General features: G+C 48.4%; 3 protein-coding genes, 1 long non-coding RNA gene and 1 pseudogene across 10 annotated transcripts; 3 read left to right on the plus strand and 2 right to left on the minus strand.

The window, feature by feature from the left end:
* The first annotated feature begins 19,509 nt into the window (after nucleotides 1-19,509).
* ARMC9 (armadillo repeat containing 9) lies at nucleotides 19,510-151,707 on the plus strand. 5 transcript variants are annotated; one of them, XM_079134852.1, is made up of 25 exons: nucleotides 19,514-20,971; nucleotides 24,525-24,610; nucleotides 26,151-26,276; nucleotides 29,946-30,116; nucleotides 31,484-31,639; nucleotides 37,012-37,104; nucleotides 40,050-40,074; nucleotides 50,987-51,144; nucleotides 55,578-55,676; nucleotides 66,538-66,572; nucleotides 68,420-68,531; nucleotides 71,030-71,122; nucleotides 75,430-75,520; nucleotides 76,759-76,882; nucleotides 79,482-79,621; nucleotides 81,359-81,435; nucleotides 85,213-85,287; nucleotides 93,808-93,898; nucleotides 97,927-97,982; nucleotides 123,189-123,293; nucleotides 133,719-133,834; nucleotides 138,059-138,195; nucleotides 143,154-143,280; nucleotides 149,939-150,111; nucleotides 151,379-151,707. In XM_079134852.1, exons 2-25 carry the CDS (start codon nucleotides 24,560-24,562, stop codon nucleotides 151,399-151,401), a joined length of 2,454 nt encoding a protein of 817 aa, XP_078990978.1. In that variant the 5' UTR covers nucleotides 19,514-20,971; nucleotides 24,525-24,559; the 3' UTR covers nucleotides 151,402-151,707. The 5 variants fall into 5 exon arrangements, with proteins under 5 accessions (XP_078990977.1, XP_078990979.1, XP_078990975.1 ...); XM_079134851.1 differs by lacking the exon at nucleotides 151,379-151,707 and having other exon boundaries at nucleotides 19,510-20,971; nucleotides 29,949-30,116; nucleotides 149,939-150,507; XM_079134849.1 differs by lacking the exon at nucleotides 151,379-151,707 and having other exon boundaries at nucleotides 19,513-20,971; nucleotides 149,939-150,507.
* A 3,095-nt stretch (nucleotides 151,708-154,802) lies between these two features.
* LOC306658130 lies at nucleotides 154,803-158,037 on the minus strand. Of its 2 annotated transcripts, none has more exons than XR_013762972.1 (3): nucleotides 157,995-158,037; nucleotides 155,315-156,884; nucleotides 154,803-155,229 (listed from the first exon to the last, which is right to left on the minus strand). It is a non-coding gene; the product is annotated as an uncharacterized lncRNA (long non-coding RNA). The 2 variants fall into 2 exon arrangements; XR_013762973.1 differs by lacking the exon at nucleotides 157,995-158,037 and adding an exon at nucleotides 157,523-157,669.
* A 13,465-nt stretch (nucleotides 158,038-171,502) lies between these two features.
* B3GNT7 (UDP-GlcNAc:betaGal beta-1,3-N-acetylglucosaminyltransferase 7) lies at nucleotides 171,503-174,911 on the plus strand. Its single transcript, XM_079132507.1, has 2 exons — nucleotides 171,503-172,019; nucleotides 173,715-174,911. The coding sequence occupies exons 1-2, from the start codon at nucleotides 172,009-172,011 to the stop codon at nucleotides 174,907-174,909; spliced, it is 1,206 nt and encodes a 401-aa protein (XP_078988633.1). The 5' UTR covers nucleotides 171,503-172,008; the 3' UTR covers nucleotides 174,910-174,911.
* Nucleotides 174,912-209,665: 34,754 nt separating this feature from the next.
* Nucleotides 209,666-210,099, plus strand: LOC306658340 (large ribosomal subunit protein eL32-like; annotated as a pseudogene). Its single transcript has one exon. The product of its transcript is annotated as a large ribosomal subunit protein eL32-like (transcript).
* Nucleotides 210,100-234,556: 24,457 nt separating this feature from the next.
* Nucleotides 234,557-244,318, minus strand: NCL (nucleolin). Its single transcript, XM_079133866.1, has 14 exons — nucleotides 244,124-244,318; nucleotides 242,857-242,973; nucleotides 241,144-241,624; nucleotides 240,705-240,902; nucleotides 240,525-240,611; nucleotides 240,188-240,329; nucleotides 239,292-239,416; nucleotides 238,264-238,387; nucleotides 237,377-237,534; nucleotides 236,817-236,940; nucleotides 236,356-236,489; nucleotides 235,731-235,857; nucleotides 235,178-235,401; nucleotides 234,557-235,029 (listed from the first exon to the last, which is right to left on the minus strand). Exons 1-14 carry the CDS (start codon nucleotides 244,139-244,141, stop codon nucleotides 234,953-234,955), a joined length of 2,136 nt encoding a protein of 711 aa, XP_078989992.1. The 5' UTR covers nucleotides 244,142-244,318; the 3' UTR covers nucleotides 234,557-234,952.
* Between the last annotated feature and the right edge of the window lie 31,298 nt (nucleotides 244,319-275,616).

Raw genomic sequence — 275,616 nt, forward strand, 5'->3', positions numbered from 1 at the left:
TAATGGGAAAATCAAACCATACTCAACATCCCCAGAATTCTCTGTAATTTTTAATGGGATGGAGGGGGATTTCTATCACTTATTGAAGAAGACCTTTTAATGATCCAAGGGAAGAAACTTTTCTGAAAAACAGCCTTTGCTTATTGTTCCTTGTTGGTCCTGTTAAGGACAATAGATAGAGATGATTTTGTTTCATTTAGCCACAGGATCTGATAATGTACCTTTTTTTTCCTTTAACTGCTTTTTTCATATTTTTTAATTGAAATTTAATTTAAAAATAATAAAATTCAGAGATATAAAGCATATGCATATGACTTGGTAAGTACAATTTTAATTTCTAAATTATCAGGCCTTTCATGAGTGCTGGGGTTTTAGAATAAGCAGGCAAGGTCATCATACTGACAGTTACTCCATCTCCTCATTTTCTGGCACATGAAATGGATTTCTCACCTCTACCTGGGAGATAGTACTTGAATAAGAGCTAAATTTGAGAGGTTTTGTGATTTTGTGTTGTGTTATTTTGTGTTTTGATCTTCAACTATGTATTTTTAAAAGTAGGTAACTTTGAAAATTGTACATGAATGGCACTTGTTCCTACCTTAGTGCTTTGACTTCTTAGTTTAGGTGGCAGCCTGTGAGTTTGGAACAACAAAAAAATCTGCTCTTAGGAGAAACAAACCCTGGATAGATCGGCCCTAATGCATTCGTCTACTGCTGCCTTCTTGATAGGTCTAGTCTGAAGGTTATTGATCCCCAAGGATAGCGCCACTTGGTTAATTTCATTGTGTCCCCTCCTTTCTAAGTTCCTTGTTTCCTCAATATCAGATGATTCTGTAAAAGAGATTATCTCATTTCCTAGCTTCTCATTAGATGAGCCTTCCTGTTCAAGCTCCTTAATATTGCTTGCATTTCAGACAGTTATCTCCTACATTTCCCTTAATATACAAAATATTCAAAAAACAAGTCTCTCAATGATGTCACTCCCCAAACTTGAGTAGATTGGAAGGGGCGATACCTTCACGGGCCTCCTGCCAAAATTACAACAGTCTTTGTTATTACAATCTATTATTCTTTCTAGAATAATAGACTGAACTTCAGGGAGTAGTCAGCTCTAGTTCCTGTTGGGCAGTGCCATTCACAGAATTTAAATCTTCAGGTTGCAGCTTTAAAGAGTGCAAGCTATAAAGTAAATGGGCCATTTGGATCAGATTATGATGAGACTGTATCTGCTTTCCTGATGGATTTTTTTTCTCCTAGAAGATTTCCTTGGAAATGCACAGCACTGCAAGCTAACCAAGGAGCAAGGAAATCTAGAATGAAATAGAGCAGAGTGGAATAAAGTCATATATGAAGACAGGATAGGAGCTAGGACACATTCAATAAAGGAAATGGAAGGGAGAATGAAGGCAACTCTGCCCAGGTGGTGTCCCTGTGTCACTCAGTTCCAGAGTGGAAGGCAGGTGGGATGCACAATAATGAAACCAGTGGAAGTAGACAGTTTGGTTTCTGAAATTGGACTTAATCCTGGAGTCTGGTCTTTCTCATAATGGTCTGCAAGTAAAGGACCTGCCTCCCCATCCACTCCTGATACTGGGGAATGAACCCAGGGCCTTGCACATGCTAGATAAGGACTCTTGCTAAGCTCCATCCCCAATGCCTATTTATTTTGAAATGTTCTTGCAAAGTCGCCCATCCTGGCCTCGGATTTGTGACTTTACTGCCTTAGCCTCCAAGTTGCTGTGATTTCAAGGTGTGCACCATCATGCCTAACTTAACCTTTTAAAAATATTCTCCTTGGGGCTGGTCGCAGTGGCATAGGCCTATAATCTCAGCTTCTTGGGAGGCTGAGACAGGAGTACCGTAAGTTTGAAGCCAGCCTGGGCAACTTAATAAGAACCTATCAAAATAAAAAGGGCTGGGGATATAGATCAGTGGTAGAACATCCCTAAATTCAATCCCCAGTAACATACAAAAAAAAAAAAAGGCTTCTCTGACCTGCTCTAATTTTTTTCCTATCCTGACTGAATAAATGTGTTTATTTGATCATCTAGTTATGCAGAGATTCTTTGGTCCTTGGACAGGTCCCACTCCCTCTGACTGCTCTTTAACTACTAGCCCTCTTCAGAAATTGGTCTTTTGTCCTCTTCTCAGTCTCCTTTCTCCAAGTGACCTTATCCATCCCACATCTGTGCACCACCTTTGTGCTGATGACTCCAGTATTCACATTCCTCCCAGACCTTCCTTTCCACTGAGCTCTTGATGGGTACACCCAGCCACTCAGGCACTTGGGCTGCCTCACAGGCACTCTGCACACTCCATATCCAGGTCCTCTACTTACTTGGGCTAATGTCAGGTCACTTAATTGCCCACACCAGGAATCCAGGTTTTACCCTGGACTCAGTGTTTGACCTCTTCAATCTCCAGTTCATCCATCACTCTCTCCTTCCTCACTGCTTGCTGTCTGCACAGAACATAACTGGCCTGTCAGCTTCCATACTGTCAACTGCACTCTTCAAAAAATCTATCTTTCTAAAATGCAAAGCAGGTTGGTCTCCTACTTAGAAGCATGCAATGCTTCAATGTTGAACAAAGCCCCAATTCTTCAGTACGTGCTCATGACTGTCCAAGGCCGTAGCTGCTATTTACCTTCCTAGCCTCCAGCTTCACACTTCTCCCACCTCACACAGCACAGCTTGCCCTTCCTCCAAGCACCTCTGCTTCCTGTCACACCATCTTTGCACATCCCTTTGCCTGAAATGCCCTCCTCCTTAGTCTCCCTCCATTTCTCCATCTAGATCCAGCAAATCTAAGGTGCCCCTTGATTCAGTGGTGTTAGGTCCTGATAAACCTATCACAAGTTCAAAATGTATGCCTAGCCTACCAAACGTAGCTTAGCCACAGTACAGAGCAGTTTCCCTTTGTGACCACGTGGCTGGCAGGGAGTTGCTCACTGCTACTGTTCAGCATCATCAGCGTATTAGCATATAGCTAACCCAGGAAAAGATCCAAATTCTAAATTTAAAGTACAGGGTCTAGGAATGTAGCTCAGTGGTGGAGCACACTTGCCTAGCATGTGCAAGGCCCAGGATTGAATCGCCAGTACTACAAAAAAAAAAAAAAAAAAGAAAGTACTTTCACTAATTTGTGTGTATCTGTGCAGAGTGGTGACGTGAACCATGGTCTCCAATTGCATCGACTGAGCTATCTCCCCAGCCCCACCTCGTGGGAACTTCTGTGCAAAGGTGCAGGTCAAGATGACTCAGTTGCTATGGTGACCCCTGGCCTGGGGAGGCTCTGTGCAAAGGCGCACAGGAAATTCAGGATCTTGAGCTCAGGCATCAACTCCTGGGGATAGAGAATTCTGGGCATAACAAGATAACCTTGATGGTCCCGCAAGTTTCACTGTGACTTTCAGATCTGTCTGGTTTACTGAAACTTTCCCACAAATAACCTTTTGATGATAAAACCTATAGAATAAATGTGCTGGGCTAACTCTGGGTCATTATTCCTCATTCAGAGGATAGTGTCCCACCTGGTCCCAGCTTTCTCTCTGTGTGTGTCTGTTTGTTTTTTTCTCAATTCCCCATTGCCCCTTGCCAATTTCTGAATTAACAGTTGTGCTGGATGCTGTACTGGATGTGCCATGTATCACTTTCACACCATCATAAAATTGAAAAGTTCGAAGTCAACTCATTGTATGTGAGGGACCACCTGTGGACATTTTGTTTTTAGAGACTTCTGCCCTTCCTGGTTTCTCCCAGCAGGGCCATACCAGGTTCTTTTCTCTGACTCCCCAGTAACCAATATGTCACCCCCATTGTTCTCACACCATATCATTCATGCTGACTGAGTTCTTGAGAATGGTAATTGGGAATCACAGCTGAGCACTGACAATAATTTGAAGAGCCCATGAGCACAAAAGATGATTAACCAACTTACCTGCCTCAAAGCTGCCTTCCCCTGGGGTCTAAATGTCTCTCCTCACTCTCTGCAGTAATTCAATGCTCCTGCCAAGGACCGATTTTTCAGTTGGTTTTGCTCTTGAACCCTGGCTTTTCTCTGCACGCACAGGGTGTCTCTGGAATCTACTCTGGCCTGAGATGATGGAAGAAAAGAGTTTAGGCAAAGAAGTTTCTGTGGCTTTGTCGGGCCTTACATCCATCATAAATGAGACACTCCCACTTTCCACAGCCTGAACTCCGAGGGCCCGCATTCCTTCCCAGTCAAAGCTGGGGCCCTTCCAAGCCGAACACTGCCATGGGAACAACGTGGACTGTGGCTCAGACAGGTTCACATGCTGACCCTGCCCCTCACCGGCTTCCTCGTTTGCACAGAGGAAGCCCGCTTCATCTCCAGGTTGTTAGGATAGTAAATAACAGCCAATGTGACGGGCTCATGGTGCATGTGCTGCCCTCATCCCTCAACCACGCCAAGAGGCAGACCCACCCTCCAGGGAGCCGCCTCAGAGAGCCTGGCACTCATTCAAATCAGAAAAGTGTGTCTGATGCTCGTTTTACACACGAAGACACTCAGATACTGAGTGGATGGACACTGTCCAACATTGAGAGCCATTTTTAACAGTTGTGCTTCCAGTTCATCTTTCCACTAAGCTGTTTTCTGGCCTTTGAATTTTCTGGGACTGTTGGATTCAGTGGATCAGCAGACCCACCAATAGCCACTTCTCTGCTCACTCTGTATTAATGCCCTCTCCCAGCTGGTGTCTTCCTCGGCACTGCTAAGTCTGCATCCTTTCCAGAAAGGGGGTGTTAACAGAAGCAGTATTTCTAGCTCCTCTGGGCCTCTCCGGGGTAGCCTATTGGAGATGGGCATTTCCCATCTGTTTGCACAGATCTGGGCAGTTCCTCTGGTGCGTGCGCTCTGTGTTTTCCAAACCAGCAAATTAGTGATTTATAATAAAATTGCTTCCGGGAGATAATTAACCATTAAAGTTCTGGAGCATTACTCAGGGCTGGGGCTTGGCAAAGAGTTGGTCAGAGATAAAGTGTTTCCCATCAAGTCTCGTTCCTCCCACCTGGTACCAACAGCTCTCACTCTTGGGAATCATCTCTCAGAAACCCTGATTCATGTCCCAAAGGCTGAAGTTCTGTAAGAGTCCCAGGCTTTTTGCTTATGCTAGAAGTGAATTAGCATCCCCAAAATAAGGACAGGTCATGGGTCTCTAAGCAAATCCCTCCCTCAGTTCCCGGATTAGAAGCCTGGTGGAGGACTCACCCTCACTGTCCGCCCCCAAGGAGTCTCTGGAGCAGCGACCAGGAGTGTATCACATCATTTTTCCAGGCAATTCATTGTCCTCCAGTGGTTTCCTGTGTGTATATGATTTTGATTTCCCAATCAGTCCATAAATCACCTCTTTCAAGGCAAACCCAAAGTACCCCCTTGGAGTCCCTGTGTTTGATCAGTAATGCCTGTTAGTTTCAGATGAAATCATTGGTTCTGCTTGGGGGAATCTGGCGACCCCTGACCCTGGCTGATTTTTCTCCACAGAACTCATAACCGCCTGGTGTATTATGTTTATTTGTTTATTGTCTGTTTCTCCTGATTAGCACATAAACTTAATAAGAATGAGGAGGTTGATTCTGATGATTGCCCTATTCCTAGTGCCCAGAATAGTTCCTGGTTCACCGTAGGATCCAGTAAACATTTGCTGGATGGGCAGATGGCAAAATGTATTTAGCTCCTGTGTGCCAGGCCCTGAGTTCAGCCCTCCCCTCACATCCCCAACCCTAGTCCTTGACACTCTAGGGTGAGGTAAATGTGACGACCCCCATTTTACAGATACAGAAAACAAAGCTTAGAGACATCAAGAGGAAGTTTCAGGACTGGAATTCAAACCCAGGTCTATCAAGCCTGTTTCTTTTGCTTTGGTTTTTGCTTCTTTCTTAAACACTGGCCGTGATTCAGCAGAGGCAGAGTTCAACTCGGGATCCAGTTCGTTTAGCAGGCACTGGGTTGTTTCCGGTCCAGTCAAAGGTGTACAAAGCTGCTTCTAGAAGACCTTCATCTCCTTGCCATTTAGATAAAGTGCAGATACAGGAATAGGAAAGAGGTCCCCTGGACCCCTCCCAAGCATGGAGAAGAACAGACTTCAGCAGAGCCCTCCCTGCAAGGTAGATATGTCTGAGGGCAATGTAAGTGGCACTGGGTGGATGTGCTGTCTTCTTGTGGCCCTGTGGACAGGTCCCTAGTACACAGAAGCCTGCTGGCTTCCACAGCTCCAGGATACTTACCATGGCACTTGCTGTTCATTGTCAGAAAGGACTCTGGATTTGTTTGACTCCAGCAACAGCCTATTTTTTGAGATGCTTCTTGCTCTTCTAGCAAACAGTACCTAGGACTGGATGCCGTGGTGTCAGTCCTGATCCTTTATTCTCCAGGCTTCAGGCTTGCCCCATGGTGGCCTGGCCATAAGTGCATCACCGTGAGGGCCTGGGCATCGGTGCCTCAGCTGTTCCTATCACCAGGGCTCCATGGGAACTGTGTCCAGTCACCCAGCAACACCTCAGCCAGCAGCAGGAGGAAGGAGAGAGGGTCACACTCCAGGGTCAACAGAGGGCAAGAGGGTCAGATGCATATACGCAGGCAAAGCTTATAGGCTAGAGTCAGCACAGCAGAGCCCAGGAAAAGTAATTACATTTTTTTCTTAAAGTAATTTGATCAAAAAATAATTTGATCAATATATATGTAATTAAATAATCTTTTGGGGAAAAAATGAACACGTTGTTAGACTTTCTTACATTTGTTTTGTGGCATAGAGGTTTTTCATTTTGTTTTGTTTTGTTTTTTAATCTTAAATGGGAACAAGAAGTGAGGTAAGTAGGAGATGGCCTAAACTTAATCTTCTTAGAGCTTCGAGTCTTTAAATATCTTACTCCAGCCTGAACAGGAACACACGGTGTGCTGTCTCTCAACGTTCTCAAGTCACTGGTTCAAAACAGAGTCATGCTCTGACAGTGGAGCTGATGCTTAACTAATAATTATGACTGACGGACATGGGAAAGCGTTGACTTGGAGCCAAAGGTCAACTGGCCAGAGCAAACTGGGAAATTCTGTCCATAGGCGACTGGACTTAGCTCACACTTCTGTATCACTTTAGAGAGGATTGGAGCCCCATCCACTCACTCATTCTCTAGTAAACCTGTAAGGAACACACCTACCTGTCCAAGCCCAAAGAGTGGACTGAGACAAAGGTAGAGCAAAAAGTCAGTCTTTAATGACAGTCTTCCAAGATTGGGTGCCTGGTGGTCAGGGGCACGCAAATGGGGTACAACCAACATTTTATCCCCTAGAGTGCAAGATCCCTCCCCAGTGCTCCATGGCTGAGTACTGTGGGCTGCACAATCTTCCCAAACTTCACTGTTGGGGCAGGCCCAAAATGGCTGAAGTTAGGCTCCTTCAGCGGGCTTTCTCATGTTTTTAGTGTGTAGCCGGCCAGGGCTGGGAACCAGCTATATCATGATTGTCAAGGCCAGAAACACTCCAGTTCAGCGCATAGACCCAAGGTTATGAACATTAACCTGTGAGAATGTACCTGCTTAGGGAACCTGTTGGCAGTGTGCCTTTGTTTGGCCTGCGTATAAAAAGGGCCTAAGGAAAAGACTTGGAGCCCGATGGGGACAGTGTGAGGGCTGGAGGCTGTGGCCACCTCTGAATAAAGCATGTCTACTATCCTAACTGCACCTCCCATCTTCTTTCACCTGCCAAGCCCTGAATTAGTTTCCTGGGAAAGAAGCCCTGCACAACATTCGCCTAGGTTTTACTGTCTCCTATTGGTTATTTAAAGAAATATACCATTAAATATATATATAGAGAGAGAGAGAGGGAGGCCCCACCTCCCTTTGTTGTCTTGTGGCAGGGAAAGACCCCTTGAACTGAGTAACTTTGGCCCCTATACAGCTTATCTCTGTTGGTCAGGTGCCCCCTTCCTTCTTCCCTCCCATGTGTGAAGGGGCTGTGGGTTTTACACACCAGCGTTACCTGCCTGGAACTTTCCATCCTACTCTTCTCTCCAGCTACCCCTCTTACATCCCAAGTCATTGTGCATTTAAGCTAAACACTGTATTCTGAAGATGGGCCACTGGGCTTTCTGTTTCTCACAAACCATGAGGGTCTTCAGCCCATCAGGCATTTGCACCCCTTCTGAAATGGTCTCTGTACCTTCACTTCTCCTTAAGGGAGTGGGACACCTCCCAGCTCAGCCCAGGTGCCAATCACCAGGCAGCAGGGAAGAGCACACAAGCAAGTCAGGTCAGGTCAGTCAGAGCTAAGAAGACCAATTCTGGAAACCTCTTTCTCCCTTTTTCTTTCCCACTGCTGATGTGGCCTACACCTGCTCCTTCCCCCATGTGGAACCTACATGTGGTGCGAACCCAGAAGAAGGTGAGCTAGGATCCCAAGTGGATCACCTGAGCCCTGATCCAGCTGTGCTTCTCTCTCCAGACTGTGAACTTCCACGAGAAATAGCTTCTCCTTTTGCTTAAGCAAAACATGAGCTACTCGGAGTTGAATTTCTGGCACTGGATACAAAGGAGCACTTCAAGAGGGAGCGGTTGTGGGTGCCATGGACCGAACGGTGTCCTCCCCTCAAATTCATCTGTTAAAGTCCTACCCTCAGTACCTTCAGAATGTGACTATATTTGGAGATAGGGCTTTGAAAGAAGTAATTAATATAAAATGAGGCCATTCATATGGGCCCTAATCCAATCTGACTAGTGTCCTTATAAGAAGAGATTAGAAAGACAACGCACAGGCTGAGAGACGACCATGTGAGGACACAGCAAGAAGGCAGCCACCTGCAAACCAAGGAGAGATTAAACCTGCGGGCACCCTGATCTTGTGCTTCCAGCCTCCAGAACTGGGAGACAGCAAGTCTGTAGTTCAGACCCCACCGGCTGTTGTATTCTGCTATGGCAGCCCAAGCAGGCTGATCAGGGCTTCACTAGAAGAAAGAAGGAAGCACGGAACAGCGACATGGGGCATGAAAGAAGCAAGTCGGTCAGAGGAACCACTGCAGTCACCCTTGGGAGAGACGAAGCTTGAGCTCAGGAGGAGGTCTTCAATGGAAGAACATGGATTAAGCATGGCTACTGATGATGACCCTGGGCGTAGAAAGGAGACAGCTTCCGGTTGGAGCCTTGGTGCCTTCTGCACCAGAGGAGATGGCGAGTTCTACCCGTATTTGTCTTTACCACACCCCACGCCTCTTCCCACACCAGCTCAATAGCTCCTGGGGCACCTGGATCAACTCCCACAGCCTAGAGCAGCCAGAATGCTGCACGGATGCCTCTGGGAGGCCATTCCTGCACCAATGGGGTGCTTTCGGTTTCTAGAGGGAGCCTTCCATGCTGGGCTTCCTGCGGAGCGTCGGTGGGGCAAGGCCCATCTTCTTGGGTTGGGTTTTCTTTCTTTCTTTCTTCCTTTTTTTTTTTTTGGTGGTACTGGTGATTGAACCTAGAGTTGTTCCATCACTGAGCTACATTCCCAACCCTTTGTATTTTGTTTTTATTTTTTAATTTGAGAAAGGGTTTGGCTCAATTGCCTACCTAGGCTGGCCCCCAGCCGTGTGCAACTATGACAAGTTCCTGGGTTGGTTTTGAACCAAGAGCTGTTCATTATTTTGAAAACTCACATCAAAGATGGCCACACTGAAAAACAGTAGAATGAAACAGACAGTATTACCCTATATATACGTATGACTACATGAATGGTGTGAATCTACATTGTGCACAACCACAGAAAGGAAAAGTTGTGCCCCATTGGGTACAAGGAATCAAAATGTGTCTGTAAAAATAAAAAATATTTTAATAATAATAATAATAAAAAAAGATGGCCACACTACTTGTGCTCCTGTGTCACCACAACACTGCCCACCTGTTGCAGTCTGCATGACTGACTGCCGGAGAACTTTCAGGTCTTCTGGTGTAGTCAGCCTGTGTTTGTACATGGGGAGGAGAGACTATATATATATATATATATGGAGAATATACATATGCATATGTGTATATATACACATTACATATACATATATACACACATACACACATGCACATTTATTTATTGCCATTTTTTTTTTTTTTTTTTTTTTTTTTTTGCAGTGCTGGGGATTGAACCCAGGGTCTTGTACTTGTGAGACAGGCACTCTACCAACTGAGCTCTATCCCCAGCCCTGTTTTCTGTTACTTCTTTCTATCACAGTTTTTTTTTTTTTTTTTTTTTTTTTTTTTTAAGAGATAGGGTCTCTCTTTTTTCCTTGAACTCGTGGGTTCCAGTGATCTTCCTGCCTGTCTCCCAAGTAGTTGAGACTACAGCAGCAGGCAATCATTTTTAAATCATGCCAACAAAATTATGCAGGAACTTCGTTTTAGGGTGGGGAAGAGGCTATTCTATAACGTGTTACTAAAGGGAGACTGGGAGGGTGGAGACTCTGCCCAACTCAGCGAGGCATTCTGGGCAGGGAGCACCCCCTTAGGCTCCCACCTGTTTTCCCAGCAGGCTGCAGCTCCCTGCACATTCTCAACCTCTACCCTCCAGGGCCACGTGAGGGCTGCGCACAGAAAATGAATGGCTCTTACACCTCCTGTAGCAAAGTGGGTGGAGGACTTCAGAGAGATGGGGCTGGGCACCCTCAGAGAGGCCCTCTCCTCGGGCATGGGCTCCATTGTACTCTGGCCCCATTGTACTCTGGCCCCGGGAAGCCCCCCGTCAGATGCAGGCTCCAGGCCTGATCCTGGGCTAGCTAAACTTTCAAGTGCAAGTAAGAAAAAATTGTTCACGATGACTCCTGTTACTTCCCTCCCTCCAGAGAAGGCACACACATTCTCAAAGGACAAAAGGTTCTAAAAGATGTAAGCCAGGACTGATAAAGTCCCTGAGGGCTCTTAGGGTCAGGATGGGGACAGGGTGGGGAGAGAAATCTGCCCCTATCTTGGCTCTTTCCCCAGACTTGCATCCTGGTGTTGCCAGTACAGATGGCTCCCTGGACAGCTCTGAGGCCACAGGGGACCCTGATCTGAGACCTGGCCATTCAAAGCCTGGACAGCTAAGGTGTGAGGGGTTTGGGGGCCCAGTCCAAGGCCTTGATACTGCAGGGGCTGGGCTACCAGAATGCACCACTGTCCTCGGAACCTCAGGGTACAGGGGTGGGTTGGCCAGTGCCCACACTGCCCCAGAGGGCCAGGGTCACTCCCCAGCCCAGCTCTGCCTTAGCATTTCCAGGCTGGCTCCATGGAAAAAAACTGGGAAGAAGGTGACCCCGCCCTTCCCTCCACAGTTGTTCTTGGAAACCAAAATGTTTACTTCCCAGACTTGGGTAGCTCCTCCAGGAGGAGCTGACACAGACTGGCAGTGGAGGCACAGGACAGGGTGGAGACTCACCAGGCCATCCTGTGCCTCCACGCCCAGCCTTGCGGTGTGGACTCCCAGGTCCAAACCATGTCAGGGCGAGCCTGGGTCCCTGCAGTCAGCTGGGCCATCCCCTTTCTGTTTCCTGCTGGATCCCTCAGAGGGAACTTCCCTGATCCTGACCCTGTGGCCACCAGAGAAACAGGGATCTGTGGGTCTTTGCTGGGCTGCCTCTGGGACCACCTCTTGATCTCACATCTGAACCACAGCCTTCAACCTGCCAGGACACACAGGACAGGACAGGCAAGGCCAGGCTGCCACTACCGTCCCTCCAGCTCACAAGGGGAGCAGGTACCTGCTCCAGGTAGAGCGCAAGGGTCAAGTCGGGCAGCTCTGCCCACTGGCTCCCTGAGAGCCTGGGACAAGAACAAGGCCCTTGGGGCCGCACTTCCCCCAGGCTGTGCATGAAGATCAGAGGACTTGTGGGGCCTTGTGTGCTGGACTGGGCAGCAGAGACAGCGCTAAGGACCCCAGCTGCCACCGCCTTTAGGGGTGGCATCATTTCATGCCAATGGAGCACCTGCACTTCAAACAGTACACCTGCTGTCCAGCCCTGGGTGGTTACTTCCCAGAAGCTGCCATCTTGCTCTGCCTTCATCCTCTGGGCCGGATCGAATCACCTAGCAACGTATGCCTAGCTAAAAATGGTTGCTTTAATCATGGTGAAAGGAGGGGAGAGGACGTTGTGGGAATCAGACGGGCCAAGAAGCCGCCAAAGGCGCTCAGAGGGGGAGAGCACAAACTTTACTTCATGCCTGTGGGCCCGGAGCAGGTCAGACTCCAAATTCTGAAGGCCCCCCTCCATTTTCTCACATCCATTACAACTCCTAGTCCACAGGACAGAAGGCCGTGCATGGGAAACCTGTTTACAGAAGCAGCTCGCTAAGGGGGAGAACTGGCTCCTCTTGCAAGGCCTTCAGTAAATCTCCAGCCTTGGGCCAGAGCCTCCACAGGGGCACTTACACTTCAGTTAGAATCTGGAGGGGGTTATTTACAGCCCAAATTTAGGGGCCCGTGGTGTTCACCAGGCTTCCGGGAGCAGGGCTGACTGAAGCGGGTGCTCCTTTCCCAGGCACTAGTTTTCCAGGACGCTTACTGGTTTTGCCATCCACCACAAAGGGAACTGAGGTAAACACCGCACACTCCACAATAAACACCCCGCCTCCACCAGATGCTTCCGATCCCCGAGACTCCTGATGGAGACAGCACCTTCATCCTTCCCCCAAGCAGCACCCTACTTTGCTGGCTTCCTCCCCACTGCAAATCCCCTTCCGTTACTGGACTCTTGGGGCAGTCCCAGGGCCTCCCTGAGCCATCCACCCTCGCTCCCAGGACAGTGGGTGTCAGCACCCAGCCTCCTTGGAAGGCAGAGTTCAAGATCTTGGGGTCTCACCCGCTCCTCTTGCCACCTCACCCCAAAGGACTTGTCTAAGTATTGTTTCAGATGAGCTCTGGGAAGGACATTTCCCTCATCTTACTACCAGTCTTACTTGGTTGGCGGAGCCTCACCACTCACCACCCAGCCAGGAAACCTTCCACCAAGAGCATGTCCCCCCGACACCTCTTGATGGCCCAGAGCTTAGAGTGCCACTGTGCTAAGAGGCGCCTGCCTCTCAGTCTAGGAGTTCCAGAAGCGTAGATTGAGGGCTCCCTTGGCAGCAGGGGTCCAGGGTCCTCGTGTTTTCTGTTGGGGTGCCAGCAACTCCAGCACCTCCCGTGCTTCCAGTTGCAGCAATCCGAGATTTTTCAGCTCCAAGATGAGGCTTTGCAGTTAGGAGTGCCTTCTTGGAGCTGGGACCTGCTACATCCGTTAGCAGGTGGAAGTGGACACCAGGGCTTCACTCTAAAGTGGGGGGACAATCTTGATGGGCTCTGATGTGTTTGTCTTGACTGCTGGGATTTCAGAGACCAGAGCTGCTGTCAGAGCTGCCGACTGTGCTTTATTTGAGGATGTGCCCAGGCACCCTGCCTGCTGACCTCTGTCAGAGTTGCTCTAGGCCCTTGGGCCATATTTGTTTGACGGAAGGGGTAGACAGGGCTCAAGTCATTTTTCTCTGGACCCTTTCTCAGCCCCTATTCAAAGACGGGACTGCAAATACTCAGGGGAGGGGTGGCTAATTCTATTTCCTAGAAATCTCTGAGCCTGGACAAGCAACTGCAGCATGTCTGCCAGTTTCAGCGCCTCCCCAGGCCCTGGGACTCATCCCCAGATGGACTCCAGGCTGCAGAGGAGGACAGGGCTGCTCCCCTGACCCACAGCAGGAGGAAGGAGGCAGGCAGGGATAGAGGTCCAGGTCCTTTCCTCCCGTCCTCCTAGCTGGGGAGCTTTTCCTCAGGGACAGGCAGGGAGGCCTAGGAAGAGGTCCCTCTGCCCTGGGAGGTTGAGCAGATCCAGGCTGCACCATGAAGCAAAGCCATTACTGTGAGCGCAGTCAAGAGGCAGGGTGGGGAAAGACATCCAACACAGAAACATTTCTGAAAGTCAAGGGCCTGAGAGCAGACAGCATGTTGGTGCATGCCTGTTATCCTCGTGACTTGGGAGGCTCAGGAAGGAGGATACCAATTTGAAGGCCAGCCTAGGCATCTTAGTGAGACTCTGTCTCAAAATAAAAGATAAAGGGGCTGGGGATGTAGCTCAGTGGTAGAGTACACTTGGGTTCAAGACCAGTACTGAAAAAACGAAGGAAGGAAGCCGGAAAGGAAGGAAGGGGTCAGTCAAGGGCAGCTGCCAGGGTAGGGACTAGACCCTTGGGAGGCCCCAGACTCTAGCAGGACCAGACCTCAGTGGGTCCTCTGATTCTCCGAGGCAGGCTCAAGAGGGACAGAGCGAACTGCTGCGCAGCCCCAGCCATACGGGAAGGCAGAGCAGAGCGCGGGGCAGACAGAGGGCGGCCAAGCCGTCGTGGGAAAGGTGTCTGTCGCCGGAGTTTGGAGCCCATGTCAGACACCCTGGGCGCCCGGCTGGTCTCTCGCAGCGGGCTGGGCGGGGAGGGAAGGGGATGCCGGGAGCAGAGCGAGCCGGCGCAGGGGCGAGGAGGACCGCGCGCCCGGGACGCCCGGGGACCGAGTCCGCGCGGGAGCGCATCATTTCTCGGAACCCCCGGCGGCGTGACCGCGGGGCTGGCGGAGCCGAGTCCGGTTCCTGGAAGTGAGCGGCGGAGGGGTGGCCGCTCCGGGGCCGCCCGCGACCCCAGCCGACGCCGTCCTTCCGGCGACGCCCGGGTCACTGCAGGTCCCCGCGCCCGGCCCGCTCCTTCTTCTGGGCACGGCGCTCGCGGGCCGCCGCCCGGAGGTGGTGCCGAGGGCTTGGCCTCGGGCGGGTCCCCGGCATCGCGCGTCCTGGACGTCCCCACGCAGTGCGGGCCTCAGCGTGGCCCGCTGCCCTGGAGGGGTCTGCGGATGCGCCGCCCCGCCGGCCTGGAGCGCCCGCCCCCCGCCCGGCCACGCTCCGCGCGCCGCTCACCGGCCCACAGCTTCTCTTTGGCTCCGAAGGCCGTCAGCGTGAAAGACGGGGACGGGGGTTTTGCTGCTGTTGGTTTGGTCTTGGCTTTGGTTCTCCTTGTACTGGGGAACTGACCCTGGGCGCGTTACCACGGAGCCTTCCCCAGCCCTCGGTGGTTTTTATTTTGAGATAGGGTCTACCAAGTTGCTGAGGCGAGTCCTGAACTTGGGGTCCTCCTGCCTCGGCCTCCCCAGTCACTGGGTTGCAGGTGTGGCCACCATACCTGGCAGAAAGGAGTTCTTCATCTTACCCTTGTCCTGTCCCATGGTTCGGCCCAACTCACGGGACGGTCACTACAGGTGGGGCAAGGGTAAAAATGATTTAATGTCACCATGTGCACTATTATCAGGAGTTATTCTATGAAGATTAATAACTGCAGAGACTTGGTGGCACGTGACTGTAATCATAGCTACTGGGAAAGCTTAAGTAGAGGGTCAGAAGTTCAAGGCCAGCCTGGGCGATTTAACAAGGCAGTTTCAAAATAAAAAAGGGCTGGAGATGTGGTTCAGGGTAGAGCACTTGCCTAGCATGTGTGAGGTCCTGGGTTCAATACCCAGTACTGAAAAAAAAAAAAAAATCAACTATTTATTCATGGCTCTTCAGACCATCTTCAGGTCTCACTGTGACAGCAGTCACCATCCACTGACCTTAATTTGAAGCAAATAGGACTAGTGGTTTAGGCTACAACAAGAAAGCCAGGAAATGCTTCATGGTTTGCAGGACTCCTTTCTACATCATCCCTTTCAAAAAGAGGGACAAGATGGTTGTGTGTGCCATGTCTCTCTGGTCCTCAAGGTGTGTTGACCTTCCAGGAAATCACCCAGTGTGGTCTCTTTTAACATCCATTCTTCCAGCTCCAACCAACAGACCACCCTTTGGGGTCACATGACACGCCCTGCAGTGTGTATTTTTAAGTTTTGTATTTTTAAGCTTGCTTCCACATGAGTAACATTTCTCACTGAAGTCTTGTGACTGGGAACACCCTGATGGAGCCTCACCAACCTCCTGACGAGGGTTTGCTCTGACACCATCCTGGAAGCCAGGTTTGCCCTTCCAGGAATCCCTTTTGCCAACCCCATTCAGGTCACAGAACTACTGGGATCGCAGTGTGGCTCCCATCTCTGGGACATGGCAAGAAAAAACATTCACACAAGGCCCAGGCATATCCTCTGGTCTCCCTGTGTTCAGGAGTCCCCTGCTTCACTGCGAGCTGACTGTGCTCTTGGGACTGATACAGTCTCAGCCCGTGATCCCCTTCAAAGACATCCTCGGCTTCCTGATCCAGTGGCTCTGGGAAGCCGTGCAGCAGCAGAGCCCTTGGGAGGCAGGCAGTGTATCATGAGTTTTGAGAAGTGCCCCAAACCCAACTTTCCTGGAAGGAAATATTTTTAGCTTAAGCAGCGTCTTACCATAATTCATCTCTAGATTTACGCCAGAGATTTCAGTCGGTTCCTCCTCCATCCCACTGATTAAATCCAGACCCTGAGCTTGCACAGAGACGTGTTCTTGGTCCAAATTCCCCCTGCAGGAGCTCCAAAACAGACAACCCAAACTAGCGGCCTGGTGTGTCTGGGCTGTCAGGTTTTGGGCTTAATCAAGGTGGGTTCCTCCTTTGCCCTACTCTGAGGGGTGGTGATCACCCGCTCTCTCTCCTCACAGATGGTCTCAGCTCTTTGCCCTCCAATGGAGACTGCAGCCAGGCAGTTGTCTGCTACAGCTGCAAAGATGAACCCACCATGAGTTGTGGATCATCCCACAGAGATGAGCATTCCTACAGTGCTCAGGGCGCAGGCCCAGAGGGCTGCCGCTGAGGAGACTCAGCTGTGTTCTCTCTGAGCAGAGCTCAGCTATTCCCTTTGATGTCCAGGGCATGGCTGAAGATGCTGATGGAAGGGTTCTGCATATTTCAAGGATTTAATCTGAGTAGGATCTTGACAATGCTAGAATCTGAGTGATAGGTTTATGAGGATTCGTTAAACTATTCTCTACTTTTGCATCTATGTGAAATTTTCATGATTAAGTATTTCAAAAGTCATCTTTGGCTCACTGGCAGAGTGTGTCCCACTTTGGGAAGGCTGGAGTGATCAAAGAAGAACAGGTAGGGCAGATGGGAGCTTGGTAAGTCCTATGAATGGGGAGGTCCATTTGGTTTGAAGCACTGCTCTAAACTCAGGGAGCATCCAGGGCAGAGTCAGCCTGGGGCCTGCTCAGAGGAAGCTTCAGACCTAAGCAGTTCTGCCCCATGTCCCCAGCCCCTTTTATTTTTTATTTTGAGACACAGTCTCGCCGAGTTTTTTAGGGCTTCACTGAGTTGCTAAGGCCAGCTTTGAACTTGTGATCCTCCTGCCTCAGCCTGCCAAGTCACTGAGATTATAGGAGTATGCCACCAAGTCCAGCAGTTTTGCCTGTTTTGACAAAAGTATCCTTTGTACTCAAATCCCAACATACCATGAGTTAAACACACTGAACTTTATTTAGATAGCCCCAATTTAATACTTGTATTAAGGCATCACATAAGTATTCTAGGACTTGAAAGAAGTCTTAACAGGTAACTAAGGAGGTTTGCTGGTTAATACTTAACTGCATCAAGCCATATAAAGATGATACAAAGCAACCCAGATTGGTTATACGAAAATGAATCTCCTGTCATTGAAGCCATTTTTAGTTAATATGACACTGTGGATTAATAAGAAAAATATACATTTGACCTCTGCCCTGTTTCTGGCATAAATCTTCTAATCCCTTTGAATTTCCAGGGTAACAGGAGTGTCTTTTGTTCTAATGAGGTGACTCCCAGTGGGCCCCTGAATGGGTGCTGGTTACCAGAAAGACCAAGCCATGATTAAAAGCTTAGAACTTTCAGCCTCATTCTCATCTTCCTGGAAGGGGAGGGGGGCTGGAGATTGAGTTAATAATTGATCGTGCTTACATGAAGCCTCCATAAAAATTCCTTCATTCCAGGGTTTGGAGGGCTTCCCAACTGCTGAACTATGGGAGTGCCTACAGATATCATGGAAGCTCTGTGACCGCATTTTATGGCTGTTTGGTCAGAAGTATAGGTGACAACCTACTACTTGTAATTGACATTTGAGGTGGGGGTCAGTCTTGTGGGACTGAGCCCTTACCTGGTGCAATCTGACTTCAACTCCAGGTAGCTAGTATCGGAATTGAAATGAATTATTAGTTACCTATTTGGCATCTGCTAGATAGCTGCTTGGCGTATAGAGAAAAATCATGAATCTGGTGTCAGAAGTGAAATAGAGTTGAGTATGTGAGACTAAGCAAAAACAGTCTGTTAGCTAGCTGTATTTTATCCTGTATTCCCAGCTACTCGAGGCTGGAGTAAGAGGATCAAAGTTCAAGGCCAGCCTGGGCAACTCAGTGAGACTATGTCTCAAAATAAAATACAAAGGGCTGGGGGTGTAACTCTGGAAGAGCGTCCCGGGGTTCAACCCCACTACTACTACAAAAAAAGGTTTTTTTCATCTTAAACTGATGTATACAGGAATTATGTCTGTACTAGTCAGGCCTATTTGGTTCCAAGTTACAGAAACCCAACTTGAACCAGTTACGGTAGGAAAATACAGTTAATCCAAAGGATGCGGCAGGAGTGTGGCCCACAGAAAGGATAGTTGCAAGAATGAGGGCTGCTCAGGGAACTTGGAGCTGGGGACCAGAGATGTTTGCATCTCTCCAGGTGATGGCAGCATTTTCTCAGGCTTTTCCATGTAGTGAAGGACATGGCTGTTGTCTGTGGGGTCTCATTTTACAATGACCCGACCACACTTCAGTATAAAAATTCCAGGAAAGGACTACATTGGCTCAGTTTGGATCACATGCTCACTCTGGATCAATCACTATGGCCAGAGGGGTGGGGTAAGTCTGATTTAGTCTGAACCATCTGCTCAACCCTGTGGCCAGGTTTGGAGTAAGTGGGGTCTATTACTGTTCCAGAATAACCTGGTTCCAGTGTATGAGAACTGGCCCCAAGTGCCATGAGACCAAAAAAGGCGGTCCACAGATGCAGGATTACACAGAGTACAATTTATTGGGGACTTGCTGACAGATGCACTGTCCCTGGGCAGCAGCAAGATCAGGTAGATCCCTGTGATTTGGGTCAGAAGATAGGGGCTTATAAAGTGGTCAAGAACAAACTGACTTCATCCAAGCCAAAATGTACCTGGTTTATCTCAGGCTAATATCAAAGAGCCAGGCACATTCTTGATGTCAGGGTTCAGTTCTAAATCTACACATACCACTGTAATGGTCCTGTGTATTTATAGCATTCTGGAAAACTATTCATGGAAAACTGACCAGGGCTACTCAGGGGCAATCACGCAATTATGACTCAGGTTGGCTGCAGTCAGGTCAAACTGAATATATATATAGTTACTAAAAGGGAGAGGGATGCTGGGCACACAAATAGCCACCACACAGTGACCATAATCCTGGCAGTCAGGCAACTGCACTTGGAAGTGAAAGCAAAGCAGGGTCAAAGCAGGGGTGAGGATTTTATCCTGCTTTCCCTAACTGTGTGGATTTTGAAGAGTTTCTTAACCACTCTGTGCCTCACATTATTCATCTTGTCAAAGACAAAACCCAGATAAGATTGATTTCATTCAGGCTATTGAATGGGGAGAACAGTCGGATCTGAACATGAGGGTGTATGCACAGGGTGATTTTACATTAGACTTGTATAGGGAGGGGTGAATGGATTACAGGTGGGCTGATTTGTGGTTGGGATGATCTAGCCATCGGTGGAAGAGGCAGGCAATTAGCTGATCTAGAAATGTTTATGTATGTATCTGATGGGGGCAGGGTTCAAACAGTTCTGATCTCAGTTAATCCACCCTGTGACAGAGAATAAGCAGTTGAAAGGTCTGTTTGTCCTTGTCACAGGTAAACCAGGGAGTTACCTGTGCGTCTTATGGGATCCTCAGGGATCATCACTTGGATAAAACAGTGAGTTTTATTCAAGTCACAGGTGGTGGAAGATAGTTCTTTTGGTAAGTTTCTTCCCAGAACACAAAAGGGAGAATTTCTTAATTGCAGCTGTTTTCCAGGAGCACTGGGTTTAGATAAAGCACAATACAGTCAATCTGTAAAATGCTGAAACTATGGTCCATCCTACAATTGAGGTGAAAATTAAAGAACCAAAATGATTCTTTAAAGAATTAAAGAATCTTAGCATGATACTGGGCACAGGGTTGCATACTTAGCAAATAAAAATACAAAACAATAAAATGTCCTATGTGCATCATAAAATGAGGCAATATTTGGGACATACTTATACCAAAAAGTTATCTGAAATTTAAGTGGGTGTTCTTGGAAGTCTCCAAGTTGGAGGTACGAAGGTGGAAACATGGAGACTCCCAACACCGACCTCAATACCTGGAAGGGAGAAGACGGGAAGAATTTTCTCCTCCTAGGGCCACTTCCCCAGCCTCCAGCCCAGAGTTGGCTACTAGCACTGATGCCGAGTGCTGCTTAATTCAGTTCAAAAGCATCAGATGTAAAGATCTACATTCCTTTTTTGTTTTTCAAAACCCAAATTTAACATGGGGAAAAAAAGTCCCTAAAATTCCTGCAAACTGCTGCAGTAGAATGGAAGCCTGGAGCCCGGCGCAGGACGGCAGATCTCGGGTTCTACGGCGGCCCCTGGCCTCCTACTTCACTCTCCACCAACGCCAGTTCACTGTCATCTCAGGACCTGTTTGTTCTAGGAGACAGCGAGCTCCCCGCGGCTGGCGGTTCGGCCTGCCCCGCGTCAACCCCAGAGCGCCGCACAGCGCCTGGCACCGTCCCGGGGGTGAATGAACGGATCGACGGCTCCGAGTCGCCGAGGACTCGGGACGAGCGCGACGCCCAGCCGTCCCTCACGCAATGAAGCCTCACTTCCGCCGCCGGGAGTCGCTCGGCGGCCCGCCCTTCCTCCCAAGCTGCTCCGCGCAGGCCGCGTCCTGCGTGATTGGCTGCGCCGCCCCACGTGATGCTAAGCTGGCGGCGGCGGTTGCCCGGGTGACAGCAAGAGCGGTGTCCGCGGAGCAGCTGGTAAGCAAGTCCTCCGACGCCGCCGGGCCACCCCGAGCCCGCGGTCCCCGGGTGGGGAGGAGCCGCGGTGGGGCCGCAGGGCTCTGACCCCTCGCCCCGAGGAAAACCCGACGCGGACGCCCCCGCCTCTTGCCTGCGCCCTGGGCTCGTACCCCGCGAGGGCCCGAGGCGGCCGCCTGGACATCCCAAGGACAGGGCCCCTGCTTGCCGCAAGTAGTCCGCGATCTTTGCGGAGTGGCCAAACTTGGAGCGGGTTCCGCAACTTGGAGGGCGGCCCCAGCGGTGGCCTGGGCTTTAAGTCCTCCCACCTCCATTGTAATCTTCATCAGCTCGCTCCCGTCCTCAGGCACCCAGGTTAAGCCCAGGCTTCACTTAATCTAAGCAGACACGGCGCTGTGTGCAGATTCTTTTTCCGTACAAATGCCATAGCGGTCCCTGAATCCAGCCTGCTTTTAGGCCCTACATTTGTCTCATAGAAATTCAGAAGCTGCTACTGCAAACCCCATCCAGAAACTGGAATTGGTCCTACTTTACTTGAGTGTGTGTGGAAGGCAACCAGGGAGCGCCTATAAAAGGAAGATTTCTGACCTTTCTGCCTTGGTGCTCAATAAGAGCAGGAATTTTCATTTGCAAAAACATCCGGGGTTTAGAATCCCAAAAGAGCTTGTTGTGTGGGGAATGGCCTCAGTTCTCTGCTGGCAGGGCATGTGGGGACACGCTGGATGGGAGAGGGAGAGGGATGGGGTGGTTGTTCGGAGAAAGGCTGGAGAGGTGGGTGGGCCTCAAACATAAATTGTCTTCTCCACCTTCTATGTCTGTTAGGACTGTAGGCCGTGGTCCTTGTGGCTTCTTTCAGAAGCACTGTGCTCTGTGACACTTGCCACTCCTCCTTAAGGCCGTCATTTTCCAGGGCAAGTTGCCAAGTTTCCCTCTCCAGTTTTTCTGCTTCTTTTTTGGAGATTTCAACTTCCTGGCTACTGCACTTCCTCCTCCTCCTCAGCTATGGGCATCTTTTCCCTCCATCCTCATCCCCTTGATCCTGTGGTTGTGAGCTTTTATTACTATGTCACCTCCAAAATCCTGACTGCCATCATGCCTCCCACTCTGTGGCCACTATCTTCTCCAAGCTTCCTTCTACCTTACTGTGCCCCCTTCGCAGAGCTTCGACCCCATCACCGTATACAGCTCCCTTACTGGCCTCCTCTGCCCCACCATCCACCACCTAGCTTAGCTTCAATGCCCCATCATTGTTATACTTGTTTTTCTTCTTTCTGTCAGAAAAACCTCACCTGGTGAACCTAACTGAGACCACTGAAAGTGCCTGGACCAGTGCCTGGTCAGTGCCTGACCAGCTGGGACCATTTAGATTTGAGTCCATGTGTCTTCAGTGGATTCGATGCTAGAAAGCCTGCTTGCTGCCACAGTCCCTTTCATTCCCACGTTCCCTTCTTTTTGGACTGCCAACATACATACTCTTAGCCAGTTTTCTTGTTACTTGTTCTGTTTTTCTTCACTGACTCCCTTTCTTTGTTCAGCACCCATATTCTCCGCATCCCTGTCTCCAGCTCTAGACACAAATATCCACCACCCCTTTTAGCACCTTCACTTGATTTTTTTTTTTTTTTTTTTGAACCACTGAGCCACATCCCCAGTCCTGTATTTATTTATTTTTTTGAGACAGGGTCTTGCTAAGTTGCTGAGGCTGGCTTTGAACTTGCAATCCTCCTGCTTCAGCCTCCCAAGCCACTGGGATTAGAGGTGTGCGCCACTGCGCCCGATCCACTTGATTTTTTAATAAGCTCCTAAGACATAAAGCCCCACACTTTGCTTTGACCTCTAATCAAGGGGCTCTGTCCTCTCCAAATTTTTCTCTGAGCAAATGGCATAGCAATCATCAGCTGCTCTCACTGAGCTGCCAGTTTTCACTTCTCCTCTCATCATGCACCCAGTCTCCAGCAGGTGAGCCACCTCTGCCTATTACATCTGGAGTCAGAACACGTCTTGTGGCTTTTGTTACTCATGAAGTCTACCTTGTTTCTGGTATGGACCCTGTGATATCATCCTTCCCCCCTCCATTCCTGGTCCCCCGCAGTCTTCCTCGAACATTAGACATCAGGTTGGTCACAAAATAGAAGTCCACTTGCATCAGTCCCTGCTCATTACTCTCTCTGGGCATTTGGTTGCCTCAGACTGACACTCAAGCTGCTTACTGGCCCTGTCAGGCCCATCTGCCCTGGCCCCTGGCTCCTTGCTGCCATCCACTGTTTGCCTTGCTCTTCTCCTCTTACTATACCCAAGCACTCCAGAGACCTTCTGCTCAAGGCCTGTGCACCTGCAGAGTCCTCCTTTTCAGTACTTAGTCTTTATCTTGTGGAGTGGGGACCAGGGATTGAACCTAGAGGTGCTTTACCACTGAGTTACATCCCCAGCCCTTTTTATTTTTTATTTTTGAGATAAATCTCACCGAGTTACTTAAGGCCTCATGAAATTGCTGAGACTAGCCTTGAACTTGTGATCCTCTTGCCTTAGCCTTCTGAGTTGCCGGGAATTACAGGCACCACTGCCCCTGGCGGTGCTTAGTCTTTACTCAGATGTCATGGTCCCAGTGAGGCCTCTCTGACCACCTCATCTAAAATAATCTCACTCCTGTCTTCTCTAGGCTCTGCTTGTCTTGTTTTCTTCAGACCTAAAGTTATTTCTGCTCCTTCATGAGTGTTCTTGAGTACCTGTAGTGTGCCAAGCACTGGTCTGGGCACTGGAGATGCCAGGGGAACATGTGTTCTCCTCAGGATTCATGGCTGGTATGGGGGAAAGGCAGGCAGTGAGCAGGTGCATCACTGAGAAGATAGGGAAGTCAGCCCAGAGGGCCAGGAAGTGACGAGCTGACCACCTAGAGGGTGGTTAGCAGGTGTCTCTGGGGAGATATTTAGGCAGAGACCTGAATGAGCTGTGGATATCTGCAGCAAGGACAGTGAGGTAGAGGAAGCAGCTCACACAAGGCGTGGAGAGCAGGCATGTGCCTTCGTGTCTGGTGGCTGGCTGCGTCCACTGGAACTGCAGGGTGGCCAGTGTGGCTCAAGTCTGCAGAACAAAAGTGAGAGTGTAAGGGGCCAAGCTGTGTAGCGCTTAGAGAGCAGGGCAGGTGTTGGCGGGCCGTTCCTCTGTGGAGCTATGGGCGAACCCATTCCCGCCTTTTCCAGCTTCCAGAGGCTGCCCTGCCTCCTTGGCTCTTGCCCTTCCTCCATCTCCAAAGCCCACAGTGGCTGGTCTTTCTCACGTCTCATCACTGTAATGCTGACCCTCCTGCCTCCCTCTCGCTATTGACACCCTCAGTGACTGTCTTGGGCCTGCCTGGATAATCCAGGTCCATCTCTGTCATTGCAGGTCAGCTGATTACCCATTTTAATTCCTCCTTGCCATGTCGCCACCCTTGTTCACAGATGGGGATTAGCATGTGGACATCCTGGGGCCATTATTCTGCCCATCACAGCTGCCCTTTTGGACTTCCCAGGTGGTTGAAGTGAAATCTTTATCTTGTGTTTTTGCCTTGTAGACATTTGCTGTGAGAATTGCCAGTAACAGTTCACTATGGGGGATATTCTGGCTCATGAATCTGAATTACTTGGACTAGTACAGGAGGTAGGTGTGTTTTTTAAAACAGGGGTCACAGAAAAATTTATATTTCATTTCACCTAATTTTAAAGTTGAAAAGAAATTTTGGTTCTGGTAATTGAACCCAGAGTCACTTTACTTTAGAGCTACAACCAGTAGGTATGTGTGTATATGTATGTACTTATATTTTATATACATAAACTATGTAACTCCATAGTTTGTTTATGTATATGTGTATACATATGTGTGTATACATATGTTGCTACATCTCCAGCAACATTGCCCATATATAAAATATACATATATATATAAAAAATATACATATGTATGAAAATATTTTCTAGTTGTAGATGTATACAATATCTCTATTTACTTGTTTTTATGTGGTGCTGAGGATTGAACCCAGTGGCTCACACATGCAAGGCAAGAAGCATTGCCCATATAGTAATGATTTATTTTCTCCTGTTCTTAGGGACATATGATTCTTTTCTTTCTTTCTTTTTGTTGGGTACTGGGGACTGAACTCAGGGGCACTTGGCCACTGAGCCACATCCCCAGCCCTGTTTTGTATTTTATTTAGAGACAGGGTCTCACTGAGTTGCTTAGCACCTTGCTTTTGCTGAGGCTGGCTTTGAACTCATGATCCTCCAGGCTCAGCCTCCTTAGTTGCTGGAATTACAGGCATGCACCACTGCACCTGGCTTGAGATACATGATTTCTGATTCCATCCGTTTCGAGTGACAAATTCCCAGGGAAATACTGGACCCGAAGCCATCAGGCCTTCTGCTGATCCCTTTTGCCTCTTTGTGAATGTTGCACATATCATTTTTTTCTGATAATAATTAATAGCAAATCATGCAGCTCACATTTTCCTCCTGAAAGCAGCTTTATATTCTGAAAATAAACATTTTTTGTAATATTTCTTTCTAGACTTTTAATGTACATATTGATAAGTAAATTCTAAGCTGAATCCCATATTACTTCTCCTAAAGATAGTGATTCACTAACTTCTTTATAAATTCATGACAATATTGAGCTGGTACAGTAATATCAGACAATTACATGTTGATGTGAAAACTGAAATATATGTGCAATTATATTCTTTTTTTTAGCATTATTATGGTATAGCTGCCAAAAATGTGTATATTCGAGGTACAGAACTTTTTTTTTTTTTTTTTTTTTTCTTTTTTGTAGTACTGAAGACCAAACCCAGGGCCTTGTACTTGCTAGGCATGCACTCTACCACTGAACCACATCCCCAGCCCTACAACTTGGTGTTTTGATATACATTGTGAAATGATCACCACAATCACACTAATTATTAAATAGTTACCTGGGTTTTTTGTTTGTTTTTGTTTTGGTGGTGGGGACACTTAAAATCTAGTCTCTTAGCAAATTTTAGCTATACAGTGGTTCCCTGACTAGTAGTGATATTGAGCATCTTTTCATATACCCGTTAGCCTTTTGTGTGTCTGTGGAGAAATATCTGTTCAGGTCCTTCACCTGTTTTTTACTTGGATTATTAGTATTATTTCTTCTGTTGAGTTATTTATGTTCTCTTTTGTAGTATTTAGATTTTGCTGAATTTGAAGACACCTTAAAAACATTTTCAAAAGAATGCAAAGTTAAAGGAAAACTGTTATGTAAAACAGCAGGTGGATCTTTAAGGGACTCCAAATCATTGATAATTCAGGTAACATTTTGCTTATTTTTCACCTCTGTAGAGAATCAAGATGCTCCCACCTTGCAGCACATTGAGTAATGCTGGAATTATTTCTGGGGACTTCTCAGGGTTACTTTAGACCGTATGAGTGTTATAGGTAAATTAATCGCCTCATCTTTAAATCTCTGCACCTATCATGGGAAAGGTGTCGCCAAATAATCACTTTCATATTTTTGGGAGGAAGAAGAAGACACCATAGGAACCAGGACAGTGTAATTTCCATCCTGAGATTATTAAGGATGTACTGAGGATTAGCAGTGTCAACTAAAGCAGAACCAGTCCTCCTTTGGGAGGTTGGAGGACCAGGGGCAGAGTGATGGTGACAAGGCTGTGTCCCACCATAGGAAGGCCTGAGGAACTCTGAATATAGGCAGGTTGCAGTGAGCACAGAGATTTGGCCTTTCCGCTCTCAGAGATGAAAGGACCTTCAGCTCCTCTTTTCAACATTAGATGCCTCAGTCCCATTTGTACCATTCCGGTGGTGATCGCTTCATCTTGAATGTTGCCAGTGTCCCCTTGAGGTGATTTCATTATTTTAATAAATGTATTTATTTCCATATACCTACTCCCAGAAATAATTTGAGAGTTGGTTTGCAAGTTCCTGAGGACCTGGAGTCGAGGCTGCCTGTCACTCATCTTCTCTCTTAGCCCCGACTTCCTGGTGGCCAAGCATGCGCACTGTTCAGGAGGGCACTGTTGAAGTGGCCCCTGGAGCTCCCGGAGGCCTGCACCCTCTGCCCAGTGCACTCTGGCGCCTGGGTGCTGACTGCTGCTGCTTCAAACATGGACCCCTATGGGGTGCTGCTGTAGCCAGAGCCACCCGGTCCCTCCCAAACCTGCAGTGAGAGTTCAGAATGTAAAAGGAGAATATCGTTGTTATTAGAAGTAGAAATGGGCTCGTCCTCACTCCTAGCACCTGGGTGCCTTCTGCCTGGAGAAGGACCACATGCATGCACCCTGCATGCTGGAAGAATATGTGAGCCTCATGTGCTTAAGGCTAACATCTGGGAGGAATATGGTAGCTCCTTGGCATCTAACTGGTAGAACTGTAAGAATCTTCTGTGAAGCTCATGCATAACCAGGTCACAAGACAATACAGGATGAGGCCCGCATGCTAAGGGTTGTGGAGCTTTTTTGCACACCTGGTGCCTCTGGATGGCTCCTGTACATGTGCAACTCCTTTGCCATCACTCCAGCTGTCTCTGAGAACCTACATGTCTCTTTGGGGCCTTTTTTTAAAATTGTGATTTAAAAAAATAACATAAGGTTTATCATCTTAACTATTTTTAAGTGTATAGTTCAGTTGTGCTGAGGATATTTGCATTGTTGTGAATCAGATCTCCAGAACTTACTCACCTTGCACACCTGAAACTCTGCATCCATTAAATAATTTTCTCCGCCCCATCCTTCCCAGCCACCGGTCTATTTTCTATGACTTTAACTATTTTAGATACCTTCTGTAAGTATAATCGTACAGTATTTATCTTTTTATGTCTGGTTTATTTCACTCAGCATGTCCTCAAGGTTCATTCTTGTTGTAGTAAGTAAAGTGTCTTTTTTAAGACTGAATCATTTCCAGGGTGTATATATACCACATTTTGCTTATCCATTCCTCCCTGGAGGGACACTTGGGTTGCTTTCACTTCTTGGCTATTATGACTGCTGCTTTGAACATGGGTTAGCAAATTGGTCTTCAAGACCCTGCTTTCTGCTTTCTTGGATATATACCCATGAAATATCCAAGTGAAATTGCTGGATTGTATGAGAGTTTCATTTTTAATTATTTGAAGAACTGCTGGACCATTTTACTGATTGTCTGCTCCACCTTACAGTCCCACCAGTAGTGTATGTGACCCCCAATTCCGTGCCTTTTTTTGTGTACTGGGGATTTGAACCCCAGGTGCTCTGTCACTGAGCTACATCCCCAACCCCCTGCTCTTTTTTTTGAAACAGGATTTTGCTAAATTGCTGAGCCTGGTCTCAATCTGGTAACCCTGCCTCAGCCTCCCAAGTAGCTGGGACTACAGGCAGGTGACATTGCACCTGTCAGATCCCATTTTATCCACATATTTGCCAACATTTGTTATTTTCTGTTCTGTTCGGTGATGGTAATTATTCTAATGGATTTGAAGTATGATACCTTGAGATTCTGATTTGCATTTCTCTGATGTCTTTGGGTTCATTTTTATGTAACTTGACAGACCTTGAAATTTTTTGATTGCCACAGCATATCTTTTCTGCTCCTCAGTCAGTAGTTGTGCCCCACTAGGGTAGATTTCCCAAACAAAATTACCTGGAGCAGTGGTTCAACAAAGTTCATGTCAGAGACTTCAACAGATGGCATTTCCCTGGGCACGGTGCTGTAAGAAGTGTGTGTTGAGTCATTAGTGGTGCCTGGTGGTGTGCATGTTTTCTCATCTTGGTGATTCTGACTCTGATTGTGGTTCACAGATCAGTAATAGTTTGTGATATCATAGTAACAGTAGATGCTTTACACATAGGGATTATTTTAAATGCAAGGACCAGTTCCAGGTACAGAATATGAATCATAAACTGGAATGGATGGTAGATGTGATTCTAAGGACATAGCAAAGTCTGTGGTTTCAGGTCTACAAATATGGAATTTAGAACAAACTGTAGATGAACCATTTGACAAGTGGGCTCTGGCAAGCCATGTTAAGAAAATACTGTGATTCTAGGCCACAGTATTGTGGGAGGCTGTGCTCTCCTCATTCAGAGTTCTGGGTCTGCAGTGCTAAGGGTGAAGGCCTCCCCACAGTGACTTGAAGGGTTTTCTAGGGAGCATGGCAGAGGTGAACTTGGTGCTGAGGCAGGCCCAGCAGCACTGCCTCCGGAAGGGTCTGCCATTGTATCATTCATTCACAAGAGTGTGGAGCCTCTGACTTGGTTCCCCCAGTGTCTCCCAAGAGGGGGCTGTGCTCAGCTGCCCATGCTTTATCCTGGCAGCCCTCACCCAGAGTTGTTAACAGGCTGCCCTTCACCTGTTTCAAGGCTGAGCAACGGAAAGACGCTGTCTTGGAGGAGGCAGAACTTCATTGGAGGTCTCATTTTGAAAAGTTCTGCATTTATGTTGAATGTATGCAGATACCTCCCACAGTAAGGCAGTCTTCCGAAAGAGTTGTTCTCCATATGTGTCATGGTGAGAAGTTCTGTAATAGTCATTTTTTTTTTTCGGTGCTGGGGATTTGAACGTTCAACCAGGGCCTTGATGCATGCGAGGCAAGCACTCTACCAACTGAGCTATATCCCCATCCCCTAATAGTCATGTTTAAAGAATCCTTGTTAGTGAATGTCTTGACCTAGGTGTAACCAGACACTGTCACCTTGTTCTCTATACATGTCCATTTATAATGTTAATAAGCTTGAACATAAACAAGTAAAACAAGTAACCTAAACATGATAATTATATAGGAAAATCATATCTAAAACCATTTTTGAAAGTATAAAAGAACAATGGGCAAATAATGCTACAGACTCTTTGGGGTCTTTGTGTTTCTACCTCCTTCTGAGGAGGGGTGTGTGGGGTGTCTGTGGTATTGGCTTGGCTGTGAGGGATTTGGGTGTTGGAAGAACAAGCGTCCTTCACAACTAGCATTCAGTCTGACGTCTTCTCCACAGAAGGATCTCGTGGCTGCCTTTGACGGTGGAGACCAGAAGGCGTTCTTCGATTTGTGGGAGGAGCATGTTCCCAACTCCATCCGAGATGGTGACTCCCTTGCTCAGAAGCTGGAATTTTACCTTCACATTCATTTTGCCATTTATCTTCTGAAGTACTCCATAGGGAGGCCGGTGGGTTGGCTGTGTTTTGCGGGGTGGTGTCAGCTCTTCCACGCTTCATGGGAGTGGGGCATTAGTTCTGTACCCTTTCATCTTTCTGCTCAAAAGGTGCAGCATCTTGTGTCTTGAGAAATGATTTTCCACCTCATTCCCAGCACTTTATTTTCTAATTTATATGGAGAATTGATAATTTCTGTAATCAAAGATACATTGTTACCTATATACCTCATTTTCGAAAACTCACCAAAATAGATTTATTTGGCAACTTGGTGTATATACGTGTATGTCTTTGGGCCACATATTAGGACATAAATTTAAATGCAAGTAGTGGGGAATAGTTTGCCTATTTATAGAGTGCATGGGAAGGACAGGTTGGATTTAGCTTCTGGGACCTTTTCCCAGGAGGGGAGAGGACTGAGGTGTCAAAGCCCTGGTGGATGAGTCTTGTGATTCAGAGGAAATGACGGAAAGGGAGCAGGTGAACTGACATGTGTTCCTGCACGTGAGCACTGCCCTGGGGACCTGGGCTAACTCCATATCAGGGACCCCAAAGGAGGGGGCAGTGACGGAGGGAGTGGCGTCACGGTACCTTGTAGTAGCCATTCTTAGAGTCTGTTTTTAAGATATTACTCATGTGGGGAAGGTTATGGGAGACTTATTTTTTGTTTTTATTTCTATTTTTAAATTCTTCTGTTTCGATGTAAGAAAAAAAAAATCTGTGTCATCCATTTTTTAAGATGGATTGGAAGTGGGCCGCATGGCCCAGTGAGGTATGCCCGTGAGAAGAGCAGCTTAGTGTGTGCACAGGGCTGAGGCCGTAACCTGGGCCCATGAGGAGGGGAGGAAGCACCAATTCCAGCTCCTCTGAGTTCTCATCAAGGACCAAGAGCAGAGAGGAACGTGAGGCGGGAATTGTGGGCTGGGTTGAACGTGGAGCAGGAAGTAGGGCAGGATCAGCCCCTCGCTTGATAAAGGAGAGTGGTGACAGGGATACTTGGGCTTCAAGAGCCTATGATCTGGGCACCCTGGTGCACGCCTCTAATCCCAGAGGGGGATGACGATTTCAAAGCCATTCTCAGCAGCTTAGCAATGGGTTCGATCCTTAGCACCACATAAAGATAAAATAAAGGCATTCTATCCATCTACAACTACACATTTTTCCTAAAAAGCAGTATATTGAACTGTACATATAATTCTCTGATATTTCTGTCAATGTTTCATTAAGGGGTAAGCTTGAGGTAACATTAGAATGACTGGAGACAGTGTGCCTACCAGGCCGGATGGGGACAATGCCAGCGACGAGGAGCCTCGCAGGGCAGGTGGGTGAGCTGGGACCATTCTGGAGCTAGAAACCTCAAACAAGTGTCTCCCTGCTCTAGGACAAGCAGGAACTGGATGAACGGATTTCCTATTTCAAAAACTACCTGGAGACAAAAGGGGCAGCACTGAGCCAGACCACTGAGTTTCTTCCTTTCTACGCCCTCCCTTTTGTGCCCAACCCCATGGTGCACCCGTCATTCAAAGAGCTCTTCCAGGTAAGTGGCAGCTTTTGCACCTGTGGCTTCACCATGTGTATTCTTCTGGTTTCTGAATTATACTTAAAAAAACTAAATTCTGCTCTTATTATTATTTTTTGTAATCCTAATTTAGTCACCCTCTTTTGGATGGATAGTTATGTTTAGTGAGTGATTTAATTTTCGCCACCCTGTTCCAGCTGTGGTGTGTGTTCTTGTACATACATATAAAACTTGTAATAGCAAGAACTAGAAGTTCCCCTTTGTACATCAGAAGGAACATGCATAAATAAATTGCATAATGGTCAACAGTGGAATACTGTACATCTAGGAGAAAGAATGAGCTAACCACACACTGACTTAACCTTAAATAGGCCATAAATAGGAGAGGACATGTTACTGGGTCTCTTTATAGATAGATCAAAGCAAACAAGTAGTTTTTAGGCCAACATATGCCAGTATTCAAACAGTTTTACAGAAAGCAAGGATTCTTACCTACTTGCTTGACAAATTTTTTTAAAGTTTTATTTTTTTAAGTGTCATACAGTAAAATTAACTTTTGGGGATGTATGTTTTATGAATTTCAACATGCATTGATTCCTATAACTGCTACCACCATAATAGCAGACTTCTTTTTTTTTTTTTTTTTTTTTTGGTATTGGGGATTGATTCCAGGGTCACATCCCCAGCCCCCTCTTTTTTTTTTTTTTTTTTTAATTTTGTAGTTATAGATGGACAGCATGCCTTTATTTATTTTTCTGTGGCGCTAAGAATCGACCCCAATGCCTCATTGCTTGCTAGGCAAGCACTCTGCCACTGAGCTAGAACCCTGGCACCTCCAGCCCTTCTTATTTTTTATTTTGAGATGAAGTCTCAAAGTTACTTAGAGCCTTACAAAGCTGCTGAGACTGGCTTTGAACTTGTGATCCTCCTGCTTCAGCCTCCTGAATCACTGGGACTACAAGCACCACTGCACTTGGCTAGGACACAGAACTTTTGCATTAATTACCCCAAAGTACTGCCTTGTGTTGCCCAGTTATTGTCACCCTTGTCCTCACCCCTAACCCCTGGCAACCACTCTTAAATTACACTGTAAAAGAATATTCAGATAATGGGCTTTAATGAACTTTTCTGTGCCATAAAATAGGATTTTTTTGGTTGCACTGAGGCCTGTTAACTCAGGCTGGCATAAATATTTTTAGATATAATAGCCTCTTAAATGCTGTGCGTGAGTTTTGCAGGGAGACTTCAGTTAGGTGTGAAATGTAACTACGCTGCATGCCTCTCGGCTCTCACTGCTACTGCTTTGAAGCTGGCTGTCAGTCTGCATGCTGTTCCATTATAGGTGATCTGTATTTTTTCTCTGACCTTTGGGATGGTATAATTTCACTTCTTTGTGTCCAGGGATAGATTTTTATTTTCTCTTGGAATTTATTGGGCTTCCTGCATGTACTATTTTTGTGTCTTTCAACAACTCTGGAAATGCTCAATTGTTTTCTCTTGGTGTATTGCCTCTTCCCTTCCTTATCATTTCTGAATATCTGGTCAGGTTGAATGCATTTCCTTTTTTCAGTGCTGGGATTGAGCCTAGGGTCTTGGCCACACTTGACAGGTAGATGCTAAGTTATGGAGCAACATCTCTTGCACAATTTCAGACTACTTATTGTATCCTCTTTTTTTTTTTTTTTTTTTTTTTTTTTTTTTTCATTTTAAAAAAATTGTGGTCAAATACACATAAAATTTACCATTTTTTTAAAAATTTATTTTTATTGTAAACAAATGGGATACATCTTGTTTCTCTGTACATGAAGTAGAGGTATACCATTTGTGTAATCATACATTTACATAGGGTAATGGTGTTTGATTCATTCTGTTATATTTTCCTTCCCCCACACCCCTCCCAACCCTCTTTTCCCTCTATACATTCCCTCCTTCCTCCATTCTTGCCTCCCTCCCAGCCCCCAAAATTTACCATTTTAAAGTGTATATTTCAGTGGTATGAAGCACATTTACATTGTTGGGCCTTGTCTTTATTTTATTTTATTATTTTTAATTGTTGATGGACTTTTTTTTTTTTTTTTTTTAATAACAGATCATATTTTCCATCACTTGATCTCTCTGACTGTGTTCTGGGCAATTTATTCATATTTATATTCCAGTTTGCAAATTCATTCTTCAACTGGGATTAATCTTCTCATTGAATTTGTGATTTCATTTTTTAACTCTTTGCGTATGTGTGGCACTAGGGATTGAACACAGGGGCACTGTACCACAGAGCTACACCCCCCAGCCCTTTTATGTTTTATTTTGAGACAGGAGCGCCCTAAGTTGGAGACTGGCCTCAAATTTGTGATCCTCCTGCCTCAGCCTTCTGAGTCTCTGGGAGTACAGGCATACATGACTGGGCCTGGCTCCTTTATTAACTTTTAAGATAGATGGGTTTTGTTGTTGTTGTTTTTTATTCACATTTCCTGAGTCATTTTTATACTCTCATTCCTTGCTCTCTTATTTCTTTAACATAAGAGGGGGAGGAGGAGGCAGAGGGAGAGGGAGACATTTATCTCATATTCTCTGTGAATTTCAATACCAAAAGTCTTTGTAAATTTGATCGCACTGTGTATATTTCTCCTAGCTCTTAGAGTGACTTATTTCCCTTTTTTAAAAAAAGTATTGATGAGTTTATTCTATTTGGAACTGGAGAAAATTTCTTTGAGGCCTGGGTACAATTTGGTTCTTCCAAAGAAGATCTTTATTGGCATCTCCCCATCACCGCGGACACACCAAGCTAGGACCATTTGAAATCGTATTACTTGCTGGAGGTCTGGGGACTACGCACTTAGTGTCAGGCTCCGCTGCAGTCTTTCATGGCATTGAATGTGGTTGTGAAATCTCAAATGAGACTTTTCCCTCCTTCCTCCTAGTGTCAAGGTCAATATGGGTTCTTTCAGTGCAGTGAGTTTCTTACCCTTAACCTTTTACTGATGCCACAGCCCTTTGGAGTCCTGGGTTTGTGTGGGGTCTCCTTTAGATTACGTAATGTGAGCAGATCTTATGTCTTCTGTCTTATGTGCTCCTGACAAGCTCTCCGAACTGAAGTTCAAGGCCCCAACATTCTGCAGTCATTGTCTGTGATGCTCCTTGACTCTCAGGGTTCCTGCTTTTACTTCATTTTTGTCCTCTGCGCTTCCTTTCTTGCCACTTTGGTACATTTTAAAAATATGGCCTTTTTTTCATCCAGTTCTTTCAGGTTTTCCATTGCTTCCTTATATTATCCCTTCTGCAGTGTTGATAGAAAAGGAAAATTCCTTCGTAAATATTGTATTGAGTTCTATTTGCAAACTCAGGTTATCAGGAGCATCCTCCTACAGAAATACTTAGGAATTCCTGTATTGATTACTTCAGGAGAAACTTCTGGACACTTGTTGTGTGCCAGGGACCAAGGCAAGTTTGGTCAGTAAGATCTGAAGCAGTGGGGAGGAGCCTTGCAGGCTCTGCAAGGGACAGAAAGGAAGCCACAGAAAAACCAGGGGGTGAGCCCTGGGCCTGCCCTCGCTTCCAAATAATCCTGCTGTGACTCATTGGATCAGGGTCCCATGGAAAGATGCCCTTTCATGTTAAGGGTCCGTCTTACAGCCACACTAATATGCTCGAAAGTCCCCATTCTGTAAGGAAAGAAACCATGAGAAAGAGGTGAGTGGCTTTTCCAGACCATCCAGCAGAGCTAACTAGGAATTCGCCTGGCTCTTCATGCTTACTTTTGGAACTATGGTAGTCAAGTTGCCCATCACACTTGGGAAGTGTTATTCTCAGAGCTGAAAGCACAGGAAAAATAAGAAGAGTCAAGAAAAAAAATAGCGGGTTTACCCCCAGAGAGATTTTACTCCAGTCTTATCCCTGTCATTAGCAGAGCATCCTTGGGGAAGTAACTAAATTGGAAATAGATTATTTGTTGATTTTACAAAATGATTTTACGCAGAGCAGCATAACTGGATCTCTACACATACTCTGTTTTGTTTTTAAGATGTCTCAACTTGTGTTGAGACATGGTGGTCCTCCCCAGCTGCTTTTCCAGGTGGTTAAGTATAGAGAACCCTGAGCTCTAGACGCCAGATTTACCCTCCTTGGGCCGCCCCAGCAAAGAACCAAGGATCCTGTGACTGAAACCACAGAGATGTAGGGACTTCAGGAGGCTGGGCGTGTTTGGGATCGAGGTGTGTGCAGGCTGTGCCTTTGAAGGCTCTGGGGGAGCATCCTATCTTTCTTCTTCCAGCTTTGGTGGTTCCAGACGGTGCTTGGCTTGTGCCTGCACAGCTGCAGCCTCTGTCTCCATCTTACATGGCCTTCTTCACTCTTCATGTTTCCTTTGCCTGAATTCCCTTCTTGTAAGGGCACCAGTCACATTGGATTAATTGCCTATTCTGGACCAGTGTGACCTCATCCTAACTGTAATTACACCTGCTGTGGCCCCTTCCTCAAGGACCTTCTGTTCTGAGGTATGAGGGGCTAGGACTTCAGCTCAACCACAACACACATTATAAACAAAATGACCATGTAGTGTCAAAAAATGAATGAATCTTTTCAAAATATAGGAGTTTCATGCTCATTTGCATTGTATTATTTCCAAGTGACATAGGACAGAGTAGGTGCAGGTGGGAGGTCTGGAGGATCCAGGGATGGAGAGGAGAAAGCGGTCTGAGGGCGGTGGGCAGGATCCACCTGGCGAGTGGATGTGAGTTTTTACTGGGATAGCTTCTTTTTTGTGGAACTTCTTGGTTTGGGTGGAAGTTATTTTTATATGAAGAAAATTGTACTGAGAAAGATTGGTACTTGTCACACTTTTTCTTTGTTATTTGTGTCATTTTTTCCTTCTTTAATGAGTATTATTTGAGAGAAATTACTTTCAAGGGACATATCAAATTAACAGTGCTTGACATGATAGGAGATATTTATGGCAGATAACAGCTTCTGGATCCTTTCTTCCTATTGGGGCAAGTTCTATGAAAATGAGTTCCTTTCTTTGGAACCATTCAGTAGCTGACTGATGATTTTTTGTGTTATGCCTACCAGTGCCATGCATGCCTAAACCATAATTATTTTTGGTATTCAGCCTAATCAGGTTACTTGTCATGCTTGTGTTTAAATCACATGAAATATTCAGATCATGTACAGAGTTGTTTTCCTGCTGTGAATTCTTGAATTATGTATAACTGAATTGGTCATGTGTCCTAGGACCTGTTTCCACATTCTCACATCTTCTGGCAAGATACCTTGCTTTTGGTTTCCATAACTGGCAGGGCTCTTTAACCAAATGGCTCCAACTTGATGGTACTGCTGGCATTTAGTGGGATAGTGTTTTTATTTTTTGTTTCTTTGTTTTTCTTTTCCCCCCTCAGGATTCTTGGACTCCAGAGTTAAAATTGAAGCTGGAAAAATTTCTAGCTTTAATTTTTAAAGCCAATAACACGCCAAAGCTTTTGACAATCTACGTATCCTTTTGAAGCAATGGAGAACACCTGTGGAATTAGAGCAGCTCGGTGGCTTCAGGTGCTTGGTAGATAAGGGTAATGATCGTCAGTCTGTCACTTGCGCACTTCCAAGGTGAATGGAACAGCTCAGGGCTGTGCCAAGACCTGTAAGCGTCAACTGCTGTAACTGTAGGTCTCTGAGGCTTGCCTGGTGTCTTATTTTGATGTCATGGCCCTAGAAGCTGTCTTGGTAGATAAACGTCTGTCCTTTTGGAAAATTACTCCTTGGAGGGATTGTCCCTTTGCAGAAAGTCATTCAACCACTTTTGAGGCCTGGAGGCCATGGCATATGGATCTCACCTGTCACTCAAATCAGGATGCATAATTTACCTAACGTAAAATTCTCCCACTGTAAGTGTATAATTCATTGCTTTTTAGCAAATGTACAGAGTTGTGCAACTCTCACTATAATCCAGTTGCAACAGGGACACTTTTGAGAGTACAAAGGGGCACTAACTGGACAGAGTTCTGGGGTCTTAGTTCTAAGTGGGGCTTCTTCTGGAATAGTAGAATGTAGTCTCACCCTTGGGAGATCAGCTTCCCCCAAATTGGTAGTGTGCAAGGACACTTGTCTTTATTTGGAACAAACGTGTCCAAAGTTATTTCATACCAAGAACAGAACATCTTGAATGTGAAGCTGTTGCTCGTTTTAGTTTAACTGAATGAGAATTCCAGCTGCCAAGCCCGTGGTCCCCCTCTGAACTGAACTCTCAGGTCCTCAGACACACTTCTGCTTCAGCTCCTAAGCCTCGAGTGCTCCCTGTTGCCTGTCTCAGGTCCCTTCTCCTGGCCTTGACACAGCCCGCTTCAGACTGTACCATGCTCTTCCCTTGGCCTGTGTAGCTTAAGACTTTGGCTCAGGTCCTTGCCTCTTCCTGTCTACCCTGTTTGTATAGCTGACCTTTTTCCTTGAAGTTCCACATACAGTGATTTTCAGTGAAATTAGGATTTTTCCAACTCAGCTTAGAATTATTTTAATATTCTTTTAAAAAATATTTCCAGCTTAAAACTTCTAGGTGCCACTGTGTTCACCATTGGTGTTTGCAAGCACTGAACACCCTTCATCTGGTTCAGCATGATTTGAGTGTTCACTGAAATATAGCTGGGAACTGTGAACATTATTCCTTTTTTTCCCCTGTCGTGTGGACATACTTGCAGTACAGTTTAACACATTTTCTGCTCTTAAGTTAAATATTGTGCTAGAAATTAGGAATAGATAGACCAAGACATAGTTCTCCTAGTCAAGATGGAGTTTTAAACAACAAAACGGGAGTTTACGAGGTAGACAGAGTGAATAATAGGAATTCTGAGCAGAGACAACAGCCTGTGCAAAGGCCCTGAGACAGCGTTTGGGAATCTACCAAGAATTCATGTTGCTTAGCAAAAGGCTTGACCTAGCCAGAGACTAGGCAAGGGCTAGGTCACGAAGGTTTATGTGAAGTCCTATAAAGACTGAAGAGCCTCTGAAGCATTGTAGGAAGGTGAATAATATGTATATTTACCTTCCCACTTTTAAAATTCCTGATCATAAAATCAATTATATTTTTTATAGGAAATTTAGAAAGCACAGAAAAGTATTTGTATACATACATATACCCAGAAGTTTGCAGTGTTTATAAAAAACAGAGACATATATATGTGTTTATTTTTGCATGTTTTTATCAAATGAAGAGAACATTTCCTCATAGCATTAATAGTCTTCAAAAAACAGGTTCTCTTACCTCAGAAGGTAAGTTACCATTTGACCTGGCAATTCCACACCTAGCTATGTGCCCAAGAGAAGTGAAAACATGTGTCCACACAGCAACTTGCAACGTTCATAAGAGCCCAAAGGGCAAATGACCCAAATGTCCATCAGCTGATGAAAGGATAAAAAAATGTGACATATCCATACAGTGAAATGGGAGAATAAATGAAGTACTAATTCAGGCTACAACATAATGAAAACATTATGCTAAGTGAAAGAAGCCAGACCCAAAAGGACATGTATTATATGATTCTATTTATATGAAAGGTCTGGAAGAGGAAATCTAAAGACAGGAAGTACATTAGTGGTTGTAGGGACTGGGGAGGACGGGAAGTGGGCCTGCCTGCTAGTAAAGATAGGGTTTCTTTTGAGAGGTGAGGAAGATGTTATAAAATAGGCAGAACACTTGCCTAGCATGCATGGGACCTGGGTTTGACCCCACATTGCAAAAGAGAAAAGAAAAGAATCAGAAAAATCCCCCAAATCAGAATTGACTGTAGTGGTGGTTGTATAACTCTGAATTTACTGAAATGTTCACTTTATAAATAAGTGAATTATATGGTATATGAATAAAATATAATATTTTATATAAAAATATATATACTATATATTATGTATTATTGATAAATATATATAATATATATATTTATAATAAAGCTATTTTTAAAAAATTAGGAAAAATTTAATTAAGATCAAATAAGGAAAAAAAACCCACATAAATAACTTGCTTTTGTTAACCCATATAGACACATGGGAGCTGAGACTTCAACCCAGGCAGTCTGGCCTTAGCCAGAGTCTGTGGCCTTAGCCTCTATACTTAACCCGGTCTCAATTTCCTTAGGCTAAAGCTTTGAAATTGAAGTTACAATGTTCAAGAATTTATGTTTGCAGTTTTAGGATGTTTAGGTGGCAGCGGGAAGGCCTTCGGAAACTGGTAGAAGGCCAGTGCGTTAGGAGGCTGTGGAAATAGGCAAGACTCTATCCACGCCATGATCGCTGAGACGGAGAGAAGAGGATTGGTTTGGGAGTGAATCAACCAAGTATTGAGACAACACTATCTTAGTTCTTCGCAGAAACACTTGGAACTGGCCTTCACTGTCCTGAGAATTCTTTTTTACTCTTTGGTACTGTGTTTTCCTGAACTTGTTTCTCATCCCAGAAGGAGAATGGACAAAGTAACAAAGGTAAATCATCTAGATTAAAATTTTTATAAGAAAGACTCTGCCAATTCATGTTTTAAACTGTGAGATAGGGACAGAAATGGAAGGAATTTGTGGACTTGGTAAATGAGGACTTTAAAAGTCTAAATGCCAACAGGAGTGCTCTGTAATCACTTGTCTGCAGTCCTTGAGGCCCCTCTTAGGGTGTCTGGCGTGGCCAGCTCATCTTGCGTACTGGATAGCGAGGCCTGGGGAAAGTGAGGGCCCAGGTAGTGTCCCCAGGGGAAGTGACTGCAGCAGGCAGGACAGCATGGGATTATTTTAGGGAATTATTTTAATATCTTAACTTTTATCTTGAACTAGGCAGTTGGGGTCTTATCTCAATACCCATTCTTTTTTTTTTTTTTTGGGGTGCTGGGGATCGAACCCAGGGCCTTGTACTTGCAAGGCAAGCACTCTATCGACTGAGCTATCTCCCCAGCCCCTCAATACCCATTCTTATAAAGCTTTTCCATTTTTTTACATTTAAAGTAGAAATTCCACTCTTAAGTTTGTATGTAAAATGATGTTTTTCCATGGTCAGTAATTTTTACCAGAACATTTTCCAGCAAAGTGAGAAAAACTAGTTAATATGGAATTGGTGGCCTCAGTTGGCGCCAATTTTTTCTTTGATACTACATTTTGAACCGTGCTTAAATTATCATGTTGGGAAGGGCATATGCGTGTTCATGCCTTCAGTAAGTATTGATGGCATATTCCTTAATTCCCAGCAGGTGGAGTTTCACTACATGAAAGTTTTGGTCTGTGCAATATCACATTTGCTCCTTTCAGAGTAGAGTCATGTTGGAGAGGATTGCAAAACCCCCTGCTGTTGTTTTTCCACGCTTCTTTTAGAGAGTTAAATCTTTTTAAAGAAAGGAAGTATTAATAAATTATTAATACTCTGCCATCTTGACAAAGAGTAATAGTTTAGCTTTGCCACATAAAGAGAGCTTTGGTAGTGTCGGGAGAAAGGCTGGGATGTTTGCTTTTGTCCTCTGTAGGCTTGTGTGTGAACCATCTTTTCATCACTCTAATGAAGTACTTGAGGCAATTAACTTATAGAGAGAAAATGTTTATTCAGCTCACAGTTCTAGAGGTTCATCCCAAGATTGGACTGCCTCATTTCTTTGGGCCTGTGGTGAGAGAGCCTGATGGTCAAGGCAGGGATTTCATCAGGAACCAGCAAGCAAAATGAGAAGACGGCTGGGCCAGGTGCAGTGGTGCACGCCTGTTACCCCAGCCGCTCTGGAGGCTGAGGCAGGCAGATTGCCAGTTCAAAACCAGCCTCAGCAATTTAGCGAGGCCCTAAGCAACTCAGTGAGACCCTATCTCTAAATAAGATATGAAAAAGGGCTGGGGCTGTGCCTCAGTGGGTAAGTGCCCCTGAGTTCAATCCGTGGTACAAAAAAAAAAGAGAGAGAGATGATGAGGGTGGCCCTCCTGAAGGTTCCACCACCTCCCATTGTTGCCACAGGCTGAATTCCAGGCTTCCAGTAAACCAGGTCTGGCCGCTTGCCCCAAAAACCAAGCAGAAAAGGTAATGATGAAAAGCACGAAGGGGACATTAATCCATATGGCCATTTTTTTGTTTTGTACCAGAGAATTAACCCAGGGTGCTTAAGCATTGAGCCACATTCCCAGCCCTTTTTTTTTTTTTTTTTAATTAGAGATAGGGTTTCGCTGAGTTGCGTAAAGCCTTGCTAAATTGCTGAGGCTGGCTTTGAACTGGTGATCTCCTGCCTCAGCCGCGTCTCCGGGATTATAGGTGTGCCACCGCACCCAGCTTTATGTCCATTTTTGGAAGGCAAAGTGAGATTGAAAGTCCTAGCTGTGTCTTTGGGGCATTGACACGAGCTTTAGGTTTAAACAGAGAGAGAATTGGAGTAGGGTAAGAAGTATGCATAATTAAAAGTCCTGGGAAAACTGTGGTCTGGTTTTCATGATCTCAGTTCTGCTTCTGAGAGATGACTTTGGAGGAGTCTTTATACCTTGAGAGGCCAATCTCCATTTGCCTCAGGATGTTTATCTATCAGACCTTTGGTCCTGTAAGGGGGCAATTTGGCCCCCATGAGATGATTGCTTCTGCTTAGGGGGATGGTCTCATCCTGGGGTGATGTGCCTGAAGACTTCATTTTTCCTGGAAGGTGCAAAGCAAAGACTGGAGAATTCTCTGGCACAACTCCAGAGGTCTGAAACAGGATACGTAGGAACTGGTCATTGAATGTCCCCGCAAATCTTATCTCAATCTCAAAATGGAATGAGATAGGTAGATAAATTGAGGACGAATAAGCCTTGTGTTACTAGTTTTTAGATGAATACTTCTTAAATGATTAACATGTCTATGTGAACTGAGCAAGTCACAGAACCTAAGGTCATCAAAAAGAGAGACAAAATGAAAGCAGAGACGCCAAGCTTTAGCTTGCTTTCAGTTACCCATTGAACATCTACAGACCTTGGTAAAGAGTCACTGCTTTTAGCAAAGGCAGCCTTTCTAACTCCCTCTTATACCAGTAGTGCCACCCTGGGGACCAAGCCTTTAACATATGGGTTTTGGGGGGACGCCCATCTAAACAGTAGCATTTTGCCCTGGCCCCAAAGGTTCATGTGTATGTCACAGTGAAAATGCAGGCATTCCATCCCCAAAGTCTGAATTGTTCCAGCATTGCTCCAAAGACTCCTCTGAGACTCAGCAAACTCAGCTGTGAGCCCCTATAAAACTAAAATTATGAAAAACCATAAAACAAGTTATATACTTTAAAGATACAGTAGCAGGATGTACATAGGACAGATATTTTCTAATTTAAAAGGGAAGAATAGGAAGATAGTAAGGAGGAATCTGCCAGAGCAAGACCAGATCCCAGCAGGGTGAACTCCAAATCCTAACACTCCATGTCTGGTATCCGAGACACACTGTGGTGGGATGTGAGCCCGTAAGGACTTGGGCAGACTTGTCCCTGTGGCTTTGCTGGTCATGGTCCACATGGCCCTCTCTCAGACTGGCTCTGCATGCCCCCTGCAGCTTTCCTTGGCAGGCACTGCGTGTCGCTGGCACCTCTGCCTTCCTGGGGATCCAGTGCAGCTTCAGCTTTGCTTACACAGCTTCACTGTGCCTCACCCCACTGGAGGTGGCTTGCAGGCACTCTGACCCCCTAGTACACCACCTGGCCACCAAACCTTTCTTAAAATCTTAGTGGAAGTCACCATCTACCAACTGAGCTATCTCCCCAGCCCCTACCATGGCCTCCTGTCTCTTGCATTCTGCAAAACCAATACATGGACAGCACTAGGTCTGCTGCCCGTGCAAGCTGAACCTGATTCCACTTGAACCACAGCAGCAACAGCCCCGAGTGCCTTGCTGGCTGGACAGAAAAGAAATCCTGAGCCATCTCGGGTGGGAAGGACATTCCAGGGCTCTTTTCTAAGAAGATTCTGCCTTGGAGAATCTTTTGAAACAAGTTAGCATTTTTACATCTCTGAGTCTGTGATGGGTACAGTGGTCTTGATTTCTGAGATGTCCTTCAGCATTTTTCCTGCTGCCTCAGTACAAACCATGTGGCTTCTTTTTGTCTGTGCTAATGTCTTTAGCAACTGCGCCCTTGTTGGCCACACCTTACAACCACTCTTTTCCTGACCAGGTTGCAAAGTTTTTAGATCTTTCTGCTTTGTTTCTTTTGGTCTTGATTTTCACTGTAAATTTGGCTCTAAGCAGTCAGTAAAACCCATGCCATAACCTGAAAGCTTTGCTGCCTTGAAATCTCCTTTAAGTAAATTAGTCCATCACCTTTAAGATTAGCCTCTCACAGAGTCCAGGGCACAGACAAAATGTTTCCCAGTTCTTTGCCACAGTGACAAGGGTAGCCTTTCTTTCAGGTTCCAGTAGAATCCTCATTTGCATTTGAATCCTCATCAATATGACTTTTACTGTCTACATTTCTATCAGCATTCTGGTCTTCTGAGAACCCATTAATGCTAAATCCAGACTGCTGTAAGCCAATTGCCAACGCTCCTTTGCATCATCAGGCATAGTGAGAGTCAGCAGCCCTCCGCCTTGGTACCAGTTTCCCTCACATATCTCTAGCCAAGTGGTTCCAGATGTACACTTGGTTCTGCCTGCTCTGCCACCCCACCTGTAGCTCAGAGTGGCAGACCCTGCTAACCCTGGAAGGAGGAGTAGAAAGACAGATGTGGCCTCACAGGATTAACCAGGCTGCTGCATGGCTGGAGTGCAGATGTGGAGCCTCTCGGGCTGCTCTGCCCCAGTACATATGCCTGAGAAGCCCCGCTGCTGCTGTCCGGGCCGCAAGCCTCTTGCAGTGTGAGTTCCGGTCTTGTGCTTGGTGCAGTGGGTCCTGCGCCAGTTTTCTCACATCAGCACAGTTGGCACTCTTAAATTGGCCAGACACTTGGATCTTGTCCTGCAGCTCCTGGAAATGCACCTTCATCCCACCAGTCAGTTGCTGCCTAACAGAGTGCCCCAGGTGTCGTGGGTGTGCTCAGCCATTGAAGCAGACCAAACTTGTCTTTCCAGTGTCAGATTTATTGAATAACAATAAATTCATAAGCTACATCACTTTCCTCGGTTGCAATTCACCGAGTACTTGTGGGTCACATGGTAGGCATAAGCTGGACCTTCAGAGGTTCTTTTCCAATTCTAATGACTAATATCTGTAACATTAAAGTCACATCAGACTTTATCCAAATATATGTGTATGTATATATGTATGTGCGTGTACACACACACACACACACGTATATATGTATTACTGAAAGGTTAAGAAAGGGTTAAGGTGGCCACAGGGCCCAGAAGGCTGTACCGAGAGCAAAGGCAGAGAGAGATACGAATGCAACAGAGTCACTGCAGGTGATCAGATAAGATTAGGAACTAGCCTTGAACTTGTTCAGGGTGCAGAGCTGTCAGTGTAGAACTTGTTCTGGGTTAGGGTCCAGATCGCAGTTTCATTGTGTCATGTCAAGCAGGAAGACTGAGCTAAGCTGAAGTCTGGGAACAGAGATTTGTCACCTGTTGACCTGGTGACCTTGTGACATGTTCTTTGTATGGTCTGATGTTGGGTTGGTGTGGGCTGCCACAACCAGTCTTGAGGTGCTTCTCCTTTTGTGGGCCTCAGGAAAGTGGTTGCTTCATTCAGTGGTCTGGTGTGTGTGAGAAGCTCATGGACCTGGCTTTTCTGATGTGAGTTTGATACGCCCATGTATCCATGTGTTTCCAATTTAATTTGATAAGTTCACAGGTGGTCATTATCCGCATGATTAATTTTTCAGTTTGTGCCTGTGGTTGGACTCAGACATGAGTCCAGACATGTACAGACATGGTGTAGACTCGTTCTATCTTAGCACTCACATTCAATGTGGAGTAACTCCTGGCAACTACTGCTTTATGAAGTGGAGTAACTCAGAGCTAGATGCAGCCTGAAGACTGCTCTTCTCTTCTTCATGGAGTATCTCAGCAGGGAACAGCCTGCTCTCTACACTAGACTTAAACAATGATGTTCATTATTATTATTCTGCATGGTCTAGAAGTTATGCCATCTTCATTGAGCTGTCTCATGGGCGAAGTTAGATAGGGCCACCTCCAGGGCTTCCTCTTATACATGAGTATTCATTGATGCTGGCTGAGTAGCTCATTGATGATTCATTACCTGGGGTCTCAGCAGAGGTCCATGGGTGGAACAAGTTCACCTGCATGGCCTCTCCTTGTATCCAGGGCTTCCTCAGGACATGATGGCTGAGTTTCCAGGGGAACATCCCCAGTCAGTACTAGATGGACGCTGTATCTCTTTTTCTAACCCAATCTTTGAAATAACGTAGTGTCATTTCTGGAAGTTCTTACAAGCTAATTCCTAAGGCCAGCTCACATTCAAAGGAAGGATAATTGGATTCTGTGCCTTGATGGGAGGGAGGGAAGAAGGGTCAGAGGCTTTGCAGACATTCTAAAACTGCCACCCACCTGTACCCTTGGACCCTGGAGACCACTTGAGCTGTCAGTTGAATCTGCTCAGTCCCTGTTCAGAATTGATCTTTGGATGCCTAGGCAGTGTGGGTAGGGAGATGGTGAGAAACTTCTCTTCTGTTCCCCAGTTTCTGCAGCTCCTGATCCCCCCATAGCCCCCCCGTTTTTCAGTGTAGCTTTCTGTTGGGAGCCAGTTATATCTTTGACAAGTGGCCCAATTTCACAGATCCAATAACCATGGGAGGATGGGTGTCAGTTGGATAGTTTGTGCTTCTCCATTGGGTTTTCCTTTGGAATTTCAGCAAGAGGCCCAGGGTTTTCAAATCTTCTTTATGTTTGATTTAGCTGAATTTTTTAAGTGTCCAAGCAGAATTTCTGTGAAATTGAGCCTGTCTGGTGAAGTAAACTCTGCAATGCAGTACGGCCATGGAGATCGAAGATTAGCAGTGACCAGCACCTGTATCAAGGGCTTGGGCCAGGCATAGTGGCATGACAGCTAGTTGTCACCCTCTTGTCTTCTCCTTCCATTATCGCTACGGCTACAATGACCAAAAAGCACAGACATGCCCCCAGTTTAGTTAAATTCTGTATTCAGTTATTATTTTAAAATGAAATGGTTAGATAATAATAATCATTGCATGTATCTCTTGAGAGGAAAGTTACAGGGATAAAGTGAGATTTCCACAAGCTTTTGAAAAAGACAAGAAAATACTTTTTTTGAGAGAAGTAGAAACTTCTCTCAAAAGGAGAAGAGCTTTGGTTAAAATATAGCTCATTGGGTTATTATTTTAACTGAGCCACTTAAGAATCACATAGAAATACTATCTTTTGGTGTTTTGGGAATTAATTGGTTCAGTCCCTTCAAGATAATATGCAATTAATCACCTTTATAGAGTTCAGAGCCCTGGACAATATTTTTAAAAATGATGACCTATATTCATAGTTATATGTTTAAATTCCTTCATCCAGTGTTTGCAGATTAGCAAAAAGCAAAGCCAGTTTATATCTGAACACAAAAAGAGTGTGTCAGCATATAATGATTGACTTTAGGTTTTTAGATTTGAAAAGCTATTTATTTATTTATTTATTTTGCAGTGCTAGGGATTGAAACAATGGCCTTGGACATGCTAGGCAAGCACTCTACCATGGGCCATATCCTTACCCCCATATTTTAAAATCAGTTGTATTTTCCTGAGCAGCTAAGTAGTCTCTAAAATTAAAAGCTCCTTAACTCTTTGGTAGTGTGGGGAGCAATGTCCTAAATGAAGTGGAAATGTTAACAGAGAAAGCTTGAGTGACCACGGGTGAGGTTTGTTATCACTTCATTACTGATTCCTTGAATGCTAGAATCATCAGAAAACTCTCTATCACTTTGACATTCTTTTAGTTGTTTATATCTCTTACATCTCAAATTTTTGTAAACCTGAGATGCAATTTCATGGATTTTCGTGCAGATCATGTCAGTAGTATTAGAATATAAAGAGTCTAAAAATATTTCTCCATTAAAAGTTGAGTTCATGCATGGCAAGGCATCTTGGCTTTGTTGTGTTAGCTCTTTGTAGCTGTGTCCAAAATACCTGACAAGAGCAAAAGAGGAGGAAAAGTTTATTTTGACTCAAGGTGTCAGAGATTCATGGTCGACCAGCTCCCTGGCTCTGGGCCCCAGGTGAGTCAGAACATCATGGTGGAAGGGTGTATTGGAGCAAAGCTTCTCAGATCATGGCAGCCAGGAAGCAAAGAGAATGCAAGAAGCCAAGGACAAAATATGTAAACCCAAGACATGCTCCCAGTGACCCCCTCCTCCAGCCACGCCAACCTGCCTACAGTTACCATCCACTATTCTATTCAAATTATTAATCCATCAAATGAATTAACCTACGGATTAGGTAATGGTCTCATAATCTAATCCCACCCTGAACATTTCCTGCATTAATACAGGAACTTTTGGGAGAGTACACATATCTAAATCATAATAGTTGTCCTTATAAAACTTTTGACAGTGAAAAGAGTCAAAGTGCTGTTTAATGTTCTGGAATAAAGTTGGTAACTTTGAGGTGTCCCTGAAATCATACAGTCACGGTCAGGGGTTGGAACAGGGCCTTGCACATGCGGGGCAAGTACTGTACACTGGGCCACACTCCCGAAGCCCCATATTTAAAACTGAGTGTTTTTTCCTGAGCAGCCAAGGAGTCTCTAAAATTGAAATCTGACTTACTCTTTTTTCATAGGTAGCTAGGATGTCTGCAAGCTGATGTCTCTGGATAGAAGGTTATTCTGCCAAATGGTGTGTTTGAAATTGGTCATGAAACTTTCAGTCCAGTGGTCTACTTCTCTCAACCTGAAGGCTGCAGGACGTTAGGTCTCCTTTTCCTTGAAAGTGCCACATTTGAAATTGTCATACATTATAATTCTGGGTTCCCAAGGCAAAGGTTCCACAAATAATCCCTTATGTTTAGTTAATTGCAAAATGAGCTTCTGAGGAGCATAGTGCCTTTGTGCAGTTGCCTCTGGAGAGAGGCTGCTTTGGGGACATTCACATTGATGATTTGGGAGGTCATTTGGGTTTTACTACTTGGTATCTCATCTAGCTTGGTACATATGACAGTTTGCACAGTGTTCTCATGTGTTACCATGAGGTGGGACTGTGAGTAGTAGAATTTTCATCTTTGTAAGTTTTAGTTTATGTATTTTTGATTTTGATACATATGAAGAGCTTTAATGATAGCACACATTTAAAAAAGAGGTAGAAAGAAGGTAGGGAGTCCCTATCCCTTAAATGTTTAAGGAGAAGCTTGAGAAATCAGTTCCAGAGATATTTTCTAGGAGTTCAAGTACTGGACATAAATTTGTGCCAGCTTCCTAAAGTTATTTTTCAACACTGAGATTTGATGGTTGCTGAATAAGAATAACAAATAGTTCATTATCAAGATATTTTGGGTTTTGATAGTTAAAATAGTTTACTTTTGTATACATTGTGACACATGAAAGTTTTTGAAATACTGTCTGCATGTGTGTGAGCTGCATAGCTGTTTGTGACACAAACGTGGAAGAATGAATAACTTAGGACACTGGTTCTCACACTTACATTATGCATCGAGTCACTGGGGAGTTTGTTGAAAATCTAGAAGCACAGACCCCCTGAGTATATACAAAACCAGTCTCTGGGGCGAGGCCTGATCATCTTTCTTTTTGGATGATCCTGATGTATTTCAGAGCTTGCGTGTCACTGCTTTAGGATGCAGACTTTCTGCCACTTTTTCCAGTTATCAGTTTGTAGAGAAATACATTTAGAAAGTCTTTGACCCCTTTCCATGGAATGAAATAATAGCCACCACTTATTGATCACCTGCATATCTATGCCAGTCGTGGCACTGGGCACTTGGAGTGTGTTTTTTATTTAATCCTCACAGGGAACCTTCAAGGTAAAATTTTTTATCCTCATGTTAGTGAGAACCTCAGGAGGCTGAGGCAGGAGGCTCATGAGTTCAAAGCCAGCCTCCACAACTTAGCGAGGCCCTAAGCAACTCTGCAACTCTCTAATAAAATCCAGAAAGGGCTGGGGATATGGCTCAGTGGTTAAGTACACCTGAATTCAATACCCAGTACCAAAAAAAAAAAAAAGGAGTGAGAATCAGAGAAGTTAAATATTTTGTATGTGGTTACTCAACAAGAAAGTGATAGAGTAAGAATTTGAGCTCAGGTTGTTAAATCTTAAAAATCTCTCTCTGTACCCATGAAATCTGTTCTAAAATGAAGATTAAATGTTATACAGTTCCTGCTGAATCAGTGCAATAGTGAGTTAATCTCTTTGGAGGTAGGGTTATTTCCTATCCAAAAGAAAGCTTGAAGAGAGGGAGAGAAGTAGTACTATCATCTGGATCTGGAGTACCCCCAAAGTCACATGTATTAAAAACTTGGTCATCAGTCTGTGGCGCTGTCGGGAGGTGGTGGGTCCCTGGTAGGTGTGACCTAGTAGAACAAAGTTAGGTGGTTGGAGTGTGCCTTTGGCATGTGTCTTGAAGGGGATATTGGGATGCTGGTTCCTGTCTGTCTCTTCTTGCTTCTGGACGTCATGGCTTCCTCTGTTTCTCACTTCTGTTCTGTGCCACCATAGGCCCAAATGCAATGGGCCAACAGACTGACACCTCCAAAACTGTGAACCAAAATAACCTTTCTGCCCTTTAAGTTGATTTTCTTGGGGTTTTTTAGAGTGACAGAAAGCTGACCAACCCAGGAGGGTGGGGCAAAGAAGTTTGGCCCTGGTGAGAATCTGCCCTTTCCAGCCATGACCAGAGTGGTGTGGCCTCAGTCTCTCCAGGGCTGCCCTTTGCAGGGGTTCCAAGCGGGGTGCTAGACCTGCAGAGCTGCTGGCGGGGGCCTGGCACGTGGCTTTCGGCTTCATCACACTGGCAGCATGAGCAGCACATTGCTGTCTCGTCTCCTGGATTCTTTCCTTCCAGCATCGGTCGCTCAGCTCCAGTTTTCATTTAAATGGAGAACTGTCTTGCGGATAGGAATGTCCCCAGATAGCCTCATAGTACAAAACAGAGGAGAGGACACAGGTCTGGGTCCACTGTTTCGTGAGCTGAATATGGGAAGAAATGTTGATTTTACTTCTCAGGCATAGAGAGAGGAACTAATAGAAATTGTGTGGGGTTCAGTAGAGGGAAGAGATTTTGTTAGGGAGCCCAGTGATGATTCAGTTGAACTTACAGCAACAAGAACATTTAAATCAATGATTATAAAACTCTTTGTAAACACAGGTGGCATGAAATAGAAGTAGTGTTAAACACAGTAGTGTCAAGTTTGTTGTTATGACAAAATATTCTGACAGTACGTATGATAGTCCTTTGAGAAGAAGACGTTTATTTTGTGGGGTTTTGTTGTTGTTCCTATGTGTGGCTTTCATGTAAACTGTCTTCCTAGAAACCCTGCAGCAGCTGCACCAGCAGTTGGTGGAAGCCGAGCGTCGGTCAATGACATACCTGAAGCGGTACAATAAGATCCAGGCCGACTACCACAACCTCATTGGAGTCACAGCTGAGCTGGTGGATTCGCTCGAGGCCACGGTCAGTGGCAAGATGGTAAGGAAGAGCCCTGGATGCATGTGTTTCTGTTGAGAGAAAAAGTGGAGAGTGGGCTGTGTGGGTGGTAATTCCCAGCCAGCCACTTCCTCGCCAGCCTCCGGAGCCTGCCCCTCTATTAAAAAAGCTCATGTGGGTAGAGGCTGAGCTGGTGGCTCACGTGATTTTATCATGCGGCTTGCAGTATTTTATCCATTTTCCTAACACATTTACCATATATCCATATCTCTATCTAACTTACTCTTTTTTTTTTTTCTTTTTGCGGTACTGGGGATTAGAACCCAGGGTGCTCCACTACAGAGCTACATTCTCAGCCCTTTTTATTTTTAATTTTGAGACAGGGTCTCACTAAGATGCCCAGGATGGCATTAAACTTGGGATCCTCCTGCCTTAGCCTTCTGAGTTGCTGGCATTATAGGTGTGCACCACCAACCTCTGCCCCTAATTCTTAATGTTAACAAAGGATTAAAAAAAAAAGAGGAGGAATTCTCTGCTGGTATAGTGAAAAGCAATTGATTTTTACGTGTTGGTTTGTGTCTATTTACCTACCTTTCTGAACCCCATTGCTTGCTTAGGTTTTTGATTGATTCTCCTGTGTTCTAGATGGGTAGTCACATCATCTTAAAATAATGATATTTTTATTTTCCTTGAATAATGTCATGGGCATCTTCATTTTCTCCCTGACTGTAATGGGAATGACTTTAGTATTTTACTTTTAAAAAATTAGAAAGTACAATGAAATCTCTTTGTGGAAATGGACATTGTTTAAAAAACTGAAGTAATTGTAGGTTCACAGTACAGTTATAAGAAATAATACAGAGAAATCCCCTGTCACTTTGCCCTTTACAGTTTGTAAAACTGTAGTGTATCACAATGAGTGTATGACATTGATACAATCTGCTGATGTTTTTTCTTATTTTCTTAATTTTACTTGTTTTTCTTATTTTCTTAATATTACTTGTGTGTTATTAAGGGCTATATAAAATTTTATTACCAGTGTAAGTTTGTGTGTCAAAATTCTTCCTACAAACTTTAAAAATGTGACTATAAAATAGTGTGCATTATAGAAAGTTTCAAAAATATAGACTGATGCAAAAAAAAGAAAAATTACATATAATTATAAGTCCTAATGCTTACCAATATTTCAGATTTTTTTTAGAACTTAAATACATGTTTTACCAAAATTCATTCTAGACCACACAGTTTTCTGGCCGGCTTTGTATTAATGTTGAATCACATGCTTAAAGTCATTGAATGTTCTTCTGCAGTGTCTTGCCTTTAGTGGCTGGAAGGTTTTGGTCCTGTGGCAGTGATGTACTCCATGTAGTATGATGTGCCTATTGGGTGTTTAGTATTGGGTATTTAGGTTGTTTCCAGGTTTTTGTTTTCATCAGTAATTAATATAGTGGGAAATACTCTGTTACTTTTTTTAAAAAAATATTTTTAGTTGTAGATGGACACAATATATCTTTATTTATTTATTTAAAAAATTTTTTTAGTTGTTAATGGACCTTTATTTTATTTTTTCATTTATTTACATGTGGTGCTAAGAATTGAACCCAGCGCCTCGTACATGCTAGGCAAGCGCTGTACACTGAGCCACAGCCCCGGCCCCTATTTTATTTACTTTTATGTGGTGCTGAGGATCTCACCCAGCTCCTCATACCAGAGAGGCAAGCGCTCCACCGCTGAGCTACAACCCCAGCCCCTTTATCAAAGTTGATTTGCCAGGTTGAATTCTATGCTTAAGGTCCTTCAGGAAGATTAAGCTGACTTGATTTCATTGATAGTTCATTTCTTTATTTTCAAAAACCCTCCTTGCTGACCCTGGTTATTATTATTAAAATTTTTATGTTCTGCAAATTCAATAGGTAAGAAATATTATCTCATGATTTAAATACACATTATATTCCTTACATATGGAATTGAACATTTTCTGTACCTTTCATTCATTTGAAAAAGATTCGTTGAATACAGGCCGTATGCCAGTCCCTGTTCTAGAATTTGGGAAGCGTCACTCAGCAAAGCGGAGGTGCTGTCCTCAGGGAGCAGCTACAGCAGTAGAGAACGTGGATGGTAAACAGCAAACACAAGCAGAATAGATAAGAAGCGGGGTTAGAAGACCGCAGCTCGGGGAGCGAAGGGGAGCCAGACGCTGGGATCAGAGTTTGGGGGTATGTGTTTGGACAGGGTGAGGCAGGCTGAGCTTCCTTGCTGAGTGACTTATGCTGGGGGAGGCACCGGAGTGAGCATGTGGGGAGAAGATGGGTCCAGGCCACAGGCGCAGCCAGCGCAGGGGCTAGCGGGCTAGCGTGGCCTGAGCCTCAGTGTTTAAGGAGGGAGCTGGGGCCAGAGGGGAAGCAGGGGCCAGGGCTAGGGCCAGCCCGGGGTTGGGGGGCCAGCGAGGAGAAGGTGCAAGGCAGGACGAGCGGCCTGGGGTCATCAGAAGGCTCCGACTTCACCCGAGGAAGCTGGGTGGACCGTTCAAGTGGGGAGTCGGGACAGATGTGGCAGGGTCACCTGGCCACTGTTTCAGAACAGTCCACAGTGCCGCGGGGAGACTGGGATGACGGGCAAAGAGGCGATTGCAGTCCTGGGAGACCTGGTGTTGGGAGGAGCGGGGAGAAGCACTTGTCTCAGTATGGGGTGAAGATGGTGCTGAACGAGGTGGTGGGAGGGAGCACAGTCAAGGGCGACTCCTGTGCTTTTGGTCTGAGCAGCTGGAAAGATGGTGTTGCCACCAGCTGAGACAGGGAGGCCTCGGGCAGAGAGCAGGCTTGGGGGAATCAGGTTCAGCTGTGGACAGGGCCGCTGGGCTCCGGCATTCACAGTTCATCTTTTGCAAGTATTTTTCTCAGCCTGTTGTTTGCTTTTCAAGTTAGTGTTTCTTAATTTGTGCACCTTCCTTTTGCTTGCTTTCCTATTAAAAAACAACTGCCCCCATCCTGGGTGTACCACCTACAGCCAGGTTCACGTGACACCTGGTGAGGTTTGTGACCAAAGATGAGCACATGAGCTCCTGTCACTGGTGTTTGTGAGTCGAAGCTTGCAGACCACAGGCAGGGGTGTGAAGAGACCTCAGGTGTGGAGAAGGGGCAGAGCAGAGGCTGGACTGGCTTGTCTTTAATGTGAAAGAGACACATGTTCTTGGCAAAAGATGGAAATGAGTCAGAGGATCGTGTAGGAAGCCTCCTCCACCACAGTTCTTCCAACTCATTTCCTTTTCAAGGTCAATATTAACATTTTCTTTTGTATGGTTTCAGTTCGCTTGTATGTGCACAGGTGAACAAGGGACTGTTCACATTTTAAGACTAGGAATCCTTTGACAGTGGACTCAGGGAGATAAAGGAGGGTTACCCTTAAGTGGGGCTCTTCTTTCTCTGAGTGATTTCTTATGTTGTTGTGTGTCCAGTGATGATCGGACATCTGCCATGGAATGGACAGAGTGACCCAGTGGGATAGGCAGGAGCCCCAGCGGGTGAGAAAAAGGTCTGGGCCAGTGTTCGCAGGTCTTGCCAACTCTCCATTTGGATAGCCCTTCTCCCATGGGGATGGGTGAGTGAGGGGCAGGAATAGAGGCCAGTTCCATTGCCATGTGCAAGTTTCCACACACGGAATCATGAAGCTGCGCGAAAGGAGGGTCCCCTCTGACCATCTTGCAGAGAAAATTTGGAAGGTTGTGGGGGCAGGGTGTTTGGGAGAGAGTGTGGGACTTGTACGTTTTAAATAAGCATGTGTTATCATTATGGAAAGATATAAGATGAAAGGAAAAAAATGATGTTGCCATCCTGACCTGTGGTACCCACGAGCGAGGTGAAAGGTACTGAAGAACACCATGAAGTAGCCGCCTTGATGTTAACTAGTTCAGCCTGGTGCTGCCAAGCACTTTACTGTTTATTAATAAGGTCTTCATTGTTTACTCAGCAAGCATCTTCCCAGCCATTGTTGTGTGCTGGGCATATCTGGACCTTACTTACCCCTCACTGTGACCCCACAGGTAAACCTGATTCATCTCACACAGGTCAGGAGTGCAAGGGGCAGAGCTGCTGGTTCTCTCTAGAGCACAGACCTTCAGACCTGAGGCCTGGTCCTCTTTCCACCACGTGATGACCACCCAGTGACTTTATTACTTGAATTTACAAAAATGACTTAAAATCTATTTATTTTCCATGGCAATGGGAATATATCAGGTAAGAATGCACCATTTAAAGCTTGATGTCCCATGATTGCACCTCAGGACATCAGCGGTTGTTTCTGTCAATTCTGTGTATTAATTCCTTTCAAGAGCTCCAAAGGTAAAGCCAGATGATTCTTTTTCCAGCTCATCATTTCATCACTGTGCCTTACAGAGGCTGCCGAGGGACAGCAGCCTCACACTGTCCCTTGGGTGAGTTGCGTTCCTTTCACCACATGCCGCCGTGTCCTCTTTGCAGATCACCCCGGAGTACCTGCAGAGCGTCTGTATCCGCCTCTTCAGTAACCAGATGCGGCAGAGCCTGGCACACAGTGTGGACTTCACGAGGCCCGGGACGGTGAGGCTCTGCCTGAGCAGAGCACCCCTGCTCTGTCCCCTAAATTTAAAATGAATGTAACTAAAGAAAAGGAATGTGCATGAGAAAATCTCATTTAAGAGGCTGAATTGCAGCTGGCTCTGGAGGTCTAGAAACTCTCAAAAGGAAAAGAAAGCTATCTGGGGTTTTTGTTTATTTGTTTTGGGTTTTTTTTTTTGGCAGTACTGGGGATTGATTGAGCCCAGGGCTTCAGGCCTGCCAGGCAAATGCTCTAGCACTGAGCTATAGCCCCAGCCTGGCAGGAAGTTGACTTTGGAGAGAATGTAGCCTCTGGAGGCTGCAGTGGAGAGAAGCATGTTGTGATCTGCTGGGGGCAGCTGCTCCCAGGGCCCCAGGCCTGGGAATCAGTAGGAAAGGAAGGAAGGAAGCCTTATTCTCTCCTTTAAAGAATTGCCACTTTGGGGTTCTGTGGTCTAAGGCAGGGGCTCTTTTTTTCCTTTAAGTAATTGCAGGTTTTCAGGAACGGTACAGAAGTGGCACAGAGGTCTCTGGTATGCCATTCACCCCAAGCAGCTGCTAGCATTTTTGCTGTTTGCTTGTTCTCCTTCTCCTTCTACACACACACACAGTTTTCTGAACCATTGAAGGATCAATTGCATATACTATGGCCCTTACTGCAAAATACTGCAGAGTGTATTTTTTAAATTTATTTTTTAACAGCTCCATAAGAATTATATATGTTTGTAAGGTTAGTGTGCCTCTCTTGAGATTAAGGATATTCTCCTAGGGGACGGGAGGTGTAGGCTCAGGGGCGGAGCACTTGTCTAGCACACAGGAGGCCCTGGGTCCAATGCCTAGCACCTCATAAAAATAAAACAGTCACATGATTAGTAACTTCAGTAAGTTTAAGCTTGATGTGACCTCCTGTCTAATCTGTCTTTTCCGTTTCGTCAGTGAGCCAGTCACACCCTTTGTGGATCCTCCCCTGCCCCAGTGACCCAGGGCCAGGTGTGGCGTGGAGTTCTCAGGGTCCTTAGGAGTTTAGTTGGGATGTCCAGTGACTAGTAGGATTTAGGATTTGGAAGGAGAGGAATGTTACTTGCTTTTTTATTTTTTAAGGGGATAAATTTATTTTAGGATCAAGCAAAATGCCGTCAATTTCAGGAAAAACAAGTGGGTACGTATCGGCCTCCTCTGTAGAGTGGCCCCAGGCCTGCTCCTCCTCAGTTGCCTGGTCACAGTGAGGTGTTCCAGCCGATGGCACTCTGTAAAGGCACTTGCCCAGCCCGTGGGAAACCTGCTGGTGCCTGGTCTTCGGACCTGGCTATTAACGTGAGCCTGTGCTTCTCCAACTTACTTTAATTTTGAAAGTTCAGAAGGGCCCAGGAAAAAGCCACCTTCATCCCCTGCTGAGTTCCAAACCACTGAAAAACATGACAGAAGAGTGCAGACAAAGGAGACAAAAGTGTCATTGTCACTACGGACAGGGCTCTGTGGGAGAATGTGGAGTTGATGTTTTTGTGGTGGTTCCTTTAGATACAACATGACAGTAGAGTGTATTTTGACATGTTATACATACATGGAGTATAACTTACTCCAATTAGGGTCCATTCTTGTGGTTGTGCATGATGTGGAGTTACCCTGGTCGTGTATTCATAATAAGGATAGGAAGCTGATACCTGGTTCATTCTCCTGTCTTCCTATTCCCGCCCCCTCCCTTCCCATCATTCCCCTTTGTCTAATCCAGTGGACTTTGATTCTTCCCTTCCCACCCTCCCTTGTTGTGGGTTGGCATTGTGCAGTTGATTGATAGGGAGGTGGGTTTCCTTCTCTGAACTGCGGACTTATGGAAGCATGCTTACCCAGTCCTGGATACCTCTGCCAAACCTGGGCCACTACTGTCGCCACCATGCCCCCACGTGGGGGCAGCATGGAGGAGATGTGCTGACTGTGCCTGGCTGGCCTGCTGCAGGGGACAGGAGAAGATGGGCAGGTGGTATGTGCCCAGATGCAGGGAGTCTGCCCTCTCCTCAGAGAGAGGAAAACTGTCACTGGCAGAGTGCCCCATGACCACCCCAGATGGAAACACTAAGGAGGGGACACGTGTACTCCCACCCTCCTGCAGTTCATGCCCGGTACCTTTAAACGTTGCCTACACAATCAGAACTGGCAGGTGACTCCAGGTCCTCTCCAAAGGCTGAGTAATGCTGGGGTTCTCTTCTTGGAGGTTGGGAATTCCCCCAGGGAGCCTCTGCTAGTTCAACCTGCATGCCATTGCCCTGACCTTGGGTTTATCTGTCCCTCATCCTTATCGCACTTAAAAACTGGGCTACATAGGAACCAGATTTTATAACATTCAGAATATAGAGAAAAGAAGTAGGTGTTCTCCCGTAGGGCAGAAGAGATAAGGAAGACAAAAAGCTTCTAAGATTACTCAGGCAGACACATCTGTCAACAGCAAATTGCGTATACTACGTGGTCTCACAAGATTATCACCTGGTGACATCGGAGCCATCTTAGATTGTGTAAGGACACTCTGTGATGTTTGCACAATGACAAATCATCTAGTGACACATTTCTCAGAATGTATCCCCGTTAGGCAGTGGGGTAGTAACACCTGTAATTCCAGTGACTCAGGAGGCTGAGGTGCAGAGGATAGCAAGTTTGAGGCCAGCCTGGGCAACTTAGTGAAGCTCTAAGTAACTTAGTAAGACCCTGTCTCAAAATAAAAAAATGTAAAGGCCTGGGGATGTGGCTCAGTGGTTAAGCACACCTGGGTACAAGTCCCAGTAATGGCGGGGGGAGTGCATCCCCATTATTAAGCAGCCCTAAACTGTATTGTTAAGACTACACAAGTCACACAATGCAGCATATGTTCCAGGGGAGCCTGATGCTAGTCCATCCCTGGCTGATCTGCTTCTGGGTCAGGCTTCGTGTTTCCTAGACAGCTGAACAGCTCCTTGCTACCATCTGTTGAAAGTTGGCCCTAGACCAAGGCATAGGGTTAGGACTATGCAAATACATTTATTGGAACACATCAACTCAGCAGTAAAAGGAGCAGCCCACAAACCCTTCCCTCCTTCACTCACCCGGCATCTCAGCCCCTCCCTTAGCTAACCCCATTGCCTGTGTACACACACATCTTTCTAAACCTTTTCAGTAAATGTATTAGGTATGTAATTAGGGTTATATATTAAGGTTTCATTACATTTATTGTTCTGCAATTTTTTTCTTTAACTTAACATGCTTTGGAGAGTCTTGTGTGCACATTTCCCTTTTAGAGCTTCAGCTTGAGAACATGGTGCAGTCAGCCATTCTCTTCTAACATGATGGTGGCTTTTCAGCCCATGTCTGCTGCTAACGATGCAACTGTCTTTGTGCTGCTGTGGCATTTAAAGTACTTGGTCTGTCTTTTCCTTCTTGTCCCCTGTCCTCCCAGGTGAATTCAGAGATTCAAGGACAGGTGTGCCGTGGCTAAGGTGGGGGTCCCTTCCCACCCCAGGCCAGTGGCCCGTCCAGTGACAGGAATGGGCAGAGGGTGGCTGATCATGAAACAGTTTGGGCTGACCCTCAGGGTGGAAATCTGAGTCATAGCTCTTGGGTGAGTCCCAGAGCCCACCTAGTGGCACCTCTGGGCTTGTGCATTCATGAGATGGGAAGTTTCCAATTGAATGCATCCTTATTTGGAAAAATGGCCCTTCTGGTAATTAGTCCTCCCTTCTTCAACAATTCTAGGTGACGCTACACTGGAAGTAAATAGTTCTGGGCGAAATACTTCCAGGAGATGGCAAGAAGTCTCTGACAGGCCCCAGAGGGCATCTCCTTCCACACCCACCATCTGCTACAGGGAAATGCTGCAGGGCCTGGGGCAGTGGTGGTAGTCACCCTTCTTCAGATGGCCTTGTGTTCAGGAGCATTGCTGTCATTGCTCAGTTGAGCAGGACTGTTCCTGAAGCCTCCCAGCGTGTGGCCTTCGCTGTGGTTCAAAGCTTAGCAGCAGCTCTGCCCTCCCCTTCTGTGACCTTCCTAGGTCGGGGCAAACACCCGCACCTGGCCCATCACCATAGGCAGACTTTCCAGACTTTCCAGTCCAGTGCCCTGTGGGTTAGGAGTCGCCCACCCAGCTCCTGTCCCTCTGCCCCTTACGCTCCAATGCCTGTCCTGCCTCTGAACTAACCTGATGACACTTGGTAGAGCCGTGCTTGGCCATCAGTTCAGTCTCCCTTGTGTTGCATGCAAGTTCCGGGCTTCTCCTGTGACTGTCTGACGGGCTCGCCACAGTCTGTGTCCAAACTGGGCTCCTGTGCTTCCTGACTCAGTGAGAGACTACAGGGAACATTTGGGAATTGCCCAGGGCCTTTCCCCTCTTTGCCCTGTGTTCATTTGGTCTCTGGGACCTGGAAGAGCATCCTCCTTCCCTCCCGTGTCTTGATGCCATCGTGTTTGCTCACGTTCTTCCAGGTTCTCTTAAAAGTGGCTTAAAGTCACTTTCTAACCATTCCAGGCTCTTGCTGTACCGAGCACACGCTTACCCAGCCAGAATGACCTTTCTGGTTGTCTCATTTGTTTCTTCCTTCATGTTTCGGGGAGGATGCAGGTGTTGCACAGTTGGTCGATGGTGTTGCTCCCTTACCCAGTACCTGTCCCTGCTGCAGTGTAAAGCATTCCTCGTGCTCTGTATGTCCCCCTTCCTGCTATGGAGTTGGCCACAGCACCTGTCCTTCCACATCTGGTGGGGCTGCTCTCTGGGTCTCTGCCTCCATTGCCTGTACAGTCCCTGGGCTGAGCACAGCACCTTGCATGTCCCACTGGTCACCTGAACCTCTCTGGAGGTCTGGCCAAGGGGTCCTACCATCCTTGGTCACATGCACTTCTGCACAGCACAGGCAGCATCATGAACAGGGGCAGGAGGGGAATTGGCAGAAATGGGCTGGTCCTCAGGGGTTAGCTGCCCCTCTCTGTCCCGAGCTCAGCTGCTGCTGCTGGTGTCAAGCCCCGCCTTTTCCTTCCCGCTCCTGGGACAAGCACCTGCTCTTCTGCCACTTTTGTACCCTCAGAACTGCATCTGCTAACACTTATCCAACAGGATTCCCCAGCCCAGAACCAGACAAACTTTGATTTAGTGAGTTTGAGACAGACTTTCTAGTATGATTCCCAACACACAGTAGCAAACCAGGCTCTCTGGAGACAGACTGCTCATTCTCCCGTTGGAGTGACTAGCAATCACCTTCCTTCATGTTACCCCTGATGCGGAGTTCTCTGAACACCTCTGCAGAGTGATCTCACGTGTCATCAGCCAAGTCCTTGCCCCACTGTTATGACCAAGAGCTGTCCTGGCTTGATGTGGTCCCAGTACCCATCTTCCCCCATGCCAGGACCCCAGCGACAGGGGGCAGCAGTTGCTGCGAGGCCCAGGCTCCAGGGCCTTCCTGTGGCTGAGAAGTGATGGAGGTGTATGTTAGGCAGCTTTGCATCGCTGTGACCAAAAGACCTGACCAAAGCAACTTAGAGGAGGAAAAGTTTACTTTGGTTTCATGGTTTTAGAGGTTCAACCCACAAACCAATATATGAACCAGTCCATGAACAGCTGACTTAATGCTGTGGGCCTGAGGTGAGGCAGAACCTCGTGGAGGAGGATGTGGTGGAGGGAATCTGCTCCGGTTATGGCAACCAGGAAGCAGAGAGGAAGCTCAAGAGAGGAACCAGAACAGAATAATCCAAAGGCTTACCCCCAGTGACTCACTTCCTCCAGCCACACCCTGCTTGCCTCTGTTATCACCAGTAGTTCATGTGAATTATGAATCTATCAAATGAACCCACTGACAAGGTTACAACTCTGATGTGGCCTAAAAGCTCCACCTCTGAGCTTAACTGTATTGAGGACTGTGCTTTCAAAGCATGAGCTTTGGGGGGACATTTCTAGATCTAAACCATAACACGGCATAGATGCTGCTATTACTGAAAGATCAGTCCTTGTCCCTGATGCCAATTCAATAATGACAGAGTTTTGAGAAGAAGGAGACATTTTAAAGTTTTATTGCTTTGCTAGCAAAGGAGAAACACAGGGGACTCCTGTCCCAGAGGCTGTGGTTCTGCCCATCAGTGGGAACTGGGGTTTTTTAAAGTGGTGATTCAGAGGCTATACTCCACATGTTCTCTGTTGGAGTTGTAATTCACTTGTTAATATGGTAGATGGTCATTTCTGAGATCTTCTGGTGCCATCCCCAAAGTCTGAGTTACTTTGTTCCTATGGTGGGCGTGTGCTCAAGGACAGATATTCTGCCTAGGATGGGAAAGAAAGGCAATATCATTTCTCCTGAGACTAGGGAGGAGAGAGAGGAAGAGAAACATGTCTGTTTTAAAAATAAGTTGCAGTGGCAGGGCAGCAAGGACTGTGTTCAAAGTATAAAGTGGACACTGTTACACTACCCTTTTACCTTGGCTTAGATACGCACTTGTCTCCCATGCCCATGGTTTCCAAGAGCCCTGCACCAACCCTGGTTCCATAAAGATGCTCAGTGAATAGTTGATGCATCAAAACATTACTTACCCACTCTTCTCAACCTGTGCCCTGAAAAGGTTACTCCAGCCTTCACCAGGTTTCCTCAGAGGGGAGGCCACCACCGGCCCACTGATTGGTTCACTGGCTTCCTTTTGAAGCCCCTTCACTCAGAGAAAGTGGACCTTTCTCTGAGCTCTCAGCATAAAATTCTAGAGATCATAAGGTCTGGAGTCAGGACCTCTTAGCAAGGCAGTTCTTTCTGAGACTTTTTCCTCTGTGTTAAAAACCTATTGTGAGCCCTCTGGGCAGAATTATTCTGTGATTGATGATGTTTGGGTTCACCATCTTTCTCTTGCTGGGGCTGCTGCCTGCCTGTTGGATCTGTCCCCACACCACGCAGATACTGGTGCGCACAGCTGGTGGCAGTCACTCCCGAGTACAGCCAGCGGAGGCTGTGGTCGCATCCTGCTCGAGAACCTGCACACGTAGACGTCTAGAAATCCAGTACACAGTGAAGGCTGGTCAGCAGAACCTCAGAGCGGCCTCCTCAGTGTTTCTGTGTTATTGTTAAGGCCTCTACCCAAGGGGAGGATGCAGAAGCTGTGGCCTGCTGTGTTCCCTATCCTTGAGCAAGTTCATGCCTCGGGTCAATGTCCAGGTCAAATTCAACTTTGTAACTTACATTAGAACTCAGTGCTTACCAACTGGAGCAACCACATCAGAGGGAGGAGCTCAGCAGCGCTGGGCGGGCAGCGTGGCGCTGCTGACTTGCTCCGCTCTCCCTGGGGCCCCGCACGTGGCCCTAACAGGCCTTGTGGGTCCGCCTCCCGTGCATCATGAACATGACTGCAAGTCCTTGAGCAGCTCAGTTCATTTCAGAGGAGATCTGAGTATCTGCTTTGTTAACAGAAGGATTAACAAAACAAAAAGCCCTTGTCTAGAGCAGGGCTTTTGGCCTCCAGCGCCCTGCTGTTTGAGGCTGGATTATTGTGTGTGTGCGTGGAAGGGTAGCGGCTTCCCCCGCCTCCACCCATGAGGTGCCAAGAGCATCTAGTTTTGGCAACGAAAATATGTCTCCAGACGTTGCCAAATGTCCCCGGGGGCAGGGTCACTGCCAGTTGAGAACTGCTGGAGGGAAAGGAGAAATGTAGAGTAGAGTGCACAGTGTGGAAGAGGCTCCTGATGCGCCTAGAGAACCCAACAGGACCAGGTGAAAATCAGCGCTCGCCAAGGTCCGAGGAGCGAGGGTAGAGGGCAGTTCTGGGAACCGTCTCCTGAGCTCCGATGGTTGGAACTGAGTTTGAAGATGAAGAAGGAGGAGATGGAGGATGGGGCAGTGGTATGCCAGAGGCAAGGCTGAGGAGATGGGGGTGGGTGGCTTTGATAAAGCTCCCCTTGGCTGAGCGTGGCAGGGGGCTGGAGGTAGAGATGGAAGTGGGGAGTGGGCAAAGCCAGCACTGTCTCTGGGACCCAACTGCTGGCTTGACCCTTGGCCCAGGGCAGGGTGCTTAACCTCCATATCTTCTCATCCGAAAGTGGGCATAACAGTGCAGGAAATGAGCTAATGCTCATGAGACCTACTGATGGTCAAGGAGCACTGTTACCGTGGCTCTCTGGTAGGGAGTTCAGTAGAGGTGGTGCCAGAGGAAGTCCCTGGTGTGGGGACTGGAGAGAAAGTTGTGGATGTGGGGAAATTTACCACAGAACCACCAGGACCTGCTTTTTTGGGGCGGGGGGTGGAGATTGAGCAGGCCAGGATTAACGAACTTAATCTTCCTAACAGTCCTGGAGGTGGGCACTGTGAGTACCGTCATCTTGCAGGTGAGGAACCTGAGGCGTGGAAAGTTGTTTGGCCATGGATCCTCCACTGGTCAGGAGCTCTCGAGGCAGGCACTCGCTTGTTCACCCCTGTGTAGCCAAGTACCTAGCGGTGACCTGGCAGATGGTGCACTCAGTAAGTGCTTGCTGAATGCGTGGAACACCAGGGCCGCCTCTCTTGTGGACAGTGCGCTGAGCCATTTTTCCTGCAGCTTGTCTCTGGCTTCCTTTTTTACTTGATTAGATGCTAAAGTCCTAATGATGTTTATCTTACATATTGTTTCTCCTCATGAGGGCACGTTATTCCTGCTTTTCAACTCCTTTCTTCATGGGGCAAATAGAATCAGAGAGTTTAGCAAAGGGGACTGGTTTTTAAATGATGGAAAACTTCAAATAGCTATGAAAAAAGGGTAGTGATAAATTCTATTGGGCAAATAGGAATTAACCAGTATTTCTAATTCTTAATTTTTATTTTTTGAACATATTTTGCTAATATTTTCACGTGGCCATGACCTTATTTGACCCAGTTGACGCACTGTCAGCTGCTTAGTCTCTTTAATGTAGTACATGAGTAACTTAGATACCATTTCAAACTTATTTTCTGAACTCTTCTCTGAGCCAATAACAGGAATAAGCAGTTTACTAATTAAAACAACCCAAGGGCTAAAAAATATGGAAACATACATAGTCACGAACCATTTAAAAGTGGGGTGAGATGTCTACAAGGAAGGAATCTACATGTCTGTGAAAAGGGAAGTGATAATGACAGGCATCGCCCGGGTCTCCTCTTACTCACCAGAGGACTCTGGAGTAAGCACTCCTGGGAGTCAGTCTTCCAGTCAGTGACTTTGTACACTATGTCAGGCGCTGGGGACACGAGGGTGACCTGTTTCCAGTCCTTATAGAATTTTTTGTCTGCTGAAGAAGAAAGACACAAATATTTGTGAAATAATCACCCCGATGTGGTAAGAGTGACTGATGTCCCGTTTGAGGGCTGTGGTGACACAGAAAGCGTAAGGACCACTGCCTGCCCCGTGGGAAGGGCTCTTCGGGGGACAGATTCGTTTTTCTTTCAAACAAGCCAATGAACAGAGAAACACCTTGGTTCCTTTATGAAGCTAATTTGTAGGTATATATGAAGTTCAGTTGATAAATATCTGAGACTAGCCGCAAGTGTGAGGTATTAAGGAATGGAAGAGGCCTTGCCTTACCTGATATGCACTTCCTGTTATGGGACTGTCACCAGAATGGGCTGTTACTGGCTTAGCAGTGAATGACTTATGGACCAGAGTCAGACGGCTGAATCTGAAGTGCAGCTAAGTCCCCAGACCTGGCAGGGATGGTGATGCTCGTTGTGGAGGTTGGCATGGTAGGGGACAGACAGACACGAGGAGGGAGCGTGAGGTTGCAGGTAGTTCACGGACTGGGCCCGCAGTGCCGACCCCGCGTGCTTTCACTTTTGAGCAACAGTTTACTCTGCCTGGCTAAGTCCACAGGATATGTTACAGTCCTCCGCAGACTACCTGATATCTGCAGGATGAATGTAGGCCCTGAAACACTGATAAGAACAGTAGTTACCCTGAAGGGGGATCTTCTCTAACCTTTACACAGACCACATCCCGAACTCAGGGAGATAAGAATAATTCCCCCAACCATAACATAACATCTGAAGAAGAGGTTCCAATTAGAGCTGGGCAGCCTGGGCCAACGTGACCTGGAGTTGTCATGGCAGCGGGCACTTGAAACTTCGATATCGTCCTGCTGTGAGTCAAAAGTCAAGAGGTGATCCTGGGCAGGGCTCTCTGGAAACTTCTCTGAAACTCCTAGTAAAACTGGAGGACAGCAGAGGCACACTGTTCCTCTCGTCTCTGGGAGGACCTACTCTCTCCCTTGAGAGTGCCCCTTCCCCTTTCCTGTCCCTTCTAATAAACTCATCCCTGTTACTCTAAGCAACACGTCTGACATCTTTTCGACTTGATCGCAAGAACCAGGGTCTGAAGGGGAGCCTTCACGCTTCCTGAGTTTCCCCAAAGGCCCACGTTCTGCAGCACAAAATGCTGCTGAGACTCTGCATCCCAAACTAGAGCCCGGTGAGCAGCGCACTGCTAGAGGGGCCAGAAGCAGATCTCGGGATGGACGTGCGTCTGGCAGACCTTGGAAGTGGGAGGAGTGGCCTAGTCCTGGATCCCAAAGCCAGATTCTTTCAGGGACTGGGAAATGGCACAAAGTACATGTGTTATTTTTGTACTTAAACAGAAAATCAGAGTAGAGAAAAAATGAGGAGCCTGTGATTCACATGCTTTCCTTCCTGATGTCTTGGGCAGCTTTCAGTGCCTCTGGAAGTCTGGCTGGGGAGAACCCAATGTTTATTGGAGCATTTAACTTAGTCAGTGGCTTGTGGTGGGCAGTGCTTTCAGCTGGGGTTTGGGCTAATTTTTAAGTCATATGATTTGGGTTGGAGAACTTGCAGCTCTGCCGATTTTCTACTGTTGAGAGTGTCTGAGTTGGAGTTGTTGCTGACAGTGTTTAATATGGTCTTTTCTCCTGTCCCCTTCCTCTCAGGCCTCAACCATGTTGCGCGCCTCCCTGGCACCCGTGTAAGTAACCTCGCTTAGGAAGTCTTACTAACAAGCTCAGCTGTGTGTGAAACTGGAATTCAAAGTAGCTTTACTAGACACCCAGCAGTGGGCACTGATAAAAAACCACCACCAGATCTACAGACCTCATTCGCAGATACAGGTTGCTCTCCCATGTCCTTCCTCTGTCCCAGGATCGGATTCAGGACCTCATGCTGCCAGAGTGTCTTCTTAGTTTCCTTGAATTTGAGACGTTCCTCTGTCTTTCATGGCTTGACAATTTTGAAAAATCTTGACCCAGTGATTTATAATGGGAATTTTAAAAGTAACTCTATTATTTACTAAATTCAAAATAGTATTTGCCCCAGAAAACAGCATCAAAACGGTCACTGTGCCTGTCGTCTGTGGGCTTACTGTTGGGTGTAGAGAAGAGAGGGCTCCTGCCCTGCAGCTGTGTACTAAGAGCTCAGCTGTTGCCTTCTTTTCTGGCTCTTTCCTTTGGGCCTTCTATGAGAATCTCATTTTGTCCAATAAAAGCAAACACTGAAAAAACTGGCATGGCATGTTTTATTATGAAGTAATACAAGTTCATTATAGAAAATTTGCATGCTGTAGAAATGTATGAAGAAAATTTAAATTGCCCAGACTCCTTCCTCCTAGAGCTCAGTTTCCTTTCCTCCCTTCCCAACAAAGGAAGCCCTATATCTTTATTGTTTTTACCAAACTTTTCATGAGTCTCCACTTTATATTGTGCAGTCTCCTTTTCCCCCTCAGTACGGGGGATATTTTTAGTTTTTCTTTTGGTATTTATTTATTGATTCGGTACCAGGAATTGAACCCAGGGGTGCTTAACCACTGAGCCACATCCCCAGCCCTTTTTATTTTTTATTTTGAGACAGGATTTCACTAAGTCACTTAGGGCCTTTCTGTGTTGCTGATGCTGGCTTTGAACTTGTGATCTTCATGCCTCAGCCTCCCTAAATCGCTGGGATTCCAGGCATGTGCCAAGCCCAGCTTAGTTTTTTATTTTGAAGTGATTACAGATTCATTCAGGAGAGCTGACGGCCCCACCTCAGCAGTGGTGACATCTTACATGACTGTTGTGTGCGATCCACAGGAGGAGGTTGCTTTACGGAGACTACAGTTCTCATCAGTTTTCCCCGCTCTCTAACCTCTTATTCAACAAAATGTGGAGATAACTTATTTGGGGGACAAGGTGTCTGAAGGGATTAGTTCCTTCTGTTTCTGGCTAAGCAGGGGCAGGTGTTAGTTTGGTCCAAGCTGGACAGATATTTAATCAGACGTCTAATCAGAGCCCTGGCTTCCCAGGGGTTTTGACTTGGGGTCCTCGGGGCAGGGTTAGCAAGCTGTTCATCTCACCATGTGTCCCAGGTCCCCCACATCCTCCACCTCCACGGTAGTCCACTGGGCCCCTCCTCCCTTACAAGCCATTTCCTGGCCCCTGCTCTATGGCACTCAATCCCCAGGCTTTAGAGGGACAGTGGCTTCAGGTATGCAGGTAGAACCCTCAGGGCCAGCTGGTGCTAATAGTCTGTAGGCTTTGCCAGGAATTCTAAATAGAACTTGAATGGGAAGTTTAGAAGCCTCCAAGATGACTTCTTCCCCTTCACAGGCCTAAGGCGAAGGCAGAAGCTCTTTATTTTAGAAAAACTGTAACATGAGACCTTGGTCCATCTAACCAAACTGACCAAGCCGAGCTGGCTGAGCCTGGAGTCCATTCTGGGGGTGGGGTGGGGGCAGCTGGGCCACTGCTAATCCTCTAGAGCGGATATGTTGATGCTCAGGAGGTGTCATGAACCTGTCCTTTTCCCCCTTGTTTTTGTCTTTGAACTTGTGATGCTGAGTAGGAAATTGAATGATGTCCCATTACTGCCGTCCCTGGATTATGAGAAACTGAAGAAGGATTTGATCTGGGGGAGTGATCGCTTGAAAGCCTTCTTGTTGCAGGCTCTGCGCTGGGTAGGTACCTTCCGGTTGAGGTTAAAAAACAAAAAACAAAGGTAAGCCCAGTGCAGCTCCTCTTGGCTGGCTACCACGCTTGTATCTTGTAACCGCTCTATTGGAAATGCTCTTCCCGCTGCCTGATGCCACCAAGATCCAGAGTTCAAAACAGCTCCTGAAGGCAGCCCTGGCCTTCCTGAAACCCCGACTGTGGCGTCACAGTTGCCATTGCCGTCACCCTGTGATGTGATGACGGATTGCTGTCAAGGCCTTCCCTGGATGGGAGCTGCATGCAGCCAGGCCTGCTGGCAAGGCCAGAGACTCCTGTACCTAGATATTACCAGTCCAGCACCCCCAGCAGGCCTCATGGGCAGGCAGCAAGTCCTTAAGGGAAATAAAGTCTTCTCTCAGTCCTGGGGTCCTTAAGTCATCAGCTTGATAGCAGCGGGAGGAACCAGTGATGGGTTCTCGGGCTTTTCAGTCTCAGGCCCTCTACGTTCTTGAAAGTTGCTGAGGACTGTAAAAAGCTGTTTATGTGAATTTGATCTACCAGTATTTATGGTATTAGAAGTTAGAGCGGAGAAAATTTAAAATATGTAGTAGTATGTGTAAAGTGAACAACAAACAAATGGACATATTAACATAAATGACATTAAAAAACAACTTTCTGAACAGCAAAGCCAACGAGGAGAGTGGCGTTGTTTTAATGTCTGCAGGCATCTTGTGGAGCACAGCTGGATTCTCTAGTCTGCTTTTGCATTTGATTTGCCACAGCATCCCACTTCATGCACCTGAGACACTGATTGTGAAAATAGCAGATCATGTCTTAGTAGAATTGTGAAAATAACTGTGTCCTTGTAGACCCCTTGAACGTGCTTGGGTATGCTGGGTTCCTGGGACTGCACTTGAAGACGGCTGGCTTTGCCCCACGATGGCTGGCCCTTTAACTGGATGACCCTCCCACAACCCTGCATTTGCATCAGGCCCTGTCACGGATCCCCAAATTTTAGAGTATCTTGGCATCAAAATTCTTTGAGCAATTCCTGCGTCATGGGCCAAAGCAGCCCTGCTCACTGCTGTGTCTGCAGCATATCCTGGGAGATGACTTGACTACGCCGAGGACACACCAGCATCACAGGGAGAGTCCTGTGGCTGGGCATGGCATCTGCTCTGCTTCCATGGTAGTTGGTTGTACCCCGTGGGTGGGCCACTTGAGGGCTGTCCCTGCCCTGCCTTGCCCCTCTGCTCGGCTTAGCCAACTCACTTCCTGTTTGGCTCTCGGTTTGCCACCAGCGCTTCCTCTCATCCCATGCTTCTCCTGAGCCTCCCGCTGAGACAGGACGCTGCCCTGCTGAGAGAAGGGCATTTTCGCAGAATAAACAGGAAAAATAAGCAGGCTTTTCAATGTTTTTTTTTCTGTGTCCCCCTCCAGTGCCCCAGCCCCTGCCTTGACCTCGGGCAACTTCAGAGAGGGGCAGCTGCTCGCACTGTGGCCTTCTTGGCACATTCCTCCTCCAGGAGAGGCCCCTCTTCCTGCAGGGCCTTCCCTCCATGTTGGTCAGCACCTGCCTTCCCTGGAGGCCTCAGGTTCTCCTCCCGTCGGATCTCCCCTCATCCACAGCTCTTTCGGGCCTTACCCAGGTGTTCCCTTCGCCCAGAGGCAGGGCCTGCAGCCTTGGGATGTTTATCTAGTGAGGTTTTCCTGGAAAAATAAGCACATTTGCTCACTTCAGTTCCATGACTTTCTCGCTTCCCCACTCATACCGCACACGCCCATGTGCCCGTGCACATCCCACGTGCTCTGCATACAAACGGTTCTTCTTCCTCTGCAGACATTATGTAAGCCCTTACTTACAGCAACACAACAGAAGTCCTGCCAGCTTCCCACCACGCACGCTCACATGCTCACTGAGTCCCTATGGGGCTCATTCAGAGACCTCACCCATCTGCCCTGCACCCTGCCACCGAGCCACTCAGCTCTGCCCTGTGTTTTATTCCCCCTTGGATTGACACACTTCCCATCCCTCCACACTCGCCTTCCCATGCTGGTTAGCAATCCACTTGCCCTCTGGAACCAACTCTCGCCTCTAGGGTTGACAGGTGCTCTCATCAGCACACTGATGGCTGAGCATCGTGCCCCTTCACCTCTCAGGAGACTTCACATGTGTAAGCTGACTCCATTGTCCCCTCCATCACCCATCTCCTAAGTAAGTTCTTGTTAATTGACTGTCTGGCTGGTTAACCAGCCTCCCCCACTGGATTTCGCTTGGTTCAATATATAATTACTGGTGGAGTTTGCCATTTAAACCATACCTGCTATATGGAAATTTTTCTTCTGTTAAGACTTAGGTCTTGGGCTGGGATCATGACTCAGTGGTAGAGCGCTTGCCTCGCACGTATGAGGTACTAGGTTTGATCTTCAGCACCACATAAAATGAATATAAAGATATTGTGTCCATTTACCAAAAAAAAAATTAAGACTTAGGTCTTGTTACTTTTGTTTTTCTTTCCTCCAGCGCTTGACCACATCCCATCCTGGAGAGCAGAGGGAGACAGTTCTGCAAGCATATATCAGCAATGACCTCCTAGACTGTCATAGCCACAACCAGGTGGGCAAGAGGTGGGCGGAGGTCAGCCAGGGCCTTGGATCCCCAGGACTGACCTTGGCAGGTGGGGAAGCGTGTTTCCTTGTGTGCTGGCCTTGACCCTGTTACCTGAGGAATCTACTGTTTGCTTCTAGTGAAGAGTCGTGAACAAGTAGAATGACTTGCTTCATCTCTGCAACTGCTTTCTGTTGTCCTTTTCTCCAGTTCTCAACTCCTGCCCTCTTCCTGCTGCTCACCGATTCAGGTGCACAGGCAGGCAAGCAAATTCAGGCCCAGATGGGGCAAGGGGCCTTCTGACTCCCTGGTGCTTCTGCTTGTGCCCCTGTCCTTTCATCTAGAAGAAGCCACCATCCTGACTTTGAAAACTTGTGGCAAACACACATAACGTAAACTTTACCTTCTTAATCACTGTAAACATGCAGCTGAATGAGTTAGGTGCTGTCGTGACGTTAAGCAGCCACCACCTGCATCCTGCTCCATGAGTGCCTCTTTTCGTTTTATAACATTGACACTGTCCCCATTAAACAACAGCTCCTCATTCCCCTCTCTCCCAACCTGGGAAACCACCATTTTGTGTTCTGCCTCCATGGTTTGGACCTCAGCTAATTGGAATCATACAGCGTTTGATTTTTCATGACTGGCTTGCTCACTTACCATAATGTCCTTGGGATTCATTTATGTTGTGGTGTATGTCAGAATTTCTTTCCTTTTAAAGGCTAAATAATATTCCGTGTATTAGCCTTTCCATCCACATTTTGCTTATCCACCAATGGACACACGGGGTTCTTTCTCTTTTTGGCTACTGACAGTAGTGCTGTTATGAAATGGGTGTACACATCTGACTTCTGTGTTCATCATTTCCCTGCTTGTCTTTATAGTTTTCCTATCTATATGTGTGTCCTCAATGTGCTGTTTGTGCTGAGTAGCAAGTACAAACGTCGCTTTGCAGGGAAGTGGAATTGTACTAGGTTAGCTGAAGGCACCTGGGAGAAGATGGCATGAACGGGATTGCTGGATAATAGGGGGGCATAGCTTTCCTGGGCACTTGCTGATCCCCTTTGGGGACAGTAGTATTCAGGGTCAGGAGAGAGTCCTGAGAGACAGGGCATCTGGCAGGAAGGAAAGATCAGCCAGGTATCAGTTGCCAGGTGTCCAGCAACAGTGAACAGAGAGCCGGTGGTGAGCTGTCCGGATTTGGGCTTTTTTTTTTTTTTTTTTTTTTTTTTTGAGGCACTCTCACTGTGTCACCCAAGCTGGTCTTGAACTCCTGGGCTCAAATGATCCTCCTGCCTCTGCCTCCCTCGTAGCTGGAAAGGGACTACAAGTACATTCAACTGTGCCCAGTTTACATTTCAGCTTTTAAGGTCAGAAGTCTCCTTCTGATTCTCAGGATTTCATCTCCTGACAACACTTCTATGGGTTAAAAAAAAAACTGTCCACAGCTGATGTCCCCTGCAGAGTGTGGAAGGAGGGGCACTTCACCAGCGCACAGTCGGGGCTATCCAAGTCTTGCACTCTGTTTAAAAGTTGGTGCACTACTTTGGAATACCTATAGCATTTACTAAAACTGCACAGCCTATGCCTAGCAAAACCACTTCTAGATACAACCCCAACAGAAATGGGCCCATGTGTCCACTCAGAAATGTCCAAGAGTGGTACTGCTTATAAGCTCCAAAACTTTACTGGCTGCAACCCAAATGTCCACCAACAGTAGAACAAATGTCTGTGATAGATTTGCAACATGGGATTCAGAGAGCAATGAGAAGGAGCACAGAGAGCACACTGGTGAATCTCACAAACCTAGCATTGAGTGAAAAGGGTGTGAAAGAATATATACCTCATGATTTCATTTGTAAAAAATTCAAGAACAGGCAAAACAGATCTATGATGTTAGAAGCCAGGAGGAAAATGTTCCCCTCAGTTTGGAAGGGGGTCTTGAGGCTATAAAATGTTCTGTCTCTTGGCCTGATAACTTGCTACCCACGTGCTCACTTTGTGGGAACTCACCGAGTTCTGTACGTAGAACTGTGCATTTTCTGTATAGTTGTTAAACTACGATAACGACTAACTAAAGAAGGTGTACAGGAAGCAGAAGATGGCGGCCCTCACGTGGTGGCCTCAGGGCAGCTCTGCCTGTAGTGGGCTGGTGGTCCTGAACCCAGCCCAGCCACTCCAGTGACTCTGCCTATCTCCATGTGGCCTTCTTTCTCCACTTCTCTTGGTTGGTGGAACACCTCTAGGCAGAACTTTTAGAGAAAGAGCACCTGGGCGCTTTGGGTTTTGAGATTGTGTCTGAATGAAAATATTTTTGTTCTTTGTATAGAATTCAGGTTGTAAATAAATTTTCTGTAGAATTTGGAGACATTTGCCGGTTGTGGTGGCGCATGCCTGTAATTCCTGCAACCTGGGAGGCTGAGACCAGTGATCGCCAGTTTAAGACCAGCCTGGGCACCTTAGCAAGACCCTGTCTCAAAATATGAAGGGCTGGGAATGTAGCTCAGGGGTAAAGTGCCCTTGGGTTCAATCTCCCACCCCCCTACCCCCCAACCCCCCCAAAATAGAGTTTTGGAGACATTACTTTGTTGTCTTTAGTTTCCAGTTTTGTTTTGTTTGTGTATTGGGTATTGAACCCAGGGGTGCTCTACCACTGAACTACATTCCCAGTCCTTTTTATTTTTTACTTTGAGACAGGGTCTTGCTAAGTTGCTGAGGCTGGCCTTGAACTTGGGATTCTCCTGCCTCAGTCTCCCTATTAATGGGACTACAGGCATCCTAGACTCTTAGGGTTCCTTTTTTGTTGAGAAATCCAAAGCCATTCCAGTCCTGATCTTTTGTATGTGACCTGTTTTCCTCTCTCCGGACGCATGCGGAAGCCTGTTGAATCTTCTCTTTATGACCGTTAGTAAGATCCCCAGGGATGTGCTTCATGAAGTGCATTTTGGTCCCTTGTTGTGCGCCCTTCGAATCTGACAGTTTTAGTTCTGGGAATTTTCTTTGTTTTGTTGATGATTTCTTCCCTCTGTTTTCTCTGTTCTCTTCCTAAATGTCAAACCTCCTGAACTGCTGTTTTGCTAATCTTTTCTCTCGTGTTTCCTATCTTTTTCTTCTCGTTCCACTTTCTGAGAGATGTCTTTATTTATATTTTCCGTGGTTTCTGTTGAGTGTTTTGTGAGCTTAGAGCATCCGCTTCTCTCCTGGCGGGGGACGGTTTCCTCTCTTCATTAGTGCTCTTCTCCCCGCACGGCTGCTTTCCTCCAGGGAGCTCCCCCTCCTCATTTTGGCTGTTTTCCACGCCAGAGCCTTTCCTCTGGTGTCGGTGGCCCTTGGTCATCTTCTAAGGAGACTGAAAAGCCAGCTGGAGTCCTGAGTACAGGGGAGGGCTGTCGACTCGGACCTCCACTGAGGAGCTAGGCGGCCACTTACTGGGGGCCTCTGATTTCAGAACCTAGGTCTTTTCCCGGGCTGGTCGCTTTCCTCTGAGAAGTCTTCTCGCCTCCTGCAGAGAGGTGAAGTCTGGTTGCCAGGGTCTGGGAGCCAAGTAGCTGGAGGTGATGGACTGGGGCGTGAGGTGCTGGTGGCTCTCTCGGTCTTCATCTACATCCCCCTCCGTTTGGCGCAGAACCCTGCCCACCTGAGCCTGTTGTCCCCATCCAGAGACCCTCTGCGCCACCCTCACAGAAGAATACCCCTGGGCCGCTGCACCCCGCTTCATTCATTTGTCTGGCTCCCCCAGTTCTCCAGCCTTTTGGGGAGTAAGCGATGGAACGCGGGCCCTCCTCCCTGCCACTGTTGCCTTGAGTTGGGGGCTCCAGGCCTGCACCGCCGTCCTCATTCTGTCGGTTCAGTCCTGAGTTCATGTCTTTTTTTGTTTCTGTCGTGGGGACTGAAGCCGGGGTGCTTTGCCACTGCTACATCCTGAGTCCTTCCACGTCTCCCTCAGGGGCACTCTCCCGCGCCAGCCTCATTTGCATCTTTTTAGAGAGCCCTTTCCTGCAGCCTGCTGTCGCCCCCAGGAAGCCGGCCGGAGGCGTGGTCAGCGCTCCTGCCTGACCTGGGTGCTGGGGGACAGGGGCAGCCAGCGGCGTCCCTTCCGGTGCCGTCAGTTCACCAGCTGGAGACGTCTGGACAGATGCTTTTTGCCAAGTCTCATCAAATATTTGCCGGAAGTCGGGACTTCAGACGAGCAGTTGGCTTGGCCCGCTTCCCCGCTCATCAGTGCTCGCAGGAAGGAAGGCCAGAGGCCAGAGCTGCCATGGCCTCGCCTCCCACTCCTCACAGAGCCCTGTCCTCCTTGTCGCTTGTCCCCACAGAGGAGTGTGCTGCAGCTGCTGCACTCCAAGAGCGAGGTGGTGCGCCAGTACACGGCCCGGCTCGTCAACGCCCTGGCGTCGCTGGCAGAAGGTAGGCGCCCTTCCCAGAGCAGAGTGGCTCTGCGCAGCGCCTCTCCTTTGAAACAGTGCTCCCCACGTTTCTTAAAGACAGGTTTCCTCTCTCTGCTAAAATTCGCTTTTGTCGTATTACTTTAATTTCTGTCAGCAAATTTTGTTGCTTTCGAAAGTTTATTTTGCAACCCTCTTGTTTTATTCCAGAGCAGTACTATTTATTTATCTTTAATTTTTTTTCAGTTGTAGAGGTACACAACACCCCCATTTGTTTTTTATGTGGTGCTGAGGATCGAACCCACATGCTAGGCAAGCGCTCTACCACTGAGCCACGACCCAGCACCCAGCACAGTTCCATTTAGATTACTTTCAAGTGTGTGACAGGTAATGCTTCCTCTGTAGTTTTCTACCGAAGGTACAAGCAGGTTGGTGAAGCAATTACAGCTGACTCCAGTAAGCAGTGCACCACCTGCTTCAGGAGACTACAGTCTCCTAAAGTAAAGGATTTGAAAACTTAAAAACTAACACGCCACCAAACTGAATTCAGAGTGATTTACAAAGGGCCATTATTTTCCATAAACTTTTACTTTATGACTCTTTTTAATGTAAATAAAAGGAGTTTTCAAATTATGAATACATGACACTCCAGTTTGTTTATCCATCCGCCTGTTCATGACTGCATTCATTCAGCAAACTTATTATAATCTGGGGCATGTGCTAACAGCCTTTCATCTAATGATCTGTTGGCACTTGTATCCAGACATCACACCTGTCCGCCGCCACAGAAGGCCACAGCAGGTTAGTGACCATTCTAGGCGTGGTACAGGATCCTAGCTATGGCTTCCACCGTCTTCTCCAGGCCTGGGCCTGTCTAGAGGACGCAGGGAGCTGGCCAGAGTGTTCTTTGGCTGCTTCTGCTGGAAGAGCAGTGGCTCAGAGCACAGGCCCACCCTTCTTTTCCTTGTTTATCTTACTGTGGGGTTCAGAATTTCAGGCACATGAAACAGTGCTTCCCACAGGAACATGGTGATCAGTTATGTTCATCTACACAAAGAGTAGTTTCTCCTCATTAGATAGTTGACTGAATAAAACCAACTCTTATAAGAAATGTGTTTTAATAATTTCTTTTAGAACATAAAATCATCCAATATGCAAAAAAAGTTGTTGTTTTACATGCAAAGTTTTCATAGCGAGTGGCTTTGGAGCACACCAGATTAATTCTTCCCATTTTCCCTGTTTCATCTGGGGTGTTATTAGGCCGCCTCTACCTCGCCCAGAACACCAAGGTGCTGCGGATGCTGGAGGGAAGGCTGAAGGAGGAGGACAAGGACGTCATCACCCGGGAAAATGTTCTTGGGGCCCTGCAGAAGTTCAGTCTCAGGTGATGACCATGCCATAGGTCATGGGGGCTCCTGTGGAATCCGATTGGGTTTTTTAAGCTGCTATTTAGTGCTTACTTGATTCCCATGATAACCTGAGAGGCAGATGTGTTCTGCTAACACTTAGGATCCTGAGTTTGGGTCATTTTCCAAGACAGAGGTAGAAAGCTGTCCACTAAGTCCACTAAGCTGTCCTGTGCGAGGCTGCAGGAACTGGTGGCAAATGTGACAATGAAAGTATCGCTGTATTTTCTAGGGGACATGGATGGTATCCAGTAGGTCATTAGTGCCTGCCAGGTGCTGGATCAGGTCTCAGGCCACATGTGAAGTTTAGATGGAAACATGAATACTCTTCAGGTTGTTTCTAGTCCCTGGTGTGATTGACAGCCCTTGGGAATTCTGGCTAGGGCCTCTAGTTCCTTGTGCATCCATCCCAGCAACCCACCGCAGCCTCTGCCTGAACCCTGTCATGACTTGGAAGTGCCCATCAGAAATTTAAAAATCAGATACTTCTTGAACCAGATCTGGCACTTGCTGGAGCTTTTTATAAATTGACAGCTTATTGAAGTATACTTTCCATACCATAAAATTCACATGTTAAGTGTGGAAGTCGATGGTTTTTAGCAGATTGAGTTATGCAGCCATTACTACAACCTAATTTTAGAGCATTTCCATCGCCATGGAAAGAAACCCTGTACCATTTGCAGTCCCTCCTTATTCCTGCCCCAGCCTGGGTGAACACCAAGCTCTTTTCTGTAGATTTACTTGTCTGGATGTTTCACAAATGGAATTGGATAATGTGTGTCTTTTTTAGATGATCATTTTTCACTTGGCATAATGTTTTCACAGTTCCTTCTTATCATAGCCATGGTTGGCATTTTGTTCCTTGTCCTGCTGAATAGCCCTCCATCTGATGGACAGGCCACCTTTTGTGTATCAGTTGATGGACATTTGAATTGTTTTCATTTTTTATGTTTTTCAAAGTGCTACTGTGGACATTTGTGTAGGAGTCTGTGTGAGCATACATTTTCCTTTCCTCCAGAAGCTTCTAGTAGTGGAATTGCTGGGTTCTAAAGTAAATCTTCCAGCCCAGCTTCCGTGAGCACTGCCTTATTTTATCTCTGACTTTATGAAGAATTCTAGAACCTCCAGCTTTTTGCCCACCCTCTTCTGAACATACTTTTTCCCATCAGATGCTAACATTCGACCAACTCCCCCGATAACCAGAAGCCTGTAGAGTCAAGTAGTCTAAGCAGTGCGTGCCTTGTGGGGGAAAGGGGCAGCCTCAGGGTCTGCTGCCAGCCAGGTCCCTGCTGGTGGCAAGTTCTTATAGTAACTTCTGAACTGAAAAGAGCTGCGGATGATTTGTCCATTTCCTGCTGTTCAACTTGTCTGAGCACTTTGTTCCTGTTTATCTGACAACAACTTAGTTTGATGATGACTATATTTAATTACAGATAAAAGATTGGGTAAATGAGTACTTCTTCCTGATAATGTAGATATTTACTGCCAATTTATTCTTTTCCTACAAATAATAATTTATGCCTTTCTGTTCTGCAAAGGGTCTAATGTTTTTGGCAGCTTTCCAGGATCTCTGGCTTGCCCAGAGAGCACAGGCTCCATGTGTTCTAAGAGGCCACGCAGGCCGGGTCTCTGTGGGTTCTGTAGCAGCCTGAATAGTTGCTTGCTCCTTCTTCCTGGGTGGTCATCTTACCATAACCCATTGATGAGGAGAGGCGTGCTGGCTGCTCCCTGGTGTTCAGATGTTCAGGTCATTCAGATGGCTTCTCAAGGTGGCACTGTGCTTGGTCTCATCTGTTCTCAAGGCTAACATGAGGACAGCCACCATTATACATTGTGAAGCAGTCTTGGACTCTAAGATTTCACACTGGGACACTGGGTGAAATTTCTGTTTCCTGGGTCTCTTCTGTAGAGATCCCAGTCAAAATGCTATTGAGCTGGGTTTTGCTCTTTTTTGTTTTTATTTTCATTCAGCTCAAAGTGCATGTGCTGCATTATATAGGGTTGAGGTAAAAATCTATTTTTCAAAGAAGTGTTACCATGATCCCGTTTTCTCATTTAAGTAAACCAAAAGCTGTCAATGAATATTCATTAAATATTTGAAATAAGCTGAGTGCAGTGGTGCATACCTGTAATCCCGGGAGGCTGAGGCAGGAGGCTCGCCAGCCGCAGCAACTCAGTGAGACCCCTCAACTTTGTCAAAATTAAAAGAAGGTTGGGGGTAGGGGACGTGGCTCAGGGATAAAGCACCCCTGGGTTCAATCCCCAGGACCCAAAAAAAAAAAAAAAAAAAAAAAAAAAAGAAAGAAAGAAAATTGAGGTAATGCTCTGCTAATTGTAAATATGGAAAAGGGAACTTTCGAAGTGGGAGGCCTCCTTACTGCCTTCTCTGTCTTTACACTCTTCATCGTACCCCTGAAAGTAGAGGACTTTGGTATTTGTTGTACCAGCTTAACAAAGAAAGATGCCCTGGAGTCTGTGCCTTCCGTATGCTTTCTTTTCCAATGCGTTCATGTAGCTGTGGCTTCTTGTGACAAGCCCTGTGCCAGTTTTAATTCACCTCAGGCCGTTTGGTCCTAGGCGCCCGCTGCAGACCGCGATGATTCGCGATGGCCTCATCTTCTGGCTGGTAGACGCCCTGAAGGACCCGGATGGCCTGTCTGACTACACGCTGGAGTACTCCGTGGCTCTGCTCATGAACCTCTGCCTCCGCAGCGCAGGTCTCGCCCCTCTCGCATTTCTGGTGTTGGGGTGTGAGAAGAGATCCTGACCAGAATCCAGGCGCCCAGAGAGCCCTGGGGGGTCTGGGGGGTTCCCTCAGAGAACAAGAAAAGACAGGGTACAGTGTCTCCAGCTAGGTGTAAAGCTGTGGGGTCCCTGAGGCCGAAATGCCATTTGGGTCCTAGAAAGAGTGTTTTATCTATTTATTTATCTATTTATTTATTTTTTGTGGTACGGGATTGAACTCAGGGCCTTGTGCTTGTGAGGCAAGCACTCTACCAGCTGCGCTATCTCCCCAGCCCAGAAAGAGTGTTTTATTAAATATACGCAGTTCCTGCATGAAAAGGAGATTGACTTCATTGACATTTTCCTTCATTGCATTATTTAGTTATTCAATGCAGTGAGGTTAGCAATCACGATTCCCTTCTCTGAAGAGAGCAGACCATTTCCCAGGATTCTCCAGGAATAAGTTGGTGGCAGGAGCAGTGACAGTGAACCATGCTTCCTGCTCATGATCATGTTCCCACCCCTTCCTGGAGGAGGAGGTTCTTTCGTGAGCATCACAAGCCATTTACCTGCTCGCTCAGGAGGGTGGTAGCCGCCCCCATCTGGCCCTTTCAGATGACCTGCTGGCTGGGTTGACAGAATCTTCTTTAGAAGAGGCACCGGGTCCAGGCTGAGCTGCTCTGTCTGAGCAGCGGCAGGGTTTGGAGCAGCTAGCCCAGGGCACTTGCTGGAGCTCTTCATCTTTGATACTTTGTTCTCTAAGCCACCTGCAAGCTGCTGACTGAGTGGATGACTGTTATTTCAATCTTCTGCTCTAAATGTAACCTGTATGAAAAACCCTACCTTAGTACAGTTCTCAGGTTGTCATCAGTTTTTCTTCATTACCATCGGTTTACTTGCAGTGTGATAATATGTTCTGGATCACCAAAGAGCTGTATGGCTCTTGTGCTGGCGCTCTGCACGCTGCTGGGTGGAATGTCGCTCTGCGGTGCTGTGCTTTCACTGTGAGGATCAGTCTGCTGACTTCAGTAATGGCACCACCCATTACTGAGCACTTGGGCTCGGCGCCACCCTGCCCTTCACGTCCACCTTTGAATTCTACATCAACCTTTGAGTTCGATAATTGATATTTAAAGAGGAGAAGACTGAGGCCATGGTCGCCTTGTTGCTGGACTCAGACGGTCAAGGAGCCGTGAATGGCGCTCAGAGAGTGGGAGAACTCAGACTTTATTTTTGTACACCAGTGGTCCCAGAGGAGATCCCACTCCAAATTCCGAGCCCTCATCCCCAGTTTCTCACAACATTTATAGAGTATCTGGTGCCATAAAACTGCTAGTCTACATGATGGAAGGCTGTGGGCAGGGCGTCCAGTGGGAAGCATGTTACAGAAGCAGAGTGGATAAGGGGAGAACTGGCTCTTCCCACAGGCCTCTTCACTTCCAAGGGGAGTAGTAGATTCCTGGAGGTGGTTATTTACAACCCCAAAGGCATGGCCTGTGGCTAATTAGGCCCCCAGAAGAAGGGCTGATGAAGAGGGAGGGGCTCTCCGTGCCAGGCACTAGATCTCCACCACACTATTCTTATCATTCCGTTTTACACCCGGGCCTGGTTTTGCCATCCATCACAACTTAGCTTGGAAACAGACAAGCCACGATTGGTACTCATGTCTGCTGACTTGAAACTGCTTCTGAGTTGGTTCACCTATGCCCTGTTTCGTTTTGGTCCCACAGGGAAGAACATGTGTGCCAAGGTGGCCGGCCTGGTGCTGAAAGTCCTTTCGGATCTCCTCGGCCATGAGAATCATGAGGTACTCAGCCAGCATTGCTTGCCCTGGGCGCGGGGTGGGGGGTGCTGTGCTGGCCCCAGGTTCCTGCGAGCTCTCAGGCACCGCCGGCCTGGTTTGACAGGTGCACGTGTGCTCCCTCCTCCGAGGATTGTACGACCAACTTCAATTTTTTTTTTTTTTTTTTTTTTGTGGTGGGGATTGAACCCGGGCCCTGTGCACACGAGGCCAGCACTCTCCCAAGACTTGAGCTACATCCCCACACATCCCCACGCTCAAGTCTTTTTTTTTTTTTTTTTGCGGTGCCGGGGATTGAACCCAGGGCCTTGGGCTTGCAAGTCAAGCACTCTACCGACTGAGCTATCTCCCCAGCCCCTTCCTCAAGTCTTTTATAAGCTAAAGATCTGGAGCTCAGAAGCAGGGATTCGGTCCCTGAGCCCCCATGTCTTGGCACTGTCGTCGCATCTGTCCGGCCCCCTCGCTTGCTGTCCCTGTCGTCTGTCTGGGCCTCACTCCCCCAGCGTGTTTCACTTTGTCGTGCGGGGGCTGAGTCTTCCTGTGCTGCTGGGACCCTCCTGGGCTCCTCTGCGTGCACCTAGTTCACTTGGTCTCACCATTGCCGCGCCCTGCCACGTTACTTACCGTCCCCCAAGGGTGGACGCTTGGGTTGTCTCGAGCTCGGCTGCCACCGCTGTCCTCAGCGTGGCACCTGGTGGCATTCTCCAAGTTTTCTGACTTATGGTCCAGAAACCTTTTTTAAGTGAAGCAGACCTGTGGGAAGACAAATCAGCAAAAACTAACAGATTAGCAAGATCTCGAGGTCACGAGGGAAGTCCAGTTTCCCACACGCCCATCCCATTCCAGGCGGACACCTCCAGCCCCCTCATTTCATCCACAGCTTCTGCTCCCCCAGCACAATCGCTGGGTTGTTCAGCAGGCGGGGCCTTTGCGCCATGCATTTAATGCTTAAAAACCTTTGCGCTCTTACCTGGGCGTGGTGGTGAACACCTGTAATCCCAGTGGCTCAGGAGGCTGAGACAGGAGGACTGCAAGTTCAAGGCCAGCCTCAGCAAGACTCTGAGCAACTTAGTGAGACCCTCTTTCAAAAGGAAAATTTAAAAGGGCTGGGGATGTGACTCAGTGGTTAAGTGCCCCTGGGTTCAATCCTTGGTACCAAAATCCAAAAACAAAAAACCCTTGAATTCCTTAACTACTTTTAGGCCTGAATGAAGTCTGTTCTTTATATATTCAATTCAGACAGTTAAAGGCTGTGGGAAATATTCTTCATTTCTTTCTTTCTTTCTTTTTAATTTATGAGACTTATTTTTTAATTTTAAAAAAAATTTTACAGACTGCATTTTGATTCATTGTAAACAAATGGGATACATTGTTTCTATGGTTGTACACAATGTAGTCATACCATCTAATCATACATGCACATAGGGTAATGATGTCTGTCTCAGTCCACCATTTTTCATACCCCCCTTCTCATTTCCCTCTATGTAATCTAAAGTTCCTCCATTCTTCTCTCACCCACCAGTCCCCACCACCATTATATATCATCATCCATTAATCAGGGAAAACATTCAGCCTTTCTTAATAAATATTTGTATCAAGCGTTGCAACGAGTGTATCAGTTCTGCAAACCGATTATACTAAAGGAGTCAGATCATGTCGTAACTGTTGCCAGTGCAGTTGCTCTGAGCTAGAAAGACTCCTCTGTGTTTTAGAGCCCGGAGATGGTTTGCCACACAAATAAGTGCTACACTGTGTCTCTTGTGTTAGTCATGGTCTTGAAAGATGAAACCCAGAAGCCTTAAAGATGAAGCCTTAAAGACATACTTTACAGTGTGCACATTAAACTGTTTTATGGGAAAAGATACCATAATCAGAGTCAAAATATAAACTGTACCCCAAGAAGAAAGTTGCATGGCATATAACAGAAGCTTAGTATCTCTAATAAATGAAAATCTCCCAAAAATTGATAAGTAAAAGCCATATAATCCAACAGAAAAAGAAAAGGGTAAAAGATACAGAAAGATAATTCATGCTGGACGTGGTGGCGCACGCCTGTACGACACGCCTGTGATCCCAGTGTCTCGGGAGGCTGAGGCAGGAGGATTGCGAGTTCAAAGTGAGGCGCTAAGCCTCTAAATAAAATACAAAATAGGGCTGGGGATGTGGCTCAGTGGTCAAGTGCCCCTGAGTTCAATCCCTGGTACCAAAAAAAAAAAAAAAAAAAAAGGTAAATGACAGGATACTACGTCACGATCACCTATAGACAGGAAAAGATGGAATTCCTAGTGTCAGAGACGAAGATGAACAGCTGTAGTATGCCTTTTTTCACCCGTCAGGTTGACAAACATTAAAAGAATATCTGGGCCCCTATCATCCCAGGGACTTGGGAGGCTGATGCAGGAAGATGGCAGGTCCAGGTCCAGCCTTAGCAACTTAGCAAGATTCTGCCTCGAAATAAAGTCTAAAAATGACTGGAGATGTAGATAGGTGATAGATCATCCTAGGTTTAATCCCCAGTACCAAAAAGAGAGAGAAAGAGAAAGAAAAAAGCCCAGGGCTGGTAAGGGTGATAGGCAATATGCCCTCCTCTTGGCTGCAGAAAGAGTGGCAGCACACAATCCACACAGTAGGCACCTGTCACTCAAGCCATGAATTGTCCGGTGTTGGTGTTACCTGTGTGAATTAAGAATGGTTCTGCCCTCAGAGCTCCTAATGGAAGAGACTTCCTGTACATGCAAAAACAGAAAAAGCCCAGAGTTGTGTTACACTCCTTTAATCCCAACCTCTTGGAAGGCTGAGGCAGGAAGATCACAAATTTGAGGCCAGCCTCGGCAACTTAGCAAGACCTTATGTCAAAATTAAAAATATTAAAAAAAGTGCTTCTGGATTCAATCCCCCATATAAAAAAAAAGAAAAAAAAAAAAAAAAAGAAAGAAAGAAAAAAGAAAAAAAGAAAGAAAAGTTCACAGAATCCAGTACAGAAGTAGAGGGATGTCCAGGAAGCAGAGGTAGGCATCATGTGCAAAGCATTCAGGAAAAGCTTGCTAGCAGCTCTCTCTGAGCTCAGTTTGAAAGGCAGAGTCAGCTGTCCAGGAGACATGTGGGAAGAGCACTCCCTCAGGGGAGCTGCAGGAGCCAGGACTGAGGTGCACACAGCCAGGCATATGGTGGCGGTCCCTCATGTAGCGTGGGTACCCTGGGCAACACAGAGGGAAGAGCAGAGTAGGTAGTAGGGGCACTGGCCCTTGACGGAGCCTGTGTGCTGTACTGAATAAGAAGCTAGTACTTCCCGAGGGGCTCTGTGGGAGGACCTGAGGTGGGGTCAGGAGTGAGTCAGCCCACGTTGTGGGATTTCAGCAATGATATGATGGTTGGATCAAAGGGTGAGTGTCTGAGGTAGAGGTTGGAGGTTTGGTGGAGGCTTGGCTACAGACAGCGATGTGTGAACAGGACAGCAGCAGTGAATGTGGGACAGAAGGTCCCTGTCGAAGACCAAACCCAGGGAGTAAGCAGAGCAATCAGTGATGATCAGAAGTTTCCAGGCTCCGTGATTGGGAGAACAGAAATGACGGACTTCAGCCGTGCCGTATAGCAGGACAGAGTGAGGGACTGGGCTTTGGGCTCCTAGTTGTGCTGGTTGTGAGAGTCCGCAGATGGAGAAAACAGGCATTCTGAGCTCTGGAGAGCTGGGCGCCCTCTCCTCCTTAGCAGCCGTGGTGTTTGACAACTGAGTTGTGTGGTATTTGAAAACCTGCAATTGACTGTTTTTCTCTGCCCTTAAAGATCCAGCCATATGTGAATGGAGCTCTGTACAGCATCCTTTCTATTCCATCCATCCGTGAGGAGGCGAGAGCAATGGTAAGAGTGCCAAGTGCTGTGGGCGCCCCCGCCCCCTCCGTGCGAAGCTGCTGGAGCAAGGGCTGCCTCCCAGGGCCAGGGGAGGCCCTCACGCAGCTCACTCCCTCCCTAAAATGGCTTGCAAACTAGGTATTTGCGGTTTTCTGGGGACAGCCTCTATCTTCTATCAGAATCTCAAGGGGATCCCTAAATTCCAAATGGTTAAGAACCAGTGTTAAGAAATTTCCAGCAAGTTTACTTTTGCACCCGGATCAAACAAGCTGTAAAATCGTGGCACTGCGGGTGTCCGAGGTGGTTGGTAACGGTGAGTTCACAGCTTAACGTACTTGCGTTAGTGCTTATGCTCAAGCACCAAGCCGGGTGCGGTGGCTCACACCTGTGATCCCAGCCACTTGGGAGGCTGAGGCAGGAGGGTGATGAGTTCAAAGCCAGCCTCAGCAAAAGCAAGGCACTCGGCAGCTCAGTGAGATCCTGTCTGTACAGAATAGGGCTGGGGATGTGGCTCAGTGGTCAAGCGCCCCTGAGTTCAATCCCCAGTACCCCCCCCAACTAAAAAAAAAAAAAAAAAAAAAGAAAAAAACAAGCACCAGGTGATAAGTGTCTTATTTTGAGAGGTGAATGTTTCAAGATCTAATAAGCAAAACTACTAAAGTTTTGTTCTTTTCTTTACACCATATGAAACAGGGTAACCATGCGTGCATTAAACACTATGGTGAAGGGATCAAATGTATTTCCCTACTCAAAACACAGGATGAATTTAGACTGAAACCAGAACATTCCCCCGGTGGGTTTTGCTTCTTCAGAGTGGCTAAATCTCCTACTCGGTTGTCCAAATCACATCAGCAGTCATACCAGAGACACAGGGTTATGTCGGGACCATTCCGTGTGAGCTCACCAAACCGAGGAACTTAGTTGCCTACTACTTTTAAATTAAAAACTCTGCATTTTCAATATGGAACAGGAAATACAAGCTTGATCAGATTCTTCGCTGTGGTCATTTAGGTGAAAGAGAGGGATTGTTGATCAAGGCAAGAACAGGAAAACAACATGGAGGCTGAGGAGGAACGAAGGGGCGTCGTGCATCAGGAGCAAGGGCTGGGATGTAGCTCAGTGTCCAACGCTCACCAGAGCGTGCGGCCAGGAACACCCAGCAAAGGGTGGGGAAGACGGGAGGGAGCACAGTCGGGGTAGGACCCAGCCTCTGGATCATGGAGGCAAAGGTCTTGAGAGCAGGACAGCCCACACATCATCGGGCCCAGGAGAACAGAGAAGGAAGCAGAGCCCCAGTGTCCTGAGTGGCGCTGTCAGCAGCTCTGACATCCAACGTGAGTCCCAGAAGAAGGGGAGGGAGGGAATGGCAGAGAGAAGGTTGAATAATCAGCAACGTGGTGCAGCACAAACGCATCCGTGTTTTACTTTAAAGAGAAAACTTGGATGGCTGAGATAAAGGCCTCAGTGTAGCTTCCTCTGGCATTTGGACGGAGGTTGGAGTCCTGAGCCGTAGAGAGCCTCCCCACCCCTGCCCGTGCCCCCTCAGCTGAGCAGAGGCACCTTCTAGACATAACACCCAGGCAGATGCCTCAAAGGGGTGGTTATGGCCACAGTGAGGTTTCTCTGAACCCCTGGGTTCCCTCCTCTCACTTTTATCCTTGAGGGAGTTTCTAGATGAGTAAGGCCAGCACCTTGCTGGACAGGGCTGGCATGGTGGGTGCCCTTGCTGGCCAGCCTCTCAGCCGTGTGCCTTGCCCTGGCTGTGAGGAGGCTGGGGAAGCTAAGCACTAAAGGAATGACGCAGACACCATCACCCACAGTCTCCCCACTGTACCCCTGCTCGTTCAGTGCCAGGCAAGGGGAGGCAGAGCTGCCATCCCCGGGCCTTGCTGGTGTTTGGGCAGCTGAGCACGACAGTGCAAACCCACTGTGGTGTCCATCTCAGGCGCTCGTCCATTTTCCTCTGGTGGTTGAGGCAGAGAGGAACTCCATGCTGGGTGAAACTCATTTTAACAGTTTTACAACATTGAAAACCTGGAAATCACATAATTGTTATCATGATTGCTGATGAAGTAATGGTTCTTTTGTTCACAATGTTAATAAGTATAGAAGATGATAACTGGGGAAAGCAGGATGAGGCAGAATGAAAATTTTATTACATAATGAGGAGTTTAAGCAGAACATGTCATTTTAAGAGTTCTGTTTTGGCAACTGGGTAAAACCTTTGTGTGCTTACGGAAAACAACAGCACATACATAAAAATCATATTAGTACCAAATGCAATTTTGCTGGTCTTACCACATCACCAAAAGGAGAGAAAAAGGGAGAAAAAGGCAGATGAGTCCCTGAGGCCCACTTAGACTTTAAGAGCTGGTGAGGTCTGGAGCCGAAGAAGCCAGGTGAATAGGGCTGTCCTGACACCCAGGCTCTAGCCTGGTGCCCCGGGGGCTGGAGCTCTTGTCGGCCATGGGGCCCTTCCCTGGGATCAGAGCCCCAGGGAACGTTCTGCAAGCTGGCACAGACCAGGTGCTCTGCCAGGTATGAAGTCCCCTGGAATCTCTGGGGGAGCCAGGGAACTGGGCGTGGAAGCCTCCCAGTCCGAAGGAACTCTCTTGCCCTCCACAGGCTGCACCAGTGACCTGAGCAGCCCCCAGCTCATGTCTGCAATGCCAGGAACTCTCCTCTCCACTGTCCCCAGAGATCTGGGTGCCACTGCTATCCACTCTTCCAGTAGACGTGCATTCCCTCCCGCCCAGCTTCTCACCTTGCCTGCTTCCAGTACAGAAGTCTCACTCACCTGGGTACACTATTGGCAGCATCTGGGCTGGGTGCCAGCACCCTAGCTGCAAAGGAGGCTGGGAATACCAGTAGTTTGGCTGGTGCCCCGGGAAAGGAGCACAAGTGTGGAGAAGCTGTTTAAAAGTTTCTTCTCAGCCAGGTGCACACTGATAATCCCAGCTACTCGGAAAGCTGAGGTGGGAGGATCACAGGTTCAAGGTCAGTCTGGGTAACTTAGCAAGACCCTGTCTCAAAATTTAAAATAACAAGGGCTGGAATGTAGCTCAGTCATAGAGTACTCCTCAGCTCTGAGCATAGCAGTCGTCCCTTAATTCCATGACTCCACAGGGATAGGCATTTCAAAATTGGTATGGAAATTTTCCTGAGATGATTAATTGGTAGAGCATTTTGTAAAGCAGTTTGGCAATATATATAATCCTCAGAAACATTCATGTTCTTTGCCCAGTAATTCTACTTCTGGAGCTCCACATGCAACATGATAAAGTATTATGTATTGAAATATTAATTACAGTGTTCCTGATTAAGGTAGAAAACAACCTAAATGGCCAACACTGCAGGAAATGAGCTGGGGAGGAGGAAGAACAGGCAGGGAGGTGAGGGGTCCAGCGGGCACATCTTTTTATTGTTACATATTACTTGCCTTTGGGTAGCTGAAGCAATCAGTCAGACAACACAACAATGTCTATCAAAGTGGCTTGACCATAAAACGCCAGTGCCACGTTCATCTGAAGGGCCCTCCTGACAGCAGTGAATAACTGCCATTTCCGTCTATTTTATGGTATTCTGGGACAGCCAGCTTAATGCCCTTTCCCTTATGCCTCTCTCTTCTTCCTGGGAAGATGTAAGACCTCTTAGCACCACCACAAACCTCAGCACAGGTGCAAGGTGGACTCCTTTTGAATGTTGTAGTTAAAGTGCATCCATCTTCCCACTGCTTTCCAGCTAAGATCAGTTTTTGCTAATCAGGAGGAATTCCTTGTCCTGGATCTTGGCCTCTACATTTTCCATGGTGTCCATCAACTGTGAGTGTGGTGGTCTTTATGAAAATCTGCATCTCAACAGTGATTCCACCTCAGATGGCAGACCTGAACTGAGTTCCAATCTTGCTCTACCTTTTCCTGGTTGTCTTTGGGCACCTTCGGAATTATTGTGGCACTGAACACATGCAATTGTGAGGATTAAAGGAGCTAATGCAAACACACTATGCCCACCACTTAGGCATTGAGAGCTGCTGGTATTATTATAGCTACTGAAACTTTGTTTATATGCTTTATTTATTTATTTTGGGGAAGGGGTTACCAGGGATTGAACTCAGGGCACTCAACCACTGAGGCACATCCCCAGCCCTATTTTTGTATTTTATTTAGAGACAGGTTTTAGCACCTTGCTTTTGCTGAGGCTGGCTGTGAACTTGTGATCCTCCTGCCTCAGCCTCCCAAGACACTGGGATTATAGGTGGAGCCACTGGGCCTGGCTATAAGCTTTATATGGACACATGAAAATAGTAAGTTAAATTAAAAAATAACCAACAGCATAATAATCAGTATGATTTCAATTATGTAAAATAATACCCATAAAAAAGAAGAAATACTTCAAAATGTTCATAGTTATCTCCTTGCAGGGATTTGTGAGTAATGTTTATTCTTTTCTTTTAGTACTGGGGATTGACCCCAGGGGCACTTTACTGCTAAGCTACACCCCCAGCCCCTTTTTCTTTACAATATGTATTTATTTATAGCATTACAGATATATGTAGTAGCATAGTAGTTGGGTTCACCGAGACGGTTGTGCGTGAACGGACTTAATTTCAGTTCACCTTCTCCCTCCTCTCCTTCACTGCTCTTCCTTTTGCTCATCTGATTTATTTATTTTTGACTGGTTCTTTCTATTTGTGTAAGTAGAAGGTGCAATTTCCTGTGGTATACATAGCATGAATTCCACCTTTCCTCCCTTCCCTTGCTTCCTTTTTCCCTCTCAGTCTCCTTCTTCTCTACTGATCTTCCCTTGTGTCTTTATGAGATGGGATCCTCTCCTATTTCTTTCATTTGTTTTACTTTAGCTTCAACGTATGAGAGAAAACTTTTGACCTTTGATTTTCTGAAATTGGCTTATTTCACTTAGCATGATGTTCTCCACTTCCGTCCATTTGCCAGCAAATGTCAATAGTCATTCTTTATGACTGAGTAAAAGTCTATTTTTAAGAAATCCATTCATCTGTTGATGGGCATATGGGTCCCACCCCTTTTTTTATTTTTCATTTTGAGACATGCTCTTGCTAAGTTGCTGAAGTTGGCCGTGAATTTAACAATCCTCCTGTCTCAGCCTCCCAAATCCCTGCAATTCCAGGCAGGTTGCACTGGCTGTTTATTTTATGTAGCTTACAATTTTCTGTAGAAAACCTGTATAACTTTCATAACTAAAGGAAAGTATTTTTATTCCCCTAAAACAGATATTTGAGTTTCTAGGGGGGAGTTTCTCTTGAAGACTTTTAGTGGTAGATAGATTGTTTGGGCTGAACGAAATGGAGTGGTACAGAGTGGAACTGCTGGGCATCCATGAGAGGCGGAGCGTTTGGCGCCCAGTGCAGGCTGTCCATCTCTGTGCGAGGTGCTTTAGCCCACTCGGTCCTCTCAAAATCCTGGAAGGAGTGTGTGTGGCTGTGCCCATTTTGCTGCTGGGGACCTTGATGCATAGAGGTAGATTTCTGGGCCTGGGGCCACACAGCTAGTGAGGCCAAGTGCATGTTTCCTTCGAGAACTTTCTACACCTTAGGCTGCAATGTCTATCCAAAAAATAAGAACTAATCTAATCTTCTTCTTTTTCTTTTTTCCCAATGCTGGGGATCGAGCCCAGGGTCTTACACATGCTAGGCACATGCTCTCTCTATACCAATGAGCTACACCCCTGTTCCTAATCAAATCTTCAATGAAAAATCTAGATGTGACAAATGTTTTCCTTCCTTAAATTCAATAATACACTGTCTTCTGTGTGATTTTGTATTGAGCATCCCTAATCCAAAAGTCTAGAATCTGAAATGTTCCAAAATCTAAAACTTTTGGAGCATAGACATGAAATATAGGTGGAACATTTTACATTATAAACCTTTGTTTCACACACGAAATTATTTAAAATATTGTGTAAAATTATCTTGAGGGCATTTATGTGAAATATTTATGAAGCATAAATGAATTTTGTGTTTTAACTTGGGTCTTGGGCCTAAGATATCTCATTATATGCATGCAGATATTCCCAAATCCAAAAAATCCCAGAGCCCTTGAGGTCCCAGACATTTCAGATAAAGGCCACCCACCTATTCCCTGAGATGGTCATACCCGGGCCGGCTGGCTGACTGGCTGGGGTGGGAGTTCCCCTTTGCTTCCCTTCAGCACACAGTGCAAGTCCTGGTTTTCATGCATGTGGCTGGCCAGCTGCCCCTGTTGTTATCCTTTGCTTCTAACCTGGGCACATATATTAGTCCAGGATTATCTTCAGTAACAAGTTATTACTTTCAGGGTTAAATACTGTTATCTTTGTGACTTCTCATTTCTATAATTTAGATTAAACATTACCTGATAATATATGTGGTTTTAAAAAATAAGTTCAATTTCTCACTGGGGTATTTCCTATTAAGAAAACATCCCCGGGTGATCCTCCTCATTGCACAGGAATTTATTGTTTGTTTTCCAAGTAACAACTGAGTTAGAGCCATCTGAAAGAGAGTAAGAGAGAATAAAAAGAGCTATAAAGATTAGAGCGGATAATCACTTGTAAAAGTAACATCTGGGAAGAGAAGATAGACGCGAGGCTGAATGGAGTCTTTGTCCAGCTCCCTGGGCACGTGTCGAGGACTTTGTATCCCAAGCTGCCTGTGCTGGCTCTGCTCTTGGGCAGTCAGGGCTGGTGGAGCCATTGTACCTCCAGTTTTCCTTCCCTGGCCCTTACCCGGGAAGTGGGCAAGGACAGTAGGGAGAGATCAGTGTATAAGACAGACATCAAATTCAGCTCTCCTGACAGCAAAGGTCCAAGGCAGATGTTGGGTGGTGACTGTCCCTTTGGTAAGACAAAGCCAGGTATTTGACTGGTCACATAGGAACTGGGCAGTGCTGCCCACTCCTCTTTGAAACACCCCATCCTGATTCCAGGACGCCTTTCGAGTCCTCCTTCCCTTCCAGCCTATTTTCCATGGTGTCTGTGAGCTTACCTGTCTTCCTTCCAGTGAAATGTCATTGTTCTCTCAGGTTCTGTCCTAATCCTCTGCTCTTCTCACTCTCTCTGCTGTTGACCCCTTTGACTTACTTGCCCCGTCTGTCGCCTAAGCCACTTACCCTCCCAGACACAGTCAGGCAGGCTCACCCATCTATTGAACATAGATGCCAGCTATGGCACAAGATGGCATTGATTTTTTTAAAATTTTTTTTAGATGTTGATGGACCTTTATTTTATTATTTATATGTGGTGCTGAGAATCGAACCCAGTGCCTCACACATGCCTGGCGAGTGCTGTACCACTGAGTCCCAGCCCCAGCTCCTAGATGCCATTGTTTAGGTGTAACCGGCAAACAGGGAATTGCTCAGGCCTTCCATGTCCGAGGTAATGCATCCTGATAGATGTATATATCTACATAACTAATACCCAGTTACATTCGTGGTCTTTTGCAAATCTCTTGTCAACCTGAGGGGGAGCCTTATTTTATAATTGAAGAAAGGCTGGATGAAGTTGAGTAATTCGAGTAAGGTCACACAGTTAATCCATGCAGAAGCTAGGATCGCCATCCAAATTATAAGCCCCACTTAACCTTTCTGAAAAGCAGTTCTCATCTTTGGGTGATGAGAGTTCAACCTGTTCACAGCTGCTCTTGGCACTCCTTTGATTCCAAAGTGGCCTACATAAAAAAGGAAGTTGTCAGCTCATGTAATCAGGAAGTCCAGGATAAGTTTCAGGTACAGTTTGATCAGGGTTTGCGTGGCCCAAGATCCATCTCTCTGCCAGCACCTCTGCACTCTGCTTCTGTTTTGGGTCATCATTAGATGTGCTTCCCCTTCTCGGGCCAGAAAGCCTCAGCAGCTCCAGCTGTGCGTGCTTACTCCAGACCTTCAGGGCAAGGAGAGCGAGAACTAGACACCGTGTCCACATCATCTTCCTACCTGTTTCCCTGTGATGGTGCAGGCCAGTATGAAAATTCTGGTGTCAGACATACTGCGATGACATAATGGCACAGAGTAGTAACTAGAATTCTTATAATGGAAAAAGAATGAAGGTCGTTTGAAGAGTTTCTATTTGAGCTGGAATTGTTGAGAAACCCTGAAAGTGTCTCAATAAAAGCCTTTTAAAAGAAAAAAAAAAAAAAAAAAAGAGTTTCTATTTGTTCATTTACTTCTCTAAATATATGGTTCCACTTTTTGAAGACCATATTTGGCCCTAAAATCCAGAAAGCAGTGAATAAACGGGGAAACACAGGAAAGAAATCACCTCTCAAAGGCAGGATTATGAAGGAAATTTTTACAATTGTTTTAAAGCTAAATACATTAAAATGTTGTATTGAAGTCAGATAGCCAAGAAGAAAATAATCTCACTGGGACTTAAAAAAGGAACAAGAAGAACGTTTAGTACTAAGCAGAGGATATTTATTGAACATATCTTCTTCCCCTCCAAAAAAGAGGAATAATTTTTTGAATTAGATGAAACTACCCCACTGAAAACACTGACGTGCTGTCCCGGTTGTGATTCTAGGGAATGGAAGACATCCTCCGCTGCTTCATCAAAGAAGGCAACGCTGAGATGACCCGCCAGATAGAGTTCATCATCAAGCAGCTTAATTCCGGTCAGTTTCACGTGAGAATCTACAACTCGGCTCCTGAATCACTTGCACGTGTCAGAGGAACGCCTGGGCTTTCTGAGAGGGGCTGGTCATTCCTTGGAAGTCATTGGAGAGGCTTTAGGGAAGTGTGAGGCCCAGGTGAACTTACAGTGGGGCCAGGTAGTCAAGGCCAGATTGTCCAAAGATTAACAGTCCCTTATCACACTTTAGGGCCTGTCGTCAACAAAAAGAAGTTAAAAGCAGTTTCAGAAACCCTTCCCTAACCTTGTAAGTGCTCTTTATGGGCCCCTCCCTTCCCTCCTAAGTCCTACCCCCAGTAAGGGTGACTTCCCCAGTCCCGGGGTCAGATAGTGCAGTACACACCTCCCTCAGTGGTTCATTCACTCCAGGAAGATGCATGGTTGTCAGCTAGCAGCGAGGTCCCCTTTCTGTCGAGCTGCTTCTATTACCACAACACACATGTCCCGTAATAGGCAGGAGAGGAAGGCCAGGGAAGCCTTGGATGGGGTAGGGTGGTGGGCAGCTCTTGGCTCTTTCTGTGGACTCCTGAACAGAGGCCCTCGGTTCGCCAGCATCAGGGGGCCAGTTTCTCACCTCTGACTCTCAGCATGCCCTTCCCTGACACCCAGCAGTGCAAGTGCACATGAGTAAAAGGTAAGAAAAGGTCCCGCCTCTCACAGTCATTGCTCCAGGGAAGTGCCAGGAGCCCACAGGCGGCCTGTCTTCTGCTCGCAGTTCAAGCCTGGCAGCCTCCTGGGTAGATGTGCTGCACCCTCGCCAGTTAAATTAGATACCTGCAGGAGAGGGTGTCAAAGGACAGATGGTACCAGTGCAGCCAAGAGGGAGCACCACTGCCAGGCAGAGAGGAGGCCTTCCTGGCTCCTGACCAAGAGGAGGCAGCTGGGGAGAGGCCAGGGAGCTCTGGGGTACCTGCCTGTCTCGCTTGAATGTCCTCTTTGGTTCTTGTGGAGTGAGTATAACTCCACAAGAATCCCAAATTCAGGTGGGCAAAGAATGGAGCTTCATTTTCTCTAATAACTTCAGTTCTGACTCTGAACCCTAGTCTGGCGTAATGAAACAAATAAAATGAGCTGGTGCCTGCCCCAGCTTGGCTGAGATTGCTCCGGTCGGGTGGGCTGCAGCTGAGGTAGATAGTTGTTGCCCATCTGTTCCTGGTGCCAAGACCTCCCTCTCAGGCAGGGGTCACATTTGGGTTGAAATCTTTTTTTTTTTTTTTGATACTGGGATTGAACCCAGGGCCTTGTGCTTGCAAGGCAGGCACTCTACCAACAACTGAGCTATCTCCCCACCCGACATTGGAATCTTCTTGAAGGCTGCCTGTGTGTTTCAGTTGTTGAGACACATGCACATCCATTTTCTTGCCAGTCTTTCCCAGAAGCCAAGAAGCAGGATGCGGGCCCCATTTGCTCGCTGGCACAAGAGTCATCTTTCCCTACTGTAGACTGCCCCGAATCAACATGCCAGAGTGCCATGAGGCAGGAGACGGCTCACGCCTTTGTAAGTCACGTGCCCTGGCAAGAAGTTGTAGTGAGCAGGGCTACAGCTGGATAGCCTGGAAGGCTTGGGAAATACCTACTCAAAAGCTCAGCAAGTTCCTGTTCAAATAAGGGACTGAAAATACTTCTTTCTTCATCTAAAGTGTCCACGTTGTTCTCTATTCATAGCACAGAGGCAGGGCCCAGAAGCGAGTATTCAGGAGTCTGCTACTTTGAAACAAGATTCAAGAGTCATTGAACATTTTACTGGAAGACCACACACACACACACACACACACACACACACACATACACACACACATGCTCTCTCATACCTTATGACATGTGCCACCGGCATCCAGTCAAAAATGGAACTAGAGAGCTTCTGTCCAGTGTTTTTCCTCACATGGAAACTAATAGAGTGTGGGTTGGGTCCACTTTCCTAGTTTAAGATACATGAGGGAACCGAGTGTGTGGCTCAGTGCTGGAGCGCTTGCCTGGCATGCAGAGGCCCTGAGTTCAGTCCCACAAGGACAAAAAAAGATACATGAAATGGTGTTGCCATCATCTCTTATTTAGAGGCAACCTTGTTTTGATTTAGTGAACTTAAAAGCACCAGAGTGGGTTTTTACACACTGGAGCCTGTGGCTATCAACTCGCCAGCACTATTTTTCCAATGAAGTTTTAAGATCTTCAAATACAAAGTTGTGAGTGTATTTTAGAGCCTGACTCCATAGATGGGGAAACACTAGTCTGGTAAAGCTTAAAGGAAAATTCCAGCTTGGTGACAGTGACAAAGAGTGGCAGCCAACAGCAGCATGGAGGTTTATCCCTGGCTCAGGCCCAGACCACAAGTCTGGCCCTCAGCAAGGGAGCCGGCAGACGTTAGCTGGTCAGGGCAGAGAAACAGAGGTGCCAGACTGGTCACTGGACAGGGGAAAGCACAGTGGTTACTGGGGGAGGGCAGCCATGGCTGCGCACCAGCTCAGGAATGGGGTGTAGATCATCATCCCAGGGCGAAGGAGCCGAGACCAATAGGTCTTCCAGTTCACAGGACCAGTCCTGTTCTGGGTGGCAGGAAGAGTCTGAGCCAACAGATGAAGAGATTATGGGTCAGGGAAGAGAAGCTGGGCCAAGAAGGAGAGCAGGGAGTGTGCTGGACTACTTGACTTTTCCACAGAGAACATGAGGAGTTTGTAATTGGTGACCATAGAAACACCGCCATTTTGAAAGGCATTTGCTGAAGGTGGAATGGAATATGCTGGGTGGGAAAAGAGAGTTAGATAATTAAATTTAGCCAAAATGCAGACTGACTTAACAGCCTTGTGTCTAAAGTAACGTCCTGAACTAGCTGGCATTCTGTGACAGCAGTGTGGCTCTGGGGGGTGTGGAAGCGTGCAAGCCTCAGCATGGCGGGGACAGATTTGGAGTCCTGCTGGCCTCAGGCCAGTGAGGTCAGTGGAGATCTCACTTTTGAGTGAGTGAGACTGCGTCAGGACGCAGGGTGCCTCCCTCATAGGCAGTGGTTTGGTGTTTGATTCATCTGGGTGTGTCTGTCAGGCCCTTGCGAAGTGAGCTGGGCCATCACTTCAAGTAGGCCTTTGGCGCCTTCTTTTCTCCCTCCTCCTTTTGGCTTCTTTTCTTCTCTCAGGCTTTCTTTACCTTCAGCAAACCAGTGCTAATAAAGAAGGTGCAGTAGGAATGCAGGGAGTGGGGAGTCAGGTGTTCCATAGAGAAGGGTGAAGGACAACTGCAGCCAGTAGCCATTCATTCGTTAGGAAGCGGGCATCCTCCACAGGGTGAGTGCTGGCAGGAGTTCAAGGTGAAATGCAGGTCATGTTCAGGAAGGGAGAGTGACAGCTCAGTGAGGGCCCCAGGGAAGGCCTCACGGAGGGGAGGGGAGCCCACATGCTGTATATTCCTGGCCAGGTGCTTCTCCCAAGAAATGGGTGGTAGGATCCCATGTTACAGGTGGGGAAGTGCTTCACACTTTCCTGGCTCAGTTGTGCTATGAACTTAGGCTTGTGTATGACTGCTGAAGGTCTAGCAGCGAGCCTCCAGGAGCCTCCCTGGTGTGGCCACCACCCCACCTGCTACAGAACAGGCGCAGTTCCTCCTCCCTCTGCGCCTCCACCTTGGCTGAGGAGGTCGTGAGCATTCAGTGTTGGTGTACCCAGTGCCATGCCTGGTGGTAAATGTTGGCTTACTTCCCTTCCCTGAGGTTCCCTCAGATTATATGCTGGCTTGGGATTTTTCACATGCTACTCTAAATATGCTCTGATGAAAATGGAGAGCCTTATTTAAAACTGCTGAGGACAACATCAAACGGTCTGAAATGATCACGATGAGAGGTGGGTCGAGACCAGGCCCAGTCACGGCGAGGTGATTCCACACGCCCTCATTCTCATGTGCTCACGTGTCCCTGTGGCGCCTGAAGGATCGCGTTGGCCAAGACGCCCACTGTGTTCATGGCTGTTCGTTGGTATTTTTTCTTTTATATATATATATATATACATGTGTATTTTTTCTTTATAGAAGAGCTGCTGGATGGAGTTCTTGAGTCTGATGATGATGAGGATGAAGATGATGATGTGAGTAGGAGACTCTTCACCACATAGAAAGCTCACACCCGCTCTCCTGGGTCTTCCTTATCTTGAACAGTTGCTCGGAAGTGGAGTTTCCATTCTTGCCCTGTTTTCCTCACAGTGCTGTGAGGCAGCTGAGGTTCAGCTGGGTGGCTAACTTAGGGTCCCACGTGGCTGCCTCCGATGCTCAGGCTGGCTCTTACCTCCGTGGTGTCCCCCAGGTGCTAGTGGTCATTAGTGACCCCGTCAGTGGCTGGGCTCCATGAGGGAAGGAGTGAACACTTCCAGTCCTCTCCGGGCTCATGTCTCGGAACAGTGCTTCTGAATTGTGCCCGAAGCACGTAGCAAGCCCAGCCCTGGCTCTACTTTGTGATGCAGAGGGGCAGCAGGAGGGCACTGGGGTGGCAGGACTGGGTGGCCATTTTTGCAGACCCCACCCCACCTGCAGACAGCAGAGGTGCACACTGCACGTCCTTCGGATTTCATGAAAGCTCTTCACCACGGTCCTCCATCTGCCCCTGGTGGATGGGAACGCTGGGCACGGAGCCTTGTGGTGAGAAGCTCTGGGCTGAACAGTCCTGGGTTTGGTTCAGAGCCAGCAGAACCACCTGCCCACTCAGTTATTTCCATTCTTTCGGGGCAGATTCCCCCTGTTGTGGAAAACCTCCCAGCCCGGTGCCCGGAAGCTAACGTGCGCGCTCTGTGAGGTGTTGGGAAGACTACACCTTGGGCTGTCTGGATCCCCAGGTGACAGGCCGTGCCTTGTTTTCCCTTTGGAGACCTAGCGAGAGCTGGTGCACTGTCCTCCTAGTCCTGGGGGGATATGTGAGTTGCCTTCCTTCTCTTTTGGGGAAGCAGTGAATCCTGAAGTGAACTGGAAGATTCTTCTGTTTGGAGGAGTGTTCACTCCAAGTGGGGATGTGGGAAAATGTATTCGTTGGAAGTTGAGGTCTGTCAATTTAAAAAGTGGGTGAAAGCCAGGTTTTTGTTCCTTGATGGCATCACTTGGGGGCAATAGTTACTTAATAGCCCCCTCAAGGAGGCCTGCTGAGACTTGCCCAGTGACTCACAGGCCAACTCCTGCTTGCCATTTTCATCCTGGACTGCAGGTGGCACCAGTAGGCACTCCTTGCTCCTCCTGCCTGGTGGCACCAGCTCTGAACCTGGCCTGCAGATGGGGTCCTGGCCCCCATTCCCTCCTAAGTGGAGACTAGCCCGAGGTCATACAGAAAGCAGATGGTTTGGAACAGGGACTGCAGACTTTCTCTGAAAGGGGAAGACAGGAAGCTCCTCAAGCTCAGCAGGCCACACATGCAGGTTTCAAACCCCGGTCCTGCCGCTGTAATGTATTGGCTTTCAGGGGAACCTGGCTGTGTTCCTGCAGAACTGTTGTGGATACTAAAATCAGAATGTCACATAATTTTCATATGTCATTATGTGTTTTTTTTCAAATATCAAAAATATAAAGATCATCTTAGCCTGCAGGCTATACAAAAACAGACATCTGCGCATGCGGGCCACCGTGGCCACCCCTTAGGATCGACCCAGCTGGCCAACTCGCCCAGGCCGCTCTTAACTGCGGCAAGGCACCGCCCTTGTGCCTGGCCCTTCGGTGCTGTTGGGCTAATGTTGGATTACTGGATTCCAGTAGCCTTCTGTCATTGTGTCTGGAGCCTGCTCCCCCAGTCTGCTTCTCCTGCTTCCCATTTCATCCTTTTTGGCTTTTCAGTTTGCTTTGGTTTTGTCATTTTATTAATCCTTTTGTTTTTGTATTGTAAGGGAGAATTCATGCGGTCCAACCGTTCTGGTTAGTGATGGGAATTCAGCTCTATGGAAATTTCCCTTTGGAAGCAACTCTAATCTACTACACACAGACATATCAAAGCCTTCTTTCAGTTTTCTGGCTACTCTGCACATATTTTTATTTTAGGAGGTTGATGTTTGAAAACATTTGTTGCGATGACTAGAATTTTCACAAGATTCCTAGAAGAGGTGTAGTTGGGAAGACTGAAGAAAGAACCTCTTCTGGGACCACAGCATGACAGGCTCAGGTCTTCAGAGGTGGGCTGTCTCTCCCAGAAGATCCCAGATGATCCTCACAGTGCACTGCAAGCCAGGGTCAGCAAAGGGGCCAGTCGTAGGGTCTGGATCTTATTCAGCTTTTACCAGGGCAGGCATTACTCTTATACTGTCTTTTGGAAATGGAGGTGTAAAAACAAATGCTTAGACAGATGCTTAGGCTAAGGGAAAACTTTCAGGAGCCATGTGAGCAGTAGTGCTGTTGTCACCTCTCAAGGTGACACTCTGAAGGAGACATCAGAATTATTGTCAGGGCATTAGAGTCATACCTCATTTTGCTTACCAATGCAAAAGTGTCTTTAAATTTAATAGTGAGACCCGAAACACAGATAAGGAAGTCCCTATTTTCAGCTGGCTGCTTAGTTACATAGCTCTGCCAGGTAGCCAGGGGCCAGGGTCAGTTATGCTCGTTTTGCCGCACACAGAGCTGATCTGTGCATCCGCACCATCCACCATGATTAGTCCTGCTGTGCTGGAAACTCTCAAGAGGACCCCCAGTGCAAAATCTAGGTTTTCTCTCTAATTTTTAAAAACATGACTTTAATGTGTTAAAACTCAGTGATGTCTCAATACACACCCATTTTTATACAAAAAAATAAAAATTTAGAAATGTACCTCCTGATTTATAGACCACCTGGGATACAGTATGAAATGAAAAAGGAAATCCTAAAGTGATGTGAACAGTAAGAAAAAGCAAACATAAACCCACAAGCCTATGAGTTATAGATGTGCGGATGGATCTGTAGCAGAAAGGTGTGGAAAGTTACGCCCTCTTTGTTAGCATAGGAACTGCAGGGGGCACAGGGAATGAGGAAGTGTGCAAGAGGCGTGGGAAGAGGCCAGCAGGGCCCTGGGCGGCAGGTTGTCAAGTGAGAGAAGTGAAAACAGGATGCTGGATGCGGTGGTTTGGAGGTCAACCGGGTGCATTTCGGTGGGCTGATGGGCAAGGCCACCCTGGATGAACTGAGGGGCAGGTGGGAAGTGAGGCTGCATGCTGCAGAAAAGAGAGGACAGGGAGCTAAGCAGCAGTTTGGTTTGGTTTGGTTTAACTTGAGATGCGAGAGACCTAAGCCCATCAAACCCTGCTGGGAAGGCTCTAAGTTGCTTCTTATACTTTCTTGGTTCACAAGGCCCCAGACCTATGTAAATCTCCAGAGAAGTGAAATCGTCATTAGATGACCTTGAAAATACACACCAGAGCATGGACAGTGACAAGCACTGAAGGGTTCCAAGGCCCCTGGTTGGCATGTGAGGGACCGTGTCAGCTACGGCGCTGTATTTTATTGTTGTAGTTGTAGATGGACACAATGCCTTTATTTTATTTATTTTGATGAGGTGCTGAGGATCGAACCCAGCGCCTCACACCTGCTGAGTGCTCCACCACTGAGCCCAGCCCAGCCCCCGTTACAGTGAACATGTGCGTTTTTACCAGAGGGCTGGCGGCGGAGCCACAGGCTCCGAGCTGGTTCCAGTGTCCTCACCCCAGGTGGCTCAGGTTTCCTCACAGCATGTGAGGGTAAGGTTCCTGGTGTCTAGCCCACAAGTGGCTCTAAGTGGAGGGGAAAGGCCTTCCTGTGCTATTTGAGAAGACCAATTTTAAGATAAATATTCCCCCCTCTTAACAAAACAGCTTTTAGTGCCAGGTGAGGTCAGCCATGGACATTTACTTGCTGGATCCATATAAGAGGCGATCATATGATTTCCTTATGCAAAACTTCTCAAATCTAAAAGTCATTCATTATCTGTTGAACAAATATTTAAGGGCCTTGAATATTTAAGTGTTCTAGGAAATAACGAGGAAGAGATGCAATAAAAATCTACAGGATTTATAAACTGTGGTTTACAGAACCTCCACGAGTTTCTGGTCTCCGAAGCGGAGATCGTAATGATCCAAGACCAGCAACTGCCACCTGTGTGGCATCGCCACTTGGCAGGCACTGTCCTAGCACCTGACGTGAGTTCCCTCCCCTGCTCCTCACAGCAGCCCCATGGTAGCTCCTGCCATTATTTCCCTGTCACAGATGATGAGAGGCAGAAAGCAGATCGCTTACCAAGTTCACGAAGCTGTGTGTATGTGGCGGAGCTGGGTTCACCCGGGTGTCTGAAGCAGCAGAGCACACGACCGGCTCACCACTTGTTAGACACACGTAGCTGCAAGTGGCTGTTGGTTTCATGGGGTCTATGGACTAGCGGGGAGGCTGGGCAAAGGGCAAGTTTAAGTGCTGTGACATTAGCTGTTGGTAGTGAGAGGTAGCCATTGGTCTTAACCACTCCTCAGAACTTCACAAGCCTTCAAGGATTTCTAGAGAAACTAGAAATTGAAATTTCAAAGTTAACTGAAAAAAGTAGATTTTGACAGTTTTGCTAGTGTTCCCACTGCTCTTATAGAAAAGCAGCTTCTTGGAAGTTCTCAATTCACAATCCTTCCACCGCCTACCTAGTTTGCACACTTTCAATAGCACTTTTTTTTGGTGGGGGGGGGGGCGGGTCCCGGGGATTGAACCCAGGGGCACTTAACCACTGAGCCACATCCACAGTCCTTTTGATTTTTTAAATTTTGAGACAGGGTCTCAGTTGCTTAGGGCTTTGCTAAGTTGTTGAGGCTGTCTTAAATGTGCAATCCTCCTGCCTCAGCCTCCTAAGCACCATGCCTGGCTCAATAGCACTTTTACCTACGCATGAGTTTGTATGACTTTGGATAGGACATTTGGAAAATATTGTTCTACCAAATTTAGTAGTTCTTCCAAATGTTGACATATTTCATTAACTAGCATTGAAAAAATGCATTAGTTAATATCATTGTTTTTCCCACCAGAAGTCTTCATGGTTTGGGAAGCTGTCAGGTTCACAATGACAGATACAAGTTTTTCAAAATTCTCATTTTCTCTTTTTTTTTTTTTTTTTTTCACATAAGGGAGTTTATTAAGCAAACAGAGTGTCTACTGCAGGGTAAGAGAGAAAATGAGAGGAAAAGAAAGGGAAAGAGAAAGGGCACGCACTAGAGAAAGTGGAAAAGCGACGAGGATAGAGAAAGTGAGTAGGAGAGAGAGAAGCGTGAGAAAAGATCTCATTTTCTCCTAAAAGTTCAAATTTTGCTGTTGTTAACAAGTACTCTTGGTTGTTTCCTTGAAAGGACAGGCTCACTGCATTTATTTTCAAGAAACTGGCAGACATATACCGTAGTCTGAATGATCAGTGTCTATCAGTTGTTCTTTCAAATAAAAATGCTGTTCCCTGAAAAAAAGGGCACATTCAACTTGTGACTCAGGTAATGTCACAAATGGTTTTCCTCAGGATAACCATCTTGCTGTAGTAGAGCAGAAGGACTTTATCTGTTCTTCTGTTACACAGAATATTAAAAAGATGGGCCATGAGATTTGAGGTTTAATAAAATTATTTCACCTGTTTCATCAGGAACATTCTTAAACGAATCCCTGCCTTATCCTATGTGTCTCTGCTGCCTCTGTTTGTGATACCAGTGGCTTCACCCATCACTGCTTTTGTACTTTCTGTGCAAATGTCAGCAGTACAATTGTTCCAGGATAAACCATGAAAGTCAATAAAGGTACCCAACATTTTAACGATTTCACTTGGGTTTTGTTGTCAAGTATTTACATAAAAGATCTTTGATGATTAGTCACTGTTGATCCAAAATGAATATAAACAATAGCAAGTCTAGGCATAATTCTGCAGATGAGGTGTTGATTCAGCACCTGTGTTTGCCATTTGACTATTGTTTGATTGACAAGTGGCACTACTGTGATTTCCTTTGTTCACTTTCCATTCAGCAAGCATTCAGCAATATCAGCCATACAAGGCTATCGAGTAGTTTCTCCACCAAATCTATAGTGTAACTTGCTTGCAAGGTTCTTCAGCATCTGGGTTTTTAAATCTTTTGTGGGGGTGAATAATTTTATATATACAGAAAAAGTAGTTCAGCTGGCCGTTGTGGTACACACCTGTAATCCCAGCGACTGAGAAGGCTGAAGCAGGAGGATAACAAGTTCAAAGCCAGCCTCAGCAACTTAGGGAGGCCCTAAGCAACTCAGCAAGACCTCGTCTCAAAATAAAAAATAAAAATGGGTTGGGGATGTGGCTCAGTGGTAGAGCACCCCTAGGTTAAATCCCCAGTACAAAAAAAAAAAAAAGAAAAGAAAAGAAAGAAAGGTAGTACAGAGAATTCCTGTACATCCATCATGCAGTTCAGGGGCTGTTAAACTTCTAGCTTGAAAAGTTATAACAAACAAATTTTCAATTTTTGACTTTAAAGAACTCATTCAATCTTGTTTAAATATTCAAATCCTTTTTTTGTTAAACTGAATAATTTTTCACAAAATTACTTTCCAACTTAATTGATATTATTGTATTCAAATGTGTTGTTGCGTAAGTTATAATAAGGCAAATTATTGACATCTGTAAAAAGCACTGAAAGAGAACTTTTGCCATATTTTCACTTTTTATTGGCAGTTTCACCTAGTTTCTTCTGAATAGATTTCTCCCTTTCATAAGTCAGAGAACTTTCCCACTTCCCTCCCCCACTTTACAAGTAGTTGGGATTTTGATTGGAATATCTATCAATCAGTTTGAGGAGAATTGGGACCTTTATGGTGGAGTGCTCTATTCCATAAACATTGTATGTCTCCATTGTTTTAAGGTCTTTACATACTTCTCCAAATCTAATTTAAATACTCAACACATATGACTTGAGTCACTGCCATTTGCCTTCTTTCATATGTGTGGTCATTTGGAGAAAGATTCATTTAAATGTGAATTATTGGAAGAGATTAATTGGTAGAGAATTGGAACCATATAATGGCCAACTTAAAAAAATTTTTTTAAGAAGTCAAGAAATAGAAAAGTGCAGCCATTGGTTGTGGTAGTGTTATAAAGGGATTAGAAGAAAACATGACACAATAAATCCTACAGAGTAAAATCAGAATTTGGTAGCAGGTGCTGGTAAGTTTCCTAAGTCTTGAGGGCAAGAAGTTAAGTCCAAGAAGGTTAAGCAAGACAGGAATAAGCAAGACTGGGCTGGGGAGATCGCTCAGTTGGTAGAGTGCTTGCCTTGCATGCACATGGCCCTGAGTTCAATTCCCAGCACCACAAAAAAAAAAAAAAAAAAAAAAAAAAAAAAACCTGTGAACTAGGAATAAGCAAGACTAAGAATATCTTCCAAGTGAGGATTGAGAACTCAGGCAAGGTCTTTAAAAACAAATAACCCAATCAATAAATGGGCTGAGGAACTGAACAGTCACTTCACAGAAGAAGAAATACAATCAATCAAGAAATATATGAAAAATTGTTCAACTTCTCTAGTGATTAGAGAAATGCAAATCAAAACTACTCTAAGAATCCATCTCACTCCAATCAGAATTGCAGTTATCAAGAATACAAGCAATAATAAATGTTGGCGAGGATGTGGGAAAAGGTACACTCATACATTGCTGGTGGGACTGCAAAATGGTACAAGGAAGAATAGGGTTACTTTATATTAGGTGGAGGGGAGTGAAGGGGGGGGAAGGGGCGTGGGGGCAGGAAGGACAGTAGAGTGAAGCAGACATTATTACCTCATGCACATGCATGACTGCATGACCAGTGTCATCCTGCAATATGTACAATCAGAAGAATGAGATTACACTCCGTTTATGTATGATCCTTCAAAATGTATAAATGCATTCTGCTGTCATGTACAACAGATTAGAACAATAAAAACATTTTAAAAATAAAATAAAAGTGCATTATAGGTAAAACTTGAAAATAAAAAGTATCCTTGAAAAATATCTTCAAAAAATAAAGGAACTCAGGCAAGGAGACGATAACAAATGACAAGGGACAGATGCCCAGACACTCCAGTCAACGAGTCTTGAACTACTGAAGTAGCGACAGTGAAGCTTAAGCCAGAGCAGGGTTTACAGTTTGAGCGTCCCTCCTTCCCTCCTGCATCAGAGCCACAGTGACTGAGTGCAGATATGGAGCCCGAGGACACTGAGCACCAGGCCCCAGGAGGGAGGTCAGGAACCGGGCATCAGGTCCCTCTGATGGCGCCTCTCTGGAGGAGCTGTGCAAGCCCAGGTGCCTCTGGTCCTCCTCTCCCCTGCCCTGTTGATCCTTCCTCGCTGCCTCAACTTGCCAGCTCCACTCCTTCCGCCCTGCTTTAGGGGCATTCTCCAAGGAATGGTGACAAGCCATGTTGAAGTGCTGTCTGGCTTTCTTCCTTTAGGGCATTTCTGATACCCCATCAGTATTCAAAATACCCCTGCCCTGGCTTAGCTTGTCAGAGACATGGAGGCCCTAGGGACAGGCTTGGAATGAAAATCATGTCCTCTTGTCAATACAGCAGCTCTCTGGAGACTTTTTTCATCACCTATTTATGCAGCCTCATCTCTCCAGGAGAGCCAGGCACCACGTGCTTGCCTCTTGTAGGGCAGCCCACAGGTTCAAATCTTTCTCTTTTCTTTTACCAGTCCTGCCCCCTGCCATTCCCGCGTCCCACTGGCACATGCACACATTCTTCTGAGGAAAGGAAGCTGGCCAAGTACAGGAAAGAGGTGTGACTGCAGTTGACCCTCAGGTGTCTTTGTAAGCCCAGAACCAGTGACCATCTCACATGATTGACACAGGAAGCCTTTTAACTCTGTTTCCTAAAGCATCAAGGTAGAAGGCAGAACACTGAGTCTTGTCATTTAAAAATTTTTCAAGCTGGGCACAGTGGCACACACTTGTAATTCCAGCAACTCAGCAGCCTGAGGCAGGAAGATCACAAGTTTGAGACCAGCGTGGGCAACTTAGTGAGACCCTGTCTGAAAATAAAAATTTGAAAAGGGCCAAGGATGAAGCTCTGATAGTGCATTCCTAGGTTCAATTCTTAGTACCAAAAAAAATCCATACCGTTCATTTTCAAGGCAGAACTTCATATGATACTCTTTAGATGTATTTTGCCAACACGTAACCCCTAGGTATAAATCTTATACCCACAGAGAGGCCAGGCTGAAGTGATAGAACCGAACCAGTGGCTTTCACAGCCTCCCTGTGCGTTCGGGCGTCACTGATGGGTAGTCTTCAAAGCCCTTGGGGCTCCTGGCCCTTTTTGTCCTCATCAACACTGTCAGCAGCAGCAGCAGCAGTCACTGCTGTCATCAGCTTCCAGCCTGCCACGCCTGACTGGGGGGGGGGGGGGGGCCTGGGCACCAGACAGAAGCCTTAGATAACGACGTGGTCTCCAGGGAGCTTAAAGCATGGCGTATTACCGGACAGTGTGAGGTTCAGGAAGACTGACAGACCCAGAGACGGTTGCTTTGTTACAATGCCCAGGCACAGGAGTGCGCCGTGTCCCCTGGGAGGCAGGGGAAGCACTTGGGGAAGCTTGGGATCAGTGGAGGGGTATCGGAAGAGGAGGAAGAGGTGGGTGAGAACCTAAATTGTGGTTTCTGTAGCAAAGTGCAGGCAAGGCAGGGGAAGCAGGCCTTGGGGCGTCAAGTTTGGATTGTTTCAGCAGGTTCTGGGCTGTAGGCGCTGCCTGGAGATGTCTGGCACCTGGCCTTAGGGTGACTGAGGCAGGTGGTTAGTGGCCAGAGCGTGAGAGCCGTTGAGGCTGGGGCGCGACCTCTGGACTGATTGGCTTCTATGTGGAAAGCTCGCTCAAGGGCGATTGTTTTGTGCCTCTGGGAACTGGCTAGCCTGAGAGGGCCGTCACTGCAGGGTCAGCAGGGCCCCAGATGGAGCATCAGATAGAGGGGAAAAGACAGTTGACATGCAAGACTCCTGCAGCCTGGCCCCCTGGACATTCCGGCCTCCTCTCTTTTCCCAGAAATGGCCTCTCCAGACCTGAAGGAGTTGCAGGCACCTTGCATGGTCTCCAAGCCAACCCCCTTGGTTTTCCCACTTCTTCATCTTGCCTGCCGTTGCCTGCCACCTGGGTTCCAGAACTGGGATAATTAGTGCCACCATGGCATCTGGTCATGGCATTCACATTGGACTCCTTTGTAGTCACCTTAGCCAATAAAGGTTCAAATCTTCCAAAAGGAATCTCATCAAAAACTGAAGACAGGAACTTAGGCAGTAAGTGAGGGGGCTAGCGCATCTCAGGAACCCACCAGCCTAGATCCCTGCCTGCCTCCAGGCAAGGGTGATGCACTGAACCCCACTCAGAGTGCAAAGGGCAGGGTAGAGCACAGCTGGGAAGACTGCGGAGAAAGGAAACCCGCCAGGATCTGCCAGCCCTGCCTTGGGAAGACTAACCTGGCCTCAGAGTTCAAGTTAACTGGAGACCCAGAAAGCTCCACATGACCAATGGCCAGCCTTGTGCAAGCACGTGCCTGTGCGCAGGCACTGGCCTGGAGCTTCCAGCCCTTCCTTCCGCTTACTCCTCGCTCCTCTCTGCCAAGTAAGGCTATTATTAGCCCCAATTTCAGGATGAGAAAAGCAAACTTGAGAGAGCTTCAGAAACTTGCAAGGCCCCTGGGCAGTCCTCAGCGAGAATGAACTGCAAACCTGGGCTGTGGGGGAGCACTTGAGCCCAGCCTCTCCCACCGCAGGCTTTAGGGGGCTTTGTGCGGAGCTTGGCCAGGCAGGGAGTCCCTGGGGGGCGACCGGCAGGAGCTGGGAATTTACAGAGCATGTCATTAGGAATCAAAGGCTGGCAACTTTGGACCCCAGTAGCTGGGCAAATGGGAATGCCAAACGGGGAACCCTGGCTCGGAGGGCATAGGGTGCAGCTCACATGCAGGAGGCAGGTAGGATGACCTAGCTAGCACAGACAACAAAGGACATGGAACCAGACGCTCCTGACCAGCCTCCTCCAGGTGACCCTGCATCTCATAGGCAGATACATTGCTGAGGGTGCAGACTCCTCTCCCTTCCAGCACTTTCATTCATAACCTGTGAGGCTTGACCACCTGAAGCTGCTTTAGGGCACTTGTCCAAAGAGCCAGCGGCTGAGCGCTGTCCATGAATCACTCTTCTGATGGTCACTGTGGTGGCCAACTTGCTTGGCATGGGACAGACTACACTTGTTACCCAATTAGCAAAGAAATGTCTGTCTTATGTCTATAGAACTTGCAAGGCTTTTCCATTATTCAGCCAAGTCAATAAAGAAGCCAGTGTTCCCAGCGAGGGCTTTTGCTTTTTTCTGGTACCTTTTCAGCTTCTAAGTTGGTTCATTTCCGTGATGCAGCTCCTGGGCTCCCAGACCATGGCTGGGGTGAACTAACTGCCCAACAGGCTGACTCATGGCTGCTGCCCTCATTTCCACTCTGGTTTCTATGGAAATAGACATCAGATGGCTCAAAACAAGGTGAGGGCTTATAGACACCTCAGGATTCCTAGGCATTTATAAACCCTATTTGTCCAACACCTGTTTCCATGGAAACAGGCGCAGAAAAGGTCAAACAATGCTCTACAGTAAACTTTTTTTTCCCTCTTTTATCTAATTTTTAAAAAATTATAGCGAGGCAGTGTGAGACCTTTTCCCATTATCATAGATGTTTTGGAGTAATGGTAGATTCGATGCTGTAAGGTCCATTTCTCATTTTGAACTCTTTAATAAACACATTGGCACATTGTGCACAATCCCATTTTGCAACCTTATTTAATAAATGGTTTGGTCTGTCTGATCAAATCGCTATCACTTGGCATTCCAAGATGAAACACTGAGAATCTAGGCCTGAGAATATGACAGAGGGAAAAATAGTGTGTGACCTGCTTGTCCCTTCTCACTCTAGCACTCGAGACCCCAGGTCTTTGCTTGCATCCTTGGGGCTGTTGTAAAGGCGCAGGATCTGGTTTGCTCAAAGGGAGACTTCTGTTATCTAAATTCCGAGTGCCACTTAGTATGTCCTTTATGTGCAACACGTAAGTGGAAACGGCTCTCTGTTAGCAGTGAGCCAGGTGAGCGAGCAGCATCTGCCATCCTGCAGAGCGGCAGGGACTCCAGAACGACAGACGTTGGCCAAGCAGTGGTCAGTGTGGTGTGTGGAAGTTAAGCTGTGGTCTGCTGCTGATCATAGTCAGGTGGACGTGAGTCAGACCATTAAGGGAAAAACAGTGAGTTCACCTGAAATAGGGAAAACGGGAAAAAAATGGAAGGCGATGTTGCTGGGTGGAAGGAGGAGCTGCAGGGAATTAGTTATGGGACGCACTGAGCAACTGGCTGCTGGCACTTTCTAGCATTTATCTTGATATTATCTTTCATGGCTGAGTCATTGCTTTTAGGCCTTCAGCAGTCCATTAGTGAAGTCTCAGTACCACTGGGACAGAGCTGGTATCAGCTTTGTTCACCAGGGGAGCCTGCTGCCTAGCTCAGCACCTGGCATGTGCCAGGTGTTCCATAGATAACTGGCTGGGGATAGATGCTTCAGATGGGACATTGGCCGGCAGGAGTTCTTATGGTCCTCTCTGCAGTGTCCCTCAAGAGGAATGGAACAGGCCAACCCACACACCCCAAGCCCTGGAGAGCACTCACAAGGCACACCCCTGTGTGACTCAGGTGCCCGCCAACTGCCTCCCATTCTGGCTGTGTTTTTGAAAGATGTCTGAGTGGAATCATACAGAACAGGTGCTCAGGAGCCTGCCTTGTGTACTCTGTGTATTGGTTAGCCTTTGCCAACGGGTAACAAACCACACCAAACAGAGTGGCCCCACATCTTAGTGGTCTCAAACACAACTCTTTTTTCCTCCCAAGTCTGTGCGTTGACTGGACAGGTCCTCTGCTGATTTCACCTACACACGATCACGTGACTGCAGGTGGCTGGACATCAGCTGGGCTGGAAGGTTCAAGGTGGCCTCACTAGTGGCTTGGCAGCAGGTGCCAGCTGGCTTCTCTGTCTTCTTCCCTGTGGCCTCTCTCCTCTGTCCTCCTTGCTGGGCCTTTCTTGGTTCAGAAGGGTGAAGGCAGAAGCTCAGGCTCTGGAGGTTGGCTCTCAAAGGCTCACTTCTGCCACATCCTACTGGTCAAAGTCACAAAGCCAGCCCATTGAGGGGGCTAGAAGAATAGACTTCACTCACACTCCGGAAGAGTAGCAGAGCCGCTTTGCAAAAAAGGGTGTGTTTATGGCAGAGGAGGAGTTGGTGGCTGTTAGTCTAAGTGAAGTTCATCTGGGGAACAAGCCTTTTTCCGATAGCCTGTGGGTCCCAAACAAGAAAGCTTTCTGTGCCTGTTGCAGTGGCGGACGAAGGCTAAGGCAGGAGGATCATGGGTTCAAAGCCAGCTTCAACAACTCAGTGAGGTCCTAAGCAACTCAGCGAGACCTTGTCTCTAAATAAAATATAAAAAAGGGCTGGGAATGTGGCTTGGTAGTGAAGTTCGACCCCCAGTACCAAAAAAAAAAAAGCTTTTTGTGGTTACACACACACACACACACACACACACACACACACAAATCAGCACCTTTTTGCATGTGTATATACATTGCCTAGTGCCGTTTGTTGAAAAGTCTGAGCTTTGACCCACTAAATTTCTGTGAAATTGTACCATTGTAAAAAACAAATTGACCATAAATTCAAACACAGATAATGTGTTGGGGCGGTTCTGAATCGTTTTATTCTCCCAAGGCTCTTGGCGTCGTTGGTTTTAGCATGCAGTTGACCCACGTGTTCTTAATCTGAAGCGCTCCTCTGCTCTGTGGCATGCAGCTGCTAGTGTCTCGGCTACTGCTTTCCCCCAGTCTGTGGAGTCTCCCCGCATAATTTAACTGTCAATTAGATTGGGGCAAAGACAGTGTTCTGACACCTCAAGCCAGTGAGGCCTCTACCTTCTGCCTCCTGAAGCTGCATGTGGGTTAGAGATTGCATTTGTAAGCACAGAACATTTACAAGGATCCAGACTTTCCATCTTCCCTGGGTTCCCTGCGGGTCTGCGTGTACCTGCAGTTTGGCAGTCAGTCAGAGGTGTGTGGAGATTGCTGAGACCTCGTTCCTCCTGCAGCTCTTCTGCTTCCAGACATTCCCCTTCCTTTCCCATCTTCTACCAAGTCCACAGTGTCAGCCAGGAGAAGCGGGGCTTTCACGGGCGGGAGCTCCCCAGTCAAGATGGCCAGAAACACGCCATTCTTACCCAATGTGAGTATCACGGTGCCAGTGAACAAACTCTTCTCAAGTTGTGGCAACCACTGGTCATTTCCTGGTGATGAGCTGACATTGTTTTTAATACCTGTGTTGCGTTTCGTACACAGTTACTAGAGGGGGAATTGCCTGGTTTACTCATGTTCATACTAGCAGTTTGGTCAGGTCCTGGGAGGTAGAAGTTAAGCAAAGCAGACGTCCTGTGCGGGGAACGAGACCTCAAGCAACTAAACAGGAATGCAGCGTGTGAACCGGAGAGGGCCAGACAGGGAAGAGCAGCCGTCAAAGCCCCGAGAAGGGAGCACTTTGGGGTGTTCCGGGGAGGAAGCAGGAGACAATGTCAGATCACGGGGGCCCTGAGAAGGACTTCAGCTTTTGTTTGGAGAGGAGGGTGGCTGTTAGAAGGTGTTCAGGCATGACATCACCCCACTGGCATTTTTAAGTGACTAGAGTGCACTGTACCGATTCACAGTGGTGAAAACCACCAGGTGAATCTGGTAATTCACTGACTGAGGCTTTAGGCTCAGCCAAACATCACCAGTACAGACACAGGGTCCTGACGGCTGAGCACGCGGCTCAGGTTCTCTAAGCAGGCCGAGCACTGACTACCGTGGACTAGAGCCCGGCGCATCCCAGCGTCCCACCCTGAGACAGGCGTTCAGGAGGTGGGTGTAAATCAGGTGGCTTTGACTGTAGGTTCCTAGATGCCCTGGCTGCTCCCAGTGCCATGTTGCTTGGACAGCTGGAGATCTGTGATGCTTCCCTCCCCATTCTGTCCTCACCTTCCAGACCGTTACCAAATTGTGTGACTCATCCGTCTGCAAAGCACTTGCCTCTTCCCTTTCATTTCCTTTTCGGCTCCACATCCTGGCCTGAACCTCCCCTCCGCTCCCAGCACTGATTTCCTGGCCTCCAGTCTTCCCTTCCCAGACTGAGGTGCATGTGGCCAGCAGACCCTTTTCTTAAAGCAGGGAGGGCGCCACTCAGGGATGCAATCAATTAATTTTTAACTGAGGGAACATTTTAAACTTTCCAGAAAGTACAGAAAATAAATAACAGACAGTTATGGATATATCCTTTCCTCCCTCTCTTTACCCTCCTGAAGAATTAGCCACTATCCTGAAGTTAGTATGTAGATTCCATGGATGATTCTGTGCTTTCATAGTATCTTTGTATTTCCATAAACAACATGCACTATTGTTTCATGGTCTCTCGTTGGTCAGTTTTGCAGGCCCTGGTGCATGCTGAGCAAGTGCTGTACCACTGAGCCACACCTGTAGCCCTTGTTTCATGGTTTTTAATTTTACATAAATGGCTTCATAGTGCATGAATCATTTACCCGCTTGCTTTTTTCACTCACATATTCACAGTATGTGTTTGAGGTTTATTTTTTCCAATAACTGCTGTGGGGTGCTCCACTGTAAGAATGAACCACCATGTGTTTCTTGTGCTTTTTGCAGCAGGAGAGAGCTTCTTATTTGTGTTCCTTGCACAAATGCGTATGTGCCTCTCACACCTGGACGTCGGCTTGCTAGCTCCATGAATATGAGGGTCTCATGTTCACTAGATCTGCTGACTTGCTCTTCAAAGGATCTAAACCCCTTTACACTTGCACCTGTTGCTGTGAGTGTGTGAGTGTGTGAGTGTGTGTGTGTGTGTGTGTGTGTGTGTGTGTGTGTGGTGCTGGGGATTGAACTCAGGGCCTTTTCCATGCTAGGCAAGCACTCTACCACCTGAGCTGTATCCCCAGCCCCGCACCCAATGCCTTTTTAAACTGTTCCACGCTCCTCACCGCCCAGTCAAATCTCAAGTTGCTCATGGTAGTATTCAAAGCCCCGCCCAGTGAGACCCATGTCTACTTTTGCATTTTCATGGACATTACGGCAATCACGACTGCAATGTTGCAAGATCAGTAAGTTAACCTGCAGCTGATAAAAGATCCTTTCCTTCTCTTCTTTGCATGTGATGTCCACTCCTTGGTCCTTTGGGAGCTTTGCAGAAGTCTAATCCAGAAAAGCTAGGTGGTGGGGGCAGGGTCGAACCAAGGCCAGGATGCTATATTGATCCCCGAGGGACATCTTCGCAGGTCACTGGGGTCTTGGGTCTAATTGTTGTCGTGGGTCATGTGTGCTTTTGATCTGCATGCCTTGTACTCATTCCAAGTCCAAGGCAACAGGGGACAGATGGACTCTCTGTGCCCTGAGACCCTAGAAAAGGACAGATGCCTGGTTAACACTGGCTAAATGTCAAGTCAGTGGGCTTGAGTCAGACACCAGGGAAGGGGCAGTGGTCAGATTGGTGGGCTTTAATGCTGCCCCCACCTGTCACCTGTGTGGCCCTGGGCCAGTGGGCTTACTCTGTAGGCCTTGGTGTTCTCATCAGGAAGTGAAAATACTGAGCCTGTTCTCACTGGGTGATTATGGGGAGCCATGGAGCGCTCCAGCAGTCTGGGTGCAGGGGTAACATTCTCCTCATGATCAGACGCAGACTCCCTGGGAGGGAGGTTTGGAGCAGCGGGTGAGAAGCAGCCAGAGGGTGAACTCCTACGTGGGTTAAAGTGGAGCAGGGTGTGGGGCTAGAGCTTTGAGGTCCATCTAGAACTTACACAATTCGTCGAAGGTTTTTCTTTATGATATTCTTGCTGACGTTGAGACCATCCCTTCCCTGTGTGAGGGGTGTTTCCAGTTCCGGGATTTGGTCTCACCCTCCTTCACTCATGTCATGTCAGGGAGGGGACACCCCTGACTTGGTCTCTAGGGCTCTTGTTCCCTCAGCCCTGGTCTCCTGAGCAACTCTGGACTCCATTGGAAGGAACCATGACTGAGGTGCCCCTCAGGCTCTAGTCTGTGCTGAGTGTGGTGTCTGCAGCGCTGCTGTAATGTGGCCCTTCTCTGTGACTCACAGGTGCTTTCGCGCCTCCAGGTCTCTCCTATTCTGTATGTTAAATATGTTGATAAGCACTGCTTTTCCCAGGGCAACTTCGCCATCTTCTATTTCTTGCTCTTTTGCTTAGACTACAGAAAAAGTTTAAGCAAGCAGATTGAGAAGCCAAAACAATGGACCTGAAGAAGCAGGGAGGTCAGGTGTTAGGGCTCTGTGTGGTCATTTACGGCACTGTTCTGCTTGTTGGGCCAGCTTTCAGGAGCCTGGGGTACATTTTAGTGGATGAGGAAGTTGACGTCAGAGCAGCTGGGCACTGTGATGAGTGTGTGGAGCTGGCTTGCTCAGTCCTGAGAGTGGGTGCAGGAGAAACCCTGCCTCCGTGGAGGGCCATCCACCCGGGAAGTCTGCTGTCACCCTGCCAGGCCTGGGCGCCTCAGTCCACCCTTGCTCTCCCATGTGGAGGGCTTTGCTGTTTTTACCAAGAGAGGTTGACAGTTCAGTGTCCTGAGATGCTGTCCCAGGTTTAAACTGCTGGCAAAGCGGCAAGCACACTGGGCACTTTCGCTTGTCATTTGTGAGACCACTTGAGGGCATTCTGCTCTCTGCATTTGTCTCTAAGAGTCTGAGTTTCCAAATGCATTCAGTGGTCAACTGTGGTTTTGTTTTCAGGCCAGTTGCTTAGAATCTGGTTTGTCTGGAGTATTATGTATCTAAAGCTTCCAGTTAAGAATCTTGTAGTAGCGTAAGGTCACCGAGCTGCTATGGGGAAGCTTCGTACGAGAACATCCAAATTCATCTCAGCTCAGGTGCCTTTTTTTGAGGTATTCTTAATCCTCAAAGTAATCAGTTATCACAGCTCTGCCTAGTAATCTGATGCACTCGGCTTGAGTACATAAAGCCAGTCATTTTAGTAAAATTCCTCCAACAATGGTATTTAAGCCCCACCCCAATTAGGCATTTCTTCCCAAAGCATTTCCTTGTTCGTCACCCCCTTGCTTCACAAAGTAGGTATTTCAATGCCACGGCCTTTACTCTGGTGTCCATGAGCCAGGAGGTTGTGGCTAGTCCCCACAGTGGCTAATCTTCAAGGCACATCCGTCACTGGAGCCTCGCTTGCCCGTGAGCAGGGCTGGCAGATCCTGCCCGCTTAAGCTGGGGGAAAACTGTCGGAAAGCAGCGGCCCTGTCCCGCCAGAGCACCCAGCCGTCCGTGGCCCTGACCACCTCCTGCTCTCGCCACTAGTTCTGCCCGTTCCTGAAGTTCCATGCATCCCCGAATCCTTTCACTCCCCTTGACACCACTCAGAAAGCAGGCCCAGAGCCCGCTCTGAGCAAGTGTCATTTCTGCCTGCAGAGTTTCCTGCTGCTGGGAGCTATGGCCAGGCCCTGACGTGTGCATTCCCCACAGACCCCGTCCGGCCCCCTGGCTTGCTCTCTGCGCTTGCTGACCAGTTTCCTTTTCGCTGACACAAATGTTTCTCAGAAGCCACGGCAGTGCCTACTTTGTATCCACACAGTATCCTGGCTCTTCAAAAGTGGCCAACATGGGCTGGGGTGGCAGCTCAGTGGCAGAGCACTTGCCTAGCATGTCTGAGGCACTGGGTTCGAGTCTCAGCGCTGCATGTACCTAAATGAATAAAACAAAGGTCCAGCAACAACTGAAACACATACACACACACACACACACACACACACACACACACACAGGCAAAGTTAAGAGATTTTCTCAGTCGGTCAGTTATGGTTTTAAAGGAGACAGCCAGGTGGTCCCTCTTATTAGAGAAACCCAGGCACCAACAAGAATCATATTTTCCTGAATTAAACCTCAGAACAAAACTTTTTAAACTGAGAACTATCAATTTAATAATTATTTCTCTATCAGTTTTCTTCCATTTATGCATTCCATGTTAACATTCTACCATAGGAATTGCCTGCCTGTTGCAGTAGAGAAGCTGAATCAGGGGAGGCCCTTCCCCACATTGTCAGTAAGTCAGCTGGGGACCCTGGTTCCTTCTCTGGCCCCCGTTAACATCACTGGGCCGAAATTCAAGGTAGTGTTTATTAATGTGGTACATATATTAGAAACCAAAGCAGAACCTGCCCTGTGTCTTTGGAGGTTAGTGAGAACTTATCAATTACGTGAATTTAATTACAAAGCACTTTAAGTGAAAAGCAGCTTCAATGTTTTTTAATTTAAAAATGAATGAATATTTCAGTGAATCTCATAGTAACTTGTGTTGGAGCAAGTGAATGTGTTGAGCCTTAACCCCGGAGAGACGTGGCAGCCCAGATGCACAGGCTGACGTGCCAGTGGGTGGGTCTCACGCACACTCACCGTCCAAGGTGAAGAAATGCCGCTGCTGGTGTGGGCAGAGGCCAGCCTTTGTCAGCCATTGACCATTTCTTTCTCTTCGAAATGGAATGTGGACATTTGTTTGGTTTCTTAACATTTCATGTTTTCTCCTGGCAGGAAAGTGGTGTGTCACCAATACCTCCGTGAAACTGTGATTCACATGCCCATTTCCAGCCAGGGCCTCCAAGGCTTGGTTCCCTGGAGGAGAGATGAAACTCTACCCTGTGCCCAGATCCCTGCCAGTCAGACCGCAGAGCCTGCTCCTTGGTTCCCCAAAAGCAGTCATTTTCCTAAAATCATCATATACTGTACACACGCTATTTGATCTCTAAGATGTTACTATTTTAGTAAACTCAACTCAAAGCCAAGAAGCAACATAAATCTTACAAAAATGTCCCAGAGTTGGCCTTGAGGTAGGGTCTCCTAGATAGCATTACCTTTAGGGAACTCAGTGAAATCTTAGGACGGCGGGTCGGCTAGCCCTTGGCGGCTGTTCTTGCTGGGAAGAATGAGTTCCGACTAGGTTTCTGTCACAGCAGTGACCGTGAGCCTGTGTTCTGGGAAGAAGAAGAGTGGATTCTCCATTGGGGATTAGCCGAGCAGAGAAGAGAGGATGAGCCGTGGACTCCAGGAGGCGGCCACAGCCCTCCCTCCCACTCTATGTGCCCCGCTGAGCTCGACTGCAACCAGACACCAGGGACCCTGGGTCCTCAGAGGACCTGGGCAGGCCAGCCTGTGTCTCCTCAGAAACAGGCTTCTCCTGCAGGGCCCCTCGGCGCCGGGTCAGAAAACCTTCGGCAGAAAGGGGCTGCGCAGGCTGGAAGGCCAGGCTGGCCCCAAGGCTGGGCTACCACAGTGGGCTTGTTGCTTCTCTGGGCCGTAGTTTCCTCCTGAGGAAAGCAGTTTTGATCAAAGAAATCCACACGGAGTCACAGTGGTTAGGATTCCGGGGACGCGTTCCCTGGTGGTTTAACAGGAGAGTGTGTGATGAACACCCCCAAGTGCAGGCTGGCAGGCGGGGTCTCCTCAGAAGGCTGTTTGATGAGTGAGTGGATGATTCTAGAACCTGCCTCAGTTTACTGGTTCTGGCCTGCCTCTGGGGCCACCTACAGTAAGTCACGTCTCCTTCTCTTAAAATAGCCCGTCCTGCGATGACACTGTCTAGTGATGGCAGGTGGTGCCACCCACAGTCTAAAGACAGGCCAGCCCCTAGAGTGGCCCTAAACGGGCAACCTGTCATTCTGGAGATCAGCTCCAGCCAGGTCCTGGGCCCCAAAATGGGAACCTTCATATTCCTTGGGAATTGCACCAGGTAAATCCCATTCACCAAAGACCAGGGCATCCATGATGATCAGAAATTAGTTTTAAATGCACACAGGAGCTCACGTTTGCGGACTAGTGCTTTCTTGAAAATTAGAAAATTTAGAAAAACCAAATTCCACTTGTGGGGTGTGCAAGGAATCAGAGAAAGGTTGGTTAGCATTTCTCAGGGAACACTGTCACATCTTGGCTGCCAGCTTCTTCCGGGAGCCCCTGCCCTTGCTTACTGCCAGGGCTGGCAGCTCCTTCGGCCTCAGCGCAGACCCCAGTCTGGCCTGCTGTGTGCTGCTTCTCATGATTTAACCCACAGAGGACAATCAGATGTCGAGGGAAGATTTGGCAGGGAATGGGAAGGAGCACCACGCACTGGCCCCATCCCCGCGTGTCCTGCTCAGTCAGCCTGTGACAATGCACGGCCTCGTGCCAGCTCATCTAGACGGTCTTCCATGTCTGCAGCTTCCACGGCCGAGGGTTCAACCAGACACGGATCAAAAATTCATGGGGGAGGACTGGGGTTGTGGCTCAGTGGCAGAGTGCTTGCCTGGCCCGTGTGAGGCACTGGGTTCCATCCTCAGCACCACAGAAAAAACAAAGTTTAAAAATTTAAAAAAATTCAGGGGTGGGGATTGCACCTGTACTGGACATGACCAAATCCCCCTTGTCCCGTAAATCATACAGTATAACAGCTATATGTATCACACTTATTTTGTACCTTTGTCAGAAAATAGTTGGGAAGAAGCCAGGCAGAGTGGCCCCAGCTGCTCAGGAGGCTGAGGCAGGAGGATCATGTGAACCCAGGAGTTCGAGAACAATGCAGGCAACATAGTGAGACTCCTCCTCAAAAAAAATCTGGGAATATTTGTGTAGGTCTGTTTCAGAGTTCTTTCTTCCACTGATCTATTTGTCTCTCTGCCAATAGCACACAATCTGGAGTACTGTAGCTGTATAGTAAGTCTTGGAATTAGATAGTCTGATTTCTCATGTGTTGTTCTTTTTCAAAATTGTCTTAGCTGATTCAAGCTCCTTTGCCCTTTCCATATAAATTTTAGAATAATCTTATATCTGGCTACAAAAAAGTCTTGCTAGGATTTTGATAGAAATTGAGCTAACCTGTATGTCATTTTGGGGAGAACTAGCATCTTAACCAGGTCAACTCTCATAATTCACAGGCAAAGCATGCATCTCCATTTATACTTAGATCTTCAGTTTCTCTCAGTAGAGTTTTGTAGTTCTCAGCATTCCCATCCTGTAATGTTGTGTCAGGTTTATACCTAACCATTCCCTTATTTTTGAGCAGTTATAAGTGGTATTTTTAACTTAAGTGTCTACCTGCTTTTTAGTTGTGTACAGAAATCAGAGCTGCGGATGTAACTCAGTTGTAGAACACTTGCCTAGCATATATGAGATCCCAAGTTCAATCTTCAGCACTATAAGGAAAGAAAAAGAAGGAAATTGGGTTCTGTATGTCTATCTTGTATTCTGTGACCTTGCTGAACTCATTCATATGTTCTAGGAGAAAGTAATATTTTATATACACACACACACAATACATCTACATATTTTAAAGATTCTGTAGGATTTTCTACATAAACAATTATATCATCTGCAAATAGGGTCAGTTCTATTTTTCCTTCCTGATCTGTGTCTTCTGTTCCTTTTTGGCCTTGTTGGTCTGGTTGGAACTCCAAGCATCATGTTGACTGAGAGTTGTGAGAGTAGAGAGCCCTGCCGTGTTCCCAGTCTTACATGAAAAGCATCCAGTCTTTCATTGCTAAGTGTGATATTTGCTGTGGGTTTTTTGTAAATATTCTTAATCAAGTCCTCCACTTTTCTGATTTTGCTGGGTTTCTGTCTTGATGGGTGCTGAATTTTGTCAAATACTCTGTTCATCCATTAATGTGAACATGTGTTGCTTGTCCTTCTCCTATCCCTCCCCTCCCCCACCCCCCTCCTTTTCCTCCTCCTTCTCCACTGAGGATTGAGCCCAGGGGTATTCTATCACTGAGCTACCTCCCTAATCCTTTTTATTTTCTATTTTGAGATAGGGTCTTGCTAGGTTACCCAGGCTGGCCTCAAACTTGTGATCCTCCTGCCTCAGCCTCCTGAGTTGTTGGGATTACAGGCATGCGCCACTGCATCCAGCCTATCATGTGATTTTTTTTCCTTTATAAGTTTGCTAATATTGTGGATTACAGTGATTAAGTTTTACATACTGAACCACTCTTGATCACCAGAGCAGACTGTACATGATCATGGTATTCAGCCCTGTTAATACATGGCTTTATTTGTTAAGGACTTCTACAGTGTATTCATGAGGGACGTTTGTGCTTTTCTTTTTGGTTTTGCCTCTGTCTGATTTTGGTACCAGGGTAACACTAGCTTCATAAAATGAAATAAACGTCCCTTCCTCTGATTTTTGACTTGGTGTTCCTTCTTTAAAAGTTGAATAAAATTCTCCAGTGAATTCACACTGGCCTGGAGATTTCTTTTACAAGTTTGATTTCTTTTACAAGTTTACATTTTCAAGTTGAGTTCCGTTTCCTTAATGTTAATAGCACTGTGCATGTTACCTACTTCATGTTGAGAGACTTGTGAAAGGGTGTGTTTTTGCTCTAAGTTGTCAGACTTATGTGTGTAGAGTTGTTTGTAGGAATTCCAGACAATCCCTGTGCTACCTGTAGGGTCTGTATTGATAGCCCCTACTTCTTTCCTGATACTGGTAATTTGTGTCTTTGTCTGCTTGCTTTGGGCTTATGTTTCCCTTCTTCTGTATCTTAAGCATTTTATTTCATTTGTGAGTGTTCATGGGAGCATTTTCATGCTGGCGGCTAGAGCATGTACGTCAGATGTTCCTGACACCTCTGTCATCTACATGTGGCCTCCTAGGGTTCTCTCTTCATTTCGTTAGAGTTGCCCTGTTCTTGGTGTGATGAGGAATTTGTTTTTTTAAGTTTAAACCTGCACATTTTGGGTATTGCAAGGTACTGGATCTCATTTAAACCTTCCTTTTTATCTGGTTTATCCTGATACTACCCTGTTGCTAAAGCACCGTCTCCACTTCCTTACTGAAAGGTGTGGGTAGAATTCCAGGTTCCATGTTGTAAGGTGGGGTTCCCTCATTAGAGTCGGGGTGGGAGTTCTGGATCCCCGCTTGGCTTCCGTTAATACGTCTCCACATGGCCTTTCCTGACCATCCCAGCAGGAAAATGGAGGGACGCCGTCTTACTGTTGGGTGGGGCAAGGGGCCCATACCAGGCATGAGGGCTTCATTACTGCCCAACAGGGATGACATTTTCCCCTTCGTCACCTTCTCTGATATTACCACCTGGAGGTGCGGGATGCCTCCACAGTGGAGGTGGGAGTTCAGGGTCCCCAGGCCCTTGCAGGCCTGGTTAGGATGGAACTACAGTGCTTGCTGTGGTAGTTGGTTACTTTCTAAAGTGTTTTTTGTTCTTGATGTTTTTTGTTTTGCTTTGTTTTTTTCATGTCTTTCCCGGACCTTGGGCTAGAGGGAGCAGGCTTTAGGGGGAAGTTTTTGTCTTCCTTTGACATTTCTGCCTGTGGCTTCTTCAGCTCCAAGTCTGACATATGAGGCAAGAAGAAAACCCAAAGGACTCACCTCCTGTCATTCCTTGGGTCCCGAGGTCCCAGCTGGCCCACCTTTCCCCTCCGTCTTTCAGGGTCTTCTGTTCTGTAGTGTCCGGTGTTTTAGTTGCACGTCATGGAGCAGCAGGGAAGGATATCCACTGCGTCTTCCCTGCAGCTAAACAGCTCTTCTCTTTCCCTCTCCTCCTCTTTCTCCTCCATGCTTCTTCTCTCCTCCTGCCTCCAGAACACTTACTGCGTGGCCAATCGTTGGAATTCTCAAGGTCATCTGGGTGCTTCACCAGCGACCTTCTTGGGTCGAGGTATTGTCCCTTCAGAGTCCGTGCCTGAATCTGGGGTGTGCAGTTTTAGATGTCTCACTGTACTGTGGGCCTTTCATCTTTCAGCACTGGCCCTCTAATTATGTCTCCTCTTGTGCTTGGCAGGGCCACTACATCTGCCACAGGGCGAAATCTGAAGGTGGTAGGCCTAGAGCCACAGGCATCCACAAGTTGATGTGCTCTTCATCATCTTACTTCTCTGACCGAGACCTCTGTCTTGTCTTTTTACCGACTGTGAACTTAAGAAGTACATTCCTGTCACATGTGGTCTTGTGACCCCCGTAAGACCTGTGCAGGTGCCTGATACTCTCTGTAGGCTGACTGGTGTGGCCCCTTACCTGGGACCTTACCACAGAGAGGAACCCCAAGGACTGCAGCTAGGAGGGGCTGCCAAGTGCCTCGTTGGACCTCTTCACACTCCCCGGGAAGTGCTCACCGAGCCCGGTTTCCTGGGGCTCTTTGGTCTCCCCGCTGAGACCTGTGAAACGTAACCCATGAGTTGCTGTGTTGGGCTAAGGCCTGGTCATTTGGGGGCAGCTCACACTCTGGGGAGCCACCCAGAGTCCACAGCACTCACCCTGTCTCTTTGATGCAGGAGGACCATGACACCATGGAAGCTGATCTGGACAAAGACGAACTCATCCAACCCCAGCTTGGAGAACTCTCTGGAGAGAAGCTTCTGACGACGGAGTACTTGGGAGTAAGTGCCACAGGCAGGGCATGGACCTGGAATGGGAAGGGCAGATGGACACGTGTAACCTGCAGCTTGGGGGTGGACTGTTCCGGCCTGCACAGGGAGGGACTGGAGGAAATGTAGCTGCCAGGTGTGTGCCGGGAGCCCTGGGGGTGTCTGAGGGTAGGCCCCGCGGTAGGCAGCTGTTCTGTGGCCCTCTGCCAGTCAGTTTGGAGGACATGCACATAGTAGTGGTGACTGACACCGACTGAAGTAGGGTGGAGGATGGGGAGAGAGAGGGTGGGGCTGAGGACAGCGCACTTGTCAAGCATGCAGGACAGAAGGACCCCCAAAAGGACAGAAAGCAAATAAAGAGGCCTGCAGAGAACCCAAAGAATGCAGTTCACAGAAACCAGGAGAGGAGTGTTTCGGGATGGATCAGCAGCCTGACACGCCAGTGACATCACTGTGCGGAGCCAGAAGCTGACCTCAGAGAGCCCCAGCCCCGGGCTAGCCAGCTCTGGGTGGGAGACATGTGCCTACAACCGGCCACCTAAGAGTGCGGGGCTCAGGCCAGGGGTGGAGCCCCTTTCTGGAACACGCACTTGGTCCTGGTTCCATCCTCAGCACCAAATATAAATAAGTAAGTGATGGAGTCTTGGGCCCACAGGTGTCCCAGGAAGCCTGGGTCAGAGAGCAGACAGGATGAGCAGTTGCCAGGGATTCAGACCAACCTGGACCAAAGCCCTGTAGATCAGCTGAGCACATAAGGACAAAGGCCATTGTCATTGAGGGGTCCTCCTGGTACTTTGATGCTGGTGGTTGACAGGGTCAGTCAGTGGACCTTAAAACCTTCTCCAGGGCTGGGGTGGTGGCAGGGTGGTAGAGCGCTTGCCTGGCATGGGTGAGGCCCTGGGTCCGATCCTCAGCACCACTTAAAACAATAAAGGTTAAATTCCTTAAAAAAAAGTTAAAAAAAACTTCTCCAGCTGAGCAGGTTGGTTCTGGAGAAGGAGGGGCCAGTCCTTCCACAGGGCCTGGCAGAGCCCAGCTCAGGAAGGGGAGAGATGGCCGGGGCAGGAATGTGGAAGCAGAACATACCTCTCCCTTCCCGTGGCCGTCCCCCAGCCCAGTCCCCTTGTCCCCTCGCCCCTGGCACCGGTCCCCCCAGCCCCCTGCCCTCATCCCGCTTCATCACCTAGGAATGTCCAGGGCTTGGCGGGGGCGCAGCACGTGCCGGGGGACACTGAGGTTGTAGGGCATCCAGTGGACAGGCCACGGGACTCTGCAGGCTATGGCGGGATGTGGCCCTTCCTGTGTGAGCTGGGGACCCTCTGGGGCTGAGCCCGGAGCCACTGGGTGTGACCTGCGTTTGGACTGACCCCCACTGCACTCTGGCTGCCTCTGGGGCACGAGTGGAGGGAGGGAGCAGGACCGGTGACTGCAGGGGCTGGGGACAGGTCAGCTGCCACCAGCCCAGCCACAGGCAAGGCTGTTGGATGGTGGCCACTGTTGTCCTTGGAACATCTCAGGAACCAAAGGAGCCCTTGGAGTCATTTGCACTGGGTCAAGTGGGGAGGTGCTCAGGAAGGCTCAGGAGCAGGCAGCCCAGGCTCCGGGTTCCTGAGGGAAGTCTCGAGCAAGGACTACCTTTGTCTCCAAACAGTTGTTTTTGTCAGAGTCTGGGCTCTGTTTGGGAGGACATATATTCTCTAAAGCATCTGCAGGACCTCTTGTTTTAGGACAGGTGACGAGGAAAACAGAAGGCAAATTAGTGTGTCTCCTTTGGAAAGTGTGTGGCGATAGCTGGGGAGGCCATGTACCCGTGTGCCCAACCCCACAGTCGTCACATAGTGACATAAGCAGAAAGGATGTCCCCTGTGGCCTTGTCAGACATGAGCCTGAATACAGCACTTGGTTGACAATTTGTAGCACCTGCACACAAAGAAATGCCATAGACAGGCCCTCATGGGGATATGGGAACGAGTTTTAACCACCACAACATACAAATAGGAGGCAGGACGTGCTGGGACTACCAGCGTAGCTAAGCAGACTGGTGAGACACAAATAGAGCTTTAAATTAACCAGTAACCCCAAATGACTGGCCTCTGGAGTTGCTATCATTCTACCATCACGTGTAGCTGGGTTTTTTTGTTTGTTTGTTTGTTTTTATTCTTTCTCCTGGAGTGCTGGGGATCAAATCAGGGACTTACACATGCTAGGCGAACTCTACTCCTGAGCTGCATCCCCAGCCCTATTTATTTATTTATTTATCTATTGAGACAATGTCTTATTAAATTGCCAGTACTGGCTTCAAACGTGTGATCCTCCTACATCAGCTTGCTGAGTCTCTGGGATTACAGGCATGTGCCATACCCAGCTTAACACGCAGTTTAAATCTCCTTATGGTCTGTGTGCTTTCCTTTTACCAGAAGGAAATGTTTGAGTCACCGGGAAGTTCAGCACATGCTTGCTCACCTCACCGGCTGGACAGTAAGGATGAGCAGTATATGAGCAGTAAGGATGAAGTACGGGAAGAATCACTATATAGGCGTAAAGACCAAGCCTTCGTGTTCCGTGCTCTGTAACAAAGCTGAGTACGAGCTGGGCGGCCTCAGAGAGCAGAAATCTGTTCTCTCGGTGTTGGAGGGCGAAGTCCAAAGCCAAGGTTCCTGCAGGGCTGGGCTCCCCTGGAGGCTGCAAGGCAGGATCCTTTCTTGCTTGTCTCCTCAGCTTCTGGGGGACCCAGGCGATCGTTGGCCTGCGACCACAGCCCTGCATCTCTGCCTCTGTCTTCACTGGCTTCTCTTCTGTTTCCTGTGGAGATACTTCTCGCTGAACTCAGGGCCCACCTGGATAATCCAGGATGACCTCCCAGCTGAAGAGTCCTTAGCTTAATTCCCTCTGCAAAGACTTATTCCAAACAAGGTCGTATTCACAGGTTCCAGGGCCTAGGATGACCTTTGCAGGCCACCCTCCAGCCCACCCCACCAGGCTACCATAGGACCTCATCATGGGAACATCTTTACATTCTATTAGAAAACTGGGCGTGGTGCAGTGACCACTGAGGTCACACGGGCTTCCCTGTGCTGCCACTGCCCATCAGTCATCCTAGGCTGCCTGGGTCCCTTGGGCAGTCACGTGATCTGAAGTTGCCAGCTGCAACCTTGCCCTTTGCTCTGGAGGTGCACAAAAGGACTTACAGTCTCCTCTCGTCGCTGCGTGTGCCACACGAAGGAAGCTGACGCAGGCAGACATTCCCTGGGGAGTGGGGGCCTGAACGTGATGGCTCGGGCCCCATTCTCGGGAGCCAGGCACCTTGCAGTTTTCAGTGAGTCTGAAGATGCTGGCTTTTTGAAACATCCTGTCAGAAAATTATATTAGAAAGGATTTCTCCAACCTGCACCATTTGCCTGAGCAGGCAGAATGCTGGAGAGGCTTGAGACGCAGCTGTTATATTCAGGAAAGACATGAAGCAAATAAAGCTGCTCTTGCTAAGAGGTAGAGATAACAGCTGGCACGGCCGGGAGATGGGCAGGTGTTGTCCTGTGCCCTGCAGTCAGAGCTGGTCCCAGACTGCGACTGATCCCAGACTACAGTACAGGTTAAAAATAGTCTAGGCCCCACCCAGAGCTCCCAACCAGATTTCCAGGAATTACTTAGCACACCAGTGATTTTAAAACCAACCAGTCTCTGGGAGGTAAGGGTCATGGTGCAGCTGAGTTGGCGCACGGGGGCTCGGGATGGGAAGAGGGGTCCTAGGATTCTGGCACCCACAGGAGCACCCCTGCTGAGCATCTGCAGCTACCCCTTCCCTGTGGGGCCTTGCATCAACTCAGGGCACTCGCCTCCACACACACAAGAAACACTCAAGACAGGGGAACAAGTCACTGTCCCCAAGCTTGAGGGAGGCACAGTGGCCATGCCACTGTGCTGCCTACCGTAACTCTGGAGAAGTGACATGCAGACTTGTGGACACCAGTTGAGACCCACAGTTCACTCCTGCTTCTCCTGCCGGAGTGTTTGTGAATTTCTACATCCTAGGTAATCATCCAACTCTTCCTACAAAGAATACCCTGATTTAAATATCCTCACCACCTGGTTTAAAGGGACATGAATATTATGCCACAGTGTCCTTGGACCTTGTTTTAAAGTTACCTTTGTTTTGTCTTTGGTGGGATTGAACCCAGGGCCCGCACATGCACACTCCTGCTGAGCCACACCCCAGCCTTAAGCAACAGTAAGAGGCATGTCTTAGATGAACTTGGCCCACGCCCGATTCCTTTTCATCTCATCCTGCCAGCAAATGTGCCAGGCACATTCTGCTGGAAGGGTTGTGGAGCTTTCCCGAGCCTTTGAGCCGAGTCCGCTGCACTGCGGGGCCTTCCAGACAGCTGACTCCAGCTGCAGAGGACTCGGTCTTGGGCGGTCTGGCGCACCGTTTCTGCACACTAGCAGGGCTGGGGGAGCCTGCACCAGGGGCTCACTGCTGCTCCCACGCCTCTCCCCCTGTGGTTGTTCTTCAGTTGTCTCCACTCAGCCAATCCAGTGTTCTTGCCTGGCTGCCTGCGGGTGGAGAGTCAGGCCCTCTACCCACTGGAGGATTAGTCGGGATCCACTAAATGCCCATATTCTTGTGTGTGAAAACAGCCCAACAAGCAGGGGAAAATCCCGAACCCCAAAACGTTCTGAACTCTCTATTTTTTGTTTGCTTCTTTTACTCTTTTCTAACTATAAAAGAAATGCATGCTTAGCGCCAAAAAGTCAGAAGTAAACTGAACTTGAAGAACAGCCTGATTTCTTCCCACTCAGGGACAATCACTTTCACCTCTGTTATCCTTCCCTTATCAGTTAGGGTGGGTTTCCATGCAAATAGCAGAGTCCCGCCTTATCAATCCAAGTAAAAATTTCAGGAAAGAAGCTGGTAACGTGGTGCACACCTGTAATCCAGCAACTGGAGGCTGAGGCAGGAGGATCTCAAGTTCAAAACCAGTCTCAGCAATATAGCAAGGCCCTAAGAATCTTAGTGAGACCCTGTCTCAAAATTTTAAAAAATAAAATAAAAAAAGGTAAAGGAATGTGACTCAGTGGTTTAGCATCCCTGGGTTCAATCCAAAAAAAAAAAAAAAGAAAGAAAGAAAGAAAGAAAAGGAAAAAGAAATGAAATTCGGGAAAAGGGGTACTGTCAGACCCCAGGCTGTTCATCTCTTTCCTTCACCCTGCCTGCCAGTAAAAGGGCAGGCCCAGGCTCTGTGGGCCTCCAGATTACAAGGGCTTGGGAGGCCTCCTTTAAAGTAAAGATAATTAAGATAAATAGATATATCTACACAAATGTAGATATAAAAGTGAATGCATATGAATGAGAGTGGAAAAATAAATCAGTCAAATTCATATTTTAAAAAGCGACAGCCATCACAAATGTCACAAAATCCAGTGACTTACTGCTTGGCACACCTCATAGTTTATTTTCCTGTTTTGCTTTATGCCCTTTGATCACCTCTATACATGACGAGATTGTCTCTCAGTCTTCTACCAAAAGAAAAGATAAGAAATATTGTAACATGGAGTGTTGTGCAGAATCCTCTTGGCTCGACTTCCCATGAAGGGTTTTTCTCCCAGTCCAGGGGGTCGTCCTTCACAGGGAGTGTCTTGGCTCGTGTTCAGGGGAAGAGGAAGGTCAGAGCGCCCTTCTTGGATCTGCTGTGTTTCAAGTGTCTTTTGCTCAAAATTGGCCTACTTATACCTAAGTGGCGTGTTTTGGAGTAGCATACTCTGCCGCCCTTTAAGGGTGAGTGAAGGCCCTTTTCTTACATCCTGATCATTCATGAAAGTGCTGACCATATAGAAAACCCTCCTTGCCATCCTGCATAGGCCAGGTTGCGGTCCTTTGTCCTCGTACAGAAGTGACTGAATCCTGCTTCCCGCTGAACCCAAATCAAGTGCGACCTCAGCTGAAGTTCTCTTAGCAAACTGGGAGGTTGCCTTTGGCACCAAGTGACACTAGGGGACGGTACAAGGGAAGTCCAAGTAGGAGGGTGCAGCTGGTAATGCCAGTGACTCGGGAAGCTGAGCGACGGGGGCAGGAGGCCACCCTGGACAGGGTCTCGCCAGTGGGAGGCCACCCTGGACAACCTGGCGAGACCTGTCTCAGAGTCAAAAGCAAACAGGGCTGGGGATGTGGCTCAGAGGTGGAGCACCCCTGGGTCAGTCCCCAGTACTGGGAGGGAAGGAAGGACCCAGCAGAATGAGGCGATTGCACTTCATTGGAAATCTTACAAAGCCTGTGAGGCAGGAAAACAGGCCTGGGGCGCGTGCCAGGCCTTGAGCCCGGGTCTCCTGAGCTCCCCTACTCCGATGCTTCTGCCCACATGCCCGTTGCCTCGGGGTCGTAAGATGACGGAGGAAGCCCCTGGCACGAGTCTGTGATGGAGGAAGTCCAGGTGTCCAGGCCAGCCAATCTGCCCACCTGGCTGCCCCTCCACTTCCTCCTTCCTGCGCAGACCCGGGTCACGTGGCCTCTAATGCAGGGGAGTCTGGGAAAGTGAACTTCTTTTCCTTTTTTTCTGGTTCTGGGGATTGAACCTAGGAGCCACATTCCAGCCCTGTTTGTTTTTTATTTTGAGACAGGGCCTCGCTAAGTTACTAAGGCTGGACTCAAACTTGGGATCTTCCTGCCGGTCCTCCTGAGCAGCTGAGATCATAAGTACGCGCCACCACACTTGGCACAAGTGAATATTTTTAAGTAGGCACATTGCTGTGCCAGTAAAAGCAGAGTTCTTTGGTCAGAAAGGAGAGGATGCGTGTGGGGTAGACAGCAAACGGCCTCAACTCCTGCTTGCAGGTTATTTTCTATGTGTATCAAGACTTAAAACAGAGGACCTGCATCACAAAAATTCATGCTGCTTTTTAATGTCATAATTCAAGTGATTCACAAATGCTCCAGACTAACAACTGGGAAATACATTTCTTTATCTAAGTGAACGTGCGTTGCCCAACTTTTACTACCAAGCAAATTACATCAGCCTACTCATAATGCAGTATTTTATTATGGTTAAATAAGCTTGCATTTTGCAGTAGCAGAACCTTGTTTCAAAATCTCCATGTGTATCCCCAAAGCGAGCCCTGTTCCTCCAGCTGGGTGGCTGTGGATGCTACTCCCATCCCCCAGAGGTGGTTCTGTAGAACTCAGTCTGAGTAGCCCAGAAAGTCTCCTTTGCATCCCGGGGAGCGAGGCCGGGCCCCCTGTGAGGCAGCAGGTGGGCAGAGGGTTCTGGCCTGCACTGTGGGCAGGAGGCACTGAAGAGTGACTGCACGGAGGCTGGGGCCTTTCACTGGGGAGGAAAGTCACTGTCCAGGCTGTTGCAGTTTTGTTGTTGTTTGTAGTGACACATGACAGTAGGATGTATTTTGACATGATACACACATGGAGTGGAACTTCCCATCTTGTGGTTGTACATGATGTGGAGTTACACTGGTCGTGTGTTCATATATGAACATAGGAAGGTTCTGTCCCACTCATTCTACTGTCTTTCCCAATCCCATGCCCCTCCCTTCCCCAGCTCCACCCTGTCTAATCCCTTGAACTTTCCCCGCTGCCCCGCATATTGTGAGTCAGCATTCGAATATCAGAGAACATTCAACCTTTGGTTTTTTGGAATTGGCTTATTTCACTGAGCTTGATAGTCTCTAATTCCATCCATTTGCCAGGAAATGCCATGATTTCATTCTTCTTTATGGCTGAGTAATATTCCACTATGTATATGTGCCACATTTTCTCTATCCATTCATCTGTTGAAGGGCGTCTAGGTTGGTTCCATAGCCTAGCTATTGTGAATTGAGCTGCTATAAATATTGATGAGACTGTGTCACTGTAGTGTGCTGATTTTAAGTCCTTTGAGTATAAACCAAGGAGTGGAGAGTTGGATCAAATGGTGGTTCTATTCCAAGTTTTCGCCTCTGCAGTTTTAAGGAGGTGATGTAGCAGTCCAGACGTCTTAAACGCAAGTCTGAGTGATGCGTTGGCTCAGGATCCCTGGTGGAGGCGGGAGCTGAGGGCTGGCAGCACGGTCCTCCGGCCTCGTTCGCCTCCTCCAGTAGCCTCTCTCAGGCCCGGGAGGCTGGTCTGACCAGTGCAGGGAGAGGGAAAGGGAAGAGGTGCCAGCAGCCTGAGGTCCCACTGCGGTCTGGTTTAGGGAGTCGAGCAGAGGACAGTCAGCAGCGGACCCAGAGGAGGGGAGCCCCAGGGAGCCGATGGCCACATCAGGCGTTCGGGTGGAGACCCCCGCTTCTGGAATCTTCGGGCTGCAACGGGAGGAGCTGCACTTGAGGTCCTTCTGCGGAGTGTGGTGTGTCCGTCTGCCCAGAGGGCAGCCTCCACCTTCTCTGCTGGTCTCTCTCCCTGCCCCGGCTCCCCTCGCTCAGCTGTCCAGGCTCAGATGAGACCCAGGCGCCCAAGGCCTTGGCCTTCTTTCCTTATCCCTGTGCTTTAGGCAGCTTTTTCACTGCTGGGACTGAAGGCCTGCCCAGAACAATTGGGGAGAAGCTGATTTGGGGGCTGGGGTTGCAGCGGTCTCGGGCCACAGACAGCCGCTGCATTCCTCAGGGCGAGGTGAGGTGGAGGTCAGGTGAGGGAGCAGCTCCCAGGATGGTGGGAGGAGAGGGAGGCTCGGCACCGAAGGCAGGCCTGGGGCGCCTCCTCTGCCACGCCCTCCCCACCTTCGGTCTCGCTGGTCCCCTCAGGGGCCTAGTCACTGAGTGGGTTAAGACTTCCACAGCCCAGTCGTTTCTCCCCTAAACCTTTTTGCACTGTCTCACACTTGAGCCTCTGGGGACACCTCACACCCAAACCATAAACCCTCCTTTTCAGCAGAAATCAAGAAATCAAAGGTATAAATTCAATTTTAAAAACATTTTTGGCTTTATGGGATTTTTTGTTCATTTGTGATTTTATTTTAAAATAGCAATAGATTTCGCCTGGCACAGTGGCGCCTGCCTGTAATCCCAGCAGCTCAGGAGGCTGAGGCAGGAGGATCACAAGTTCAAAGCCAGCCTCAGCAACTTAGTGAGGCCCTAAGCAAGTCAGCAAGACCCTTCTTTCTAAATAAAACATTAAAAATGACTGGGGATGTGGCACAGTGGTTAAGTGAGCTGGTTTCAATCCCCGGTACCAAAACATAAAAATAAAAAACAAATGGGGCTGGATTCACTGGATGTTGGGCAAGCAGCCAGGCAGATTCTGCCCACCCCGCACCCAGTGTCCCCCAGTGGTTGCTTCTTATGTCATTTATAGCACAAGATCAACCCAGGAAGTTGACATGGGTTCAATCCACAGACTTTATTTGGGTTTCATCAGTTTTACCGTAATTTCTCCTTTAAACATTTTTTCTTAATTATTAGCATCATTATGACATTATTACAGAAAACTTAGAACATAAAAAAAAAATCGTTTCTGGTCCTGCTTTCCTGCAGAGCCGTCCTGGTCACTGGTCACTTCAGCCCTCATTTCCTTCCTGCCTCTGTGTACTTTAAGCATGATCGACAATATTATTTATGTACATTGTTATCACCTGGTTATTATTCAATGTTTAAATGAACATTTTTCATTGCCTATTCTTTATCCGTGTAAGTGGCCATATGCTACATCAAATGAATACGCCATATTTTACTTAATTATTGCCCTTTTATTAGACAGATCGTTCTAGTTTTACTCCCATAATTTTATAATGAAAAACTGTTTATTTAACATTTTCCATATTTTGGACTCCTTAACTAGAATCTGCCCCCAAAGATAGGAACATCTTTCTGACCCTTGACGTCCGATGCCAAGTCGCTTCCCAAGAATCGTCTCAAACTGCAGTGGCCGGGGGTGACTGCGGCCTACATGTCCTTCACATGCAGAGTTGGAGAGTGATCTTTTCTGTCAAGCTGTAGTTTCTAATCCCTCCTAAAGTTAGTCATTGTTCTATTTGCTGGTAATTATTACTAGTTTGTGACTCAGCTGTGTGAATTCTTTGCCCAGTTATTTTGTGTTTTACTTATTATTTTGTTGGCATTTCTTGCATAATGAAGGTGTTAACCTCTTAGCCATTAAATTTGCTGCGGATATTTCTCCCACTTTCTCATTTGCCTACCGACTTGGCTCATCTTTGATAAACTACACGCGTGGAAATGGTAATTTTTTGTGAACTCACGTCTGTCTTTTCTCCTCACTTTCAGAAATCCAGTGCTTTCCAGAGAGGTGATAAGTTACTGTAGCCGGCAGTTTTCTTCCTTTGCCTATGTTTGGCTTTTTTAAAATCATTCTGCTGCATGGTATCCTTTACCAGCCTAAAAGGGCTTACTGAGTCCCTCTGACCTGGCCACTGGAGACCGATGGATCAGTGTGGGCTGTTCTGCTTCTCGTCGACTCTCGGGAGGTGGTGTCTTGAGCCCGTGTCCTCTTCCTTCCACCAGATCATGACCAACACTGGGAAGTCGCGGCGGAAGGGGCCGGCCAGCGTGCAGTGGAGCGGGGATGAGCCCCTGCGCAGGCCCGTCACCCCCAGTGGCCACAGGACCGGGTGCCCAGTGTAAGTCCAGGTGAAAGGAGGCGGGAGTTTATTTTCTTAAGCTTCATTTTGCTTAACTGCCCCATAAGATGTGTACGTTTAAAAATGCAAAATAAAGCCTCGTACTGGAAATCATCTATCTCTTTATTATTTACCTCGTGAGGCTGTTCGGAAGGAAAGAGGTTGAGACCCCCTCCTCCCCTCACCCAGGTTTCTTCTTTCAGACAGAGAAGTCGGGGACAGGGGTTAACTGGCGTTGGCCAGGGTCATTCCAGAGGACAGGCCAGAAGCAACGAGGGGCCGCGTGGACGGTCTCCTGTTGTGTTGTTTGGTGGCCTCTGTCACAGTTGGAGGCTCCAGATCTCTTTGAGATGACCTTGTAGAGCAGCACAGTGGACTGGGGCCGGCTCATGGTGGAGAGGGTGCCCAGCGCGCATGAGGCCCTGAGGTCCAGCCCAGCCCAGCTCAAGAGGAAAATGGAGCAAGAGCGGCCCCATGTTACCGGTTCCCCGCCCTTCCGACCCTCCGTGGAAACGGAACATCAGGCTGCTTCCCCGGAGCCTCTGGCCTCCCTAGAAGGCCTGGGAAGCCCCCAGATGGCAGTTCAGTGGGCAGGGGACAGCCCCTTCTGTGACCTGCGTGAGAAACACGTGGACGGGCTGAGGGTGAGCAGGCACACCCCACGTGTGTGTGCCACCAACAGCAGCCTTGGCGGATTTCTAGTGACGGTGCCACACTTCACCTAGACACCCCCCGCTGGGAAGTTCATTTAGTTCCAGTTTCAGTTCACAGTGATTTTGTAATAAACAATCAGCCCCTGGGGCTTTAGCAACAGATAAAACGTGGGACGCCTGCAGTCAGTGCCACGCCCCCGGGAGACCAGGGTCCCAGGCACCCGCTCTCGCAAGTCTGCCGCCCATCTGGGATCGGCCTTGTGAACACCCAAAGCCCAGCTCCATGAGTGCTCTGAGGTCTGTTTGATTAGATTTCAAAATCAGCTACCATATGCTTCTGTTTCTAGGTTTTAATTTTTAATTACTGGTATGCAGACTAGGATTGTGCCCTTTTCTCTCTCCAACACACAACCAGTGTTTTTAACTTGCTGATAAGTTGAAAGAATATCACAGTAAAGAACTTTCGGTCGCATTTGCTAGCCCTCTCGCCTGCTTTCTGTGTGTTTGATATATCATGTACACACATACGGTGTTTAAATTTTTTTTTTTATTTTTAATTTTTGGCTGAACTGTTGGGAAGATGGTTGCAGACTTTCAATGTGCATCTCCTAAGAATGAAAACATCCTTAGAATGAGATGATATTCCAGTTACCCTGGTGGGCTAATCCCACTCTCTGCAAGTATTGAAATGTGGCCCTGTGCCCTGTAAATATGTAGGATTACCAAGTATCGATTTTAGCTGGTGAGCAGCGACTCTCCCATGGAGCATTGGCCCACAGAGGAGTTTGGCTGGGGTGTACCTGCCCACTCGTGAAAGCACCTTCTAACAGATGGTCCTCCCTGTAACTAAGGAGGGGCGGTCCCCAGCTCCCTCCATCTGGTTGATTCAACAAAGGTCTTTATCACCTCTGCTGGATGGGCTGCCTCAGTCACGAAGACAAGGAGATGTGACCTTTGCCATCAGAGGCCATGCGGTGAGGAAAGAGATGGAGAGATCTAGTCTGTGCAGGAGACCAGGGAGGCCCCAGAGGGCGTGGGCAGGGTTTTTAGCTTCTCCACGTTTGGAACTCACCTCCAGGAAGTCTGTGTGACTCTGTACGACCAGAACCTCCAGGAACAGCATTGCCCGAATCTTAGCTCTGATAGTATCACTAGTACTTTGGGAGTCAATAGTTCCACTTCTATAATTTTATACTGAGAAGTAACAGATATTCATAAATATATACGAGGGTATTTATTGAAGTATTATTTATAAAAACAGAAGTAATCTACATGCCCAAAATAGGAGGCTGATTATGCAACTTATATCCACACAAGATAGTATTGGAAATGGGTAATAGTGTTTAGAAAAGTCTCACAATATATTTGCTGAGTGGAAAGCAAATTATAAAACAGTGTGAAATAGTCATACTGGTCATTTGTCGTGATCCCAAGTTGGTATTTTTTAAGTAAGTACTTGCTTTTTTGTTTGTTTGTTTTTCAGCTTTCTCAGTACTAAGAATGGAACCCAGGGCCTCACACATGCTAGGCAAGCACTCTACCACTGAGCCACTGCCCCAGCCCTTTCTGAATTTTATTTTGAGTCAGAATCTTGGTTGCCCAAGCTGGCCTGGAACTTGGGATCCTCCTGCCTCGGTTGGGATTCCAGGTGTGCACCTCGGCTCCTGGTTTATTTTGCATTTTTCGTAAAGATTGAATACATACCCAGCCTTAAGTGGCGGTGTGAGGAATGGGGCTGCCAGGTCATTCTGCATGTGACGTCTGCATGACAAACGCTCTTATCATCAAGAACAGAAGGGTCTAGGGGAGCACCGGCACCTTGGCCCCCTGGGCGCTGGCTCTCTGCCCCTCTGCCCAGCCTCCCTGGCGCTGGCCGAGGGCAGGCCTCCGCTTCTGGCACCTCCGTCTTCCACCTCCCCTCCTGCTGCTTGGTTAGGCTGTCGATGCGCTTCCGTGTCCGTGTCCCCTCCGTCAGGCCCTCTCCGGCTGCGTCCTGACCCTGCCCTGTCACAGCCCTGGGTGGCCGGCAGCACTTCCGGAAGGAACTGCCACCAGGTGACCTGATAGCATCCCATGGGGGACCCTGGGGCCACGCGCTCTGAGAGTGGTCATTGCCCGCCTCCCCCGTGGCTGCCCTCTGCCTCCTGCCCTTCCTCCAGAGGCCCTCGTCCCTCCTGCCTGTTCCCTGATGGCCACCACACACAGATGACTCCCAAATCCAGCCTGGACTGCTACCTGTGTCCCCAGCACCCTGTCCAGCGTTTCCTAGATCCACATCTGAGCCCCTCCCTCAGGGAAGGGCATGGACACCTGGGACAGCACAGCTGGCCTTCTGGCCCTTCGCTCCTGCCCTGCTCTGCCCCACGCTGGCCTCCCTGAGTCATCTTCCTCCCCAGCTCTGGGGGCCTCCTGACCGGTCCCACGGCCATGGCGGGGTGGTCTCCCAGGCACCCAGGACCATTTCTTTGGCTCCTCACCCCACCACCGAGAGATCACGTCTGAATGCCTGGCCTGGCCTGGGCGGCAGGGTCTTCTCAGTCATCACCCCCGCCCTCAGCGCCCCCCAGGGCACCCCACACCCCACTGCCGTCTTATAGGGCCTTTCTGGAGGAGTGGGTGGGGCAGGACAGCAGCCGTTTCTTAAATCTTTCTGTAACAAGGCAGCATAAGTGTCTCTTTCCCCTGCTTCACCTTGCTCAGTGTCCCCTGCTAGAAGCTCTCCCTTTATGGACTCCAGAGAACCCCAGCTCTGGATTTGAGGTCCCTGCACAGAGAAGTCTTTCCTACCCCTCGGGCTGCGGGCGTGTCTCCTTGCCTTTCCTAATTGGGTTGAGCCTCGAGGACTTGATATTTAAGAAGCCACTCCAGAGTCAGCCCTAGGCAGGTACAAGCTTGTCATCGTGTGTCCCCACCAGGCCCTTGCTGAGTGGTGACTGCTGTCTCCTCTGTTGCCGAGGCACCCTGGAAGGTCCTCTGGGGGGCTGTGGAGGGCACCCCAGGAGCCTGTCCCTGGCAGCTCACTCCAGCCTCCATCTTGCCTGACCTGGGTCTGGCCAGACAGCCACCTCCACCCCTCTGGGCACTGAGTCAGCCCACGGGGGCTTCCTGCCACGTCATTAGGTGGTGGTGTAAGAAAACAGGCTCTCCCCAGTCCTGCTCTTACCTCCCTCTGCTCACGGCTGACGTGACAGCAGTCATTTCTTCTCTGCTTGGGTTCATCCTTCCGTGCATCTGCTGCATCCTTGGAGAAGAAGCAGATTTGTGCCTTAAGCTCTTTGGTTGAAATATCATGGGCCCATGTCACCCAAAGATGTAAGACATAATTATGTGTTAGAAATACACAGCCCCTTGTGTCCCTGTGGATTCCCAGCAGGGCTAACAGGAGTGAGGTGGGGCTCCTGCTTCACAGGCCTGGTTTCTGCCAATATCCTCAGAAGGGTTTTAAAAATACCAATTTCACAAAAGAATCTCAGGCACATCCCCCCGGGTCTGCTTATGGTGTTTCAGGTGGCCAACAGGCAGGTGCCCCCAGCTGTCTGCACTGATCGCTGTTTTCCGTGTTTTTCTGTAGGATGGAAGACCATCTGGTTTCTCCCCAGAATGGCCAATGGGCCAGAAATGGCTGCCTGCAGGCCCTGCCCGCCGCTCGCCTGGCCATCTGCAAGGAGGCCATGCCCAGTGTCCCTGAGTGCTGCACCACCGCTTCATGTAAGAACACTGCTGCATATGGGGACAGTTCTGGGGCTTATGACATCGAGAATCCAAGTGAAGCAACAGCAGGGTCGCAGGTGCAGGCCTGCTCCTGGAAGGCCCTCTGACCTCAGCCACAGCCCCAGGGCACAGAGGCTGCAGGTCTCTGATCACACAGCCAGCCCTGAGGCTGGGCTGGTCCTCCAGATCTCCTTCCTGGAGTTCTATGTCTGCCTGCCGCTCACATCTGCGAGCTTCGGGAGCAAGGTTTCTGATCGGGAGAACCAAGGTTTTATGTGAGACTTTGGAGTTGGGATCTCCAAACACTGTCTACCTTAACCAGTTCCTGTTTCTGTAACAGGACACCTAGGCTGGGCATATTATGAGAGGTCTATTTAACTAAGTTTAGGAGGCTGAAAGTTCAAGTTCAGGTGGCCCCATTCGTTCAGCCTCAGGTGGGGCTTTTTTGGCTGGGTCAACATGGTTGGTGACATCCTGGAGGGGCACGCAAGGGGGAGAGATCATATGGCAGGACAAGAAGTAGAGGCTGGGAAGGGCCAGTTTTGCTCTTTTTATAACCCACTCCAGAGGGATCTAGGTAGAGTCCCATGAGAACTGCAATCCCTCCAGAGGGTAGTGCCCCCTGAGCTAATCACCTTGCCCTGGACCCCACCTCTGGTGGGCCCACCACCTCCACATTGCTTCCAGCCTGCGACCCCCTGGGGGACCCACTCAAACCACGTTCACACCAGAGCAGTGTAGACCTGTGACCCGGGCTTTAGTGCCTCAGGTTCTGGTGCCAGGGCCGGCCACGGTGCCAGGGAAGGCTACCCGAGTCCAAGGGCCACCGCAGCAAAACAACCCTGGGTCCAAATGTGCTCCGCAGCATCCAGTTGAATCAACCAGACGGATGGGGGCACGAGTGGTTTTTAGATGCCAAAAATAATAAGTATTTTGAATCAGAAATGCACAAAGTATTTTTTTTTAATTTTCAAGAGGAAATTAAAAAGATTGTGGGCAGTTCAGATAAGACTCTAATTTCCATTCAAATAGGAAAACAACCAGGAGCAGGTCAGAGTCCAGCATGAGAAACATCTGAGAACCTGGAGGGTCTGCTCACAACTGGACCCAAGGCTCTGACCAGGGCCGGAGTGGTGGGCTGGTCTGTGAGGCTGAAGGCCGCTGGGGATCTGGAGGGGCTTGGAGGGAGGTTGCGATTTCTTCCTTCCTTTCTTTCTTTCTTTTTTCTCTTTTTTTCTAGTACTGGGGATTGAACCCAGGGCTTCTTCCCTGCTAGACAGGGGCTGTTCCACTGAGCTACGTCCACCCTTCTTCCATTTTGAGACAGGTCTCATTACGTTGCCCCGGCTGGCCTTGTGGTCCTCTTGCCTCAGCCCCCCCAGTAGCTGGGGTCACAGGTGTGCCTAAGGGGCTCTTGAGGAGCAGTTCCCCAACTTAGGTCTGCAGTCATTTTGTGTTTTAAGTTGTGACTCTTGGTGCTCCGTCTGTAAAGGTGACTAGCTCGATAATTCACCACGCGGTCTCTGCTGCCCTGTGAGATCTTCGGTCCTCATAGAATCTCGGCCAGTTTGATCGAATGCCCTGGAGTTGAAAGTGCGTGCAGGTCCCACAGGCCTGGACCTCCAGCAGCCTCTGCAGTCCACTCAGGGCGGCTCAGCGCCTCAGGACCTCCTTGTACCAAAACGGCCACCAGGGCTCCCTGCCAGTCCTGCTTATAAGTGTGATGGTTTGATTTTAGTTTGGTGGGGCTGGCACCAAACCGGGGGCCTCGTGCCTGCCGGGCAGGTGCTCTGCCCTGGGCCTCAGGCAGCCCTTGGTTGATTCTCTGGGAGGGATTTACCGTGCTGCCACCTGAAGGGTGGAGGCCCGTGAGCTTGTCGTGCACAGAGCCGTCCGAGTCGCTGCGGCTGGTGGAATCCTACTTCCTCACATGAACATGGTGGGCACCCTCCAGGGCACCCAGCCTGCTGGTCACACGCTGTCCTGAGTCTGCGCCTGAGGAGGGAGCAGCTGGTCTTCCCAAGTGGTGCCGGCAGGGGCACCTGGCAGCCTGCCCTGCGCCGCGTCCCTTCCCTGATCCTCGGGTCCCTCCCTGCGCCTGCCCCTGTTGCTCAGCCCGCCGGCCTCAGCGCCGGCTCCTCTCCCACTTCCACAGGCCGTCACAAGCCTCAGCCCCTCTCGGTCCCCTGCCTGGCACGGGGAAAGTCACCGGCCCTCGCCTGGGCCTGCCGAGCTGACCCTGAGTTCTCCTTAAAACCCTGTTACTTGGCGGAAGTTCTGCCTTTGGTGCGGCCACACGATCCTCCGGTCGGTGGTCTGCCCGGGGTGCACGCGTCTTCCTCTGCCCTCCTTCAAGCCAGCCCATCTTCTGCCCAGACCCTCACCCCTGGGTGGACTGAGGCCAGCTGGTCTCCTGCCCTCACCAGCCTGGGCCTGAGAGAGGGGTGGCAAGCAGCCTCGGCGTCTGTGCCCATGAGGCTGTGTGGAGGCCAGCAGAGGCCGCCTCTGGGCTCCTGGCAAGGGCGCGGTGGCTGATAAGCGGGTGAGGGCGGCAGTGGTGGGCTGGCCTCGCACACCCTCCCCCGGGCCGCTCTTTCCTGAACCGACTTCCCCTGGACGCTTCTGCACGCAGGCCTGTTCTCCAGCTCTCTCCTCCACGCTGTCCTCTCACCTGCCACAGACACAGCTGGCCCGCGGCTGCTCCCCACAGGGGTCCCTGGCTGCGCTGGGAATCAGGCCCCTCCTGCAGGCCTCTGGGAGCCCCTCCTGGGCTGCACTTGGAGTTGTTGAGTAAGACCCTCAGGACAGACTCAGGAGCAGCCTGTGGGACCCAGACGGCTCCGCCAGTTCATGCAGGGCCAAGATGGACGTTCCTCTTAAGCAAAGGGCTCAGCCCCATGGAGCCAAGAGGAAATAGTTCCCAAGAGAAAAACCCAAGAATGCGGCTCAGAAATCGTGGAAACCATCAGCCTGAGGAATGCAGTTTCCCACCTGCCGAGACTTATCTTGAATATCAAGATCCCGCGAGGGCCTCCCTCCCGCCCTCCCCCCAGCTCCTGCTCTGCCTGCTCTTTGGTGGGACCCCAGCGTCCACAGGGTGGCATGTGGCAGGGTGTGTGCTGGAGAAGGGGGCCTGGGGGGCTCGGGGGGCTCCTTTCTCCCAGGGCGGTGCTGGTCCCAGAGGACGTGGGGGCTCCTGAGATGCTTGGGAAGTCCTGTGCATCCAGCTGTCGGAGCGCCGTCTGCCCGTCACACTTGGGCTTTGTCCCCTGGGTCTTACTCTGAGTGCCCTGAGCAGGGAGCACACACAGGCCCAGCGAGTGGGCCCACCAAGATGGGATCAGAGAAGCCAGAAATTCTAGTTCCGGACAGACTCTAGTTCCAGGTAGACTTCAGGGTGGACTGGAAATAAAACCACCTGTCAGCCTCCATATCAGGAATGATTTTTTTTTTTTTCCCCCTGAGGTACTGGGGATTGAACTCATGGATGCTCTACCAGTGAGCTACATCCCAACCATTTTTTTTTTTTTAAGATTAACCAGTCTTTATAAAAATAATTGTTTGTCCAACTCTGGTTAAACAATAACTATTATTTTAGAGTATTATGCTACATTCCAGATTCTAAATTTTTCTTTGAAAGTTAAACTTGGTTAATATAAAAACATCAGTGCTGTTAACTTGTTTCTTTGTATTCTAAAAGTATTCATATAAAGTCTTTAAAATATAAGGTTTAGGAGAACATTTTACAAAGCTGATGTTCTCAGTAATAGTGGTCTATTATAAAGATAACAAATTTAGTTAAGAAATTATGTGATTTAACATTTTGTAATGAGATAAAAATAATTTGTCATAAATTATAAAATTTGTCCTAACCGTCTTTTTTATTTATCTATCTTATTTTTGAGGTAAGGTCTCTCTAAGTTGCTGAAGGTCTGACTAAATTGCTGAGGCTGGCCTCCAACTTGATCTTCCTGCCTCAGTCTCCCAAGTCGATTGGATTACAGGGGTGTGCCACCATGCCTGGCAGAAGTGAATTTTTTGTATAAGTCCAAATAGAATTATCTGGAAGCTCTGGGCTCAAGAAAACCTGCAGGGAAGATTCCTTTATACTTAGGATAGAGCTGAGGTGTTTTCTAAATGGAAGAGCTGAGAGGAGCTTGGATTAAGGAGCAGCTCTGCCTGGTGCAGTGACTTAGACACCTGTAATCTCCATCAATTGGGAGGCTGAAGCAGGAGGATCATAAGTTAGAGGTCAACCTTAGCAACTTAGTGAGATCCTGTCTCAAAATAAGAAATATGAAGAGCCAGGGATGGATCTTAGTGGTAAAAAGCCGTGTGTTCGATCTTCAGTACAGGAGAAGAAGAAAACAGAGAAGCAACCAACTAGGGCATTCAGAGCCTGTCACAGCATCATGTCACGGGGAGGGACCCTGGGCTGTAGCGCTTAGAAGAGAGCTGGGGCTGGGGAGGAAGCAGGCATGGCATCTGAAATAGAGACAGGCCCGACCCCAGGCCCTTGGGAGGGCCGCGCAGCGTCTCTGCTTCCCCGTGCGGGTCTCCTGAGTGGCTTGGTGGCCTGGGCCTTGGACCTGGGCACTTGCCAGCACCCACGGTACACCGAGGGCTTCAGCCTGAAGGCAGCTTGGGGCGGGTGGTGAGGAGAGCCCGCCTCTGTGCTGCCAGGTTTGGAAACAACACAGGACACCACTGAGTTCCCGATGAGCCACGTGCCCCAGAGCCGCTCTGCGAGGCACGGAGTGCTGGCCCAGGGAGGCTGTCCCCAGGACCAAGAGGAGCCAGGGAGCCTCCTGCGCTGCGCCCTCTGAACACAAGTTCCCAGGCGTCCGCGTGCAGAGCTGCCCGGCTGCCCGCTCACCTGGCTTTGCGGCGGAGCCAGGAAAGAGCGCCTCGGAGGCTGCAGCGCAGGTGCAGACTGAGCTCTCTTCTCCCCATAGCCTCGGACCACCAGCCAGGAGGGTGGGCGCCGGCCGGACAGCAGGAGGAGCCTCGCCTGTTCCCCGCGGCGGACCGCGGCTGGCCGAAGGAGGTGTCCCAGGACCCCGGCAGCGGAGAGGCCAACAGGTAGGGCGCGGGGTTTCGCGAGGCCTGGTGTCAGGACAGACAGCACTGGCCCAGCCGGGCTCCCTGGCCCAGCCTCGGACTACAGCCTGGAGCTTTCTCCAGAGTCAGCACCCCGTGGGCTGTCGCCGCCACGCCCGATGACCCCAGCTCATGTCAGAGCCAAGGAGGGGACACTCACAAACACGCCCCGGAGACCAATTTCAAGAAGCAGTGGGTGACCGTGCTCCAGGGATGTGATTTGGGGACTTGGGGGCAGCAGCCTGCCTTTGCTTTTCAGGTGTGAAGAAGCCGGGTGGCGGGGGAGATGGAGAAGGTTGTGGCGTCAGCTTCCTAGGACAGAACAGGGCCCTTTAGAGTCAGGAAGGACCTTCCTGTGATCCCTCCAGTCCCTTTGCAGATCTGAGGGAACTGCTCAGGGACAGCAGCAGGGCCAGTCCAGTCTCGGACCAGCCTGTCCCAAGCCCAGACTCGCCCGCTGCCCCTTCCATGTCCACCTGGCCACAGGTACCCTGCCAGCAGAGTGACTCAAGATGGAGACTTCAACCTTGGACACCAAACTGCGGGGCTAGCACACATGGAGGGCGGACGCCCTCAGCGTCTCTGCGTGAGAGGAGTGTCCGGCCCCAGCCCCGGCCTCCCCTGCCCAGCCTCCTGGTGGAGCAGGAGGGCTTCCATGCCTGCGTCTGCAGTGAGCAGGCCCCAGGTCCCTGTGACTGTGCCTCCCTCCAGGAAGCCAGCCAGCTGTCCCCTTAAGGAGTGCTACTGCCCTGCCTGCAGGGCCACCATGGGAACCCCACAGAAACGGGGGTTCCCCCCAGTTCTAGAGGCCCCAGGCACACTGGGAGCTGCGGTTGCCACCCAGAGTAGGCAGGAGGACCCAGAGCTGCACCCTCTGTGGAGAAAGTCAGAGGCACAGGAGGGACAGGGAGGAGGCACAGGAGGGACAGGGAGGAGGCAGCGCAGGAGAAGGGCCCCTGGCTGAAGCCCCACCTCAGCTGCCCTGCCTCATCCTGCTCTGCTCTGCCAGTCAGGAGACAGGTGGAGGTCCCTACAGGGCTCAGCCTCTACGGGGCAGAGGCTGTAAAATGTGGCAGGATGAGCCAGAGGCCGGGGTGGTGGTGGGGTCCTGGGTTCCAGGACCTGGCCACCTCCAGCCCAATGGCTGCAGGCCCATGTCCTGGGGCCCATCTCCCTGTCCTCCCTGTCTGAGTGACTGAAGCGGGAGTTTGTCTGCTGGATCAGGGGCTCTCTGGCCCCTCTTGAAATGGGGAGGAGATTCAGAATGAGAGACCTCAGAGGGCCAGGCCCAGGGCCAGCAGATCCTCCTCAGGTTCCGTCAGAGAAACCAGCCCTCCAGGCTGTGGGTTCTGAGCCCTTTATGAGGCTCATCACTGGGGACAGCCCGCGCTCCAGAAACAACCCTTTTCATGACAGGCAGGAGCCGGAGGCCCACTTCCTAGCAACGACCCCTCACGAGGCTCAGCGGGGTCACGCAGTTGACCACCAAGCTTCAGCTAGACACAGCTGCCCTCACCATCCAACCTTGGTGTTCAGCCTGATCCCAGGGGTCTGCATGAGCAGAAGGTGCCAGGAGAGTGTGGCGCCTGCTGCCCAGCTGGCTGCCACTCTCTGCCCACCCCAGCCTCTTCTCACCGCTGACTGCAGCCCCCGGGGCCGCAGCTCGGCACCCTTGCTCTGCCCCAGGCTGCGGGCGCCCAGCAGTACGGACCCCTGCCACAGGCACGGGGCTCACCGCCTTGTCACATTGTCCCCAGCCAGCTCCCACTGTCCTCAAAGACGGACACCACACACAGGTTGGCTATCTCTGTGTCCCACACCTGGCTGTCGGAACACATGTCAGAGAAGAGGGGAGAAAGAACCGCTCCCTGTGCAGGGGACGTGCGCCCTCGGCTTCCCGTGTCAGCGCCTCTCTCTTCCCTCTCTCTCTCCCTCCCTCTCCTCTCCCTCTCTTTCTCTGTCTCCATCTCTCTATCTCTATCTCTATCTCTATCTCTTTCTCTATCTCTCTCTCTATCTCATAAGGGCAGAGCCTCATCCCAGAAGAGTTGTTGGGCGGTGGCAGGAGCCCCAGAGCAGTGGCTTTGGGTGACCAGAGATGGGATGACAGACTTCTGTAAAATTCCTCGTTTGATAACTGGGTAAATTTCAGACCCTGACATTCTGCTCTCTCTCCTCCCTCCTCTGTGGCAAAGCCCCCCCCCCCCCTTCTTCTCTTTTCTATCAACTTCTCACAATCCCTAGTGTTGAGTAGCTGGGAAAAGACACTGTTGACCAGGCTTTAAAAATGCATTTATCAGCTGGCTGTGGTGCCACACACCTGTAATCCTAGAGACTCGGGAAGCTGAGGCAGAAAGATCTCAAGTTCAAGGCCAGCCTCAGCAACTTGCTGAGACCCTGTCTCAAAGTTAAAAGGAACAGACAGGTGGCGGGAGGGATGTAGTTCAGAGATAGAATGCCCCCGACCCTAGCAACACACACGCGCGCACACACACAAACACACAGCATTCATTAAGGGAAAAATTTTTATTTATCACAAAGAGCCAAGACTCCCCTGGAAATACGTCAGTCTGTCAGCACAGGGCTGACTTGCTCCTCAGAATGAGCAGGGCCTTGTTCCAGCCCTGGTTACCCAGCATGGCCTTGACTCTGGCTTGACCTTCCCATCCCTGTTGTCCGCCCACCACAACCTGGTGTGGTCCAGAAGTAGCCCTGCTACTCCCAGAGAGCAGCCCCACTGGATGGGAAGGCATTTTCCACATGAGCTGGGAACAGGTGGGGAAGTGGACTCCTCAGATGGACTCTCCTCTCTAATCCCTAGTGGGGATGAAGGCAAACACTGCCAAAGGGCCTGTCCTGCCACAGACAGGAAGTGATTCTTTGGCAAGTAAAGGTTGAAATCCATAAGCAGAAAGTCCAAAATTTGAAAAGCTCCAAAATCCGGAACATTTGGAGCACTAAGGCCACAAATAGAAAATTCCACACCAGGAAACTGTTTCCTGCACATAAATATTTAAAAATACCACATAAAATTGCCTTCAGGCTGGGTGTATAAGGTGTATATGTAAACATAAATGAATTCTGTGTTTACACTTAGGTCCTCCCCAGATATCTCATTATACATATGCAAATGTTCCTAAATCCACAAAAATCTGAAATCCAAAACTTTAAGGAGAAAGATTTACACTTGTCTCCATTTGTTTTTGCCCTCTCCCGTGTCCCCTAAGGAAGTATGGCAGCTCAGGACAGGTAGAGTCCATCCAGCTAGAAGGAGCCACACCTTCAGAAGCAGGACGCTGGGCAAGTGGAGTAGGGCAGCTGCCACTCGCATGCATACGCCCCGCTGCTGAGGGAGACCTCTTGCCTACCCGGATGTGAGGTCTGCAGCTGTGAGGGAGGGGCAGTTCCAGACCTGGGAGCAGGGATCACTTAGGTTCCTGAGTGCCCTCGTCACAGCCCTATCTGTGCCTTCACGCTCTGTGGGGATGCTCTGGCCTGGCGAGACTGGGCAACATTCCAGAACTCTCCCGCGGCCTATTACTGCTCTTCCTCCAGCACCGTGTTTCTGTTGAGGAGCTGCTGGTATAATCGGCGTGGCTCTGGCCGCCTGTCTTTGGGGCACCTCCCAGTTTACACAGATACAAAACTGTCCTTCTTTTCGGCACCCGGTGCCATGTGTTCCTGCAACAGACACCTCTCTGTCATAGGTGGTCACCCTCCCAGACTTCCTTTCCGCCTCCTTTCTCTACTCTGCCCTGCTGGCCTTCTCTGCCAGGCCAGTGCTATTTCCTGGCTCTGCCTAGCTCAGCATGCTGGGGTGGGGACATGGAATCCATCCTGCCTCCAACAGTGTCCTCTCCCTCATCTCTGCAGAGGTCAATGACAGTGGCCCAGGACGAGGATGTCAACATGGCCACCTCCTGCAGCAGCCCCCAAAGTGAAGGGGCTGGCTCCCTGGTGCTTGGTCAAGGACAGTGACCAATGCCAGTGGGAGGAGCCAGCCAGAGGGAGCCCCTGTCTGAGGATCCTCTCTCCCTGGTCTGACCAGGATGGTGTCCTAGGGCAAAGGGCAGTGGAGCGTGACTGTTGAGGTGTGAATCAGGATTCTCCCAACAGACAAGTCAACAGTCTGCAGAGGAAGGAATTTGAAGGGACTGGTCCAGTTATTGAGGAGTCTTGGTGAGTCCAGAATGCGATGGGGTAGACCTATCCCTTTTTATTTTATTCTGAGTCAGGGTCTCACTGAGTTGCCTAGGCTGGCTTCACACTCAGAATCCTCCTGCCTCAGCCTCTGACTTGAGTAGCTGGGGTGATAGTTGTGCGCCAGTAGACCCGATTTAATTTGGCATTTTTTTAAAAAATGCAGTAGAGTCATGTCCTCCCCATCCTTTTGAATCTGGTCTGAGGCTTCTGGTTCAAAGTAGGGGCCATTTTTATGCCAGTCTTTCCTAATTTGAATTTAGAGACTTTTCAGATGTTGTCAGTATTGTTTTCCTAAAATTAAAGTGATATATTCTCAATAGAAAGACAAAGGGTACATAGAAAAATAGAAAATCCACAGTTTTCTAAAGAAGCTCCCACAACAATGACCCCTGTTTTAATGTAGCACTTGCCTGTGGCCCAGGGTGAGACCTCACTGAATCATCACGTAGACATCATAGAGGAGGGAAACTGAGGCTCCCCAAGTGTCAGGGAACTTGCTCACATCCAGCCACCAGCTGGAGGGAGGAAGGACAGACCTGAGAGTCACTGGCCACTCCAGGGAGCACGCCTGTTGCTCATGCCTGCTGGAGTCCTGGGTCTTGCTCTCCCAGCTGGCACTGCACACCTGCCACCGCCCCGGCATCTCTGTGTCCTGCCTGGAGGGCCGTCTGTCCTTTAGCAGGCTAGGCAGCCCTCTGTGTGTAGACCAGGTGCAGCCCACAGGCTGAGGCACCCACTCTGGGGAGGGAAGACAGCACACCGCCAGTGGCTGGCATGTGCCATGAGCTGGAGTCCACCTGAGCTCACTGAGTGGTGACTTCTGGGGGCTCCAAGTCTTCACAGACATGGTCAGGTAGATCGGCACATCCAGGTAGTAAGGAAGTCAAGGTGAGAGACCCCGGCCAGGAGGAGAGACCGCACTTCCAGCCCCTGCCGGGAGCAACTGGAGGAGGGAGCTAGCGCTCCCACAGGGCCACCATGTCTGGTGAAGCTGCTGCACCAGGCTGCATCCTGTGGGCACCTGTGGCTTCAAAGTCCCCTGGTCTCGGCTGCCTGCTGATTACATGTGTGACTCAGGAAAGCTCATGAACTCTGGACTCTTACAGTGCACATCTGATAAATGAAGTATGATGCCTGCTCACAGGGCTGAGGGGTCACTCTCATTTTCTCAGCAAGACCTTCCCTGCCCACCCCATCTACAGTTAGCTTCCCATTGCTGCTGGAACAGGTTTCACACACTTAGAGACCGGAACAACACCCATATATCAACCTACAGCTCTGTAGGGCAGAAGTCACCGGGCCAGAATCAAGGTGTGTTGACAGGTACATTCCTTTCTCGGGGACAACCTATTCATTGCCTGCCCCTGTTTCTAGAGGCCACCTATACTCGTTGGCCCTCCTTGTGGCCCTTCTTCTATCCTCAAAGCCAGCAACAGTGCTGACGGGTTCCAGCTTGACCTAGAACCATCTTGGTCAAAACTTGGTCAAAACTACCTCTGGCCTGCCAGGTGACCCTGGCATGCATCCCACACCCTCTGAGACCAGTGGTCTTTAAGATAGTCAGCCAAGCATGTTGTATAGCCATAGACTGTTTCTGACCCCACACTGGACACGCAAATAGCTTTATGAAAGACCAGGGACATTCGGTGAGCCAAGGCCCCCCTGTGTGTGGTTCAGCAAACACATCACTTTCTACTGCCTTGGGGTGGGGGCGTTCTGTCTTGCTACTGTCCGAGACACATTTCTGTCCATAAGTCCCTAGCACTTTGCCTTTGTGCAGTCCTGGGTTTTTCTGCCTCTTGGGTTTCTCCTTCCCCCTTTGGTGGCCAGTTCCTGGACACTGGTTGCAGGTTTTTCTGGAAGGGGTGCATCTCTGGGCCTTTCTTCCGCAGCCATGTCTTTCTCTGACTCTCCTGGGTGGTCTCCCTCTCCCTCTTCTGAGGACCCTGTGATCACCTGGGCCTGCCTAGATCAGCCAAGACTATCCGCCTCTTGTAAGCCTGGCTCATGAGCAGCCCCAGGAAGGTTGCAAACTTAGGAGCCTTCGGGTCAGTCTACAACTTTGATTCCACCTTGTCATGCAATTTAACCTATTCACGATTTCCAGAGATTTGGGACCTTGACATCTTTGGGCACCATGTTCTGCTGACGCGCCTTCCGGCCATCCAATCTAAGATGCCTACTCTCCGGGGCCCCGTCCCCTTCCCCACCTTCATTCCCTTGGGATCTGCTTCTCACGCTCTCCCTCCTCACCTGGACTGTGAGCTCCACAGGGCAGGATTCTTGCCTGTGGGTGCCCTGTGCTCCGGCTCCCCACCCACACCGGGGACGGTGCCTCCCTGGCACCTGTTAGGGCTCAGGGGGCAGCTGCCCTCCTCCTCCTCCGATCCTGACCGTTGTTCGGTAGCTGGGACTCCAGATTGCATTTTTTCCCTAGGGAGTTTGCACCGGCCTTCACCTGCAAGCCAAGGACCCCCCACACTCTGGGGACCCTGGAGCTCAACCCACCCAAAGCAAAGGCCTCAGCCCTGACCCCCCAGTTCTCCTTGTGTGGCCCCCAGAAGACCAGCCGCCCCGGCTCCACGGCTTCCTCCGCAAAGGGCCTGCACAGTGAGTCAGCCTGGGCCCTGCCCGTAGCTCCAAGCAAAGCATGCGGCGCTCCCGCGTCTGCACTTTTGGGTCCGTGGACCCTCTGGGTGTGCCCACTGAGCAGGTGGTAAAGGCCCACTTCCCTTCCATAGTTCCGGTGCCTTCCCTGGCCCCAGGGACCAGTCCTTCATTAATTCTTCTGCTTATTAAATTGCTTTGGCCTCTGTGGCTCATACACAAGCTGGCAGAGACCCTCCAAGCCGAATCCCTTAGAGATTAAAACCCCCCCACACCCCATGGGCTTACAAAGTCAGCCCTGGCCTGTCCCCACTAATGAGGTTGGCCTTGGAACTAGGCCTGCGTTCTGGCAGGAGAAACCCACCCAGGCCTCAACCCAACAGCTCTGTCCCTGTGGGGCCCTGACACTGGCCAGTCTAACGGAAGCGGGTGACTCCTCACAAGCCAGATGGTGGGGCCACCAGATAGGCCCATGGTGGGTGGGTCCAAGGGTCCCCACTGTGTCCTAGGGCCTCCCTCCTGCCCTTGTGCTCCCTGTCAGGACCACCTCTCAGCTTTCTATGTCCCCTCTCAACCCCAACCTGTTGACTCCCCACCCTGCCACCTCCACACCCCAACTAAGCTAGACCTTTTCAAGGGGAAATGAAAGGACAAAGCAAAGGAGGCCAAACAGTGTGAAATAGCCACACTGAGACACAGGCCAGGCCCTGGGCATCACACCTAGCTGGAGACCTGTGGGCTGCAAGTGCAGGCCCTGGCCGTGGCTGAGCCACCACAGGGCCCTGTTCCTGAGCGAAGCCTCAGCTCAGGTCAGGCCCCTCCTCCTGGATCCAGAGGCAGCTGCGGAAGATCCAGGGAAAACGGCTGCTCTGACCCTGCCAGTGTCCAGGCCGCACCAGGTCAGGGGAGTATGGGTGATAATATCACATGATTAGCCCCCAGAGCTGACAGCTGCGCTGGTCACACATCCAGATGCTTCACACGGCTAAGCCAGTGTGCCCAGCTCTCGAGCAGTGGGGTCAGTGTGTCCTTTGGACCCAGCAGACCTCACCGGGCCACCCAACCAGGTGGCCCAACCAGGTGGCCTGCTTCCTGTAGGGAAGACCATGGCCAAGCAAATCGTGCCCTGGCCAAGAGTCGGGACCTGGGAGGGAAAGTTCTCTTTATTCTCTTTCACACGAGCGGGTTGAAAGAGGGATTGTGTGGGACAGAGGGGTTCTGTGCCGAGATCACTTGGCGCTGGCGGCTTGCTCTGGCTCTTCTTCCCTAGGCAGCCAGTCTTACAGGAAGTGAGGATGCTTCTCTCCCTGAGCATCACCGTCACGTTGCCTGAGGACCAGCCAGCTTCCCGTTCTCTGCCAGCCAGCAGCTGCAGGTGACAGATGTGAAGAGACAGTTGTCTGGAGACACTGGACGGCTAGAGAGCTGAGGAGGGACCAGCCCTCAGGCCCACCAGCAGTGAGGCCGTGAGAGTCCACCATCCAGCACTTTCTCACCCAGGAGAGCCATGGGAGGACTGGGGACGCCTGCTACTGCCTTCCTGGCAAGAGGACACTTCCTGGTCACCTTCACGCCCACAGGAGAGGGGTGGCCTTTGCCTTCAGGAGACCTTGGGCCCAGGGTTCAGCCTGCATCCCCAGCCCTCCTGGTACCCGCTGGGCAGAATCCGAGGCCACACCTGCAAGCCCTGCCATCTCCCTGGCTCCTGAGGAGAAGCCGAGGCCCCAGGAAAGGTCAGGAGCCAGAGGGCCTCTTCCCAGACTGCGGCCCTGTGGAAGCGCGCTCCTCCCTGGGACCAGCTGCTGGAAGTGGGGACCCAGTGTCAGGAAGCTCGTTCTCCACGAACTCTCTTTTGGGTTTAAACTCGAATACAGAATGTGAAATGCTCCGGCGGCTTCAAAGCAGCCCTGTGCTTCTACATGGGGTTCTTTTTAAAAAAAAAAAAAAAATTTTTTTTTTAATTATCTGCGGTACTAGGGATTGAACTTGGGGCACTCTAACACTGAGCTACGTCCCCAGTCCAGCCTTTTTTATTTATTCATTTATTTCCATTTCTTTTTCTTTTTTTTGAGGCAGGGTCTTGCTATGTTGCCCTGGCTGGCCTCTGCCTTGCTGTCCTCCTGCCTTTGCCTCCTGAGTCACGGATTACAGGCATGGGCCACGGCACCCAGCAGCACAGTGCTTAAATGCCTTAGAAAACTGACCAGTTAATGCCCTCTGGTTCCCTGCCTGCATTAAGACATGAACAAGCCCAGGTGACGTGGCACACATCTGTAGTCCCAGCGACTCAGGAGGCTGAGGCAGGAGGGTCACAATAAGAAACAAATAAATAAAAGAGCTGGGGACATAACTGAAGTGGTAAAGCACCCCTGGGTTCAATTCCCAGTACCAAAAAGAAAAAGAAAAAGGTTTTAAAAAGACCACAAACAACAGCTCACCAGCAAGATGACCAGTCCCTCCCATTCTTACCAAGGATAACATCAGGCCCAAGTCTGAGGACAGAGGAAAGAAAGTCACCTTCAGCGTCAGCACAGCACAGTACCCTTAATGTCACCCACACTATAAAATCATGAAATTAATCAGGGTTAGGAGGGTGGGGAGGGGAGGGAAGTGAGAGTCCCCACTGGGTCCCAGGTGCTGTCTGCCGTCAGTGGAGACATCCCCGTGGTCCTCATCTTTCAGTGGCCTGTGACTCCTTGAGAGCAGGCAGAAGCCAGTAGAAGTCCCCTGAGCAAGCAAGAGCCAGGTTCCCCACGAGATGACTGAAGCCCATGGTGGGCCAGGTGCCTGGTGGTCTTGGACATTCTTGGCGGTGGCTCTGGCAGGCACCCTAGAACTCGGTGTGGTGGGACCAGCCCAGCAGCCACGTCCCAGTTCTCTGAAAGTGCATGTGTCCTTCTGCGTTCTGGGGGAAGAAGGCCGTGGAACCCTGGGCTGCAGCGCCTCTGAACTCCCGGCTTGGCCCGCAGACATCTTGGGTGCAAACCCAGGCGCTGGTCTCCAGTGTGGAGAAGCAGGTGGGGAGCAGAGGCCCCACAGGGAATCACTCCGTGGTTACAAATAAGCGGCCGGGTGCTCCTGTCCCGCCAGTCCACTCCCTGGGATTCCTCAGGTGCCGCCTGGCACGGCCTCTCCCTGCCTGGCGCTGGAGCAGCAGACACCCGGGGCGGGGAGAGTCGTCCTTTCAGCCACGTCTCCCCAGCCTGAGCCAGCGCTGTCTCTCCCTCGAGCCTACAGAGGAGCAGAAGTCTCACTGGCAGATGCCTGGTCACTGGGGAAGAAGGAAAGCTCATCTTTTAAAGAGAGAGGAGGACCACCACCGGGCCTCTCGCCGCAGCCCTGGGAGGCCCTGGGAGGCCCCGCCTGGGCACCCCCACCTTCCACAGCTGTGCACTGGAAATGTGCTTTTTAGATACCAATGACTTATTCATAAATAGTCCAACTATCTGCTGGCTCCACTGAGTTAGCTGAGCTTGGACATGAACCCGATCTACAGGGGAAAATACCAAATAAACAAATAAGCCAATACTTTTAAAAGTATCATCTGGAGATCAATGCCATGGGGCCTAAGATTTGCCCACGAAACCTACCAAGGGAAGCCATGAGAAGAGTCTTAGAACCTCAGTAATGGTGGGCCCCTCTGCCCCTGGAAGCTGTGCCCAGCTCTCTGGCCACCCCACACGCCTCTCCTCCTCCCCCTCCTCCTCCCTTTCCTTCCTTCCTCCTCCCCCTTCTCCTCCCCCTTTTCCTCCCCTTCCTCCTCCCCTCCCTTCCTCCTTCCTTCTTCCTTCTCCTCCTCCTCCTTTTCCTCCCTCTTTTTTGCAGCGTTGGAGACTGAACCCAGGTCCTACCTAGCACATGCTAGGCTAGAGTCCTTCCATCAAGCTTCACCTCCAACCCTTTCTTATCTTATTTTAATGCTCTCACTAAGATGCCCAGGCTGGCCTCGAGCTTGCAATCCTCGTGCATCAGCCTCCTGAGTCACTGGGATCATAGGTGTGTGCCACTGTACCCAGCCCAATTTTTTCTTTTCCGCCCCCAATTTTTTCTGAGAAGCACTTGATCTCATTGGCTTCATTCATAGTGCGTTGTGACTGGTTAACAACAGCTGAAGTCAGGACCTTAAGACAGAAAATAATAGGGAGAGTGTTTTGCAAGCCAGTTGGATACCAAGAGTCTGACAACAGGTAAGGAAGGATTCAGACCAAACCGAAAGAGCTAAATCCAGGCATGGTGGTGCACACCTGTAGCCTCAGCCACTGGGAGGGCAGGGGCAGGCTGCAAGTTCCAGGTCATCCTGAGCAACTTAGCAAGATACCATCTCCAAAAATTTTAGAAAAGGGCTGGGGGTGTAACTCAACAGTAGAGCATTTGCCTAACCTACATAGGCCCTGCAAAATTAAAAAAAAATTTAAAACCAAATTCAAAAAAATGATAAAAGGCCAGACTTTTTAATGAAAAAAACAAAGCTTACCCTGGACTTGTATAACCCTACTTGGCTTACCTAACCCTAATCCTGGCCCTCATTCCAATAAAAAAAATTTTTTTTTAACAAAAATAGGCAGCTGGAACATGGGCCAATGTGTTGATTTGATTTTTTAAATATTATATTAAAGTGGTATCTACCTTGATTAACCAGCTTGGGGTGCCCTCCTTCGATGTGCATGCATGGAATGCCTCTCCCTCACCCTCATCCTGGTGCAGGATTGGGACCCCCATCTCCCAAAGTGCAGCCTGTGGCTGGGTGGCTGGGCCTGCTTGCCTGGCCGTCCTCGCCTCCCCTTGCGCTGCCCGTCGTGAACTGCGGTTGGAGCAGTGCCTGGGCCTTTGCACATCACAAACCACCTCTGAAACTTAGTGGCTTAAAACAGTTCATTAGTTCTGCAAGTATGTGGATCAGCCGTGGGCGGGGCTCTTTGCTTCTGCTGGACTTGTCTGGACTCAGTTGTGCCTCTGGTCAGAGAGCAGTCAGGGCCTCACTTGGGCCTGGGAGTTGGGCCCTGAGTTGGGTCTCCCCACGTGGGCCTCGCCCCCTACATGGTGGTTCTTCTGGGGTCTCACCAGCATCGCGCGTGCTGTTCCCCCCTGGGCCCTAGCACGTCACATAACCAAGGCCCGAGTCTGCGTGGAAAGACGTGGATATAGAAGAGGTGACGGACCGAGGGTGTTGCTGGGACACCTACGGCACAGGGTGTTCAGAACTTACCTCACTCACTGTGGCATAGCCTCCCCATTTTAATTCAGTTGAGCAGCTACGTCCTTTGGAGCTGCGCTGTGTCGCAATGTGGAGACACAGTCCCACTGGCCCTCAAGTTGCTGTCCATCTTCTAGGGAGAATTCCACGTCAGAGCAGAAGCCCCTGATGGAAGCGATGGGCAGACTTACTGGAGGAGGTGGCAGAACTGGGAGAGGTCAGCCTAGAGAGACGGACAGATCCAGAGTCCTCTCCCTACCGGGTCAGCAAAGACTGGGAGTGCATGAGCTCTCAGAGGAGGGGACCAGAGCATCGGGAAGCCAAGGACAGGACCGGGTGTGAGAAAGAGGAGGGGCGGGTGCGAGAGTTCGCAGGGAGGCAGGGAAGGAGCGCTGGGAGGGCCTCAGGCCTGGCCGTGGAGGCGATGGGGAGGAGGCTGCCCGAGGCCACTCCAGGGTGACTTTCTTAGAGCACTGGCCCCAGGTCAGCCTGGCCCAGAGCAGGCTGAGGACGCAAGCTGGAGGCTGAGGGCGCTGAGACGAGAGGTCCTGGCGAGGGAAGCGGGCAGCCCGACCGCCTGAGCTCTGATGGGGAGGCCAAGCTCCACGGACCGGCAGCTTCCAGGGCTGCTGGGAGCAGAGAGCCACCAGGCCCTGCTCTGGCGCCTGGGCAGGAAGCAGTGGTCTGGAGCAGCCACAAGAACACGTGGCTCCCTTCTCAGGAGGTCTGTAAGCCGTGTTTGAATATAGCCATTACCAGAACTTAAATCATGAGACCTTATGATCCACTAAATTCTATTAAAAAGAAAGGCAGTGAAAATCCAAAGCTTGTCCCTTTGTAATTACTACATTCACTCCTGCCTGTCCCAGAGGTGTTTGCATCTGTCGCATCGAAATAGGATGGAACGTCGCCAGCACGCTTCCCTTCCCGACTCTGTTCGGTGACATCGTTCCGGTCACTTAAACTGGCCATGGTGGGTGCCTTCACACCTTAGGGATGGGCAGGCACCACAGACCAGAGCCTTCTCCCCCGCGAGCCCGTTGTTAGACATTTGCAGCACACCGCAGCAGAAGCGGCACAAGATGGCGCAGCCTGAGGCACAATGGTGGGTGGACCAGGGGTCATGTTGGGGAGGTTGGAAGAGCAGGGCCACGTGTGGCCCTCAGGATGACAAAAGCAAGGGTGCCTGTGCAGTGGCCGTGTGGCAGCTGCTTCCACCACATCTCCTTCCACATCTCCACTGATGGCCCAAGCACCTCGCCCGCGCACTTCCGGCCTCGCCTTCAGAGCCGGCCGCACCCCTTCTCCCCAGGTTACGTGATAACTGAGGGTTTCCTCCCAGTGACTTGGGTGTTCCTTGGACACCTGCCTGCTGGCGTGCTGCCACCGCTCACACTCCACCGTCCCTGCGTGCCTCCAGAAGCACACCCACCTGAGGCCCCGGGGAGTGGAGCTGCTCTGGGCTGCCAGGCATCGGCGATGAGTCACCACCTCCTTCAGGGCAGAGGTTCGCCGGGTATCCGAGTGGACCCCTGGAACTGGGCTCTGGTTCCCAGCCTGGGGCAGGGGGCATGGACCAGGACTGAAAAGGGAGACAAGAGGGGTGCACCCTCAGACTAGCAGGCCTCTGAGCAGCACCCAGACCAGGCCTGAACTCGGCAGTGGCATCTTTGTGGGGGAAGCCAGGCAGAGGGGCCCAGTGACTTATAGGTCCAGAGGAGCAGGGCTGGGGACCCAGGGTTTACTGGTGAAAGGGGCAGATAATGCTGGCATGAAGTGCCAGATCCAGAGGCAAGAAGAGAGGCAGCAGAAGCCACCAGAGCATGAGGTCAAGAGCCGCCAGCACCATTCCCTGGCCAAACAAGAAGAGCATGGTTCCAAGGCCCATTGGGAGGCCCATTGACTCCAGAGCATGAGGCTAGACTAACGGTCTGGCATTGGGCATCCCTCTGGAACCTACGTTGGGATCCCTGCCCATCTGGGACTGGATAGCCCACAGCATGCAAACCCCGGGGAGAGCCAGACTAGGCATGTGTTGGCCCCGGGCAGAGCAGGCCAAGGCTGGAGTGTCGGTCATGGGCTCAGTAGATCTGCCAGAAGCTGAGCTGGGGTGACAGTGGAGAGCAGGCCCTGGAAGAGCATCAGCAGCCCTGGGAAGCCCAGCAGCCACCAAGACCCTCTCTCCACAAAGGCCATGGCTTACTGTTCAGGGAGACGAACCCAACAAACAGGCAGAAAAGAAGCGTTGGCGCTTCTGCAAGACCCCAGGAGAGTCGTGGAACTAGCGGGAGGATGCATGTGCTCTGGTGGCAGGGAGCGGGGGCAGACGGAGGCCGATGGCAGATCCCTCCACAGGTGAGGAGGCACCGTGGGCAGGGCAGGCCTCTGAGCCAGGCCGCGGGATGTTTACCGTTCTGGTGGCCTGAAGAGCAGGGAGAGTGGAGGGAGTGGCCTCCACACACGGACCTCCAGGAGGCCTGAATCCCAAGCAGCCTGGAACTACAGCTAGCAAGGTGGGGCGCGGGCGGCCACCGTGGCTCCTCCAGAGGCAGCAGCGGGCCCAGGTGGACACCAGCAGGGGAGCAGGTGGAACCTTAGACCTCGGGGTGGCGCGCTAACCTGGTGGTGGGGTGGCCTGATGTGTCCCTGGGATTCCGTTCAGAAGTTGGGGTGCTGCTGGGCATGAGCTTACCTCTTCCAAGTTGGGGGGCAGCTCCTCCCCTGTCCTCCCCCCACTTCCACCATGTGACCCAGACGGAACCGCCCTTCCTGTCCGTCAACCCCGTTTCAGGGTAGAAGGGTGAAGAGCCCCACCAGAGTCTGCCCTGGAGGGGGAAACGGAGATGGCGTCTGGCGTGGCTGCGCCTCCAGCTCAGAGGAAGCCCCTGTGAGGAGGAGAGAGGGCGCCGTCCTTAAGAGGCAGAGCCAGGCAGGCTCAGCTGAGGTCTCTGGTGGCCACATTTCCAGAACACCCGCCCTGTCCTGTTCTGCTTCTCTGAGCCAATAGAATTTCTGCCTTATTTGAATTGGGTGTAACTTGCTGGCTACCCCAGGTTTGTCGGAGCGGTCAACTGGCCGCTTATTCGTGGGGCTGCAGCTAAGACGTGCAGGCCACGTGGGTCCCCATCTGCAGTCACAGCCCGCCCTCCGTCACAGCGTCTGGGGAGTGCCGGGCTGGTCCTGAACTGTAGGGTGGTTTGGCTGAAGGAAACATTTACTGCCAGAGTGGAAGGCCAGGAGCAGAGGCCCAGGGCGGGTCCGGCAGGCAGCGCAGGCCTCCTGGAGGGTCTGCCTCCTGTGGCCCAGGGCCCTGCAGCAGGCCGCGCGGCCCCTCTCCCTCACTCAGTCTGCGGGGCTCGACGCTGAAGCCGGGCCAGGCCCGCTGGTCTCAGCGTCATGGCCTGCCTCCTGTGGAGCGGTGGGTGCCGCTGTACCCTGGGGCTCTGACCCACGGCCCAGGCTCCAGTGCTCGCCGAGCCTGTCCCCACAAGGCCCTCCTGTCACGGGGGCTTCTCTCGCAGCATTTTCTTTCCTTCTGGGTTGGTTCTCGGACATCTGTGACCGGTGGCCACCACATCTGTGTCCCCTCCATGTTGAGGGCAGATCCTGGACCCCCCGCCACAGAACCTTGAAGTCTGACGCCTCTGAAATGCCCTGTGGCCACTGCTGCCCCTCGTCTGAGCCCAGAGGTGGTCCTGTTCCTTGATGTCCCCCTTCCCCTGCCCCAGGGCTCCTGTCGTCCTCCCAGTTCCTTCTGCTTAGATGGAAGGACTGCCCCAGGGACTGCACCCACTCACAAGGGTCTAGGCGGAGAGGACTCTGCACCCTGTCCCAGTACCTCTGACTCCATACATTCTTGGAAGCAACGTGACATCATGGGTCAGAACCCAGCCTAAAGCACTTCGGTCAGGAGGAAGGCCAAATGCAACTCGGGATCTTGGCTTGAGATCAGGCCCAAGTGGCTTGGGACACGATTCAGCAAGGAAGGTCCAGGTGGGGTGGACTTCACTGGGAGAAGGAATGGTCCGTCAGCGTCTCCCCGCGCGTTCCCACTGGGAGAGGAGAGGAGCGCTCAGACTGAGGCGAGGCACCCCTGAGGACGGGCCCTGGCCCTGGGGCTTCTCCTCCGGGGGTGGGTAAGCCCAGCCTTGCCGCGCCAAGTCCCCTGCCAGGCGGCCTCCCCGGGCAGCTTGCTCCTGAACATCCGCTCCGAAGGTCAGCCAGAAGCGGCATTCCCTCCATGGTCCTGAGCCAAGACCTGAGGGCAGCCAAGTGGCCTCACAGGTGGACGACAGCCGCGCCCAGACACCTTCCCCTGCAGGCGACACCACTTCTCTGTGCCCTGCCGTCCAGAAGCATTCTGGCTTCTCCCGGCCACGCCAGGGTGGCAGGGCTGCCGCGGTGACGCCAGCTCACTCTCACCACCTGCCCTTGGCCTTCCCTCTCCTGACACTTCTCACCTCCCAGGAGGAAAGGGTCAGATGGGCTAGTCGTCCCCCACAGTGACCACAGCAGAGAAGGATTTCAGCCAGGCGGCCCAGGAGGGTGGGGCAGGACCCCTCAAGTGCGTACCATAGTGTGTGTCCCTGTTATCACATTTCTGGGAAAAGTCCCCAGTTCCTGAGCCCTGCCCTGTGCCAGGGCCCGGGTGCTGAGGCCTCTGCTCCACTCAGCAGCCCCAGGAACCAAGAGCCGCTTTCTCCTGGCTCCACCTCCCCACACTCCCCAGGTAACACACTGTCCGCCCCCCACCCTCCTTCAGGTCTCCCTGGGAGTCTTCCCTGCCCCCTCCCCACCTCCAGCCCTCCCAGACCGGTCAATGTCCCCAGTCACCCCACAGATACACTACGCAGTCCTTGCCGTTAGGCCCCAAGAGGGTCGGAGGGCTGGGGTCTCAGGTGTCCTGTGGAGCCTGGCCCATGCTTCAGTTTGAATGTGCACAGTCCCCTGGGCAGGGTACACCTGGACATCGACATTCCAAGGGGTCCAGGTGCAGCTGATGTTGCCCACCAACCCCTGAGGCCGGGGCTTCAGGTCTTCCTTCAGGGATTCTCCTCCCCAGCCCCACACTCTGGAGTCACCCCTGGCCAAGGCCACCACTGGGCCTCCATTCTGCCCTCTCTGAAAACCACAAGCTCCCTCAGGGCAACACCTGCACCATAATCCTCTTATTATGATCATTAATATATTTTAATTGACCACAGCCATTGCACCTATTTATGGGGTACTGTGTGGCATTTCAACACAGGTGTGCCGTATATAAGGATCAAATCAGGGTAACTGGTGTATCTATGGCCTCAGACACCTCATTTCTTTGTGTTGGGAACATTTGAATTCCTCTCTGTTAGCTAATTTGAATGTCAGTTGATTGTGAAGAACGTAGTGACCGTGTGGAGCTCTACAAAGTTAGCTATGGCTCCTCCGGTCAGCTGCACCCCGCACGTGAATCATCCTCTCCCCATCCCGCCAGCTCCACACTGTTCTTTTTAACAGATTTATTGAGGTATAATCGACAACAATCGACTCTGTGTGTTTAAAGTGTACAATGTAATAAATTTTAATGTAAGTAAACACTTGTGAAGCCATAGTCACAATAAACCTGGGGAACAAATGTCACCCCCACAGTTTCCTCAAGCCCTTTGGTAACCTCTTCCTTCTGCCTCACCCCATCTATAGGCAATTCATCTTCTTGTCATTAGGATTTTGTTTGCATTTTCTAGAATTCTGTACATATAATATAACCACATAGTACGTACTTTGTTTTGTCTAGCTTCCGTCAGGATAAAGATTTAGAGATTAGTCCCTGATGCGTCCCGTATCGATGGTCACTCCTCTGTATTAGTTAGTATTCGGCAGTACAGACACGCCACGATTGTGTATGGTCGTGTGTCACTCCAGGACAGGGATATATTCTGAGAAATGTGTCATCAGGCAGTTTGGTCAGCGTGCAAACATCACAGAATGTACTTACACAAACCAAGACGCCAAAATATCACCAGGCCGCGTGCACCTTACAGGACGACTTCCTAACCGCGGTCCCTGGTTGACTGAAATGTCATGGGGTGCCTGAAAGATTTTGGCTACTACAAATAAAGCTACTGTGAACATTGACGTACACATCTTTATATGGACATACTCTGTGTTTGTCTTGATAAATACTTGGGAGTGGAACAGCTGGCTTGTGTGGTGAGTACATATTTAACTTAAGAAGCCGTACCACTGTTTTCCAAAACTCTTGTGCCAATTTGTGTTCCCATCAGCAGGATATGAGAATCGCAGTTGTCCTACATCCTCACCAACCTGCAGTGTGGTCTGCGGATTTAGTTCAGATCGTGTAATAGGCGTTCAGCTCTTTTTCCTGGTTTTAATTCGCAATGCCCTAATAACTGACGACAAGGGATGTTGAACGTCTTTTCCTGTGGTTTCTTGATACATATCTCTACCTAGACTCATCTCTCTGTGTCTATCCATACCTATCCCCTTTGGTGAGGTGTCCATTCCAGATCTTTTGCCCACTTTCTCTTAATCAGGTTGCTTTCTGACCATGCTGCGGAGTTCTGTGTTCTCTACCCTCTTCCTTGTCAGACAAGAGCTTTATTAGTAGTTTTTCCCAGACCGTGGTTTTTTCAGTCTTTCTCAAATGTTCTTCAAAGAGAAGTTCTTAATTTTGAAGAACTCCAGTTTATCAGTTTTTGCTTGAAGGGCAAAGTGAAGGAGGGAGGAAGAGGGCAGCCAGCAGGTTGAGGGACTTTGGCCCTAGATATGGGGAGAGGTTTGAGAAACATGTCCCCAGGGTATTGCTTAAGGGCCCCTGGGAGAAGAAAGCTGAGGGGACCCAGGTTCCTGCAGGTAGTGAAGGCCAGTCTCCTCTCTTAGCACCGGTCTTCCTGTAGCCCTGCCAGCCTTTACCAGCACTGACCAGCCACGGGGACACTCACACATCAGCCGCCTCTCCCTGCTCCCAGGCACCAGCTCCCTCCCAGTGACCCCAGATCTTTTGAGGAGGAGGGATCCACCAATGGTCTTGGTGAGGAAAGGACAGATCTGGGCCTTCTGGAGGAGCCTCCTCAAACCTTCAAAGGCTTCAAGGTCCAGGGGTGACTGGGAAGAGAGATCTGTATGCCCCTGTACCCTCATGGCTGTGGGGACAGACCATTTGTGGGGGAGGGTGAAGGAGACAGATAACAATAACACCATCAGTCAGGAATCTTTACTTTTGGGTGATAAAAACCACAAATGAAAAATTCTTGGTTCCTGGAGCCCAACCAGAGGAGAGTAGCCCCAGTGGGTAGGGCCGATATTGATACCTCAGAGCTGCCATAACTAATTGCCACAAATTTAGTGACTTAAAGCTACACGCATTTATCAGCTCCAACTGGTCAGAAGTCCAGGTTGCTGGGCTAGTTCTCTGCTCAGAATTTTATAGGGTAGAAATCAAGGTGTGGGCAACGGGGCTTTTACTGGGCTGGGAGACAACCCGTCTCTACATTCCCCAGGGTGTGGGCAGAATCAATCCAGTCCCCATGAAGTTCCTGTGCCCTTGGAGGTGGCAGCTGGAGGCCCCCTCTGGTCTCTGTGGCCCACACCTGGGTCTCTACATTTTAGCACCTGGAGAAGCAGTCAAAGCCTTCTCCCTCCAAGTCCCTCTGGCCTTGCTTCTACTGACTGTCTTCTGCTTCCAGTTAGAGAATATAAGCTTAGATGCTCACTGGATCAGATTGGGCCCGTTAGGGTTTGGATTTGGAATGTCCATCCCAGGCTCATGTGAAGGCTTGGTCCCCCGTGTAGTGGTGTTCAGAGGCCGGGCCTCAGGTCAGTGACTGGATATGAGGGCTCCAACCTCATCAGCGGATTAATCCAGTGGGAGACCCACAGCTGAATGGACTATCAGGAGGCGCAGGAACTGTAGAAGGCAGGGTGGAGTTGGAGGGAGCGGGTCCTTGGGGCCATGTCTTCCACAACTGCATCTTGTCCCTGATATCTGTCTGTCTGTCTCTCTGTCTGTCCTCTTTCTCTCTCTCCTTCCTAGTCTTCTCTGCCATGCCCTTCCACCATGATGTTCTGTCTCACCTCAGGCCCAAAGCAATAGAGTCAGCCATCTATAAACTGAAACCTCTGAAATTGTGAGCCCAAATAACTTTTCCTCCTTTAAGTTGTTTTTCTCAAGCCAGGGACAGTGACACACACCTGTAATCCCAGTTCCTCAGGAGACTGAGGATCACAAGTTTGAGGTCAGTCTGGCAATTTAGCAAGAAACTGTCTTAAAATAAAAAATTTAAAAGGGCTACGAATGTAACTGAGTGGTAGAGTACCTCTGGGTTCTACCTCTAGTACCACCAAAAAATGTTTTCCTCAGGCATTTTGTCATGACTAACACAGGCCCCTAAATAATCCACTTCAAGGTCTATGACCTTGGTTATATCTCAAAGGCCCTTTCACTCTGCAACCTAGTTTAGTCACCAGATCCAGGGACTGCCTGGACCTTTGAGGAAGGGGCATTAGTTCACCAGGGCAGAGCCTCTCACAGGATCCCAGTGCCGGGCCCGCTCCTGTTCCTCTGCTTGGCTCTGTAGATTGTTTTCTTCTGAACCTGCCTGCACAGTTGGAGTGGAGCACCTGTGGCATACTCCCCAGAGCGCCATGGGCAGAGACCAAATCCACTTCAAAATCCCCAGGGAAGAGGCCGGCCGGCCATCCCATGGGCCAAGCACACCTCTGGGGCGGGAGCGGGTGGAGACACTAAGACTGGCCAGCCAGGTGAGTGCTGAGACTAGGGAGGGTGATCTGTGGGCCCAAGAGGAGGAGGTGCTAGATCCAAACCCAAAACCGATGTCGAGGTCACTGTGGCCCACCGTGGCCCCTTCTCAGAGGCCCGTGAGGTGTCTCATTCACCCGCTATGATGGCGCAAAACGGTATCTTTGACCAGTTCTTCCAGGACCAGGTGCAGGCTCCACCACTCACCAGCTGGCCGACCTCCCCCTCGGCCTCAGTGTTCTCCTCTCTACAATGGGAGTAATATTCTGCCTGGCCAACCAGGGCTGGGGAGGCAGCTGGAAGGTGTGTGTGGAGAGCAGCTCAGGGCTCACTGAGCCGTCCACTGAACCTGGGAAGGACTTCTGGGCTCCTCCGAGTCCCTCCCTTTCTCCACTCACCCCTCAGTGGACTCCTGCTCGGGCAGCAGTGCCATGGGCCAAGAGATATCCGTCCGGCTGCAGTGGGGACACGGCTGCCCAGAATGCACCTGGCCAGCTCTGGTCCATGAAAAGGCAGCCATTCAGGGCTGGCTTGGACAGGAGCCGGGTGACGAGAGACAGGGAGTCCTGTGCTCCAGAAGGAAGGAGGCCTGGTGTGGCCTCAGTGTGGGGCTGAGCACAGCCCGGGAGGGGGGCCAGCTTGCTGGAGAGGAGGCGCCGCGGAGGGAAGACTATGCTAGTGTTTGAGGCCCAAGGGCTGAAAGGCGGCTGTGTGTCCCATGCTGGCTGCCTGGCGGGTAGAGTTGTGAGTCACTGGTGTCCAGGAGGGGAGGGCACAGCCTGGGTGCAGCTGCCCGGGACGAGGGGCCCAGGCCCACCCTCGAGTGAATGTGTGTCAGTGTGAGCTTGAAGGGGTGTGCCGGGGGTGGGGCTGGGGCCTTGCAGAGCCGTTGGGGCGCCCAGGGCTCCTGGGGCTGGGTGCACCCCGTCATCCTCTGACTGTGGCCACTGTGACTGCGGGAGACCCAGCAGGCAGGCGTGCTGGCTCTTCATTCACCCCACCCTCTGGCGGTCTGTCCACCAGGACCCTGATCTCAGTGTCCCCACTGTGGACAGCAAGGTGCAGGAGGTGTGCAGGGGGATCCCGGCCAAGGGAGGGGCACCTTCCCCAAGGGAGGGGCCGGTGAGGTGGGTTGGGGAAGGGGAGCCTCAGAGCAGAAGGAAGCCAGGTCCTGGTGGAAGGGAGAAGGCCAGGTGCTGGCGCCCTGGCAGAGCAGGTGCAGCTGTTAAGAGCTGAGGGCAGTGCCCAGAGAGTCCCGGGGACTCCGGGCCCGGGGATGGACTCAAAGGGCTGCTCAGCCTGGCCCTGTGCTCTTCCCACGGGCCTGCCGGGCCGGGTTTCAGTGTTAGCATGGGTGGTAAGGGAGGGCCCCCCTGCCTGAGAGAGGCCCTGGGCATGTTTGCGTGTCTGTCTGTGTGTCTTCCTGGGTGAGTGTGTATCTCAGGGTGTATGTGTGTATGATCCTGAGTGTCGTGCGTGTCTCTGCATGTGCAGACTCCGTGTGTGCGTCTGGGCCTGGATTCTACGTATGCCTTGTATGTTCCCCCACGTGGGTCTGTGTGTCACAGTGAGTGTGATCTGTGTGTGCACGTGTCTATGAGAGGGTGTGTCGCTGTGTGTCCAACACCCCTGCCAGCCGGAGGCTGGGCGACCCCAGGACGCAGCCAGTACTTGGCCCTCTCTTCAGGGTTCTCAGAGCCTCCGGTCCCGGGTCCTGGCCTCTGAACTTGGCTTCTCTGTCTGGCTGCCCAGCTTCCCCCTTACTTGACTGGGCCCACACCCAGAAAGCCACAGGTGAACTCTGCTGTCCCCAGACTCGCGGTGGGTGCCTGGGCGCAGGAAAGGAACCAGAGGGTCGAGTGCCCCTCTTTGACCAGCCTGGGGCTATTGCCCCTCCAGAAAGAGGTGTCAGGACAGCATCTCCCACACGGGATCGCCCCTTCCTTCACCTCCCGGGTTCTCCATCTTCAGGGTTTGTTTTGGAAGACAAGCGGAGCAGGAGGCCTGGTTCTGGCATCTCTGTAGCTGCCCAGTGGTGCTCTGGAATGGAGATTCTTGAAAATGGCAGCTTCCTTTGAAGGACCTGTCCCTCCACCCCACAGTCCCTGCAGGCTGCTAATCTCAGGGGCCTGCCCCATCTGCAGAGGGGACCCATGGCCCAGGCTGGTCATTCGTGGAACCTCAGCCCCAGGACATGCTCACTGGCCCGGGAAGGGGCCCATGGCAGAAGTGAGCCTTCGAGAGTCTTCCCTAAGGTCTTGTATGAGGAGGTGGGAAAGGGCAAACCTCTCTCCCTGGGGCCCCCAGATGGAGGCACCTTGAAGCCTGCCTTTCCCCTCCTCGTGGAAAGACAGGTGGGTCCTGCAGGGGGCGACCCTGGGGGTGCTTTCCGTCACCTGAGCTAACAGTTCTTTTACTCCAGCTTCCTTGAGTTGAGCTGTTGTCACTCACAGCCAGAGGAGTCCTGGGCAACCCCTTGAGCCACTGGCCTGGGTCTTTGGGTGCCTAGCCTCGTCATCCCTCCTTGGCTCTCTCAGCTCCTGCACAGAGGACGTGCCCCCTCCACGGCTCTCAGCCTCCTAACCCCCGCTGCTTCCTCCACCGCCAACTGCACCGGGCGGGTTCAGCTCCTTTCTTTCAGGTTGCTTCCCTGGGCTATCTCCGGTTCCCCAGGAAGAAGTGTCTCTCTGCTGGCCCTTGGTCAAGGTCCGTCAAGAGGACTGGAGTTGGAAGGCTCAAGGTCAGAGAACCTGCCAACACATGGGACACGCCCGGGAAACTGGGAAGCTCCTGTCCCAGCCCAGTCGGCCGCTCCAGGGGCAGGCCCCGGGATCCGTGCCAGAAGCACCCTCACCTCCTTAAGCAGAGGGTCCACTCCCAGAGAAATGCATCCCCTCCTCCCCTTCCTACCCGCTTCCCTCTGCCCTGAATCCATCAAATCCTGACCCTTCCAGGGCCGTGAGTTTCAGGGACACCATCCAGGGGTGGACCCCGTTTGCCTGTGTGTGCTCCTCCTGTGCTGGTTTGGGTGGTGCCCCCTTGACTGAGAAGCCTGGGGGACCCCAGTCAGAGCTGCCTTTCACATGGGTCAGTTTCTCTGAAGTGGACACTGGTGGCCTCCCAGGACCAGTGATCTCCCCACACGTCCTCATCGGGTGGTCTGTACAAGGAACTCAAGTCTCAGCCTCCATGTGACCCACTTAAAACATGTCCCAGCAGGAAGCACACAGCAGACACCCCACCACTGCCCGAGCCTGGGAAAACCTCCCTCTTGATCCTTTTCAGGAAAGCACCTCAGGGCAAACTCCAGTCACGCTGACCAATGACCAGCTAAGTCACACAACGCACAGTCAGATCCTGATGGGGGTGGGGGGAGTTTGCCAAGGACCAATATGAGAAGGTTCTAGGCCAAGGGCACTGTCCAGAGGCTTCGAGCTCGCCTGGCAGTTCTTTCCAGGCGCATATCTTTATGACACTCTTCCCACAGAAGAACAGCGATTTTTTTTTCTTTCTCTTTCTCTCTCTCTCTCTCTCTTTTTTTTTTTTTTTTTTTTTTTTTTTTTTGTTATTGTTACTGGGGATTGAACTCAGGGTTGTTTGATCACTGAGCCACATCCCAACCCTTTTTATTTTTTATTTTGACACAAGGTCTTGCTAAGTTGCTGAGGGCCTCACTTTGTTACTGAGGCTGGCCTCAAACTTGTGATCCTCATGCCTCAGCCTCACAGGTTGCTAGATGTGGAAAGCAGGCTGTGCCCAGCTCTGAGTTACACTTCAATGTGTGGAACAGCAGTTTTCAAGCTGTGCCTAAAACTTTGTCACTCCATTATGTAAAGCAGTAGTTTGCCATAAGCGGATTCATTTTGAGCTTAAGTGCTGAGGTGACATGACTTTTTACTTTGTCAAAGCCATAAGGCACAAGCTGATAAATAAATTAATCATGCTAATAAGAATGACCACCTGTGACAGCCAGGGATAGTGGCACCTACCTGTAATCCCAGAAACTCAGGAGGCTAAGGCAGGAGGATTACAAGTTCAAGGCCAGCCTGGACAACTTAGAAAGACCCTGCCTCAAAATTAAAAAATAAAGAATGACCACCTGTGAACTTATCACCAATCAGAAGCACACAGATGCCTGGGTCTATCGAACCCATATTAGAAAAAATAGGCTTACGAGTTTATGGAACAGGCCACTGAATGAAGCAACGCTGTTAAGTGAGGCCCATAAAAGTAGGCACCCCAAGACTGGACACGGCGGCATTCTGACCCAGCCACCTGGTCACTCATCATTAACCTTCCCCAGGAAAATCACCACAGCCACAGACGCCTGAACCTCTGACCTCAGGCTGTAGCAGAGTGCAGTTGCTCCTGCACCCAACAATCGCAGAAGCCCCACTCCAAGCTGACCTCTCAAGCTCGCTCCAGAGTGAGCTGTGAAACCACCTTCCGTCAGGACCTTCGCCTAGAATAAGGTCCTGCGCTTCGACAGCTCTGTGTCCTGAACAAGTTCTGAGGCTGGTTCTAATACCTGCCTACACGCAGTGACTGCCCTGGCTGCTCCCGCCTCTGCTCTCAGCGCAGCCTCCTGAGCCCCTGCGGCTGCCTCCCCTGCCCGACCTTTCAGCACATTCACAGTGTAAAGGTGCTGTGTGACTTGTGTGTTACAGATGTTAGAAATTAAGATCGGACTCAAAGAACCTGTGACTGCCCAGCTTGGGACAGCCAAGTGGCCCATGAGTGTTCAGTGAACTGCCCCTGAGGAAAGTGGTGTAGCCTGTGAATTTAATGTTATCCAACACACTCTGGCATTTAGGGAAGAGAGAAGGGTTTCTGTTAATGACATGGCTGGCTCGGACACTGGGATCACGGGTGTGTGCCACTGCGCACGATTTCTGACACTCTGGTGCTTACCCACAGACTCCACTGTACAGGCAGATGGCCACACCTGAGATCCTAGCGGTAGCTACCCGGCGGATGGACTTCTGCTCAGGGCTTTCAAATACCCACTGAGATAAATCCACACGTTTACAAACATCACACTGTCGCGCTGAGCGAGCAGCCAGCTCTCTCCCGTGGCCCCAGCTCTGTTGATGGCAGCCTCTCTCCAGAGTGCCCAGGGCTCCTCAGATTCTGCTTTTGGGTTCCCTCTGGCCCCAAATCCCCACTTTGTCCCACCAATCACTGATCTTGCAGGTCACATGTCTCCCCTCACCTCAGGTCTCTGCAGGGCACTGTTTCTGCTGGACTCCCAGAACGTCTGGGGGAGGGTGTGGAGAGGAGGAAGAGGAAGTTAGTAGCCAAAAGAGGTAATGGGCAGCCAGGCGCGGTGGCAACCTCCTGTCATTTCAGCTACTCTGGAGGTTGAGGTCGGAAGATCCTGAATTTGAGGCCAGCCTGGGCAACTTACAAAATCCTGTCTCAAAATTAAATTTAGAAAAGGTCTGGGGATGTTGCTCAGAGGCAGAACATTCCTGGTTCGAACACCAGTACCACAATAAAAGAAGAAAAAAAAAGGGGGGGGGGTAAGGGGGGAGGGAAAGCAGGGGTACTTTTTAGGGTCCTCCCACACCCCAGTTCACTGAGTCCACCTTCTAGGGCAGCAAGCTAAGGGGCACAGAGTGACCCTGGGGCTTGGATTCCTGCTACTTCCTACCTGATTGTCCCTCCTGATCCCAACACTGTCTCCTGGGATCAACTTCATCTCCCTGAGCCTCTGCCTTCAGCCAGGGTATGTGGGGCAGGGGAGATTCCATCTGCAGACTGACCCTGCTTGACCACCTGCTGTCTTGAGACAGTGCACAGGAATCTGATGGCCCTCAGGGCCGGACAGGTGGGGTGGGCCATATTGGGAGACCCCAGGGGTGGAGGAGTTAGGGTTCACTGTGCTTCTGTATAGGGATGGGTCCAAGTAAACCCCAGGGAACCAGGCTACCCCCCACCCCACTGCCTCAGGGACTCATGTATTTAACTGTCATTCATTTCCCCCTTCTGTGTTTGACCTAGGCACAGACCAAATAATTCCATGATGACAAACTGTCTCAACTGACCAGATTCCACTAGTGAACACCCAGCTGACCTTGGGCAGCTCCCCTGGTTGCTACCGCCTTGAGCCCTGTGGTTCTGGGGCCTTGTGGGGTAAGGCAAACATTAATGATAGAAATATTAACAGCAGCTGCCTGTCGTGATGTTCCTCATGGAGGGGACACAGCATGCGTGTTTCCCATGCGTCATCTTGCATAACTGCACTAGCAGGAAATTGAGGTCTCAAGGGGATAAGTCACCTGTCCCTAGAGACAGAGAGGAAGAACAGGGCCCTGACGCCAACCTGCTCTAGTCCCCAAAACTGAGCTCACAACCTCTTCCCAGGGACAGCTGTGTCCACCCTTCTCCTGGCACCGGAGGAGACCCCACAGCACTGGGGTGAGAGGCCAGGTGGGTCATTCTTGACTGGGCCTTCGCCCTTTTGCAAGGCCGCACTGCAGGACAAATACGGAGAACCCCACAGCCTGGACAGTGAAGTGGGGATGGTCGGCCAGGGCCAAGCTGGGATGAAGGGGCCGGGGCTGCAGGGACTGGGGGCTCCTCAGTGGCAGGGAGCCAGGCCCGTGGGACGTGCAGCTGCAGGCCAGGTTTTCCTGTGTGGTGCTTCAGCCCAGTGTCCTCTGGAATTCTGCCTGGAAGGCCTTTTACATTCCCCTATCACAGCTTACGACACCCTGGAAATTCCTTTGTACCTTAAATTTTTACTCCCTTTCCAAGAAGCTCTTGAGCCTTAAGGAAAGGGCTGAAGAGGCTCTTCACCCAGTCTCACAGGCTTGGGACCCAGCTAGGGTCTTGTGGGCTCACTGTGTGCCTCTGGGCAAGAAAGTACCTTCCTGTCCTTCCTGTCTCTGGGACACCCTCCTAACTGTGGGACCTCACTCACCTGGCTTTGCCCTCTGCACCTCCATTTATCCTTTTATAAGGTGGGAATAACAGTACAGGCAGCCCCTGGAAGGAAGTGAGCCATTCATGCCTGAGGCCTAGGACCCAGTGTGGCCACTGGGTGAATGTCGGCTGCATTGAACCTTTCAATGCCTCCATTTCAATTCTATGAGCACTTTGAGATTTTACTATGTCCTCAGCGCTGGGAATCCAACCAGGAACAAGAGCAGACATGGCCAACAGCAGGACCAGCTTTCCTGTAGAAGGAGTTTCCAAGTCACCTGGATGGGAATCATCCCGGAGTCTGGACCTGAGCCAAGAAGACCCTCCCTGTTCTGCCTGTGTGCAGCCCACTCCCCAAGAGGAGCTGGTCCTGGCACACGAGCGAATTAATGAAGGTTTGGGGACAAAAAGGATTTTAAGTGAAATATTTGTTGATGGAAAGAAAAGAAATCGGGCCCAGGCAGACAGGCTTTCTCTTAGCAGTTGGGGGTGGGAGGGGGGCTGGGGCCTGTCTGTGACACCCTCTTCTCTAAGGTCAGCAAGCGGGGCTCTGCTCTCAGCCCCAGGCCGTCTTTCCTCGCAGGCCCAGCCCGCGGAGGGGACAGGGACAGGCAACCCTTGCGGGCCTCCGCCCCCGCCCCAGGGCTAGTCTGAATGGGGCCCGAGGGAGGCGGCCCGTGGGCGTGGAGGTGGGCGGGTGTCCTGGTTTCCCACGTGTCCTGGAGAGGCGACCCCGGGAGCCCCGCTGAGGAGTCGTGCACCCGGGCGGAGGTGACCCTCGCGGGCTCCGAGGTCCGGTCTCCGCCCGGCGCGCCTGGGAGGAGCGGGGTCGCCCTCCGTGCGGCCGAGGCCCGAAGGGGTTAACGCACCTGGCCGCCGCCCCTGCGCCCCTCCTCCCGCCGCCCGGAAGACGAAAGCCGCGGCGGGGGCGCGGCCCGTCCTTCGTCCGCCGCCCGCAGTCCCCAGCGCAGCGCCCGGAGCTGCGACCCGCGCGCCCCGCTCCGCCGCCCCGGCCCGGGCCGCCATGTCTCTGTGGTGAGTGGGGCCCTGGGCAGGGCGCGGGCAGCGGGGCTCGCCGTCCTCCCGGGCGCAGGCGGCCGGAGACGCCCGCCGGTGTCCCGGGCGGGACTCAGTTTCCCCGGGCGGGCGCGCGCGCCGGTGGCAGCAGATGCCGGGCCGTGCGCGGCGCCCGAACGGCAGGTGGGCGGCGGGGGACCGCGGGGCGCGCTCGGGTCCCCAGCCCCGGCGCCCCGACGCTGCCGCGCCGCCCGCACGCGCCCGCCCCACGCCCGCCGAGGCCTCCGGCGCCCGGCCGCCCCCTCCGCCCTTCCCGCGGCCTCCGCTCTCCTCGCCGCCCGCCGCGACCCTCGCCTTCCTCCCGCCCCGCGCTTCTCGCCAACGCGGAGGCTGGCGCAGGTGGAGCGCGCCCGCAGGGAGGGCCCCAGGTGCGGCGCCTCCGCCCGGCTCCGGACTCGGGGTCGGAGCGTGGGGCTCCGGAGGCGCGGGCCGTGGGTCTCCTCACCCTGCCCCCGCACTTTGAGGTGACCCTGTCTTCCACCAAGCTGGTGTGCGGGAGGCCGTGGGGCTCCATGGGGAAACTCGCCGTGTGGGGCGCAGCCTGCATTCACCCCGGGCTCCTGGACCAGCACCCACTAGTCTTGAGGACACCCTCGGCACCTCCACGGGCCCCTTGTCTCTCCCTGCACTTGTGCTGAGGAGGTCGACGCCATCTCCCTGCTGACCTGCCTGTCCCCCAGCCCTCAGCGCCATGTATCCACAGGGAAGACTGGGCAGACCTGGCACCTCTGTACCCCTGTATTGGGGAGCAGGGTCCAAGCCCCACGTCTTAAAGAGTGGGTTGCTCCCGGTGAAGAGCTCTGATTTTGGCTTCATAAATGGGTGTGGTGAGGTTACCTGGCTCTGAATGTTTTCGCCTCCCAGGAGAAGAGCTGGGGTCCTCGTCGCCCCCCACGGGTGTAAGGTGGGGATAAGGGGCATTGGTCGTGCTGCTTTCAGGCCTCTTGTCAACCCATAAGGGCTGCGCTTTTCTTTCTTTTCTCTCTCTCTCTCTCTTTTTTTGGTACCATGGATTGAACCCACGGGCACTTAACCACTGTGCCACATCCCGGCCCTTTTTAAATATTTTTTTAGAGACAGGGGCTCACTGAGTTGCTTAGTGTCTCACTGTTGCTCAGGCCTCAGCCTCCCAAGCTGCTGGGATTACAGGTGTGTGCCACTGCACCCAGCTAAGGCTGTCCTTTTCTGTTGGTTCACTGGTAACAGCCAACTTTCCAGTGTGCCCTACCATGCAGTGAGCTCCCAGGCTGCAGAGAAGGTACCATTTCTGCCCTTCCCAGTGACCCTGGTCCAGAGCCACAAAATATCCACTGCTGCTCCTGGGATATACCAGGAAATGAAAGCAAGTGGGCAGAGGGACAGGACATCTTACCTATCATCTTACCAGGTGGTCCTCAGGGCAAGATGATAGCATTTCACTGACCATGTGCCAGGCCCTCCTTTCCTGTGTTCTGTCCCATTTGGGGGAAGGAGAGGTTGTGGCTTGGCGAAATTACATGAAGCCACATGTAGCTTGGAAGTGGCAGGGTCAAGGTGGGAGCCCCAGCAACTCTATTCCCCAGTGCTCCCCGGGGAAGAAGGTAGGCCTGGAGAGGAAGCTCCACTGGGGCTGCCCGGAGAATGCCAGCTCATGCTTCCGCTTCCCTCTCCCAGGAAGAGAACCCTCTACAAGAGTGCGTGCCTGGCCCTGGTCCTCCTCGTGGCTGTCACCGTGTTCCAGCGCAGTCTGACTCCTGGTCAGTTTCTGCAGGAGCCTCCACCCCCCACTCTGGGGTCACCAAAAGTTCAGAAGCAGAGTGGAAACCTGGTGAACCCTAAAAACTTCTGGAAGAGCCCCGAGGATGTGGTGGACCCCACCCCCACGGCCTCCCAGGGGCCCCAAACCTGGGACGTGACCACCACTAACTGCTCCGCCAACGTCAACCTGACCCATCAGCCCTGGTTCCAGGGCCTGGAGCCACACTTCCGGCAGTTCCTGTCCTATCGCCACTGCCGGTACTTCCCGATGCTGATGAACCACCCCGAGAAGTGTGGGGGGGACGTCTACTTGCTGGTGGTTGTCAAGTCTGTCATCACTCAGCACGACCGCCGTGAGGCCATCCGCCAGACCTGGGGCCGCGAGTGGCAGTCGGCGGGCAGGGGCCGGGGTGCCGTGCGCACCCTCTTCCTGCTGGGCACGGCCTCCAAGCAGGAGGAGCGGGCCCACTACCAGCAGCTGCTGGCCTACGAGGACCGCCTCTACGGCGACATCCTTCAGTGGGACTTCCTCGACAGCTTCTTCAACCTCACCCTCAAGGAGATCCACTTCCTCAAGTGGCTGGACATCTACTGCCCCAACGTCCCCTTCGTCTTCAAGGGCGACGATGACGTCTTCGTGAACCCCACCAACGTGCTTGAGTTTCTGGCCGACCGGCAGCCACAGGAAAACCTGTTCGTGGGCGACGTCCTGCAGCGCGCACGGCCCATCCGCAGGAAGGAGAACAAGTACTACATCCCCACCGTCCTGTACAGCAAGGCCAGCTACCCGCCCTACGCGGGCGGCGGGGGCTTCCTCATGGCCGGCAGGCTGGCCCGACGCCTGCACCACGCCTGCGACACCCTGGAGCTCTACCCCATTGACGACGTCTTCCTGGGCATGTGCCTGGAGGTGCTGGGCGTGCAGCCCACGGCCCACAAGGGCTTCAAGACCTTCGGCATCTCCCAGAACCGCAGCAGCCGCATGAACAAGGAGCCCTGCTTCTTCCGCTCCATGCTGGTGGTTCACAAGCTGCTGCCCGCGGAGCTGCTGGCCATGTGGGGGCTGGTGCACGGCAACCTCACCTGCTCCCGGAAGCTCCAGGTGCTCTGACCTGCGGGCCAGCAGGGCAGTGCTCGTCCCCAGAGTGCCGGGGCTGGAACTGCAGTGCCCAGGCATGGCCTGTGGTCCCCTGCTGGAGGTGAAGGGTTTGGGCATTCTGTGCCCCTAGGTGCAGGGAGCCAGAGGGGGATCCCAGAAATTCCCAGAAAGCAAGGCCCAGGAACACTGGAGCTTCCCAGACTGGAGGTGATCTGAGGAGCTGGGACCCTCCTAGACTGACCTGGTGAGAGGCCCTGGTGGCCTCGGAGGGGACCTTTCCTGAGCTCAGGTGTCTGGGCTGGGCCTGGCCCCGGCTGGTCTGCGGCTGCCCCTTGACTTTACAGAGCGTCTCCTCTGTGAAATGCCTCAGTCTCCCCAGGGTCCGATGGCCTTCCAGGAGAAGCGCAGCCTTGTGCAGGCTCACAGGCGCCCCCTATTCCACAGCTCGGGTCTCCTGGGACAAGAGCCCCAGAAGGCTCCAGCACAGCCCAGGCCTGCCTGGAGTCTGTGCCTCTACTTCAGGGGCCTTTGCTCCTGGCTGCGTCCTCTCAGCCAGGAGTGTGACCGGCCACTCTGACTACCTCAGCGCTCCTGCAAACCTCGGCCGGCTGCAGCCCGGCCCAACCCTGACGCAGGGCAGAAGCACAGCGCTCCTGGTCCCCAAGTCTGGGTGCTGTCTGACCCTTGCCCGAGCCCCGGTCCTTCTGGCAGCCCCACTGAGGCTGGTTCCCTGGCCAGAAACTAGCCGATTTGGCCCTGGAAGTGGATAGTCCTCTGTTACTGTGAAGTTTTATTTATGAAGAATTTGGAGGAAGAAGGCTCTGGCCTCAGGAGGTGGTGGACCCTCCTCCCTCTCCTGCCCGTTCCCTCAGCCACCTTTACGCCCAACCAAGCAGCCCTGCCCTTCACAGCCCCCTCCGGAGGACCTCCCCACCACGCCCCTACTTGTCCAGGGCCTGAACAGACTTGCTTTTGCCCTGTGAGGGACAGAGCCGGCCCTGGGGGTGGATGGCAGGAGGAGGGGCTCCTACCTCAGGGTGGAGTCACCTGGTTAAGGTGGGGGAACCGGCTCAATTTTCTCAATAAAACGGGACTGGTTTTTTTCCTGGTGTGAAATCTGTTGCCAGCTCCATCAGAGAGCCTTTCTGGGCCAGGGTTGCCAGAGCTTTTGGAGACAGCTAGTTCCTTGTTGGTCTTGGCTGGGGGGTGCACACGGACCCCTCGAAGAGACCCAGAGGGAGGGATTAAAGTGGGACTGTGGGGTGCAGCAGGGGAGATCCCTGTGAGCCGGGGCACCCCATTGCGTCAGGGCTCTGGGGAAAGGCCAGAGAGTTGGCCCGAGACCAGAGTTCCAGTGGGTGAGATGGGGCAGGTGTGTGCCAAAACCAGTGGCCTCCGTGAGGTCCCTTCCAGTCACCTGAAGCACATAATGGGGCTCAGCTTGGTCCACGGCTAGGGGTCAGGGTGACTGCCCTGTGTGTGGTCCTTGGCCTGTACTGCTCACCTTCAGGAGGGGCTCACTGGGATGGTAGCAGTGAGCAGGCTGGTGGCTCCCCGCTTGGGCCAGCTGGGGAGCAGCCCTGGGGCCAGATGAGCCCTCATCCAGGCCCCTGGGCTGCCATGTTCTCCCTCTGGTCAGCCACCTACTTTTTTCTTGGAGATGGAACCCAAGGGCGCTTTACCACTGAGCTCCACGCCCATCCATTTATTACATTTTAAGACAGGGACTCACTAAATTGCTCCAGGCCTCGCTAAATTGCTAAAGCTGGCCTCCAACTTGCTATTGTTCCCTGTTGTCTCAGTCTCCTGAGTCACTGAGATTACAGGTGCAGGCCACCGCGCCCAACTTTAGCTACGTTATTTTCAGAGCAAAAAAGGTTATTAAGAATTTTAAGATCACGACAACAGAGCATTTAACCAAGCGCCGGGCCCTCTGGAGAAGCCTGGCCCTGCTGTGGGCTGCCGTGAGAGGGAAGGCAGCCGAAGGTGAGGCCACTGCCTGGAGGCCCAGGGCCAGTGGGCACAGCTTGCCTAAGGGCCAGCTGAGGGGCTCACTTAATCCAAGGGCAGAGAGAGACAGGCAGGGTGGGTTCTCTGGCCTTTTAGATTCAGGAAGGTGTCTAGACTTGACCTTGAGAGCAGAGGGCCAAGGTGCTTGGGCTGTGGGCGTGGGGCAGTCTGCAGGAAGAGAAGCAACCACAACAGGCTTGAGGCCTCTGCACACTGCCTCCTGGGCTCACTCTGCATGTCCCCAGCTGGGCCCCCTGAACTTTAAGCTCTGGTTGGGAGCAGCCTTTCCCCCCGTGGGGCCTAATGACTCAGGTCACCTCGCAGCCACTTCAGTGCTCCATCTGTCCTCAGCCTCTGCCTCGCCAGATTAGGACCTTACACACCACTCCATTTCATAACTTGGGTCCAGGCCTGGGCAGGCAAGTAGGGAGTCTGCTTTAGCATAGCGGTGGGCAGGGGATCTGCCTGGGTCAGGGAGCAGGTGCCGGCTCTGGGCCTGCAGTGTGCCTGTGTTTTAAAGAAATGGATGTCTGCTGTCAGAGAGAGGAAGAGTCCAGGCTTCTGGACGAGAACCCAGGAGTGCAAAAACCTAGAACATGGGAAGGAGCAGCTGCCTGGGAGAAGGTAGGCGTGGGGGTGGGTGTTTGGTGAGATTTAGGGTACTTTCCGTAGGTACTGAGGAGCCATCCCAGGTTCCCAAGCAAATCGAGGGAGTCTTAGGAATATATCCTCATCCCTGGCCCCCGTCCAGGGCATGGTGAGGCAGCCAGTCCCAGGCCTGTTTGACTGGGCAGGACGCACAGGTCAGGATGGAAACACGGCCCCAAATCCTCCCCCACCATTCCCTGGCTCCTGTGTCCTTTAGCCAGGAGGGACACAAAGTAGGGGCTGGGACCTAGAAGGCAAATTGCCAGGGCAGGCCACCTGGAGCCAGCCCATCTACAGTGTCCCAGTCCAGATGTTACCCAGGCTGGTGCAGCCCTCAGCCTGCTCCTGGCCTGGCCACTCCACTCAGCTGACCCTACAAGAATGATGTGAGTCCCCAGCCTCCACACCTGGCTTTCTGACAACCCTGACCTTTCTGAGATCCACTGCTGATCATTTTGGGAAACCAATAGAAAGGTCATTATGGAAGATTCAGGCATTTAGTCTTGCTTCTGTTAAAGGGTCATGACCCACCATAAATGTTGAGTCCGACACCCCCATAACAAAAGACAAGAGTTTCATGTGACACAGTAACCTTCAGAAATGAAGACCAAGGAGCCAGGCAGGACTGTTAGGGTCTAATGGTCCGCCCTAATCGTAAAATACAGGAGAAACCCAGCAAGGCTGCCTGCCCAGAGTCTTGGCCTCTCTGTGTGGCATTCCTTCCCTCAGGAACAGAGCAGGACCCTCTGGGATGAGGGTCTTATTTATGAAGGGAGGCAGAAGGAGTGCCCCTGCCCCCCCACCCCCTGTCACCTCGGGGTTCTGCAGGCGCAATCCCAAAAGAGGTCAGGGAGCATCCCCATCTGACCACCTGGTGGACATGCTTCCCATGACCTGCCTTCGTGTAGAGGAATTCTGGTGTCCAAGACTTTCAGGGGAGCAGAGCGGGAAAGACAGGAGGCAGGATGTCGGAGACTGCTCCCGAAGCCTTCAGTGTGCTTTAGTTCAAAGCACTCGGCATGCCACCGAGCCAGACTTTGGGGTGTCATTTTCTGAGCACCAACACTGGTAGTAAGGATGACAATGGCCACCTTATGGAGCCTTACACTGAGGGTAGCATTTGGCATGAATAATCAATATGACTTACATAACTTTAGGGTACAAATATAGTCATCTTAACACCTTAACATCTCTGATTATTCCACTTCCTTACTTGGCCTTGTTGGCAGAAAATCCAGTCACCTCTTGGAGCCCACTTATTCCAAATTACATGAGAACTTCAGGGACTTGCTTAGACCAAAGGCCCGGCTCTGGCAAGTCTGGGTGGGCACTTCCGGCTGTTCCCCCTCACTCCACACTGTGGCGCTGTTGAATGTGGGGCCTGCACAGTCCTGTGGCTTCTCAGGCTGGGCCCCAGCTGCCTAGGCTGCAGGGCAGCCGGTGTTCCCTCTGTCACACTCACCAGCTCAGTCATCCTTCCCTGGAAAGCAGAAATATGTTTGGGGTACTGGGTCCTGTGGCTCCTGGTCAGCTGCAGTCTTGTGGGGAAACCCCACAAACACATAAGTGCCCTCCGTCCTACTGAAGCAACTTCTGAGGTCTTGAGTGACAGTACATCAGCCACACCCAGATTTGGGAGGGCAGGGGCTGGCGGGGCTGGGAGGGACAGGGCTATTTCTCAGCGAAGGCCCTGAGCTTCCTCTGACAAAAGGCCTCCCTTCTCCCGCCTCCACCAGCTCTGCATTCCAAGGGGCCTTGAAAGGGGCCAGCCTTTGTCAGTTCCCCTCTTCCCCCAGGGCGGGGGTGCCTACTTGGCCGCATTTGCATAACTAAAGGAGACCACTCAAAGAACCCTACCCTTAACAAAGAAAGCCTGTTCCTGGGTGATGTACTCCAGGCACCTAAGCTGGGAAGCCGGGGAAGCTTCTGGAATCCACGTTCGAAGGAAGAAACGGAGGCCTCAAGAGAAGGATCCCACAGCTATTGTGTGACAGGTCACGACTGGAACCCTGTGCCCCTTATTCCCGACACCCACTCCCCAAGGTCTCCCCAGAACTTCCATCTTCCTCTTTTTTTTTCCTCGCAAGTAACCTAGTAGTAAACGTGTTTTTGTTTTCTGTTTTTGTCCAGAAGTCTAAGAAGTAGAGAAATATGTCCAATGTGTGATTGAAATTTTGGTATTTTGAGGTTTGGGGAAACAGCAGTATTAGCACTATATGGGGAAAATTTTTTTTTTCAGATAATTGTTTGAATATTCCTGAAGCAAACATTTTATTTCAACGAGGCACTGTGCACTGTCTGAAGCAGCCCCACGGATGGTCCTGAAGCTGTTGCGCACCGCTTTTTAAGTAGCAGGTGCTGATGGTCAGGGAGCTCTGTCTCATCCGGGAGAGCGTTTGCCATTCAGTTCTCTTCTTCCGGTAGCAATGTGTGCTCTTGGACATCTCGCTCAAGCGGCTTAGCACCGCCTCGCCCCTGCTGGGAGTAACAGATGTCTTAACACATTTTTATCTTTGTGTCTGCACAGGACGTGAGTTCACCCTTTCCTGAAAATGATTTTTATTTTATTTTGGGGGGCACGGGCATAAAAACCAGCCATGCTCCACCACTGAGTCCCATCTCCAGCCCTTCCTATTTTTCATTCTGAGACAGGGTCTCACTAAGTTGCTTAGAGCCCAGCTAAGTTGCTGAGGTTGGTCTCCAACTTGCCGTCCTCCCACCTTAGCCTCCCAAGTAGCTAAAAATTAGCTTTCAAACTATTAAAATGAACACAGACACACCAGAAAACGAGACTCTTGTTTCTTTCTTTTTAAAAAAATTTATTTTTATTGTAAACAGATGGGATACATCTTGTTTCTCTGTTTGTACATGAAGTAGAGGCATACCATTTGTGTAATCATACATTTACCTAGGGTAGTGGTTTTTGATTCAGTCTGTTATTTTTTTCCTTCCCCCTCACTCCTGTTTCTATAGTGAGAATCACTCACGATAGGCCCTCAAGCCAAAGCATGAAGCTCCTGTCCTTCCAGGGAGCTGAGCCCCCCAGGGCGCAGACGGCAACCCAGGTGTGTGAAGCCGAGGGGCTGGGCGGGCAGGCGCCGTGAGGGGCTCCCACAGCTCCCCAGGGGCCTCCCGCCACCTGGGGCGGCAGGGGTGGGGCTCTGGAGCCTGCAGAGCGGCTGGCGGTCTAGCGCAGAGCCCCTTGCGCTTTCGGGTGCGGTCCAATCCCACTGGGACGCCCGGAGCTCCTTCCTGGTCCGGGTTCTGCGCGCCCGGGCGGTCCCTCTCGCCGGCAGAAAGGAGCCCCCAGCCTCAGTGCTGGCGCTTGGCGGTCGAGGGCTTCTGCGGAGCCCGCTAGTGCTTTAAGTCGTCGTCACCGCCCACTGGATCCCGGGGCTTGCGGAGGAGGCTTTGCACCGTGCGCCCGAGCGGGCATCTCCTGGTGGGACCTACTGGCTGGCCCGCCCGCTAGGAGAGGAGGCGCGGGACCCAGGGGCGGCCTCCAGCCCCTCAGCGCAGGCTCCAATGCAGGCCAAGGGCAGGAGGAGTGTCCCTGCACCCCTCCCCCGTCACCTGGGGGTTCTGCAGAAGAGTTCAGGGAGCATCCCCATCCGACCACCTGGACGTGGGGACATTAGGGGGGGTCCATTTTGATCGGGTTGGGTGAAATCTGGAACTGGTATGAGAATTGGTATTACTTGTACCCCAAGTCATTCGTGTTACATAAGAACATTGTAGCCAGGCGCATGGCACAGGCCTGGGATCCCAGCGGCTCAGGAGGCTGAGGCAGGAGGTTGGTGAGTTCAGAGCCAGTCTCAGCAACTTAGCGAGGCCTTAAGAAACCCAGTCAGACCTGTCTCTAAATAAAATGTAAAAAAGGGCAGGGGATGTTGCTCAGTGGTCAAGGGTCCCTGGGTTCAATCCCTGGTACCAAAAGAAGAAAAAAGAAAAGAACGTTGTGTGCCTGGGTCCCTGAGCGCCACACCAACCTGAGCAGGAAGACTCTGGACTCACCACGCCTGCCTGAGAAGACTGCATCCACCATGAGCTGAGGCCTGGGGGTAGGAGGTCGAAGTGCACCCAGTCCCAACCAGGCAGGACTGGCTGGGAGGGAGGGAGGTGGCTTCCAGGCCCTCAGGCCACCGTGGGGGCCTCTTTCAGGAAGGAGGACTGCAGGTTTGACAGGCTGGGGACCTGAGCAGCTGGCCCATCCTCACAGGCCTTGCGAGGCCTCACAAGGAAATAATTTGCTGTTGTAAATGTTTGGTATCCTAGCTCGTATAAATGATACAATCATCTGTTGTTTTATTAGTGCATATACGTAAAGTCAACTTTGGTTAGGATAGGATATCTGTTGTTTCAAGTGACAACAAGTTCAACTCAAACTGGTTGAAACCTTAAGGGATTTGTTGGCTCACATGAGTGAAAACCCAAGGAGCTCTGCCTTCAGGACTGGCCTGATCCAGCAACTGATCCCGGACAGAAACATAAACTAGCCACCCCATCTACAGAGCCCATGGCTGGTAAGGGATGGGTTGAGATTGAACTCAGGTCACCTGACTGCAAAAGCTGGACATTGCCACCACACTGAACACCTTACATGTGGCCTGGAAGACTTTGAGGCAGGTCTGAGAATAGCTGACTTCTACTGCTGCCTGCAATTAATGGGAGTCAGCTGCTGGTGAGAGGCCAGCAGATCAGACAGATCCGTCCTGCTCCTGCAGTCACAGTAACTCAGGAGGCTGAGGCAGGAGGATCACCTGGTCAACTTAGTGAGGGCCTGTCTCAAAATAAAAAATAAAATGGGCTGGGGGTGTGGTTCCACGGGTAGAGCACCACCGGGTTCAAACCCTGGTACCAAAAAAAAAAAAAAAGGCACAAGATGCAAGATGTAGCCAGAAGCACAAATGCAGTGAGCCTCTATAATACTATTTAATCAGACTAGAGTAGATTTAACTCATTAAACAAAGACATCAAAGACCAAACATGACTTAAAAAGATGAAGGGTATATACACATAATATTATACAGCCATGAAAAGAATGAAATCCTGTCATTTGCAGAAAGAGAACTGGAGGAGATTGTGTCAGGTGAAATAGGCAAGGCCCAGTTAGACAGTACTGTATGACCTCACTCATATGTGGATTAAAAAGTCAATTTCATAGAATTGAGAGTAGAACAGCAGTTAGTAGAGACTAAAGGGAAGGGGCACTGCCCTGGCTGGAGACCCAAGGTGCTAAAGAGACGGGTATCGCTGATACCGCCATTGACCGGTGGTGAGTACAGCTCCCTCTAATGTTGAACAGGAGAGAAGCAGCCAAGGCAAGCAGATTAAGCAGGTTTTATTTAAAAGTAATAATACAGATTTCTCCCCAGAGGGAGAAGGGGGCCATGGCTGAAGTGAGCGCACCCTACATCTTTTATAGGCTGAGGTCTCTTTTGTTCTCCAGTTCTCTCCCCCCTCATCTCTCCTTCCTGCCTGCGTGACTAGGCCTGGTTTTGCATAAAATGAGAAGCAATGGGCAGGGGGAGGGCCAAGGTGATTCAGGCAGGCAAGGGCCCAGGGGGCATTAATTAGCAGCTCCTTGCTTGCAGTCCTTGATAAAGGCAGGTAATTTGGTAATCAATGAGCTCCGGAGATCCTTGACATTCCATTCTTCCTGGGGCAGTCTCCAACTTCCAGAGGAAGATGGCTTTCATGGCTTCATTTCCTCGATTTGACCTGATTCCCTATTTCTACACTAACTGCCTGTCCCCAATTCTGGCTTTATCACCTGAAGAAGGACGCAGGCAGGACTGGTGTCCACTCCACATGTGACCACATCAAAGGCCAAGCTCCTGCCTACCCCGCAGGTGCCAAAAGGGCTGTTCCCTTGTGCTTGCCTCAACCAGCCTGGACTCTGTCCCCAGTGCTGGCTCCCTCTGGCCAAGCAGATGTCCTTAATAAAGCCTCGCCTGCACCCCATTCCTTCCAGGCCCATCTCCCCTTCTACAACCCTGGACCCAAGGTCAGTAACATTTGTGATGCCATACAGGGAGTCACATCAAGACAGGACACCGCAGGAGCAGGACCTGGGTGCTGGACCGATACCCTCTGCTAATGGCTAGGCAGCTGCCAGAGGCCCTTTGCCCAGAGCCACAGCAACTGTGAGCGCCAGCCCCCGCCCCACCCCTGGTCTCACTGGCAATACTACCCGCCTGACTTGTCCCTCCAGTCTTGGGTCTCTGCTCTTTTCTGACCAACAGGACATACCTCAATCCCCCCGCTGGTGGCTGGGAGAAGCTCCTGGCTGTGCAGATCCAAGGGCAGGTGGGCACTGACTGACATCGCTCGGGGGATTTGGCAGAGACCTAGGTCTCCAACACATGCGGGTCCCTGAATCTTCTTTCCCCTCGTTTTTGCCCTGGTCTCTCCCTCTTCTCTTTTTTCCCTTCTTTTCAAACGAGGAGGTAAAATTGGAGCCTCTGACTCAGCCCCTCCTGTCACCTGGACACCCCAGATGGCTGAGAAGCAGGCTGAGCAAGCTTGGAATCTCTCGCCTGGACAACATCTATCTTTCCCACTGATTTCTCAGGGTTAGACTCCCCAAAGTTCCCTGGAGTAGAACTAAAGTAAAGTCCCCAAAGAAAAATGTCAAATCCCAGCTCCTGATCATCCCCGGCATTAGAATCTCATGGGGGGAAATTCCAACCTCCCCTCTCCCATGCAGTTAGAGTCCCCAAGAAACAGATCCAACCGCCCAGGGGCTAGAGTCCCCAGGAGAATTACTCACTGGGTTAAAACCCCAACAGCTGCCCCGGGTGTTCCAGACTGTCACTGCAGCTGGAAACTGAATTCCCAGGCTGCGGGTTGCAGGGCAGTGTCCCCATCCCTCTCTCTTTCTGTCTGGTCAGATGCCCTTTTCGCTTTGTTTTCTTCCCTTCCTCCCTTGTGACTCTCCGTGGCCTGTGAGGCAGCGGGATCGCAGCTCTAGGGCGCCCCCTGGCTTCAGGCTTCCTTACTGCAGTCCCCTTCTCACCTGTGCCCCACCCAACAGCAGAAGCAGCTTATTTCACCCCCAGCCCTGCTTGGGCCTCTTCTCTCTCATTTCTGGAAGCCTCCTCTGTTTTCTCCCATGAAGGATCTGTGACCATCCCCCCGGCTCAGTTCTACTCTCCCTTCTTCTTTTTATTTTGTTTGGGGGGCGCGTACCAGGGATTGAACTCAGTGACACTCGACCCCTGAGCCACACCCCCAGCCCGGTTTTGTATTTTATTTAGAGACAGGGTCTCACTGAGTTGCTTAGCGCCGTACTTTTGCTGAGGCTGGCTTTGAACTCGCCATCCCCCTGCCTCAGCCTCCCAAGACGCTGGGATTACAGGCGTGCATCACCACACTGGGCTTACTTTCCCTTCTTTGCGAGGACGTTTCCCCTCTCTCTGGGGCTAATAAATGCCCTCTGTCCCTCCAGAGCCCCTTGATATTAGGGCATTGCAGGTACAGGTGGAAAACAGAGTCCCAAGTCAGGAAACGATGGCAGGGTATATCATATGCCAGAGGGGGCCGAGGAGGCCAAGGCAGGTAAGATGGTAGACAGAGATTCAGCTTTGGGCTGCCCTGGCTGAGGTCCCACCTCTGGGTTATCCCAGGCTTCTCAAAGACCACCCAGGGGGACCCAACCAGCATGCTCACTGACCGAAGGAAGGACATGGAAACAGGAATGCCCCAAACCTCCATGCAGGGCCAACAGGCAGGCGGCCCAGTCCCACCCAGACCCAGGCCCCGAGTCCCAGTTCAGACCAGCAACGCTGAAGAGGCACCAGAAAACTCCCTTGTGGACCCTGGACTTTGATGACTCTGGAGGTGCCTCAGGGGACCCTTGACGGGCGGATAGGAAAACCAAGTTCTTTCTCAGCACGGGCTCTACCTCCTCTGTCCTCACAACTGGTGGAGAAAATTAAAGGAGCCACTCTGCTCCTCAGTCAGCCCTCAAGTTAGCCCCGGAGGAGCCTTGACTGCCTTAACAGTAGGAAGGAAGGGTGACCTGGGAGCTCCCTACCCAGCCTGGAACACCCAGCAGGAAGGTACAGCCACAGAAAAAGTATCTCAGACTGGTATTTATTGATCAAATGTGGGAAAGATCCCGTATGTCTTAGCTCTCATGACCACCTATGAAGATGCAGAACCTCTTCAATGTGCCTCGCCCAAGTCACTCAGAGACGAAGACGACATCTTGGATGACTCTGTCCTAACAGGACCACCCAGAAGGAGACCCATAGCCCCTCCAGGTGTATCTCAACCCCCAAACTTGGAGCGGAGGGAGGCCTCCGAACCTTATCACTTATCTCCAGTTTGGAGACACAGGACTTACCACCTGCTTACCAGAGTGACCCTCTGCCAAAGAAGTCCAGAAAACACATGTTCCCAGAGCAACACCCAGAGCCAGGCCACTTACTCGCCAGATGATGGGAAATTATGCCCACTGCAGGTGGGTACAACCTAATGGTAGGGGCCTGGTCAAATTTACCAAGTGACCCCCACCTCCCAGCCCAGCTGCAATCAGGTTATTAGGCGTTTCCAGCTGGGTAGTCTACTAAGAATTAAGCCTGTTTCTTAGGAGCCCATCCAGGGAGAACAAAAGGCTCCAGCTGAGTAGACCTGGTAGTGGACAGCAGAGCTCAGATATCTCTTCAAGAGCCACAGCTTCCCCTGAAACAGAGGAACCCACCCTTGTGTGTTCAGGCTCAGGATTAAGGAAATAAGACCTTCCCCTTGCTGGCTATGGCCTCCTGCTCTCATATCCTAAGCTGCTGAGGGTCCCACGGCCCAGACACAAGCTGCTGTCTTCCTTGGAGGGCAGCTTCTGACTGGTGCTGTTTGGTCCATGCTGGTCCAGCCTCTGTGCTGTTTATCTCTCCCAGGTGACAGAAGCATGTCTGGAGCTGTGCCAGTGTGGGAGTTCCGTCCTATCCCACAAGCTGACTCCAGCATATTGCTTTGCCCCCAGGACCCCTGGCCCTGCCCCCAGCGGTCTCTGCTTCCTTCAGTAGGTAGGGCCTATGTCCCTGGCCAGTTTGAAGCAGCTGTAGAAGATGGATCCTCACCCTGGGTCGGTGTCCCATAAGATTAGGGAATGGAAACTCAGGAGGGGAACAACATGGTCAGGGCCCCCCAAGATGTCCCTGCAGGGCTAAGGCTGCCAGCTTAGCTCTCAGTCTTACAGGGTCAACAGCCATACTAGGAAGTTAGGAGTTAAAGTGCACCCGTCTCAAGGCTAGAGACCTAAGAGGGCAATGAGACGTGTCACCCGAAGAACCCGAAGAAGCACGCAGGGAGGACTGGGGTCCACTCCACATGTGACCACATCAAAGACCGAGCTCCTGTCTACCCCGCAGGTGCCAGCAGGGCTGTTCCCCTTGTCCTTCACCTGAGCCAGCCTGGCTGCTGTCCCTAAGTGCTGGCTCCCTCTGGTCGAGCAGACGTCCTTAATAAAGCCTCGCCTGCACCCCATTCCTTCCAGGCCCATCTCCCCTTCTACAACCCTGGATCCAAGAACCTGGGTTTGGTAACATATTCATGCACCCAGTTATCACACTGCACCCCTAAATATACACAACTTTATATGTCATTTAAAAAAAGATTAAGCCCTCCCTCCCTGCAAATCAAGCCATTAAGGTGGTACACGCCTGCACTCCCAGTGACTCAGGAGACTGAGGTAGGAGGATTGAAAGTTCCAGGCCCGCCTCGGCAAGTTAGTAGCAAGACCCTGTCTCAAAAAAAGAATAAAAAGGCTGGGGGTGTCACTCAGTGGTAGAACACTCCTGGGTTTGTTCTCCAGTACTGCAAAAATGATCAGATAGATAGATAGATAGATAGATAGATAGATAGATAGATAGATAGATAGATGATAGATAGATGATGGATATAGATGATAGATGATAGATATATAGATAGACAGATAGATAGGCAGACAGACAGATGATAGATAGGCAGATAGATAGATGATAGATAGACATAGATGATATATAGGCAGATAGATAGATGATAGATGATAGATATAGATGATAGATAGATGATAGATATATAGATAGGCAGATAGATAGGCAGACAGATAGATAGATGATAGATAGATAGGCATATAGATAGATGGACAGATAGGCAGACAGATAGATGGATGTTAGAGGAAGAGGTATAATGTTCCTGGGTTGGATGTTCCTAAAAAAAATTTTTTAAAAGAGAACAAAATACTACCATGAGTAAAACTGAATCAAAGACTCTGTGGAGGTCTGGGCCACCTGGAACTCGCACCTTCTCTTTGCACATGAAAGAAAACACCAGGTCCGCCAAGGCAGAGATTGGACAGTCCAAATTCTATGCTCATGAAACAACAGACGAGAAATCACCCTCAGAAGGAAACCAAGAACAACGGCAGATATCTGAGCCTCTTCCTTAAATTACTGCGAGTCAAAGAGAAAATAAAAACCATACAGGCTGGTTGCTTGGAAATCGGGAATACCACATAATTATATTTAAGGGAAGAACGCCAGTTTGCCTCACTATGACTTCAAAGGGTGTTACGCTTTGGGCCTCAGCCCTGAAGCTGTAACCACTCAACATTGCGACATTTCACAACTTGAAATGCAGTCACTATTGTACGAAAAAATTATGCAAATAAGTAACTAATTCTCCAAGGCAATGTTTTGGGAAAAGAACTTTAAAATGACTAAAGCCAAGCTGGGAGAAGGAGATAATAATGAAAGTCAAATTTAATAAAATCTAAAGCAACAGAATTGATTAATAAACCTAAAACTTGATTATTTCTCTAATAAAGATCATTTATGTTTGTGCAGGACCTTGTGTGTGCCAGGCAGGTGCTCTACCACTGAGCTGTACCCACAGCCCTTTCCATTTTGTTTTGGGAGAGAATCTTCTGGCTATGTTGTCCTGGCTGGCCTTGAACTCGGGATCCTCCTGTCTCAGCCTCCCATGTAACTAGGATTGCAGGCACATGCAGCCACCTCCAGTCAAAAGTTGATTCTTTAAACAAACAAAAAAATTGTTGCAGTAGCTAGACCTATACCAAATTTAGTAAGAGAAAAGACAATATGGTTAGCAAGTCGATGTAATTATCAAAGATGAAATACAGTAAAAGTCACAGCTCTAAAATGAATACGTGAACAAATCTTATCAGTCTTTTTGAAAGGCATGATTCAATTTAATAAACAAGAGAACTAGTCTCAAAAAGAAAATCTATATGCTCCCTGAAGTGAAGAAGACTCATCAAAAAATCCCCTTCGCAGACTCTCTGAGGACCATTGGGTAGGAAATTCTTTCCAACTCCCAAGAAACAACTGAATCCAGCGCCTGTGGCCCGAAAGCATGAGCGACTCCCCAGCAGGGTCGGGGGGGGGGGGGGGGGGTGGAATTGAACTCAGAGCCTCGCTCTAACTCATCCAGTGCACCCAGTGCAATCCTGATCCCAGAGAGGGCACAGCGGAACTCTCCCTGGCTCCCACTCACTGCCAGACCTTCCTGGGGCTTCTGGCCTTGTGGCTCCCAGGTGCCTGTTTTCCCCATTTGCCTCCAAATCCTGCTGATCAATAGTCCCCTGCAAGGGCAGATCCAGGCTTCCCTTTTCACGGTGGCCTCTGGGATGCCGCTGGAACTTGTCTTCAGCGTGGTTCCCATCGCAGACGGGCTTCTATCAGCGTCCTCACATGAGTGACCTCTGCTCCTCTCTGCTGGTGTCCACATAGCTGCTGAGGGCCTCTGGCCCACCTAAGGTCACCTGTGCTCTCATGGGAATTGCTGACCAGTTGTGGCCCAGGAGGCTCTCTTGGACACTTGCTGCATGCTAGGCTGACCCTGTATCAGGCACTACTAACCTTGGGGCACAGAGTGCAGGAGGCAGAGTCCACCCCGCCCCTTACAAGATTGCGGGCACCCCCACTGTGCCCCACCCCCGCCCCACCTGTCCCCAGCCTCTCTTTGTTGGTCCCTGAGATACATCTCCCCATCTCGGATCTTGTTCTCTGAGGAGTGGATTCCACACTGGGGTTGCTTGGGTCCCTGGGGAAATATGGTTCTTTCAGTTTTACCACAAAACTTTCTTCTACTCAGGTTGCAGTCACTGGTTCCTAACAGAAACCCAACTCCAAACTCACTCAAGACATTTTAATAAATGTCACTGAAATTTTGAAGGCTTCAGGCACGACTGGGTTCAGGTGCCTTAGTGATTTTCTTCATCTGTGTGCTCTGCTCTTCTGAGAGGACTGGCTGGCTGGCTGTTTTCAAGTGGGGGAAAAATGGTTCCAGGAAGCTTCAGACTTATGTTGTCTTTACAGCTCACAACCCCAAAGTTTGGGAGAAAGTGTCTTTTCTTATATTTCTGGGGGAAAATTCAAGATGGGGGGGACTCTGATTAGGCTGACTTGATCCAGTGTCCACAGCAAGGAGAATGGAGTCCTCCAATTGGTACATCATTAAGGCTAGGGGTAGACCTGGCCCCACGTGGCCTAGTGGGCTAAGCGGAATGCAGTGGGAGGTGGAAGAAAGGGTACCCCAAAAGACAGTATGAGGAGAACAGAGTTCTAGGCTCAGCCCATCAAAGCCCTGGCTGAGATACGTTCACACTGACCTGCTGTCATGCCCAAGATCTGATGCTTCCCACCTGTGGGCCCCAGGTGAGCCTCTGCCCTCCACCAAACCCCTTCCTCACAAGCAGACCATGGTTTCCTTGGGTGCTACTGACCCTCTTGGAATCCAGCCTCTCTTCCCTGTTCACCGAAGCCCATCAGAAAAGTTCATCTGTGGTCAAAGTCCATTTTTTTTCCAGTACTGGGGATTGAACCCAGGGGCACTCTACCACTGAGCTACATCCCCAGCCCTTTTGAATTTTTATTTTAGGACAAGGCCTTGTTACATTGCTGAGGCTGGTCTTGAACTTGCAATTCTCCTGCCTAGGCCTCCCAGGTTGCTGGATTAAAGGTGTCACCACCACACCAGCAAACCCAATTTTGAACAGAGTCCACATGAGACTCCCATGGAGGTTGCAGGTCCCGGCAAAGCCAGAGATGCAATGTAAACCCTGGATTTAGAATGAAGGAAGGCGGACCCAGGGCAGAAGAAGGTGAGGAGTAATTTCCATTCTCCCTTCACAAGGCAGTGGCCCTGCTTTTCAAGACCTAAGCATGTTTTAGTTTTATATTGCTACCCAACAAATTACTCCCAAATCTAACCATTTAAAACAACAATAAAGTCTGGTGCGGTGGCACATGCCTGTAATCCCAGCAATGCAGGAGGCTGAGACAGGGAAATCACAAGTTCAAAGCCAGCCTCAGCAACTTAGCAAGGCCCTAAGCAATTCAGGGAGTCCCTATCTCAGAATAAAAAAAAAAAGTTATAAGGGCTGGGGATGTTTCTCTAAAAAGGATAAACAAATGGCCAATAAGCACATGCAGACATTCAACATGGCTAGTCTCTAAGGGAATACAAATCAAAACCACGAGGAGACACCACTTCTCCCTCCTTAGGATGACCATTGCAGAAAAGGGAAATAACGAGTGCTGATGAGGATGTGGAGAAGTTGGAACCCCGTGCGTTGCTGGTGGGGACGTAAAATGAGCAGCCTCTGGGGGAAGCAGTTTGCCAGTCCCACAGGAAGGTAAACAGAGTTACTGTTTGATTCAGGGATGTCTCTTCACATACACCCAGAAGATTTGATATGCTCGTACGTTTGCTAGGTGAGGGACTGAACCAGCGCCTCAGGCATGCTAGGCCAGTGCTCCGCCACTAAGCCACACCTCCAGCCCTTTATTAAAATTTTATTTTGGAACAGGTGCTCGCTCAGTCGCTGTTGTGGTTTAAGCTGTCTCCTGGAATCTGTTATGTGAGACAATACAGGAATATTCAGAGGTGAGATGATTCGATTATGAGTGATGTAACCTAATCAGTAGATTAATCAGTTCTAATAGATTACTGGCTGGCAGTTGTAGGCAGGGTGGGACATGGCTAGAGAAGGTAGGTCACTGGGGACATGCCTTTGGGGGTTATCTATCTTGTCCCTGGTTCTTCATTTTCTCTCTCTGTCATGAGCTGAACAGCTTTCTTCTGCCTTGCCCATTCTACCTGATGTTCCTCCTCATCTCAGGCCCAAAACAAAGGAGATGACCAATCATGGACTGAGACTTCTGAAACTGTGAGCCCCAAATAAACTTTTCCTCCTTTAAGTTGTTCTGTATAGGAATTTTGGTCACAGTGAGGAAAAGCTAACTAACACAGCTGCCCAGGCTGGTCTTAAACTTGTAATCCTCCTGCCTCAGGCTTACAGGCATGTGCCACTGCACCTGCCCACCCAAAAGATTGAAAAGCAGGGACTCAGACAGACGAGTGTTCACCACAGCATTATTCATAATATCCAAAGGTGGAAGCAACCAAACTGTCCATTAACCAATGAATAAGTAAACAAAATGTGGCATATAGGTATTGAAAGGATCAAGGCTGCAGCCATCTCTCCCCTGATTCTGCCCCCTCCCCACATACCATTTTTCAATCTAGATTGTTAACTTCCTCGTCAGTCATTGGTCCAATTAGCCCATGGGCTTCCACTACTTAAGGGTAGTGCCATTAGAGCTCTTTCTCTTTCCCTCGCCCTTGAGGGCAGATACTGTTCGTCTGCTTATTAAAATCTCTTGTGTGGGTTTCCACATCTTGTGTGGGTTTCTGGGTGCTTTCATTGGTGATGTGACTCGGATGGGCTCTTCTACTGCCACTTAGGTGAGCGTAATCCCATCTGACACCCCAGACCCCCAGATGCTGGTCTCACCTTCCATTTTCCCGGACCCTCAGTTGGACATCCACCATTGGCCTTCAGATTGGTGAGTTTTCCCCTAGGTTGACTTAAATACTCCTCTGCTGACCTGAGACATGACCATTGATCGTCTGGCACCCTAGAGGCAGTTGAGGAGTGGGGGTTCCCCCAGCCACGACTTTTATAGTTACAGCTGGCCCCCTTAATTGACCTTTTCTGATGGGTGGATCCCCGATCTTTATGGTGGAGATTTCTCTCTGGGTTGAGGCTCCTCTTCACTTTTCCTCTTGAAATTCCTGTCGCCAGATCCTCAACCCCCTCGACTCTTGCCCAGCACACTGACGGGGTGACGACTCCCCTCATTGTGCTGCCTCCTCATTTCCAGCCAACTACTCTGTGACCTCGGGATGCCTTGGACACTGACTTGGCTCTTTCTCAGTCTCCACTATGGGATCTGGGTCTTCCATTCCAGCAGATTCACCCCTGGGGTGTCTACTAGAAAGTCTTAAATCCCTTCACCTGATCCCTGACCCAGAGCCACCAAAACTTACTTGCTTGTGTAATGATATTTGGCCACAGTATCCTTTGGATAATCAATCTAGATGACCAACTAATGGATTGGATTCTAATGTTTTATGGGACTTATACAACTTCTAAGAGTGAGCAGGCAAGTGGAAAGAAATTCTTTATCTTCAAGCTTTCTCTTTCTTGTGCACTAAACCTGATCTTTGCTCTTCCTGCAAACCCAAACACCTCCTTTTGGCTTCTCCTGCCCCTCCTAATCCCTCCTCCTTTTCTAACTTCGCCCCGGCTAACGAACCACCCCCATCCTGTTCTCCTGTGGCAGAGGACTTTCTGGCCCCTGCCCCTCCATCTCCTTGCCCTGCTATTTCTGCTTCTGCTCCCCCCCCACCACCCAGCCCACCCAGTCCTCCTGTCAAGTGGTCCCATGTACATGTTCTAGCCCCCGCCACGGGAGGTGGCTGGTGTGGAGGGAGTGATCAGAGTCCATGTTCCTTTTTCTCTCCTATCTTTCCCAGATAGAGAAGTGGCTAGCCTCCTTCACTCCCAACTCCATGAACTTTATTAAGGAATTTCAGTACCTGACTTAGTCTTATGATCTTACTTGGTATGATATTTATATGATCATGTCCAACACCTTGGCCCCTGAGGAGCACAGGAGAGTCTGGGAACAGAAGTGCAATTATGCAGATGAGGTTCTCCAATCGATCCGACCCACCCCATTGAGGCTGAAGCAGTACCAGATAGGGAGCCCCAGTGGGACTATAACACGGGGACTGGGCATCTGCGGTGGGACGAGTTCCAAACCTGCGTCCTTGCAGGTCTCCGAAAGGCCTCCATCAAACCCATTAATTATGATAAGCTTCAGGAAGTAATATAAAACTGAAAACCCTTCCGCCTTTCTGAGTCACCTCACAGAGGCCATGCTCAAACATACTAACCAGGACCCTGAAACTCCAGAGGGACAACAGCTACTCATGACTTATTTTTTTTCTCAAAGTTATCGGAACATAAAGGCTAAATTGAGGTGGTTGGATAGGGGACCCCTCACCCCACAACCAGAGGTTCTAGTGGTGGCACTCAGAGTGTATAACAGAAGGGAAGAGAAAAAAAAAAAAAAAAAAAAAAACTAAAATACCTAATGCTGGCCAAAGCCTTTCAGCCAGCTAGACCTGCCCAGCCGGCCACTATTAGGGGCACGCCAGCTCCCAGAATATCTCCAGGCCCATGCCTCAAGTGCAGAAAAGAGGGTCACTGGGCACGAGCCTGCCCCAACCCCCAGCAGTCCCCAGGTCTTTTTTTTTTTTTTTTTTTTTTTCCCAGTGCTGGGGATTAGAACCCAGGCAGGGCCTTGTGCTTGCAAGGCAAGCACTCTACCAACTGAGCTATCTCCTCAGCACCCCCCACCATGTCCTTGTCCAAAATGCCACCAACTGGGACACTGGGCAGTAGATTGCCCTGGTGCTCAGAGAAGTGCCAGGTCACCCTTGACCCCTCCCCCAGTGACTTACTGGGATTGGCAATGGATAACTGAAAGGGCCCGGAACTTCTACGCCCGGCGACCATCACCGCTCAGGAGCCCCAGGTGACCCTTGCGGTGGCAGGCAGGCTGCTCCCTTTCCTTATAGACACTGGAGTCATCTTTTCAGTGCTGTGGGAGTTTTGGGGACCCACTCCTCCGTCCAAATCCTCTATTGTCAGGGTAGAGGGAAAACCATACCCCCCGCTACATGCCCTCCTTTAAGTCCAGCCCCCCCTCTTACCCCCGTCTTCCAACATACATGCTTCAGCAACCCATAGCTGCCTTGAGACTCTGGAAGAGTTACTCCCCTGCCCCTCCAATGCTCAGGAAGCAGCCTTACAAAACCCTACTTTCATATGGTTCACCGATGGGAGCTCTTTTCTCCATGAAGGGATTCGACGGGCTGGATATGCCATTGTCAGGACCACTACCTAACAACACCACCAACCAACAGGTGGAACTGATCGCCCTCACCTGTGCATTCACCCTCAGGAAGAATCCCTAACAATCTACACTGACTCTAAATACGCTTTTCACATTATCCTTTCCCATGCCACTATTTGGAAAGAGAGGGGCCTTCTTACCACAAAAGGGAACTCCATCACCAACTCCAGCTACATCCTAAACCTCCTTGAGGCTGTTCACCTCCCAGCAAGCATAGGCCGTGTACATTGCCCAGACCTTCAGACAGACCAATCAATCATTCATCTCTTCAGGCAACAAGGCAGATGAGGAGGCAAGAAGAGTGGCCCTATCATTCACCCCAGTCCCATCATGACTCTCCATGATCCCTTACCTCCTCCGCCTCCCAATAGGGAGATACTTTCTTACCTCCATCATTTATTTCACCGCAACCATTCTTTGCTCTCACAATTCGCTAAGACTTATTTTTACTATCCTCCTCTGACATTTCATTTCTGAAAGAACTCTCCTCCACATGTGAAGTTTGCCTACAAACTAATCAATCCTACAGCTGTCAGACCCTCACTTTTCCAACTCACCAGGCCTGTGGTGCCATTCCAGGGGTAGACTGGCAACTTGATTTCACTCATATGCCCCCAGTGAGAAAATCTAAATACCTTTTGGTCATGGTAGACCACTTCCAACAAAAAGGCACTACCATCTCTACCTTCATGCACGAAATCATTCCTTGCTTTGGAGCCTACCTTCTTCCAGTCAGATAATGGGTCTGAATTCATCTCTCAAGTTTCTCAACAACTTGCCAAGGACCTTGGAGTCCCTTGGCATTTCCATATTTCCTTTCATCCAAAGTCATCAGGCAAAGTAGAATGAATAAACCAAACTCTTGAAAATGTCTTAACCAAACTTTCTTTAGAACTTCACCTTGACTGATCAAACTCCAGCCTCTTTCTCTTTTGCATCTTCATTTGCTCACAAAGAAACCTGCCAATATCTCCCCTTTTCAGCTGATGTCTGGTTGCCCCTTCCTTCCCCTCTTCCTTCTTATATATTCATTCTTCTCCTAAACCTCATTCGGGCATTCCTATGGGGTCAGGCTGACTCCTCCCTGCCCAGGCCCTTGTCTGGCCCCCTGCCTCAACCTCTTCAAATAGGAGACCAAGTTCTCATCTCTCCTCCTCAGGAGGTCACAGCCCCTCTACCTCCCAAATGGCAGGAACCCCATACGGTGATTCCGGCCACGCCAACAACTGTCAAGGTACGAGGTTTACTGGATGGCTACACATTTCTCGGGTTAAGCTCTGCTCTCAATCCACAAACTCTTCTCCAGTTTCTACCCTCAGGCTTCTTCCAACCAATACTTGACCACCCCAGTGGGACCTCTCCACTGAAGGCCATCAAGCCCTCTACCCTTCTTCCCATTCCAGAAGCTGAGGACCAGAACACCAAGGCATGAGACAACCACATCCATGCATGAGGACTAGACTACCAGCCACATTCTTGCCTTTCCTGCTATTTGCCCTGTCTGCCATTTTCCTAACTATTGGAATTTCCCCCCACTAGATCTGTCCAGCTTGTATTACAGGACTGTCAGGACCTTATAAAGGATGAATTGGAGCCTGGATACAAGTGCACCCCCTAGGGGAACTATCCAGTCCCCAATTCCCACCTACTGCAATGACATCTCCCTCCCCTGAATCAGTTCTATGCCCATGTCCAGCAGGAAGCAGTCATTGAAGCTGGATCTTCACTCATATGCCCAAAAGGGATCTTCTTATAAAAACAAAAATGGGGGGGGTGGATATAGCTCAGTTGGTAGAGTGCTTGCCTCGCAAGCACAGGCCATGAGTTCAAGTTCAATCCCCAGTACTGCAAAAAAAAAAAAAAAAAAAAAAAAAAGGGGGGGGGGGGGGAGAATGAAAGGAACAAGGCTGTAGCCATTTCTCCCCTGATTCTGCCCCTCCCCAAACACATGTTTTCAGTCTAGATTGTTAACTTCCTCATTAATCATTGGTCCAATTAGCCTGTGGGCTTCCACTACTTACAGGTAATTCCTCTGCTATTAGCACTCTTTCTTTTTCTCTCCCCATCAAGGGCAGACATACTGTTCGTCTGCTTATTAAAATCTCTAGTATGAGTTCCCAGGTCCAGAGTGGTTTTCTGGGTATTTTCATGGAACATTATTCGGCCCTATAAAAGAAAATTCTGGCTGGGTGCAATAGCACACTTAATGAGACCCTATCTCATTAAAAAATAAAATGGGTTGGGATGTAGTTCAGTGGTAAGTGCCCCTGGGTTCATCCCCTAGTACCACAAAGAAGAAAAAGGGAAAAAAGCCAACTAGAAAATATTTAAGCAATGAAAGCTCAGATAAGAATATGGATAGCTGAAGCAAATAAACAATAAAAGCAAGCTGGTAGGTGTAGCAATCATCCTTCTCCATCAACATGACAGGTCATTGATTGAATCCAGCATCAGTACTGATTCAATTATTTGGGGAATGATTTATATAAGATAGGATATTCTACAGTCCTTTTCAAACTTTAATGGATATACACATATCACCTGGGAATTATGCTCAACAGCAGACCCTGATTCAGCAAGCCTGAGACAGGTCTGAGAATCTCAATTTTTTTAACAAAATCTCTAGTGATGCTGAATCAAACATTGAGAAGCAAGGTGGAAGCTAGCACAATAAAAAAAGAAATTAATTAAATAAAATAAATACCACTTCAGACCAGGCATAGTGCTGCACTCCTGTAATCTAGCTACTTAGGAGGCTGAGGCAGAAGCATCAATGAGTTTGAGGCCAGTCTCACAACTTAACAAGATGTCTCAAAAAAGGGTCTTATTTTAATTGGAAAATACAGCAAAGAACCAAGTATTTATTTTCAGTTTTCTATACAAATTGTGCCTCAGGATAATCAAAGAGTGTAGGAAGGAATGTTCTCTTCTTGCAGCTAATAACTGCAGATCTGGCAAAGTGGCTGAAGCATGCCTGTAGTCTCGGTGACTCAACAGGCTGAGGCGAGAGGATCTTGCCTCAAGAGGAGTTTGAGGCCAGCCTCAGCCATTTAGCAAGCCCCTCAGAAACTTAGTGAGACCCTATCTCACTCTAAAAAAATAAGGAGTCATTAGCGGTGGGCACATCTGTAATACCAGCAGCTCAGGAGGCTGAGGCAGGAGGATTACAAGTTCAAAGCCAGCCTCATTAGCCAGCCTCAGAAATTTTAGCAACTCAAGAGAGCCTTTCTCAAAATAAAAAATAAAAAGGGCTGGGGATGTGACTCAGTGGTTAAGTGCCCCTGGGTTTAATCCCTGGTGCCAAAATTTTTTTAATTAAAAAAATAAAAGGGCTTAATAGCAAATGCCCCTGGGTTCAATCCCCAGTACCCACCCCCCCAAAAAATCAGAAAGAATAGTAGAATTAGAACATCATCAGTATTCTGTGACTCCTCCTGAAACAGTGGGTCTAAACTGTGACCTTCAATGGCTGCTGAAGCTATTACAGAAAAGCTGACAGGGAATCAGATAATGTACAAGTCTGGGCGGCATCGGCAGAACCCACTGATGACCTCAGCCTGCTCCCGGGTAGCCTTGGGTAGCTGGTTGTGGTAGGGCCGTCACTGCTGGGGTTCCAGCAGGCTGGAATGTGGCCCTTGTGGCTGACACGGCCTCCCTGGGGGCTGTCCACAGGTCATACGCCCACCCCTGGGGGCCACCCAGATCCAAGGACAGGCCACAGAACCCATTAAAAAGCCTTGCCCTTTCTGTACCCAAGAGCGTTCTGAAGAGCTGTCCCACCTTGCGGCCCGGATGGGATGCTGAGGCCTTGGCTTCTCTGCTCCCCCTGCTGCCCCCACAGGCCTTCCCTTTGCCAATCTCTGCAGTCTCCCATCCCCCACCTTCAGCAACTTAGAAGGCTCTAAGCAACTCAGCAAGACTCTGTCTCTAAATAAGATATAAAAAAGGGTTGGGGATGTGGCTCAGTGGTTGAGATCCCCTGGGTTTAACCCCCAGTAACCAAAAAAAAAAAAAAAAAAAATTACTAGAAAAAAATTTAATGATACATATGAGAGGTGCATAGAGAAACATGGACTTTTTTTCTTAGTGAAATAAAACATTTGAACATGTTTCAGGATGGAGGTCCAAATAATGATGTTTAGCTTTTAACACGAGTCTATTCAAAATTCATTTATACTTCCTGTTTTAATAACTTGACAACACCTGTTTTTAAAAAAATTGTTCTTTTGTGCATTATAATTATATTTAATAGTGGACTTCTGATGGAATGTTATCCAGTCATAAAGAAGAATGAAATTATGGCATTTGCCAGTAAATGGATGGAACTGAGACTATCATGCTAAGTGAAATAAGTCAGTTCCAAAAAACTAAAGGCTGAATGTTATCCCTGATATGCCGATGCTAACACACAATAAAGGGGAGGGGGTAGGAAAGAATACAAGTACCTTGGATTAGACAAAGGGTAAGACAAAGGGTAATAGGAAAGACAGACTGAATGGGACATCACTTTCCTATGTTCATATATGAATACACACCAGTGTTAACTCCACATCATGTACAAGCACAAGAATGGGAAGTTATACCCCATGTATGTATAATATGTTAAAATGCATATTCTAATGTGAAGTGTGACTAAAAGGAACAAATCAAAAAACTGAATTCTTTAGGAGTGGTATATCTGGGTCACGTGGTAGTTCCGAGCCTCGTCTGACAAAGCCCTTTCTAAAAGTCATCTAAAACAATATTCCGAGCAGGTAAGAACATTTGAAAAGGAAAGAAGCTAGCTTTACCAGATTAAAAATCCACTGCCAATGGACTACTACAGAAAGTACATGTGAAACACCAATAGTGCTCAGATTAATGATACTTAATAGCTCAGAAATCAACTCTGGAATCACCAGGATTATCATAAATCAGAAAGCGATCATTGCAATTAGTGGATGAGCTCATTGGGTAAGTGGTTCTAAGATCATTAGGATTCTTTGAAAAACAATAAAATAGCATATAACAAAATAAAATCCAGATAACTTAAAGGGCAAAACATACATAAAAAATAATAATGAATCCACAAAGACAGTAGGAACTGCAGATGAATACATCAGTGTTTCCTGCATAAAGCCTCAGAGGAAGCTGCAAAGACCAGACACTAGGTAGAACCATGCTCACAGCCCAGCCTTCTGGGCCGCCAAAGCCCAGGGGCACTGGACCAAAGAGGTGACGTGGGGGCAGGGGCACCTGCAGAAGAGAGAAGAAAAGAGCAACTGGAGCAGGAGGGCCGCTGGGCCTGTGAGGTTAGGCCCTGCCCCAGGACACCCTGAGTCCTCCAGCTGAGCCTCCCTGTGAAAGTGAACTGATAAAGGATTTGGAGCTAAGAGACCAGCCAGCCTAAAAGAAAAGCTAGGCAGAGCCAGCTGACTCAGATGACCAGGTCTGCCAGACAGAGCTGTCTAAATGAAGACTTCGAGGCAAACTCCAGGAATGCTTTTCAAGTTGAAAAGCAAGGGCTGGGGGTGAGCTCATGGTAGCCCAGCATGTGTGAGGCCCTGGTGCGTGCCCCTCACTGCAAAAACAAATAAGAGAAACAAGAAGCAGCAGGCAAAGAGCAGACCCCCTCAAGGACTGCGGGCTACAGTCGGTGCCTGTGGAGACAGGACCCTGGGCCTCAGCACCCTGCAGCCAGGCCAGGCACTGCTGCCCGGGTACCCCCACCCCCACCACCTTTCCAGAGACGTGAATGGAGGACTTGTCCTTCAGGGCATTCCAGAGACCGCAGCCCAGGCCTGGCGCTGGGCTTCCACAGAGCTCGTGGTGTTGGAAGCTGGAAGCTGGGGGCTGGGAGCAAACACTGTCATCTGCAGTGACAGGAACTGCTTTGTCCCTCCTCTGGGGCTCCGTCCTCGTGACCTTTCCTCGGATTCCTTGGCCACCAGCACTGTGAAGAGTCACTGAGCCACAACAACAAAGCCACTGTGAATCCTCTGGGCCCCCAAATGCCCAGAGACCCTCTCCCCTGCATAGACCTGCCTCCGGCTGCCACGCTGCCTCTCGGGGAAGTTTGGCTTGTTTCTCCTCTAGGTCATTAGCTTTTAAACAATTTTTAACTTTGTTTTAATGTGCACGCGTCCGTTTCACAACGTCACCAAAGAGAATACCGTGAAGGGAGCCCCCGCCCTCCCCTCCCCGCCGGCCACTGTCTGTGGACGCTGGGGGTGACGGGGCCTGCCTAGCCATCCCCAGCTGCGGCAGAGCAGGCTGGTGCACCGTGCAAGCCAGGCGTGCAACTCTGAGTCCTCCCTGCGCGCCAGCTTAGCCCAGGGCCTTGAGCGTCACGGGCCAGCGCTCTATCCCTGCGCCACGTTCCCAAGCCATCTTTTTACATTTGACACAGTGAAGCATAGTGGGCTCCTGCATCTTGCCTGTTCATTTAGAGGTGAATCTGAAAGATCAACAGCGGTGGCCCATTGGGTACCACCTGGCGATCTATCTGTAAACGACCCAGGCCCATTTCACCAGTCCTGCCCACGGACAGAGGCGGGCCAAGCCTTGTTCACGTAAGGTTATTTCCAGCCCTTTTCTTTCTCCACTGCATTTCCAGAATCCCTTTCCAGTGTGCCCCAGGCCGACTCCTGCCCCTGAGGGCACATTCGCCAGATTCAAAGGCTGAAGGAAGTAGAAGCAGATGCTGTCCAATAGCAGCTAGGGGTGGAGCAGTGGATGGAAATCATTGCTGGCCCTCAAGCAGGGTGAGATGTGCTCAGAAACAAATAAGTTCTGTATATATGTAAAAATAAATTTTAAAAAGTAGCTAAACTATGGAACCAATCTAGACGCCCTTCGACAGATGAATGGATAAAGAAAAATATGGTATATGTATATATGATGGAATATTACTCAGCTCTAAAGAAGAATGAAATTCTGGCATTTGCTGGTAAATGGATGGAGTTAGAGAATATCATGCTAAGTGAAATAAACCAAACCCAAAAAACCAAAGGCCAAATGTGTTCTCTGATATGCAGAAGCTAAGTCACAATAAGCAGGGGTGGGGATTGGGAAGAATAGAGTTACTTTAGAGGTAGAGGGGAGTGAAGGGAAGGGTAGGGGGCTGGGGGAAGGAATGATAGTAGAGTGAAACAGACATTATTACCTCGTGTACATGTATGACTGCATGACCAATGTGATCCTGCAACATGTACTAGAAAAATGAGATTACACTATTTATGTATGATCTATCAAAATGTATAAATGCATTCTATTGTCATGACACTAATGAGGACAAATAAAATTTAAAAAAGAAAAGAAAGAAAGAGCTGGACACAGTGGCCAATGCCTATAATCCCAGCAGCTGAGGAGGTTGAGGCAGGAGGATTGCAAGTTCAAAGCCAGCCTCAGCAGTTTAGTAAGGCTGTTACAGAGTGTGCGAGAATTAAAAACCACCATGCCTATTGAGCCAAACTGAGAGGGAAAAAGTGTTCTTTAAGAGTGTGCCAGGCGAGCAGCAGCTGGGAGCAGGCTAATGCCTCGAAGAACTCCCAGCTCCTGAATTTGAAAGTACAATTTATAAAGGAAAAACCACAAGAACAATTGAGACACATGTAGGTCAGAGAGACCCTGTAGATACAGACATTTTGATTTGATGATACATTTCAGAGGCATTTGGTTATACACCAGAGCCACAGTCAGGGCACAGGAAGGTCCTGCTGTGATGTCAACATAGACACAGCTTCAGGAGGCTGAAAGAAACACATTATAGGCAAGCATACAATGGAGTCAGGTCAGAAAAAGAAGGCATTACTTTAGTTCTTTTCTATTTCAAGGCCCTGAGCAACTTAGTGAGATCCTTTCTCAAAATAAGAACTAAAAATTCAGTGGTTAAGCACCCCTGGGTTCAACCCAGTATCAAGAAAGAAAGAAAGAAAGAAAGAGTGAGAACAAGAGAAAGAAAGAAGGAAGGAAGGAAAAGGGAAGGGAAAGAAGAGGATGGGAAGGACAGAAGGAAGAGAAATAAAAGAAAGAGAAAAACAAAACAAAACAGGTGTGGTGGTGTACTTCTGTAATTCCAGCCACCGGGGAGGCTGAGGTGGGAGGATCAAATTTAAGGCCAGCCTCGGCAACTTAGTGAGGCCCTAAGCAACTTAGCGAGACCCTGTCTCAAAATAAAATATGAAACTGGCTAAAGATGTAGCTCAGTGATGAAGATCCCCTGATTCAATCCCTAGCACTGAAAAGGAAAATCATTTCTGGCTTCTATCTGTCCTTGGCTTTTGGGTCCCACGGCACAAGCCTGCAGCTGGGATCCTTGGTGAGAGCTCCCGATCGCTCCAGGTGTCCTCCGCGGGGCCGTCTGCTTTGGTCCTGCTGGTAACTGTGATTATTGGCCATCTTCTTTCTCCACAGCCCTCCTGATCGTTCCCAGCCCTTCCCACTTCTTCAGGCTCCTCATTCCCGGTATTCACTCTCTGTGGACTCAAAATACCTCGAGTGGCTTCTGACTTCCCAGCTGAGCCCTGGATGATTCACACAATGCTGCTTACGTATCTTTGTGGACCCTCCTGATTACACACCACTCTGTCTGAAAAATAAATTCCTGGAGATGAAATTTTCAGATCAACCTAATTTTTTTTTTTTTTTTTTTTTTTTTTTTTTTTTTTTTGGTACTGGAGATTTAACCCACAGGTGCTTAACCACTGAGCCACATCCCTGCCCTTTTTATTTTATTTTTGTAGTTTATTTTTATTTTTATTTTTACAGACTGCATTTTGATTCATTGTACACAAATGGGGTTACAACTTTTCATTTCCATGGTTGTGCACAATGTAGAGTCACACCATTCATATAATCATACATATACATAGGGTAATACTGTTTCATTCTACTGTCTTTCTGTCCCCCACCCCCTCCCACCCCATTTTCCTCTACACCATCCAAAGATCCTTCATTCTTCTCTCCGCTCCCCACTTCCCATTACATATTGTCATCCAGTTATCAGAGAAAACATTTGGCCTTTGGTTTTTTGGGCTTGGTCTATTTCACTTAGCATGATATTTTCCAGCTTCATCCATTTACCAGCAAATGCCATAATTTTGTTCTTCTTTATGTGGTGACTATTCCATTGTGTATATACCACAGTTTCTTTATCCATTCGTCAACTGAAGGGCATCTCGGTTGGTTCCACAATCTAGCTATTGTGAATTGAGCTGCTGTGAACATTGATGTGGCTACATCACTGTAGTATGCTGATTTAAATCCTTTGGGTATAAACAGAGGAGTGGGATAGCTGGGTCAAATTGTGGGTCCTTTCCAAGTTTTCTGAGGAATCTCCACACTGCCTTCCACAGTGGCTGTACCAATTTGCAACTCCACCAGCAATGTATGAGTGTACCTTTTCCCCACATCCACACCAACACTTATTATTGCTGTGTTCTTGATAGTGGCCATTCTAATTGGAGTTAGATGAAATATTAGGGTGGTTTTAATTTGCATTTCTCTAATTACTAGAAATGATGAGCCCTTTTTCATAGTATTTGTTGATCACCTGTATATCTTCTTCTGTGAAGTATCTGCCCAGTTCCTTAGCCCATTTATTGATTGAGTTTTTTTGTATTTTTGGTGTAAAGTTTTTTAAGTTCTTTATAAATTTTGGAGATTAGTGCTCTGAGTGTGTGTGGAAAAGATTTTCTCCCACTCTGAAGGCTCTCTCTTCACATTATTGATTGTTTCCTTTGCTGAGAAAAAGCTTTTTAGTTTGAATGACCCATTTATTGATTCTTGCTTTTATTTCTTGTGCTATTTGTTAAGGAAGTCTGGTCCTAACCCAACGTGTTGGAGATTAGGGCCTACTTTTTCTTCTATTTGGTGAAGGGTCTCGGGTCTAATTCCTAGATCCTTGATCCATTTTGAGTGGAGTTTTAAAGAGGATGAGAGATAAGGGTTTAATTTCATTTTACTGCATATGGATTTCCAGTTTTCCCAGCACCATTTGTTGAAGAGGCCATCTTTTCTCCACTGTAAGGTTTTGGCACCTTTCTCTAGTATGAGGTGACTGAACGCATGTGGGTATGTCTCTGTGTCTTCTATCCTCTGCCTTTGGTCTACCTGTCTCTATTGGTGCCAATACGATGCCATTTTTGTTAATATTTCTCTATAGTAGAGTTTGAGGTCTGATATTGTGATACCTACTGCATCACTCTTCCTGCCCAGGATTGTGCTGGCTATTCTGGGTCTTTTGTTCTTCCAGATGAATTTCATGATTGCTTTCTCTATTTCTATGAAATGTCATTGGGATTTTAATTGGAATTGTGTTAAATCTGTATAGTGCCTTTGGAAGTATGGCCATTTTGATAATATTAATTCTGCCTATCCAAGAACACGGGAGATCTCTCCATCTTCTAAGGTCTTCCTCAATTTCTTTCTTCAATGTTCTGTAGTTTTTATTGTAGAGATCTTTCACCTCTTTGGTTAGATTGATTCCCAAGTATCTTATTTTTTTTGAGGCTACTGTGAATGGAGTTGTTTTCCTCATTTCCCTTTCAGATGATTCATCGCTTATGAATAAAAATGCTTTAGATTTATGGGTGTTGATTTTATATCCTGCTGTTTTGCTGAATTAATTTATTAGGTCTAGAAGTTTTCTGGTGGAGTTTTTGGGATTCTCTAAATATAGAATTATATATTTGGCAAATAGTGACAGCTTGAGCTCTTTTTTTTTTCCTATTCGTACCCCTTTAATTTCTTTGGTTTGTCTAATTGCTCTGGCTAGTATTTCAAGGACAATTTGAATGGAAGTGTTGAACGAAAGAGGGCATCCCTGTCTTGTTCCAGTTTTTAAAGGAAATGCTTTCAGTTTTTCTCCATTAAGAATGACATTGGCCATGGGCTTAGCATAAATAGCCTTTACAATGTTCAGGTATGTTCCTACTATCCCTATTTTCTCTAGTGTTTTGAGCATGAAGGGGTGTTGTATTTTGTCAAACGCTTTCTCTGCATCAATTGAAATAATCATATGATTCTTAACAGTAAGTCTATTGATGTGATGAATTATATTTATTGATTTCTGGATGTTGAGCCAACCTTGCATACCCAGGATGAACCCCACTTGATCATGGTGCACTATCTTCTTAATATGCTTTTGTATGCAATTTTCCAGATTTTTGTTAAAGATTTTTGCAACTATATTCATCAGAGATATTGGTCTAAAGTTTTCTTTACTTGATTTTTCTTTTCTGGTTTTGGTATCAGAGTGATACTAGCTTCATAGAATGGATTTGGAAGGGTCCCCTCCTCTTCTATTTCCTGGAATACTTTGAGAAGTATTGGAATGAGTTCTTCTTTGAAGGTCTTATAGACCTCGGCTAAGGATCTGTCTGGTCCTGGGCTTTGCTTGGTTGGTAGGCTTTTGAAGGCTTCTATTTCATTGCTTGAAATTGATCTATTTAAATTGTGTATGTCCTCCTGGTTCAGTTTGGGAGGAGCATATGTCTCTAGAAATTTGTTGATGTCTTCAACATTTTCTATTTTGTTAGAGTATAGATTTTCAAAGTAGTTTCTCATTATGTTATGTGTTGTCTTCATAATATTTCCTTTTTCATCATGAATTTTAGTAATTTGAGTTTTTTCTCTTCTTCTCTTTGTTAGTGTGGCTAAGGGTTTATCTATTTTGTTTACATTTTCAAAGAACCAACTTTTAGTTTTGTCAATTTTTTGAGTTGTTTCTTTTGTTTCAATTTCATTGATTTCAGCTCTGATTTTAATTATATCCTGTCTTCTACTACTTCCGGTGTTGTTCTGTTCTTCTTTTTCTAGGGCTTTGAGATATAATTGAAAGCACCCAGAAACCACTCCCGATGTGGGAACTCACGCAAGAGATTTTATTAAGCGGACAGGCAGAATGTCTCCCTGCAGGTGAGAGAGAAGGTGAAACAAGGAGGAGAGAGAGAGAAAATGGCAGGGGAGCTATTAAGTAGTGGAATTTCACGGGCTAATAACAACGGACCAGCGGCTGGCGAGGAGGTTCGTGGGCTCACAATCTGGACCAATCACTGGCGAGGAAGTTGGCAGGCTAACAATCTGGGTTGTAAAGTGGTGTGGGGGAGGCAGAATAATGGCAGTGAAATAGCAGATCTGAGGCCAACAATAATGTTAGGTCATTTATTTGTTGACTTTTCATTTTTTTCTTGAATGCGTTCCATGTAATGAATTTTCCTCTTAGTACTGCTTTCATAGTGTCCCAGAGATTTTGATGTTGTATCATCATTCTCATTTATCTCTAAGAATTTTTTTTATCTCCTCCCTGATGTTTTCTGTTATCCATGTTTCATTCAATAGCACATTATTTAGTCTCCAGGTGTTGGAGTAGTTTCTGTTTTATTTGGTCATTGATTTCTAATTTCATTTCATTATGATCTGATAGAACACAAGGCAGTATCTCTCTTTTTTTTTTTTTTTTTTTTTTTTTTTTGCATTTACTTAGGGCTGCTTTGTGGCATAACATATGGTCTATTTTCAAGAAGGTTCCATGTGCTACTGAGAGGAAAGTGGAATTCGCTCGTTGATGGATGGAATATTCTATATATGTCTGTTAAATCTAAGTTATTGATTGTGTTATTGAGTTCTATGTTTTCTTTGTTTAGTTTTTGTTTGGAAGATCTATCCAGTGCTGACAACAGTGTGTTAAAGTCACCCAGAATTATTGTGTTGTTGTATATTTGATTCTTGGAATTGAGAAGGATTTGTTTGATGTACATAGATATATGGTTGTTTGGGCACAAAATATATTTATGGTTCCCTTAAGCAGTACAAAATGTCCTTCTTTATCTCTTCTGACTAACTTTGGCTTGAAGTCCACTTTAATTGATATAAGGATGGAAACCCCCACTTTTTTACTGAGTCCATGTGCGTGGTAGGTTTTTTTTCTGAATTCTTTCACCTTTAGTCTGTGAATGTCCTTTTCTATGAGATGATTCTCTTGAAGGCAGCATATTGTTGGGTCTTTCTTTTTAATCCATTCTGTCAGTCTATGTCTTTTCAATGATGAGTTTAGGCCATTAACATTCAGGGTTATTATTGTATTCCCAGTCATTTGGGTTTATTTTTGGTTTTTAACTTGACTTGGTTTCTTCTTTGAGTGGATTTTCCTTTAAGGTAGTTCCTCCCTTTGCTGACCTACATTGTTGTTTTTCATTTCCTCCTCATGGAATATTTTGCTGAGAACGTTCTGTAGTGCAGGCTTTCTATTTGTAAATTCTTTTAACTTTTGTTGATCATGGAAGGATTTTATTTCATCTTAAAATCTTAAGGTTAGTTTTGCTGGGAATAGGATTCTTGGTTGGCAACCATTGTTCCAGGCCCTTCTAGCTTTTAGGGTCTGGGCTGAGAAATCTGCTGATATCCACATTGGTTTCCCCCTATATGTAATCTGATGCTTTTCTCTCACAGTCTTCAAAATCCTATCTTTATTTTGTGTGTTAGGCATTTTTATTATAATGTGCCTTGTTGTGAATCTGTTGTGATTTTGTGCATTTGATTTTCCATTTCATTCTTCAGGTCTGGGAAATTTTCTGATATTATTTCATTGAATAGGTTGTTCATTCCTTTGGTTTGTACCTCTGTGCCTTCCTCAATCCCGATAATTCTTAAATTTGGTCTTTTCATGATGTCCCATAGTTCTTGGAGATTCTGTTCATGATTTCTTACCATCTTCTCTGTTTGGTCAACTTTATTTTCAAGATTAAATATTTTGTCTTCATTGTCTGAGGTTCTATCTTCCAAGTGATCTAGTCTTTTGGTGATGCTTTCCATTGAGTTTTTTCATTTCAAGAATTTCTGTTTGGTTTTTTGTTTGTTTGCTTTTGTTTTTGGAGAATCTCTCTTTGTTGAAATGATCATTTGCTTCCTGCAGGTGCTCTTTCAACTACTTATTGGAGTGATCATTCATTGCCTGCATTTGCTTTCATCTCATCCTTTGCTTCACAAATCATTTTAATTATGTATAATCTGAAGTCCTTTTCTGACTTTTCTTCTACCATGCTGTCACTGGATTCTATTAATATAGAACAAGGTTTGTTTGGAACATTTTCTTCCCTTGTTGTTTCATGCTGTTCACATACCTTCCCCTCTAGCAGTGTAGATCTGGGGTATTTTAGCTTCCCCACTATAGGCTTCTGGTGAACCTACAGGTTTCCAAATCCTCTTCTTTAAAGAGGAGATCAATACTAGCAGCACCCAGTACAGACACTATGCAGCCCTAAACCAAATAGCCCCAATGAAAATGTTAACAATATTGTCATAGTAAACAGAATGAGTTCAATTATTATCTACAGTATAGCAAATAGATTTGCAATAAGGTCTGCAGTTTCTAATGGAGGACAAAGAGGATGGGGAGGGGCATAGGATTTAACTGTTAATGGGATAAGAAAAGAGTATATAGATGTTCTAGATCATAGAAAGAGTGAAAGTGTAGTCAAAAGAAAAGTTTGTTGTTAGCATGAGAAAAGGGACTCAGAGGAAACAGGTAAACAGAAAGAAAATAGAGGAATAAAAATAAAGAAATAAAAACTTAAAATTTTTCAAAAAGGAGAAAAAAAATCTACAATATAATAGTTATATAGTATTCAAACCTCCCAGTCTTCAGTAGCGTGATACATGAGAGGTGCCTCACAATGAGCTTTCAGTCTCCAGCAGGCGACTCAGGATGGGATTTGCCCCACCTAAAGATGGCAGCTTCCACTTCCAGGATAATCCAAGATGTCCACACTGGCTTCCAAACGTGTTGGCAAATGGGGAGCTGCAGTCTTCCTCAGCACTGCCTACAGAGGTGGCTGCCATGTGTATTTGGCATCATGGCTGCCCTTAGACCTCTCTTGAAGCCCAAAATCATCAAAAAGAAGACCAAGAAGTTCATCCAGCACCAAACTGATATGTCGAAATTAAGTGCAACTGGTGGAAACCCAGAGGTATTGACAACAGGGTATGGAGAAGATTCAAGGGCCAGATCTTGGTGCTCAACATTGGTTATGGGAGCAGCAAGAAGACAAAGCACATGCTGCACAGTGGTTTCCAGAAGTTCCTGGTCCACGATGTGAAGGAGCTGGAAGTGCTGCTCATGTGCAACAAATCTTACTGTGCTGAGATTGCTCACATTTCCTCCAAGAATCACAAAGCCATCATGGAAAGAGCAGCCCAACTGGCCATCAGAGTCACCAATCCCAATGCCAGTGCAGTGAAGAAAACAAATAGACAGTTCATGGGCACATTTTTCTGTGTGCTTAAATAAAACCATAAAAACTGTCAAAAAAAAATGGGGAGCTGTAGGTTGGGGCATGGGTGTGGTCAGGCTGGGTGTCCTGGAGGCAGGGTGGTTGGTCTGGTTGAGGGGTCCCAGAGGCAGGGTGCATCAGTCAGGCCAGGGGTCCTGCAGGTCCTGACTGTTGTCTCAAAATGGCAGCAGCCATGTGTGACCAAACCTGGGGGGACTGTGAGAGTGAACTTCCAGGCAACAGCAGGCAGCTGGCGATCCAATGGCGGTCTGCAGGCTGTTGGCAGATGATCAGCAGGTGGGCCTCAGGTGGTGGGTGATGGGTAGGTGAAAGGCAGGCGATGGGCAGGCAAGAGTCAGGCAAACAGGAAAATGATGGATGGTAGGGGGCAGTCAGTGAGCAATCTGCACTCAAAAAGTAGTCGATATGCTGTAGACTGCAGGTGATCGCAGTAGACAAATGAGGTAAACGGCAGGGGATCGATAAGCAATAAAGACTGCTTCACAAAGAAACAGATTTCCGCTTGAAACCCAAGTTATGGAGCAACAAGGAATGAAGCCTCCCTCTAGTCTGCCATCTTGGCCTCCTTCCCCTTTTTATTTTTTACAAATAAAAAATAATTTTATTTATAAAATTTAGGGTCTTGCTAAATTGCTTAGGGCCTCGATAAATTGCTGAGGCTGGCTTTTAACTTGTGATCCTCCTGTCTCAGCCTCCCAAGTTGCTGGGATTACAGGCGTGTGCCCCTGTGCCTGGCTTCAATTTGGGTTTTGACAGAGTATTAGTCTGCTCAGGCTGCCATAACAGAGCACTATGTAGATCATTGCTTGAGCAACTAATTTTACTGGAAGTCCAAGATCAAGGGTTGTTTTTCTGAGGACTCTTTGGCTTAGCGATGGCTGCCTTCTCCCTGGGTCTTCACAGGATCTCTCTGTATGTGTCTGGGTCCAATTTCCCCTTCTTTTAAAGACACCAGTTATACTGGATGAGGGCCCACCCAACAGCCTCATTTTAACATAATTATCTCTTTCAAGACCCTTGCTCCAGTTGGGGGTAGCTCCATGGCAGAGCACTTGCCTGGCATGTGTGAGGCACTGAGAAGAAAAGAAAAGAAAAGAGAGAAAAAGAAAGAAAGAAAGAAAGAAAGAAAGAAAGAAAGAGAGAGAGAGAGAGAGAGAGAGAGAGAGAGAGAGAGAGAGAGAGAGGGAGGGGGGGAGGGGGAGAGGGAGGGGGAGAGAGAGAGAGAGAGAAAGGAAAAGAGAAAAGAAAAGAAGACCTACCTCTAGATTCAATCACATGCTAACATTCTAAGGCACTGGGGGTCAGGACTTCAACATATGAATTTTGTGGGGACATAACTTGGCCCAGAAGAGGAAGTTATCCTGACCTTGCTGTCCATGGACACTGTGACAAGCTTCATGTCCTACAACAACAGACAGTTGCCCGCAGGTGTGGGTGAAGCCGGCTCCTCGCCACCTGGTAGGCTCCGGAGGGATTTTAACTCAGGTTCCTGCAGGGAGGCTAGCATCTTGTCATGTGTTTGTGTCATTCCTATTTCCTGTTCTGAGAAAGCTCGGCACAGGACAGTCCTCTGGGTGGTCTTGGACTCACCAGCTATAGAATGTGCTGGGAATGTGACATTTTGAGACCAAGAGGGCTGGCTGGAACAGCCCAGGCTCTGTCCCCCTTAGGGACAGGATGTCCTCAACCCCAGCCTCTCAGCCCCATGGTGTGACACTCAGGCCAGCTGTTTTTCTGAGTAAGCCATGGTGGTGGGACAGGTGCAGTGGAGGCTCTACCCAGGAGCGTTCCAAGCCTTTGGAGGTCGCTGGCTACACGCCTGGGCTTCTGTTGAACCTGGCCGCCTGTCCGCAAGGGGTGAGCCACTTCGTGAACTCGTGTATGTTCATGAACCCAGACCGGTTGGTAGCCAGGTGCTGCAGTCTGGATACGGTTTGTGCCCCCAGGGTTTGGAACGGGAGCTTGGTCCCCACTGTAGTGGCATGGTGAGGAGGTGGATCCTCAAGCCGTGGGGCCTAGCGAAAAGTGATTAGGTCCTGGGGCATCACCCGCAAGAGAGGCGGACATCATTCTCACAGGACGGAGTTTTTGCAAGAGCAGGTTGATATGAAGTGAGGGCCCCTGAGTGTGCGGCCTTTTCTTGAAGGGAAGTCATTTCCCTTTATGCCTCTCCATGCTGTGACACAGCCAGGGGGTCTTTGACAGATGCCAGTGGCATGTTATTTGGACTTTGAAGAGACCAGAATTGTGAGCAAAATAAATCTCTCTTCTCTGTAAAGTACCCAGCCACAGATGTTTGTTATAGCAATACAAAATGGACAAAGACCCTGGGGCATGATGATCCTGCCTTGGCTCTTTCATAGACTTTGTCCATTTTTATTGGCTTATTTGTCAAGTTAAATTGCCAAGTTTAGGGCTGGGGATATAGCTCAGTTGGTAGAGTGCTTGCCTCACAAGTACAAGGCCCTGGGTTCAATCCCCAGCACTGCAAAAAAAAAAAAAAAAAAAAAAAATTATATATAATATAAATTATATATATGCATATTGCCAAGTTTATTACTCACTGAGTGTATATGTGCTCTTGGGTCTATTTCCATGCTTTTGAGACCTTTTTCTGATCTTCTCAAGCCTTTGATTCTGACATCCCCCTTCTTCTCACTAGACAACTTCATGCTTTGATTTACAGAGGACCTGGAAGGCCTCCTGAAGGAGCATAGCCAGTTTAAAACGGAAGGGCCCACCTTCTGTCCTCTCTGAGTCCCCAAACCCTGAGGAACCACCACATTCTGTGGTCAACATCTGTTGCCCTACATCAGGCAGTTCAGGTGAGCCACTTCCCCTTTATTCCCAGAAGGGGGAGCCCAAGGGCAGGAGGTGGTGGAGGGGCACGAGGGAGTGACACTTCTTCCTCCCTCCCTCCCTCCTCTCTTCCTCGGTAGTGATGGAGCCCAGGGCCTCAAGGCGAGCGAGGCAAGTGGTTTACCACTGAGCCCCACCTCTAGCCCTTCATTTTACTTTATTCATTTGAGACCGGGTTTGGCTCATTTGTCCAGGCTGGCCTGGAACTTGTGATCCTCCTGCCTCAGCCTTCCGAGTCACTGGGATTACAGGTCCAGCTCATCTTGATATTTTACAAGTGACCATTCAGAAATCTGGGTTTACCCACATTGCTGCAGAAGCCAGAGGGTTTATTTCAAAAACCCTGACAAATCAGTGGGGGCTGCTGGGTTGTGTCTGGGAGGGCAGTACAAGTGACTTCCTGCCCACCCTGAGCCAGGACCCTCCTTCAGCCACCTGCCCCAGCCTTTCACCTCACTGCCAGTCCTCAGACTTGGGGAGATTTGTAGGGGTACTTCACAGAGAGGAATATAGGGCCAAAATTGGGGTGAGCACCCACCCACCTTCTAGCTGAGGTCAGGGGCTGTGTGTTTAGGAATTCTGCCTCCCCAGAGAGATATCTGGCCTTCGTTCCTGTTATGATTTAGACATAAAATGTCCCCCAAAAGCTCATGTGAGACAATGCAAGAAGGTTCAGAGAAGTAATGATTAGGTTATGGGAGTCTTAACCCAATCAGTGAATTAATCACCTGATGGGGATTAACTGAATGGTAACTGAAGGCAGGTGGGGTGTGGCTGGAGGAGGTGGGCATTGGGGGTGTGGTTTTAGGGTATGTATTTGTATCTGGTGAGCTGTGTTCCCCCTCCCCTCCCCCTCCCTCTCCCCTTCCCCTCTCTCTCTCTCCCTCTCCCCCCTCCCCCTCCCTCCCTCTCTCCCCCTCCCTCCCCCCTCTCCTCCTCTCTCTCTCTCTCTCTCTCTCTCTCTCTCTCTCTCTCTCTCTCTCTCGTTCCTGATCACCATGTGAGCTGCTTCCCTCTGCCACACTCTCCTGCCATGATGTTCTGCCTCACCTGGAGCCCTGAGGAATGGAGCCGTCCTTCTATGGAAAGACCTTTGAAACTGTGAGCCCTCAAATAGACTTTTCCTACCCTAAAATTTTTCTGGTCAGATCTTTTAGTCACACTAGGGGAAAGAAGCTGACTAAAGCCCTCCCTCTGTCCTGGCTCCTGGGAGGTAACCTAGAGGAAGCCCTCGAACCCCCAAATGACAGGAGGTTCTTCACTGTTCACGATGAGCCTCTGGAACCCTTCCCGGCCATTTAGCCTAACAGGGTGGCTCACGGTGGGCCCCGTGGGCCATGAAATGACAGATCAACCAGAGGTGGGGCAGGCGCTGGGCTGGAGATTGAGTTCGACCCCTTGGACGGTGTGTCAATCGCTCAGGCCCACATGATGAAACTCCAAAGCCAAGCGTGCCACCAAAGCTCAGGCAAGCTTCCCCAGTTGGCAATACTGTCCCTTCACACACCATGGCCATCCGTGACTCCAAGGGGACCCTCCCTGGAACCTCCCCTGTGCCTCTCTTCCTTTGGTTCTAATTTGTATCCTTTCCGGTGATAAATGTGACCACAAGGATAGTAGTTTTCAGTGAGGACCGCGACTCATTCTAGCAAATCATCAAATTCAAGGGGGCTGTGGGTATTCCCGGGTGTGCAGTCAGATGGGACCCTGGACTCGCAGGCAGTGTGTGAGGCGGGGGCACTTTTGTGCGCATCGTCCAACTAGACGGACTTGGCAGCCTGGAGCGCTGCACTCCTCGGCTCACATCCCGCCAACTCCCTGTAGGAGCAGGATCCACCCCTGGTTCTGCTCCCCGTGGGTCCTAACAGAGGTCGCCAGGCCAGGCCCTGCCCCTAGACTTGCAGTCCCTGAGGCCTGAGGGCATTTATAAAAATAGAAGTGGATTCTTCAGCTTTTGCCTTTACCTTGCCTGACCTGGTGAACCTTGATACCGGGGGTGAGGATGGAAGGCTCGGGGCTCCCACGAGCCCCTTGACGTCGCTTGCAAGAGTCTCTGTCCGAGTCTGTGGAAGGTCCAGAGCTGGCAGATTCTCAGAGCGAGACCGCTCCCAGGGTGGAGAGTGCAGTCACAGCCTCCTGAGACTTTCAGGGCTCCTGGACCAGGGCCACGGTCCTAGCAAGGCACCCCAGAGGCTCCAAGAAGGAGACGGAATCCCGGCGGAGCCCTCTGAAGACGTGGCCACTTTGGGGAAATCCCATCTGAAGTTTCTGTCTGATGATTCTTCAGCTGAGATGTGTGTAACGTGGTGGGTGAGAGTGTGAGAGGGGAAGGGCGGGGTCCCAGTTCTGTAGCAGCTTTTCCCAGGGCAGCCTGAGGTGGGAACCATGGGTCCTGAGAGAAAGGTGCAAATCCTCTAACCTCATGCCAGAGATGGGGGGCAGATCATTCGGGGACGGAACCTTAGCAGCCCAGGCCTGAAGCAGGGTCAGAGGCTGAAGCAGGGAAGATGTTGAGGCCAGAGGGTCTGGTAAAGCTGAAATCCACGAGGGACTGAGGTCAGCTTGGCCACGAACAAACATTGTGCCAGTGTAGCTGCCCCGTGAAGCTCAGTTCTTGTCCACAAAATAGGACAAAACACCTATGTTAAGACGGGAGTAGCAGGGCCAATGGAAGGGAACACCATTGAAGGTAAAACATGAGCTCAGACAGGAAGGGTCAAGGCCAGCCTCATGGTCCAAGGAGGAGGAAGTCCTCTTGCCCCAGAACCTTGAGCTGAAGGCCACTCAGTGTGGTGGCATGGCCAAGAGAGTACACTGGGGTTCTCAGCTCACCTTTGAGATGGACTTGACCAAGCAGACCAATCTCATTCTCTGAGATGGTCTGGTGGTCTGAGTGTACTGCCAGAGGGTCATCCCAGATCTACTAAATCAAGGCGTTACTTTGTTTTAAAAAAGGCAGCTGGGTGCTCTGGTGCATGTCTGCAATCCCAGTTACTTGGGAAACTGAGTCCGGAGGATCACAAGTTTGAGCCAGCTCAGGCAACTTAGAGAGTTTCAAAATAAAGAAAAAGAATGACTGAGGATGTAGCTCAGTGGTAGAGCACCCCTGGGTTCAAGTCCTGCAAAAAAAATTAAAAAGGAGTGGGGAGCTGGGGATGGTGCTTATCTAGCATGTGCAAGACCTCATTCCTCAGTGCTGAAAAAAACAAAAAGTAAGTTTTTGCAGACAGGAAGAGGGGTTAAAATCACAGGTAGAATAATAAACGAGAAGTATAGAATTACCTAGCCCCTGGCGTATTTGTCACTGTTCTCCAGAGAAATGGAACCAAGAGAAGGTACAAAATGAGGGGATTTGCTGGATTGGCTCACACCATCACAGAGGCTGGAAAGTTCCACCATGGCCACCTGGAAGACTGAGGTTGAGAGACTGACAGTGGCATCCTCAGTCCAAGGCTGAAGGCCCAAGAGAGGCTGCTGGGGCAAGTCCCCAAGTCCAAAGGCTGAAGAACCTGGAGTCTGATGTCCGAGGGCAGCAGAGGCAGAAAACTCATCTTTCCAGAAGGAGGAGCCAGAGAGTGTTTCCTGCCTCTTGCATTTACTGTTCCAGCCAGGTTGCCAGTCAATTGGCTGGTGCTACTCGGATTGAAGGCATAATCTGTGGACCCTGAGGCCAATCTTCTCTGGAAATACCCTCACAGGCACACCTAGAAGTAATGATCTGCCCATTCGATCCAGTCAGGTTGACACTCAAAATCAACCCCACCCCTGCTCACCTGAGTTGCATCTTCTGAGTTTAGCACAGGGAGAGGGAGGGACCTTGGAGCTCCTGGGCAACCCCTCCAGAATGCCTGTTGGCAACCGTTGTGCTTGGATGGGTCAGGCTGGGAGACAACTTCAGCTTGAGGAATAGCTACAGGCCATCCTCACTCTCCTCCAGCCTCCACCACCTGCTCACCAGATGGAGTTCACAAGGGCCCAAGGGGTCCATAGAGAGAATTCAGGGGATCCATAAACTTAGATACACTTGCTCTTTATTTTTTTCACAAATCCTTAACTTTCATTCAAATATAAATGTAGGTAACATACCAGAGTATGTAAGCAGTCTGTGACTTTGTCACGGAATCAGTCTGGGTTCAAGCAGAGAACACAACCAGTGGCAGATACAGTCAATGCCCCTTAGCTGTGGAGCTAGTCATCATCTATAAAGTCACTGGAAACACTGAATTAGCTAACAGAGAAGCAATGCTTCTAGGCAAGCACAAGGTTCGGTGCCCACACGCCTCTGGAGAAAGGAATTTCATCAACTGATTTATACCTGACCTTTTTTTCAATTTTAATTTTTTTTTTTTTTTTTTTTTTTTTTTTAGTTGTAGATGGATACTGAAAGCACCCAGAAACCACTCCGGACGCAGGAACTCACTCAAGAGATTTTATTAAGCAAATAGGCAGAGTGTCTGCCCACAGGGTGAGAGACAGAGAGAGAAGATGAAAGAGAGAGAGACAGAGAGAGAGAGAGAGAGAGAGAGAGAAAATGTATAAAAATGAGAGGGAGGGAGAGAGAGAGTGGTGGTGGAGCCGTTCTTAAGTAGTCAAACTTCGCAGGCTAATAATCAACCAATGACTGCCAAGAATGTTCACAGGCTGATGAGCCGACCAGTAACTGGCTGGGATGTTCACAGACTGACTGACAATCTGGGTTGTAAAATGGTGTGGGGCTGGGGCAGAATACTGGCAGCTAGCTGAGCCAATATTTCTCCCTTTTTGTTTTTATAGACACCGGGGGTGGGACAATGGCTTTCTTCTGTAGCTTCTTCCTGCTGATTAGGGGCAAAGACTCTCATTCCTGTAAAAAAGAGGATCAGGGAGGGCTTTAGGTGGGAGCAGAGTTTGGGAGGTGGAAGTGTCAATAGTGAATTGCAGGTATCGGCTTTGGGTGTCAGGGTGGCTGTTAGTCTTGAAGGAGAAGTGGTTGATTGACTGGTTGGTGAACTTGTGTGTGTCTGTCAGGTCTCGAACTTGTGTATCTGATCTTGTAGGAACTTCTATAGGCAATTTAGGAGGCATGTCCTGTTTAGGAAGATCTGTAGACCTTAAAATGACCAAAAATTTCTAACTCTGGCAGTTTCTCTTTATACTTATCAGGCACTCCTGCCTAAGAATCTCTTCTGTAGCCTCCAATCTTTTTTTTTTTTTTTTTTTTTTGGGGGGGTGCTGGGGATCAAACTCAGGTCTTGTGCTTACAAGGCAAGCACTCTACTGACTGAGCTATCTCCCCAGCCCCTGTAGCCTCCAATCTTACTTATTCTTGGGGCTAACACAAGTGTAGGTCTTAAGTTCCAATAAAGGAACTATTGTCTTTCCTTTTAAACCCAGTTACGGCTGTATTGTGGTTACAACTGTTTTTGCTAGGTGTTCAAGACCAAGTTGGTCAAATTGACCTTGTTCCTGTCTGCTGTTAAGGGTCAGTTGAGTTCCCACAGAGGTTACTCATGGGGAACTTAAGAGCAGCTTCTTAGCTCCTTTAGTGCCATTTGCTAGGTAGGGTCTCCCTTTCTCAATGACCGTCATCTTTGCAGCAGATGCACTGATCAGCTTCTCATCCTCTAGTATTCTCATTAATCTCCCTGATCAGGAGGTCGTGTGGCCCAGTGTTGCAAAGCTCCTTAGAGAAACTCTCCCATTCCCTGGGTTCAGGCTGACTCAGAGGACAAGAGTCAAATAGTGGTTTTCTTGGCCCCTGTATTTTAATCTCAATCTCTAAGTTTGACCTTAAACATTCAGCAAGCCAGTCCCACCAGTCATAAAGTAAGAGTACTGGGCTTTATACCATTATTTACCACCATTTATTTAATCAGGGCCTATATTGTCTTATCTGTCCTATAGGTGATGGCTTATTATCTCTAATTTAGGTCGTTTGTTCTTGAAGTAGTACTTCTGCAAAACATTAATCAGGCAACAGTTATGGAGTTTACAAGGAAAATACAAAATGGAATTACCAACAGTAAAACATTTAGTTTGTGCAATAGCTATCTTGAATTTTGGTTGAGCTATACATTATATCCCCTGCTTGAGATCACAGTAATTTTACGACAAAAAACAATCTTTTGAATATAACTTTAAATAAGCTGAAGTCTGGCTTATTTTGGAGCCATTCTGACATGCAGCAGGGTGGGAGGCAGAGCCTTATGGCAGGTAAGACAGGGCTCTTTACAAATCTTAGGTAAAGTGTTCTAATTCTGAAGTTGATCTTTGCCTCTTTCTTAAATGTCATTTTAAGAAGTTTACATATATTGTTTCCCGAATCTATGTGAATGTTAACACAATGACATTATATCCAAAACATAAATCAAGGAATGGCTCAGAGACCTTTTAACTTTCCTTTTGTTTGGCAAAGTGGCAAAATGCTTTCATGTTTCAGGCTCTAACAGATCCCGTTATAGAGCATTAAATGATATATATAAATCCCCAATAATATTCTTATTGACACAAAGAGAGGTGAGCAAAAAGAAGAGAAGGTTTGAACACAGGGAATCTCTATCCACTTGCTGCTGCAGTGACAGAAGTTGTATAAGTCCCATTCTCCAGCCAAGAGGAGTTCAACTTATACTGGGGTCAGACTGTTGCAATGGAAAATGAGCCTGCGAGGTTTGAGATCTGGAGTCAAATAGAGAGGCTGAATGTTTTTGAGGAGACAGCCAAGGGGGTGGGGGTCACAGAGAATTTTAGATTAGGCAGAGCCCATGACTAAGAGTTCTCAGGAGCCCGGAGAAGGGAAACAGGAGAGGAAAGGTTGTCCCCACAATCTTTTCTCACACAGGAGCAGGCCATCAGTGAGGGCTATCACTATCCCTGAGAGGTCTATGGCCAAAGCTGAAGGAGACCCTGACCCAGCATTGGGGTTTTTGGAGAAAGAGAGAGAGAGTAAGTTCAGGGCCACCGTAGAAGAGCTCTGAGGGCTCATTGCCTCCGAAGGCTGTCTGGTGTCGAATTCTGTGGTGGACGAGGAGGTCAGCAACAGTAAGAGGCAGAAACACCCTATGGTAGATATTGGCCAGGGAGGAGGGGGCATGGTCAAGGCATCTCAGATCCCCATGAGGGGAGAGCCAGCAGGCAGTGACCGTGGATCCCATCCCAGGATTCATCACAGAAAGACTTTCCTACCCACCCAGAAACATTTTCTTCTCCTTCTGCCTAATCCAAAGTAACTGTCTTTGAGTGAGTGTGTAATGATTTCACAGAAGAGCTACATTCTGAAAAAAATTTTTTTTCTGTAAATAGAGAAAAATGTAACTTCTACATGGTTTACATTTTAAAGACAGAGAGAATTAAGTTTGATCTCATGTTTGAAGCAACATACTAAAATTAGCTTAGGTTTAAATTCTCAATGAACTTGTACACACATGTCCATTTGGAGTCTCAGGGGAGAGCCAGGAAAGCCTTAAGGCTTTACGGGAACATGCTTTTTTCTTCACAGGTGCTTGATAGTAAAGAAAAACATCTTTTTCCCCTTCTATTAAATACATTTTTGTACCTAGAACCCTTTATTTTTTTTGTTCACATTTTGAAACAACTCTTATGAGATTTAAGAATTTAGATAAATTAAGATGAAATATTTTGTTATGTACAGTACTCTGAAACACAGTTGAAATTTTTGGATCCCTTTGCATATAGTCCTGTTAGAACTTAAGTCTTAGTAACCTTGTTTTTAGTGATGACACAAAGCAATTTTTTAAGGAGTTAGCATTTAACTTTGTAAATTAATCAGATGTCTCTAACAAACACATTTGAATAATCCCATACATGTCAAATCTAACTAAAAAACCAAGATATCAGACAAGTGTATTGAATGGTATCTGCCATCTCTTTCCTGTTGAAGAAAAGTCCTAGAAACAATTGATATTAGACATTTTATAGACATCAATATTTTATTAATTTGACCACCTAGACACTTGTGAGGTAAGTAATTTCAAAGACATGTCACCTTAATTTGTTTACCCAATTTTAAATGACCCTTTTTAAATCATGTGATTTAAAGGTATATGGATCCATTTTTTAATTTTGATTCATGAGCACTATATTTGGACACATATATATAGACAGATAACACCATATCAGACAACAGGATATACACATAACATAAAAACAAAGGTCTTGTAGCTTTTTATAGGTGACTCTCCATTGCAATGTAACAGATGTTCAAAAATAACTCTAGAGTTGAATAAAAATAGAACTGATCAAAAACCCATTAACCTAGTTATGTAGGATCAAAATTGTGAACTTGAAAAATATAGCATTTAAGAAAAACAAAACAAAACAAGAGTCCTAGAAGAAAAAATGATAATGGCCATTAATTATAGCATGAGAGAACAAGGAAGAAAGAGGCAGGGACGGGGGTGAGAGGGAAAGAGAGAGTGAGAGTTCTGTGTTGCAGCCCATGAAATTTAAAACGCACACTTTTTTCAGTCTCGGGTTGTTCCCTCGCTGAGCCTGCTGGAGTCTACATTCCAGGGAGGCTTCAGCAAGGCCAGGCAGAGGAAATTGCCGAGGGCTTTTTCACCCTTTTTCCTGGTTGGGAATCAGGTCAGGTTTGGATCCAGAAAATTATGAAACATTATCTCCCACTGCTTTTGAGGAATGGGGCTGCTATATCATACTCCTTACTGCAACATGCCACTGGCTGTTGGGCTGGTTAGGGATACTTCCTCCATACCAGTCACCTCCCATAGTGGGGCTGGAATATGTGCGCGGGACCTCATGGCAGGAGGACTGGGTGGGCTGGGCAGGGGAATGGAAGCAGAAACAGAACAGGGCAAAGGAGATGGAGGAGCAGGGGCCAGAGGGGCCTCTGCTGCAGGGGACTGGTATGGGGGTGGTTTGTTAGCTGAGTTGAAGTCAGAGGAAGAGGCGGGATTAAGAGGGGGAGAAGAGGGCTGGGGATATAACTCAGTTGGTAGAGCACTTGCCTAGCAAGCACAAGGCCCTGGGTTCAATCCCCAGCACCACAAAAAAAAAAAAAAAAAAAAAAGAGGGAAGAAGAAACTAAAAGGAGGCGTTTGGGTTTGCAGGAAGAGCAAAGGTCAGGTTTAGTGTGCAAGAAAGAGAAAGCTTGAAGGTCAGGAATTCCTTTCCATCTGCCCACTGGCGCACAGAAGTTGTATGCCATTGTGTGGCCATTTTGGATTGATTATCTAAAAGATAAGTTTTGGTGGTTTTAAGCTGGGGGTCAGATTGTCTAATAGATACCCCAGGGGTGAATCTGGCAGAATGGAGGACCCAGATCCCATGGTGGAGACTGATACAGCCAAGTCAGTGTCCAAGGCATGCTGAAGTCACAGACTAGTTGGCAGGAGACAAGAAGGCAGCACAGTGATGGGGTGGTTACCCAACCATCAGTGTATGCCGGGCAAAAGCCAAGAGAGTTGAGGACCTGACATTAGGATTTTAGAGAGCGAGTGCAAAGAGGAGCCTCAACCCTAAGAGAGAATCTCCACCATAAAGATCAGGGACCCAACCGTCAGATAAGGTCAACTAAGGGGACCAGCTGTTCGTGGCTGGGGGAACCCCCACTCCTCAACTTCCTCAAGGGCACCACACGATCAACAGTCACATCTCAGGTCAGCGGAGGAGTGTTGAAGCCGACCTAGGGGAAAACTCACCAATCGGAAGCCGGTGGTGGATGTGGAGGAGAGTGTCTGGGCGAATGGAAGGTGAACCCAACGTCTGAGGCTCTGGGGTGACAGATGGGCTTCCGCCCGCCTAAGTGGCAGTAGAAGAGCCCATGCAAGTCACGGCACCAATGAAAGCACCCAGAAACCACTCCGGACGCAGGAACTCACGCAAGAGATTTTATTAAGCAGACAGGCAGTGTCTGCCCACAGGGGGAGAGAGAGAGAGAGAGAGAGAGAGAGAGAGAGAGAGAGAGAGAGAGAGAGGTGGTAGAGCCGTTCTTAAGTAGTCAAATTTTGCAGGCTAATAACGGTCCATTGACTGACAAGAATGTTCACAACTGGCAATCTGGACCAATAACTGGTGAGAATATGCGCAGGCTGGCGAGTGGACCAATAGCTGGCTGGGATGTTCACAGATTGACAATCTGGGTTGTAAAATGGTGTGGGGCTGGGGCCAAATACTGGCAGCTAGTTGAGCCAATAGATACAATACCTTTATTTTATTTTTTTTAATGTGGTGCTGAGGATGGAACACAGGGCCTCACATGTGCTAAGTGAGCACTCTGCCACTGAGTCACAACCCCAGCCCCTAACCTTGTTTTATGTTTGATTCTGTTTAAACTCACCTTAGTATATGATTGATTCATTAACCTCGAACTCATGGTTGACAGCAATAAATCTAATGCCTGAGTAAAACTTCTCTAATACATAATTTCTCCAAAATACATATCACAGGAAACCAGATGCTTTCCAGCATGACATGTGGGGTGTACATTAAGCAGGGGAATCAACAAAAAAATAATAATGCAGGAACTAGAGCTAAAAAGGACACTTATAGGATGAGAGCTGGAAAGGGATGGTAGAGAGTCATTCAGGGGCATGCCACTCTGCATGCCCCTGAATGACCACAAAAGTGCTATGAGTATTAATTTTGGATTATAAAATAAATTTTTGCAAGTGAATTTGCAAATATGAAATCTATGAATACTGAGGAATTTTATGAATTTTATATATATAAAACTTTTAACTTTTTGGTAGTGCTGGGGATTGAACCCAGGGCCATGTGCTTGCCAGGCAAGTGCTCTACCATTGAGCCCTGGTGCCTCAACTAAATCTGGCATTTTTTGCAAGATATTGGCTTACATGATTATGAGGGTTGGTATGTACAAAATCCATGCAGGTGGGCTGGAACTCTCTGCAGGACCTTAAGTTCACTGGCAGGATTTCTTCAGGGAATCTTCGCTCTGCTTGTGAGACCTTCCTGCTGATTGACTCGAGACTTCCCATTATCTCGGATAATCTCCTCTATTCAAGTAACCGACTTTGGACTTTCATCCCATCACTGCACGGCTGGATTCACGTTTGATTGAGGAACTGGGGCTGGGTCGAAAGTCATCACAGTCACGGAAAGAAATCTTGGATACCATGACACCACCTTACAGACTGAAGGACAAGAAGTGTGAAGACCTCATCCTAGCCAGTTCTGCTTTTGATAAGTGACATAACAGGACACAAAGGCCAAGTGTTTTGTGCTTAAGAATTCCCTCAATAAAAGAATGAAACCAGCAAAACTGAGAGGACTCCTCTTGCAAATGCATTTAAGGATGCATGGTGTTTTGTGTAAGGAAAGCTCAATTTAAAAAACCTGGAACACTTGGTTTGCTATTTCATAATGAGCTTTTGTTGAAGCAAAATAATGAGCTTTTGTTGAAGTGCTGATGAGAGTGCCAGACAAAAACTTCCTCCCTGAGAGGAAGACAGGAGAGGGGCAAGGGCACATGCGTGGGAGTTATCGAGCTTCTTTTGGGACAGGATCAGAAGAAAACACGAGAAGTTGCTTGTCTAACAATGTGGAATGTTCTAGAACAGGGGCATTTAACATTGTGAGGCAGCTTGTAGAAAGGAGTGGAAGCCCCTGCCTGGTGCTGCCCTAGAGCGAGCAGCTGGATGAAGCCACAGACTGCGCTCAGGTGGGCACCGCCTTGCTCTTCACTGCGCATGTGCGACGCCATCGAGGAATTCTTGCTTTGAGAGGCGCCTTTGCACACCACAAAGACTGTGACATTCGGGAAGGGGTTACAGGCCTGTGCTCTCATGAATGTTGACTGCTGAACGTTGATGAATGATTTTCTACTTTTATTATTATGATAGTATCATTTTTCTCCTTGCTTCTACAATGCGTAGAAAATACATTGATTTTCACATTAACCAACCTTGAATTGAGGATACGCTTCACTTGGTCAGGATGAATCATCACTCCCATATACTTGTAGATTGATTTGCTTTTTTTCCCCCAGGGTTGGGGATGGAATATAGGGGCTCCCCTGCACGGCCTCCTGCATGCTAGACAAGGGCTCCACCACGGAACTACATTCCCAACCCAGTTAGCTAATATTTTAGACTTCTTTTTCTTGAGAGACCTTCTTGACAGCAGACAGGAATCCGAGGGGGTCCTGCCAAAAAAGAGAAAGAGAATGAGACTTCAGCTCAGCCAGGTGGGTTCTTGACTTTTGCCATTGTAAAGAACTCCAGGGTGTGTGAAAAGCAAGGCCCAAGCAAAGCTTTACTTGAGGATGGCGAAGGTACACGCCCAAGTCCTTGCCTCTGGAGAACCAAAAAGGAAGCACACACCCAGGGTTCAACTCTCCACACCTGTGATATTCCTGAGAAGAAACGTGCAGGTTCTCAGCCAAACGTCTTTGAAAACCAAGTCCCATGACAATCATTCTATATTCGAGGTTGAGAACGGTTCTCTTTGGTCAGTCTAGCCATAAGTCATCAGCAGTATGTTGTGTAAGTCTTTGAATCTGGCGACATTGGAATTAGTTATGTTTTGTCCTAGTTGCTGTTACAAGCCTACAATGGAGGTTTCATTTACCTATTTGGCTGAACAAGTATGACATACATACTTGTAGACCCAGGACTCCAGGACTCAGGGGCTCCTTTTTGCTCTTCCCAAGAGCCCAGCTATCTCTCAGGTGTTACTAAATTGCTGAAACTGTCCTTATTTTATTTATTTATTTATTTATTTATTTTGGTATGGGGAATTGAGCCTAGGAGCACTTTACCCCTGAGCCACATCTCTAGCCCTTTTTATTTTTTGAGATGGGGCCTCACTAAGTTGCCATCCTCCTGCCTTAGCCTCCCAGATGGTTGGGACTACAGGAGTGCTTAACCATGCCCAGTGAGTTTGCTAATATTTTAAAGGTATTTTTATGGTTATATTCATGACAAATATCGGTGCTTTTTTCTTGTAAAATCCTTATATTTTGGTACCAGCTCTCATAAAACCAATTGGAATATGTTCTCTCCTCTATTTTCTGATATAGTTTTTGTAAGATTGGTATCATTTCTTCCTTAAACACTTGACAGAATTCACTCATAAAGCCTTCTGGCTCTAGAGTTGTCTTTGTGGGTTTTTGTTGTTTTTTTAAGGGGGTACCAGGGATCTAACCCAGGGCCTTACACATGCTAGACCAGAAAGCTATCTATCCCATTTTTAAAGTATGAATTAAACCTTGAATTCCATCCAGTGTGAATTTCATCAGCGCATGCAGTGTTCTTCAGATCTTCCATTTCTTTTACTTTTTTTCTTTTTATACTGGGGATTGAACCAAAGGGCACATAAGCACTGAGCCACACCCCACCCTTTTTTGTATTTCACTTAGAGACAGGGCTTCACTAAATTGCTGAGGCTGGCTTTGAACTCACGATCCTCCTGCCTCAGCCTCCTGAGCTGCCGGGATTATAGGAATGCACCACCATGCCCAGGCCCTTTTCTTCTTGTGTCGGTTTTTGAAACTTACTTTTTTTTTTAAAGAGCAACTCATTTCATGTAAGTTGTTAATTTTTTAACAGCTGGGCACGGTAGCACATGTTGCAATGCCAGCACCTTGGCAGGCTGAGGTGGGAGAGTCACAAGTTCTGGCCAGCCTCAGCCACTTAGTGAGACAAGAACCCGAGGTGTAGTTCAGTGTAGAGCACCTGGGTTAACCCCCTGTATCACACATGAAGTCGTTCGTGATGTTTTCTCACATCTAACATCTGTGATATCTTTCACTTCTACTATTTGCTTTTCCTTCAATCTTGCTAAGGAATGCGCTATTACAGAAATGCTTGGAGTCCTTTTTGTTTCTTACTGGGAACTGAGCCCAGGGCCTTGCGCATGCTAGGCAGGAGCTACACCCCAGCCCTCCCTGCAGTTCTTTCAATGAACCAACTTTTGCCTTTATTTTTAATATCAATTTTCATGCAGTTATCATTTCCTTATTCTACTTATTTTGAGCAAATTTCTTTCCCCTCTTTTACCTGCATAAACTGGTAACTTAAATCATTATTATTATTTTTCTTTTCTCAAGCATTTTAAGTTATGAATTTCTAAGGATGACTAACCTGTGCCTCAAAATGTGTTTTCATTATCATTCATTTTGAAATATTATCAAATTTCTCTGAGTTCGGATAGAAGGAGTAAGAATTGGTAGAAATGAGACTATCAGGGAAAGGAAAAGAAACTGTAACTAAGCTAAGAACTGCAACGAGCATCTTCCTTTCCACTCCTCATGCCTCTGGGACTGAATGTTGAAAAGACCCACGGTGCTTAGAGTATTCCGAATACAATTAATGCCCATCTATATTGCCAGCTTACACAATTTTTTTTTTTTTTTTTTTTTTTTTTTTTTTTTTTTTTTTTGGTACTAGGGATTGAATCCAGGGATGCTCCACCACTGATATCCCCAGTCCTTTTTTGTTTTTCATTTTGAGATAGGGTCTCACCAAATTGCCCAGGCTGGCCTTGAACTTGTAATCCTGCTTCTTCCTGAGTCACTGGGATTACAGGCATGCACTACCACACCTGGCTCACAATGTGTTTTCTTTGGATTAAATAAAGCCAAAGGGAAAATACTGTTAGAGACCCACCGTGTGCCTACATTTTCAAATACTGTCTGCTGGGCCTGGGGTACAGCTCAGCGGCAGAGCACTTCCCTAGCACGTGGGAGTCCCCAAGTTCAATTCCCAGTATTGCAAAAACAAACCAAATACTAGAATCTACACGGCGTCCTTCTAGCCATCCCACAAAGAACCAAACCACCATGACCCATCCTATGCTCTAAAATTTGACATTCCCTCATATGTCTTATGCTAGTGAACTTTGTGTTCATGAAGTTTCCTGTAAAAGTAGAGAGGAGGTGGAGGGCGGCCCCGGGAGGAAGCCAACCAGGAAAGTTCCCTTGTGCACAGGCCTTGGCTGGTGGGACGTAGAGGTGGAGGGATGACCAAGTGAAGAACCCAGAGTGAGGTGGAGGGAGGCAAGAATGCTGTGACCCAGAGCGTGGAGCAGATCCTGGCACACGGGCCAGCCTCAAACCGTCTCCACAAGGCAGAGGGCCTGGAAGCCACGGAGGAGCACTTCCAGACCACATATGGGGCGGTGGCAGAGTGTGCTATGACTGTCCTCCCCTTCGTGGCTGTTCATCTTCACCCTCCTCATGCTCCTTGGTTTTGGCGCCAGGCGTCCCCTCTGTGCAGCCCGCCTCCTCCACAGGAATGCTTCTGTCCCCAAGGCCCCTCAGCCATCCCCAGGAGCACCTTGATGCCCCGGAAGGACGGAGCTGGGTTGGTTCCTAGAGTTGAAGACCCAGAGGACCCTGCATGTGGCTGAGAAACTGAGTGGTTATGAGCACTAAAGACCTTTCAATGTCACAGACAAAAGTGAGAGGCTGAAGCCAGACCTGGTGGTGCCCACCTATGTTCCCAGCAGTTGGAGGTGGTGAGGAGGATCACAGATTTGAGACCTGCCTAGACAACTTAGTGAGACTCTGTCTCAAAACAAAAATAAAAAGGAATGGGGATGTAGCTCAGTGGTAAAGCACCCCTGGATTCAATCCCTAGTATCACAGAAATAAAAATAAGAGCCCAAGACCCCAAAAGTGCATCTCACTCTCAAGATAGCCCACACTGTCCCTTCAAGTGTGTATTCCTTGCTTTCCTAAGTAAATCCCTGAGTGTCTCTGAAATTCTTTTCTGTGGTGTGTTTCAAGAATCGAAGAGCCAGCCATGCGCGGTGGTGCACACCTGAAATCCCAGCAGCTCGGGAGGTTGAGATAGGATGGAGTTCAAAGCCAGCCTCAACCACATAGCAAGGTCCTAAGCAACTCAGTGAGACCTGTCGCTAAATAAAATATAAAAGAACAGCTGGGAATGTGGCTCAGTGGTTAAGTGCCTCTGAGTTCAGTCCCTGGTACCAAGAGAAAAAAAAAGAAGAACCTAAGAGCCAGATTGAGGTCCCCTTCTCTCCTCTGGAGGACCTCCTTGGATCCCTATCCAGTGACATTTTGAGGCATTCATAAGTGGTTTTCAGATGTAAACTTAATGCATAAACCTTTAGGGATTTTTAGATGTTAATATTTAGGGATTTTCTATTGTTCATGGTTTTTAATTTATTTCTGACAGAATATATATATACCACATACATATTTTCCTTTTTTTTTTTTGTTACTGGGTACTGAAGCCAGGGGTGATTTCCCACTGAGCCACATTTCCAGTTGTTAGTATTTTTTATTGAGATACATTGCTGAGGCTGGCCTTGAATGTGCACTCCTCCTGCCTCAGCCTCTGAGGCCTCAAACAAGCACCACCCCAGACTTGGCTCTTTTTTTTCCAATTTTTTCTTTTTATGTGTGTGTGGTTCTGGGGATCAAACTCAGGGCCTTGTGCTTGCGAGGCAAGCACTCTACCAGCTGAACTATCTCCCCAGCCCTTTTTTCAATTCTTAAAAATTTCATAGCACACCTTTACTTTTATTCCTCAGATCTGCCGGTGTTGGTATTCGGAGTAGTCAACAAAACTTAACTGGTAATTTCTGGTGACTCAACCTCAAATCCTGGCTCAGTACTAAGGACTGGCTAACAGTTGATGCGTGGCTGTGCAGCCTCATCTGGAAGTCATCTGGCGACACCTTCGCCATGAAGTCTTTTCCTGCAGTGAGCCTTCTTTTGGTGAGCATCCAAAGGAGACTCACTTCGACTCTTTCTCTTTGCGCCTGACAACCTGCACACACCCTCAACAGGGATTCCACGTTATGGTCACTCAGGATGATCCTAACTACACATCACTGCCTCTGGTCCCACAGGGCCTTCCCGGTCTTCGAAAGGCATAGCTTCCTGACCGACCTGTTCCTTGGTGACAGCAGACACCGGAGGAAGGAGCTTACAGAACCAAGCCCTGCAGCACCACAGGGCATCCCTCCAGGGCCAAACTTTCTTGAGGTTAGTTCTGTGGTGGAGCTGTCACTATGGTGACTGTCCATGTGCGTTGAGAAGACTGTCTTCAGCTGAGGTCTAACTGACTCGTTTTTAATTCACCTATATTATTACTGATTTGTCTACCTGCACGCATGTAATCATAGTGACTTGGGAGACTTAAGTGGGAAGATTACAAGTTCAAGGCTAGTTTCTACAACTTTGGTAGAAATTTTTAAAAATGAACAAGGCCTGGGGCTGTGGCTCAAGGGTAAAGCACCCCTGGGCTCCATCCCCAATACTGCAGAGGGGGGGAAAAGTAATTTCCTTTGCATGTAATAGGCCCTTTTGCTTTCAAGTCTTTTCTTTTGGGATGAGGGAGTGCCTGGGGACTGAACGCAGGGACGCTCAACCACTGAGCCACATCCCCAGTCCTATTTTTGTATCTTATTTAGACAGTCTAGGTAAGCACACCTTGCTTTCACTGAGGCTGGCTTTGAACTCTTGATCCTCCTGAGCCACTGGGATTACAGGTGCACAACACCATGTGTTCGGAGTTTTTAATCTTGGTTTTCAACAATTCAGATGTGCTGAGGTGTGGGCTTTTTATTTTTATTTTTTTTGCATCTGTAGGTGATCAAATTTGAGAAATTCCTTATCCATTGTTTTTCAAATAATTTTCTACCTCTGTTGTCTCCTTTCTTCAGGGACTCAACTACACTCATTAAACATCTTGATAGCCACCGAGACTCAGTTCACTTTTTCCCTAATCTTTTCTTTTTGAACCTCAGTTTGGATTATCTGTTGATCATCTTCTGGTTCACTGATTTCTAAGCCCTTCTAGTAAACTTTTCAAGTATTCCACTCTGCAGCTTTAAAATATATTTGGCTGTTTCCCCATCTCTCTAGAAATCCCCTATCTTCATTAAACTTTTTCCTATCACTTCCTTTATGTATCTTTAATCATTGAAGTCCCTATGTGCAAATTTCCTTGCAGTGCCAGGGACTGAACTCAGGTGCTCTACCACCAAACTACATCTCCAGCCCTTTTTGAAACAGGGTCTTGCCAAGCTACCCAGGCAAGGCTCAAACTTGTTCTCTTGCTTCAGCTTCTCTAGTAACTGGGATTACAGGCATGAGCCAACCCAGCCCAGTCCTTGTGCACAAATTGCAACGTTTGCCCTTGTTCAAAATTTCCTACTTAGTTGTACGTCTAAAACTAGACATTTTATTTAACTGGATTTGTCTTGAAACTCTTCCTGTCATTTCATTCTAACAAGCAATTTTATTATGTGGAGGTGTTCGTTTTAGGCTTGCTGGGGCAAGATCGTTTTACCACTGATTTTTAAACCTTGATTGTGGTTCTTTCTTCTAACGTATGATCCTCAAGTGAGGAGGTTGGTGTTCAAGTACCTCCAACTGGGCAGAACCTCAGCTCCAAACTCTATGGCAGCTGAAATCTTTGACTTAGCTCCTTAACTTTTTCAGCTGTGGTTTTCTGGGGCTCAATGTAATCTTGCCATGCATGGACAATGTGGGAATAGCCATGAACTTGAACGCAGTCATTTGTTTTCTCCTAGGTCTCATATTCACACATTTCCCCGAACTTCCAGACTCAGGAAGCTAAGGCAGGAGGATCAAAGTTCAAAGAGAGTCTCAGTACTTAAGGAAGACCCCTGTCTCCAAATAACATAAAAAGGGCTGGGGACGTGGTTCAGTGCCTCTGTGTTCTACTGCAGGTCCCCTGCTTCCCGCCAGTCTCCCACTGCTCAGGTAATTGTGGGGAGCCGCCCCAGCATCCTTTGAGCTTATGGGATAGCAGAGACTAACAGGAACATTGCTTTCCTCCAAACTGAGGGGTCAACGAGGCATCCCTTCCAGCAACTCACCCCTCTGCACTGCATTGCTAGACTGGCAGAAACAGCCATTGGCTCACCTATTAAAAGGCTAATTCAACTGGATGCAACGGAACACACCTGTAATCTGTTACTTGGGAGGCTGAGACAGGCAAATCACAAGTTCCAGGCAAGTCAGAGCAACTTAGTGACCCCGATCTCAAAATAACAGATTGGGGGTGTAACCAAGTGGTAGAGCTGGGTTTGTAGGGAAGATGAGATGGGTAAAGGACAGGTCCTAATTCTTGGGGATTCGTTCTTTTCCATCCTCTTCACTTGTCCCTGTTACAGAGCTACCCCACTAGTGTCTGCATAATTTTTAAGGTCTGAGGCATTTCAGGAAGGAGTCTCTCAAATGCTAAACAGGTAAACCGAGGCATGATGGACTGTTGGATTTGGCAGTCTCTAGTCACAGAGACTTTTAGCACAAAAGGAACATTGAATCACAAAAGCCATACTGCTCGGAGGCTAGAGCATGGTCAACAGGCAGAGCAGTAGAGTCACGAGTACTATTTTCTTTTTTTTGTTTTGTTTTTTTTGCGGTGCTGGGGATCGAACCCAGGGCCTTGTGCTTGCAAGGCAAGCACTCTACAAACTGAGCTATCTCCCCAGCCCCCAGAGTACTATTTTCAAAGGGTGAGAAAAGCTTTGCTATTTCTTCAGGCTGATGGAGACTACACGGAGATAAAGGGAAAACACTGGAGAAAAGGCATGGAACAGGCACACAGGAAGCTGGTCCTCTAACTCACTTGGAATTTAACTCTTCAGTGTGCTGAGCAGGCTTCCTGCAGATTCATGACTATCCTTCTTTAGCCAAGGGTGAGTTTGGAGTTGGGAGATTCAGTGGGCTTCCCCATTACCTCAGAACACTTCCTAGAAGTTTCCTTATCCTGTGGACTTACACTGCCACCTGCTGGAAGGTGACAAAAGTGGTGACAACCATTTGCTGTAGGGAACTGACAGCTTTTCTAAAATGGCAGCAAAATCCACCAAATTGAAAAACAGAGGCAGACACCCAGGAGGCCTGATTGCAGGATTTTGATCCGTAATTGCAAACCCTGGCATCTTTTTGGCCTTGCACGATAATCATCTTCTATGCTCATCCCACAGCAAGGTAGCATATGCCTGATGGGAACCACTAGGGCTGGACCATTTCTGTCCTTTACTTAAGGAATGGGATAAACACAGCAGTTAGAAGATTCCTCCTATGCCTCAGTTTTAGGGGTTGATGTAAATGTCCAACACACACTCTACAGTCAGCAACTTAGTTGTTAGTAGCAACCATAATAGTTCAGACATGTAAAAATCCTTAAAATGTAAGCCATCACTCTCAGAATGGAAGTTATGGTTTCCTGTGCAGTTGGGCTGGCACCTAAGTCAAATCCAAGCCCTTCCCTCGCCACAGCAAAGGAATCCACCACGACACCACTCACAAGCCTGTTTTACAAATATTTTACAAGTGATGGCCAGTAGCAGTCCTAATCCACAATTCTAGATGGGCAAATTACTTTTAAGACCTAGGCCAACCAAGAGCCTACAGAAGAGCAGCCACAGCACACACCAACTTGAGAGGCTTCAGGCTAAGGGAGGGGCCATAATGTAGTCATCTGACAAATTCCAGATCTTTAAGTGTTTCCTGGAAAGGCATTCTGGAAACTGATGCACAGCCATTAGAGTTACCAAGTTCATACACGTTCATTCCATTCTTACCCCTGCTGTATTTAATGGCAGATTTTCATCTATGCTTTTAAAGACTTCAATTTTCTTGCCTTCTAACTTCTACACTAATATAACCCTAAGATTCCCTTTTGTTCTTAAGTTTACCTGATGGGAGACCTTCCTGCCTTTCCTTTCAGTTGCACCCCACTTCCCTTGATACATACAGGACATAGCAGCCTATATTTGCCCCCCATTTTGCAGGAGCTAGAACAAGACCAGCAAGTGGTGGGTGGTAAACATTTCCTTTTCCAAACAGTGGAAAAAAAAAAAAAAAAAAATCAAGGCAAACCCAAGTAGTCATTTGTATTATCTGGGCTGCCTTCTGAATATCAACTTCCCCCACAATATCCCATTTCATTGAGTTGGTACCTTTAATAGTCTGATCAGGTTTTTGGACTTGGCTGCTTAGGTTCCTATTAAAGCTATCACTATGTTCACCATCCCTTGACCTGACATGGATTTTGACTCCTACTAAAAGCAGAAATGGGTTGGGGTTTAGCAGTGTGCACCTGTAACCCCAGATACTTAGGAGGTGAGGTGGGAAAATCCTGAGTCCATGGTCAGCCTAGGCAACGTATCAAGACTGCCCCGGCGTTGGAGAGGAGACGAGACAGCAGCAAGCAGTGCTTACTAAAACCAGTGCCTGAGCAATATAATATGCACAGTACCAGAATGAGGGTTAGGTTAGTGTAAACATGTTGGCAGTTTTGCCCCACCCTGAGTTCTGAAGTCTACTGGTCCACTTGTCTAACAAGAACTAATCAGTTACGACCAAATCCAGAACTGATGCTCTCAATTGCTGATCTTAGGAGATCTGAACAATGAATGTACTCTTGCACTTCTTTCCAAAGAACTTACTCAGGACACGATACTCCGCCTGGGACAACTGGAAGAAGCCACTGCAGTCTTGGAACAAACCTCGCATGTCAGCACTCAAGAGCTGCAGAAGCTGGTTACCTCCAGTCACTTCATCCACCTCTGTGCTGGGATACTTGAAAGCACAGAGCCTTTGTTACCAGGCTCTTCAGTGACGTTTCAAGAGAAACATGATTTTAGGAAGTACAAGTCTGGAACCAGAGTTTAGGACTTTTAATTTGTCCTAAAGTCACTGAAGCAAAACTCATAAAACATTCTGCTTTCCTTTATACCCCCCAACGCAAACAAAACAAAAAACTATTTGTAGGAAAAAAAACAGTTTTGTACATGGGATGAAACAATATAAATTCAAAACTTACAGATAAGGGTTAGCTCTATCACTCATCTCTTTAAAAAGTTTATATGAATATCCAGTCAAAACCAACAGGGTTATCTCCTTTGAAATGTCATCTATACGATTTCCAAGTAGACCACAGGACTGTATACTGTCTTGGAATGTCCTCAGAAGGCTCTGTCATTGAACAGGTAACAGAGTTTAAAAACCCCAGAGTCCTTTCTTTCAAATGGAAGAGGGAAAGACAGGGACAGAAGAAACTATTCAAACTTCGTCTTCTTTCCTTGTGGCTTGTGGTCTCCTCCTCCCCCTCTGCCTCCTCGGAAGCCTCCTCGCCCTGCAGGAAGGCAAAACACCATGAAAGGATGGGGCAAAGATGCTCAGAGTCCTCCCAACGGTGACCAGAAACCCAACACAGCACAGGTTCAGCAGTCTGTGTGCCATGTGGGGAGTCAATACAGACACAGGCAGCCCCATCTATTTACCTCCAAAGCCTCCCCGGCCTCTGCCGCCAAATCCACCTCTGCCTCCTCGGCCGCCACCTCTGCCTCCAAAGCCTCCTCTTCCTCCACCACGACCCCCAAAGCCACCTTCCCCTTTAGGCTTGGCCCAGTCCAAGGTAACTTTGTTTCCATCAATTTCACCATCTTCCATGGCCTCTTTGGCAGCTTTGGCATCTTCCTCACTGTTGAAGTCTACAAAACCAAACCTAAAACACCAAATGAAATCACCCATTATAAAGCAAATACATACTGAGTAAGTGGCCAGCCATCCTCACAGGTCACCCCACAGAAAATCCTAACTCATTTAAGCCAGCTTAAATCTTCAGATGTCTGTCTCACAGAACAACCAAATACACCTCTGCAGAAACAGAAGGTAAAGTAATGCTGTTCTGTGAAATGTCTCTTCTTCTCGTGCGAATCCATAAACTGCCACCAGTTGACAGAAAGGAGCTCAATGAGAAGACATCAAAAAATTCTCCAACCAGGACATATTTATTGGAGAATGAAGCGATGCTGTCCATTTCCCGTGCCTTACCCTTTGGAGGATCCGGTTTCCCGGTCAGTGACTATCCTTGCACGGACAGAGCCGTCAAATGATTCTTTTAAGGTTTCTTCGGTGGTATCTTCAGACAGACCTTTGACAAACAGAGTTTTCGATGGCTCTGTGGAAGAAAGTGTTCAATTTGAAGTCACATTCATAATGACTCTAATTTTGCACACTATCCAGTATGCTTGTTTTAGTACAAAAGGCAGATAAAAGCAGTTTAGCCAACTAATGTTTAATTTAAGGTTCATATCAAGTTTGTTTTGAACTACCTATGCATAGTCAAGTTTCTGCCTCAGGTCTTTTATGGAAATCAGAAGTAAATTAAACAAGTGTGTACAGCCCACCAGGCAGAGCAGTCAGTCAACCAAAGGCAAATTTGCTGTTCTGAGTTGACATAGCTGGATCAGAACTTGACTATCTAGAGGAATTTTCTTGAATTTCATCAATTATTTCTCAGGTAATTGGTCATCATATCCAGCTGTCATTCACTCAGTAATAAAAGAAAAATAGGATCATCTCCACATGTGAGAAAAGTAAACAATGGCATTAAGTTCATGCAAAGCACCAAGAAGACACCATCGTCTAGCCATACCACCCTGTCGAAAGGACTTACGGCTTCTTGCGTTAGGTGATCCCCTGGGTCCTTGCAACTCCAGCCTGATTGCTCTGCCCTCAATTTCCCTTTTATTACAGGAATTTAAAGCTTCTTTTGCATCTTCAAATGAAGCAAACTCTATAAAGGCATACCTGAGAATGGAGAGTCAATACTTAGAATGCTAGCATTTACACTGCTCATCTGCTATCAGACAATGCCACTGAGTCTTATCCCTTAAGGGGTACTTGATTTTATACTCATTCGTGCAGCTAAAACCCATTCAGTTTTTCTGCTGACAAGCTACCTTTTTTTTTTTTTTTATACCTAAATAAAGACACTCTTATAGCTCACCCCTGACAACATACTTTTTTCTTGGTGGTGCTGGAGGCTGAACTCAGGGCCCCATGTGTTCTAGGCAAGTGCTATATCACTGAGCTACCCCCCTAGGCCCCAAGCCTGACAACATAAAGACATTTTACCCTTTAGATTTGCCATTTTGGTTCTGGGGTACTTTGATAAAAGTTGCCTTCTCAAATACTTCCTGAAGAGTTTCTTCTGTTGCATTGTAAGAGAGGTTGCTTAAAACCAGAGTTTTTGATTCACCTGCAAATAGAGATGCCACATTCTTAAAGTAAAAGTGGTTCCCAACTAAATAGCCTTGTTTCTGAGGACCAACACTTAGGAGTGAATGCACCAATGCTAATGCAAGTGCACCCAGCATTCATTGTCTATGGTTAATACCCTGCGCTCTAGTACATCCATTGTTAGTTCACATCTGCATATAAGTGATATTTTTGTAATACATAGGCTTGTTATTTAAAGCACAAAATATACATAACAAAGGAAGCTAGAATGGCCTACCATGTTTCAATGGAAAATTATTTCAGAGTTCTCAGTGGTTTAATGAATAACAATTAGTATTACAAATAGGAATATATTTGCTTGATCTTCACCTGTATCTAATTATGCAATATTTACAAATTAGAAGATGCAAATCATTTCCCACCCTTAATTCTATAATAAACCTATAAATCCTTACCACTCCAAGTGCTATTCTTTCCACCTCTGTAGTCTTGATTTTGACCTTTCTCTCCAGTGTAGTAGAGGGAAACAGATCGCCCATCAATCTCTGTTCCCTGCTTTTCTTCAAAGGTTTTCTCTGCATCAGCTTCTGTCTTAAATTCAATATAAGCAATCCTGCAAGGATTATTGAATAGGGGACATTATTAACACATTATGCCCTCAGCAACACAGACCTTACTTCAGATCTGAGTGGTAATGTCATTTCTTAGTGACACACTGAGAAATGCATTAAGGTGATTATCTGGCAAATACCAGAGCATACACAGAATCACAACAAACAGTAATGCAATTTTATGGGACCACTGTCACATGTAGCTCACATGCTCTTGAGGACTCCAATACTTAGAACCATACCAGTGTCAATACATTGTTATGTGGCACATGACTGCATTTAACACAGAATAAGAAGTTAGGAACACTCCTTACTCCTTTATATGTATATTACCTCACCTTTGAGAACTGCTACAAACTATGTTATTCTTACTTTATAGACAAGAAACTGACCCATGTTTGTAGGTTAAGCTTGATCAAGATCACACACTTACCAAACTGGACCAAGATTGGTTTCATTAAGCAGGGAGGTGTCTTCTTTTTGGTACTGGGGATTGAACCCAGGGGAACTTAACCACCAAGCCACATCCCCCCAGCCCATTAATATTTTATTCAGATACAGGGTCTTGCTGAGGTGCTTAGGGCCTCACAAAATTGCTAAGGCTGGCTCTGAGCTCATGATCCTCCTGCTGCAGTCTCCCAAGTTGCTAGGATTACAGGTGTGTACCACCGCACCCAGCTGAAATGTCAATGTTAAAAAAACTTTTAACATTCTAAGAGACACAAACATACCCTTTACTCTTCCCATCCTTGCTGACTAATCTGATCTCCATGGCATCTTCAAACACTTCTTTTAATTCATCCTGAGTGACTTTGTAAGGGAGATTTTTGGCCAAAAGTGTTCTTGCATCTCGATCTATATTTAAAAAGAAACCATAAAAATGAACTGTATGACCTAACAGATCACAGGAAAAAAAACAGAAGTAACACTAACAGCACAGTTGCATACAACAAACTTGAGATGTTATTATAGAAAGTATTGTTCTGAGTATTAATGTGCTTCTGTGGCAAAATACAAATCCCTCCATGCTGTCACCACTGACGGCTATCTACTAAAATATTTAGAATACTAAACCTAGTTACATGCTCACTCTTTAAACTAAAATTTATGAACAATTTAGAACACATCCAACCCATAAAGAAAAAACAATTTTACAAAGAAAATAAGAACCTAACACAGTTAAGGTCCTTACGTCTACTACAGGTTGAGCACCCCTAAATGAAAAAACTAAAATGCCCCTCAAATCTAACTTTATGAATGTTGACATGCTGCCAAAGTACAGAATACACTTGACCTCATGACAAGTCACAGTCAAAATTTAAGTGCACTAAAAATTACCTTTTTAATTCATCCTGAGTGACTGACTCTGTAAGGGAGATTTTTGGCCAAGTGTTCTTCCATCTTGTAAAGGTGTATATGAAACATAAGTGAATCTTGTGTTTTGAGACTTGAATTGCACCCCCCTACCAGACAATATGACCCTTCCCTTCCGAAACACTTCTAGGTCCCAAGCATTTCAGATATGGGACACTCAAGCGTAATTCTTTTTTCTGAGTTCATCTTGCCTAAGTCAGGAAGACTTAACACCAAAGGGAGTGTACTACGCACACTTGTCAACATTCAACACATTTAATTCTCACCTTAGGAAGAATTTAAGAGAAAAGGGGGGGGGACCTTCCCCCCTGGCAGTCTAGCTCCTCAATCTACATTTGACTTCCTAGATACATTTGGAGTATATCATCTCCAAAGCCTTACATACCTTTCTTACTGTCTTTTCCTTTTGGTTTCTCTAGTTTAATTTCATTGCCAAAAAGTTTTAAACCAGTGAGTTCCAAGGCTTTTTCCAGATCTTCAGCAGATTCAAAATCCACATAGCCAAACTTCCTTTTAAAGTAAACAACAAAATTTCAAGTTTAGAGAGAGAAAAATAAAAACAAATCACACACATGTGGATAGCAACATTATATAAAGCACCTTCAGTGTTAACAAAATAAAGTGAAGGCTCTGCAAATTTCAGCTACAGAACAAGGTCTAAATGCCAAGATTTAATATGCAATTCACCTTTCATGTCTCCCTAATGGGTTACACTTATTTATTACAACACACACAGTATTAGGTGACAAAGCAACCCACTGAACACTAAGTTTGGAGAAGCCTATCTGGTTAAAAGCATTCAGCGACAATTAGTCAGGTCTAATAGTTTTTAGGCATTTCCAGGAACATAAACATCAAATATCCAGTACTATTCTTAAAAATTATTTTGAAGCCAGGCGTGGTGGCACATGCCTATAACCCCAGCTATCCAGGAGGCTGAGGCAAGCAGATAGCAAGTTCAAGACCAGCCTGGTCAATTTATTGAGACCCTGTTTCAAAATAAAAAATAAAAGAGTTGGAGACATAGCTCAGTGGTAGAGTATCCTTAGGCTCAATCCCTAGCACAATAAATGAAAAATTTAAAAAAAATTTTTTTAAACTCATGACTTAGTCAATTTGTAGACTTCAAACTTGGGGTTCTATAATTTGATAATCTAATGGTTTAGTTTGTTAAAGTATACTTTTAAAATATTTACATATGCATGTTTAAGAGTACTAGGCTAAAGTAACTGCGAAAAATCATTCACAGATCCATGGGTAACATTCTTATGTAGCATTTACCTAGTCGTTCCAATCCTGACATCCACAGCAGCCAGATCATTTTTTGCAAAAAGTTCACTGATACCAATTTTTAGTTCAGGAGCAGATTTGTTAGAATTCAGGTTTCCAACAAAGAGATTAAATGATGTAGTTGGTTCTGTGCCTGTACAGAAAATGAACTCTTATTAGACTATAAAGCCTGATACAAATCAATTTCCAGCACAAAATTTCTACATAGAGCACATCAGCTTATTGCAAGCTAACATCAGGTGTTTCAGTATTAAGTCCCTTTATTGTTCATCATTTGTGCTATTACTACTTCCTCTCCCCCACCTCCCTCCTTGTTCTGTTCAATTACCTTCCACTTTCTGTTTCTTGGCTTCAGGGGCTGCCTTCTGTTTGGCCATTTCCTTCTTTCGTTTTCCAGGTGCTTCTTTGACAGGCTCTGGACAAGATTCCAAACAACATGCCACATACACTTAAGTACTTTCTTTAAACATAGCTCAGGTCAATGTACTTCAGAACCTAATTTGATTACCTTCTTCTTCCTCCTCCTCCTCTTCCTCGTCATCATCTTCATCTTCCTCGTCCTCATCCTCCTCCTCATCATCATCTTCGTCCTCATCTTCCTCCTCTTCATCCTCCTCAGCCACACTCTTGGCTTTCACTGGTGCGGCTTTTGCAGCAGCTTTCTTTCCTTTGGCTGGTGTGATCTCCATAGCTTCTTCTTCAGAGTCTGAAAGAGAAGCCAGTTAGAAACTAGAAACCCCCCACACCATGAGTTCTGGAAAAGTGAAGGAAATACTACCTTGCCACCATGCTTAGTTCATAGTTATGGCAAGAATTAAGAGCCCAGAGAGTACCCAGGATTCAACAGAATCCCTAGGTAGTCATGGAAATAGTATGCACTTTTGCTTTCAGCAGCTCAAGTCAAGGTATTCTACAACAGAACCCCAGAAACTAGAAAAAGCATGTACCATCTTCTTCCTCCTCATCCTCATCCTCATCGTCTTCGTCGTCATCCTCATCATCATCCTCATCCTCTGAGGCAGGGGCAGCAGCTGCTGCTTTCATCACTGCTGGTTCAAATTCATCCTCATCCTCATCCTCATCATCCTCATCATCATCTTCCTCGCTGTCATCCTCCTCCTCCTCATCGCTGTCTTCCTTCTTGGCATTCTTGCCATTTTTTGCCCCCTTGGCTGGGGCAACAGCTCCCTTCTTACCAGGGGCTGCTACCGATGCTTTACCCAGAGTGGCTCCCTTCTTGCCAGGTGTTGTAACTGCTTTGGCTGGTGTAACTGTCTTCTTGGCTGGTGTGGCTGCTGCCTTTTTGCCTGGAGCGACAGCTGCTTTCTTGGCAGGTGTGGCAATTGCCACCTTTTTTGTTGGGGAAACTACCACCTTCTTTGCTGGAGTTGCAGTAGCCTTCTTGCCTTTCTTCTGAGGAATGACCACCTTAACAATAAACAAAAACACTAAATATTTCTGTACATCCAAACAGCCATGGTCCTGAGGAGTGTTGTTAGATCCTGGTACTGCTTATGGTTCAAGATCATACCCATGCTAAACTTTACAGTCAGGTTAAATGCATTATATGCCTGTGATGTTAGAGTCCTAATCATCAGGTAAGATACTCAAGCATAAAGAAACCTTCCTAAAGCTTGAAATATTCCTGAACCAGTCTAATTTCTGCATCTTGTTTTTAAATCTGAAACTTCTCATTTGTAAAGGGTAATGTAAACCATAGTGGATGTTTTTAAGGATTATGGATGAATACACCCAATTATTCAAAACATTACCCACAAGAGAACGTTAATAAACTGTTTATTAACTTAGTCATTTGGGACTTCCATAGTGGGTGGTGGTAATGTAGAGCTTAATTAATTTAAAGTCTAATTCCTAAGGTCATAGATAAAATGACAGACTGAATAACCCTTGTAAATTATAGCACAGTGAGCAAAGTATCATTTATCTAGTCTTACAAGATGCTTTTTGTTAGTTTTAGCAGGTAATTTGAATGAGTACTTTTATTGAATTCCAAACAAAAATGGAAGCATAACCTTAGGTCAGCTGTCTTTACAGTGAGCAAATAGGCATAAGAGTTGAAGAGGACCAACTGTTAAAACAAAGGGAGGTGGTTACCCTCCACCCAGAGATACTTAGTGGTTGTCACAAAGTTTATACATAATGGGAAAGACCAATTATTCTTGCTTGAAGGCTGGGAATCTGGAAAGGTTATCCTCAGATATGAATTTAATGTTCAGTTTGACCACTTTCAGGACATTTTCCCTCATTTTAGCATGTGATGCCAAGATACCACATTAAAACTGGAAAGTAATGATCTAACATAACACGCCACACAAAACCCTAAAGAGGGAACTTAAAAGAAGCCCCTCCCAAATAGTCTCAAATTTACATTCACATACATACCCAAATGACAACATGCCAATGAAGAACTTGTGGTTCCGCAAATTCTTCTATTTGCCAATACCTTCAGATATCCACCACCACCTGCTTTAACTGTCCAATTTTATGCAATTATCTTTTTGAGACAGTACCTAAGGTGCCCAGGCTGATCTCTAGCTCAGGATCCTCTTGCCTCAGCCTCCCAGGTATGTGGGATTATAGGTGTGTGCCACTGCAGCCTTTAACTTTACACTGTTCTGTATTATGCTGGACACAATTACCTCCTCTCCACTGCTGTCATCTTCTTCATCTTCTGACATTTCCTCATCTTCACTATCTTCTTCTACCTCCTTTGGTGGAGGAGCCATTTTCTTGGGGTCACCTTGATTTTTACCGGCCTAGAAATAGCCACAATTAAAAGATTACACCTCCAGTCACATTTCAAACGGACACTTACTGGAGATTGAGCCCAGGAGGTCTACTTGCTAAGCTACAACTCCAGCCCATCTGGATTTTTTGAGACAGGTTCTTGCTAGGTTGCTGAGGTTAGCCTCAAAATTGCAATCCTCCTGGTCCTCAGCCTCCCCAGTCGCTGGGATTACAGGCCTGAGCTACCCACCCTGCTTCAAGCCATTCCTATTTTTGTCATCCTACTCCACAGTATTGCAACCAGCTCCTTCCTTAGAACCCACTTTCCATGCTGCAGAAGTTCACACTTAACATTAAGACTAGCACCGCTGCAGTGCACTTTTCCTGTCAGGTTTGCAAACGGAAAACCAATCGAAGCTAGAAAGGCAACTGAAAGAAGTCTTTCTTCCTTTTACCTTAGTTAAGCCCATTTGTTTTAAAAAGTCAACTAGTTGTGCATAGTCTTTCGGAAATTCTGAACTTAATTCAGTTTTATTTTGAATTAAGATCTGAAGGCATCTTAGGGGGGGAAACCTCCCTTTAACGTAACAACTTGGGTCTTCTCATATACTTTTCCTTTCCCAGACCGAGCGGGACCACGTGGGTGTACAAGCCACGCCACCATGTGCCCGCAGCCCAGCGCCTCCTGGTGCCCACCACGTGTCTGCCCGCCTGGCCCAGGCGGAGCGATGCGAAGGCCGCCGAGCCTCCCACCAAGGCCAGTCTTGCTGTTGCCCGCCCCAGGGCCCGGCCCCCTAAAGACTCGGGGCCCACGCGGCGCGGCCCACGTGGCGGGCCGCGAGCCGGGACACGTGCGCCAGGAGGCGGGGCCCCGCTCGCTGCCGTCGCAGGAGTTTAGCTTCATCCCCACGCGCCGAGACCCAGCGCCCCCTCCCCACGCTCCGCCGAGGCGCTCTGCCGCCAGTCAGTAGCCTCCCGCACCTGCCCAAGCTCTTCACCTCGCCACCCAGTAGCCAAAAGCCGCGAGACCTCCGACCAGTCGCGCGAGACTTCCCGCAGCATGGCGCCCTCGAACGCGCCCGGGACTGCGCGCAGGCCCTCCTCCCCGCGGTGCCGCGCGCGCGCGTTCTTCGGAAAGCAGGCCGCGAGACGTCGCTGTTCCTGCGACAGGCCTCTTACCTTTGCGAGCTTCACCATGATGGCGGGTTATGACGGCGGAGTGTGTGGCGGGCGAGTGGCGCAGATGAACCTAGAGGAACTGAAGCGACGTCGATGGCGGCCCTGGGGTACTGAAGATGCCGGAGCACGTACGCCTGGCGGCCAGCTACAGCTAGAGACTGAGGCGAAAGACTGAGCCTGCCCAGTAATCGCCCCTGGAAAGGCGACGACGGCGCCCTCGTGACTCCGCCTCGACCAACCACCGCTCGCGCCTGTCCTGTGACCCAATCGCGAGCCTCTAACCCAGGACAGCGCGGGGCGGGGCGCGGGCGGAGTGGGCGGGCCGAGGCGGTCAGGGAGGGGGAGGAGTCTGGAGGGGGCGCTCTGGGGGAGGAACCCGCTTTGTGCACGGCCAGCGCTGATTGGCCGGTGGACGCGCGGGTCCCAGAGTGTTCCTGCGCGGCCTGCTCTCGCGGCGCCTGCGCCCTGAGACAGGAGTTTTTGGCGCCGGCTGGGCCCAGAGAGCGGGGGCGACGGAATCGCGCGGTCTTCTGTTCCCGGATGCGGCCAGGTCCTATAGGCTCCGTCGCCCTTGGCGTTCACGCGGACCCCATGCGCGGCCCCAGCCTGCGCTCCACGCTGGCCTCCCGGAGGCCCGGGAGAAAGGAGTTCGCACTGTGCCTGCTGATGAGACCAAGAGCGCCGGAAGTTTAAGGGCCTGCAGAGTTCTCATTGGCCTTTTGGGGGGCCCTCCCCAGCCCTGCCCGTGGATGAGCTGGGGGCCTGAAACAGCCCCCGGCTGCAGGTGATTCCCTCCCGGGCCACGCGCCTGAGCTGCGTCCTGATAGCCGTTAATAAAGGCGGCAGTGTCCGTTTAGGAGCCGTGCACAAGCAGCCCACTTCATACCACCGTGCCCCGCGCGGTGGGCTTTCTCCCGATGGGAACAAACTCCGAGAGAACACTTTGTGGAGGTGACAGAGCGATTGGGGCGGGAAGAGGGACGGGCGGACTGACCACAGTGTGGCCTTCGGCCACTCACATGTTCCCTCTTAGTCATTTGGATTAATGCACCCACTAAAATACTATGACTGCAAAGTCATTAAGTCAAAAAATCCAAAGAAACAGTTCGCTCGATGGAGGGGACACACGATTGTCTTCTGAGTTGTGCTTTTGCGGGTTACACAGATAGGCTACCTTTGGGAAACAGCAAACCAGAGCACTTCCTTCCATTTCTAGATTATTTCCTGGGCATCTGATACCTATTTGTCCTCTCCGAACCAGGATACCTACAGCTGTGATGGTATTGGTTAAAAATCGCCTCTGGAGGACTAGGGGTGTAGGCCAATGATAAGCACTTGCCTAACATGCGGGAGACTTTGGGTTCAGTCCCCAACATTGAAAACAAAACATCTCTGGAGATCTTCATTCAAAAGGGCTGTGTTGGGTTCCTTGATTTTGTATTTTAACAAGGACCCAAGGGGATTCTTAAGAGCAATCAAGTTATTTTGCAATTTCTACTAGCACACCCCTGAGACTGTATAGGAAACCCATAGCTACCCACTGGGATTTCTAATCGGGACTTGAGACTGGGACCAGTTCTGTGGGTCTACACCCTATCTTCTAATGGTCTGTGGAGAACCCCAGAGGAAGTTCACACTTCGAGCTCTGTGGAATAGGGGCCAAGGGAATATTGCAGGTCTGGGGAGGTAGTGGGGTGGGGGGACAGAGGATGTCTTGAGTCAAAATGTGGAATAAGACCATCAGTATTTCCAAGCTGAGCAGGCTCAAGGCACTGTCGGAAAGAGGCAGGCGAGATGAGCAGTGGGCATGAGGAAGGGTTGGGGGTGATCTAGCAACACAGGCTTGGCTGACTCCTAGTCATCCAGATCTCAGTTTACATCGCCCCCCTGAGGGGCCTTCCGCAGCCCTCAGTGAAGAATGCTGCCAGGAGACTCACTATCACACCAAAATTGAAATCTCTTAGATACTTACCACTTACCTAATATTTCCTTTGTTGTTTGTTTGCCCCTCCCCGTGGTGAAAACTCTGTTCTCTGCTATATACCTGGTGGCTAAAGCATTGCCCGTCACATAGTCATGTTGAAAATCGCTTGCTAAATGCACGAGTGAAGTAGGTAGAAGCAGCAGGGAGAGTCCTACAGCTTGGAGTCAAGTCCAGTGTCTCTCGAGTGAGTGTGGGGCATCAAGATAGCAATACCTAACACTTACATAGTGCTTGCAAGTGCCAGGCTGTGTCCCAGCTCTTCAGAAATTATGAATTTAGGGCTGGGGCTGTAGCTCAGTGGCAGAACACTTGCCTAGCATATGTGAAGCACTGGGTTCAATCCTCAGCACCACATAAAAATAAATAAAGGCATGTTGTCCATATACAACTACAAAACATAAACATAAATTTCAAAAAATTATGAATTTACAATTTATTATTCAAAACAACCTGAAAATGTTATCACTGTTTTACAGAAACCAGGGCATAGAAAGGTAAATTAACTTGGCCCGGGGTCACATATCTGGTAAGTGGAAGAGATAGGACTTAGATCAAGACCCTGATAGAAGCAAAAGAATAATAAAATTTCTAGATCAGTTTCCCTTCATGAAAGTTCCTGCCCTTATGACACTCTTTTGTTTACCTCTGTTATCACAGCACCTGGTACAGTACTGAACACACAACAGATCTCTGCAAGTATTAGTTGAAAAGTCAGTTACAAATATACACATAAGACTTAAAAAGATAAAAATAAAACCAACTAAGACACTGCTCTGTGGGTACCAGTTTCCTTGTCTATAAGGGGGTGATAGCAGTGCTGGGCTCTCAGGTTGTGATGAGTGTTAAGTGCATGCTTTTTGCTGATACTGGGGATTGAACTAGGCTCTCTACCACAATCCGCACCCCCAGCCCTTTTTATTTATTATTTTTTTTTATTTTGAGACAGGGTCTTCTAAGTTGCCCAGGCTGTCTTTGAACTTGAGATCCTGCCTCAGTCCCAGAGTAGCTGGGATTACAGGTGTGTACCACCTTACCCAGTTGTGTTTTATTTTTTCATAGCACACAATTTGTTTATTTCTTTAAGTTGGTGATTTTTTAAAATCTTTACACAATTTTTAAACTTTTATTTGTTCTTTTTAGATAAACATAACAGTAGAGTGCATTTTGACATTTATAAAAACGTGGAGTCTTATATTCTAATTAGAACAATTTATTTCAATCCACTTTTTTTTTTAAGAGCACATAATAAGCGCAGAGGGAAGATTACTGTAGGAAAGGAAGGAGGGTTTGAGAGAGAATTGAGAGAAGCTTGAGTGAGGAAGATTTCCTGAATGAGGGGTCTCCCTGTCCCAGGCCAATTCTAGAATAAGGGTCAAGGTGAACAGTGCCCGTAGGTTCTGGAGAGCAGGCTTCTTGTCTGGCTCTGCCAGTGTGCAGGTGCGCAATGAATGGGGTGCACAGGTGAAAACTGAGGAAATGCCCGTCTGCTCTGCTGGTCTCTGGTGCAAGAGTAGGCTTTCTTCCAAGGGAAAGGGAAAGAAGGCTGGATAGGAGTTCAATGGGCTGAGGCAGGAGAGGAGGAAGGGGCAGTATCAAACTCCAGAGGGTTGAATTGTTAAGTAAACAGCAGACAGGAGTTGCCTTCAGCAAGAATCAGGATGTGCGGCTGGCTGCTTTGAACATGAGAATGCCTTTGGGGTGGGCCTTCCTTACAGGGTCCGCAGCCTCCATCCTTGGACGAGTGGAGATTGTAAGATAGGAACCTGCTCGGCCTAAATGAGTGAGCAGAAGTAAAATACTACCTCCTTCCACGTGACCTTGGACCTCAGACTCATCTTTTAAGTAAAGGTAGTAACTGCTGCTCCTCTCTGCCTAGGCACTACGAGGGAGGCAAAGACGATCTGACCCACATCCTTAGATTCTAACTCCCAGAGCTGAGATCCCGGAAAGGAAACCATCAGTGGGCTGCCCGAATGCCCAGAAACGTAAGGAAAGCCACCTCAGCTTGATTGCCTTGCTGCCAGGGTCTGAGCACTACCCCATCCCCAAGCTATGACTGATAAGGCAGTATGGAAGGTGAGGAACTTAAGGTGGTCTGTTTGTTTCCAAATGCTGCTCTTGATTTTGAAAACACAAAAAGGTTCAAAAAGATGCACAGTAAATAAGTCTCCCTCCCATCTGTAGCTCCTAGTAAGGCAGTGCCAGCAGCGTATCTGTGTGCCTTCCACCATCAGTCCATGCATTTAAAAATAGCTATATTTATTATTTTAATACAAATGTTATACTACATACACTGTTCTGAACTCTCTCTTTTAAAATTAACTATATCTTGTAACCCATCACACATCAGTATAAGAGCTGCTCATTCTTTTTAAAAGCTACAAGGTGTTCCTTATGTGGAAGGATCACTGTTTATTTAACCAGCTGCCTCACTGCAGGTTTCAGATTGTTTCCTACATTTGGCTGTTACTACAAACTGCTCTGGCAAGTAACCCTTGTAAGTGTATGCGAATCACATCTGTTGAATGCTTAAATGTTGCTGGATCAGAAAGACCTTTTATGTTTTGATCGGTGCTCTCCCAAGCACGACCTTTGGTTGGGGTTTTGGGTGGCATTTCCAATCTAGAGTGAGTGCACCTGTCCCACCAGCTGGGATTATCTGCTGCCCCCAGAGCTGCAAGACTAGGAGACAGTACCTTGGCTTTTAGCAGAGGAGGAACCAGTTAGGGGAAGAGGTATGACTTTCCACGTCCTTTAAGGGCATGACTTAATTCTTGGGAGTTTGACCAGTCTGACACCAACCCAGAAGGCCCTGGCACAGCTCTGAGCAGCCAACAGTAACCTCTTCAGACCTACGTGGACCTGGCCTGACTCTGCCCATTGCCTGGCGTGGCCCTGCTGCCATGTCCTTGCTGGCCACCCCCACTACCCACTGTGCCTGTCTATATAATGCACCTGGGGCATCCACAAGCCCTTTTAGACCTTGAGACCCAGTTGTCCACTATGGGCTTCCTGTGTGCAGGGGCCTGGTGGCCAACCAGAGGAAGTCTGGAGGATTAATCACAATTCCTACTCCAGGGCTCTAGGAATAAGGTGCCTCAGGCTCCAACCAGCAAAGAAATTTGCAGGGGGTATTTAATAGGGAGTTTCACACAGGGAATTGGTTACATAAGTGATAGAATTGCAGAGAAACCAAAGCAGGAAGCTTCTGGCACCCTCTTACCCCAGGCTGTCCCTGAAGGTGGAGCCATAACGAAGGGGCCAAGCTGAGCCCCGGAGAACATAGGCAGAGGAGGGGGCAGCAGTGGGCCCCCCAGCTGGCCCTGTGAGGAGGGCACAGCCCCAGTCTGTCTGCAGTGCTCCTGTCCCCTGAGCACACAGCCGGGTGTCTGCAGTGAAGATGGGCAGGCCCGAGTGCCCTTTAACCAACCCAGGCTGCTGCTGAGTTTTAGGTGCTCTGATCCTTTCAGATGCTGTCCAGACCTTTCAGCCAGTGCCTGTGGGGCATGCTAAGCCCCTCTTCCGTTGCCAGGCCTAGCTTGGCACTTCAGCCAGTCTTCCCTTGCCGGAGAAAACCTGCCCTCTGGGGCTCAGAGGCCAGAGTCAAAGAAGACAGCCTTTGTCTCCCGCAGCAACCTGACCTTCACCTGCTGGCTGGGGTCGGAGCTCCAGCTACCACTTGCTCTGGTAGCATCCTTTCCACTAGCCCAGATGGTCTTCCAGGAGCTCCTGATTGGCTTCCATTTGTACCTCCCAGGATTTGTTTCAAGTCTTTCCTCTCCCTTGGGGTCCCTAATTTCTGTCCCCTCCTTGTCAATACTCATGACATCTTCTGCTTGACAGGGAAAGGCCAACCTCCCTTAGGGATTCCCACTTCTGATTCCCAAATAGTAGCAGGGGTCCTTAGCCCTCTCACCAACCCCGGTCTTAAGGAAGCCAGCTTTCTCTAAAACAGTGCTGCTTCTGTGCCAGGGAGACCGCTCCTCTGGTGGCCCCAGTCTGGAGAAGTCAGCGACCTGCGATTTTAATGCCTCCTTTCCATTGCCCTGGACAATAGAAGCTTCCAGCCTCCCTCAGTCCCTGCAGGGGTCCCAGCCTCACTCTCTAGGGGGACCCTAAACATGCTCTTTGTTGATAGCAGAAGAACGCTTTGTAGACCTTACCTTTCTTGACCCTTCTGTGGTCTCTCTTAACCACACCATCCTTGGGACTTCTCTTTTCTGGCCTCCTTCCTCTTTGCCTGCCTTCTTCCTCCCTCCTCCCTGGGCGTTCTCTCCTTGGAGGGTGTTCTCTTCACGCTGGTCTCAACAACCATTTTTATATACTCCTGCCTGCTGCCCCACCACTCGGGGCAGATTCTCTGGTGGCAGCTGCAGTTCCTTCACTGTGACTCCTTCTCCATCTGATGGCACACGGGTCATGGTCCTCCTGCAGCTTCTTTCTGCCTGGGCTTCAGACTTGCTCACTTGGCATCTTGCCAGACATCTCTCCACAAATCTTCCTCCACCCCAGACTGCCCCTTACATGCCCCAGTGACACAGCTGCCAGCTTCCTGTCTTCCTGCGTCCGGGCTGCCAAAACCAAGTGCCCTAAACTGGATAATGCAGAAGCAGCAGGAATGTATTGCGCTCAGTTCTGGAACCCAGGAAGTCCAAGATCAAGTCACTGGCAGATTTGGTGTCCATGAGGGCTCGTTCTCATAGACGGTGCCTCTTTGCTACATGCATCCTCGTGTGACAAGAGGTGAACAGCCTCCCTCAAGCTCCTCACAAAGGGTGCTGGTCCCATTCCCAGGGGTGGGGGAAAGCCCTCACTGTCCAACCCCCTGATGGCCCCGTCTCTTAGCACCATTGTCTTGGAGGTTAGGTGTCAACACACACACCGTGGGGGATACCAACACTCGGCCTGTCACACCCTTGGGTCTCTACTTCTTCCTCAGCCAGGTGCTTCCCAAGGCAAGGGCCCCAGGTGTCTTTGGAGTTGACCCTCTTCTCTGTCCACTGCTTCTCTCTTACTTCAGGTCATTCCATCTCCTGCCAGGGTTAACGCCACACTTCTGAACTGGCCTCCCTGACACTAATCTTACCCCTAACCTGCTCTATTGCACTGGAGCAACATCAGGTTTTCTCATCGACAGATGCAAACATATTCTTCTAGTCCAGAGATTTTGATGACATTTTGTGAGGGAGAAGGATAAAATTCAGGTGCCCTAGCTCACCAGTGAGACCCCTTCCCCACTGTGGAGAGGGGATTCGGGCAAGGTTAAACTTAAGGGACCCCAAAAAACTCAATCATCAGATATTTCAGTGCATCTGGGTGTGGTGGTGCATGCCTGTAATCCCAGGTACATGGGAGACTGAGGCAGGAGGATCCCAAGTTCAAGTCCAGCCTGGCAAATTAACAAGAATTTATATTAAAATAAATAATAATAACAGTGCAATATTTTTATTTACTGATTTAAACATATATATATATATGTTTTTAGAGACAGGGTCTTGCTGAGTCTCTCAGGGCCTTGCTAAATTGCTGAAGCTGACTTTGAACTTGTGATCCTCCTACCTCAGCCTCCTAAACCACTGGGATTACAGGCACCCAGCCAAGTATTCAGTTTTAAAAAGAAAGGAAAGGTGATACATGCTACAAATGAATGAACTTCTAGGAGGTTATGCTAAGTGAAACAAGCCAGCCACAGAAAGGAAACACTGTAGCTGGGCGAGGTGGCGCAGGCATGCTTGCAATCCCAACAACTCAAGAGGCTGAGGCAGCAGGATTGCAAGTTCAAAGTCAGCCTCAGCAACTTAGGCTGTAAGCAACTTAGCAAGACCCTGTCTCAAAATTAAAAAAAAAACAAGGGCTGGGGATGTGGCTAGGTGGTAATACCCCCTGTGTTTGATCCCCCATACTAAAAAAAAAAAAAAAAAAAAAAAAAAAAAGGAAAACAAGAAGAAAATACTGTATGGTTTCGCTTGCAGACATCTAGCATAGTCCACCTCATAGAAACAGAGAGTAGGTTTGTGTTGCCAAAGGCTGGGGGCAGAGGATGCGAGTTGTTCAATGGGCAAAGCATTTCAGTTTTGCAGGATGAAAAAGTTCTGGCGATTAGTTGCACAATAATATGAAGATGCTTTAAACTAATTGTATACTTACAATGGTTAAGATGATGCATTTTATATGTGTTTTATTGAAATTTTAACAAGGTAGTTTAATTTTTTGAATAAGAAATACACTCAGGAAACCAAAAACATTTAAAATGAAAGACAATAAAAAGTCTCTCTTATACCCCTGCCTCCCATTTTCCAGCTTCCTTCTCCTTCCCCTGCACAGGTAACTGCTTCTAAAACTGTGTTAACCATAAAGGACAAAAGTCACATGATCATCTCAATAAATGAAAAAAAAAAAAAAAAAAAAAAAGCATTTCACAAAAGTTGATATCCTTTCATGATTAAAAAACACTGAGGGCTGGGGAGATAGCTCAGTTGGTAGAGTGCTTACCTTGCAAGCCCAAGGCCGTGGGTTCAATCCCCAGCACACACACACACACACACAAAAAAAAACACTGAACAACAGGGAAGAAGGGTACTTCCTCAATCTGATAAAGGGTATCTACGAAAAAGTCACAATGAACCTTCTGCTCACTGGTGAAAGATTGAGAATCTTCCCCTTAAGATCAGGAATAAGACAAAGGTGTCTACTCTCACCATTTCTGTTGAAATTGTACCAGAGGACTATCGAGGGCAATTAGACAATAAAAAAGAAAGAAAAGACATTCAGACTGGGAAAAGAAGAAGTAAAACTTTATCTGTAGGTTGATAGAATCCGGTAAAAGGAAAATCCGACAAGGCGCACACACACACAATCAGAGCTAATAAGAAGTTCAGAGCTGGGCGCTGTGGTGCACGCCTGTAATCCCAGCTGCTCAGGAGGCTGAGGTGCGAGGATCCCAAGTTCAAAGCCAGTCTGGGCAACCTAGCAAGACTCTGTCTCAAAGCAAAAAATAAAAATGGATGGGGATGTAGCTCAATGGTAGAGTGCTTGTCCAGCGCCCTTGAGACCCTGGGTTTAATTCCTGGTACTGCAAAAAAAAAGGTGGGGGAGGGGAGTCTTTTCTACCCACACGTAGTAGGGTTGGAGTGTATCCGTGAATTACTTAAGCAATTTCAACATTTTAAACGTATTGGATTATTATTGTTGGGGTTTTCTGATGTTGTTTCAGGGGAGGGGGAACGGACGGTTTGGTGAATAAGTCTGTCACTGTGGTTGGAGTTTTGGTTGAAACTATCTGACAACCCTGTTAAGGCCTCTCCAGTGCATCGGTGGTCAGCTGCTCCCTGTCCAGTCTCCCATCTTCCTTCAGGCTCCTCCCCAGGGCTGGGCTGGGGTCCCACAGTGGGAAGCCCAGGCAGCCAAGTGGCCATTGGAACACAAAAGAAAGCGGAAGCACTCAGGGCGCACGGTGTGCTGGGGCTGGGATCCATGCAGATGAGGGGTCCTAAGCCCGGTGTCTGTACCCACCAGTGCTAAGTGGAACCACAGTGCTGCCCCTGCTGGGCCCCAAGTCCCACTCACCAGCACCTTACTGGCTTGGTTTAGAGCGCTGCCAGGCCACACAGACTCTGCCCCGGGTGTTCAGGCGTGCTGGCAGGAGAGAGGTCCGAGCCAGGGCAGGCAGGCCTAACAAGTGGGAAAGGACCCACGGGGGGGACAGGAGTGAAGACAAACCTTACCCACTTCCACTTTTTGTCTGGAGCTTCTCCTGAGGCAAGTTCCTGCCTTATTCTCTGCCTCAGTTTCTCTATTTGTCCTCCCAGACTTTTTTTTTTTTTTTGAACTGGGGATTGAACCGAGGGTGCTCCACCACTGACCCACATCCCCAGCCTGTTTATTTTTTATTTCGAGACAGGGTCTCACTAAATTGCCCAGGCTGGCCTCAAACGTGTGGTCCTCCTGTCTCAGCCTCCCAAGTCCTGGGATCACAGGCACGTGCCACCACACAGGGCTTCCCAGACAATGCTTAATCTTACAGACAACAGGTGGTGTGGGAGCAAGGCTGTTACCTCTGCAGCTTCCAGTCCTGCTCTCAAACGAGGGGCTTCTGCTAGCACCCTGCTCACAGCGGACTTAGGGTGGAGGGAGCCAAGCTCTCAGCATTGCACAGCCCGACCCCTTGGCGGGCCCCGCCCAGCAGCCACAGATGTCATGGCTGTTTCTTTCCCAGCTTCCTCAGGCCAGCTTCATCACAGCGCCAGAATGTCTCTCGGGGGGTTCAGGCATGTCACATACCTTAGGGTTCAGGGAGAGTTGGAAAACCATCCCAGAAGCCTCGGGCCAAAAACGAGTTCCCTCCACAGTCCTTGAAAACAGGCCTTGGACCCTGTGACCAGGTAAGGTACAGGCACGGTAGGGTGAGCATGCCCCTGGGCCACCTCCCTCACCTCTGTCCAGGGGCCAGCGCTGGGGTGGAAGGAGAGGCGGGCACGCGGAGAGTGATCCAGGGCATGCCTAGAGGACAGAGGAGGGTCACAAGAGACCCCCCACAGCCACTGCACCAAAAAACTCAGGTCATTAATTCCCTTATCTGAAGTGGGAATCGTCATCTCCCTCTCCTGTGGGCTGTACAGCACGGAGCCGTTTGTGTGTGACAGTTAGTGCTGCCATCATCACCGGGTTTCTGTGGTCACTGTGAACTCTGGCAGAAGGTCCCCTGGGTCTGTTTTCCCTTCTGTGGAAGGAAAGGCTGGCCACCACATCGCTGCTTTCCAGTCTGGTCGCGGTCCTCTCTGAATGCAGGTGCAGTGGCCAGTGGTGGCCAGCAGGTGACAGCACCGAGGCACATCTGGGCTGGAGTCCAGAGGGCTTGTCACCTGCACCCAACAGGGCCCTGGGCTTAGTCGTAGGCTCAGCTGCTGCCACCTTGGAATCTCCCTGTCTCCAGCACTGAGCAGGGGTTCTGCATCTGTATTTCGCACTAGGCCGCTAGTCCCTGGGGCAGGACTCGTCCCGCCTGGGGATCCCCCATCGCTGGTGCTTCCGAGAAGCACACTGGGCCCTTCTTTTGCTGCCTGGGCTCAGCCTTTCCCAGCCTCCCTGATCGTGCTGTCTGCAGCAGTTCTCCTGCTGTCTGGAGAGAAGGGGACCCCACGTGCAGAGAGAGGGACTCCACGTGGAGAGGAAGAAGGCCCTACACAGGCAAGATGGTGCCCCCTCGTGGGAGGACAAGGCCCTGCATAGGGAAGGGGGGACCCCAACATGAGGCTGGGGCAGGGCTGGCAGGCTGTCGGTGCTGGGCTCTGGCGCAGGGGTGGGCAGGGACCCCTCTCTTGGCCAGCAGACAGAGACTAGCTGAACTACAGGCAACAGCTCCCCATGGAGAGCCAGCAGGTGGGGCCGCCAGGACAGGACAGGACACCAAGGTCTGAGGCCTGGCTGCACTGACTGTGCTCTGTGCATCCCCTGCAGCAATATCCTGGGGGCCAGTGAGAACTATTTCTGTGGTTCAAAGGAAGAGCCAGAAGTCTAGAAGCTTCAGTGGTTACCCAGATAGGCAGACAAGACACTGTCAAGATTGGGCCCAGAAGCCTCACCCAGCTGTGGGGACCTGAGCCGGGAGGATCAAGGGAAGAACAGTGGAGTGGAGGCCTGGGGCCTAAAGGAGAAAAGGAGGGGCAGCCTGTACTCTTGGGGAGTCCTCACCCAGCCCTGTGGAGTATGGTCCTGCCAGGGGACAGGGTGACTCAGGGCTGCTGTGGGAAGATGCCGGGTCTCCTCCAGTCCAGCCTTCCTCCAGGGCTCATCAGAGGTCAGTGCTGTGCCCATGGTAGACCTCAGCTTCACGGGTATCCACTGCGGATCCCTGACGCCACCTGCCCACACGTAGCTACCTGGAGACCCTCTGACCCTGATATGTGTGGGATGCTGTCTCCAAGCTAGTGGCCCAGGCTGTCCCCACTCCAGGCCTGTTTCTGACAGAGCTAGGAACCAAAGATAGTGGGCATGCCCCAGTCTTCCCAGTTGCTGTTGTCTTCTTGTGGTCTGGACATGAAGCTTGAGGACCCAGGGTGGTGGCATTGTGGGTGACAGAAGGTGGTGGGGCAGGGGCTGCTGGAATATGTCTAAGACACAGGACAGGGGAAGAGCTGTCTGGTACTGTGGCTTCCTAGCTGTGTGACCTCGGGAGGTTGCTAGCCTCCCTGAGGCTCAGGCCCTCGTGTAAGGTGTGGAGGTTTCTGTGGGGATTGATGAGACACAGAGCACAGACAGATCTTCCACAGAGAGGGGTGATTTTCCAGCTAGATTTCTAAGTTTTACCTTTTCATTAAATTGACCATCTAGATGTCTCCCAATGAGAGTTCTGCTGTCCTCAGAAATCGTGACCTATGACATAGTCCCTTCCGTCCGTGGCTTTGAGCTCTGATTAAAGCACAGGCGACAGTCTCCCGGATCCAGTCAGTGGCCCTCCTCTTGCATACTGGGGAGCATGGGCTCTGGGGGAACCTGGCTGGTTTCTGTCCTCCCTGCCACTGGCCTGGGGTCAGATGCCCACCGCTTCTCAGGGCCTCGGCTCTTCTGTAAAGCGGGGATCCTGGATTGGTGGTAGCAGCGACAGGAACGGAGGGTCCAGGGAGGAGCCTATCCTGGGGATAACCCCACTCACCAGCCGCACAGGGGCCTCCATGGTGGGCTCCCTGTTGCTCCCGAGCCCTCCAATTCCTCGGCTGACCTTCTCCTATTCCGTCTAACCCCCACCTTCCCTTGCAGACACTGCCCCTGCTGCCCTCCTCTGGCAGGGACACCTACACCACCTGCATCCACATGAGGACAAGGGATGGCCGTGTGAAAAGAAGGGAAAGATGAGGGCTGGGTGTCCAGCTACGAGGCCAAGGCCCTAAGAGTACAGGCAGAGGGAAGGCCTTGAGCCAGGGGCCCTGGCCCTTAAGAGCACCAGACAGAAGTCCAAAAGGATGAAGCTGGGCAGGGAAGGGTTGCAGCCCGCAGGCACGAGCTTCAGCAAGGCCCTCTCTGGACACAGTGCTTGGACTTGGGTGTGAACAGGGCTGAAAGCAGAGCTCAGGCCTGGCCCCCGCCCACCCGGAGCTGAAAGGCCTCACCTTTTGCAGGCCCCCTACTTGGTCAGTCTCCCCTTCCTTAAACCCTGCCCGTCACGCCCCAGAGGACCCTGCCCTCTTCATAGCAGCTCTGCAGCCCTCATCACTCAGCCTTTCCCCTGGAATAGGGCACCTGGTACTGCCGCCCTCCCGCCTCGGGCACGCTCTCCACAGGCTGTGCTCATCAGGCCTGGCCTCCCCTGGCACCCTGCTCCTTGTGTGCTGTAGAACCTCTCACACTGGAGAAGGGGTCTGCCACGGGTCCGTGGGTGTCGTCTTTCTCCAAGGCCACCAGTGCCCAGCAGCCTTCTTGTCTTGAGGCCCCTCCGCCCTCCTCCCTGCTCCACAGGGCTGCTTGGGCTCCGCTTCCTGATGCCCATTAGTGGGCCCAGGACCTCCACTGTGAGGCCTCCTGAGGGTCAGCAGAGATCCTCCCTGGCAGCCAGGACTTCTCCAACCTTCTCAGAGCCTGGCAGAAAGGAGGAGGAAGCCCAGCCCTGGAAACCAACCCCAGCCATGGCTTGTGTGGTGCCAGAGAACGCCCCCTGCTCAGCACAGCTCATCAGTGCTCATCTGGAATCAGATGAACTTGATGAGGACTCAGGACTGACAGGCGTTAGGCCTGGCAGCTGGGTGTGAGCAGGAGGCTGGGTGCAGGTTATGAATGGCCCGACCGCGATGTGTTCACCCATGTACAAATGATGCGGAGGAACTGAGAGAGAGAGAGAGAGAGAGAGAGAGAGAGAGAGAGAGAGAGAGAGAGAGAGACGTCCCTAAACACTTAGCGGAGTTCTCTGTGCTTATTAAGATTGCAGCTTTCAGAAAACACACGGGTTTCCGCTAGCTTCCAAATATTATACAAGTATGTATTACTTTTGTAATTAGACTAATTTATTAACAACCAGTTTCTGCAATATCAGGAGTCCTGGCACAATATCACGGCGGAACAACACCTTTGGGCCACAGACCTCTTTAAGACCATCCTAGCAGCTGTGGGCCTTCTCCACGGAAACATGCTCATATGCTCTTACACACGATGACATCCATTCTGCATTCCCTAGGGTGTCCCTGGACACCAGATCGCCGGTCAGAGGCAGACGCTCCTGGGTCAGCCCTAAATGACTAAGCCGGCCAACCATGCTGACATTTCCAAAGAAATGTGCAAATCCAAAATGAAGTACCGAAACAGAAGCCTCTGAGAGGGCAGGAGCGGGTAGGCACCCAGCCCAGTCCAGGGAAGCAGGTGGGTTGCCCTGGCTTTGGCTGGTCTGTTGTCCTTGGGGACAGGGTTGTACTGGGCAACTAAACATTGTCCTCCAGCTGACTCCTTGGTGCACATCCCAGGCTCACAGGTGCCTCACAGAAAAATGTGACCTCTCTCCGGGCGGAGGTTTTAAACCTGGATGATTCTAAAGGCCAGAAATTCGATGTGTGCAAAATCACCAGAAGTACAATCAAACTTTACTTCATATGGCATCAGGTTTAGCAGACTGTACTCTAAATACGACTCTGAAGAAATACCATCTGAGAATCTAGTACACCCAGATTTGAAATCTGAAATCTGACCTGCTTTTCTTATGGCCAAGTGTGTCAATGTCAGGCTGTGAACCTTGTGTAGCAACACACAGCAGGGAATTCACCTTTGGAGCCTTTAATGGGGAGCAATATTTAGTTTCATAACAGAAAATAGTTGCTCAGAAACAAGTACTTCCAAACATGGACAGAATCTGTGTGCATGGTATTTATATTTAGGGTAAGCAGCCCCAGAGTATTTGTAGAATTCTGGGATTCCAGCATGGTCATATTTGGTTTTTAGTATCATGTTACAGTGCCATTCATTCGATAGCTTCCATCTGCAGCTCTTCATTCACATGATTAATACTGAGCAAGGTGAGCGGCACATACCATATCCACGAGCTCTTCAAGCACATCAAAGGTTTCAATACCAAACATGAACCCAGCTAACTGGGGGTCATTTCCCACTTATACTGTGAGCGGTGATAGGGAAGGCACAAATAATTTCCCTTATTCTGGAAACTTCTTGTTAGGTTCTCAGCCACATCACAGACATGCTGAGCCACTCTGTTACTAGTTAGTCTTATATGTGGTAATGCTTGTCTCTGTTCAGGGCACATAATTTCTGCTGCACTCAAAAGACATTGTTTTATAAACTCCCCATCCATACAAGATTGTTGCTTTTTATTGTTGTTGTTTTTGTTTTATTGTCCCAGGGATCGAACCCAGGGGTGCTTAACCACTGAGCCACATCCCCAGCCCTTTTTTGTTTATATTTTATTTAGAGACAGGGTCTTGCTGAGTTTCTTTGGGCCTCCCTAAGTTGCTGAGGCTGGCTTTGAACTCATGATCCTCCTGCCTCAGCCTCCTGAGCTGCTGGGATTACAGGCCTGTGCCATTGTGCCCAGCCATACAGGGTTTTAAGCTTTTTCTTATGCATCTTCTGGAACATCCACCATGGTTCTCACGATGCTTTGTCTCACAGTGGGGTCACAGATTACAGCTGTTAGACACAGACTTGGAATAGTCTTCACCTCCACAAAGAAATATGCTCTCTCCCATTTTTCTTGAAAACTGTAGCTTTCTTGTCCTATCTTCTGTTTTTCCACTTTTGAAAGAGATAAAAGCATAATAGGTAAATGTCATCTTTCCTGGGGGGGAGGGGAGTACAACTTGTAAAACAAACAGCCTTAACTATTTTTCAAAGTGCAAGGGTGCTGTCCATGCCTTCAGTGTTGGGGAGGTGCTCAGCAGTGGCGGGTTATCAGCAAGAAGAGCAAAAGCCACCCCTAAAAGGAAGCGGTTGCTCCCCTTCCCACTGACCGCCCAGAGGAACGCAGCCCGCGGCTGTCAGATTTTCTGATGTAGCCAGTGAAGCTGGAGATCCAGGTTGGCTGGACCGGTTTTGCAATGCCAAGGACTGAATCCAGGGGTGCTCGAGGACTAAGCTACATCCCCAGCTCTTGTTTTTTTGAAACAGTCTCACTAAATTGCTGAGGTTGACCTCCAATTTGCAATATCCTGCCTCAGTCTCCCGAGTGGCTGGTATAACAGGCAGTGCCACCATCCTGGCAAAACCAGGCTTTTACATGAAATTTGTTTTTATGTTCATAACAAATTATTTTTCTATTTTTTTATGTTTTTCCTATGTAAACCAACAATCGTATCTGCTTATCAAACTGGCTGAGGCACATTAGCAACATTGGCTTGAGGTCATTGGTTTAAATTTGACAAAAATACCACTTGTAGAGAATTAGTCTCTGAAGAGAACTGAATCTCATTATAAAACCACAGGATGAGAGCTTGTTCAAACAGAATCCAAGAAGGTACTCAGAAAGGGAATGCAAGCGGACCCCCTGAGTGCCATCTCCTGAGCGGATGCTGCAGTGAACCAGGACAATGCTCAGTAGCCCGGGACACTCCTAAGGACCAGCTATATGCTCAGTCCTGGCAAAACTGCATTTTAAAGAGCCCCTAATCTCACACCAGCTGGGACCCCCAGCCGGCAGCTCCAGGAACTCCATCTACAGAGCACTGGCACCCTGACTTCTCCAGACACTGTGCTTTCCAGCTCCGTTTTCTCAGGTGTCAGCTTTCCGTCTAACATGGTCCAGAACAAGGGCAAGCCCCACGGTCTCTGCAACCAGCCTCTCTCTCATCCAAGGCTCTCTGCATCAGCTTGTGATTTGAATTCACCATATGCAACTCTGCACTTGTGGGATGGGGTGGGGTAAAGAAGACACAACAGTCAGCATTTAGCGCCATAAATTTTCACTCCTTTGTCTTATTTTATTTTCACTTTTTAACAAGGCAGGTCTCCCTAAGTTGCTCGGGCTGGCCTCAAACACCTGAGCTCAAGCAATCCTCCTGTCTCAGCCTCCCAAGAAGCTGGAAATACAGACAGGCACTGCTGTGTCCACTTCACTTATGTGGTTTTTTGAACCAGTAATATATATATACAACACTCAAAATTAAAAAGGTAAGAAGGATATAGTGAAGTCTCCCTTCTATTCCTACCCTAAGTCACCCAGATTTCTAACCTCAAAATTCTATCCATTTAAGTCCAAAAAAGTCTTTTTTTCCACATTTAACTGAAATTTTGATTATATTCCACCCAACACCACTTGAAAAAAAAAATGTGCTCTAAAGGGGTTATTTTTTTCTTTTTTCTTTACTTTTGACATCATTTCAAACTTACATAAGTTGCAAGAAAAGTATGAGAACTGCGTTGTACCCTTTACCCCGATTCAATGATTAAGTTTCTGTCACATTTGTGTATCTTACTTTTTAAAAATCTCTTTTTCTGTTTTGTTTTGTTTTTGTACCAGGGATTGAATCCAGGCCACTTAACCCCTGAGTCACATTCCCAGCCCTTTTTAGTTTTTTATTTTGAGACCTTGCTAAATTGCTGAGGCTGCCCTCTAACTTGTGATCCTCCTACCTCAGCTTCCTGAGTTGCTGGGATCACAGGTATAAGCCACTGTGCCCCACTACATACACTCTTATTACTTTTCTTTAAAAAAAGCTTCATTGCAATATAAATTACATGTTAAAATCCCACTTGGCGGTTACAGGGGTATCTAGTGTGTCCACAGAACCATCCAACCATCACTGAAATCTAATTTTAGAACCCTACCATCCCCCCAGGTCCCCTCGGCTGTCACCCTCTTCCCCCCAGGCACTCCTGCAGCAAGTCATAGCAACCGCTGCAGTGTCTGCGCCCTATGGGCTGACTTTCTCCAAACATGTTAGACATGCGTGGAGCTATCATTTTATTAATCTATCAACTGATAAACATTGGGGTTGCTTTCACTTTTGTGTGTATGTTTGGTACTGGGGATCAAACCCAGGGCCTTAGCTATGCTAGGCAAGCCCTCTACTACTGAGCTATAACCAAATCCTTTATATTTATTTTTTACTTGTTTTTTTTTTTTTTTTTTTTTCCTTTTTTTCCCCATTTTTATTTTTTGAGACAGGATCTCACTAAGTTGCCCAAGCTGGCCTTGAACTTGTGATCTTCCTGCCTCAGCCTCCTGAGCTACTGGGTTTACAGGCATGCACCACCGTGCCCAGCCCTCTATTGTTTTTTAACATAAAAGGCAGTATGCTCTACACACTGTTGTAAACTTTGCCTTTTTTTACTTAATAATATGTGCTGGAGATTGCTTCCCATCAGTACACAAAATCCTGGCTCAGTTCTTTCTGTAGCGACATGGTACAATATCTCATATATCTGCCAGAAAACGTCAGCCAGTCTCCCACTGACAGACACTCATGTTAATTCTAATCTGCATCCAACAGCTTTGTAATACATTATTTCGCTTGTCTGAGGCTATCTATTCTTGGAAGTGGAACTACAGAATAAATAGTATTTGCAATAATCAATTGATCCATCGATAGATCAGCTAAGTAGCTAAGCTCTACATACTCCACCAATTTTATATCCACCCAAAGCACGTGCCAGCCTTTCTCCACAACCTCTTCTCTACTAGGCTAACAAACTGTTGGATCGATGACCACCTGGTAGGTAAAAAGCTGTGACAGTACAGTTTTGTTTTACAATTCTTTTTCAATGTACGAGGATAGATATCTCTTTCTATGCTTGGAAAAAAGATCTTTCTCTGTGAACCTTCTATTCACATTCTGCCTACGTTTCTCCCGGACCACTGTCTTTTCCTTATTGATCTGTGAGGTGCATTTCATATATCAGTGAAATTGGGCCTCAGTCTTGGTATGAATTACATATATTTTTCCTGGTTTGTCACTTCTCTTTTGACTTTGCTTATGGGAATTTTTTATTCCCACATGTAAAAATCTCTTATATTTATGCAGTCAAGCTTGTCTCCCTTTTCTTTTAGGACCTCCAGGATAAGTGTCATACTTAAAGAGGCTTCCCTCTCCTGCAGATCATTAAAAACAACAAAAACATCCTCCAAGTCTTCCTCTAGTTCTTTATGGTTTTCTATTTTATATGAACTCCCTCATGAACCTATAATTTTTAACTCTGGTGGTTTTTTTTGGCAGGGGCGGGGGTACTGAGGATTGATCCCAGGGGCGCCCCACCACTGAGCTACATTCCCAGTCCTTTTTATTTTTTATTTTGAGACAGGGTCTCACTAAGTTGCTGAAACTGTCCTTGAACTTACGATTCTCCTGCCTCAGCCTCTAGAGTAGCTAGGATTATAGTTGTGTACCACTACAACTGCTCCTGTAATTTATTTTGGTGCAAAGTCTGAAGTAAGAATCTGTCAAGGAAGGTTCCTGAAGATGATATGCCCCCTCCTGTCTTAAATTAAGATTTAAGAATACTTAATTATAATTTAATTAAATAAAGTTAGAGAAATTATATGCTTTTGGCAGGAATTTCTATTTTGTTGTTTTTCAGAGACTGCATGATCATGTGCCTTCTAATCTTTAGTAAATACCGAAAAAATTTGTAATGTATCCTTTCAGTTTATTTTCCTATATTTATCACGGTTTTCTAGGTCAATACATAGAGTTCTACCTTATACTTTTTAAAGGATTCTTTTCCAGAGATGGTACTTACCGGAATATACCCAACAGATTATTTGAGAGTTCATCTATATCAATATACTTGGCCTGAATAAACCTATAGCGGATACCCAGTTTTCCCCGGAGCAAGGACCCCATCTCGCTGATCCGCTCCACCCTCTCTAATCCCCACATTCACCCTTTCACTCCAGCAAGGCCTCCATACCCAACGGCAGCTGTTTCAGTAACTGGTCACCTTACCTATCATTCAACCAGGTGTTCTGTTTTGGCATCTGTCCAAACAAGTCACCACCCCAGTTATTTTATTGGGGTTAAGAAATGAAGAGAAGAAAGAAAGACAATCTGTGAAGGGATTCTTCAGTCTTCAATCTTGAACAGTGTTTGTTTCTCTGACATCTCTACACTTTCCTAGAGGCTTCTGGCTCTCTCCTTAAGATGCCCCCTGGTAAAATGCTGGGTAATTACTCTTTCCTTCTCTAAAATCGTGCCTGAGTGATTTGCGAGAATGTATTGAAATCCCATTACGTCGGAATTTGAATTTGACGTAAATTCTCATTCAGTACAAGGTGAGAAGCAGGCCTTTCCGCACGCCATCCTTGCTCACTAATCTGATTTGATAAGCATCCCAAACACTCCTTTCAATCCGTGCTGACAGACTGTGTCCTGCAGGTTCTGGATGAAAAGTGTCCGCATTTTGATCTACATAAACACAAAATCATATTTTTGGTCTGAGGTTACATCTAGTAAGCACCAAAAGTAAACAGAAAAAAAAAAATACTCCTCAAAGAGTTGAAGAGTGGAAAAAACAACACATTCACTTATTTAACAAATATCTGAATACATACTCTGGACTAGGGTCTGTGCTATGTGCCCGTCATGAAAATCCAGACAGTCTGCTCCTGGGACTGTGGTCTTGCTGGAAAAAAGGTTGATAAACAAACAGTCTCATAATATAAACTGTGATCAGCACCAGGAAGGAAAAGTAAAAGGGGAAATGGGAAGGTGTAGCAGAGGAGACTTCACCTCGTCTGGGCCCAGAGATGTTTTTTGTCTTTTTTTGAGGGTGGGGTGCTGGGGATGGGACCAGGACGCATGCGCGCCAGGCAAGTGCTCTACCACCGAGCTGATCCCCGACCCAGGAAGTAAGAGTGAAGCTGGGACCAGACAAGGGGCTTCAGGAAGCCAAAGGAAGAGTGTGAAAGACAGGAAACAGCCAGCAGGGGAGAGGGCGAGGTGCTGGGGCAGGAGGCCCCTAGGAAACAGGCCAACCTGCACAGGATCAGGAAGAACAGGGACGTTCTGCCCATCCAGACTCTGCAGAGCCCGGAACCTAGGAGCAAACCACCTTGTCTGTCTGCCTTTATCTCCTTTCCCTGTGTTTTCTTTAATTTCATTTCATACCTGAGGACCTCTATATCACTAAGTTCCAGAGCTCTATCCGGGTTTAAAATCCACAGATTCAAAACCCACCTAACCAAATCTCCTACAGAGATGCAGAAGAAAGATAAAAACACACACACAAGTAAGATGAAGAACTTTTACCTCCTGGGCAGCCAATCACAATGGATGCCATGGTGGAAATTAGCACTAAATAGAAGGCAGTAGCCTAATTAAAAAAAAAAAGATAGGGGTGGTGGCTGGGACTGAACCCAGGGCCTCACAGAGCCTCGTCAAGTACTCTACCACTGCCACATCCCCTGCTCCTAATTTAGGATTTAAAACCAAGGCTTCACAAACTGGCAGCCAGTGCTGTGAAGTAACCAAACAGCAGTGGTTCCCACCCCGAAGGCGGGTCTGACAACGTCTGGAAGCATTTTTGGCTGTCCTGACCAGGGGAGTATGTCTAGGGCTATTTAGTGGGAAGAATCCAGGGATACTGTTTCACATTCTGCAATGAGCTAGAAAGTCCTCTACAACCAATAATAATCTGGCCCAAAATGTCAACAGTGCTGAAGTCAAGAAACCCTGTTCTAGAGCAAGGACCACATCTCTCTCTGTCTCGCTCCATACATCTATTGGTACAGGGGACTGAACTCAGGGGCACTTAGCCACTGAATCACATCTCCAGCCCGTTTTCTTTTTGATTTTGAGACAGATTCTCACTAAGCTGCTTAGGGCCTCACTAAATTGCTGAAGCTGACTTTGGACTTGCAATCCTCCTGCCTCTGCCTCCTGAGCCACAGGGATGACAGGCGTGGGCCACCATGCCCAGCCAGGACCCCATCTCTTGACCTTGTTTTCCTTTCGCGGTGCTGGTGCGGACCCAGGGTCTCGCACGTGTGAGGTAGGGCCCCACCACTGAACTGCTCCCTAACCCTGCTGTATTCATCAGCTTAGTGCTTAACACAAGAAAAATTTGGCCAAAAGCTATAGGAAATGCCACTGGAAATTAGGTTTTTAATATGTTTTGAGAAATAGCATTTTGCTTTGCGGCTTTGCAAACTGGAACAAAAAACATGTTAGCAAACCCAAAGTTTTACAGTAAGTTTTTTTGTTGTTTAAGTATTGGGGATTGAGCCCAGGGTCTCAAACAAGTTAGGCAAGCTCTTTACCTCCCCAGTCCTTTTTATTTTGAGATAAGGTCTCACTAAATTTCCCAGGCTGGCCTCAAGTTTGCAATCCTCCTGCCTCAGCCTCCTCAAAAGCTGGAATCACAGGTGTGTGTCAATGCACCTGGGTTACTGTAAGATTTTTTTTAATGCCCAAAGAATCTTTATTTACTGCAAATGCAATAATATTTCAAATATAATAATAATGGTAAGAAGAACAATGTAAGAAAGTTATGGCACACTGTGAAATTAGTGATTACAGCACAGACTCAGGGTCTGAAGCCAGCATCCAGGGCTCAAATCTTGGCTCTGCCACTTTCTAAGAACATGATATTGGGCATGTTGCTTAACTTCTTTGTGCCTTGACTTCCTCCTCTATAAGCTGGTAATAAGAACAATTATCACTGAGCACTATCTTACAGATTCAATGAGTTAATAAGGAACTAAGAACAACACCCCATACAATGAGTGCTCGATGAATACTAATCATTATCATCATCTTTTCATTTGTACCTAGGAAATAATGGGTGCTATAAAGTACACAAACACCCAAGATACATTTTTGATGAGGAAGCAGTGAGAAAAGATGAAATCCAACTCAGTAAAAGAACAGAACTGATACAGAGCCTGTACTTACCACCGAAGCTACCAATGGAATTTGTGATTCATTTAACTTGCAAGTTAGTATTTCTAAGGAAATAATATTGCTTATGAAAATATGTTTGCAGCTGGGTGCGGTGGCACACACCTGTAATCCCAATGGCTTGGGAGTCTGAGGCAGGTGGAACCGAGTTCAAAGCCAGCCTCTGCAACTTAGCAAGATCCTAAGCAACTCAGCAAGACCCTTTCTCTAAATATAATATAAAAAAGGGCTGGGAATGGCTCAGTGATTAAGAGCCCCTGGGTTCAAATCCTCGATACCAAAAAAAAAAAAAAAAAAAAGAAAAAGAAAGAAAGAAAATATGTTTACAAAGGTTGGAAGTTATTGAGGCTATTTTAATATTTTGGTTGGGAAAATGAGGAAGAAAAGTTCATTATAATGGGTTTAGTAAACAATGAAGCATATTCTGCAAGAGACTAAGATAAAACTGTACCCAAGTCAAGACCAGGTAACAAAAGGATCGGACGGGAAAGAAGTCTACTAACCTGCAGTGAAATATCACACAGCTACTGGAACTGCTGCATTCTCGAGGATTAAAAAGTACTGGGCTAATAAACTCTTTTTTTGTTTGTTTGTGGTTTTTGGTTGTTTTTTTTTTTTTTTTTTTTTTTTTTTTTTTTTTTTTTTTTGCACTGCTGGGGATTGATGATAAACTCTTTTTGTTTGTTCTTTTTAGTAATATATAACAGCAGAATGTATTTTGATATATCCTGCATACATGGAGTACAACTTCCCATCCTTGTAGTTGTACATTGTGGACTTACACTGGTCATGTGTTCATATATGAACATAGGAAAGTTCTGTCAGATTCAGTCTACTGTCTTTCCCATTCCCCTCCCTTCCCTTCTCCCAAGTCCCCTGTGTCCAATCCAGTGAACCTCCACTCCCCACCCCCACCTACTGTGAGGCAGCATCCACATATCAGAAAAAACATTCAACCTTTGTTTTTTGGGGATTGGCTTATTTCACTTAGCATGATATTCTCTAGTTCCATCCATTCATCAATTGAAGGGCATCTAGGTTGGTTCCATAGCTTAGCTATTGTGAATTGAGCTGCTATGAACATTGATGTGGCTGCGTCACTATAGTATGTTGATTTTAAATCCTCTGGGTACATGCTGAGGAGTTCCAAGTTTTCTGAGGAATCTCCATACTGCTTTCCAGAGTGGCTGCACCAATCTGCAGTCCCACCAGCCATGTATGAGTGTGCCCTTTCCCCCACATCCTTGCCAACACTTATTATTGCTTGTATTCTTGATAACTGCCATTCTGAGGAGAGATAAAATCTCAGTGTAGTTTTTTGTTTTGTTTTGTTTTAGTTGTAGATGGACACAAAATCTTTATTCTATTGTTTACTTGTACGCAGTGCTGAGGGTGGAACCCAGTGCCTCCCGTGTTCTAGACAAGCGTTCTGCTGCTGAGCCTCAGCCCCAGCCCTCAGTGCGGTTTTGATTTGCCTTCCTCTAATCGCTAGTGATGCTGAACGGACTGTCACATGTTTGTTGGTCATTTGTATTTCCTTCTTCTGTGAAGTTTCTATTTCTTTGCCCATTTATTGACTGGGTTGTTTGTTTCTGTGGTGTTAAGTTTTTTGAGTTCTTCATATATCCTGGAGATAAGTGCTGTATCTGAGGTGCAGGTGGCAAAGATCTCCTACTCTGTGGGCTCCCTCTTCACATTCTTGATTGTTTCCTTTGGTGTGAAGAAGCGTTTTAGTTTGACACAATCCCCTTTATTGATTCTCGATTTTACTCCTTGCACTTGGAGTCTTGTTGAGGAAGTCAGGTCCTAAGCTGACATGATGGAGAGCTGGGCCTACTTTTTCTTCTAGCAGTTGCAGGTTCTCAGGTCTAACACCTCGGTCCTTGATCCACTTTGAGTTGAGTTTCCTGAAGGGTGACAGATAGGGGTCCAATTTCATTTTGTTGCATATGGATTTCCAGCTTTCCCAGCACCATTTGTTGAAGAGGCTCTCTTTTCTCCAATGTATGTTTTGGGCTGATAAACTCTTAACAACATTCTTAATCTACTGGCACTTACCTGGACAAGCCAACTCTGACATCAACAACTGCAAGATCATTTTTAGAAAAAAAAATTCACCGAGACCTATTTTTAGTTCAGTAGCAGTTTGTTGAAATTCAGGTTTCCAACAGTTTGAAAGTTACAGGTGACTCACCTGCCACATAAAAAGGCTTTTAAAAAAAGAATTCAAATAGTTCGAAAGAGTGACACCGAAATGATGTTCCTTAAAGGCTTTGTGGCATACCATAATGCCAGGCTTCAATAGCAAATCCTGTTGTCCTTGACTGGACCAACAGAGAGTTTTAGCCAACATGGTATTCTCTCTGTGTCTCCTGTGCTTTAAAATACAGCAAAGAGGAGCCAGGGCTGTGGCTCATTGGTAGAGCATTTGTCAGGCATGCATGCGGCCTGGGGTTCAATCCCTGGTACCACAAAATACACAAACAACAACAAAAACAGTAGTCAGGTGTGGTGGCTCAGGTCTGTAATCCCAGTGGCTCCAGAGGTTAAGTCAAGAGGAACACAAATTTGAGGCCAATTTCAGCAACTTAGTGAGGCCCTAGGCAACTTAGAGAGACCCTGTCTCAAAAAGGGTTGGAGATGCACCTCAGTGGTAAAGCACCCCTGGGTTCAAACCCCAGTGCCCCTCACCCCCAAAAAAGTGACAAACTTCTTTTAGAGAAACTACTCATAAATCTAGCTATATACAAAAATCTAAAACAAAACAAAACAAAACAAAAAACTGCCATTATAATTTTTTACTTTGAAATAATTTTACGTGTATTGCTGTTGCATTTTAATAAATAACAATGGTAAGAATTATTGCTTTTCTTTTTCCAGTACTGGGGATTGAACCCAGAGCCTGGTGCATGCTAGGCATGTATTCTACCACTGACCCTGTTATTTCATTTTAAAACAGGGTCTCACCAAGTTGCCCAGGCCAGCCTCAAACTTGGGATCCTCCTGCCTCAGCCTCCTGAGTAGATGGGATTACAGGCGTGGGCCACAACAAGCTAGAAGTGCTGCTCTGGAAGCAATACCACTTAAAATGTCACGTAGATCCCACTGAGGCAAAAAAAAAAACAAAGACGAGAATTAGGTTGAGGGATGATCTGCCTTCCTGGCTTATATGCACAAGGCAACAAAGAATCATGTATGATATTCGAAGAGAAAACCTCTGATCTGGGTCACGCGGTTAGTAGAGGTCCAGCATCCACTGAAACTCCCCATCAAGGAAACGCACTGGAAGGCTGGGCCAGGCCTGGCAGGACACCATACTCTCACAGATCCCCACAAACCGCGTGGAATGACATGCAGGACGTGCTCTCGTTATGTCCAGTCACTGCCCAGGCACAGCAGAGGACGGGTCCCCTCCTGTTGTGGTCCACCTCATGGTTCCTAACCTGTGCTGTGCCCGTGGTTCTCAGGGTCCTCAAGCTTGGCACTCCTCCTGTCCTTTGCCCACGTGGTCCTTCCTGATTGGTGAAATTTATTTCTTGGCAAACGTGGGAACCAGACGCTTTCCCTGCTCCTTTTTTTACCCCTCCTGCCATTCTCTGAGGGATGACAACTGGAGGAGAACCAGCAGCAGTGAGACACCCCTCCCCTCTGCCCCTGCAAGGTCCGGGGACACACGCCCACGTGTATGTCACCTCCTTAGGACGAGTTATTTGACAGGTGGAGAAGGGCTCCCGGCACCAGAATCACCTGCTGCACCTGCATAAAGGAAAAAGCAAAGAAAATTCTTGAGGTTCGCTTACAGTTATCAAACGAGGACTTCTACAGGAAAGGATCGAGGTCTTTAAAAGTATGCAGCTACAGTCCTAGGAAAATGATATATATCAAGTCAGTTACGATTTAGATGGCTCCACCCTACCCTAAGCAGAGGACCCATGCAGGGGACGTCATGGTCCCCTGACACCATCAACTCCCACCCCACAGGTAATAACTGGGGATGCTGTGACAAAACTAAATGACCAAAGATGAAAACTTTAGCAGAATGTGAAATGAAGTCTCATCATACACAAAAGAACAAAATGGAGAAACTGCGGCTGACAGAGTAACCGTCTTTACCTATGGCCAGTGTTGATTAGGATCAATGTCAACCTGGAGGGAAGCCACCACTGGCATTACAGGCTCAGTTGTGTCCCACCTCCCAGTTTCTATGGTGAAGTCCTAAGCACCAGAACTTCAGAAGGTGCCTATATTTGGAAATAGGGTTTGGGTTTTTTGGGGTGATTTTTTGGTACTAGAGATTGAACCTGGGGGCAGGCACCTAACCACTGAACCACATCCCCTACTTTTTTTTTTTTTTTTTTTTGAGACAGGGTCTCACTAAGTTGCTTAGGGCCTCACTTAGTTGCTGAAGCTGGCCTTGAACTTGCCATCCTCCTGCCTCAGCCTCCTAAGCCACTGGGATTATAGGCATGTGCCACCATGCCTCATAAGAGATTTGGAAAGGAAAAAAAGAAAGGATAGAACACAGATGACAGAAAGATATTATAAAAATACAATACACCTGCCAACTACCAAACTTCCAGCTTCCAGGACTGTGAGAAAAGAAATTTATTGTTTCAGCCACCCAATCTGTGGCATTTTGTTATGGAAATACAAGCAGACTAACACCTGGTATACATGCAGCACCCAACCCACATCACGGGAAGAGACAACTTATAATACTCTGTGATTCATTATTGCTGGTTATGAAAATTGGTAAGCAAACAGTTCACTAGGCATGGGAACGTGGGACCAGGGAGGCACTGTAAGAGAGTTGCATTTGAATTAAATAACGTCAATGAACCAACATTAAGATTATAGTTACCCTAACTGCCAATTTAACTGAGATAGTTCTACTATCTGCTGTACCGAAGTAAACCATTTTAGGCACCACATTTTAAAGAGGAATGAATGATCCAGAATTACCAGTGTTAACCACTTAAAATGATCTCACTTGCAGATCAGCTTTAGGAGAATAGACTGTCACTACTTCTGCTTTCCTCCAAGCTAGCAGTCTGGGTTCCAAAACAAGAGGTGTATTCATCAAGAATTTGTCTGGCCTCCAGTAGGTATAGGAAATGAATGCAGTGCATTATGGACATCATAGTTTATACACGCTCTCTTAACTGTGGTCAACTTAACCAAACGGCTTTATTAAATGGCAGTCTCAATTCCAAACAGGACTTACTAACTTGATTCTTGTGAAATGCCAACTCTGAGCGGCTAGCGGCCACTCCAGCGCTCCCACGTATGCCTGAGCATTTGTTCCCATGAGCTGAACCACGTTCTTAGTAAGAATTGGTTGCATTGTTCAAAAACCTATGTATGACAATTTACTTGCAGTTACATTTACATTATTAAGTAAACATCACATAAACTAATAAAAGGAGTGCAATAAGTAAGTTTTCGAGTCTATGAAAACAAAGTTGAATGCTTTGGAAACACTCAATGAAGCTTAAAAACTAGTCAAATTAGGTATGGGTAAGAAATCATAAAAGAATGGGAAAACAGTAAAAACGTAGGTGTCTGTCTACAACCCGCTTTACTAGAGTGTTGGAATTATGATTTTCTTTACTTTTTTTTTTTTTTTTTTTTGTAAATTTGGGGATTGAACCCAGGACTTTGAACATGCTAGGCAAACTACCACTGAGCTGCATCACCAGCCCAGTCTGTTTTTCTTTAAAGAAACAAACTTGAAATTGCAAAAAATGCTCTAGGGGTGTACTTCATGCAAGGAAGCTAAGCTACTCCAACAATGAACCCAGTCAAATACAAAGCCTTGGGTCCCAAAGAATTATCAAATTAACATATATTTGACGTTTTAAATTAAAATCAAAAGATATCTATCAATATTTTTGAATCCAGGACCACTCAATCACTGAGCCATATCCCTGACCCTTTTTATTTTGAGACAGGATCTTGCTAAGTTGCTGAGGCTGACTTTGAACTTGTGATCCTCCTGCCTCAGCCTCCAGAACTGCTGGAATTAGTACAGGGCACCATGCCCAGCTCCACTTTCACCTTTGATGAATAAAAACCACCACCAGACAGAACGGGGTTGAAAAAAATTTCCATTGTTCAACTAGATGCTCAAAGTAGACAATGAATAATGCTACCTGCCACTCAGAAACAGCTACTTGGAGGAAAACTGAGAAATGAACAGGAAGGAGTAGAGGCTTTGGATTCAACAGATCTCTGTATGATCCTGGCTCTGTCACTAGTTGGGAAACTCAGCAAGTTAGCTAACGCCTAAGCCTACTTTTCTGTCTATAAAACGGAGCAAATGACGCCTACCTAATATGGCCACTCCAAGGATGAAGTGATATAATACCTACCACAGAAACCCACCTAAGAAGCACTCAATATTCACTAGCCGTGTGCCCACTCATCCACCTGAATTCTTTTGGGATTCAATTAAACCTATCTACATTCAAATACCACCACAAAGGCTCCCAATCAAAGTGCAACATACTAGGAACTTAATATGTTTGCCAAAAGAATAAATATGGTAAAAAGTGTTTGGGAGGCACAGAAACCAATTTTAATGAAGCAATTCTAAGAATCAAGACTTTCTATCAGCCAGTATTTCCAGACAACCAGTATCACTTTTCAAACATAAAACTGTTAGGGTAGTTCAGGGAGGCTGGATGGGGGCAGGGCATCAAGCAGCCTGCGCATGCGCAGAGGAGCAACCAATGGGGGGGCTGAAAAAGGGCCCCAGCCAATCCCAGGAGGACACGGAGGCCTCAGGCTTCCCCCCCCCACCCCGGTTATAAAACACTGCCCCATGGGGGCCTTCTGCGGCACCCTGGTGGACCTGTGAAACTCTCCCCAGAGCTGTCCCAATAAAGTTTTCTTTCAGATTCACATCTGGCCTGTCTATTCTTGGGTTACTATCATATGATCAGCGTACCCCATTCTGATCTTTCATTTGATTTCGAAACCCCGGAGGGTCCTCTGGCCTCCCCCGTCAGGATTGAGGTCCACCTTCTCCCTTAGAGGAACCAGGAGACTCCTGCACCCCTCTGGTTCTCTTCATCCGGGCCACAGAAGTGCAGTAAGTTCCCTTGCATTTCCCTTGGCCATGTGGTCCTACTCTCCATTGCGGAGGTCTGTAAATTGCTAGTGCCACAAGCCCCCACCCGTTAGGTTTGGGCCCTGGTAGACTGTGGCGATGTCCTAGCCTCCAGCTAGCTCCTGTTTTTTCCGTTTGGGCCCTGGTAGGATGAGGAGACGTCCTGGCCTCCAGTTCGCCCACTTTCCGTTCCTTGGGTGAACACGATCAGAATTTGGGAGGCCTCTTTCTGCTCCTGTTCACCCCCTGAAGTTATGGGGCGCATCTTAAGAACAGACTGATCACCACTGAGAAGTCCAAATTTGAGAGTCTTTATTAAGCCGGCCGGCTGACTGTCTCACACAATGCCCAAAAAAATGGCTGTTGGGAGAACAGCCCTGACCACGGGGTTGTAGGGGTTCTTACACCAAAAATCACATCAATCATAAGTGTCTGTTGCTATGATTCAAAATTACAAACTAACATCATGAGATCACCGACAGAGGGGGGAGTGGGTCAAAACGACCCTTACCTAGGAACAAACTAAAAAATGGTTCCTAACATCCACACAATCACCATTCACATGGTACATTGTTTAGGAGCAAAAAGAATCAAAAGAGAGCAATTTTTCATTACATAAGAATTGTCATTTTGTATTGTTAAACATGTCACACTAAGTAACTGATGATGGGCACAGAGGCGGGGTGTTCCCATGGGAGAAGCTTATTTCCTACATAACATGGAGTCTCAGAGCAAAATGGAGTCTGTTTAGTCACTTCCCTTAGAGTCTGGCCTATAACATTCTCATGGAGCCAGATCGGTCAGCCCATCACACCCGAGTAATACTGAAAGGCCATGGGAAATACTGGGTCCTCCCTAGACCCCAAGACTCCTTTGGGCTGTACCTCAATTAGGACTCACCCAAGACTTACACCGTCGGTGGCTGGCCTTTTACTCAACTGTGGCCTGGCCCCAGTATGTTTTAGACAATGGCTCAAAATGGCCTCCAGAGGGAACCTTTGATTTTCAAATCCTCACTGATTTGGACAATTACTGTTGCGGGACCGAGAAATGGTCACAGGTGCCTTATGTCCAGGCCTTTTGGGATCTGCGCTCTTGCCCCTCCCTTTGTTCTACCTGTTGCATTGCCCAAGTTCTCCCCCACTGCTCTTCTGTGTCCTCTTCTTTGATGGCAGATTCACCCACTGGAGCTGCTCTCAACTCCACTCACCCGACTCCCTCTCCCCCTCCTCCTCCTTACTCAGGGCAATCTTCCTCCTCTTCTCATCATACAGTTACCGCTCCTCCCTCTTCTCCTCCCCCGGCTCCTCCTGCTTCCAATCCTCCCCCCAAGATCCCTCCTCCTCCCCATCTCTCTCCTCCCCCGTCAGCGCTCACACCTGATCTCATAGGCCCCTCCCCCACCCCACTCGGAACTCCTTTGTCCTCTCTGGGCAGTAACTGGTGCGGAGGGCATTGTGCAAGTCCACCTCCTGTTCTCACTTCAGGATCTTTCCCAGATGGAAAAGCGCCTAGGGTCTTTCTCTGCTGATTCCTCTACTCACATTAAGGAATTTAGATATCTTTTTCAGGCTTA

The sequence above is a fragment of the Sciurus vulgaris genome, assembly GCF_902686455.1.
Source record: "Sciurus vulgaris genome assembly, chromosome: 3".
NCBI lineage: Eukaryota > Metazoa > Chordata > Mammalia > Rodentia > Sciuridae > Sciurus > Sciurus vulgaris.

What these genes read in the sequence shown, in the direction of transcription:
- ARMC9 (XM_079134849.1), top strand. Translation starts at nt 24,560, where the DNA reads ATGGGGGATATTCTGGCTCATGAATCTGAATTACTTGGACTAGTACAG. An exon ending in GAATGGACAAAGTAACAAAG is followed by an intron (nt 40,075 to 50,986) that starts GTAAATCATCTA and finishes CTGTCTTCCTAG; the next exon opens with AAACCCTGCAGCAGCTGCAC. An exon ending in GTGCTGCACCACCGCTTCAT is followed by an intron (nt 138,196 to 143,153) that starts GTAAGAACACTG and finishes TTCTCCCCATAG; the next exon opens with CCTCGGACCACCAGCCAGGA.
- NCL (XM_079133866.1), bottom strand. An exon ending in GGAGGAGGAGGAAGAAGAAG is followed by an intron (nt 240,612 to 240,704) that starts GTAATCAAATTA and finishes AATCTTGTCCAG; the next exon opens with AGCCTGTCAAAGAAGCACCT. An exon ending in ATCACCTAACGCAAGAAGCC is followed by an intron (nt 235,858 to 236,355) that starts GTAAGTCCTTTC and finishes TTTCTTCCACAG; the next exon opens with AGCCATCGAAAACTCTGTTT.